This window comes from Pleurodeles waltl, chromosome 7 (assembly GCF_031143425.1).
Source record: "Pleurodeles waltl isolate 20211129_DDA chromosome 7, aPleWal1.hap1.20221129, whole genome shotgun sequence".
Classification (NCBI taxonomy): domain Eukaryota; kingdom Metazoa; phylum Chordata; class Amphibia; order Caudata; family Salamandridae; genus Pleurodeles; species Pleurodeles waltl.
In genome coordinates this window covers 634921581-635209938 of record NC_090446.1, presented here as the reverse complement: position 1 = coordinate 635209938, position 288358 = coordinate 634921581, and the positions used below count along the sequence as shown (strand labels likewise).

The following is a 288358-nucleotide window of genomic DNA, read 5'->3' as shown; positions in this document are numbered from 1 at the left end:
GGCCAGGATCAACCTGTTGCTTTTATTAGTAGGAGGTTGACCCCTAGAGAAAAGCGTTGGTCTGCCATAGAGAGGGAGGCCTTTGCTCTGGTCTGGGCTCTGAAGAAGTTGAGGCCATACCTGTTTGGCACTCACTTCATTGTTCAGACAGACCACAAACCTCTACTTTGGCTAAAACAAATGAAAGGTGAAAATCCTAAATTGTTGAGGTGGTCCATATCCCTACAGGGAATGGACTATACAGTGAAACATAGACCTGGGAGTAGCCACTCCAATGCAGATGGACTCTCCAGATATTTCCACTTAGACAATGAAGACTCATCAGGTCATGGCTAGTCTTATTGTCCTTCGTTTGGGGGGGGGTTGTGTAGGAAAGTACCATCTTGCCTGGCATGTTACCCCCATTTTTCACTGTATATATGTTGTTTTAGTTGTATGTGTCACTGGGACCCTGGTAACCCAGGGCCCCAGTGCTCATAAGTGTGCCTGAATGTGTTACCTGTGTAGTGACTAACTGTCTCACTGAGGCTCTGCTAATCAGAACCTCAGTGGTTATGCTCTCTCATTTCTTTCCAAATTGTCACTAACAGGCTAGTGACCCTTTTTACCAATTTACATTGGCTTACTGGAACACCCTTATAATTCCCTAGTATATGGTACTGAGGTACCCAGGGTATTGGGGTTTCAGGAGATCCCTATGGGCTGCAGCATTTCTTTTTTCACCCATAGGGAGCTGTGACAATTCTTACACAGGCCTGCCACTGGTAGAAGATAGCTATAGCAGAGCAGCTTAGGCTGAACTAGGAGACATGCAAAGCTCCTACTATACCACTGGTGTCATATGCACAATATCATAAGAAAACACAATACACAGATATACTAAAAATGAAGGTACTTTATTTTTATGACAATATGCCAAAAGTATTTCAGTGAGTACCCTCAGTATGAGGATAGCAAATATACACAAGATATATGTACACAATACCAAAAATATGCAGTAATAGCAATAGAAAGCAATGCAAGCAATGTACAGTCACAATAGATTGCAATAAGGGCACATAGGTATAGGGGCAACACAAACCATATACTCCAAAAGTGGAATGCGAACCACGAATGGACCCCAAACCTATGTGAGCTTGTAGAGGGTCGCTGGGACTGTAAGAAAACAGTGAGAGTTAGAAAAATAGCCCACCCCAAGACCCAGAAAAGTAGGTGTAAAGTGGACCTATGTTCCCCAGAGAGCACAGAAGTCGTGATAGGGGAAATCTGCAAGGAAGAACAACACCAGCAATGCAACCAAAGTGGATTTCCAGATGAGAGTACCTGTGGAACAAGGGGACCAAGTCCAAGAGTCGCGACAAAGTCGAGATTGGGCAGATTCACAGGAAATGCCTGCTGAGGGTGCAAAGAAGCTGCCACCGGATGGTAGAAGCTGTGGATTCTGCAAGAACGAAGAGGACTAGGAACTTCCCCTTTGAAGGATGGATGTCCAACGTCGTGAAGAAGCTTGCAGAGGTGTTCCCACGCAGAAAGACCGCAAACAAGCCTTGCTAGCTGCAAGGGTCACGGTTAGAGTTTTTGGATGATGCTGTGGCCCAGGAGGGACCAGGATGTCGCCAATTGCGTGAGGAGACAGAGGGGGCGCCCAGCAAGATAGGGAGCCCTCTCAGAAGCAGGCAGCACCCGCAGAAGTGCCAGAACAGGCACTATGAAGAAGAGTGAACCAGAGCTCAGCCGAAGTCACAAAAGAAGATCCCACAATGCCGGAGGACAACTCAGGAGGTTGTGCACTGCAGGTTAGAGTGTCGGGGACCCAGGCTTGGCTGTGCACAAAGGAAATCCTGGAAGAGTGCACAGGAGCCGGAGCAGCTGCAAATCACGCCGTACCCAGCAATGCAGTCTAGCGCGGGGAGGCAAGGACTTACCTCCACCAAACTTGGACTGAAGAGTCACTGGACTGTGGGACTTACTTGGACAGAGTTGCTGAGTTCCAGGGACCATGCTCGTCGTGCTGAGAGGGGACCCAGAGGACCGGTGATGCAGTCTTTTGTTGCCTGCAGTTGCAGGGGGAAGATTCCGTCGACCCACAGGAGATTTCTTCGGGGCTTCTAGTGCAGAGAGGAGGCAGACTACCCCCACAGCATGCACCACCAGGAAAACAGTCGGGAAGGTGGCAGGATCAGCGATACAAGGTTGCAGTAGTCGTCTTTGCTACTTTGTTGCGGTTTTGCAGGCGTCCTGAGTAGTCAGCGGTCGATTCCTTGGCAGAAGGGGAAGAGAGAGATGCAGAGGAACTCTGATGAGCTCTTGCATTAGTTATCTAAAGAATTCCCCAAACCAGAGACCCTAAATAGCCAGAAAAGGAGGTTTGGCTACCTAGGAAGGAGGATAGGCTAGCAACACAGGTAAGAGCCTATCAGAAGAGGTCTCTGACGTCACCTGCTGACACTGGCCACTCAGAGCAGTCCAGGGTGCCAGCAGCACCTCTGTTTCCAAGATGGCAGAGGTCTGGAGCACACTGGAGGAGCTCTGGGCACCTCCCCTGGGAGGTGCAGGTCAGGGGAGTGGTCACTCCCCTTTCCTTTGTCCAGTTTCGTGCCAGAGCAGGGCTGGGGGATCCCTGAACCGGTGTAGACTGGCGTATGCAGAGATGGGCACCATCTGTGCCCATCAAAGCATTTCCAGAGGCTGGGGAGGCTACTCCTCCCCAGCCCTAACACCTTTTTCCAAAGGGAGAGGGTGTAACACCCTGTCTCTGAGGAAGTCCTTTGTTCTGCCTTCCTGGGCCAAGCCTGGCTGGACCCCAGGAGGGCAGAAACCTGTCTGAGGGGTTGGCAGCAGCAGCAGCTGCAGTGAAACCCCAGGAAAGGCAGTTTGGCAGTACCCGGGTCTGGGCTAAAGACGTGGGGGATCATGGAATTGTCTCCCCAATGCCAGAATGGCATTGGGGTGACAATTCCATGATCTTAGACATGTTACATGGCCATGTTCGGAGTTACCATTGTGACGCTGTACATAGGTAGTGACCTATGTACAGTGCACGCGTGTAATGGTGTCCCCGCACTCACAAAGTCCGGGGAATTTGCTCTGAACGATGTGGGGGCACCTTGGCTAGTGCCAGGGTGCCCACACACTAAGTAACTTAGCACCCAACCTTTTCCAGGTAAAGGTTACACATATAGGTGACTTATAAGTTACTTAAGTGCAGTGGTAAATGGCTGTGAAATAACGTGGACGTTATTTCACTCAGGCTGCATTGGCAGGCCTGTGTAAGAATTGTCAGAGCTCCCTATGGGTGGCAAAAGAAATGCTGCAGCCCATAGGGATCTCCTGGAACCCCAATACCCTGGGTACCTCAGTACCATATACTAGGGAATTATAAGGGTGTTCCAGTAAGCCAATGTAAATTGGTAAAATTGGTCACTAGCCTGTTAGTGACAATTTGAAAGAAATGAGAGAGCATAACCACTGAGGTTCTGGATAGCAGAGCCTCAGTGAGACAGTTAGTCACTACACAGGTAACACATTCAGGCACACTTATGAGCTCTGGGGCCCTGGCTGGCAGGGTTCCAGTGACACATACAACTAAAACAACATATATACAGTGAAAAATGGGGGTAACATACCAGGCAAGATGGTACTTTCCTACAGTTATGGACATCAATAATCTTATACTGTTGTCCAATGATGTGTTGTTCAGGGGCCACTAGGTTTTCAGTCACCAAAGTAATACTGGCACCTGTGTCCCTGTAGGCCTGGGCCTCAACACCATTTATTGTAACTGTCTGCCTGTACTTATCCATTGTAAGGGGACAAGCAGCCAGTGTGGCAAGGCCAATGCCACTAGGTGTGACAGAAACTGTCTTGGGAGTGACTACCCCAGTTTCTACGATGGACCCATAAGTGAACCCAACTACACCCTTAGCATTACTGTTGCCAGCAGTCCCACCACTAGTACCACTACTGCTAGGGGCACCAGAGCTTGATGTATTAGTGGTGGTAGGCTCAGGGGGTTTACCTAGACAGGACTTATCCCCTGGCCTCTGTTTTTACACACAAAGCACCAAGGCTTTTTTAATGTGTGTAGGTTGTGAAGAAGAGGAAGAATTTGTTTTTAGACGTTTTTTAAAGTTTTAGAGGTACTTTTCAGCCCTTAGCAATAGAGTAAGAGAAGAAACGCAAAACTTTTTGGTTAGGTGTACACACACTGAACTTGTTTTGTATGTTTTTCTCTTATGAAAAGTACAAAATGACAAAGTGGTAAGTAGTTACAAGTACTTATCCCACCGCTGCACAACCAAAGTAGGAGGCTGGCCTGGCTTGTAGTGTGTACCAAGGGGTACTTACACTCTGTACCAGGTCCAGTTATCCCTTATTAGTGTAGAAGAGGTGTTTCTAGCAGCTTAGGCTGGTAGAAGATAGCTATAGCAGAGCAGCTTAGGCTGAACTAGGAGACATGCAAAGCTCCTACTATACCACTGGTGTCATATGCACAATATCATAAGAAAACACAATACACAGATATACTAAAAATAAAGGTACTTTATTTTTATGACAATATGCCAAAAGTATCTCAGTGAGTACCCTCAGTATGAGGATAGCAAATATACACAAGATATATGTACACAATACCAAAAATATGCAGTAATAGCAATAGAAAGCAATGCAAGCAATGTACAGTCACAATAGATTGCAATAAGAGCACATAGGTATAGGGGCAACACAAACCATATACTCCAAAAGTGGAATGCGAACCACGAATGGACCCCAAACCTATGTGAGCTTGTAGAGGGTAGCTGGGACTGTAAGAAAACAGTGAGGGTTAGAAAAATAGCCCACCCCAAGACCCAGAAAAGTAGGTGTAAAGTGGACCTATGTTCCCCAGAGAGCACAGAAGTCGTGATAGGGGAAATCTGCAAGGAAGAACAACACCAGCAATGCAACCAAAGTGGATTTCCAGATGAGAGTACCTGTGGAACAAGGGGACCAAGTCCAAGAGTCGCGACAAAGTCGAGATTGGGCAGATTCCCAGGAAATGCCTGCTGAGGGTGCAAAGAAGCTGCCACCGGATGGTAGAAGCTGTGGATTCTGCAAGAACGAAGAGGACTAGGAACTTCCCCTTTGAAGGATGGATGTCCCACGTCGTGAAGAAGCTTGCAGAGGTGTTCCCACGCAGAAAGACCGCAAACAAGCCTTGCTAGCTGCAAGGGTCACGGTTAGAGTTTTTGGATGATGCTGTGGCCCAGGAGGGACCAGGATGTCGCCAATTGCGTGAGGAGAGAGAGGGGGCGCCCAGCAAGATAGGGAGCCCTCTCAGAAGCAGGCAGCACCCGCAGAAGTGCCAGAACAGGCACTATGAAGAAGAGTGAACCGGAGCTCAGCCGAAGTCACAAAAGAAGATCCCACAATGCCGGAGGACAACTCAGGAGGTTGTGCACTGCAGGTTAGAGTGTCGGGGACCCAGGCTTGGCTGTGCACAAAGGAAATCCTGGAAGAGTGCACAGGAGCAGGAGCAGCTGCAAATCACGCCGTACCCAGCAATGCAGTCTAGCGCGGGGAGGCAAGGACTTACCTCCACCAAACTTGGACTGAAGAGTCACTGGACTGTGGGAGTTACTTGGACAGAGTTGCTGAGTTCCAGGGACCATGCTCGTCGTGCTGAGAGGGGACCCAGAGGACCGGTGATGCAGTCTTTTGTTGCCTGCAGTTGCAGGGGGAAGATTCCGTCGACCCACGGGAGATTTCTTCGGGGCTTCTAGTGCAGAGAGGAGGCAGACTACCCCCACAGCATGCACCACCAGGAAAACAGTCGGGAAGGTGGCAGGATTAGCGATACAAGGTTGCAGTAGTCGTCTTTGCTACTTTGTTGCGGTTTTGCAGGCGTCCTGAGCAGTCAGCGGTCGATTCCTTGGCAGAAGGTGAAGAGAGAGATGCAGAGGAACTCTGATGAGCTCTTGCATTCGTTATCTAAAGAATTCCCCAAAGCAGAGACCCTAAATAGCCAGAAAAGGAGGTTTGGCTACCTAGGAAGGATGATAGGCTAGCAACACAGGTAAGAGCCTATCAGAAGAGGTCTCTGACGTCACCTGCTGGCACTGGCCACTCAGAGCAGTCCAGGGTGCCAGCAGCACCTCTGTTTCCAAGATGGCAGAGGTCTGGAGCACACTGGAGGAGCTCTGGGCACCTCCCCTGGGAGGTGCAGGTCAGGGGAGTGGTCACTCCCTTTTCCTTTGTCCAGTTTCGTGCCAGAGCAGGGCTGGGGGATCCCTGAACCGGTGTAGACTGGCGTATGCAGAGATGGGCACCATCTGTGCCCATCAAAGCATTTCCAGAGGCTGGGGAGGCTACTCCTCCCCAGCCCTGACACCTTTTTCCAAAGGGAGAGGGTGTAACACCCTGTCTCTGAGGAAGTCCTTTGTTCTGCCTTCCTGGGCCAAGTCTGGCTGGACCCCAGGAGGGCAGAAACCTGTCTGAGGGGTTGGCAGCAGCAGCAGCTGCAGTGAAACCCCGGGAAAGGCAGTTTGGCAGTACCCGGGTCTGGGCTAAAGACGTGGGGGATCATGGAATTGTCTCCCCAATGCCAGAATGGCATTGGGGTGACAATTCCATGATCTTAGACATGTTACATGGCCATGTTCGGAGTTACCATTGTGACGCTGTACATAGGTAGTGACCTATGTACAGTGCACGCGTGTAATGGTGTCCCCGCACTCACAAAGTCCGAGGAATTTGCCCTGAACGATGTGGGGGCAACTTGGCTAGTGCCAGGGTGCCCACACACTAAGTAACTTAGCACCCAACCTTTACCAGGTAAAGGTTACACATATAGGTGACTTATAAGTTACTTAAGTGCAGTGGTAAATGGCTGTGAAATAACGTGGACGTTATTTCACTCAGGCTGCAGTGGCAGGCCTGTGTAAGAATTGTCAGAGTTCCCTATGGGTGGCAAAAGAAATGCTGCAGCCCATAGGGATCTCCTGGAACCCCAATACCCTGGGTACCTCAGTACCATATACTAGGGAATTATAAGGGTGTTCCAGTATGCCAATGTGAATTGGTGAAATTGGTCACTAGACTGTTAGTGACAATTTGTACAGAGAGAGCATAACCACTGAGGTTCTGGTTAGCAGAGCCTCAGTGAGACAGTTAGGGATCAGACAGGGAACACATACATATAGGTCACAAACTTATGAGCACTGGGGTCCTGGCTAGCAGGGTCCCAGTGACACATAACAAACATACTGAAAACATAGGGTTTTCACTATGAGCACTGGGCCCTGGCTAGCAGGATCCCAGTGAGACAGTGAAAACACCCTGAGATATTCTCACAAACAGGCCAAAAGTGGGGGTAACAAGGCTAGAAAGAGGCTACTTTCTCACAATTGGTGACAACAAGTCTTTTGGACTCATTAACAAGGATCCAGATCTTATTGTCTTTAACTGGATGTATCCTGATTTGGGACTCAAAATACTTCTAGTCTGTCTTCTATTAATCAATAAGGGTACTTTGGATTCTCGAAAGGTTTCCACTGTAGTGTGGTCAGTTTTACGTATATTGTGCGCATTAGCTTCAGGCTTTAGGCCTCTGTGCACTTTGCCCTAAATATATTTTATTCATTTGCTAACAGCTTAGAGCCTTTGTGCACTTTACTCTAAATGCTTTTTATTAGGCTTCGTACTGTTATTTTTCAGAATAGCCAGTTCTACGGTGTTGTTTTTTATTCATATCACACTATTTTGCCTACTTCAGCACTGGAGTTCATAACATATTCACTCTGTGCTTCAGTCAAGGATACAGTCTGGTACATTGCCGATAGATGTGGTAGGAGTTTAGACTTGCCATTCCTGCGTAGGGACATTTTGTGATCACGATGACATGTTAGTTATAAAATCACTTCCTTGTCCCAATACATGCAGAGGGAGATTCCGACCAGGGAACCACAACTAGACACTGACTGCCTCGTTGCAGATGCTGAACCAGATCACAGGCCTTTGCTCAGGTATGAGTGTGTCCGTCTCCCTAGTGATACAGAAAGGCAAGCTAGAAGCTTAACATGCTGTGCTCTAAATAGAACAAGCAGAGGGAGAGTAGAAACGGTTAGGAATTATGATAGCTTTATTCTTATGTTTTACTCTCCTGGTTACTATATCAATCCTACTATGTTGTATTGTTCTGGTTATTGTGGCCCACGCCTTAATATCTAAAATACAGTCGTTTTATTAAAACATTATATAAAACTTATACTGTCTTTGTCATTTGTATATGAGACCATATTGTGAATGAGAGAGTTGGTTTGGATCTGAGTGACCACGACTTCCCTGAGAAGTTCCAAAGATGTCATGCGCTCGGCTGCCCAATCATCTCTTCCCTGTGGGAGAAATGAGGCACTGCTAGTTAGCCGGAGCAACAACCGGATTTAGGGTGACAGAGTTCCTTACACGTGGGTCAGACTCAGTCCCCCACACCGTTATCGATCCTGCTGCCTAGAAATCCAGTAGTCTCATTTAGGATAATGAGAGCCCACGCGACACCACCTTTATATTTAATTTATTATCCTCCTCAGCTGAATTAGTAATTGATGATCAGTTCATAGACAAAGAGCTTCACTCCTCTGCTTGTTTAGATTCACATTTGCCTTTTGGTGAATCTTCAGTGCATTTAGGCACCTCTTGTGAATGTTTTTGTGTGAATGGGGGTAAGGGAGGTGCATTAGTGTTGTGCTCCCACGGAGTTTGGTCTTTCTTGGGTTTAATGCCTGTCAGAAGGAAACTGACTGTGGTAACCTTGTCTGTGAGGTTTTTGACCCTATAGCAAGCCTGGCCAAAATCAAACCCAATGACAGATCTTTTTCTTTGACACTCTATAATTCTTCTCTAAAGTTTGAGATTGCTAATTTTCGGCATTCAAATACAGCAAGCACTTCAGTATGAGAATGTTTTGGAGAATATGTCTTTGGGAAGAGACTCTAATGGTGCAGAAAATGTCAGTGAATCAGCCTCTGCCCTGCCACAGCCAGCCCCCTTACTCGTTGGTCCTTCAGGGAATTCACTGTTGACTTTGTTACTTAAAGCATATAAAACAGTTGCTGTCACAAAGCCCCGCTTATGCAGATATTTGAGGTTTTGGGGAGTAATGGGGGGAATGTGCATCATCCCATTCTCACAATATCGTCACAACACATCTCTACAACATCCTGTTTCCTTGAACACAGGACAACCAAACATATATTTTCACTAGATCATCACCTTTCTTCACACAATACACAGATGCAAACAGAGCACAACAATCATTCAGAGAGAAGCTAAACTTTCACCTCATTTTCACCTAGACAAGCAACATAGACATGCCTACAAGGACAGCAAATTCAGAAACACACACACACAAAAAACGCAGCCTAGTTCTCCAACTCAGCCAATCTCCAGTTACCTTAGAAGGGCAAAGCAATGCCAGAAAGTTCCAGTGGGGAGAAAGCACCTGAATCTGCACACAATATTGTGCCCTTTTGATCCTGTCCAAACACTAGACAGAATTAGGGGTGAGCGGAGTTCAAGGAGTTCTACTTCACGGACTTCTGCGGAGTTGGTTTAAAACTCTGTGAAATTCTACATTGTTCTGCGTGCAGTAGAGTGCCGCCTGCCCTGCTGGCACCCTGGCCCGAATACGCCTGATCTCAAAAGCGCTAAGCAGGGTTGGGCCTGGTTAGCCAGACCCGACCCTGCTTAGCACTTCAGAGATCGGGCTTTTTCAGGTCAAGGCCCTAGGCAGGTCAAGCTGTTGTTTCAGGTCTCTTGTGTTGACGTAGCCCACCCGCCTGGATCCTGCTTCTCACAACCACACTTGCACTCTTCCCTTCACCAACTGCCCTTCTTCACAAACTTGCCATGGAGGGCCTAGCCCACCCCGCAGTCTTGCAGCAGCCTTGCAATTGCTTCCTTTGCACTTATACACAGCCTCAGATTGCCCTTTATTTACAGCCCAGCACTAGCAGAAGCAAACCAGCACACCACCAGTAGCCTAGTACTTTCACAAAGTGCCTAGCCTTGCTTGCAGCTGGGCTCTAATGCACTCTCTCAGGCCACACACATCTCTGTCTGGCGGGGCAGCCGGACTACCACTCAGCACACATCTGATGCTCTCCTGTTCTCCAAATCCCACTGCTGGCCTCAGCATCATACCCCACAACAACAGTTCATTTCTCAGGGACTCTGGGGAGATAGGTTCTTTTCAAATGGAGCTCTGACGGCAAGTTTGCATTTTTCGAAGCACAGACCCTCCCTCATGTAGAAATACTGTCCATGACCAGTGCCGGCCCCCTTGTACACATAGAAGAGAAAGTGAAACAAGGCTGATCTTACCTGGGTCCCAGGGTCCCCTTTGCCAGCAGCCTGGCTCTTTGCCTCACTCTGCTCCCTGGTCCCGGGCTGCTGGGGACAGTCAAAGGAGGGAGGCCTGGATCCAGAGATGGTGCAGGTGCAGCCCCAAGCCATCAACGTCAGGCTGAGTGTGCACTGCTGCCCAGTTATGGTCCACACAGCGCAAGCACAGACTGTCTGTGTTTGTGTTGTGTGGCCCATAACTGGGCTGCAGTACGCATGTGGTGAGCTTCGCTGCTGGGGCTAGCAGAGTTTTGTGCCACACTCCAAGTGTAGCGTGGAGAGCCAAAAACTACATTAACTGAACCACAGGAGCAGAGCTCACCCCCACCCATAGACAGAATGTTTCCTTACACAACTGTGACATATGTTGTAGGAAAAGTGAAATGTGTATATGAAAACATAACACAACAGACCAGCAGAAAGTGCTCACAGTTGTACGTGGTGAAGGAAAATTGTAGGCTCAAATTGAATACTGACTGGGGTAATGTAAAGAGTTCACTTGAGGACATAATAGAATAAGTAACTTGAAAGGGTTGCTGTTAACGGTCAACTCATGTTTAGTAATCATCAAGGAATTTACAATCTTAATACACGGGCCCACTGGCACATACTTTATGTTTTCAAAAAGAAGATAACCTGATTAGACAATGGGTGCAGGAAATCTAATCAGTTCAGATGCCACAAATGTCTTAGGTTCATAATGATAAATATTTAACACATAAATGCATGCATTCAAGAGTGAAGAATGGTTAGTTTGCCAACCATTGCTAATGCCACAATGAACAATGTCGAGGGGATTAGGTCAGAGTTTAGGGATATGGGGGTCACATGTTTTCAAATCTATTTCTATTTTTAACTGTAATTGACAAGTCATTTATTATTTGTTGTTCTGCAATAAAGGATGTGTAGTAACTTAGGTTAAACTTTAGGGTGGGGCCACAGGTGACATGATGTTTTTAACAACTAATGTATAAATATGTACTGATTAATTATTTGCTGTTTTGTAATAAAGCACTGTGTGGTTTTGTATAAAAGAAGCTGTATGTGAAACAGCAGACTGAGACGGAGACTGGCTGCCTGCCTGTGTAAGGAGGGTCAATCTCCCTGTCATGACAGTAAAGAGCTGTCTTTCCATTGCCAAAGAGTCTGTCTTTTTTCCATTCTCTAAGTTTTTTAATTACCCTGTGTTAGTTGGTGAGCCAACTGAGGTCCCTTTTGTTTCCACCTGACTGCTGACATTGGAAGACCACCTAACCTCCGCTATATAGATTACTGTGTCCTTTTGATGGGGTAAGCAGATACCGTAGGATCTGAAGTTCTGCCTGTGCATGGGAGGTGGAAAGGTTTCTGGGGATTGCCATCTTTTAAGGTGAAGGCAATGCAGACTATTTTTTTTAATTAATGGTTTGATGTGAATTATAAGATTCACATAAAACCATTAATTAAAAAAAACTACCTAATAAAAAAAGACTTAGATTTGCAGTGATTCACTTATTTCCGTTGCCAATGAAAAACACAGATGTAGATATATAAGCTAAGGAGATATAAGGTTATAAGATGCAAGATTGTGCACGTGTGTTGGACAACATCAGGAAAGGCGCTATATAACTGGTTAACCTGTTATTCCCAGCAATGAATTATAAGTGGTCAATGTGGGTAATTTGAATTTGGAAGGTGCCAAATATGTGTTCCAGTGTTTGACATAGAGAGACAGCTGAGAAGATGATGTCTCTAAATTGTACCCCCAGACACGATCTGAACACTCAAATTACTATCCTGGACTTAATGCCCAGAAGCCATTCCATTGTCTAAAAGACGCATGGTTTGAAAAGGTTCTCTTCTCTGAGCATGGAGAAAAGTGACCAGGAGTGACCAGATGCATTTACCATTTAGAGTACAATACTGTTGATTAATTAGAAGTAGTTGAAAGCTTAAGACCCGATTAACTTGCTATTCCCTATATAAGGCTGGATATAGTCAATGTGAGTGACTCGAAATTGGGGGATGCCAATATGCGTTCCAATGTTTGACTTCAAGGGACTGCTGAAAGACTGATGTTGTTAAACTTTACCTCCAAGTACAATCCGAACACTCAAATTACTATCCTTGACTTAAGGTCCCGAAGTCATTCCATGGTCTGATGGAGGCATAGTTTGAAAAGGTTATCCTGTCTAAGAGGAGAGGGATGTGACTAGGGTTTGCTAGCTGTATTTACCGTTTAGAGTTAGAAAAAGTGGTGATTCATATTTTAGGAAATAACTGAAGTGTTTTTTTTTAAATGCTGATGGTGAGTGCATGTGTGTATGAATGAAAAGTGGCCACAGTATTATGTTGTGTAATTTTATTTAACATGTATTGCATAATTGACATGGATACAAATTGACAATTTTTCCTGCTTTAAAAACTATTTGTATACATTTTAAAAGATGAGTAGTATTTGACCAGATAAATGAAAAGGTTAAATTTAGAAGTACTGGGAAGACGAGTAATCATGGATACTCCCTTAGCACATGTGCAAAATGTTTTTCCAAATATTCAGAACTTATTACAGCAACTGTGTTTAGAATGGTTTAAAGCCACCCAAAAACATATGTGTCCCTAGCCAAAAGAAGGGACATTCAATGACAGAATAATTGAGCATAATATTACATACCTTAGGAGTAAATATGCAGGAGCCATATTACAGAAGAGAGAAACTATTTTAGCTTTATGGCAAGTGTTTTGTGAAAAATCTAAAGATTCTTCAAACATTGATACCCCTACTACCCTTTCTGTTTCCCCACCCCCAAATGATCCTATGAATACCTCTTCCAAGGTATCTTGTATTTATCCACTGGTGCAGCTACAAGAAACCACAGTGGGGTTTAAGAGTCCTGAAACTGAGAACCCTTCAAGATCTCCAAAAGTTACCCCTAATCTTGTCCCTAAACTGCCAAAATGAAAACATGCAAACAGCTCGGCAGCAAGTAAAGGTTAGAGACTCCCAGTTTTCAGGACAACTAGAATAGTTGACCCTACGTTTAAAGCCTGTCTCTTCCCATGAGGACGGAAGCAAAGAGCAAAGTCCAGGAGATAGTGACAACCAGTCACATGGTTTATCACCAACATCGAACTTGTTGCAGAAAAATGACACAACAGGAAGGATAATTATGGAACAAATGTCTAACTCACAGCAAAGTGATGCAGATGATGTTACGTGGAGTGACTATGTGGCCAAGACTGCTAGTATGGGTGATGGCCAGAATCCCAGGAAAAATATAGGACTGAAGGTAGTCTACCACCTTGGCAGAAATAGAAGGGGAACCTAATAGTTTCCCCAAAAAGTGTTCAAGAGTGGTTATCACGAAGTGAGAGGAGGAGAGATCCAAGAGAAGAATAGTGTGATAACCCCTCAGGGTAGATTCATAGAAGTTTTGGGAGAATACCAAATAGGACAGAGTCTATACATAAGCATGTAGATAGTATAGGTGAACTCCTTCAACCCCCAAAAGCTAGGCACCACACCGATGATGTTGGTATTCAAGGAAGACCATTTATTGTTTTTAATCACATAAAAAGTGCAAGGAGATTTTCTGATCACATTGATATTAGAGAGGGGGGAGCAGGAGTCGTTTTCCAGAGTTAGGAACAACAGAGCTTGAACAACTGCAGTTTCAGGGAACACACGGCCAACCACACCCAGAAATGGGAGCCTGTGAGGCTTTGGGAGGATTGACACTACAGAATAGACCAGTGCAACAAGTTAGTGTTTGATCAGTTTTGCACAGCACAGACCTCACCCCTAGTGAGATAATACCTGGTAAAGTGTTCTGCCACATGTAGGTAATTTAGTAGATTGGATTTATTGGTTAGATTCAAAGATGAGTCCATGGCCACCAGAAGGGTTGTTTGATCCACACGATATGGTGAATGCAGAGGACTGGAATATTTATGGTGAGGGAAATCCAGACTGGGATTATCCCAAAATGCGGAAGTGTTTGCGTTTATGGCAGAAATATGCTAGACAGCACAATCCCCAGCGTTCTACTACTTCCTTACATCAGATGCTCCTGATACACAATGGACCTGGGGCACCTCATTATGTTCTGTGGCCCCCAAATGCACACTGAAAATCTTAGAAAACTGTTGCCACTGGTTACAGAGGGGACAGGGAAATGGAATAGAGCTTTTGAAAAACAAACTGCAGGTATTATATTGCCTTTGCAGTAGGGGACATAAAAAGTCTGCTTAGCTCTCTTATAGGAGATAAAACAGACACTGTTTTTCAAAAGACTACAGTGGGAAACGTTACCCTCAGTGGGACTAGATATGATCTGTCCATTTGGTAAGGACAGTGGTTTGGGATCAGCTGAAGAAAATGTACCCTGATAAGCCAGACGGTGGATCGCTTGTAAATCAGTCAGTGCAGCCGAATGAGGATCCCACTTGGTTCCTTAACAGGATGAAAGTAAAAAAGCAGATCTGTCCAAAGTACCAGATATTTTATGGACTATAATTCCTCATAATGTAGGCCTTACTTGTACTGCTAAATCATTCTGAATTACACTAAAGGAAGGTGCTATCTTACCTAGAGTAAGAAAGTGTCCTCTTTCTAAGGAAACAGATTAGGGCATCACCCCTACTCTATAGGTGTTGCTATAGAAACAGGTAATTTAACCTGGAGTGTCTCCTTGTAACACCCTGATTTACCCAGTTAAGAAGTCTAAGGGTAACACGTGGTGCATGGTTCAAGACATATGCCACCTGAACGATGTAGTGGTACCGAAATTTCCAATTATTCCTGATGTGTGTATATATGTATATATACACACACACATCAGGAATCCCTGATTCTACCTTACCAATGCCCTTCTGAATCAAGCATCATGACAAGTCTCATAAACAATGTAAATGGAAAAACAGGGGAGAAGAAGATTGTCATCATAAAAATAACCCCGCCACCTCTCCCTTTGTACAATTCTTCTAAAAGACTGCAAAAGATATGTATTTTTTGTTTTACTTTTGTCTCTTGATTTTATCTTTTGTGCTTCTTTATAGCAATGCATTTTTTAGTTCTAACAAAGAGAGCTCTTTTAGAATAATAATAATGTGACCCATAAAGCCCATACTTAACTGTCAGGTATGTGTTATCAGCATATGTTAGACATAGGTTCAGAAAACACTAATGAATCCTACTTTGTGTGTTCCCTGATTCCTCATTCTACTGGATCAGATAGGCTACAATCAGCAAAATAAGTACCCCCAAGGACATCACTATGTTTATTACATATTTACTTATATAGGATTAAGACCCATATGCAATTGACACATGTTAAAGTAGTATGTTCCTTAGTTAACACACAAAATATGACTCTTTAGCAGAAGTGTTACACATTCTCACAGATAGACAGGACACCATGAATGAGATATCAGATATGAAGAAGACAGGTCGTCCTACCACTATATATTGAATGCGGATGGTCTTAGATCTAGGATTTGTAGAAGTAACACACATGCTCACTGAGTGTAACAGCTATTTAGTAAACCCTTAACCCCAGATTGTGCTCGTAGGATAGGATTTAAAGTCACCCGATCAGTCTTTGACCATGGCATTCTGATACGGAATTTTCCTCTAGGGTTATGTCTTTATGGAAAGGTATTGATGTTAGTCAGGGTGTGATAGGGAAGTGTACACATATCTAGGATGAAACAATTGCACATTACATCTGAATAGATAGCACAATGGGTCTTCAGACTGTCATGAGATAAACTTTTGTTTCTTTATGTTTCGGAGGAAATGGCGCTGTTGATGTAGGCCAAAATATTGGTTATAAGACTACAATAGATAACGGCGACATGCAGGGGGGCACCTCCAGACTTACGAAATACTCAAGGCAGTGTGAAAAACTACTGTATGTCCAGTTAACACTAAACTGGGGAGACATCTGTTCAATTGTCAGCTTGTACTCCCTTCCATGCCCCTGTTTTGGTAATTCCAAGAATTAACATCTCAGTCTTACACGAACACCCCACTAGATGTCCAATGACTTTGCTACATCATAATTGAAGGTAGAGAACTGCACAGTATTATAGCACGAGTGCTGGGTGTTTAATGATGCACAGTTTCTTTGGAAGTATTCTACCATTTGTTCAGGCTAAGGCAACTGCTCAATGATTTCAGATAACCTGATGATATTTGATGAAGAGCATCAATACTACACAGAATGGACTCAAAGAGGAAGAGTTGTGTGCCACGAGAATGATGATAATGCAACACCGCTATTTACTTACCCTTATGACGACCATGGAAGGATGGGTGTGTGCCGGAACTGCCTGCTGTATTTGTGTCCCAGCAAACAATGCAGACAATAGAACTTCGTCAGAGACTATACAGACTTTACACACTTGACAACCTAAAATGTTAGATCAAGGAGGTGCGCCAGATAATTGGTTTAGTGGATAGTTAACATTACTGCCATCCTGAACGTCAGGACTGTTGGGAGCCTTTTTGCTGGGTATTGTAGCCTTATTATTAATACGTCCAATTGATCCTAGCATGTTGTTGAAGAGTAAGTGCTAAGGTGGGAGGGACATTTCCAGTCAGGACACTAACATGTGTAGTAGATTTTCAGGGTACCAAATGTAGACAAAGATTTAGATCCAGTAATTGAAATATCAAGTAAAGGGAGGAATATTGTAAGCAATGTCAAATATGAACATGAAAACATAACATAACAACAGACACCGGCAGAAAACGCTAAACAGTTGTACGTAGTGAAAGAACATTATAGGCCAAAATCTAATACTGACTGGAATATGATTGTCAGAAACTTTTATTATATCCAGGCTCCCTCTCTTAAAATACTGGGGGTAGTTCAGAGCAAACGGTCTAAGAAAGGGTTGAAAACACCATCATGGAGATCTTTATGCAAACGGCGATCTCTCAAGATGGAGACTTCCATGACTCAAAGTTACCATTCTAGTGTTGCTGCAGAGGGAGGTCTCGAGGACTACAGAGCGGTGTGAAGTGCGCTTCCAGCCTCACTAGTGGCGCACTTCACTGAAGAGAATTTCAGAGACAGTAGTCTTTTCCGACAAGGTTGCGTATTAGAGTAGTGTTGTGGGATAGTGTTTGTAGAGCTTGTCCGTCAAGAAGCTTAGGGTTCTCTCTATGTAGACAACGGTATTCCGACGGAAATTCACAGATTTTCAAAAGACAAGACATAACTTTGCATTCTTGAGGACAAGGCTGAAGTGATATCTAAGCTCTTATCAAAATTGAGACTACGGAATCTGTACTAAATCAACTCGACTCCGTTCACGCAAGTATTCTTATAAAAAGAAAGAGAAAGAAGGGCATTGTATAAAGGTTGTAGTCTTTGACTAAGAAATGTAATGTTAATTCTCTACATGTTTAAAATGACTGCTATAAAATATTTATAAACAACAGACCAAACAGAAGAAAAGCTAACACCTCTCTACAGTGGGGTAGGTTACATGACAGTCATTTTCAAAAAGTAATGTTCTTTTAAATTAAAAGAAACAGACTAGTGAGAAGTGTATTAATGTTAAAGTTTAGAGTCATAGGGGTAGAGGTGGCATGGTGTTTTTCACAACTAATATATAACTATGTAGTGATTCATTATTTACTGTTTTGTAACAAAGCATTGTGTGGGTTTGTATATAAGAAGCTGTCTGTGCCACAGCAGATTGAGATGGCTGCCGGCCTTTGTGAGGAGGGTTGATCTCCCCTTCGCAACAGTAATGATCTGTCTTTTCACTGCCAAAGCGGAGTCAGTCTTTTTTCAATTTTCTAAGTTTTTGAATTACCCTGAAACACATACACAGACTGAACGTCTGTAAAACACAACAGTCAAACACCAGTGCAGTCCAGTGCTTCCACTCCTAACACTGGTCCTAATCAGCACATCATAAAAACATTGTAAATCGCAAGGGTAAAGAAACTCACACACAACATCCACACAGGACATTTAAGTACCCCCATTCCTAACATCAGCCCACATCACCAAATCGGACCATACACCAGGCTAAGAACGCAAATACATATTACAAACTACACTTACACACAGTGAACTCAAGAGTACATGCCTCTCAGATGTAACCTGTCAAATGGTTTGTGTCATGGTGAAGCCAAGGTGGGGAATAGGAGTACCCAATTATGAGACAAAGCTTGGGGAAGTGTAGTACCATTAGGTGCTGTTGCCGGAAGTCTCGTGTTCCACAAGTGTCTCTTCTAGGATGAGTCACCTTTGTTTACAAATGGTGTGTGATACTGGAAGGAGAGTACATAAGTGGGAGGTGTTTTCTGTGTTTTGTGTCACCTATATATAGCATTCTTCATTCATGACTGTCAATGGGAATAAACTATTATGGTAAAACTGCCAGAAAGTATTGAAGGTTGAACTAGAGACTATATTATCTGAGAAAATGAAGGTCTTCTTGCTTTAGTTTCTGGTCTCTCTGGGCCTAGTCTTGGGCTGTCACACACTCTTCTCTCAGCCTACCTCTCTCATTCCAGCCTTTGTCTACTTTTCCTACCTCTTATTGCAGAATTTCTTAAATTTAGCTGCTGGGACTAGGAGACGGAGAGGATAGGGCTTGGTGTGTCAAGTGTTCTGCAGTGGTCATGTGGGTGAGTAGCTGAGAAGTTGGGTTGGGCAGGCTTGAATGTGTTCTTGGTTTCTTGCTAGCTGTCAAACATCCAGGGAATGAAAACCACATCAGAATGTTTCGTAAGGCTCAGATTACTGGGACCATAGAAGCACTGTCTACAGCCATCTGTTGGGAAATTGCAAAGGGTTGATTTGGTTGAGCAGCTAGGCTTGCTATTTGCCATGGAGTCTCCTTCATCCTGTCATTCGGTAGATCCCTGTATATTCATGGTTCCACTCCACTTCAGCAAGCTCAGTCTGAACAGTAGGGATGAGTGGGCTTAACTGAAAACACAAAAATACAAGATATCAGATTAGTATACATGAGCAAGTGCAACAATTTGTCAGCAGAGACACGCTCACTGACTCAAAAAAACACAAAGGGTAGTGCAAAATTAGTTATCCGGTAGTGTAAGATTACTGAGTAATACTATACAGGGCAGTCTGCACCATATCAAAACAACAGCTGATACAAGCACTGGCAAAGCCCAAAGGTCACGGTTCTAATAGGCCCAGCTATTGACTTTGCCAATGCATTATGCCCTGTGCACAATAATGCATGTGTTATTATGCAAGTGCATGCAATCTGGACTGTGTCCACGCTAGAACAGTAAATTAAAACGTAAAAAAAAGTATGAATGAGAAGTGTATGCTAGGTGGGGAAAAAAAGGATCCGAGCAACCAGCAGCACTTTTCAGCTTCTGGGCCCTCATGAAAAATAGATAAATAAAACTAAAAATAAGACAAGGAATGAGATGGGCAGCCAGGGAAATAGAGTCGAAAGAAAGGGTGCAGGGAAGATGCAAATCAAAGAGGCAAAGAGGGAGAGAGCAAGGAAACACATGCACTCCCATGGAGTGTTAGAAAGTATAAAAATAAAGTCCCTTGAAGTATGCAGTGGCAGGATACAGCTCATTCAATCAGAACACTGACATGCTTTGAGACAAAAAAACACAAGGATAGGAAGGAAACCCATTGAATCAATAGGAGACATCCGAGTTCGACCACAAGGTCATCTAATTATGTGCCAAGGGTGATCCAAAGTCCACTCTATGTATATGTAAGTATTGGAGAAAAAAAGGCCTGCATACAAACAGCTAAGGCTATCTGTAGCTGAGGCCTACAAATAGACTTGATTGTAAGGTTTGTGGCTGGTTTTGCTAAAGAAATAAAGGTGGTCATTATGACTTTGGCGGTCCTACCCCGCAACGCCAGCAGTGATGGCCCAAAGTCATAATGAGGGCCAAAGTGTTTAAAGACTAATCACAATATACAGGCTAAGGTCTTTTAGCAATTTCAAACTGGGACCCGGGGCATTTTCAATCGGCAATCGCCACTAAGAACAAGGGAAGGAAATCGCCAGACTCCACTCCAGCTGAAACTTGTTATACTGGGGTGGCACCATCTCCATCTGGTCATGCTCTATTCACCGCTGCATTTTTGGCCCTGCTTTCCATGGCAGCCCCACCGGCTACTCACTGGGGCGTGAACAAGATGGTGGAAGGAATGCCTGAATTAATCTTATCCACTGGCAATCACTCGGGCCACACTACAGACACTGCAGACCATTGTCTTTCACCCTCTGTGCCATTCTAGATAGAGGCCTGTCCAATGCAAATCAGTCTTGGTCCTGCGCCAATAGGAATTCACAAATATAAAGTGTTACTATATACTGAAAAAGGACAAGTATCCTGAAATTAGAGATACCCAGCACCGGCTTCAAAGAGCGGTGAATCCTAAAGAGTTTCAACTAAAGTCAGTGTTATCATACACTGCATTTCTCATAATGCATATGGGAGAACTGTGTGCTGGTATGCCAGGCAGAGTGCTCCTTCCCTCCTCTGAGATCGGCTTCTTTGAGTTATTGGGTAGACAAGTTCATTGGGATGCAACTGCACTCTGGGAGTGGGACAGAAACCTGAGAAGACTGAACAAAATTGCTAGCATCCAGCACCCCCAAATGCAAGTCATTAGTTTATACTGAAGCAGGATAAATATCCTGCAACACTTGTCTATACAGTAGAAATCCAGCATTGGCTGCACCAACAACGGTGAATACTAGTGACTTGCAACTAAAGTGAATGTTATCATGCACTGCATTTACCACAATCCATCTGAGCAAATTGTGTGCTGGGATACCAGGCAACCACCTTTTGTGGTTGGCTACTGCAGACCGAGCGTGAATGTGTATGAGTTGGTATGTGTGTTTTGTAAGTTGAGGGTGTGTATTAGTGGGATGTGTACTAGGTTTGGTCTATGTGTAGTTTGAATGCTATGCGAGTGTTTGGGTTGTCTATGTCTGGGTGTGATTGTGGAAATTAGCAGTAAGGGATCCTGGGTGAGGCACAGGATTATATCTGACCTTGTATGCTTCAGTGGAGAAGGGAATTCTGGTCTAAGGCCATTTCTGACTGTAACAGACCCAAAGATGCAAAGTCTGTGTCTGTGCCCGCTCTTTAATGATGACACCTTGACAATGGAATGCTTTTGAAGAGGTAACTGAAGCAGGGAGAACATAGGATAGGATGTCACTTCCTGTGCAGATGCACGATAATAAATGCAGTGCTCTTACTTCATGTGAAGCTAGGTGACGGGAAACAAAGTCTTCTTGACTGGCTTATTATTTGAAAGATGGTTTTGGTGGGAAATGGGTGATATCGCTTCCTGTGAAGACTCATCATTGGAAATGAAGTCTTCTTGCCTGTCTTCTTCTTCATGTAAAGATGGTTTTGGTTGGAAACAAGACTAACCCCATGCAAAAATTGCCTCAGATCTTTCTCACCCAGGGGTCCACCATTTACTGGCATAGGCAGGATCTGGTCGAGTATCAAAAATACAATGTTGCAAGATGCACAGTCCTACAGGGCACCAAGAAGGCAGCCATTCCTAGGCCGCCATCACAAGGTGACTTACAGCACTTCTCCAGAATGGTCGATTAGCTCTTGTTCTGCCAAAGAAAGTCTCAAATTAAAGTGGAGATTTGTCTAAAGAATTGTTTGGTTATATTGAAAGCAATGCTTTCCCGACACATACTTTTAATATTAACAGCAAAATTTCAAGTCCCTGAATACAGTGTGACAGCTATTAAGAAGTCTGGACTGACAAAGTGTGACACTTGACATGGAGACAGTTGGCAGGCACAGCAGCAGCAGTACTTTTATATAGTCGGACAGAGAGTGCTGAAAATCTGTGAATTTGGTGTAGTTCAAATCTTTATGAGTTCCACCGTGAACCCTCCCTATAATAGCCTAATATTTAATAAGGGATATGTAAATGATCCTGAACTGGGTCCAGTAATTTGTTTATTAAAACATTTTAATATAACACTTTCATTCTTTATTAGTCAACTAGTGGTCCCGACAGTTTCCCAACCGAGAAAGTGAGAGAAGTACTGAGATGCAAGGGAGGGCATTTGAAAGCATCTTTGGGTGTGCTTGCAGTGTAATATACAGACGACTATGATGAATACAGTCTACAACGTGTCAATTTGACAAACTGGCAGTGGAATTACACTGCATATCCTGCAATACTGCTTTAAATTAAATATGTGTTAAACAATCACAACAAAAAAACAAGATGATCTCTAAACACTGGAAAAACAACGTTTTTGTCTATTTTGGGGCTTAGGCAGCTGAATAAACACCAATTAACACTGATTGCAAAAATTCTGGAAAACACTGCGGAAATCCACAACAAACAAGCACTAATAACAAGCAAGTCTTTTTATACCATACGTCTAGTATTGCTTGCAGCTCCACAGCGCTGCTGCATTTTCAATAACAAAGAGTTAAGTAACAACACTTTTGTGGAACTGCTTTACGTCATTTTACTATCATTAAATCAAAATCTACGTACATTGAAATAAGGTATAAATGCAGTTTAGAACAGTAAATCCATAGTTAATTATACGTCATTAACTTAAAAATATTATGGTATTCAATGCTGTGTGTATAACATTTTGTAGGGAGGTTTTTACAAGTCGACGTTTTGACAGTCCACTTTATGGCACAGTCTCTTCTCTCCTGTACTGTTATACTATTGGTGATCCATTATGCGCTTGCCAAGAAAGTTACTAAATCTGCAATATAAAGCTGGATCCAGTAGGCATTAAAAAGAGGTCTCAAGACCCCAGCAGATATCATCAAAATAATCATTGTGGAATACTTGCTGTTGAGGGCCAGCTGAAACTAGGTGCAGGTCCACAGTTGGTGCTAAAGTGAAGACCTGGGCCACATGTAGAGGTTGGAGCAGAAGGCATCTCACCTCCCACACTGCCGCAGCACCGGGAGAAGGGAATTCTCTGGTACTATTGCCTAATTGCCTGAACTACCGCCCCAAATGCCCTCTGCTCCTATTAACGAGGTGCTCAGAGTTGATGTAAAGGGGAGCATTAATCACAAAAAGATTGAGGATTAGATACTTAATTTGAGACTTAATTGCAGGTCTGAATGTTAACTCCACATTCCATGAGGATTCACTTGTAATTAAACGCCACAGGCGAGATGCTTCCCTAGTGGTGACTAAGGGTGAGGAGTGTACATCCCACCGGTATATTCTAATTCATAATAGGGGGCTCACTTTTGCTGGGAAAAAACAATCCTGAATGTAAGCACAGTTTGGCAGATAAGGCTGAACGTTGCTAACCACTCCCAAATTGTCCTGCCCTGTTACCAAGCAGAGTGTTAGAAAAATCAAGAGTATTATAAACATCAAAAGATTGGACAGGTTAATGACAAGCTGCTGTTTTTCTGACCCCCATAACTGAATGTTAGGGCTCAATATAAATAGAGTATTTTAAAGGCGCCTAGTGAATGAACTATCAGGCCTCTGCTGACTACTGGTATGAAATGCATGTCGCAAACTTTAAAACTAACAGTCCAAGGTAAGCTCCACTATAAAGAGGTCAGAAAAATATGCACAATTTCATCGAATTGGATAACAGTGACATCAATTTGCATCGCTTATTAATGACCCGAGAGGGGTAGGGATCACAGTTTAAGACAAATCAATTTGTAAGGGCTGTTAGTCCTCCCTTTTTTGCACCATTTTTGGCAAAAGAGACTTTGGTATACTTAAAAATAAAAATACAGCCGTAAATACAAATACATCGACGATCAGACCTGCACATTGTTTATTTACACAGCTGCCGAAGCACAAGAAACCGTACTAAACTGCAGATGTGTCTGTTCTCACCCTATGGTAACTCTAAAGTGTGTGGATTAGGAAATCTTTAACTAGTTTTGACTCCCAAGCTCCTGCTGGAAGGTTGTTACGCACATTTATCGCACTTCCTGAAATATGTTTCTTTACGACCTGATAGGCCCCAACATGGAACAGTGATCAGTGGTGACATAAGGGGATATCCACTTCACTAGCAGCCACAGCCACAAAACTGCTAAAAATCAAAAGATTTTGGAACTCTGTTAGCAATCCAGATTACAAACGAAGCCAAGGGAAATAATTAACGATTAATACGAGCTATATATTGCCTATGACGAATCTATTCCAGACCGGATCGTGTTCTGCGGAGTTATTTAGTTTATCAAGAACCACAGTAGTTATCTTAATTATATAAGTTGGGCCTGGATGTTTAATTTTAAAACTCCGTTTTGCAAGAGCCACAGGTTTTATATTCACGAAGCATTCAAATTCTTCAGTCTGGCAACGGACCGAGGAACATCATTTTTTTCCTCCAATCAGACATGTGTCTCGAAAACATTTAGTTGGTGTTCCTTCCTGGCTACCCTGAGGGCTGGACAACCTAATATTATTTCTGTCCATCCAGCCCAGTGCCATCCAGCTCTCCTTTGGTTCCTTTTGTCTCATCTTTGTACTTGGTTCGCCATTGCTTGGGTTTCCATCTTTGGGAATGGAACACTGGTTGGGGGCAGGGAGAAAGGAAACCCTACTTCAGCAAGTGACCAGTCTGTAGACGTCAGGTGGCTGGCATTGCCCTATGCACTGAGGTTCACGTAGGAGTCGTAAAATTAGGATTTTGCCGGTGGCAATGACTGCATAGGAGCACCACATGAACCTGTGGAACAGTGTCCCATATTAATCCCATACCTTAAGAGGGGATGTATTCGCACGCCCTGGGAGTAGATATTTGCCCTTTCAGAAGCTGATCATGGGATTAAAGTGAGTCAGTTAAACAGCTTAGCAAATTCCCTCTATAATTAGACTTGTGCTGCTTTATTACTCATGGACAAGATTGCTTAGGTACAGACAGCTCGGTATAAAAGCTACGAGGCCCGTGGTGCAGGGCTGCGCAGCAAGTGCCTAGCTGCGCTGCCCTGCACCACTGGGAAAGGTCAGAAATGCACTGTATCTACAAGATATGTGCATTTCTGTCCTCTCCCAATGAACTGGCGCACAAATTGCTGCTATGCGCCAACAAAGGCACCCTTGCACCATGGTGCAAGGGTGCCTGTGTTTTGCGGAAGATTGTTTTTGTGCAGGAAGGGATACCTTCCTGCACAAAACCAATCACAAGAGGCAAATAGAAAGAGGAAAAAACTGGGCGAAATAAAGATATTTCTCCCTATTGCGTCACTCTTAAGCCACCCCTGAGGTGGCCTAGGAATCTAGCACATTCCCAGACTAGTTAATCTGGGAATGCATCAGATTCCTTCGAGTTTCATGAGTGTTGTGTGGAAACACCCAAAGCTACATCCATGGAACGCCCCTTTCACATAGTGTTATGCGTGAAAGGGGTCCATATTTACAAGGCCATGAAAAGCCACACAAGGTGGCTTTGCAGGGCCTTGTAAATATGGGATGGCCCACTGAGCCACTGGAGCATAACAAAAATGACATTCCCATGGCGCAGTGTGCCACCGGGCCTCATTAATGAGGCCTGGATTTTCTGATGACGTACAAACTGTGCAATTTCTAAAGCGGTTAAACCTTTCACAACACGATTTTGTAAGTGACTGGTGTTTATGATCTACCTGCCCAATGACCATGTTAGACCAGAGTTAGGGTGAAGGTTGTCTTGTTTGGTGGTGGTATTTTAACAAGCAATTGAGGGTTCTGGAGATGTCACATTCAGGCAGCAGGGGCAGTAATAAGTTTTCTTCTTCTAAAAGGCACATTATTCTTAACCAATTTTTGTTTGCAGAATATATAACCCTACAACTACTGCAGATAGGACAGAAGACACATATTTTTGCAGCCCTGGCGTCTCTGCAGTAGATCCAAATTCACCAAACAGTAATTTTCAACTCAATTTTTATTACAATTGACTCAGAAAAAGGAAAGGATTAGGCACAGTCAATCAGCTACCGAGACCCGTCAACATCTTCAGAATTCCTTTCTTTTAAACCATAGTGCTGATAACATAATCCCTAGCAAGCTTTTTAGTCAATACTAATATTTCTAGAAAATTCTTTATCTAAACCCCAGAATGTATTCCATTTTATCAAGCCTGTTTATAACGTTTTTTAAACACCTTTATTTCTGAATTTTGCACAGTTACAGAGTACAAGGAGTAACCCCGAAACATAATGAAACATACATCCCATACCAACTTGTCCCCTGCTACATAACACCTCAGCGCCCCCTATGTCCCACAGTACAATTGAAATAGACATATACATTGCAGTAAGCACATACCAGGTCAGGAGCCTGGTGCAATTCACCACACATAATTACAACCCTTGGGGTGCGGAACTCAACACAGCAATGATCACTGAGACGCTCCCCACGCCCCTTCCTCTGAGCCAGCCTCACTATTCCCATATTCCTGGAAACCATCTAGCAACCCACCCACTTTGCAATGTTGTCCTGTACCTTATCATCTGTTCTAGATTGACTGATGTGTAGCTCTTCAGCCACCACCTATTCCAGGATATCCTTGACCCACAGACCAACTGAAGGGGCATGAGGCCCTATCCAACAGATGGCCACCCTCTTCTGTACCAGTAGAAGAGCAAGTTGCATGAATTTGTATAACATTTTATCACCCCTGGGCCACTTCACTATTACTAACATACACGCCTGCGGTGTGGCTGGGAGTGGAAACTTGACTGCAGCTTCGATCTGCAGACTTACCTCCTCTTGAAACAACCTCATGTCAATGCAAACCCATGCGAAGTGTAAGAAGGGGGCCATATCTTCCCTACATCGAGGAAACACCTGCCCTCTCATGTCAGATAAATCTTGCTGAGGACATATGGAATAACATATACGCTGATGTAGGTAACCGAAATGTATAAGCTTAAACCGGATCTCACTGGAGACCTTATGAACCAATGTACAAGGCAGCTCCCAGTCCTCATCCAAGAAGGACTAAGCCAGCTCTCTCTCCCAAGCATGCATGGCATGCAGTGGAGGCAGTGTAAGGTCCCCCCGGGTACTTTGTACAGAAGCATAATTAAATGCCTCTCTTCCCCCATCTGAGTAGCCCCCACCAACACCTGCCCTGGCAATGGCGCAGCCGGCAACATGCACCGCAAATCCCTGACCATGTTTTAGAGCTTCGTGTACTGGAGGAACTGGAAAGGTCCCAACTGAAAAGTGTCCCGGGCCTCCTGCAAAGTAATGAATACTTCCCCAGGATACAGAACTCCAGCTAGAATGCAGACCCCATCCCTCCACCATTCCATTGACATATCCGCATCTATAGCATAGAATGGAGCGAGGTCCCACAGCTGCAACTGCCGATAAAATGGGCCTCTGCAGATCACTGTCTCGACCACCCCCTCCCAAAGTGCCACCAAGGGCTTCAGCACCAGTTCCAAAAAAACGTGGGCAGTTGTGGGTGCCCCAAGTGGGCACTGAGACATCTATTTTACAGAAAAAAAAATGATTGGATCTCGTCCAACTCCCTCTATGGGTGCTGGCTGTGGGGCTGCCACGGGCCATGAGGCTGCCCCCTTGCCAACCCCAACATTTGCCCATGTTGTAGGTGCCCCAGGTGGGCACCAGGGCACCCTTAAAAAAATAGAAAAAGAATGATAAATGAGTGGCAAGATCTGTTCATTTGTGATTCACTGCTCGATGCATAGTGCCCTGCAAGGGCTTTTTAATAACATTTTTGGCCCCTCGTAGTGCCCCTAGAATGGGCAGAGGCACGACCAAGCATTTAATGTTGTGGAAGGTTGCAAGGAGCGCTGCAGCCCACCAGCAACATTAAAAATAAATAAATAAAAAAAGTAAGTCTTTTGGGCCATTGAATCAATGACCACAGGGGAGCTTACCATATTTTTTACAGCACTTCGAGCTGGAGCTGTATACTCTTTAGCTGGAGTACAAGGAACCCTTATGTTTGGTCTTATGGCTACACTTACTGGCTTGAAAAATGTTTTTAAAAGACAGACATGTTTATTTTTTTCTAAATAATTTATTCAATATATTTTGTCATAATCACTATTATTAAACATTGCCATATTGATTATAGTTATTGGTCATTTTTTTGCGAAGCAAACAGGTCTGCTTTATATATCTATTCACTTAAGAAAACAAAAGGTTCAGGGACATTATAGTTAGATACTGAAATTACTCACAGAAAACCGTAGAAATTCAGAAGTTATAGTTATGGTTAGCTCAAGTAACTATAACTCGTGCCATAAGGTAACTATAACTCGTGCCCCCGCCATGCACAGTTATCTCATCAATAATTTGACTGCAAAAGTTACAGTGATATTAAGAATGGTGTTATCAAAGATGTAATGAATGAAGTGATATCTGGGGTAATTAGCAATGCATGGTGAGGGTGAGAGTTATAGTTACCTTAGGGCAAGAGATTTATATATTGCCCCGGAAGGTGGTGGTCCATGGGGTGCGGGGGCATGCAGCCTCCACATAGTTCATAAACAGCCCCGGAAAATTGGCGGTCTCAAGGGGGGGGGGGGTGGTCACAGGACCCCTCTTATATTTGTATTGCATGTAGCCCTAGGAAGCTAGTGGTACCCGGGGGGGAGGGGCACCTGGCCACCCCAGCATACTTTCTCAAAATAGCCCTGGGGAGGTGGTGGTCCCTGTGGCTTGTAAAAGCCCTTGGAGGGAAGCCCCATGCGCCCTCCTCCTTTTCATAATCACATAATGTCCCATGGACCTGGCCCACCCGTGGGCCAAAGCATTTTTAAACATAGGAGACTGCATTTTTTTGGGGGGGGGATTCACTGTGAAATTCGCACATTTTCCTGCAATTTTGCGGTGAATTTTGAAAAGGGGCTACCCCTGCACAAAGGCCGGGGGGATAGGGTAAATCTACCCTGATCCCCTCTTTTTTAACCACATTTGTTTTACACTTGGCTGAAACTGAGACTCAAAATGGCTGTCAACACCTCCTGGTTGAAGTGTTGGCAGCCAATCAGATCTCTGCAAGAGACTGGGAGGATTTGTGAAGCCTTCGCGCCTCTAGATATACAAATTTGGTTTTCCTTTCATTTCTCTTAAACTTCTGAACCAAATAACAAAATGCATAATCTGGATACCAAATGGTACCTTTCTGCCACATTTGGTGTAATTTCGGCCAGCACTTTACGCTGTAGTTGTGTTCAAAACCCATATGGGATCTAACATGGGAAATTTGCTTTCTTTAATCTTCCTTTTTTGTGGGCCCCTGCCTGACAGATCACCCCGAAACTTCCCATGCACATCAAGATTCTTGGGCACACTATTTTTTGGAAAATTTCATGATGATTCGTCAAACGGTGGCAAAGATACAGGCATGTCAAAAAATGCTTTTTCTTTGGAAACTAGATCATAACTGTAACTACCTACTGGCAAACACCAGTAGGCGATTGTTATGCTTTGATAGCTTGTATTGTAAGAACCTTCTGTGAGAACAAGGAGTGTGGAATTAGCATGCATTCTGTGTTCCTGATTACCCACAAGTGATCCAGTGAAATTTGAGCTGGCCGAGTGAGGATGAACGTGCAGGCTAATGCGTGCATCACGGCAACAGCGTACCCGCTTGACATGCTCTGCATCAGCAACACATTCATGTCATCAACATCACTGCCATTTTAGATTCAGAAGACGTCGGAGTTGATTACAGCGATGCTCACGCTTATGCATAAGTACAGCAATGTGCACGCTGTGAACACAGAGAAATCGGAACGTGCATGCAGTGTGTTGTTGGTGACACGCACACCACTGCCAGCATTGCTCAAAATTGATTGCTGTATTCTTATCCAGCGTGTTGTGAGTGACATGCACACCACTTCTCTTTGGCGTCAAACAGCCTGTAAGTCACACATTGGCTCAGCATGTTAGCGGTGACCATTAATTGCTGGCCTCCCTCAGGTTATTTTCGTGATTTGTAAGTAATTGTGCACTATATTACATCAGTGATATATCAGTGATGTGCACACTTATTGTGCTTGTGCATTACTGACTACATTATAAGACTACTTTTGAACCTAATAAGGGGGGACTACTATTACTACTTGGAGTGTCTTGGGGTATTAATATTTATAGTGGTTACACCATTTGACTCTGATTTATTCACATGTCTTTCTGTATTGTTTGTATTTAAAAAGGGTCATATCATGTTTAATTCTTCATGGAGCTTCAGGTCTGTTCATTATGCAAACACAGGGTGCAATTGTTACTCCTCTCTTTGTAGCTCAACCTGGCCTGCTAAATGTGGGATGGGAAGACTGGATAGGGGTGTTTGAGACTTACACAGAAGCAGTGGATGGGCAGGAAGTTAGTGCTGAGAGAAAGAAAGCCTTACCCTTGAACACACCTGGTAAGGAAGGTCAGCCTATCTCCCTGTGTTTACAGAACCTAATGGCGAGGCTAAGAAACGTCTTGAATGCTGGTTTGTGATAGAAATTGGTGTTGTGATAAATAGATATATATTCTAGGAAATGTGTAGCACTGAATAAGGAGCGCAGCAAGTGTGGGCATCAGTTTGTAAGCAAGGTGCAAAATGTAAAGTGGCTACAGTAGATGAGGAGTATGGTGTCAAAGACTGTGGTGTGAGAGCCAATGAAGACTGCATTCTTTCTGTGAAAGGAACTTCCATGACGAAAAGCAAATGGACTTGGCCCAGTGCAATATTTGCAATCAATGGCAAGAGTGTTGAACTCATGATAGGATGTGGTTCAATGTACACTATCATCCCCAAGAGTATGTTTGGGAGGTATTCGTTGGGAATTGACCTATTACACAAGGATATTGATCCAGGTGGTTATCAACAGGAGAACACTCAACCTGGTGGGTTATATGGTAGCAGGTATACAATTTGGAGGTAGAGAAACTAAAGGTAAACTGTTTGTAGCAGAGGATGGGCCACCGATATTGGGATGGCTACACCAGCATCAGCTTAACATCATCATAAACCCAAGAGGAGCTCATCAAGTGATGGTGGTTTTTGGAATATCATTGGCAGATATATTAGATGAAGAACATGATGCATTTAAAGAAGAGTTGGGTCTTCTCAAGGGGCATGTCCATAAAATTGTGCTTAAGCCTGATGCTGTGCTCATTCAGCAGGAAAGTGAGAAGGATCCCTAAGGTTGCCCTGGCTGCTGTGAAGGATTTGTTGGATGAGACGTTGAGTGGAGTGAAGTGTGCAAAGAAGGAAAAAAGAGATTCAAGGAGGGAACAAAATCAGACATGGGTCACATATCTGATCCAGGTAAACCATGGCATATAATAAGTCTGTTTTTTATAGGCCCTGTGCACAAGCTGAGGAGGAAATGGAAATATGACATAGATGTTCATTAGAAGTGGTTGTCAAATTTATGAAGGTGATCACTACTAAAGCTACCTTTAGTATGTTGAAGGAAATCGTCTTGGAGAAAGGTGTTTCTAATGTTATTATAACTACTAATGGAACACAATTCATTTCTGTGGAGAAGCAAAGTTTTTTGGAGTCATGTGATTGAGGGGAGGGTGAAAGAAATGGTCGAAGGCAGTGTTCAAATGCCTGTAGCAGGAGGATGTGATGTTGGGGGTATGATGATGGACATGATGACTGCATATTGCAAAGGAAACCTTTGGAGCTAATGATAAGGGTGGCATGCACCAAGTTAGTTCCTGTCTGGATGAAAGTCCAGAAGTTTTCTGACAAGCAGAGGGGAGAGTGTAGTCAGGATAAGAAAAATATTCCATGCATTCAAGTTGGTGATTAGGTGAAGATATGTTGTCCTCAGAAAGGAGGAGGGGTGTCTAAATATAAAAGGCCATGTAAAGTCAAGCATGTTTGTCGGTTTTGCGTGGTCTGACTGTGGTGAGAGCTGGCACAACAGATGTGTTGCTTTAGACCAGAGAGGTGGTCAAAGTCAGGCTCGTGAGGAGCAGGGCAACAGTGCTTTCATGTTAATGGTGGATGGGAGTACGAATAGGTCCTCTGAATGACCTTGTAATGCTCCAGTGCGGGACACAGGAGATGATGTGGTAGAAATTCCTGTGGCAAGTGAGGAGAGTCATCCCTTGAGAAGTGTTAGGATTTATCGTAGAAAACCTGCATATTTGAGGGATTATATTCAATAGTATGTCATCTGTGATTATGATACTATTGTATCTATTTGAATTTATTTTTGTAGGCACATGACATGTTTCTTGTGCATTGTTATTGTTCACAATGCATTGGTCATTTGTAAAGGGGAAGATGTGTTGTGCTTTGAAAGCTTGTATGGCAAGAACCTTCTGTGATAACATGGAGTGTGGGATAAGCCTGCATTCTGGGTCCCCGAGTAGAGAGAGAAATAGAGAGATGTGCTAACCCTTTCATAAAGCCATTAGGCCTGCCTCCTTTTATATTTTGGATTTCTGAGCCTTTGACAAAGCCAGCAGGTCTGCCTTACCTAAGACAACATCCTTGAAATTGTTACCTGATCTAGTCAGCCATGCGTGCAGCCAGACCCTGCGCTCAATGACCTCCTTTTACACAAGGCCAAAGGCCATAAACAGCAGGAGAGGGGGAGCGCCCATGGGATGTTGAGCATCCCCAATGGTGATGGCCATCTTATTTTATTTTTTAAAAAAAAGGGAAATTCACTGAAAAAACAAGGGTTAAAGTGACATTATAGTTAGGAATTGTAATAATCTCCTTCTTTACTTTTTTTTAAACTTCGAAATTCACTCAAAAACATTAAGGTTAGAGGGACATTATGGATGCAGGGGGGCGAGTTATAGTTACTTTGGGGCACTAGTTATAGTTACTTTAGATAACTTGTGATTTCCATGGTTTTTTATGTTTATAATGGCATTTTGCCTGCAATTTTCAATAACTATAATGTTCCTTTAAGCTTTTATCAATGAGTTTGTAAGGTTTTTTTAAACATAAAGTAAGGTATTATTATCATTCCTAACTATGACGTCGTTCTAAATTTCATAATATATTTTTTTTTCCCCAGAGTCGCAGTAGCCACTCTGTAGTTATAGTAGGATTCCAAGTGTAAAAAATTCCTCAGATATTCACTTGCTAATAACTTTGTCACAGTTTGATGAATCTCCAGGAAGCTTTGCAGGCCTATAATTTGTGATTAGTTAAGTGGGTGCAGAGAAAAAAGGGGTCCCAAAACTCATTTTTCCACCAATGCATTTTCCATAAACTTTTTAAACAGATATAGGGGGTCATTCTGACCTCGGCGGTAAAAGGCCCTTACCGCCGGTCAGAAGTCCGCCATTCTACCGCCGCGGCCGCGGTAAACCGCCACGGTCATTCTGACCACCAACTGTGAAACCGCCAACAATCCGACATCCAAGGAAAGCCGCCTCATCAGCGGGCCGCGGAAAACTGGAGATGACCAAACCTCCACCGTCACGCCAACACAAACACGCCCATGCCATTCTGACCCATGAATCCACGCGGCGGTCTTTCAACCGCGGTATTCCATTGGCGGTACACACCGCCGCGCTCAAAATACACACAGCTCCAAAACACAGCCACATTGGACAATTTGAAATACACACACCTGACACACATACAAACAACACTCCCACACATCCAATCAACTATAAAACACACACCCACATCACCCACAAACCCCCACTAGTTGGAAATCGGAGAGAAGGCGAGAGAGATAGAGATAGAGAGAGCGAGCACAGCAATAGAAAACCCCAACACACACAGGAACCCAACTTCATCACCCACACCACATCTACGCACACATCACCACAAACACCACCCCACACCTCATCCACACCACCCCATGGCACCCCAAAGACACCCCAGGTTCTCGGACCAAGAACTCAGGGTCATGGTGGAGGAAATTATAAGGGTTGAGCCCCAGCTCTTCGGCACACAGGTGCAGCACACCACTATAGCAAGGAAGGCTGAGCTATGGCAAAGGATCGTAGACAGGGTCAACGCTGTGGGACAGCATCCAAGAAATCGGGAAGATATCAGAAAGCGATGGAACGACCTACGGGGGAAGGTGCGCTCGATGGTGTCGCGACACAACATCGCTGTGCAGAAGACTGGCGGCGGACGCCCACCCACTCCACCCCAATTCACAGCATGGGAGCAAGAGGTGGTAAACATCCTGCATCCTGATGGCCTCGCTGGAGTACACGGAGGAATGGACTCTGGTAAGTCGAATCTCAACTACTTCACCCCCCCCAACCACCAGCATGCCAACCCCCCCCCCCCCCACCCCCAATCTCAACCCCCCAGCACACAACCTCCCTGCCAATGTCTCACCAGCACAACCCACCCTAAACAACACCAACCCCTGAATGCCAACACAAACCATAGACAGCCACCACCAAAGCATGACCATTGCACATACCCATACACCCCCCCCCCCACCACCCTCACAACACCTCGCACAAGGGAATGCCAGCACTGGGAGCCAAGGGCACTCAAAATGCACACCATGGCACACACCAAAACAATAACCATACTCCTTTACCCCTGCAGGGCCCGAACGCCAACACACCGCCACGGAGGGTCCAGATTTGTCCATCCCACCCCCAGAACAGGCCCCCAGCGAGGACAGCAGCTCTGTCGACCTAGAACCTGATGACCAGCCCGGACCATCGGGGACCTCTGGACAGTCGGTTCCCCACACACAGACACAGGCCACAGCAGACCCAACCCCCTCTGGGAACACAAGCACAGCTCCCACCCAGCAGGCCCATGCCTCTGTCTCGCGGACGCGTCAATCAGCGGTGTGTCCGCCACTACAGGGCACCCAGGCTGACCCAACACCCCAACAACAACAGGGACCTGGGGGCAGTGGTAGTGGGCACACCGTCCAGGGGACAGAGGCCCGGGGAAACAGGCAACTGGGAGGGCTGCTGTGCGACGGGGGGGGAGGACAGGCCCCGGGAACCGACTCTCCAAGAGGCCCTCACCACCATCATGGGAGCATACCATCACTCCCAGGAGACGATGGCGACGGTACTGGCCAGGTTCACCGAGATCCAGGCACAGCAGGAGGAACGGTACATGGGGTTCAGCAATGAACTCAGGAACATCGCTACCGCTATGGGGACCATAGTCCAGGCCCTCAACCGTATGGAAACCACATTGCGGGACCATGTGGCACCACAAAGGGCCCCTGTCACTAGCCAGGGACAGCCTACCACCTCCGCCGGCGCTAGTGGTCAGGAGGCCCCCACAGAACGACGGCCCACCAGAACCCCACCTCCTGCTGAAGAACAACCACCCCGCAAGAGGAACCTGAGATCTCAAAGGAAGACAAAGTAGGATGCCAAGACCCCCGCCAGCCTAATATCCCCCCGGATGTCATTCCACTGTCCCACAGTGTCACCCTGTCCAACCTGGAACTGCCCCTGCTCCATCCTTCCACAGGCATATGGACAATGCACCTGTGCGACCGAGAACTGGACTCTGCCATGGACATAACTCCACCCTCACCCATCACCGTTTTAATATCATGTACCAATATCTAGCACTAAAAATAAATCACTCATTGCACTGAAATCATTCTGGAGTCAGCCTGTATTATTTACAAATGTATAACACATTACTGATCAATAATGTTCTGTTATTTATGTGATGACAACATACCGATCTCAATAAGCATTAGTCCATGGGCTAACCAAGCAGAAGTCACGCAGTGGGTCATACAGCACTGAAAAGGGAAGGGAAAATCAAACATCAGTTTAAAAGAACTGGGGGGAAATACACAAAGTAAAGATGCAGGGGGCTTTCAGTAAATGTTAAATGGCGTGGGTGATTCCTACCTGTGTGCTACTGAAAATACTGTTGGATAACTCTGTCCCTGTTGTCTGGGTCGTCCTCTTCGTCTTCCTCCTCTTCACTCTCCGCAGGCCCCACAGCTGCTTCAACACCACCATCTGGACCATCCTCCTGCAGGAAAGGCACCTGACGTCGCAATGCCAGATTGTGAAGCATACAGCAGGCCACGATGATCTGGCACACCTTCTTTGGTGAGTACATCAGGGATCCCCCTGTCATATGCAGGCACCTAAACCTGGCCTTCAGGAGGCCAAAGGTTCTTTCTATGATCCTCCTAGTTCGCCCATGGGCCACATTGTACCGTTCCTCTGCCCTGGTCCGGGGATTCCTCACTGGGGTCAATAGCCAAGGCAGGTTGGGGTAACCAGAGTCACCAATTAGCCACACACGTTGTCTCTGTAGCTGTTCCATCACATAAGGGATGCTGCTATTTCGCATCACATACGCGTCATGCACTGACCCAGGGAACTTGGCATTCACATGGGAGATGTACTGGTCAGCCAAACAGACCACCTGGACGTTCATAGAATGGTAACTTTTCCTGTTTCTGTACACCTGCTCATCGTCTTTTGGGGGTACTAAAGCCACATGGGTCCCATCAATGGCACCAATTATGTTGGGGATATGTCCAAGGGCATAAAAATCACCCTTCAAAGTGGCCAAATCAACCTCCTCAGGGAATACAATGTAGCGCTGCATGTGTTTCGTCAGGGCAGACAACACTCTAGACAAGATTTTTGAAAACATAGGCTGAGACATTCCAGATGACATGGCCACTGTTGTCTGGAATGAGCCACTTGCCAAAAAATGGAGGACTGACAGAACCTGCACTAGAGGGGGAATTCCTGTGGGTTGGCGGATGGGGGACATCAGGGCTGGCTCCAGCTGGGCACACAGTTCATGTATAGTGGCTCGGTCAAGTCGGTATCGTAGTATGATATGGCGTTCTTCCATTGTCGACAGGTCCACCAGCGGTCGGTACACGCGAGGATTCATCCTTCTCCTCGCAAGTCCCAGCGGACGGTGCCTAGGAAGGACAGCATGGAGCACAGAGTCAAGCAAATCACAGGTACGTTCACCACTGCATGCATAGCACACGATTATCTATGTATTGAAAGGCGTGTATGTGTGGCAATGCAAGGCCTAGGCCTGTGTGACGCAGTACAAATTATGCCATGTGGGCCCTTGAAATGGCAGCTGCCTGGCCTGTGAAGTGGGACAATGAGATGTGAGGTCAATGCGCTGGTGTGGCACACCGTGGCGGTAGGCGGTCGAAGACCGCTATACGAAGCCGCATTGGCTAACATTGAAGACTATGGGTTTCAGGAGCCAATGACGATGTGCGCCGGCGGTCGCGGTACGCACCACCGCGGTACGCACCGCCGCGGGCGTGACCGCCATTTTCTATCTGCTTAATCAATCGAGACCTGATCATCCACACGAGAGGACCTATACTGCAAGTGCTGCTGTGACCTCGGTCTGGAAGTGACAATGGCTGCTGCGACTGGGGAAAGGGCCCCTGCCTTCACTACAGAAGAGTTGGAGATACTTGTGGATGGTGTCCTCCCCAGTATGCGTTACTCTACGGTCCTCCAGACCAACAGGTAAGTACACTGGGTGCACATTGAATGGGCTATGCCTGTGTGGAGTGGGGTGGATGTAAGTTGATGGGGTGGGGGGCGAATGAGGAGTGCAACGCACGACAGATGAGAGCATGTGCCATATGGCAAGGTTGGGGAGGGAAGGCCAATCGCATCTAACATGCAGAAAATTTATGATTTTTCCTTCCCACCCTGTACATGTCAAATAGGTCAGCGCCCATCAGAAAGTGGACATTTGGCGTGCCATCGCCAAGGAAGTCCAGGCCCTGGGGGTCCACGTCAGACGGGGCACCCACTGCCGCAAGAGGTGGGAGGACATCCGCCGCGGGACCAGGAAGACCACCAAGTCACTGCTGGGGATGGCCTCCCAACCTAGGAGGGGTGCCAGTCGTACCCTGACCCCCCTGATGTCCCGGATCCTGGCGGTGGCCTACCCTGATTTGGATGGGCGCTTGAGGACATCACAGCAGACACAAGGGGGTGAGTATCAGCACATTCTGCTATCTCTCTGCGCAGTGGAGGCGTCTGGGTGGGGGAGGAGGGTTGTGGGTGACATTAGGCCAGGGCGCTTTCTGTAGTGTAGTCCTCTCCTTTAGGCATGGCCCTGTGCTCCCGGCCCGCACCTCTGTAGGGTGACAAGTACAGCTATCGATGGTCCAGCATCACACATGTGCGCCTTTGTCATCTCTAGACCTGTTGACCTAGTCAGAAGTACTGAGTAGTGTACCCCGAATGCGCGGCTTAGTGCATGAGGCTCCTGTGTCTGTCCTCTCCGCCAACGGTGTTGACATTGCATGCACTCAACCTGGTCTTCGTTTTTCTCCCCCCACCCTTCTTCTTCATCTTCTTGTGCATGTGTGCATTAGCATAATCAGGCGGAGGAGAATTGGCATCGGAGCACGAGGGAGCTGCAAGTCACAAGGCCCCGGTGGGACTAGGAACAGACACCGAGGGCACCAGTGATCCGGAGGGCGAGGGGAGCACCACAACGGGGACCGGTGGTGACACCAGCGACAGCGACACGTCCTCGGATGGGAGCTCCCTAGCGGTGGCGGCAACATCCGGGCCCCCCGCCTCTACAGGTACAGCCGCCACCCAGCGCACCAGCCCCACCCTCCCAGCAGCCCCTCAGCCTACGCTCCGTGCCCGCTCGCCCAGGAAGGCGGGCGTCTCCTTCGCCCCAGGCACCTCAGCCCCTGCCCCTGTTACCCCCGCTGCCCTCAGTGAGGAGGTCATTGACCTACTGAGGACCATCATTGTTGGGCAGACTACCCTTTTGAATGCCATCCAGGGGGTAGAAAGGGAGGTGCATCGGAGCAATGCCTACCTGGAGGGCATTCATTCGGGTCAGGCTGCCCATCAACGATCGTTCAATGCTCTGGCCTCAGCACTGACGGCAGCCATTGTCCCTGTTTCCAGCCTCCCTCTTCTGACTGCCTCCAGCCTGTCTCTGTCTCCTGTTCCTCAGCCTATCCTATCCACACCATCAGACCAGCCTGCACACACCTCAACACCCAAGGGCAGCTCATCCAGACACAAGCACCACAGAACCCACAAGCATTCACGCAAGCAACACCCAGATGCAGACATTCCAACAGTCACTACCACCTCTGTGTCCCCCTCCTCCTCGTCTCCCTCCTCCCTCCCTGTGACGTCTACACTCACACCTGCATGCACACCACCATCAGCCAGTGCTTCCATCACCAGCACACCCTCCAGTCCAGTCCGCACACATGCAGTCACCACCCCCACTACCATTTACACGTCCCCTGTGTCCTCTCCCACTGTGTCTGTCACCCCCTCTTCCAAGACACACAAACGCAGGCAGACACCCACCCACCAGCCATCTACCTCACGACAGCCTCCAGCACAAGCACCTGCACCTAAAGACAGCACACCTGACTCTCCTACAACCACATCCTCTTCCTCCACTCCCATCACCACTTCTCCTACCTTTTACCTTGGTCCTAAGAAAGTTTTCCTCGCTAATCTTGACCTCTTTCCCTCCACTGACCCACCCCCTCCATCTGCAAAGAGTCCCAAGAGCACCTCAGCCACCACCAGCCCAGCTTCGAGTGTCACTGTGGTGCATGGGTTCTGGAGTCCACCCTTTGCCAGCAGTGACACTTCAATCAGCAGCAAGGGGACAGCCAGCCCCCCCCCCAGGCAAGAGGACCCGGAAACTAAAGGGCCGCCGTGAGAGGACTGACACGGCTGCCCCCAAGGAGCCAAGTTCGCCCACTTCACCAGCCACAACAGCTAGGGGAGGCAAGGGCCCGAGAGACCCATCTAAGGAGCGAAAGGGCAGCAGGGCGGAGAAGTCAGCCAGCAGGAGCGCGGAGCAGGAGGGGCCCACAAGCCCCATCCCGGGTGTTGGGGAGAACACCAAAGGGCCCAGGACTCCGTCACCGAAGGGTCCAGCAACAGCACGGTCGGAGGGCGACTGAGCAGGGAGTCCAGGCCAGGTCTGGCTCCCTTGACTTACTGGACGAGCACCGCTGAACAGGGCCCCGCCGTGCAGAAGAGCACCGCTGAACAGGGCCCCGCCGTGCAGAAGAGCACCGATGAACAGGGCCCCGCCGTGCAGAAGAGCACCGCTGAACAGGGCCCGCCGTGCAGAAGAGCACCGCTGAAGAGGGCCCCGCCGTGCAGAAGAGCACCGCTGAAGAGGGCCCCGCCGTGCAGAAGAGCACCGCTGAACAGGGCCCCGACGTGCAGAAGAGCACCGCTGAAGAGGGCCCCGACGTGCAGAAGAGCACCGCAGAACAGGGCCCCGCCGTGCAGAAGAGCACCGCTGAACAGGGCCCCGCCGTGCAGAAGAACACCGCTGAACAGGGCCCCGCCGTGCAGAAGAACACCGCTGAAGAGGGCCCCGCCGTGCAGAAGAGCACCGCTGAAGAGGGCCCCGCCGTGCAGAAGAGCACCGCTGAACAGGGCCCCGCCGTGCAGAAGAGCACCGCTGAAGAGGGCCCCGCCGTGCAGAAGAGCACCGCAGAACAGGGCCCCGCCGTGCAGAAGAGCACCGCTGAAGAGGGCCCCGCCGTGCAGAAGAGCACCGCTGAACAGGGCCCCGCCGTGCAGAAGAGCACCGCTGAACAGGGCCCCGCCGTGCAGAAGAGCACCGCTGAACAGGGCCCCGCCGTGCAGAAGAGCACCGCTGAAGAGGGCCCCGCCGTGCAGAAGAGCACCGCTGAACAGGGACCCGCCGTGCAGAAGAGCACCGCTGAACAGGGCCCCGCCGTGCAGAAGAGCACCGCTGAACAGGGCCCCGCCGTGCAGAAGAGCACCGCTGAACAGGGCCCCGCCGTGCAGAAGAGCACCGCTGAACAGGGCCCCGCCGTGCAGAAGAGCACCGCTGAAGAGGGCCCCGCCGTGCAGAAGAGCACCGCTGAACAGGGCCCCGCCGTCTCAAGCACCGCTCCGCTGGGCCCTTCCTGTCAAGCACCGCTCCGCTGGGCCCCGCCGTCTCAAGCACCGCTCCGCTGGGCCCTTCCTGTCAAGCACCGCTCCGCTGGGCCCCGCCATCTCAAGCACCGCTCCGCTGGGCCCTTCCTGTCAAGCACCGCTCCGCTGGGCCCCGCCGTCTCAAGCACCGCTCCACTGGGCCCCGCCGTCTCAAGCACCGCTCCGCTGGGCCCTTCCTGTCAAGCACCGCTCCGCTGGGCCCCGCCGTCTCAAGCACCGCTCCGCTGGGCCCTTCCTGTCAAGCACCGCTCCGCTGGGCCCTTCCTGTCAAGCACCGCTCCGCTGGGCCCCGCCGTCTCAAGCACTGCTCCGCTGGGCCCTTCCTGTCAAGCACCGCTCCGCTGGGCCCCGCCGTCTCAAGCACCGCTCCGCTGGGCCCCGCCGTCTCAAGCACCGCTCCGCTGGGCCCCGCCGTCTCAAGCACCGCTCCGCTGGGCCCTTCCTGTCAAGCACCGCTCCGCTGGGCCCTTCCTGCATGCACTGTTAACGGTTCACTGTGCCCACCATGCCTCCTCCTTGACCAGTGGAGACTGTAATCCACTTGAGAGACTGTGGCTTTGCACTCCCCAGGATGGCACAGTGGGCAACCCACCCACTTGTGAGACTTGAGAGACTGTGGCTTTGCACTCCCCAGGATGGCACAGTGGGCAACCCACCCACTTGTGAGACTTGAGAGACTGTGGCTTTGCACTCCCCAGGATGGAACAGTGGGCAACCCACCCACTTGTGAGACTTGAGAGACTGTGGTTTTGCACTCCCCAGGATGGAACAGTGGGCAACCCACCTACTGTAGAGACTTGAGAGACTGTGGCTTTGCACTCCCCAGGATGGCACAGTAGGCATGGTGGCCCCTTCGTGGTTCTGGCGTCGTGGACTCATGTGGCTGTGGTGCCCCCCCTTGCCTTCCCCCTGAGGTGCCTGTAGTTTTTTCATCAGATGCCCCTGCAGTGTTCTCTCCAGAGGACTCAGGTCTCCTGTGTGGGCTTTGCCCTTGTGTTGTTACACTTTGGCCCACGGACACTTCGATTTTCTTTTGATGTGCAGGACTAATTGCCTCGGTTATCCATTGCACTGTATATAGACTTATTTTGATATTGATTTTTTGGCTAGTTGACCATAACTTTTCAGAGCCTATTTTGTACATAGATTTTTATTCACAATTTAATTCTGTCTTTGCATTTATCAGGGGGGTTTGGGTGGTGTCACTGTGACTTGTTGCTCTGCATTGGTGTGTACATAGTTTGGGGGGGTGGAGGTCGCATATGTGTGTGCCCGTAAGCTTTCCTCCTCCCCCCTCCCGTGTGTCGTAGGTGCAGTACTCACCGTTGTCGTCTGCGCCGGCGTTCGTACTCGTGGTAGATGAGCAGGTAGACGAGAGCAGGTAGGATGTTTAATTCGGGTTCCATGCTGTCCTCCTTCCTCGTGGAGTGTGTAGAGGTGAGCGTTTTCCCGTTCGTAGTCTGTTTCCGCCGTGTTTTTATCGGCGGGGCTCCCGCCCCGGAAAAGGTGGCGGATTGGTGAGTTATGATACTGTGGGCGGTACATTGTCTGCCGCCTGCCTGTTGGCGGTGACCGCCGCGCTGTTTGTCTGTACCGCCGCGGCGGGCGGAGTGTTAATGTGGCGGGCTGTGTTGGCGGTTCCCGCCAGGGTCAGAATTCCATTTTTTGGACCGCCAGCCTGTTGGCGGGTTGGCCGCCGCTTTATCACCGACCGCCAGGGTTAGAATCACCCCCATAATGTCCACATGGCAGAACAGATATACAAAGAATTTGGCAGGAATTTAGATCATGGCGTGTAAATGGTCCTTTTTGCTATTTGATATGAATTTGTTTAGTTGGTTTTAAGTTATAAGGGGCAAAAACTTAGTGAGATATTAGGCTGCGGTATACCGCTGAACATCGGCTACACACTACCATCCATGGCGATGAGAAAATACAATATTATTGGTTGGTCAAAGCCTTTGCAAAATAAAAAGGCAGCCACATTGTTTAGAACAAACTTTCTCTTTATTCAGTGTTATAACGTCAAATATAGTTTATTACTGTTTTTGTAATGTATAAAAACGATTAAGGCAGTTTAGAAAAATCTGTAATGAAAAGCATTTTCATTACTGTTTATATATTTTTTTTAATTATGATGTACCACAGTACTTTCTCGAATGTATCTAGAAAGTACTGCACAAAAAATACTACCAAAGCCCAAAATGAGGCAAGAGAATAAACTAGTCTGCAGCAGTGACGTTTCATGAGTATTAGAAAGGCATTTGAAACACACATTAATGGCCACGACAGGTAAAACATAAAAAAAACTAGATAAGAAATAATAGTAAGAAGTAAAGCACTATGTGATTGGTTAATAACACAAAGTGCGCTATAAGCACAGCCCAAAACTATTAATACCACCACCAACCATAGAGACTCTGCAGACATTTGGAAGGCAGCAGAGCTCTAATTCTTCTTTAAACACAACAGAGAAATTGAAAATGTAGATTTTCCTAGTAATTTATGAAGGAAAGCCTTAATTTTATTAAAGACACGGAGGCGAGTATAATGCAATAGTCTTTTCTTTATTTTAATAGCAGCTCCAGTCAAGATCAACTACAAGTCCCATTAGGCAAACAACAAACAGCCAATGGGAAAACAAAAGTAGTTCGTAATAATGCACAAATCACAGACGTATCCATGTAATAATACCCATCTCAACTGAAAACAGCCCTTTTTTCTTGTGTGAAACTCAATGAGAAGTAAACAATGGTATAATAGCACAAAAAATACAAAACGCCAAACAGAGCGATAAAACTTCTTGTAAATGGAACAAAATTCTCTGGAGGAAGTCCGGAAGGTTGTGACGATCCGTCCCTTCAAAGTCCTTGAAAGGAAACACCAGAGGGGACACCGTACATAAAGAGTCTCTAGGAAGAGGTTTGCTGTGTTGAAGTAGAAGCTAAAAGGGAGAGTAACAAAAATCATAGAGTTAGAATTTGTAGCGGCGGGATAACACTCGCCTCCGTGTCTTTAATAAAATTAAGACTTTCCTTCATAAATTACTAGGAAAATCTACATTTTATGACAAGATCGGAGGCTCCTATTATGCAGTTTTAAAGTGTATAAATAACATTTAAAGAGGCATGTTGAATTGGTTTACAATAAAATACTTTAAAGACATTATCATTAGACCAGTCAGCCGACCTGAGAATATCCTCTAAATGAGAACCGGCCCAAAAAGGTTTGGACGCCATGGCTCCTCTAGCTGAATGCGCTCCAAAAGCAGAGGTATCAATACCAGCTAAGGGCATAATCCAGCGGACCCAGCGTGCCAAAGTAGGAGAGGACACAGGATTGTAAGGTTTCCTAAAAGAGATTAACAATTGGGTAGATGAGGAGTTTCTCAGATAGGCTGTCCGTTGTTCATAAACTTTTAAACATTGACCCACACAGAGTTTGGGATGATCCAGAAAAAAAGGGTAAAAAACTGAAAAGAGGTTAGTTTTTGTACGTCTCAATACATTAAACAGAACTCATGAGGGGGTAAATTAGCGAGCGGTAACATCCAGAGCTCTAACATCAGATGAACGTTTGAAAGACACTAAACCTAAGAGCATAGCCAGCTTAGATGACAACTGCTTTAAAGATAACAAAAAATTGTCAGGGTAGGAAACAAACAGTTTTAGCACTGCATTAACATCCCATAAAGAACTGTATGTAGGTTTTGGCGGATTAGAACAGTTTACTCCCTTTAACAGACGGCAGACCAAAGGGTGTTCAGCAATAGGTTTTCCTTGAAAGTAATCGTGAGCAGAAGAAATTGCAGACCTATATGAGTTAATAGTACGGAAGGACTTACCCTTACTGGCTTCCGCCGCCAGAAAGTTGACCATCAAAGACACATCTGCTGTAAAGGGATCAACCTGTCTTCCCAAACACCAGTAACACCAGAGAGACCAAGCTGATCTATAAGCCTTCTTTGTCCCTGGAGCTGTTGCCCAGTCAATGAAGGTTGCAGCTTCTGCCGAAATAGAAACGCTAGATCGGGATTCCCCGAAATTTTCCAAGCCGATAAGATCAGGAACTTTTGAAGAATTAGACTGACGGAGACCCTGGGGATTGGTCAGAAGATCTGGAAAGAAGGGTATCAGAAGCGGGGTTTCGATTGACAGTTCCAGGAGGGAAGGGAACCACACCTGGGAGTGCCAGTAAGGGACTATAAGGAATATAGAAGCTTGTTGACGTCTAACTTGTGCCGGTACTCTGGGAATCAAGGTGAAAGGAAGAAAGGCGTATTTGAGGGAAGACGACCAATCCTGAGTAAACGTATCGAAGGCTAGAGCTAGAGGGTCCTGATGCCAGCTGAAAAATTGTGGACGTTGAGACGTGATGCAAAGAGATCTATATGGAAGGGGCCCCACTTGTGGCGCAGGATGTTGAACACCTGCAGGTTGAGCATCCAGTCGCTGAATCCCAAAAAAACGGAAGTACCAGTCCGCTACTACATTGAGGTTGCCCGGAAGATATTCGGCTTGAACAGAGATTTTGTTTTGAAGACAGAACTCCCAAAACCCTTTCGCTAATTCTGCTAAGGGTTTGGATTTTGTGCCTCCTAGCCGACTGATATAGCGCACCGCTGAAATGTTGTCCATTCTGAGCAGAACCGAACAAGAAATCTTGTCTCTCGCGAAGCTCCTGATTGCAAAGGAGCCGGCAAGTATCTCTAAACAGTTTATGTTCAGTTTTGATTCCTCTAGAGACCATGAGCCTCCAGTCGAGGTTGCACCACACCGGGCTCCCCAACCCAACAGACTTGCATCTGACTCTAATACAAGATCTGGGGCTGATGCGAAGATAGTCCTGCTGTTCCAGGCATCTAAATGGTCTATCCACCACTGGAGTTCTGCAAATGAATCTTGGTCTAGAGCTATAACATCTGAATAGGCAAGACCCTTTTGGAGATGACGGATTTTTAGCCTTTGTAACGCACGATAATGCAGAGGACCTGGAAAGATCGCTTGAATTGAGGAAGAAAGCCGACCCACAATCCTTGCTAAAGATCTGAAGGATATACGAGAACTGCGAAGGATTAGAAGAATTTCAGACTTTATGGATTTGATCTTTGATGACGGTAGAAGGAGAGTAGCTGATACAGAATTGTAGGAGGCTGGACTGGCTTGTAGTGAGTACCAAGGGGTACTTGCACCTTGCACCAGGCCCAGTTATCCCTTATTAGTGTAAAGGGTGTCTAGCAACTTAGGCTGATAGATAATGGTAGCTTAGCAGAGCAGCTTAGACTGAACTAGGAGACGAGTGAAGCTCCTACAGTACCACTAGTGTCACTTGCACAATATCGTAAGAAAACACAATACACAGATATACTAAAAATAAAGGTACTTTATTTTTATGACAATATGCCAAAAGTATCTCAGTGAGTACCCTCAGTATGAGGGTAGCAAATATACACAAGATATATGTATATAATACCAAAAATATGCAGTATAGTCTTAGAAAACAGTGCAAACAATGTATAGTTACAATAGGATGCAATGGGGACACATAGGGATAGGGGCAACACAAACCATATACTCCAAAAGTGGAATGCGAACCACGAATGGACCCCAAACCTATGTGACCTTGTAGAGGGTCGCTGGGACTGTAAGAAAACAGTGAGGGTTAGAAAAATAGCCCACCCCAAGACCCTGAAAGGTGAGTGCAAAGTGCACTAAAGTTCCCCAAAGGACATAGAAGTTGTGATAGGGGAATTCTGCAGGAAAGACACAAACCAGCAATGCAACAATGATGGATTTCCAGTCGAGGGTACCTGTGGAACAAGGCGACCAAGTCCAAAAGTCACAAGCAAGTAGGAGATGGGCAGATGCCAAGGAAATGCCAGCTGTGGGTGCAAAGAAGCTGCTACTGGACAGTAGAAGCTGAGGATTGTGCAGGAACGACAAGGGCTAGAGACGTCCCCTTTGGAGGATGGATCCCCCACGCCGTGGAGAGTCGTGCAGAAGTGTTTTCCCGCTGAAAGACCGACAACAAGCCTTGCTAGCTGCAAATCGTGCGGTTAGGGTTTTTGGATGCTGCTGTGGCCCAGGAGGGACCAGGATGTCGCCAATTGCGTCTGGGGACAGAGGGGGCGTCGAGCAAGACAAGGAGCCCTCTCAGAAGCAGGCAGCACCCGCAGAAGTGCTGGAACAGGCACTACGAAGAGGAGTGACACGGTGCTCACCCGAAGTCGCACAAAGGAGTCCCACGTCGCCGGAGGACAACTTAGGAAGTCGTGCAATGCAGGTTAGAGTGCCGTGGACCCAGGCTTGGCTGTGCACAAAGGATTTCCGCCGGAAGTGCACAGAGGCCGGAGTAGTTGCAAAAGTCGCGGTTCCCAGCAATGCAGTCTGGCGTGGGGAGGCAAGGACTTACCTCCACCAAACTTGGACTGAAGAGTCACTGGACTGTGGGAGTCACTTGGACAGAGTTGCTGGATTCAAGGGACCTCGCTCGTCGTGCTGAGAGGAGAACCAGGGTACCGGTGATGCAGTTCTTTGGTGCCTGCGGTAGCAGGGGGAAGATTCTGTCGACCCACGGGAGATTTCTTCGGAGCTTCTAGTGCAGAGAGGAGGCAGACTACCCCCACAGCATGCACCACCAGGAAAACAGTCGAGAAGGAGGCAGGATCAGCGTTACAGAGTTGCAGTAGTCGTCTTCGCTACTTTGTTGCAGTTTTGCAGGCTTTCAGCACGGTCAGCAGTCGATTCCTTGGCAGAAGGTGAAGTGAGAGATGCAGAGGAACTCTGATGAGCTCTTGCATTCGTTATCTAAGGAAATCCCCAAAGCAGAGACCCTAAATAGCCAGAAAAGAGGGGTTGGCTACTTAGGAGAGAAGATAGGCTAGCAACACCTGAAGGAGCCTATCAGAATGAGTCTCTGACGTCACCTGCTGGCCCTGGCCACTCAGAGTAGTCCAGTGTGCCAGCAGCATCTCTGTTTCCAAGATGGCAGAGGTCTGGAGCACACTGGAGGAGCTCTGGACACCTCCCAGGGGAGGTGCAGGTCAGGGGAGTGGTCACTCCCCTTTCCTTTGTCCAGTTTCGCGCCAGAGCAGGGCTGAGGGGTCCCTGAACCAGTGTAGACTGGCTTATGCAGAAATGGGCACCATCTGTGCCCATGAAAGCATTTCCAGAGGCTGGGGGAGGCTACTCCTCCCCAGCCCTGACACCTTTTTCCAAAGAGAGAGGGTGTAACACCCTCTCTCTGAGGAAGTCCTTTGTTCTGCCATCCTGGGACAAGCCTGGCTGGACTCCAGGAGGGCAGAAACCTGTATGAGGGGTTGGCAGCAGCAGCAGCTGCAGTGAAACCCCGGGAAAGGCAGTTTGGCAGTACCAGGGTCTGAGCTACAGACCCGTGGGATCATGGGATTGTGCCAACTATGCCAGGATGGCATAGAGGGGGCAATTCCATGATCATAGACATGTTACATGGCCATATTCGGAGTTACCATTGTGAAGCCACACATAGGTATTGACCTATGTGTAGTGCACACGTGTAATGGTGTCCCCGCACTCACAAAGTCTGGGGAATTTGTCCTGAACAATGTGGAGGCACCTTGGCTAGTGCCAGGGTGCCCACACACTAAGTAACTTTGCACCTAACCTTTACCAGGTAAAGGTTAGACATATAGGTGACTTATAAGTTACTTAAGTGCAGTGGTAAATGGCTGTGAAATAACGTGGACGTTATTTCACTCAGGCTGCAGTGGCAGGCCTGTGTAAGAATTGTCAGAGCTCCCTATGGGTGGCAAAAGAAATGATGCAGCCCATAGGGATCTCCTGGAACCCCAATACCCTGGGTACCTCAGTACCATATACTAGGGAATTATAAGGGTGTTCCAGTAAGCCAATGTGAATTGGTCACTAGCCTGTTAGTGACAATTTGGAAAGAAATGAGAGAGCATAACCACTGAGGTTCTGGATAGCAGAGCCTCAGTGAGACAGTTAGTCATAACACAGGTAACACATTCAGGGCACACTTATGAGCACTGGGGCCCTGGCTGGCAGGCTCCCAGTGACACATACAACTACATCCAGTGACTCTTCAGTCCAAGTTTGGTGTAGGTAAATCCTTGCCTCTCCACGCCAGACTGCATTGCTGGGAACCTCGTCTTTTGCAGCTACTCCGGCTCCTGTGCACTTTTCCAGGATTTCCCTTGTGCACAGCCAAGCCTGGGTCCACGGCACTCTAACCTACATTGCACGACCTCCTGAGTTGTCCTCCGGCGGCGTGGGGCTCTCTTGTGCAACTTCGGGTGAGCACTGTTTCACTCCACTCCGTAGTGCCTGTTCTGGCACTTCTGCGGGTGCTGCCTGCTTCTGAGAGGGCTCCTTGTCTTGCTGGACGCCCCCTCTGTTCCCTCACGCAATTGGTGACATCCTGGTCCCTCCTGGGCCACAGCAGCATCCAAAAACCCTAACCGCGAGCTTTGCAGCTAGCAAGGCTTGTTTGCGGTCTTTCTGCGGGAAAACACTTCTGCACGACTCTTCACGACATGGGACATCCATCCTCCAAAGGGGAGGTTTCTAGCCCTTGTCGTTCTTGCAGAATCCTCAGCTTCTACCATCCGGTGGCAGCTTCTTTGCACCCACAGCTGGCATCTGCCCACTCCTGACTTGATCGTGACTTTTGGACTTGGTCCCCTTGTTCCACAGGTACTCTCGTCTGGAAATCCATTGTTGTTGCATTGCTGGTGTTGGTCTTTCCTGCAGAATTCCCCTATCACGACTTCTGTGCTCTTTGGGGAACTTAGGTGCACTTTGCACCCACTTTTCAGGGTCTTGGGGTGGGCTATTTTTCTAACCCTCACTGTTTTCTTACTTGTCCCAGCGACCCTCTACAAGGTCACATAGGTTTGGGGTCCATTCGTGGTTCGCATTCCACTTCTAGAGCATATGGTTTGTGTTGCCCCTATCCCTATGTGTCCCTATTGCATTCTATTGTGACTATACATTGTTTGCACTGTTTTCTATTGTTATTACTGCATATTTTGGTATTGTGTACATATATCTTGTGTATATTTGCTATCCCCATACTGAGGGTACTCACTGAGATACTTTTGGCATATTGTCATAAAAATAAAGTACCTTTATTTTTAGTATATCTGTGTATTGTGTTTTCTTATGATATTGTGCAAGTGACACTAGTGGTACTGTAGGAGCTTCACTCGTCTCCTAGTTCAGCCTAAGCTGCTCTGCTAAGCTACCATTTTCTATCAGCCTAAGCTGCTAGACACCCCTATACACTAATAAGGGATACCTGGGGCTGGTGCAAGGTGTAAGTACCCCTTGGTACTCACTACAAGCCAGTCCAGCCTCCTACATTGGTTGTGCAGCGGTGGGATAAGTACTTTGCAACTACTTATCACTTTTGTCAGTGTACTTTTCATAAGAGAAAAATATACAAACAAGTTCACTGTATGTACACCTAACCAAAAAGTTTTGCTTTTCTTCTCTCACTTCTTTGCTAAGTGCTGAAAAGTACCTCTAAACTTTCTAAAAAGTTCTTAAAAAGTTTTAAAAGTTTTTTTCTCTGTTCTTTAAAAAGTTCTAAAAAACGTTTTCTTTCTTTTTCCATCCCTTAAACACTTTCTAAAATGTCTGGCACAGGCCAAACTGTTGATCTGTCCAAACTTGCTTATGATCACCTTAGCTGGAAAGGAGCAAGGAGTCTATGCATTGAAAGAGGTTTAGGGGTAGGGAAGAATCCCTGTAGAGAACTGTTGGTTAATATGCTCATTGAACAAGATAAGACCAGAGTTGGCACTTCTGTTGAGAAATTAGCTGATGGTTCCCAACCTGACCCTGGGGCACCGCTAGCAAAGGATTTAGAAGGGAACCTTCCCAACCTGCCCATTAGCAGACCACCTATCGTAACTGGTACTGATGTGATTTCACACCACAGTAATAGTGTTACCTCACATCACAGTAAGAGTGTTCCTTCCCATCATAGTAGGAGTGTTACTTCTGTTAGCCAGGTTGTTAGAGTGCCATCTGTTAGGGACAGGTCTCCCTCTGTTCATTCTCACCATACTTCTGTGTCAAGGAATGTCCCTCCCACCCACCCTGATGACAGAGTGTTAGAAAGGGAGCTCAATAGATTGAGAATGGAACAATCCAGGCTGAAGCTCAAGAAGCTACAGCTGGATTTAGATAGGCAGTCCTTAGAGATAGAAAGAGAAAGACAGATATTGGGTTTTGAAACCCATGGTGGCAGCAGCAGTATTCTAAATAGTCATCCTGCAAAAGAGCATGATTCTAGGAATCTGCACAAGATAGTTCCCTCTTACAAGGAGGGGGATGACATTAACAAGTGGTTTGCTGCACTTGAGAGGGCCTGTGTTATACAGGATGTCCCTCAAAGGCAGTGGGATGCTATCCTATGACTATCTTTCAGTGGAAAGGGTAGGGATAGGCTCCTTACTGTAAAGGAAAATGATGCCAATACTTTTGCAGTTCTTAAGAAAGCACTCCTGATGGTTATGGCTTAACCACTGAACAGTACATGATGAAGTTCAGAGAAACCAAAAAGGAGTCTTCACAAGACTGGGTAGACTTTGTTGACCATTCAGTGAAGGCCTTGGAGGGGCGGTTACATGGCAGTAAAGTTACTGATTATGAAAGCCTGTATAACTTAATCCTGAGAGAGCATATTCTTAATAATTGTTTGTCTGATTTGCTACACCAGTACCTGGTAGACTCTGATCTGACCTCTCCCCAAGAATTGGGAAATAAGGCAGACAAATGGGTCAGAACAAGGGTGAACTGAAAAGTTCATACAGGGGGTGACAAGGATGGCAAGAAGAAGGATGGTAAGTCTTCTGACAAGGGTAGGGACAAATCTAAAAATGAGTCTTCATCAGGCCCACAAAAACACTCTGGTGGGGGTGGTGGGCCCAAATCCTCTTCAAATCAAAACAAAGAAAAGAAACCATGGTGCTATTTATGTAAAATAAACGGCCATTGGGCAACAGATCCCAGTTGCCCATAGAAAAGCACCAAGCCTCCTACCACTACAACCCCTGCTGCTACACCTAGTGCCCCTAGTAATAGCAGTGGTGGTGGGAGCAAACCTACTAATAGCCAAACCAAGGGAGTAGCTGGGCTCACTTTTGGTAATTTAGTTGGGGTTGGTCTTGTTAGGGAGACCACAGAGGCTGTGTTAGTCTCTGAGGGGGCTACTGATTTAGCCACCTTGGTTGCTTGTCCACTTAACATGGATAAGTACAAGCAACTACCCCTAATAAATGGTGTTGAGGTTCAGGCCTACAGGGACACAGGTGCCAGTGTTACAATGGTAATAGAGAAACTGGTCCACCCTAAACAACACCTACTTGGTCACCAGTACCAAGTAACCGATGCTCATAACAACACCCTTAGCCACCCCATGGCTGTTGTGAATCTCAACTGGCGGGTGGGGTTACTGGTCCAAAGAAAGTTGTGGTTGCCTCAGATTTACCTGTAGACTGTCTACTAGGGAACGATTTAGAGACATCAGCTTGGGCAGAACTGGAGTTGGAGGCTCATGCAGTAATGCTGGGCATTCCAGGGCATATTTTTGCTTTGACGAGGGCTCATGCCAAAAAGCAAAAAGGACAGGGTGACTTGGATCCTGGAAGAATGGACCAAGTGCTCCCTAAAGCTAGGGTTAGTAAAGGTAAAACACTACCTACTATCCCTCCCTCTACAATGGATTCGACTTCTGAGGAAGAAGAATTTCTACCCTGTGCAGAACCTACACCAGCTGGAAGCAGACACTGCTGAGCTTTTGGGTGAAGGGGACCTGCCAGGAGGAGCTGAGTGTGGCACAGCATACCTGTCCCACACTAGAGGGTCTAAGGCAGCAAGCTGTCAAACAAGCAAATGGGGATGTCAGTGACTCTCACAGAGTTTACTGGGAGGACAACCTTTTGTATACTGAAGCAAGGGATCCAAATCCTGGAGCTGCCAGGAGATTGGTGATTCTTCAGGAATACAGAAAGTTCCTCCTAACTCTAGCACACGACATTCCCTTAGCTGGACATTTGGGGCAAATGAAAACTTGGGACAGGCTTGTCCCCTTGTTTCATTGGCCTAGAATGTCAGAGGACACAAAGGAATTTTGTAAGTCCTGTGAAACCTGTCAAGCCAGTGGCAAAACAGGTGGCACTCCAAAGGCACCCCTTATTCCGCTGCCTGTGGTTGGGGTTCCCTTTGAAAGGGTAGGGGTTGACATAGTTGGCCCCCTTGACCCTCCTACTGCTTCAGGCAATAGGTTTAACTTGATGGTAGTTGACCATGCCACCAGATATCCTGAAGCAATTCCTCTAAGGACCACTACAGCTCCTGCAGTGGCAAAGGCCCTCCTTGGAATCTTTTCCAGGTTGGGCTTCCCAAAAGAGGTAGTATCAGACAGGGGAAGCAATTTCATGTCTGCTTACTTAAAGGCCATGTGGAAGGAATGTGGTGTTACATACTGTAGGAAAGTACCATCTTGCCTGGCATGTTACCCCCATTTTTCACTGTATATATGTTGTTTTAGTTGTATGTGTCACTGGGACCCTGGTAACCCAGGGCCCCAGTGCTCATAAGTGTGCCTGAATGTGTTACCTGTGTAGTGACTAACTGTCTCACTGAGGCTCTGCTAATCAGAACCTCAGTGGTTATGCTCTCTCACTTCTTTCCAAATTGTCACGAACAGGCTAGTGACCATTTTTACCAATTTACATTGGCTTACTGGAACACCCTTATAATTCCCTAGTATATGGTACTGAGGTACCAAGGGTATTGGGGTTCCAGGAGATCCCTATGGGCTGCAGCATTTCTTTTGCCACCCATAGGGAGCTCTGACAATTCTTACACAGGCCTGCCACTGCAGCCTGAGTGAAATAACGTCCACGTTATTTCACAGCCATTTTACACTGCACTTAAGTAACTTATAAGTCACCTATATGTCTAACCTTTACCTGGTAAAGGTTAGGTGCAAAGTTACTTAGTGTGAGGGCACCCTGGCACTAGCCAAGGTGCCCCCACATTGTTCAGAGCCAATTCCCTGAACTTTGTGAGTGCGGGGACACCATTACACGCGTGCACTACATATAGGTCACTACCTATATGTAGCTTCACCATGGTAACTCCGAATATGGCCATGTAACATGTCTATGATCATGGAATTGCCCCCTCTATACCATCCTGGCATAGTTGGCACAATCCCATGATCCCAGTGGTCTGTAGCACAGACCCTGGTAGTGCCAAACTGCCCTTCCTGGGGTTTCACTGCAGCTGCTGCTGCTGCCAACCCCTCAGACAGGCAGCTGCCCTCCTGGGGTCCAGCCAGGCCTGGCCCAGGATGGCAGAACAAAGAACTTCCTCTGAGAGAGGGTGTGACACCCTCTCCCTTTGGAAAATGGTGTGAAGGCAGGGGAGGAGTAGCCTCCCCCAGCCTCTGGAAATGCTTTCTTGGGCACAGATGTGCCCAATTCTGCATAAGCCAGTCTACACCGGTTCAGGGACCCCTTAGCCCCTGCTCTGGCGCGAAACTGGACAAAGGAAAGGGGAGTGACCACTCCCCTGACCTGCACTTCCCCTGGGAGGTGTCCAGAGCTCCTCCAGTGTGCTCCAGACCTCTGCCATCTTGGAAACAGAGGTGCTGCTGGCACACTGGACTGCTCTGAGTGGCCAGTGCCACCAGGTGACGTCAGAGACTCTTGCTGATAGGCTCCTTCAGGTGTTAGTAGCCTTTCCTCTCTCCTAGGTAGCCAAAGCCTCTTTTCTGGCTATTTAGGGTCTCTGTCTCTGGGGAAACTTTAGATAACGAATGCATGAGCTCAGCCGAGTTCCTCTGCATCTCCCTCTTCACCTTCTGATAAGGAAACGACCGCTGACCGCGCTGGAAGCCTGCAAACCTGCAACATAGTAGCAAAGACGACTACTGCAACTCTGTAACGCTGATCCTGCCGCCTTCTCGACTGTTTTCCTGCTTGTGCATGCTGTGGGGGTAGCCTGCCTCCTCTCTGCACCAGAAGCTCCGAAGAAATCTCCCGTGGGTCGACGGAATCTTCCCCCTGCAACCGCAGGCACCAAAAAGCTGCATTACCGGTCCCTTGGGTCTCCTCTCAGCACGACGAGCGAGGTCCCTCGAATCCAGCGACGCTGTCCAAGTGACCCCTACAGTCCAGTGACTCTTCAGCCCAAGTTTGGTGGAGGTAAGTCCTTGCCTCACCTCGCTGGGCTGCATTGCTGGGAACCGCGACTTTGCAGCTACTCCGGCCCCAGTGCACTTCCGGCGGAAATCCTTTGTGCACAGCCAAGCCTGGGTCCACGGCACTCTAACCTGCATTGCACGACTTTCTAAGTTGGTCTCCGGCGACGTGGGACTCCTTTGTGCAACTTCGGCGAGCACCGTTTCACGCATCCTCGTAGTGCCTGTTTCTGGCACTTCTCCAGGTGCTACCTGCTTCAGTGAGGGCTCTTTGTCTTGCTCGACGTCCCCTCTCTCTTCAGGTCCAATTTGCGACCTCCTGGTCCCTCCTGGGCCCCAGCAGCGTCCAAAAACGCCAAACGCACGATTTGCGTCTAGCAAGGCTTGTTGGCGTCCGTCCGGCGGGAAAACACTTCTGCACGACTCTCCAAGGCGAGAGGGATCCGTCCACCAAAGGGGAAGTCTCTAGCCCTTTTCGTTCCTGCAGAAACCTCAGCTTCTTCTGTCCAGTCAAAGCTTCTTTGCACCCGCAGCTGGCATTTCCTGGGCATCTGCCCATCTCCGACTTGCTTGTGACTTTTGGACTTGGTCCCCTTGTTCCACAGGTACCCTAGATTGGAAATCCACAGTTGTTGCATTGCTGGTTTGTGTCTTTCCTGCATTATTCCTCTAACACGACTACTTTGTCCTTAGGGGAACTTTAGTGCACTTTGCACTCACTTTTTAGGGTCTTGGGGAGGGTTATTTTTCTAACTCTCACTATTTTCTAATAGTCCCAGCGACCCTCTACAAGGTCACATAGGTTTGGGGTCCATTCGTGGTTCGCATTCCACTTTTGGAGTATATGGTTTGTGTTGCCCCTATCCCTATGTTTCCCCATTGCATCCTATTGTAACTATACATTGTTTGCACTGTTTTCTAAGACTATACTGCATATTTTTGCTATTGTGTATATATATCTTGTGTATATTTCCTATCCTCTCACTGAGGGTACACTCTAAGATACTTTGGCATATTGTCATAAAAATAAAGTACCTTTATTTTTAGTATAACTGTGTATTGTGTTTTCTTATGATATTGTGCATATGACACTAAGTGGTACTGTAGTAGCTTCACACGTCTCCTAGTTCAGCCTAAGCTGCTCTGCTAAGCTACCATTATCTATCAGCCTAAGCTGCTAGACACCCTATACACTAATAAGGGATAACTGGGCCTGGTGCAAGGTGCAAGTACCCCTTGGTACTCACTACAAGCCAGTCCAGCCTCCTACACATACAAGTTCACCACACCCTATCATCCACAAACAAATGGACTGGTTGAGAGGTTTAATAAACCTCTCAAAGGAATGATAATGGGACTCCCTGACAAACTCCACAGGAGATGGGATGTCCTGTTACCTTGCCTCCTTTTTGCTTATAGGGAGGTACCCCAGAAAGGAGTGGGCTTCAGCCCCTTTGAACTCCTATTTGGACACCCTGTAAGAGGTCCTCTAACACTTGTGAAGAAGGGTTGGGAACAACCTTTAAAAGCTCCAAAGCAAGACTATGTACTTGGCCTAAGATCAAGGATGGCTGAGTACATGAAAAAGGCCAGTAAAAACCTTCAGGCCAGCCAAGAGCTCCAAACGCAATGGCATGACCAGAAGGCTGTTTTGGTTCAGTACCAACAAGGGCAGAAAGTGTGGGTCTTGGAGCCTGTGGCACCAAGAACACTCCAAGACAAATGTAGTGGACCCCACATTATTGTTGAGAAAAAGGGTGAAGTCACCTACTTTGTTGACTTAGGCACTGCCAGGAGTCCCCTTAGGGTGCTCCATGTCAATCGCCTGAAACCCTACTATGACAGGGCTGATCTCACCCTGCTCATGGCAACAGATGAGGGACAGGAAGAAGAGAGTGACCCTCTCCCTGATCTCTTCTCTTCCACAGAACAAGATGCTCTAGTGGAGGGTGTAGTTTTGGCAGATTGTCTTACTGCTGAGCAGAAAGACCACTGCATAAATCTCCTGGGTCAGTTTTCTGAACTCTTTTCTCCTGTGCCAGGCACCACTTCTTGGTGTGAGCACAAAATAGATACTGGAGATAGCTTGCCTGTCAAAAGTAAGATCTATAGGCAGCCTGACCATGTCAGAGACTGCGTAAAACAAGAGGTGCAGAAAATGCTTGAACTGGGAGTGGTTGAGCACTCTGAAAGTCCATGGGCCTCTCCTGTGGTACTTGTACCAAAACCTCATTCCAAGGATGGAAAGAAGGAAATTAGATTTTGTGTTGACTATAGAGGTCTCAACCTGGTAACCAAAACTGATGCTCACCCTCTACCCAGGGCAGATGAGCTAATAGATACACTGGCATCTGCCAAGTATCTAAGCACCTTTGATTTGACTGCAGGGTATTGGCAGATCAAGTTATCAGAGGACGCAAAAGCAAAAACTGCATTTTCAACCATTGGAAGCCATTACCAATTCACAGTAATGCCTTTTGGATTGAAAAATGCACCTGCCACTTTTCAAAGGTTGGTGAACACAGTCCTGCAAGGGCTGGAAGCTTTTAGTGCAGCATATATAGATGATATAGCTGTCTTTAGCTCCAGCTGGGATGATCACCTGGTCCACCTATGGAAAGTTTTGGAGGCCCTGCAAAAGGCAGGCCTCACTATCAAGGCTTCAAAGTGCCGGATAGGGCAGAGCAAAGTGGTTTATCTGGGACACCTGGTAGGCGGAGAACAGATTGCACCACTTCAGGGGAAAATCCAAACTATTATAGATTGGGTTCCCCCTACAACTCAGACTCAAGTGAGAGCATTCTTAGGCCTCACTGGGTACTATAGGAGGTTCATAAAGAACTATGGCTCCATTGCAGCCCCTCTTAATGACCTCACATCTAAGAAAATGCCTAAAAAGGTATTATGGACAGCAAACTGTCAGAAAGCTTTTGAGGAGCTGAAGCAGGCCATGTGCTCTGCACCTGTCCTGAAAAGCCCCTGTTACTCCCAAAAATTCATTGTCCAAACTGATGCATCTGAATTAGAGGTAGGGGCAGTCTTATCACAACTTAATTCTGAGGGCCAGGATCAACCTGTTGCTTTTATCAGCAGGAGGTTGACCCCTAGAGAAAAGCGTTGGTCTGCCATAGAGAGGGAGGCCTTTGTTGTGGTCTGGGCACTGAAGAAGTTTAGGCCATACCTGTTTGGCACTCACTTCATTGTTCAGACAGACCACAAACCTCTACTTTGGCTAAAACAAATGAAAGGTGAAAATCCTAAATTGTTGAGGTGGTCCATATCCCTACAGGGAATGGACTATACAGTGGAACATAGACCTGGGAGTACCCACTCCAATGCAGATGGACTCTCCAGATATTTCCACTTAGACAATGAAGACTCATCAGGTCATGGCTAGTCTTATTGTCCTTCGTTTGGGGGGGTGGGGGGTTGTGTAGGAAAGTACCATCTTGCCTGTCATGTTACCCCCATATTTCACTGTATATATGTTATTTTAGTTGTATGTGTCACTGGGACCCTGCCAGTCAGGGCCCCAGTGCTCATAAGTGTGCCCTGTATGTGTTACCTGTGTTATGACTAACTGGCTCACTGAGGCTCTGCTATCCAGAACCTCAGTGGTTATGCTCTCTCATTTCTTTCCAAATTGTCACTAACAGGCTAGTGACCAATTTCACCAATTTACATTGGCATACTGGAACACCCTTATAATTCCCTAGTATATGGTACTGAGGTACCCAGGGTATTGGGGTTCCAGGAGATCCCTATGGGCTGCAGCACTTCTTGTGCAACCCATAGGGAGATCTGACAATTCTTACACAGGAGTGCCAGTGCAGCCTGAGTGAAATAACATCCACGTTATTTCACAGACATTTACCACTGCACTTAAGTAACTTATAAGTCACCTATATGTCTAACTTTTACCTGGTAAAGGTTGGGTGCTAAGTTACTTAGTGTGTGGGCACCCTGGCACTAGCCAAGGTGCTCCTACATTGTTCAGGGCAAATTCCCCGGACTTTATGAGTGCGGGGACACCATTACACGCGTGCACTATACATATGTCACAACATATGTATAGCGTCACAATGGTAACTCCGAACATGGCCATGTAACATGTCTAGGATCATGGAATTGTCATCCCAATGCCATTCTGGCATTGGGGAGAAAATTCCATGATCCCCCGCGTCTCTAGCTCAGACCCGGGTACTGCCAAACTACCCTTCCCTGGGTTTCACTGCAGCTGCTGCTGCTGCCAACCCCTCAGACAGGTTTCTGACCTCCTGGGGTCCAGCCAGGCCTGGCCCAGGAAGGCAGAACAAAGGACTTCCTCAGAGAGAGGGTGTTACACCCTCTCCCTTTGGAAAAAGGTGTCAGGGCTGGGGAGGAGTAGCCTCCCCAGCCTCTGGAAATGCTTTGATGGGCACAGATGGTGCCCATCTCTGCATAAGCCAGTCTGCACCGGTTCAGGGATCCCTCAGCCCAGCTCTGGCGCGAAACTGGACAAAGGAAAGGGTAGTGACCACTCCCCTGACCTGCACCTCCCCTGGGAGGTGCCCAGAGCTCCTCCAGTGTGCTCCAGACCTCTGCCATCTTGGAAACAGAGGTGCTGCTGGCACAGTGGACTGCTCTGAGTGGCCAGGGCCAGCAGGTGATGTCAGAGACTCCTTCTGATAGGCTCCTTCAGGTGTTGCTAGCCTATCCTCTCTCCTAGGTAGCCAAACCTCCTTTTCTGGCTATTTAGGGTCTCCGCTTTGGGGAATTCCTTAGATAACGAATGCAAAAGCTCATCAGAGTTCCTCTGCATCTCTCTCTTCACCTTCTGCCAAGGAATCGACTGCTGACCGCGCTGGAAGCCTGCAAAACTGCAACAAAGTAGCAAAGACGACTACTGCGATATTGTAACACTGATCCTGCCGCCTTCTCGACTGTTTTCCTGGTGGTGCATGCTGTGGGGGTAGTCTGCCTCCTCTCTGCACTAGATGCTCCGAAGAAATCTCCCGTGGGTCGACGGAATCTTCCCCCTGCAACCGCAGGCACCAAAGAACTGCATCACCGGTCCTCTGGGTCTCCTCTCAGCACGACGAGCGAGGTCCCTTGAACTCAGCAACTCTGTCCAAGAGACTCCCACAGTCCAGTGACTCTTCAGTCCAAGTTTGGTGGAGGTAAGTCCTTGCCTCTCCACGCCAGACTACATTGCTGGGAACCGCGTGTTTTGCAGCTACTCCGGCTCCTGTGCACTTTTCCAGGATTTCCTTTGTGCACAGCCAAGCCTGCGTCCACGGCACTCTAACCTGCATTGCACGACCTCCTGAGTTGTCCTCCGGCGGCGTGGGACTCTCTTGTGCAACTTCGGGTGAGCACCGTTTCACTCCACTTCGTAGTGCCTGTTCCGGCACTTCTGCGGGTGCTGCCTGCTTCTGAGAGGGCTCCTTGTCTTGCTGGACGCCCCCTCTGTCCCCTCACGCAATTGGCGACATCCTGGTCCCTCCTGGGCCACAGCAGCATCCAAAAACCCTAACCGCGAGCTTTGCATCTAGCAAGGCTTGTTTGCGGTCTTTCTGTGGGAAAACACTTCTGCACGACTCTTCACGACGTGGGACATCCATCCTCCAAAGGGGAAGTTTCTAGCCCTTGTCGTTCTTGTAGAATCCTCAGCTTTGTACCATCCGGTGGCAGCTTCTTTGCACCCACAGCTGGCATTTCCTGGGCATCTGCCCACTTCCGACTTGATCGTGACTTTTGGACTTGGTCCCCTTGTTCCACAGGTACTCTCGTCTGGAAATCCATTGTTGTTGCATTGCTGGTGTTGGTCTTTCCTGCAGAATTCCCCTATCAAGACTTCTGTGCTCTTTGGGGAACTAACGGGGCACTTTGCACCCACTTTTCAGGGTCTTGGGGTGGGCTATTTTTCTAACCCTCACTGTTTTCTTACAGTCCCCGCGACCCTCTACAAGGTCACATAGGTTTGGGGTCCATTCGTGGTTCGCATTCCACTTCTAGAGTATATGGTTTGTGTTGCCCCTATCCCTATGTGCCCCCATTGCATTCTATTGTGACTAGACATTGTTTGCACTGTTTTCTATTGCTATTACTGCATATTTTGGTATTGTGTACATATATCTTGTGTATATTTGCTATCCTCATACTGAGGGTACTCACTGAGATACTTTTGGCATGTTGTCATAAAAATAAAGTACCTTTATTTTTACTATATCTGTGTATTGTGTTTTCTTATGATATTGTGCAAGTGACACTAGTGGTACTGTAGGAGCTTCACTTGTCTCCTAGTTCAGCCTAAGCTGCTCTGCTAAGCTACAATTTTCTATCAGCCTAAGCTGCTAGACACCCCTACACACTAATAAGGGATACCTGGGCCTGGTGCAAGGTCTAAGTACCCCTTGGTACTCACTACAAGCCAGTCCAGCCTTCTACAGTATGCATCCTGAAGATCCAGCCTTACCAACCTATCTCCTTGGAGTAGAGTATCTCTGAGATGAAGAATGGTCTCCATGTTGAAATGACGATATAGAACATACTGATTGAACTGTTTCAGATTGATGACTGGGTGCATCTTTTTGTTCTTTTTCTGAACTAGACAAACGGAGCTGAGGAAACCTGAAGCATCTAGTGAACAAGGAATAATTGCCTGTTTTTGCAAAAGAGACCGGACTTCTAACAAAATTAAATCTGTAATTTGAAGCGAAAATTTAGGAGGAGAAGGAAAACTCTCTTGAAAAGGTTCTGAAAAGAGTTCTATAACATAACCTTGTACTGTATTTAAAACCCAAGGATCTCTTGTAAGATCTTCCCATTTTGACAGACATTGAGCAATGCGACCCCCCACCACAGGAGTACAGGTATTCTGACTTACCGGCTTGCACAGCGTATCTGGTGTTGCGGCCTCCCTTAGCCCTGAAGCCCCTGCTTCTTTGGGGATAGAATTGAGGCCTGTAGTCTTGAGAGGTGTTATGGTAGGGACCGCGGGAACCTTGGTTGGCATAGGATCAGCCGGCAAAGCGGTTCCTACCTCTGCCGGCCATGGTGAAAACCCGAGAAGCAAACATCTTTTTTAATGATTGCTGCGCCTTGTCCAACGAGGAGAAGGTAGCCACATACTTGCTGAGCTCTTTGATGAACGAATCACCAAACAACAAGCCTTCCGCTTTTACACCCGGATCTGAACCAGCTAGGTTAGCCAGTTTTGGGTCCAGCTTGAGTAGGAGTCCTTTCCTCCGTTTGTGAGTAATGGAAGAATTAGCATTCCCCAACAGGCAAACAGCACGTTGTGCCCATAGAGAGAGTTCCTCTGGGTCAATGGACACATGTTCCAGCCAAGCTCATTCCGCTATATCAAATATGCTTGTCAAGGGACCCACAATGTCCAAAAGCTTATCTTGGCACGTGGACCAAGCTTTATCTACCCCTTTACGGGGGTCCTTGCCGTATTTTCGGAAAAAAACGTAAGCAGTGAAGAGTCAATCTCCGGTGTCGCCGTTATTTTTTAAGATAAAGCGGGGCGGGGACACTCTGATTTCAGTTTCGCCTGGACCTGTTTATCCAGGGGGGTTCGGAGTCTGACAGTCACATAGTCCACCACATAATCTGAGGGGACCCACTCTGTGGAATTTGGGTGTTGAATATCACAAGGGTCAAACATAGGAACCCCTTCTGAATCAAGAATCGTGTTGGACCCTGAAGAATGTTTTTCTTTTTTGTGTGGAGGAGGGGAGAACAACTCTCCAACGTCCTTGTCGGAACTATCCGCATCCGAGTCAGGGTCGTTCATTTCGTCGTCTGTGTCCAAAATTTTTGTTATTTTATTAGGGGACAATATGTGTTTAGATTTAACCATGCATGTCCGTACAGACTTAGCTATTAACCCCTCCTTGTTAGGAGGCCGTTGAGGAACCACGTCCTCCGCCATGTGTGAAACACTGTCACTTCCAGTTAGCATTGCTTTTACATTTTTTGAAGGGATTTGTTGCTTTCTGCTTTCCCCTGCAGAATGAGCCAGCATGGCCTTGGACACAATATTTACCACAGAGTTTTCTAAATTTTTTTAACGTTTTTGCCAAGAGGCAGCCATAGCCTGATCCACAGAAGTTTGAATAAAATCATTTAAATGTTCCTTCAAGACGTCTTCCTCCTCACCTTGAGATAAATGAGAATGAGTGCTGTCCATGGTGATGGCTAAAACCAGCAAACTTAATATAGGGCAGGCAAGGGTTAAGCCTCTCTCAGAGAGAGGAAAAAGTGGTGTCCTGCTCCACCTACTGGCAGGGTTTACTGAATATCAGAGCCGAGAGTTCCGAGAGCGAAACAGTGAGGAAACCGGCTTCAGCTGAGCAGAACTACAACCGAGGCCCGGAGCGCAGCAGGAGACTTCCTACGGACGAGCCGAGGTACGCGAGTGTGTCTCCTCAACACGCGAAGGCTAAAATGCCTGCACGCTGAAGAGAGAAAAACGGTCAAAGTGGCCGTTTACTAAGAGCATGCGACACGAGCGCTATTAAATGTATGCGGCTGACAAGCCGACTAACAGCCAAGGATATGAAGTGTTTCTAAAATGAAATCGCCCAGCGCATGAATGAAACGCTTTAATACATTATTAAACAAGAAGAAAAATAATACTTATCTTGACTGAGGAGCAGCAAGAAAAGAGGGCTGTTTTTAGTCAAGATGGGTATTATTACATGGATACGTCTGTGATTGGTGCATTATTACGAACTACTTTTGCTTTCCCAACGGCTGTTCGTTGTTTGCTTTATGGGACTTGTAGTTGATCTTGACTGGAGCTGCTATTAAAATAAAGAAAAGACTATTGCATAATAGGAGCCTCCGGTCTTGTCAAAAAATTAGACCTCATTACTTCCATCTATACATTTCTACATAAAACAGATACATTTCTATAAACCTTTGTATGGCTGTTCTAGGAAATGGCACTTCTGAGTTGCAGTTAGCTAATTCAGGAGCTGTCATTAAGCAGCCTGGCATGTGTGATGACCTTTGTAATATTCTGCTTCAAGTATTATTGTCTTCTGTGCTTTTACATATATCAAATGACTTATATTTTTCAAGGTCAATACAACCAGCCAACACAACAGTCTCAGTATGAAACAGGAGAGGAGCAAAAGCAACAACAAAAAAAAATCACAAAAAAAACTAAGGCTGTTGGGGAGAACACTGATGAGCCATATCAAGCTCATGATGGATAGCTATATTTGTAGGCCCTGAAACAATGACAGAATGGCTGAAGAGACAGTATATTGCTGTACTACCATGTTACTTTATTATATTGTGATTCTGCCTGGAAAGATGTATTGGCACCGTGGTACCAGGTGCAGGTACTTGTGGAGAGACAAATGCACTGGGTGTTGGCGGGGTGCTGATAGAGCAGACTTAGAATGTGCTACTGGAGGTACAGATGCAGCAGGTGGTAGTTGAGGTGCTGGTGAACCAGAAGATCTTGAAGGTGTTGCATTAACTGAAGAGGTAGCCAGTGACGATCTTCCTGCTTTGGCCTCTTTTATCTACTTCTGATGTCTTCTTTCCTAACCCGCCTACCTGGTGGAATGGATTGCCTTCAGGTGTTTTATTATTTCCATGGATGTGCACATCAATGGGATTTTTTTAACAATCCAATTGATTTGTTTTTCCCCAGTGTTTTTGATGACTACTACCATATGATAATATTCAAATTGCAAAAGTTCAAAATTAAAAATTATGACATAATAGTTTAACAAAAATGGTAGTTCTGGCTGGAAACACATAAAAAGGAAACAATGATGGATTGACTTTGTGTTATGTTTATTAAATACAATTAAATATTACTGTAGCAGTTTGTTAACTTGCCATCTACTTTGAAGCCACCACAAGTGACTATGCTGCCAAATTGCTCTATTATTTGATGATATTCCCTTTCTGCATCAGCCTCTTATCTCCTTCTGAAACCATCTTTCCACATGCACCAGGTAGAATAAATTGCCTGAAGCTGTTTTCTCTTCCAATGGTACCAAAGGAGAATTGTTTAATGTTCGCACAAGAAATAACTTTGTTACTTAGGTTGCATGCAACAAGTTTGGAATTTACTTTTTAAATCGCCAGGGACATACAAAGGAATCTTTCAATTCGTTTCTCCGAGCCACATCTTATTAGAAATTTTAAAAAAATACAAACTCAATGAAAAAAAAAACAAATATGTAAGATTTGTTATAGATAGGAAAAACCTAATTCATTATTTCTATACAAAACCAACTTAAACTACACAAACATTAGAAATGACAAAGTTATAGTTATAACATTATTGTTATAAGTTACGGTTATAATTTACGCCCCACCCAAAACTTGCCCCACCACGTGCACCTTTGTACAGTGCTGTGAACTGATTTGGCTGCTTAAAGCGAGCTGAAGTAGCCAAACACAACTCTTTAAATGTTTTTCAAAGCTTCCTTACTTAGCGGTTACCAAAGCTTGTTCGTGTTTTCAAGTGAAAAGCTGCAATTTACGTTTTACTTGAAAATCAGTACCTCCAGAGGATTTTATAATACCTAACTGGTATATCTGTGTAATGTAGGACTTATCTTACCACTGAAGGATCATTTAGAATACAGGTATGTTGCCAGCAGTGTTGCCTAAATTGGTTTCTACTGATGTTTTATTATAAATCTTTTTATTTTAAAATATTAGCATGCATCAAACACATTTTACCGATTAGTGCCTCAAAAAGGTATCTAAATCTGAAAAGTAGATTACCAAAGTGTTTTTTTTCAAGGTTGCAGTATTTTTGTATATTTTATTTTGAAAGAAAACAATCACCAATCTTGCTTCCGTGCTTTTGTATTTATTTGTTATAATCAGTGAGAATTATACATGGCCTTGAATTGTTAAATTTTGCGAAGATATACACATTTGTTAGACTGGAACCACTTTCAACAATGCAAGCTGAGCTCTTCATTTCCTTAAAGTGCCCCACCTAATAGTAAGGGTTATGCATTAAGGAACCCTAAAGATGTAAACCTCTTATATGTATGGGGAACAACTGACCTTAGTAGCAGTTAATCCACTTTCATAGATCCATAAAGGGGTACTGTAACCTGGCTGTCAAAGGGTTTGTGCTACAACAGGTGGGGCCTACTTTTCAGTTGATAAACTAAAAAAAAAAAGTTGTCTTTAGTCCCAACCAAAATGACCTACGTGTTTGGCTATGGGATTGTCTACATGCCAGTTTCTTGCATGATGGTGAAGGCTATTCCACTGTCACTCTCCTTGGAGCAGACACGAAGACTTGCACCTCGAAGGCCCCCACATGAGTTTCACCCTTGTGTGGTTACTAGCTGCAGTGTACATTGCGTCTGGTGTCCAGCTAAGCACAAATGGCGGTTCAAATGGTTGCCTTGGTAGCCCTCACTCAAGTCTTGCCTAGGAATAGCTTACTTCTGCTCAGAATGTCTGAAATCAGTGTGGCTCAGAACTCATCCATTTGGTCTTGTTCTTTGTGTTGAGCTTAAAGGTTTCTGACAATAGGAGAGATCCCAATAAATACGTGTTCTTGGCATCTCTCTAACCAAAACTCTCAGTTGACTATTTTGTGCCAAAGCTTCTCCTCCAGGGAGGACGACTAGCTCTGCAACGGTGAGAGTGGAATTTTAAAATGATTTTAAGGTGGTGTGCCTTGTGATTTTTCCTGGCTCCCTGCAAGGGAACTTGGTATAAAGTTTGGAGCCCAGCATAAAGAAACCTCATGACCAGGTTTGAGTGCTGTTGTCCTTAAGACTAGGAGGAAACCTGGAATGTAAAAATCACAGCTAAAGAACCGTGATTTAAAAATCAGCAGCTGAACGTATTTGGAGAGGAGCAGACCTAACTGACTGTTAGGGCAACAGCAGAAGAGCAGAAAATAAATCTGTCTGGACAGGACTAGTAGGCTTGATCAGATTCCAAGAGGCATTTGTGACCAACTGCATCACTTGAAGTCTGCAATGACATAATGGCCCTCATTACAACCCTTGGCAGTGGGTGTTAAAGTGGCGGTAACACTGCCAACAGGCCAGCGGTAAAAGAAATGGGATTACGACCATGGCAGCAACCGCCAACACAGACAGCCACTTTAACACTCCGACCGCCAGGGCAGTAGCAACAAACACCGTGGCGGTCACCACCAGCAGACAGACGGGAGACAGTGTACCGCCCACCTTATTATGAGAGGCCAATCCGCCCGCTTTCCCTGGGCGGTACGAACGACATCAAAAGCACAGCGGAAACACTACACTGAAGGGGAACTACTCACCTTCCGACACTCCACGAAGAACCAGGACGCCATGGAGCCCGAATTGCAGGTCCTCCCCATGGTAACACACTGGGAAGTAGAAAGAAGGCGACGACGACGGTGAGTAATGCACCTAGCACACAGGAGAGGTGGGGAGGTAAAAGAGAGTTACACACACACACGGGGCACGCAACATCCCCACCGCCCACCCTCACCTACAACACCATACACAACAGCACATCCAACAACATGACAGATACACCCCGTCACCCCCTGGAAGAACGAAAGGACAAAAGGAAATGAGTTTAACCAGTGATATTTTGGAACATTCAGATATAGCAATCGATTAAAAATAATTCAGTATATACAAATATTTACATTATGTACAGAAGGCCGTACACTGGCACTTGCACATGTCCGTCAACCAGTGGTCCAAAAAATCTTGGGGGAAGTCCACACATGACACCTGCCTCAAAACGGAGAGAACACTGCAGGGGCATCAGGTCGAAAAAACACAGGCACCTCAGGGCGAAGGGGAAGGGGGGCACCTCAGCTGGAAGATGGTACTACGCCACTGCTCTTGGAGGGGGCACCATGCCCACTGCTTGGTCCTGGGGAGTGCAAAGCCAAAGTCTCTTAAGTCTCTCTAGTGGGTGTTTTGTCCACTGCTTGGTCCTGGGGAGTGCAAGGACACAGTCTCTCAAGTGGGTGGTTTGCCCACTGCTTGGCCCTGGGGAGTTCAAAGCCACAGTGTCTCAAGTCTCTCTAGGGGTGGTTTACCCACTGCTTGGTCCTGGGGAGTGCAAGGCCACAGTCTCTCTAATGGGTGGTTTGCCCACTGCTTGGTCCTGGGGAGTAAAGGCCACAGTCTCTATAGTGGATGGCTACTCAACTGATTCTGGAGAGGGCCTTGTGCCCAGTCTGCTTTATCCTGCCAAGGAAGGGGTGAGTGGGTGCATCTCTCTGATGGTTCTGAAGGGGGCCTTGTGCCCAGTCTGCTTCATCCTGCCAAGGAAAGGGTGAGTCGATGCATCTCTCCACTGGTTCTGGAGGGAGTTTTTGCCCAGTCTACTTCATCCTGCCAAGGAAGAGGTGAGTGGATGCATCTCTCCACTGATTCTGGAGGGGGCCTTGTGACCAGTGATGCTGCACATGGGGTGTGGCAGTTCCCATACCCTCACCTAGGTGTCTGAGCTACAAGATGTGCAGGGAACAGGTAGCATGATACTCCATGGAGGCAGAGCCACACTCCACCCTGCATCGACTTAGGCTGCAAACTGCTGGTAGTGCCAGTGCTGGTGGTGGTGCCTCATGTGCTGTGTGCAGGGCACAGGACGTCCCCTGCAGCCTCGGACAGCTGCCCACTGGGGATGCTGCTGATGTCCGATGTTGTGGCACCAGCTGGGCACGTGGCGGTGCAGGTGGCAGTGGCTGCGGCGGAGATGCTGCCGGTGCTGCCCGTGGTGCAGGTGTCTGTAGTAGTAGAGGGAGACACCAGACCGTCTCCGGCAGCCTTGGACGGCTGAACACTGTGGAGGATGGTGGTGACTGACATTGTGGCAGCGGCGGTGCAGGGGGTTTTGCAGATGGTGGTGTAGGTGGCAGTGCAGGTGGCAGTCAGTGTGGCGGTGCGGACCGTGGTACAGGTTACTGGCCTGTCTGGGGAAATGGTGGTCACCAGCCCATCACCAGGAGGCTTTGTGCCCTGAGGTGACTTGCCCTTGCTTTTGTGCCCCTTCCCCATCTTGGTAGTCGCTGGTGGGACCTTGGCACTGTCCTCTTTGTGTTTGGATGAGGCCTTGCTAGGTGGGTGGTGCGACTTTTCCCTGATACATGCCGGCACCTTCTTAACCTTGGCAGGTGGTGGAATCGGGTGGCACACTGGCAGCCCTGACTGGTGCCCCCTTCGATCCTACTGGACTTGCAGGGACCACGATTTGGGGGCTGAGGTGCTGGCCTGGGATCTAGACATCCTGGCCTAGGGGAAGCACACTAGGAAAAGTTTTTTTAACACACTGGGACGGGAAGATGGGGGGGTGGGAGTGGAGGAAGAGGTAGTGGTTGTAGAAGGTGTACATCTGCTGAGTTTGGGTGAAGGTGCATGGGCTGGAGGCTGTTGTGAGGTGGATGGCTGTTGAGTGGGTGTGTGCCTGCGTTTGTGTACTTTGGGAGGAGGGCTCACAGACACACAGAGAGGACACAGGGGACGTGTGAATGGTTGTGGGGTGGTGATTGCTTGTGAGGGGTGTGCTGTGATGGGCGTGCTGGTGATGGAGGCAGTGGCTGATGATGTAGTGCATGCAGGTGTGAGTGGAGATGATACTGGGAGGGAGGTGGAGGAAGAGGAGGAGGGGGACACAGTGGAGGCAGTGGATGTTGGTATGTGTGCATGGGTATGGTGCTTGTGTGAGTGCCTGTGTGATGATGTGTGGTGCTTATGTTTTCCTGAGCCACTTTTGTATTTGATGTGTGTGCATGCTGGTCTGAAGGTGCGCTTGGGATAGGCAGAGTGAGAGGGGTTTGGGTCTGGGTAGTGGAAGTTGGAGGGGAGGATGGACACAGGGACAATGGCTGCCATCAGTGCTGAGGCCAGAGCCTGAAATGCTCTCTTCTGGTCCGCCACGCCAGAATGAATGCCCTCCAGGTATGCATCTGTTTGTTGCAAATGCCTCTAGACACCCTGGATGGCATTCAGAATGGTTGACTGCCCAACAGTGAAGGATCTCATAAGGTCAATAGCCTCCTCATTAAGGACAGCAGGGCTGACTGGGGCGGGGCCTGAGGTGCCTGATGCGAAGGAGATGCCCACCCTCCTGGGTAAGCGGGCACGGGAAACACACTGAGGGGCTGCTGGGTGGGCGGTGCTGGTAGGGGGGTGGAGGCTGTACCTGTTGTGGGGGTGGGCACAGACATGTCCGCCACTGCCGGGGAGCTTCCATCAGAGGAGGAGTCAATGTCAACAACACCACTACCGTTGGTGTACACAACACACACTGAGCTGCCCTATGCACTAGGCCATGCCCAACCACTCACTTAAGGTAGTCACCAGCCCATAGGGTACAATGCTTAATGCCAGCACCTGCACACCTGACACACACAGGACCCTGCACACCAGTAGTTGGCCACTTGTACCATTTGGGTAGGGATGCTTCAGAGCCTGCAAACAAGGGACCTACCCCTGCCATGATCGCCCTGGCCATCTAGTTCCTAAAGCACGCAAAGTCAACTGTCTGAAACAGTACTCACCCCCTTGTGGCTGCTGTGATGCCCTCAAGCACCCATCCAACCCCAGATAGGCCACCGCCAGGATGCGGAACATCAAGAGGGTCATGGTGCGACGGCCACCCCTTCCACGTTGGGAGGCTTGACCCAGCTGGGCCTCCGCGGTCTTCTTGCTCCAGTGGTGCAGGTCCTCCCATCTTTTGCGGCAGTGGGTGCTCCGCCTGTGATAGACCCCCAGGGTCCACACCTCCTTGGCGATGGCACGCCAAATACCCTTCTTCTGGTGTGCGCTGACCTAGAGAGTAAAGACAGCGGAAAATGTAACTACTCCCCTGTCCGGAGCATCATACCCATTGCCCACCAGTTCCCACCCATGCCCTGATGCACATACAGTGACCACCTCTCAAGCAGCATTCAGGTCAGGACGCCTTAGCACCCCCCCAACATGTGCCTTCCATGCACACCACTCCAAACAGGCATTGCCCATGCATCATGCTCACAGTGTACTCACCTGTTAGTCTGGAGGACCATGGAGTAGCGTGTACTGGGGAGGACCCCATCCACCAGTTTCTCCAACTCCTCCGCAGTGAAGGCAGGGGCCCTTTCCCCAGACACAAGAGCCATTGTCGCTGCCAGACTCAGGTCACAGCAGCACTTGCAGTGTAGGTCCTCTCCAGTTGGTGGTCAGGTGAGTGAGTGAATGGGTAGAAAATGGCGGTGACGTCCGTGGCGGTGCATACCGTCACTGCCGGCGTACATCACCATTGGCTCCTGGAACCCATAGGGCCCAATGATAACCAATGCAGAGTTGTGCGGCGGTCTTCGACAGCCTACCACAATGCTGCACAACGCCAGCGCAGTTACCTCATTTCCCCTTGTCCCTTCTCACAGGTCAGGCAGCTGCCATTTCAGTGGGGCACATGCCATGGCACCTAACTGCATCACAACACATATTGGCACATATACTGACTCTCGATTTCACACCCTGCTTCTGTAACATTGATTCAGACACAGTTGTGGTATCTATCTGGAAAATTACCTTCTGCTAACCATTCTCCTCCGTAGGCTACAACTGCTGAGGCAGATGATGAGATATCAGCATCCTCCGGTGTACAGACCCCTGGTGGACCTGTCGGCAATGGAGGACAGACACATTATAATCACATATAGACTTGATCGTGCCACAATCCAAGAACTGTGTGCCCAATTGGAGTCAGACCTGATGTCAGCTATCCGGCAGCCCACAGGAATCCCCCCTCTAGTGCAGGTCCTGTCAGTGCTCCATTTCCAAGCCAGTGGTTCCTTTCAAACAACAGAGGCCAAGGCATCAGGGATGTCTCAGCCAATATTCTCAAACGTGTTGAGCAGGGTGTTGTCTGCCCTGCTAAAACATATGCGCAGCTACATCGTGTTCCCCCAGGTGGAGGATTTGGCCACAGTGAAAGCTGACTTCTATGCCCTGGGACATATCCCAAACATCATTGATGCCATTGATAGTACACATGTGCCATTTGTCCCCCCCCACCCCGCAGAAATGAAAAGGTCTACAGGAATAGAAAAAGCTATCATTCGATGAATGTGCAAATGGTGTGTTTGGCGGACCAGTACATTTCCCATGTGAATGACAAATATCCTGGCTCTGTGCATGACGCCTATACTTTGAGAAATAGCAGCATCCCTTATGTGATGGGCCAACTCCAGAGGCACCGGGTGTGGCTAATAGGTAAGCCCATGGTCCCCACACAGTATGAGTAAGTGTCTGGGTATGGGGTTGTCCCTAAGGGTTAGTGTGGGTGTCTCACAATTGTCCCTGCAATATTTGCAGGTGACTCTGGTTACCCCCAACCTCTCATGGCTACTTACCCCAGTGGGGAATACTAGGACAAGGGCAGAGGAACATTACAATGAGGCACATGGGCGAACTAGGATTATTGAGAGGACATTTGGCCTCCTAAAAGCCAGATTCCGGTGCCTCCATCTAACAAGTGGCTCCCTGTACTACTCACCCAAGAAAGTGTCCCAGATCATCGTGGCATGCTGTATGTTGCACAACCTGGCATTGAGACGCCAGGTGCCTTTTCTGATGGAGGATGAGCCTGGTGATGGTCTTGTGGCAGCGGTAGAGCCTGTGGACAGTGAGGAAGAGGAGGCAGAGGAAGAAGATATTGACAACAGAACAAACATTATCCTACAGTACTTCCAGTGACACACAGGTAAGAGACTAACTTCTCTTCACATTTCAGTATACTTTAGGACATTGTACATGGCAGCCTCTTACACTCTGTCTATGGACACTGACTGTTCCCTTTGGGTTTCCTTTTTTCCGATCTGTGTATCCCATTCTGGCTTATGCTGCCCAACAACTGTCACACATTGTAATGTGTAAATGAACATAAACTTTGCAATGGTTTGATAATGTTGTAATAATTTATTTGTGAATCATCAAACTGACTCCAGATTGGTATTTGTTTTAAGGGTATTTATTGAAGGTGCTAATAAGTATAGGGGTATGTGCAAGGGGCTGGGGTGATGGTGGAGGAAGGTCCATGGTAGAGTCCAGTCTCATGGCATCATAGGTACCTTGTCCAAGGGGGCATAGGAAGGGTAGCAATGGCAGTTTAAGGTGGACAGGGTAACAGAGTGGGTCAGAAGGGTGCTATTTCCTGGCTAGTTCCATAGGCCTGTACTCCCTCTGTCGCACAGCAGTCCTCCCAGCTTCCCTGTTGTCCTGTGCCTCTGTCCCCTGAACTGTGTGTCCACTGCCACTGATCCCAGGACTCTGATTGTCCTGTGTTTGTGGGGTGGCCTGGGGTCCCTGTAGTGGTGGACACACTGCTGATTGATGTGTCCTGGGGACAGAGGTATGGGCCCGCTAGGTGGGTGCTGTGGTGGTGTTTCCTGAGGGGGAAGGCTCTGTGGTGGTGTGAGTGTGTGTCTGGGTAACCGACTGTCTGGAAGTCCCTGATGGGCCAGGGTTCGTCATCCAGATCCAGGCAATCAGAGCTGCTGTCATCACTGTGGGCCTCTTCTGTGGGGGACAGGATGATGCTGGCACATCTTCGCCAGTGACATTGGCTGGGTTACCTGTGGGGATGTATATGCAGTGTTATTGTTTCTGTGTGTGACATATTGTGTATGGGTGTGTTGCACTTTAGGTTGTTATTGCCCTGTCAGCTTTGACTTGTGTGAGTTGTAATTTGGTGGGCTTGGTGATTCTCTCTAGTGTGCATGCTGTGGTGATAGGTGTCCATGCAGGTCCGTGAGGGGTGTCCATGCATTGGTGTTGCATGCGGACTAGGAACTGGGATGAGTGGGTTGTGTGGGAGGTGGTGGAGTGATGGGAATGAGGGTGAGGGTGGGGGTATGTGATGGCATGTAGGTACGAGGGTGATAGTAATAGAGACTTGACTTAACAGAGTTCAGTCCTCCTCCTACTCTGGCCAGGCCGTCAGTATGCATGATTGCCAAGACTTGCTCCTCCCATGTTGTTAGTTGTTGGGGAAGAGGTGAGGGGTCCACTGCCAGTCCTCTGTACTGCGAGATGGTGTCTTGCTGCAATGGAACGCAGCTTCCCCCGTAGGTCATTCATCCCCTTCCTGATGTCATCCCTTGTTCTGAGGTGCTGTACCACTCGTTGACCCTGTCCATGATCCTCCGCCATAGCTCCATCTTCCTCGCAATGGATATCTGCTACACCTGTGATCCAAATAGCTGTGGCTCTACCCAGATGATCTCCTCCACCATGACACTTAGCTCCTCCTCAGAAAACCTGGAGTGTTGTTGCGGTGCCATGAGTGTGGTGTGAGTGGTGTGGGTGAGGGTGTGTAGGCTGATGTGTTGGGGTGTGTGTTGTGCGGTGCATGGGTGGTATATGGCTCTGGTTCTGTGGGTGCTCTTGCTGTCTCTCTCTGTTGGCAATGGTTTGTAGTCGTAAAGGGTTGTAGGTAATGTGGGTGTGTGTTTTATAGTGGTGTGGGTGTGATCTGTGTGTATGGGTGTCAGGTGTTGTAGGAGGCTGGACTGGCTTGTAGTGAGTACCAAGGGGTACTTGCACCTTGCACCAGGCCCAGTTATCCCTTATTAGTGTATAGGGTGTCTAGCAGCATAGGCTGATAGATAATGGTAGCTTAGCAGAGCAGCTTAGGCTGAACTAGGAGACGAGTGAAGCTCCTACAGTACCACTAGTATCACTTGCACAATGTCATAAGAAAACACAATACACAGATATACTAAAAATAAAGGTACTTTATTTTTATGACAATATGCCAAAGTATCTCAGAGTGTACCCTCAGTATGAGGATAGCAAATATACACAAGATATATGTACACAATACCAAAAATATGCAGTATAGTCTTAGAAAACAGTGCAAACAATGTATAGTTACAATAGGATGCAATGGGGACACATAGGGATAGGGGCAACACAAACCATATACTCCAAAAGTGGAATGCGAACCACGAATGGACCCCAAACCTATGTGACCTTGTAGAGGGTCGCTGGGACTATTAGAAAATAGTTAGGGTTAGAAAAATAGCCCACCCCAAGACCCTGAAAAGTGAGTGCAAAGTGCACTAAAGTTCCCCAAAGGACAAAGAAGTCGTGATAGGGGAATTCTGCAGGAAAGACACAAACCAGCAATGCAACAACAATGGATTTCCAGTTGAGGGTACCTGTGGAACAAGGGGACCAAGTCCAAAAGTCACAAGCAAGTCGGAGATGGGCAGATGCCCAGGAAATGCCAGCTGTCTGTGCAAAGAAGCTGCTACTAGACAGTAGAAGCTGAGGTTTCTGCAGGAACGACAAGGGCTAGAGACTTCCCCTTTGGAGGACGGATCCCTCACGCCGTGGAGAGTCGTGCAGAAGTGTTTTCCCGCCGAAAGACCGCCAACAAGCCTTGCTAGCTGCAAATCGTGCGGTAAGGGATTTTGGATGCTGCTGTGGCCCAGGAGGGACCAGGATGTCGCCAATTGCGTCTGGGGACAGAGGGGGCGTCGAGCAAGACAAGGAGCCCTCTCAGCAGCAGGCAGCACCCGCAGAAGTGCCAGAAACAGGCACTACGAGGATGTGTGAAACGGTTCTCACCCGAAGTCGCACAAAGGAGTCCCACGTCGCCGGAGGACAACTTAGGAAGTCGTGCAATGCAGGTTAGAGTGCCGTGGACCCAGGCTGGACTGTGCACAAAGGATTTCCGCCGGAAGTGCACGGAGGCCGGAGTAGCTGCAAAAGTCGTGGTTCCCAGCAATGCAGTCTGGCGTGGGGAGGCAAGGACTTACCTCCACCAAACTTGGACTGAAGAGTCACTGGACTGTGGGAGTCACTTGGACGGAGTTGCTGTAATCAAGGGACCTCGCTTGTCGTGCTGAGAGGAGACCCAGGGTACCGGTAATGCAGTTCTTTGGTGCCTGCGGTTGCAAGGGGACGATTCCGTCGGCCCACGGGAGATTTCTTCGGAGCTTCTAGTGCAGAGAGGAGGCAGACTACCCCCACAGCATGCACCACCAGGAAAACAGTCGAGAAGGCGGCAGGATCAGTGTTACAGAGTTGCAGTAGTCGTCTTAGCTACTTTGTTGCAGTTTTGCAGGCTTCCAGCGCGGTCAGCAGTCGATTCCTTGGCAGAAGGTGAAAAGAGAGATGCAGAGGAACTCTGATGAGCTCTTGCATTCGTTATCTAAGGAATCCCCAGAGACAGAGACCCTAAATAGCCAGAAAAGAGGGTTTGGCTACCTAGGAGAGAGGATAGGCTAGCAACACCTGAAGGAGCCTATCAGAAGAAGTCTCTGACGTCACCTGGTGGCACTGGCCACTCAGAGCAGTCCAGTGTGCCAGCAGCACCTCTGTTTCCAAGATGGCAGAGGTCTGGAGCACACTGGAGGAGCTCTGGACACCTCCCAGGGGAGGTGCAGGTCAGGGGAGTGGTCACTCCCCTTTCCTTTGTCCAGTTTCGCGCCAGAGCAGGGCTAAGGGGTCCCTGAACCGGTGTAGACTGGCTTATGCAGAAATGGGCACCATGTGTGCCCATGAAAGCACTTCCAGAGGCTGGGGGAGGCTACTCCTCCCCTGCCTTCACACCATTTTCCAAAGGGAGAGGGTGTAACACCCTCTCTCAGAGGAAGTCCTTTGTTCTGCCATCCTGGGCCAAGCCTGGCTGGACCCCAGGAGGGCAGAAACCTGTCTGAGGGGTTGGCAGCAGCTGCAGTGAAACCCCAGGAAAGGTAGTTTGGCAGTACCAGGGTCTGTGCTACAGACCACTGGGATCATGGGATTGTGCCAACTATGCCAGGATGGCATAGAGGGGGCAATTCCATGATCATAGACATGTTACATGGCCATATTCGGAGTTACCATTGTGAAGCTACATATAGGTAGTGACCTATATGTAGTGCACGCGTGTAATGGTGTCCACGCACTCACAAAGTCCGGGGAATTTGCCCTGAACCATGTGGGGGGCACCTTGGCTAGTGCCAGGGTGCCCTCACACTAAGTAACTTTGCACCTAACCTTTACCAGGTAAAGATTAGACATATAGGTGACTTATAAGTTACTTAAGTGCAGTGGTAAATGGCTGTGAAATAACGTGGACGTTATTTCACTCAGGCTGCAGTGGCAGGCCTGTGTAAGAATTGTCAGAGCTCCCTATGGGTGGCAAAAGAAATGCTGCAGCCCATAGGGATCTCCTGGAACCCCAATACCCTGGGTACCTTAGTACCATATACTAGGGAATTATAAGGGTGTTCCAGTAAGCCAATGTAAATTGGTAAAATTGGTCACTAGCCTGTAAGTGATAATTTAAAAGAAATGAGAGAGCATAACCACTGAGGTTCTGGTTAGCAGAGCCTCAGTGAGACAGTTAGGCATCACACAGGGAACACATACATATAGGCCACAACCTTATGAGCACTGGGGTCCTGACTAGCAGGGTCCCAGTGACACATAACAAACATACTGAAAACATAGGGTTTTCACTATGAGCACTGGGCCCTGGCTAGCAGGATTCCAGTGAGACAGTGAAAACACCCTGACATACACTCACAAACAGGCCAAAAGTGGGGGTAACAAGGCTAGAAAGAGGCTACTTTCTCACAGGTGTGTGTTATTTAAATTGTCCAATGTGGTGTTGTTTTGTATGTGTGTATTTTGAGCACAGCGGTATGTACTGCCAATGGTTTAGCGCCATTGAATGTCTGCTGCGGTGATTCGTGGGTCATAATGTTGTGGGCGTTGTTCTGTTGGCGTAACGGTGTGGGTTTGGATACCACCAGTTTACGACTGACCTTTGGGCTGACGCACTTGTGTGTGTGGCTGCATAGTGACGGATTGGTACGTGTGTGTAATAATATGTGGAGGAAAGTACCATCTTGTCAGGAATGTTACCCCCATTTTCACTGTATGTATGTTGGTTTTAGCACTTGTGTCACTGGGATCCTGCTAGGCAGGACCCCAGTGCTCATAGTATGTGCCCTGTATGTGTGCCCGGTGTGGTGTCTAACTGTATCACTGAGGCTCTGCTAACCAGCACCTCAGTGTTTAAGCTCTCGCTGCTTTCTAAATTTGTCACTGCAGCCTAGTGACTAAATTTACTAATTCTCATTGGCACACTGGTACACCCATATAATTCCCTTGTATATGGTAATTAGGTATCCAGGGTATTGGGGTTCCAGGAGATCCCTATGGGCTGCAGCATTTCTTTTGCCACCCATGGGGAGCTCAGGCAATTCTTACACAGGCCTGCCACTGAGCCTGAGTGAAGTAACATCAACGTTATTTCACAGCCATTTTTCACTGCACATAAGTAACTTATAAGTCACCTATATGTCTAACCCTCACTTGGTGAAGGTTGGGTGCCAAGTTACTTAGTGTGTGGGCACCCTGGCACTAGCCAAGATGCCCCCACATCGTACAGGGCAAATTCCCTTGACTTTGTGAGTGCGGGGACACCATAACACACGTGCACTATACATAGGTTACTACCTAAGTATCGCATCACAATGGTAACTCCAAACAAGGCCATGTAACATGTCTAAGATCATGGAATTGTCCATGATCCCCCGGGTCTCTAGCACAGAACCTGGGTACTGCCAAACTGCCTTTCCGGGGTTTCCACTGCACCAACTGCTGCTGCCAACCCCCTCAGACAGGATTCTGCCCTCCTGGGGTCTGGGCAGCCCCAGCCCAGGAAGGCAGAACAAAGGATTTCCTCTGAGAGAGGGTGTTACACCCTCTCACTTTGGAAATAGGTGTGAAGGGCTGTGGAGGAATAGCCTCCCCCAGCTTCTGGAAATGCCTTGATGGGCACAGATGGTGCCCATCTCTGCATAAGCCAGTCTACACCGGTTCAGGGATCCCCCAGCCCTGCTCTAGCACGAAACTGGACAAAGGTAAGGGGAGTGACCACTCCCCTGACCACTACCTCCCAGGGGAGGTGCCCAGAGCTCCTCCAGTGTGTCCCAGACCTCTGCCATCTTGGATTCAGAGGTGTTGGGGGCAAACTGGACTCCTCTGTTTGGCCAGTGCCAGCAGGTGATGTCAGAGACCCCCTCTGATAGGCTCTTACCTCTCTTGGTAGCCAATCCTCCTTTTTTGGTAGCCAAACCAAATTTAGGGTCTCTCCTCTGGGGTAATCTTCAGATAACGAATGCAAGAGTTCACCAGAGTTCCTCTGCACTTCCCTCTTTGACTTCTGCCAAGGATCGACGGCTGACTGCTCCAGGACGCCTGCAAAACCGCAACAAAGTAGCAAGACGACTACCAGCAACATTGTAGCACCTAATGCTGCCGGCTTTCTCGACTGCTTCCTGGTGGTGCATGCCCTGAGGGCTGTCTGCCTTCACCCTGCACTGGAAATCCCGAAGAAATCTCCTGTGGGTTGACGGAGTCTTCCCCCTGCTAATGCAGGCACCAAACTTCTGCATCATCAGTCCTCTGGGTCCCCTCTCATCTCGATGAGCGTGGTCCCTGGAACACAGGAGCTATATCCAAGTGACCCCCACAGTCCAGTGATCCTTCAATAAAAGTTTGGTGGAGGTAAGTCCTTGCCTTCCCACACTGGACTGCAAACCTGTGTACTGCGTGATTTGCAGCTGCTCCGGCTTCTGAGCACTTCTCCAAAGATTTCCTTGTGAACAGCCTAACCTGGGTCCCCAGCACTCCGTCCTGCAGTGCTCAACCCTCTGAGTTGGACTCCGACGTCGTGGGACCCTCCTTTGTGTCTCTAAGTTGACTCCGGTTCACAAATCTTCTAAGTGCCCGCTCCGGTACTTCTGCGGGTGCTGCCTGCTTCTGTGGGGGCTCTCTGAGTTGCTGAGCGCCCCCTCTGTCTCCTCATCCTGGTCCTTCACAGTCCCCAGCAGCATCCAAAAACCTCTACCGCGACCCTTGCAGCTAGCAAGTCTTGTTTGCAGTAAACACTTCTTCATCCTCCAGCACGCCGTGGGACATCTTCCATCCAAAGGAGAAGTTCCTAGCCCTAGAATTATTGGCTTCTTTCACCCAGAGACAGCCTTCTTGCACCTTCATCCGGGGTTTCTGGGCTCCTGCCTCCCCCCTGGACACTATTGCGACTCTTGGACTTGGTCCCCTTGCCTTGCAGGTCCTCAGGTCCAGGAATCCGTCTTCAGTGCTTTGCTGGTGTTTGTGGTTCTTGCAGAATCCCCCTATCACGACTATTGTGTCCTATTGGGGTACTTTACTCCTACTTTTCAGGGTCTTGGGGTGGGGTATCTTGGACACCCTGTCTGTACAAGCTCCCATAGGTCTGGGGTCCATTCGTGATTTGCATTCCACTTTTGGAGTATATGGTTTGCGTTGCCCCTAGACCTATGTTCACCTATTGCATCCTATTGTAATTCTACACTGTTTGCATTACTTTTCTTACTATTACTAACTGTTTTGGGTTTGTGTACAAATAACTTGTGTATATTACTTACCTTCTACCTGAGGGTACTCACTGAGATACTTGTGGCATATTGTCATAAAAATAAAGTACCTTTATTTTTAGTAACTCTGAGTATTGTGTTTTCTTATGATATTGTGCTATATGATATAAGTGGTATAGTAGGAGCTTTGCATGTCTCCTAGTTCAGCCTAAGCTGCTTTGCCATAGCTACCTTCTATCAGCCTAAGCTGCTAGAAACACCTCTATTCTACTAATAAGGGATAACTGGACCTGGCACAGGGTGTAAGTACCACAAGGTACCCACTATAAGCCAGGCCAGCCTCCTACAATATGGTTGGCGGATATCCGCAGCGGAGGTGTTATATTGGCGGCAGTCAGCATGGCGGTAAGTGGAATTTACCGCCAATGTCATAATGACCCCCATAGTTATCTTGACTTTTGAAAATGGCATATATACTGTTATGTTGACTTGTATGGTGCAGCTTATCACACGTGAGGGGATCCAGATACTGGAGGAGGACATAGGCCGGGTGTAGCATCTAGCTGAACAGCCAAGCCTTCTGTTTGCATAAGTTGAGAAATGAAGGGGCTGTCCTGATGCGTTGAGGAAGTTCAGTCGAGTTCTTGACAGAGATGAAGGAGAAGGTGCGCCCTCCTCCCATACTTCAGTGTATGCGGGGGACCCCTGAGAGGGTGAGAAGTAGAGTATAGTTGTCTGGAAGACTGGTAGTGCTGAAGTCGGCCATTGAGGTAGGCTCGTCAGGGGTTGTGGAGGGCTTTGAACGCATGGGTGAGCAGTCAGTGTTGGTAGCTTTTCTGGATGAGTAGCCAATGTAGGTTAGTGAGGTATGGAGTGATGTGAGTGCTTCTCAGGACATCGAGGATGAGTCTTGCAGCAATGTTTTGGATCGTCATAAGTTTTTGCTTGAGCTGGTTGTAGATGCCAACATAGAGCACATTGCCGTAGTCGAGTTTGCTGATTAGGAAGGCAGAGGTGAGTGTGCATCTTGTGTGCGTAGGGAGCCATTTGAAAATCTTGCAAAGTATTCTGAGAATGAGGATGCAGGATGCAGGCACAATATTGATCTGCTTATTCATCGTGAGTTTGTCGTCTAGGATGATGCTGTGGTTTCTGGCATGTCTGTGGGGTGGGCGTGGGACCTAGTTCTCATGGACACCAGGAGTGCCCTGGGGAGTATTTGTTTCCGAAGATCAAGATTTCCTTTAGTCAGTGTTGAGCTTAAGGCAGTTCTCTCTCATCAAGTTGACCATGCTGCTCATGCAGGAGGTGAAGTTAGTCCTGATGGTGTTGTTTGTGTTGGTGAGGGAGAGAATTAGCTTCTTTTTTTCAAAGGTGTAAGGTGGGAGTCTAATTCATGAGTTTAGTTGGAGAGGAAGGAGGCAGTCCATCTCAGGACAGGCCCTTGAATTCCTGAGTCCCGAGTCTGGTAATGAGGGTGCCATGAGAGAAGGTGTCAAAGGCAGCTGAGAGGTTGAGCAGGATGAAAGCAACAGTTTCACCTCTATCCATAATGGATTGGATGTTGTCTGTTACTGCCAGGAGGGCTGTTTCTATGATGTGGTACTGCAGAGCCCTGACTGTGTGACATCAAGGAGGGGGTACTGTTCTGAATGGGTGTTGAGTTGCCTGTTGATCACATTCTGAAGGACTTTGGATGGGAAAGGAAGGAGTGAGATGGGTCTGTAGTAGCAGGGTTATTGCAGGTTTCTGTGACTTTTGTGACTGTGAGAGCTGTGACTTCTGTGTGTTTCCAGCTATCTGGGGCAGATTGAAGAGTTGATGATGGTTAAGAGGATAGATCTAACGCTTCCCAGGTTCTACATGTGGTGAGGACAGGGGTCTGTGAGGGACACTGAATGGATGGTCTGAATAATTTCAGTAGTGTCTTCTGTGGTGAGTGTGCTCCAGTTTGTTAGATGGGGTGTGTTCCTGGTGGTGGTGAGAGGTTGCGTGACTATGTTTTCTGTGGTGGGGTGGAACTATGAAGTCAGTGTAAATCTTGAATATTTTACTGTGGAGAAGTCAGAGAGGTCATCGCAGAGGACATGTAGGGTGATGATGTTGGTGACAGCCTTTGGATTGGTGGAATTCCTGATGATGTTGAACAGTTCTTTGCTGGAGCAGGATTCTAGTCTTAGCACGAAGGTAGCTTTCCTGACTTCTCTGATCTGGGCTTGGTACCTTCTGAGTGCTGACTGTAGGCTTCTTTAAAGGTGTTTTCTCGGCTGGCTCTCCATCTTCTTTCTAGTTGTTTGCAATAGTGCTTGAAATCTCGTAGGTCATCCGTATACCAGCATCCTTGAGCGTGAGTTCCTGTTAGCCTGATTTTCTTCAGGGCAGCCATGGTGCTGGCACAGTCTAAGATCCAGTTGTTAAAAGTGGTTAGGTTGTTCTGTAGGTCGCGTATGAGGACTGGCTGGTTGGATCAGAGAGTGTGGGTCATGTCTGCCTCTACTATGTTGTTCCATTTGCGACTGATGTTAATACCTGACTTTGGTTTGCTGGAGTGGGACGCGTTGATGTAGATGTGCTGTGAAAACATGGTCAAGTGTGCACCCGTCGATGTGATTTGGGCCTTGTATGAGCTGTGTGAGTCCTATCTTGTTAAGGGACTCTATGAGGGTGGTCTTGTTGTGGTTGTTGGGTCATCAAGATGAATGTTGAGGTTGTCAAGCAGTAAGAAGTTGTTGGATCTGATGGTGATTGCAGTGATGAAAATGGTGATGAGGTTACTGAAGGTGGTGTGTGGGCCTAGTGGTCAATAAGTGAGGGGGCCGGAGATGGCCATGCAGTAGTTAATACTTAGTCGGAAGTGCATGTGATCAATGAACATGGTGGGTTCGTCCATAGCGGTTGTGCATGTGATGATGTCTTTGTGGATGATCACAAGACCTCATCAGGGTTTGTGGTGCCTGTCTCAGCACTTGATCTTGTAACCAGGAGGGATGGCCTCGTGGTGGCAGGAGTGGATGCCGGGTTGAGCCAGGTTTGGGTGAGGAACAGGATGTCCGGAGAGTGCGTAACAATGAGGTCCCAGACCTTTGTGGCGTGTTTGAAGAGAAATCTGGTGTTGAGGAGAAAGCATGCAATGTGGGGTGAGGTGTTGGAGTAGGAGTAAAGCTGCAAGAAAAGCAGCAGTAAGCACGAGAAGCATGCTACCCTCCAATGCAGTGTGAAGCAGAAGCAGCAGTCATGTCAAGCTCCAGGATCAAGTGTAAAGGTGGCAGTTGGAATGGACGAGGGTCCGTGGCGTTGGGCACGAAAGACTTACCTCTGACGCGACTGCTAAACTGTAGCGCAGAGCTGCCACTAGGTAGGTCTGGGGAGGGGGAGGTGTAACGCAGCAGCTGCCACTAGGCAGGTTCAAGGAGGGGGGAGGAGCGTGAGGGTGGTGGGGGTAGGGAGGGGCAGGAATCAGCAACGGGAAAAGGCACGAGGACGATGTGTGAGAAACAGGTATGGATAGTGAGGAGTAGGAGGCAGGAAAAGCGTGAGAGAAAGGAAGCAGGAGGGAGTCCCTGGAGCGAGGGAAGAAGTAGGGGGAAAGGAGGAGAAGAGAAGAAAATGCAGTTAGCAGAAATGAGTCAAGGCAACAAAAAGAGTACAAATACAAGCACAAAAAGACGATAAAAGAGTAGCAGTCCAAGTTAAGGGGGGGCTGGGTCCCAGGCACCTGCTCAATTAGGACCCCAGCAGGTATCATTAAGTGGGGCCAATGAGGGGAGGAGCAAAAATATGCAGGAGAAGTCAAAGGAAGAAACTGGAGTAACAGGTAAGGAGAAGGTGCAGTAGGGAATCGAGAAAAGCACGAGAGGGTGTAGGCTGGGGAGTCAATGAAACAAGGAGAAAGGAGGAGAAAAGCCGAAAAAGCATTCAACAGAAACGAATCACGGCAACAAAATGGGAACAAATAAGGGCACAAAAAAATTACTAAGAGAACAAAAACAGGCGGAAAAGACTAGACAGAGCAACAAAAGCCAAAGCGCAAAGACAAGGCACAGGCCAAAAACGCAAAAAAGCACAAAAACAGGCACAAATGCCTGGACAAAGAAACAAAATGGACACAAAAGACAAAGCACAGGTCAAAGCAAAGAACAGGCACAATGACGTACAAGCGAGAGCAGACGTGTGAAAGGAGTAAGTGGAAGCAAACACAAAGGGAGGACATGGAGTGCAGCGAGGCGGGGCCCCAAGGCAAACAGCTGGGTCAGAAAGGGCTTTAGACTGGTCAAAGTACCAGTCGAAGGTAAATGGGAGCTTCGGACTAGATCAAATGTACGAATAACATAAAACATATAACAGACCTCACAAGCTTTTTGTTTATTTGTTCTATTTCTGATATAGAAAATCCAGGATTGTTAACAACAATTTGATCAGATGTTACATTAAATCATTCAGGGGTAAGAAATAGAGTGTTATATTAACGCCTTCTGAAGGTAATCCCAAGAATATGGGAATGTCTGGCATAGAGATGCTAGGATACTTTTGTGGCTCAATAAGGTTTATGAACAGGGCTGACAGTAGCGTAGCAGAGTATGCGATGATTTGCTGCTAGCAGACGCCATGGGCGGACCGGATCAATGGCAGAGGTTCTCTCTGTGCGAGGAAGAAGGTGCCACAATGGTAGTTCAGCACGATACTGATACTGAGGAGGTGATAAGTGTGGCACGAAGTACCTTGGGATCCAGAACGGTGCTTTTTTTCACTCCGTTCTCCCACTGTGCTGTCAGCGACTTTGGCATCCTCTTCTATTCAGAACCGCCACCAGTGGCTGCCGTTGCATGATGGAGGTGTTATAGCGGCATAGCAGTGGTGAGCCAGTATCGAAGCCTGAAGTCTATTGCCTGCAGGAGGAGGCTTCATTCAACAACCCCTTTTTGAGCTGGAGCTATTTGGTGTCAGAAGCTAGTTGGCTGGTTGGTTGTGATGGAAGCTGCTTTTAGAAGCCACCCTTGGAACCGATCTGTTAACACTTGCAGTCCTTAATAAGAGCACTCGCAGAGTAGTGGATCTTAAAAAGACGGTAAGTGCCGCTTTGCCACTCTCACCGGGTTGGAAAAGCGGTAGTTGGCGTCACCTAAGAAACGTAACCCTTTTCTGTCACAATGTTGATTGGAAAGACACGGGGTACATAATGAATGTAAATAAATGGAATGCTGCTTGGAAGGTGTTCACCTCTTTTGTTCCTTTAAGTGCAGGGGAAAAGAATTACCGCTCTGTGCAAATGAGCACTATAGCTTGATGAACTCCTCATGGCTAAACTCTGATACTAATAACATTAAGTGCATTTATGACCTCTCAGGGTGGACTGGGTCCTTTTCATCCACCGTTTTTAAATTCGCACCTACCAAGGGACTACATAAGGACGCACTGTTGCAGTGTCTAGAGATGAATCATTTATGGATCTTTCGAACAAAGCAATTCCAGCTCAAGTTGTTGATTCATGCGTGACTCAGTGTATTGATTTAGCTGCTCTTGACATTTGGCGATCACCGGGTGGCTCCCAGGGCACAGTAGGCAAGAGCCACCCATACCCGCTTTTGCATCATCTAAGTGCATGGATCAATCAGCCAACACTGATTTAGCATCACCAAAGTCCACCTTTCCTGCTATCTCAGATTCTGGCACATAATATCTCACAGTCTCACAACATTTCAGCCACCTCTTCCAACACTTTAGATATTGTCGCCCAGGCTTGGGCCCCCTTGTTGCCCCATGTTAATTGACAGCCAGGTCGATCTCCATCAGTGAAGGTGGGCGAGATGCCTTCATTTGACACTCTACTCTATTCAATATTGGAGTCTATATTGTCAGGGGTTGGAGAATTAAAAGCTTTGCAGAGTGAGACACTGGCTCAACCTCAAAGCAGATTGAGTGGTATCCACCAAAAGCTTATCAGCATTACTATTAGGCTAGATGTGGGAAGGTAGCCTCTTTCTAGCCTTGTTACCCCCACTTTTGGCCTTTTTGTGAGTTAATGTCAGGGTGCTTTTACTGTCTCACTGGGATCCTGCTAGCCAGGGCCCAGTGCTCATAGTGAAGACCCTATGTTGTCAGTACATTTGATATGTGTCACTGGGATCCTGCTAGCCAGGACCCCAGTGCTCATAAGTTTGTGGCCTATATGTGTTCCCTGTGTGGTGCCTAACTGTATCACTGAGGCTCTGCTAACCAGAACCTCGGTGTTTATGCTCTCTCTGCTTTTAGAATTGTCACTGCAGGCTAGTGACTAATTTTACCAATTCTGATTGGCACACTGGAACACCCTTATATTTCCCTGGTATATGGTACCTAGGTACCCAGGGTATTAGGGTTCCAGGAGATCCCTATGGGATGCAGTATTTCTCTTACCACCCATAGGGAGCTCACTGCAGCCTGAGTGAAATAACGTCCATGTTATTTCACAGCCCTTTTACACTGCACTTAAGTAACTTATAAGTCACCTATATGTCTAACCCTCAGTTGGTGAAGGTTAGGTGCAAAGTTACTTAGTGTGTGGGCACCCTGGCATTAGCCAAGGTGCCCCCATATTGTTGAGGGCAAATTCCCCGGACTTTGTGAGTGCGGGGACACCATTACACGTGTGCACTACATATAGGTCAATACCTATATGTAGCGTCACAATGGTAACTCCGAACATGGCCATGTAACATCTCTAGGATCATGGAATTGTCACCCCAATACCATTCTTGTATTGGGGGGACAATTCCATGCATCCCCGGGTCTCAAGCATAGAGCCCGGGTACTGCCAAACTAGCTTTCTGGGGTCTCCACTGCAGCTGCTGCCACCCCTCAGACAGGTTTCTGCCCCCCCTGGGACCTGGGCAGCCTGGTCCCAGGAAGGCAGACTAAAGGATTTCCTCTGTAAGAGGGTGTTACACCCTCTCCATTTGGAAATGCTTTGAAGGGCACAGATGGTGCCCTCCTTGCATAAGCCAGTCTACACCGGTTCAGGGATCCCCCCACCCCTGCTCTGGCGCTAAACTGAACAAAGGAAAGGGAAGTGACCACTCCCCTGACCAGCACCTCTCAGGGGAGGTGCCCAGAGCTCCTCCAGTGTGTCCCAGACCTCTGCCATCTTGGATGCAGAGGTGTGAGGGCACGATGGACAGCTTTAAGTGACCAGTGCCAGCTGCTCGGGCTTCTGTGCTCTTTTGCAAGACTTCCTTTGTGCACAGCCTAGCTTAGGTCCCAAGCACTCCGTCCTGCATTGCCCAACACGCTGAGTTGGACTCCGACGTCGTGGGACCCTCTTTTGTGACTCTGAGTCGACCGCTGTCCTCAGATCTTCTACGTGCCTGTTCAGGTGCTTCTGCGGGTGCTGCCTGTTTCTGCGTGAGCTCTCTGTGTTGTTGAGCGCCCCCTCTGTCTCCTCTGCCAAGGGGCGACCTCCTGGTCCTTCCTGGGCCCTGGCAGCACCCAATATCCTCAACCGCGACTCTTGCAGCTAGCAAGGCTTGTTTGTGGTCTTTCTGCGTGGGAACTACTCTGCATCCCCCAGCAGGCCGTGGGACATCTTCTGACCAAAGGAGAAGTTCCTGGCACCTTCCGTTGTTGCAGAATCTTTGGCTTCTTCCACCCGGAGGCAGCCCTTTTGCACCTTCATCCGGGGTTTAGTGGGCTCCTGCCCCCCTGGACACTTGTGTGACTCTTGGACTTGGTCCACTTCCTTTACAGGTCCTCAGGTCCAGGACTCCGTCTTCAGTGTTTTGCAGTCAGTTGTTGTCCTTGCAGAATCCCCTATCTCGACTTTAATGTCTTTCTGGGGTAGTAGGGTAACTTTACTCCTACTTTTCAGGGTCTTTGGGGTGGGGTATCTTGGACACCCTTAGTGTTTTTTTACACTCCCAGCGACCCTCTACACACTACACTAGGCCTGGGGTCCATTCGTGGTTCACATTCCACTTTTGGAGTATATGGTTTGTGTTGCCCCTAGGCCTATTTCTCCCTATTGCATTCGATTGTGTTCTATGTTGTTTGCACTACTTTTCCAACTGTTACTTACCTGATTTTGGTTTGTGTCTATATATTTTGTGCATATTACTTACCTCCTAAGGGAGCATATCCTCTGAGATACATTTGGCATATTGTCACTAAAATAAAGTACCTTTATTTTTAGTAACTCTGAGTATTGTGTGTTCTTATGATATAGTGCTATATGATATAAGTGGTATAGTAGGAGCTTTGCATGTCTCCTAGTTCAGCCTAAGCTGCTCTGCTATAGCTACCTCTATCAGCCTAAGGTGCTAGAACACCTCTATTCTACTAATAAGGGATAACTGGACCTGGCACAAGGTGTAAGTACCACAAGGTACCCACTATAAGCTAGGCCAGCCTCCTACACTAGATGAATTGGAACAAAGGATATCTAGTTTAGAGAATCAAAGTGAGAAAATTCAGAAATGCTCAAGGGATCTGAATAATGAATTAAAAGAGATAAATGTTAAACAAGATGAGTTAGAAAAGCTGTGGGTAGTGATTGGCTTCCAAAAGAGATTTTAAGATCCTCTTCTCTGAGCTTCAGGGAATATTGGTTATATTATATAATTCAATTTTATACGGGGTAGGTATAGGAATGTTCTATTCATGAGGTAATGTCATGATGTAATGTAGAATGGAGGGGAATTGATGTTCCAGAGGTTGGCAGTTGTTCTGCTGTCAGCCAGCTGGAAGTCACAGATGTTGAACTTAATAAAGAAGATTTAACTCACTTGTCAGGGTGAGTTACTACATAAATTGATGACGGGTGGCCATGCCGTGGGTGGAGATCGGTCACTTCCACCCCTGGAAAAGCCTTATTTTATCATTATTAGAGGGCTGACAGTAAGTGACTGAAGATTTATTAAGGATTTGAGCATTGTTAAAAGGAACTGCATATTTATAAGGGATAATATTGTAAAGAGGAAGTTTATTTTAGTTTATTGTTTTAAATCTTTTTTTTTATTTGTTGTATTGATTAATTATTTTAGTTAGTTATTTTAGAATTACTTTACAGGATGTCTGAACAAAGCATGATGGGTCCACCCAATTTCTTGCCTACACCTGGAGATCCACTATCCCTAGGAAAAGATGGAAGAATATGTTTTTTACATATATTCAGGCAATGGGTGGAGACAAATATGGACCAATAAGGAAACAGGCAAATCTTTTGCATCATTTAGGGGCAGAAGGAAGAAAAATTGATGATGATCTTCCAGAAATATCATTAGGTATTGGAGATGCTGAAGCTGCAAATGTGTTTGAAATGTCCTTAACGATGCTTGGGGGGCGTGGCCACGGAGCTGAGCATGGCGCACGCTTAACCGCTCGGCTCCGGAGGGGCCGACTTCAAACGAATGCCTAGACGCGCTGGGGCGGGTGGTGTCGCGCTCAAAGTGGAGCGTAACGACTGCTGAAGACGTGGGGAGATGGTGGCGGCGCGGCTTGGCCCCCGGGGTGAGCGCCTGGGTTCCCGGGGCCGATCGGGACTGCGGAGCGGCTGCGGCCTGGCTGACGGGCGGGGCCGCCCCGCGCTGAATTGAGGTGCCGCTGGCTCGGTGCGAAGGAGGAGGTGAGCGGCGGTTGCGGGTGGGGCCACTGGCGAGGGGCCGTTGCCCCGGGGGTGGCCCCCTGCGGATTCGTGTGGCCCGGCGGGGATCGTGCCCGGGGGCCTGCTGGCGGACTGCGGCCGCGGTCCTGGGACGTGCGGCGTGCCGCGCAGGGCGCGGAGGCTGTGCGCGGGCCCGCCCCGAGGTGTGAGGAGCAGATCGGAGTGCCGAGTGGGGACGCCGGACGGAGTGTAGTCGGCCTCCCACCCGGGAGGCGGGGCCTGGTGCTTCCCGGCTGCGGGGGCACGGACGGTGAGGAGACAAGGGGACAAGAGGCGCCCCGAGGAGGACTGATAGGGAGCCCGCTTCTCCTGTGCCCCCTGGGGGCCGTACGACTGCGGTGCCGGTGGTCGTTGCCCGGGTGCCCCCTGAATGATGGCGGGGGGGCCCCCTGCGCCCAGGACGGTTCAAGTTGGACACTGATCGCCCGTCGTGGGGTGTGGCGGCGAGGGTCCGCCCCGTGGTGATTGCTGTTATCACCCGAAATTTGAGACTGCGCACCATTGTTGCCCGGGGTGGGGGTCCCTCCTGGCTGCTGGGGACGGCGTGGCCTTGGGGGCCTGCCGCGGCTGCCCCTCCCGCGCAGGGCGACGCGGTCTTGGGGGAGGCACCACCCCCGGCCCGGTCCAAACCACCTGGTTTCCGACTGCGCCGCTGGTGAGGACGCTCGGCGGAGACGAGCTACACGGCGACATCGAGGATCTTGGGCGCACCTGCTTACTGTGGCCCAACGAGCTGGGGATGACTGGCATGGTGTCAGAGACTCCTCCTGGAGCGACCAGAACCTGAGATCTTGACGGCAACAGATTGGGTGAACGGGCAGGCCAACAGCAGGCAGTATAATTACCTGCACAGCGCGCCGGCCTCGTTGAGACGCCCTCCTCTGCATATTCAATGCCCTCCAAGGGCAGACACAAGAACAAAGCCACGGAACCCATGACACTGATACCAATGGCGGACAACGAGCTGACCACACAGAGCCAGTCACAAACCAAGGTTCAGGACACCCTGGACAAGATACTGGGTGCCATTGAAGACACCAAATCCACTCTACAGCGTGACATTAATCAGGTGGCGATAGAGGTGGGGCTATTGAGAGCCGACCACCACAAATTGGCCGACAGAGTAAAGGAAGCAGAAGCAACACTAGAGGAAGTTGTCCCAAAACAAGCAGAAGTATCAGCGGAGGTGACCTCTCTGGCAGACAGAGTGGCGAAGCTCGAACGGCGAGCTGAGGACGCAGAGGGCAGAAACAGGAGAAACAATATTCGCGTGGTGGGTCTCCCTGAGGGGGTCGAGGGGACTAACATGATGGAGTTTCTGGAGAAATGGCTAAGTACGGTTGTGGCACCAGGATGCCTGACCCCCTTTTATTCATTGGAACGTGCACACCGGGTGCCGGCTAGACCGCTTGCTCCTGGCAGACCGCCCCGGGCTGTAATTGCTAAACTCCTGCACTATAGAGACAGAGACATCCTCCTGCAGAAAGCCAGGGAATTGGGTCAGTTTAAAGTGGCCAATGGCGAAGCAACACTGTTCCCTGACTTCACCTTGGAGGTCCAAAACAAGCGTGCCTCCTTCCTGGCCGTTAAAAGAACTTTACGAGAAGAAGGGATACAGTACTCATTGCTCTATCCAGCAAGACTACGAGTGATTGTGGAGGGGAAGACCACTTTCCTCCAGACTCCGGAGGAGGCATGGGAGTGGCTTGAGAGCTCGGGGTTGGGCCCGGCGCGGCCTGCGTCGGGGGGCCGCGGTGGGGGAGTGTCCCGGCGGGCCCCGAGAGGGAGAAGGCCAGGGGGCGGCCGACGGCTAGCACCCACGCAGGCACAAAGGGAGACTGGAAAGAGAGAAGCCCTAAAAGCGGCAGCCAAGATGGGAGTGGAATCGTCTCCGCCGGCGGTCTCTGAAGAGGAATCAGAAGACATAGTGGTGTCCTCGCCCGAGGGCTCTGGGGGATCGACTAGTGCACCGGAGGTAACCCCACAAACGGCTGATGAACTGATCTAAACAGAACCCGCACCGGCGCTGAATGGCGAGTCAAGATAAGCAGTACGGTGGCCCCTCCGGACTTGGCCGCCCCCCCGGACCTGTTTCTCGCCTGTCAACCCTGACCGGCGAGTATTGACTTGATGTGTTTGTGTGATTTGCAGAGTTGTAGGACTTATTGGGCAGCCTACAGTTTTGGAGGCGCCCTGGGGAAGGGGAGTTGGGTTTTTTTGTTATTAGTTATACCGGCTATATGTGCGATGTGGGCTGATCATAATGAAGGTGCAAGCTTCTGGGGGGCTTGGCCGGGGCCGGGGGCGTGTAGACTCCATGTACAACGGGTTCTAAGAATACGATGGGGGGCTACAACACTATGACCTGGAACGTTAGGGGGATGGGCACTCCGAGTAAGCGACATAGAATTCTTTCCTTTTTAAAAAGAAGAGGGGTGCATATAGCTATGCTACAGGAGACTCACCTCGCGCCCGGAGAGGGAGAGAAATTACGGAGGAGATGGAGGGGTCAGGTATTTGCCACAGAATATTCAGCTTACGCAAGAGGAACCCTAATTTGGATTAGAGCGGAAGTTCCATTTGTGCTAGATTCCTCCAACATAGACAGGGAGGGAAGATTTGTCATTCTAGAAGGGAAACTACGGGGGCTCCAGTTGACCCTGAGTTGTATATACGCCCCCAACCAGGAACAAGCATTATTCAGGATGGGCCTGTCTGGGCATCTCACTCGTCAATGCACGGGGGAAGTACTAATAGGAGGAGACTTTAACGCAGTGCTTGATACCGACCTAGATAGGTCTAACCCCCCACTGCAGGGAGCAACATCAATTAAAGCAGCAAAAAAACTAGCAGAGTGGCTGGACGCCTGGGGGCTGGTGGATGCTTGGCGGCTACAACACCCTGTTGCCAGGGATTATTCGTTTTATTCGGGCCTCCACCAGGTACATACTAGAATCGACAGAATAGTTTGCACAGCAGGGCTGGCCCGAAATATGACCCGCGCGGAGTACCTTGCCCGCACAATATCTGATCATAATCCTCTATTGATGACATTGAATGTATCTCGGGACAGACCTCCTATACCGGCATGGAGAATGCTTCCGTCGGCCTTGGAGGACCAGGCGTACAGGGAGGTGTTACAAAGCTACTTAGAGGAACACATAGAGGATAACCGGGGATCTACTTCCTCCAGAGGCATAGAGTGGGAGACACTCAAGGTGGGGACGCGGGGTCATTGTCTGGGACAGTCAGTGGGGATAAAACGTACACTTGAGAGAGAATTAAACGCACTGGAGAAGGTCATCCACGAGGGGGAGTTGAGACAGGGCCCCACAAGACAAGCGGATGAAGAGTACGAGAGTGCGCGTAGGGAGCACTCCCGAATAGAAGAGCGTCTTAGATGCCACAGTGTGCAAAGATACTTGGTATCCATGCAATCAGAGGAGGGGAGATCCGGTAGACTTTTGGCATGGCTAGTGCGCCCGAATGGTGATAGTGGTCCTATTGCAAGTGTATTGGACAGGGGTGGGGCACGCAGAATTAGCCCAGAATCCATTAACGACGCATTCAAAGATTATTATACGTACTTGTATAGGAAGCCCACAGACTTGGAGGTGGGGATCCTTGATGGTTTCCTAACTCGGACGTCTTTGCCGGCTTTGAGCCCGGAGGACGGGGCCGGCCTGGGGGGTCCAGTGACTGCAGAAGAGATAAACGAAGCAATCACGCAGCTGGCTCCTGGGAAGACCCCGGGCACAGATGGTCTTCCGATGGATTTTTATAAAAAGTATAAATCCTTATTAACTCCCAGACTGAAGGAAATGTCTATGGAGGCGGTAAAGAATGGGGTGCTCCCTTCCACGCTCCGTGAGGCATTGGTTGTGCCGCTCCCAAAAACAAATATTAGTGATCCATCGGTAACAGAATTTAGACCACTATCAATGCTAAATAGCGACTTTAAGATCTTGAGTAAGATACTAGCTAATCGGTTACTACCCCTTATGCCGACCCTGGTGCACCCTGACCAGAACGGTTTTATTCCCGGTCGCAGCACCTCCTTGAATCTTAGGCGGATTTTCTCCATAATGCATATGCCTGATGAGGCGAAGCCACCAGCCGGGACCTTGCTAGCTGTGGACTTTGAAAAGGCCTTCGACTCGATCAGATGGGATTACTTGAGGGCGACAATGTTAAAAATGGGCCTGGGTGGTGGCTGGGTTGCCTGGGTGGACCTGTTATATTCATCCCCATTAGCAAGGGTCAAGACGGGTAGGACAGTCTCAGCTGCTTACCCAGTGTATCAGGGAACTAGACAGGGATGCCCCCTGTCTCCATTGTTGTTCGCTTTGGCGATGGAACCCTTAGCGGCGTGGGTGCGAGGTGAAGGAGCGGGCAGAGGGATTCGGTGGGGACCAGTGGATCACATTATCTCGCTATATGCAGATGACATTTTGTTATACCTCAGAGACGGGGCGAGTGGACTCCCCCTGGGCCCTGAACGTACTTGAGGAATTTGGTTTAGTATCAGGATTAAGACTTAACCGTAATAAAATATACGTGTTCCCCCTGACGTCTGGATATGGTCGCCCCATAGCGTGCCCGGTGGACCTGAAATGGGCTCCGCGTACATTTAGATACTTGGGGATCCAGATCTACCATGGTATGGCTGACCTAAGAGAGGGTAACCTAGGTGGAGCGCTTCGTTCGCTGAGATCATCAGTAGCGTTCTGGCGCTCTTTAAAATTGTCAGTGATGGCTAGAGTGGCGCTACCCAAAATGATCATGCTCCCCCGACTGCTCTATTACTTTGCCAATTTACCGCTGTTAATACCCCGGGCATGGTTCCGTGATCTGAACACATTGCTTAGAGAACTAATTTGGGATAGTGGGCGAAGACGTACCACTCTCGTGACCACCTGCAGGCCTCCTCAAGCGGGAGGCCTGGGGGCACCTGACTTTGAGGCATATTACCTTGCATCCCAATTGCAGTGGATAGCCGGGTGGCTTACGGGTCGGGGCCAATTGGATTTATATACGGCCCAGGGAGTGATTGATACGGCGTGGATTGCGGCAAACATGGCAAACAGGAAGATAACTCTCCCTGGGAACAACATAATGATAAAAGTGGCAATGGGATGTTGGAAAAGATGCACGAAAAGAGTAGGGGTTGGTCACCCGTATTCTCCAGCTCTGCCGCTGGCAGTACTTGCTATAGAACCCAGGGGGAGGGGGCCGGGAAGTATGGGACTCAGTCACTGGCTAGCAGCGGGAATAGAAGTAGTGGGAGGACTTTTTAAAGAGGGAGTCTTGAGGGGATTTGTTGACTTGATGGAGGAGGGTGTTCCCGGGGGACAGTTTCTACTGTACGGGAGACTGGTACATACCCTTAGGGCTCACTGGTACACGGCAAATGCGGAACCTGACACACACGGGGTCTTGCACTCACTGATGACATTAGGTGAGGAAACACATCTCATCACCAAGATATATCGGGCCCAGGTTGAGGCAGCTTTAGACCCCCTACGTTCACTGAGAGGAAGCTGGGAGGGCACGGTTGGCCGAGAACTCACAGACTCAGAGTGGAAAAAGATACTGGCTTACCCCCGGATGGTGTCACGTAATACACGCTTAAGGTACCTTCAATATAATTACCTGCATAGAACATACCTCACACCCCACAGGCTGTTCCGTATATACGGTGGATCTGCAGCGACCTGCCCGAGGTGCGAGGGGGTGGGGCGAATTTCGACCACATGGTTTGGACTTGCCCGGTGATCCAGACTGGCTGGAAGGAAATGTTGACTGCCTTAACTGAATTGCTTGAGATTGAGTTAAGACCCAGCCCCGAGATGTGCTTGCTGGGCCTCGGACCAATGGCACTCCGTGGAAAAGTGAAGGGGCGCTTTTTGGACCTCACCCTGGCACTATATAAGAGACTAATCTCGAGGGGCTGGAAAGCTGCGGGTTGTCCTTTACTGACTGCCTGGGAGAATGATACATTAACGTGGGCTAGAGCTGAATTACAGGTCCTAAAAGCAGAAGAAGCCAGGAGTATCCGCCGGGTTCCCATAGCTCCGGGGTGGGAGAACTTAGTGACGAATTGGGAGAGTATAATTAGGAGATTGGTGAACCCAGCAAGAGAAACCAGCGACTCCCAACCCACGCCGAGGTCGGAGCCAGGCGATTGTAGCACATAGATAGGCGCCCAGAACAAACCCGACCTCCACGTGGCTTTCATTAATTGTAGAGGCCTGAAGGCAGCTGGGCCGTGGACCCCCACCTCGCCATCGAACATGATAGGCAGTGTGCGTGCCCCTCCGTCTACACGGCGCGTCCCTGCGCCCTGGGCCGATATCACCCCCTGCTTAAAATTAAAATTAAAAAAAAAAATGGATCTGGCATAGCACCTTCAGTTCAACTACAAAAAATTATTTGCACATAGCCGCATGGTTGGCCCGGTGTGGCCTGTTCTTTTTTTTTTCCCACCTCTTCCTCCTTCCTCCCACGCCCAATTGGGTGGCACCTAACCCTCTACATCATCATTCCAAGTTACAAGGAAGAAGGGGTTTAAACCTGTTGCTTGACTATTGCTTATGCAGAACAAAGAGCTGTAACAAAGAAAAGTGATTGAATAAGTAAAAGAGTAACTGGTTGAATAAAGAGAAATAAAACAACTGTTAATAAAGATCGAGCAATAAGCGAAAAAGTACAAAATAAGAAGCAGTTATAAAAGTGCATGTGAAATGAATAAATATGTAACGTTGTAATAGCAAAATGTTAATAAAAATATATTTAAAAAAAAAAAAAAAAAAAACGATGCTTGATAAATGTTTCACTCCTAAAGTGAGTATAGTTTTTGAAAGACACATACGTTTTTTACATATGTTCAAAGAGAGGATGGAAACATTCTGACATATTTAGAGGAACTAAGAGGGTTAGCTGTTTCTTGCCAGTTGCAGGATTTGACTGACAGGGATCAGATTGCATGCTGTACAAGCAATAAACAGGTGAAGGAAAACTTGTTGGCGAAGCATTCCACAGTCCAAATTGCAAGAAGTATAGAAGATGCTGCAATCTGGATTAAGGAAATGGACAATGGTAAAAAAGAAGTTAGAGAAGTGAAAGAAAATGGTGTAAATGAAGTGAAAGGTGTTGAGAGGAAAAATAAATTGGAATGGGTGAAATTGATAATGACACAAAATCTGGCTTAACTAGTACTGAAGGGTACACAGCAACTAAAGTATTAGGGAACGAAAGAAGGAACATAATTTGTTATAGATGTGGTTGTCCAGGGCATATTAGCTCTAGTACCAGGTGTGGTGCATGGAATGTCATTTGTAGGAGTCGTGGTAAAAGAGCGCACTTGGCTAAAGTATGTAGAACAAGAGGGAGAATACCAGGAGTCAAGACAGTGGACGATGTATGTTAAAATTTAAAAGAAGTAGTTCTGTCAATAAATCAAATTGAAGATTCTGTGCAAGAGGAAGGTGGTGGATAGGTTGGACAGCGAGATGGTGTAAAGGTGAACATGGAAAGCAGCTGTGTATTAAAGAAACCACATGGTGATGTGACTTTAGATGGAAGGAAGGTACGCACTTTGGTCTATTTGGGTACTTTATTCACACTCATTGGTCAGAATACTTATGAGGAGCAGTTTAAAGGAAATGTAAAAGATCTTCAGATATCTGACATGAAGGCAGTTGGATATAGTGGCAAGAAAATGTAAATTGTGGGAATGAAGTGGATGAGTATTGTTTTTGGAAATAGTGAAGTTCGAGGTAGATTGTACATAACAGTGGAAGGGTCAGATCTTCTTGGGTGGCGTCATCAGAAGGATATGAACATCATCTTGGATCCTAATGCCAAAGAACCTGTTATGTCAACTGAATTGGTAAATATACAGGACAAGGAATGTAATGATGATGAGAAGATAGTACTTGAGCATCGCCATGTTTTCCAAGAAAAATTTGAATGTAGGGTTTTACTCATAGAATAATTTTGAAGGAAAAAGCTGTGCCTGTGGTACATAAAGTAAGACCTGTACCTCACTTGATGAGGGAACCGCTGAAGAAGGAATTGGATACATTAATAGCAGAGGGGATTATAGAACCCATTGAGTCTTCTGAAGGGCTATCTCTAGTGGTGGTTGCTCTAAAAGATGGAGGGAAAATGTGTTTATCTATAGAACTATGGGAGGTGAACAAAAACATATGGGTGTACAGGCAGCCGCTACCCAATATATCGGAGATGTTGAGTATGATTGGAGGAGGAAAGTGGTTCAGTGTCCTTGACACGTCGTCTTCGTACCACCAAGTAAATCTACTTAAGGAAACAAGACCTTTAACATAATTTGTTACACCTTTAGGTGCATTGAGATATCAAAGGATGCCATTCAGTCATGCCTCTGCCTCGGCTGTGTTCCAAAGAATGATGCAAAGAATTTTTCAGGGTAAGAAAATAGTTCTTTGTTTTCAGGATGACATTTTGGTAGTAGGAAATTCAGAAAGTGAACATGATGGTATGTCGAAAGAGGTTCTATCGAGGATTGATAGATAATGGTCTAAGTATAAAAAGGGAAAAATGCCAGTTAAAAAGGAAAAAAGTTGGTTATTTAAACCATGAAATTTCAGAAGCAGGAATCAAACTGAAGAAAAGTTTTAGCAAAGCCATATCTGAAGTTCCTAGGCCACAGAATAAGGAACAGTATAAATCCTTTTTGCAACTTGCTGAGTATTGCTCTAAATTTATATTGAATTTTGCTGAGAAGGTAGAACCTATGCGCTTGTTACTGAAGAATAAAAGTGTATTTGAGTGGGGAAATGAGAGTGAGAAGGCATTTGAAGAGATCAAACAATCTATCATTGAGTCACCATCACTGTGTCATTTTAATGTAAACAGCAAAACTTTAGTCACTACTGATGCTAGTAATGTAGTTTTAGGAGCCGTACTTTCTCAGAGGGTAGATGGACAGGAGAGAATAATTGGATTTGCGCCCAGAGGATAGCAAGGTGCAGAACAATTCTATTCTACCATTGAAAAAGAAGAGTTAGCTTTTTGTTGGGCAATGAACCATTTCAAATATTACTTGTGGGGTTTACCCTTTATCATTTAAACTGACCATACACCTCTAATTCACATATGTAAGTGAAGAAAGGGATTGGAAGGTGGTGCAATGCCAAGAATCACTAGATGGTTATTATCTGTGATGGATTTAAATTTTGTAGTAGATTATGTCAAAGGAAAGAAAAATGTTATTGCAGATTGTTTATCCCGAATGCCAGTGAGAGCCTGTATATTGAAAAGGAAGAAGAGTTGAGTGGAATAGTGAGTGTTTGTGATGTGGAAAAATTTCCCTAAACAGAAGAGGATAGGAAACACGCTGTAACGGAAGATTAAATGTATGGTAAAATAAAATGCCTTATTAGTGGGGGGGGTGGAATCAAGGAGCTGAACTGAGTGAAGGAATGCAATCATATATATAGCGTAGTCCAGGCTGAATTAAGAATCTGTGATTTCAAGGTGTTACGATGCAATTGTATTGTTGCACCAGGTAAATTGAGAACTAGATTGACTGAGATTAGTCATGTAGGACATATAGGGAGAAGCAAGGCTAAAAGTAGATTACAGCAAATTTTTGGGTGGCCAGGAATGGACAGGGAAGTGGAAGAGAAAGTAAAAGATTGCATAGTGTTTAGCAATAGTGACAAGAGTAAGTTGAGGCTGGAACCACCACTATATTGCAAAAATATACCAGAAAATCCATGGGAACATTTAGCAATGGATTTTATTGGCCCTGTAGAGAAGCTGGGAAGGCGGAATCGTTTTTTGGTTGTTATTGTTGATTACCAAACATGTAAATACAAAAAATGTGATAAAGTTTCTTGGGGAATTGTTCATGGAGGAAGGAATTCCTAAAAGAATCACCACTGATAATGGTGTACAATTTGTTTCCTCAATGATGGTGGAATTCTTAAGACAAATGGATATTAGACCTGAGAGGGTGGCATTGTTTAGACCTCAAGCTAATGATTTAGTGGAGAGAGTGAACTGTATAGTAATGGAAAACATTCAACTGTCAATGACTAATGGTTTATCATGGATGAATGAGTTAGATAAAATGATTTGGGCTCATAGGATTACTCTGCATTCCACTACTGGGGGTTTGCAATTTATTGCTCTCAAAGGGAGAGAACCTGCTACCAAAGAGTCCCCAATGTGGTTACAGGACAATAAACAGGTGTGGGTTGATAGAAAGGCTTTGGAAAAAAGGTGGAAAGGAAACAGGAGAGGCACAAACAGGAATATGATAAAAGGAAAGGGGTGAAGATTGTACATTGGCAATGCGGAGATAGGGTGGTGACAAAGAAATTTGGCCTACTGATGAAAGGGGAGAGTAAATACTCTCCACCTTGTCAAATAATAAAAGTAAAGAAGAATGTGGTTGTGTTGGAAGACGGAAAGGAATGGAGTTTCAGGAGTTTTAGTAAAGTGTGTGGCTCTACTGAATAAGAAAAGAAGAAATTCTATTGTGTTTAATGTTAAATGTAATGTTTAACTGTTTGAATACATTTTAAATGTTAAAATTCGTTTGGGGGGGAAGATATGTAGGAATGTTCTATTCATGAGGTAATGTCATGATGTAATGTACAATGGAGGGGAATTGATGTTCCAGAGGTTGGCAGTTGTTCTGCTGTCAGCCAGCTGGAAATCACAGATGTTGAACTTAATAAAGAAGATTTAACTCACTTGCCAGTGTGAGTTACTACAGTAGGGGCAGTGCAAGCCTTTTTTTCAGATGCAATTATCTTGACAAAAAGACAAGTCTGTAGTTCATCCTGGCTTGTATCTTCCACTTAGTCTCCTGAATTCAGAATATAAGCTATTAATGAAAGCTTTTAAAAGGATCATGTCTGTAGCTCTCCCTCTAATACATCCAGAGGAGAGTGGGTTTCTGGTGAATGGGTCAATCTCAGGTAATTCTCACTGTTTGTTACCAGCCATGTATTACTTCTTTCAGAAGGAATTTTAAACTGCTATACTGGAGGACTGATTCAGAAAAAGTCTCCTATTTGGTGAGCTGGGATGTTATTTTTCACATCCTGAAAGCTTTTTTGTTTATTCACCTGCTTTTTCTGTAGCCAAAGAATCTGTTTGTGAATGCTTCAGGTTTGTTAAAAATTAACTTGGCAGAGGCAAGAAGAATCCGATTTACCGAGGGGAATAGACTAGGAGGTCTGCTGTCCAACTTTTTATGCTTTGTACATTGAACCTCTTGTTATGACAATCCACGGGGATGACAGAATTTGTTCTCCTGTTCCCAGTTTATCTAAATTGAAACTGTATGCAAATGATTGTGCTCTTTATTTGAAGGCAGAGAAATCCTACATCCAAAACCTTCACTGAAATATTCAGTTCTCATTGATTGGGTAATATTAAATCAATACATGGAAAACTGAGATTTCATTTAATGCCACTATTGCTGACATTCCGCAGGGTCTAAATCATAGTTATATCCCTATCCACCCAATTAGGTATTTAGGCATTCACACTACATCAAATTATGGTGATTTGGTTGAACTTAATTATGAGGCCACATTTTTTAAAGTTCAAAACCATCTCCTCAATTGGAAAATTAGAAATCCCCACCTATTTCAACTGTTGGTAGAGTGTCCTGATTAAAATTTTAATTTTGTCTCTATATTTTAATTTTCAAATGCTCCTATTAAAGTTCCTAAAACATTCTTCTCTGAGACTGATTCACTGCTAGGCGGGTTAATTTGGAATAATTGTCTGCCTTGGTTAACTTTTTCTTACTTACAACTAGACAAAGAACATGGGGCCATATTTACGAAAGCTTTTTCCCATAGACACATAATGGGTAAAATCCTTTGGTACATCTGGCCCATGGTGAGATAGCTCTACCCAACTTTCGATCATATTATCAGGCAGTATTATTATTAGATATAGATAATCTTTCTCATTTGATAGATATTGTTGGGACGGAAAAGTCCTTTGCATGGTAAAAGATGTTTACCCTGCCCTGAGTGTCCAACTGTACTGATGCCTCGATCCCTAATACTGGAGTGCTTGGCTACAGGGTGGGCCTTTTGTAAGTTCGTCCCATATTTGTATAGTACTACGTTTGAGGTTAGAAGAGATCATAAGCCAGTGAATTGGTTGGTGGTTATGAGGTGAGAAAATCCAAAGTTGTTGAGATGGTCTATTTCCTTGCATGGGTTAAACTTTGTGGTGGAGCACACAGCCAGATTGACATACAGGAATTCTGGAGGACTTTTCAGCTGGCTTTACCAATCTGTCCCTCCAACCTCTCCAGGTTCGAAGTTGGTTCAGGGTCTTTTTTATCTAGGAAGGGCATCTGTTAGAACAGAAAATCCCTCCATATGGAAAAGGACGGGTACCCCTGCCCTGAGTGCCCAACTGTTGTCTGGATCCCTAATCCAATTGATGTCAGAGGCAAACAGAGATCATGTGTGTGCACTGTGACATAAGCCTCTCTAACAGACTAGTGTCTAGTTGGACAAAGAGGTGCACAAAGCGCTACCCTCATAGCAGTGGAAGACTATAGCCTTCACTAGGAGTTAGGCAGTGTGAGTGCAGTACTGGCAGCATACATGTAGTGATTAGTAAGAGTGACCAGGCCCTTTTTACCCTTCATCACTGGAGTGAGGCCTACAGGTTCACTCACCTTTTCAAAGTTCTACTGCTGTGTGCTTAACTCACGCTTGGCCTACATCAGTTAGATGTAAAGTGCTGTGTGGCGCAGGAAATTATGATTCTGCACTAGATCCATGTGTGCCTGGAAAGGGCACAGTACAGGGACAGAACAGTGCTGTGTCGTACCAGCAATTTGAGTGCATGTATTGAGTGTATGTATACCTGCAAGGAATACATTACGTGAGAGATGCAGTGCTGTGTGGTATGTGCAAAGATGAAGCCTGTGCTGGGTCTGAGTTTGCTTCAATTGGTACAAGATACAAAAGATTTAGGGGGTCATTCCGACCTCGGCGGTCTTTTTTTAAGACTGCCGAGGCCGGGGAAGACAGAATACCGCCATTGCCGGCAGTATTCATGCCTCCCCATTCTGACATTTCCGCTGGGCCAGCGGACCGTAACAGCGTTACCGTCCGCTGGCCCAGCGGAAATGGCACATCAACTTTGCCGCCGGCTCGTAATCGAGCCGGCAGCAATGTTGATGTGCAGCAGGTGCAGTAGCACCCGTCGCGCATTTCACTGCCCGAAATTCGGGCAGTGAAATGCGCGACGGGGCTACGTCTGGGGGCCCCTGCACTGCCCATGCCAAGTGCATGGGCAGTGCAGGGGCCCCCAGGGGCCCTGTGCGTCCCCTTACCGCCATCCTTTCCATGGCGGTGTCTACCGCCATGGACAGGCTGGCGGCCGGGGACTCATAATCCCCAGGGCAGCGGTGCTTGCACCGCTGCCCTGGGGATTATGCCTGCCAGGCGGAAACCTAGCAGTAAAATGGAGGGGCCGGCGGTATGGCCGTGGCTGTAGCTCCACGGTCATACTTGCTGCCGGGACACCGCCAGCCTGTTGGCGGTGTTCCAGCCAGCAATCCGCCAGCCGCCAGGGTCGGAATGACCCCCTTAGTGTTGTGCAGTGTAAGCATGATTAGTGTGTGTACTGCTAGCCTCCTACAGCTAGTGTGCGTTTTGCAGTAGCAAACCACGGCACAACACAGAAGTCTACAGTACTTTACAGTGCACTGAGTGAATGTGTGGGCTGATTGTATGTCTGTCTGTGAAGGCTCAATGTATGAAGGTAAAAGAATTGAAAAAAGTGTGTGCTGTATCCCTACACTGAGTACCAGTGTGCCTGCAATAGTACATTACATGGAGGACCCTGGGTTCCATCTCTGGAAGTCCATGCCTGCCTGGTGAAGACATTAGGAGTAGCGGAATCCCCCTAGACAGATTTGTGTACTGCTGCATTCCTGTGAGCTGGGTGGGACACACTCCATAGGGAAGAGAGTAAACTTCAAAAGGGTACTCTTTAATTTGGGGTTAAATCACAAGGAATGTAACTGGACACATCAGGAAAGATACGGGGCTGATTGGGGAATAATAAAGAGTAGAGCTGGAAGCCTGAGATTAAACTTTTACTGCAGGATTGAATCGGTGAACCCTGCACGCTAGGAGAGGGCCACCATTGACTGAGCCGTGAATTGGATTCCATGCACAAAGTGTGAAGCCGGTACTTCTTCACTGCATTGACCCTGCATGCCAAAAGGGGCCACGGTATAAGTGCATGTGCTAACAAAACACCAAGACTTGAGTGGACCTTAGCATTGACCCCGTTTGCCAGGAGTGGCTGCCACAGTAGAGGTGGCCGAACAGGAATGGTTGACACCTTGCCAGCCGGTACCACAGCAACCTCATATGTCAATTTGGGATGCCGGTACCGAGTAATTGCAAAGTTCGGGCTGTCGCCTGAGAAAAAGAGAAGGTGAGTCCTGTGGTTCGGAATTGAGACGAGACGTGCCCCATAACATGCCCGTGGACTCTGGAGGATGTTGTAAGGACTTCACTCTGTGGCTGGGACACAGTTGGGAACATAAAGATCAACAACCTCCACATTTGAGAAAAAGCTGAACTTACAGCACCAATAGAAGCCTGGAGCATCTCCAATCACTGCTGAGGCCAGCTATGCCTCTCAGAGGAAAGCCTGCACCTGCCAAGTGCTGCTGTGTGTCCCACGAGCAGACTGACTGGACCAAGAAGTTCGGGTGGACTGCAAGTGCCCACAGTCGGGGCACGTGCTGAAGGGCTGAATGCTTGCATGCTGCTGGAGCGGGTAAGACTTAATATGGGCCTGTCAAGCCTCACAGAACTTGCTGCTAAATGTGCTGCCTCACTGTAGACCCGCTTGACTATTTCCTAAGAGTCAGAGTGGACTCTTGAGTAAGGCATACTAGTGAGCATTCCCTGGATGAGGCCACCGGTAACAACCTCAACCACTATGTGTGAGAAAGTAGCCTCTTTCTAGCCTTGTTACCCCCACTTTTGGCCTGTTTGTGAGTGTATGTCAGGGTATTTTCACTGTCACACAGGGATCCTGCTAGCCAGGGCCCAGTGCTCATAGTGAAAACCCTATGTTTTCAGTATGTTTGTTATGTGTCACTGGGACCCTGCTAGTCAGGACCCCAGTGCTCATAAGTTTGTGGCCTATATGTATGTGTTCCCTGTGTAGTGCCTAACTGTCTCACTGAGGCTCTGCTAACCAGAACCTCAGTGGTTATGCTCTCTCATTTCTTTCCAAATTGTCACTAACAGGCTAGTGACCAATTTTACCAATTTACATTGGCTTACTGGAACACCCTTATAATTCCCTAGTATATGGTACTGAGGTACCCAGGGTATTGGGGTTCCAGGAGATCCCTATGGGCTGCAGCATTTCTTTTGCCACCCATAGGGAGCTCTGACAATTCTTACACAGGTCTGCCACTGCAGCCTGAGTGAAATAACGTCCACGTTATTTCACAGCCATTTTACACTGCACTTAAGTAACTTATAAGTCACCTATATGTCTAACCTTTACCTGGTAAAGGTTAGGTGCAAAGTTACTTAGTGTGTGGGCACCCTGGCACTAGCCAAGGTGCCCCCACATTGTTCAGGGCAAATTCCCCGACTTTGTGAGTGCAGGAGACATCATTACACGTGTGCACTACATATAGGTCGCTACCTATATGTAGCTTCACAATGGTAACTCCGAATATGGCCATGTAACATGTCTATGATCATGGAATTGCCCCCTCTATGCCATCCTGGCATAGTTGGCACAATCCCATGATACCAGTGGTCTGTAGCACAGACCCTGGTACTGCCAAACTGCCTTTCCTGGGGTTTCACTGCAGCTGCTGCTGCTGCCAACCCCTCAGACAGGTTTCTGCCCCCCTGGGGTCAAGCCAGGCTTGTCCCAGGATGGCAGAACAAAGGACTTCCTCTGAGAGAGGGTGTTACACCCTCTCCCTTTGGAAAATGGTGTGAAGGCAGGGGAGGGGTAGCCTCCCCCAGCCTCTGGAAATGCTTTCTTGGGCACAGATGTGCCCAATTCTGCATAAGCCAGTCTACACCGGTTGAGGGACCCCTTAGCCCTGCTCTGGCGCGAAACTAGACAAAGGATAGGGGAGTGACCACTCCCCTGACCTGCACCTCCCTGGGAGGTGTCCAGAGCTCCTCCAGTGTGCTCCAGACCTCTGCCATCTTGGAAACAGAGGTGCTGCTGGCACACTGGACTGCTCTGAGTGGCCAGTGCCACCAGGTGACGTCAGAGACTTCTTCTGATAGGCTCCTTCAGGTGTTAGTAGCCTATCCTCTCTCCTAGGTAGCCAAACCCTCTTTTCTGGCTATTTAGGGTCTCTGTCTCTGGGGAAACTTTAGATAACGAATGCAAGAGCTCATCCGAGTTCCTCTGCATCTCCCTCTTCACCTTCTGCCAAGGAATCGACTGCTGACCGTGCTGGAAGCCTGCAACACTGCAACAAAGTAGCAAAGACGACTACTACAACTCTGTAATGCTGATCCTGCCGCCTTCTCGACTGTTTTCCTGGTGGTGCATGCTGTGGGGGTAGTCTGCCTCCTCTCTGCAATAGAAGCTCCGAAGAAATCTCCCGTGGGTCGACGGAATCTTCCCCCTGCAACCGCAGGCACCAAAAAGCTGCATTACCGGTCCCTTGGGTCTCCTCTCAGCACGACGAGCGAGGTCCCTCGAATCCAGCAACTCTGTCCAAGTGGCCCCCACAGTCCAGTGACTCTTCAGTCCAAGTTTGGTGGAGGTAAGTCCTTGCCTCACCTCGCTAGACTGCATTGCTGGGAACCGCAATTTTGCAGCTACTCCGGCCTCCGTGCACTTCCGGCAGAAATCCTTTGTGCACAGTCCAGCCTGGGTCCACGGCACTCTAACCTGCATTGCACGACCTCCTAAGTTGTTCTCCGGCGACGTGGGACTCCTTTGTGCGACTTCGGGTGAGCACTGTTTCACGCATCCTCATAGTGCCTGTTTCTGGCACTTCTCCGGGTGCTACCTGCTGCTGAGAGGGCTCCTTGTCTTGCTCGACGTCCCCTCTCTCTCCTGGTCCAATTTGCGACCTCCTGGTCCCTCCTGGGCCACAGCAGCGTCCAAAAACGCTAACCGCACGATTTGCAGCTAGCAAGGCTTGTTGGCGTTCTTTCGGCAGGAAAACACTTCTGCACGACTCTCCACGGCGAGAGGGATCCGTCCACCAAAGGGGAAGTCTCTAGCCCTTTTCGTTCCTGCAGAAACCTCAGCTTCTTCTGTCCAGTAGAAGCTTCTTTGCATCCACAGCTGGCATTTCCTGGGCATATGCCCATCTCCGACTTGCTTGTGACTTTTGGACTTGGTCCCCTTGTTCCACAGGTACCCTAGATTGGAAATCCATTGTTGTTGCATTGTTGGTTTGTGTCTTTCCTGCATTATTCCTCTAACACGACTTCTTTATCCTTAGGGGAACTTTAGTGCACTTTGCACTCACTTTTCAGGGTCTTGGGGAGGGTTATTTTTCTAACTCTCACTATTTTCTAATAGTCCCAGCGACACTCTACAAGGTCACATAGGTTTGGGGTCCATTCGTGGTTCGCATTCCACTTTTGGAGTATATGGTTTGTGTTGCCCCTATCCCTATGTTTCCCCATTGCATCCTATTGTAACTATACATTGTTTGCACTGTTTTCTAAGACTATACTGCATATTTTTGCTATTGTGTACATATATCTTGTGTATATTTCCTATCCTCTCACTGAGGGTACACTCTAAGATACTTTGGCATATTGTCATAAAAATAAAGTACCTTTATTTTTAGTATAACTGTGTATTGTGTTTTCTTATGATATTGTGCATATGACACTAAGTGGTACTGTAGTAGCTTCACACGTCTCCTAGTTCAGCCTAAGCTGCTCTGCTAAGCTACCATTATCTATCAGCCTAAGCTGCTAGACACCCTATACACTAATAAGGGATAACTGGGCCTGGTGCAAGGTGCAAGTACTCCTTGGTACTCACTACAAGCCAGTCCAGCCTCCTACACTATGCAAGGAAGAGGATGGGGCAGGGATATGATAGTTAAACACTAGAGCCCTGACCTCAAGGGGATTGTGTTATGGCCTACAAATGTCATAATACTTTGAATGTATAGATTTAGAAATAATATACTTCTTAATATGAAATGCTACAGGAGATAAGATGTTGAAATCCCAGGTATTGCCACCCTTGTATATTTGGTAAATTAATATAGTCAGGTGTCCTTTAGAACGGGGAACCCCTAACTCATTCACATAGAGTTCACTGAAAATTGTAGCTGATTTACGATGATTTTGAATCATAAGATAATATTCTTAATTGCAAAACTCCAATTGGTGCACAAACTCATGTGACATTTATTTCTGTGCTAGGGAGTCCTCTGAGTTTGGCTAAGGAGGACCTCGATGATCAAAACAGACAGCCAACATGTTTCGGCCTTTATGGTATGAAATCCTGGGGATTCTTCAAGGCGTGTGAAAGGTAGCTGTGAGGAACAAGAAAATGGAGTATAATACTCAAGCCTGTGTCACAAACTGCTGGTTTAGAAACCGTGGAGAGGCTTGCTGAAGCGTGGACGCAACAGGACAAGCATTCCCAAGAGTCTGTTAATTGAGAGGATAGGGAGAAGCTGTCCTTCTTGTTGATACCTTATCCTTTGGTCAGATTTGGTGAGGAGTTCCCATCATCTGTGTAAGGTGATATTATTGTGGCTGGCTTGTCCACCCATGGGGCTGCGGTGTCAGTAGATGCTCTGCCCGCTGGCGCTGTTGGGTGGCAGGTGGGACGGGTGGGGAACTAGGCCTACGTGGCTTCTACCTTTGCAGTTTGGGCTACTGCCTATTCCCCTTCTGCTATTCACTTCCTCCTTAAGGGCTTTCATTCATTGGCAATGAAAGTGCAATATTTTCTGCCAGGGTCAGCGTGTGCGGTTTCTCTTCGATATCATGTTTGACATTCTCTGTGCTGCTGCGGGCACTCCTATCGATGCCATTGTGGCACGTTGCTAGATGGCTCCTCTCTTAGAAGGCAGATGTGCCCGACACCAGTTTTCTTGCAGATCCCATTTATAGGTTCCATGGAGTTTGGCAGTAATTTGGAGACACTGATCAGGCTGTGGCTGTGGACTTGGTTCATCCTCTTCTGTGGTGTTGGTACCCATTGTCTTGAGAGTATGGGAATCTGGTTCCAGTGTCTCCTCAGCTCCCTAGTGGTGGTTGGTCCCCACTCTTGTGACCAGGGTTTTTTTCTTGGTTGCTCTTCCTCTGCTGGCTCTCACAATGGGCACCAGTGGGATGGGGTGAGGGTGGCACTCTAGGTGAACCCACTGCACCAGGGAGGTGGATTCAGATGGAAGCTTTTTGAATTGGAAAGAGCAAGTGGCAGTTCTGATGGCCTTCTTGTTTTTTCGTCCACAATTGTTGCACATTGTGGTGTGTGTTCAGACAAGTCCACCTGATTATTCACTCTTGTCTAACTCAGCAGGACGGCATGTGTCCCTCTCTATGTCTCCTTTCCCGGAGGATTCTGCTGGCTCTCTTTCTTCCAGAGTGGGAGTGTGGTCATGCCGCTGCTTTGCATCAGAGGTTTCCATCCTCTGTGTCAGTGTCAGGATCTGCCGCTTTTTCGGTCTCTTATTCTTCGGTTCAGTCATCCTTGGTTTGATTGCTACGGTTTGAGAATGCCCTCCTTCCCCGCTTCTGCAGTCTGGTTCTGTTCTCGTGAGCTTGGGCAGTGGGTGCTCTGGCCTGTCACGTGGCCTAGGGTCCTCCTTTAATGTTTTCCATTCATTCCTTTTCTCTCTCTGGCGGTTCAAAGGCCAGGCCGAGTTTCTGTTGATTGCCCTGTTTTGGTCAAGGCATTCTTGGTTCCCTTATCTTCTCCGTCTGTCAGTCTGACCCCATTGGGTTTTGTCTATGCATCCATCCCTGCTGCATCTCCTGCTTCTTCTGCTGGTTGCCTCTCGCTGGTTGGGGCTTGCGGTTTATCTCTTGGGGGAGGGGGGTCTAGCTTTCATCTGGGGTGTCTTTGTCTGTTGTTGTGCGAAATCATCCTTTCCAACAGCCATCTGCCCTTGTTGCTTTTGGGCGTCCTTAGCAGTGTTTTTCTATCTGATGTCCCATTGAGGGGTGGTCTTCTTCCTCTTGGACCCCTGTTGCTGTGTTGGAGGTCCTTTGGTTTGGTTTTTCAGCTCGGTATGGCTGTGACAACCCTCCTTGGTCTGTGGACTGACATTCCAGCTTTTTCAGGGGTCTGGTGTTTTGTCTATTGCTCCTCTGGCGGTTTGCTTGCTGCAGAGCTATTTTCTTCTACGTCTGGTTGTTCCCTCCTCTGTACCTTTTTGGGTCCTTCCTCTGGTGATGCAGGGTTTGCACATACTCCGTTTGGGCCTTGGGGGACTACTGCCTTCAAGTTTCTTTCGGCCTCGGTTATTTTCTGATGACCCTTTCCTCTGGGAGATTGCTGGGTAGGTTTGGGCATTGTCTCCTTCTTTCCTTGACGAGGTGGTACTTGTCCTAATCTGGCTTTTCTCTCTACTATGGTGCCCTCTTTTCCTTAGGCTTCTGATCTTGTTTTGCCTCCTTTTTGCCCATCTCTTATGCCCGACATGGTGATGAGCTGGCATTCCCTTGATGTACATGGTGCACTTGCTGTGTATTTGCAACGTGCTGATGTGTTTTGGATGTCCATTGCTATGTTTTTCTCCTATGATTTGTCACTGTGGGGTCTCGGGTTTCCTCTCTGCCTTGTCATGTTGGTCGTTTATTGTCCTATTTCTTGGCTGGCCCGCTTGTCCCAGCATCTTTCCTGGGGGGTCTACTGTGGGTGTTTCTGCCTCCTGTGCAGCTTTTGTGGGGGATTCTGTTACTACCCAATTCCATTTGCTGTTGGGTGGCAATGTTTCCTCTGATTTTGGTTCTGCCTTTTTGGGTTCTGTGGATCCCTCTTCAGAGTTCTATATTTGGGTCATTGCATCTTGTATGCTTATTTTTGCTACACAGTTGATATGTTATGTTTTGAAATCAGTTTCTTCCTTGGGTACGTACTTTAATGTACGGACTGTGAGAGGAAGATGGACGAGGAGGTAATGCCTAGTTACTTGCTGTTAGTTTTCATTACTCCAAGTCCATGTCTTCCTCGTAACAGTCCTGGGTTCCCGCCCACCTCTCACTGCTGTTCAACTGATTTCTTTCTGGACTTTATTACTTCAGGAAGGCATGTATTTATACTCTTTTTAGATGGGGGCCCACTTGGGTTGGGAAAGAAAAGCCAAGTTTGGTAATTAGGTACTGGATTAATGGGGATGAACTCATACGTAAACAAGGAACACGTGGTTTCAGAGTAATGAAAATTAACGGTAAGTAATTGGCCATTTCTCACTGCACCAACCAGAATTCAATTATGTGGCTCTAGCTACAGACAACTGCAGCGATTAGATTCCATTAGAGGTTTCACAATTTAAAACAGTGCATCACTCACTGATTGTTTTAACGGGCATTACTATTCATTTAAGGTGTCTTATTTAATATGCGGTTAGTTTATGGTTTTAGACTAACAAAACAGTTACAGACCATGTTGTTCTTTTACGCCACACTTTTCATCCCACTCTACCATTCCCTGATCCACCCCCACGATTCCGCACCACGTTCACCCCCCAGGAATTGGGATTACAGTTCCATTATTTAATGCATTTCGCAGGCCTTAAAATTAATATGACGCCCTGGTACTTAATACCTCAGAGTACAAGTTTGCTACTGCGAAGTACCGCTAATATCCCATTAAACATACTGAAGCCCACTAAGGAGTGATGATACTCCAATTCTTCAAACTAAAACAGTGCATTTTCTTGCTCATTCGAAGTACTGGTTGTTTTTATCTCTCAAAACCGGGCGAAATGATAAAGAGGAATCGCGAGGGCCTGAAGCAAACAAGTCTATGCTACCGCACAAGCAGTATTCCACGAAAAACTCTCACTGAAAGTTCTAAATGGCGTATCCACCACAACACTCACGTGGATCACAAGAATAAAGCTGTTATGACTATATCGTCTTTCCCGCCAGACAAATATAGACTGTAGACAGATAAAATGACAGTCCCAAAAGCTGCCGGACATTTACTTATAAAACTGCCATATTGGAAAGGTTCACGATTCACGCAAAAGATCACAGATCAAACAGTATCCTTTATGTAAATCAGCAACGTTTGGAAAAATGATTTGAAACTATAAAAAATAACTTACATTGACTAAAGTAGGTGTTGAAACATTAGCGGTATGCCTTTTGTTCATACAAAAGAACGCTAATAAAAATCTATATATAAATATATATACTATTCAATTAATACCAGCTTACTCATCTATGCCCCTCTCGGATGTACCACACAAAAAACACAGGTTTCAAAAGTTACCGTCGACATTTACAGGCATAGCGAGTAGGTGACGACCCCGTGACGCGAATTCTTTCTCAATAGTAAAAGCAAGAGAACGGGGCGCGGCCTAATAGAATGGGCGTGGACACAGTGTGATCCTAAGGGGCGTGGCTGTTGTCGTGGCCGGGCTGTTCCGGGTGCTCCGCCCCTACCCAGGCTGGCAGCCGCCGGTCTCAAATGTCTCGTTGTCACCCGGGGGACGAAGAAGTTTGCCTTGGAAAGGTAAGGAGATGAACGTGGGAAAGTGAGCGTACACGCACACCTGTTAACTTTTTCAGAACAAAACGAGGGGGATTTATTCGTGTGCTCGTGGATCTTAAAGTAGAATGAGAATTATTCCGTGGTAGATTTATTTTGCATAGTGGTACCTTCTGAAGCATGAATGCAAATGTTTTTTTTTCCTGAAGTGGCTATGATATAAAACATCTATCACGTGGGTGCTGGGGTTTACTATGGAAAGTTTTTGTAAGGGTAAAAGTTCTAATACATGGTGACTTTGAGAGGACACACGTAAACGACGTTAGTCAAAAAATATAAAAGTGTGTAATTATTTTGTGGAGGCCTCTAGGAGCTCTTCAAATCCATATAGCAAATATCGAGATAAATGATGCAATTGGCACAAATTACAACAAAATACAACAGCCAGAATTGGATAAGAGAGCTTGTGTATTTACCCCTATGATTTTCTTGGAAATGTTATGGTGAATTTAAGGTACAATTATGTGTGAAACTCAAGTAATTTACTGTAGTGTAATTTCGGAAAATTACCACACAATTATTGCAAAATTAAGTGAAATATATTTTGCATTCCCAAAATTATCTGAAAGGTCCATTCGATTAAGAAGGTGATTTCGAGTTGATTTCCAGTTGTTATATCAGAAACACTGCCACTCACACTCTTGTTTGTAGTTTCCGGCTCAAAAATGACTTGCTGTGTTTGCTCGGTTAAAAAATATAACTGAAATGTGCTGTAGCGCGGTGAAATCCTAGCTTTTACCTCAGACTAGTGGATCTCGCGCCTTTGGCCAGTGGACCAACACAACATTGATTTGAGTGGATGCTATAGCGCATGTCATAATAAGTATAAATAAACAAGAAATCAATAATCTAATTACACTACAATGACCACACCAGTTTATTAAGAAGGATTATAAATGTATTTCCATATATTAACAATGCTAAAGTCACGAAAATAATTCTCAAACACAAATGATATACAATCAGTCAACGTTACTAAAAGAAGGGTGGTGGTTGATGCTACTCGTTGCACATCTGAAACAAAGCGCTCGGAAGTATTGTATCGTCTGTAAATTAATGCAAATGGTGCCAACCTGGTACGAAAACCCAACCACCAAGGGTTTTATAAGTACACAAGAACACAAGTGGAACACACGGAACCACCTATGTCACGTGCTGTATATACAAAATGCAGGGGAAAAGAGCAAACCAGGGCACTCCAAAGTCAATAATAAGTCCATGTAAGTCAAGTTGCAGGAGAAATTTTAATCCTTTGTAATCAGAGAAACAAAATGGTATTCAACAGGTATAAACGTCCATAAATGAAAAAACAGAAAACAGCCCAAGTTGCAGGAGAAATTTTAATCCTTTTTAATCGGAGAAACAAAATGGTATTCAACAGGTATAAACGTCCATAAATGAAAAAACAGAAAACAGCCAACATGTGTTTCGCCCTATCGGACTTTTTCAAGGCTCAGAAACTAAGGTGGAGGACAAGGACTGTCCGAAAGATGCTTCTGTTAAATCTAAAAAAAAGTCGTCCTATATCGAAAATGAAGAACAATTCAGTACGGTAGTCCGTAATGTTATAGAAGCCGGTGAGTTTCCAAAATTGAAGAAAAATAGTGTTCAATGTATCCGCAATATTGAGAAAACAAATATACTGGAGGTCTAAAAACGGACCAATATCTGTGTGATTCACCGTCCCAAGTCCGGAATGGGAACTCCGTAGCAGTAAGGTCGCACGCAGCGCATGATAACATTACACCTACCACGGCAGCGTTATCATGCTCACCGGTTTCTATAACATTACGGACTACCGTACTGAATTGTTCTTCATTTTCGATATAGGACGACTTTTTTGAGATTTAACAGAATCATCTTTCGGACAGTCCTTGTCCTTCACCTTAGTTTCTGAGCCTTGAAAAAGTCCGATAGGACGAAACACGTGTTGGCTGTTTTCTGTTTTTTCATTTATGGACGTTTATACCTGTTGAATACCATTTAGTTTCTCCGATTACAAAGGATTAAAATTTCTCCTGCAACTTGACTTACATGGACTTATTATTGACTTTGGAGTGCCCTGGTTTGCTATTTTCCCCTGCACAAATGATATACATATAGAATCATCAGTGGCTGGTTAGAACACCTTATATATCTGAGTTTAATTAAAGCAAGTAAACAAATTAATTAAAGTGTTTTGACGCAACTTAATAACACCAAAATCTGCGCCAGTGAGACAAAACACATTGAAGCACTAAATCAAAGAATGTCAATATGAATCATGAGCATACCATGACAAAATCCCTCACTGACCTCTAATTAGCATTAACATGTTGGGCTTCATATAAAAGTTTTAGAAACACGACTTTTGAAAAACATACTAACTCGGGTTATAATAAAAATAATATCATTATCGTTCAGCAATTAATTCATGAGTTGCAGCTGGTACCTGTAAAACAAAATACACATATAACAATTCACAATTTATATATTACCCGTAGGATAACAACAGGAAGATCACTTCAGCAAGGGGACACCATCAGTAGGAACGATCTGAGAATCCCACAAGCCTACATGTCTGCAATACTCCCCATTACTCTAACTCTGGAAATATCACTGGAAGATCTCGTAAATTCTGGTCTGCCTATCTCTTTTCTTTTTCTAACACCCAAGAATAAGTGACAGAACATAATTTTAACTTTCACAAAACTCATGAATAGTCAGACATAGGGGCGTTGTACATTATGCCAATAAAACTGAGGCTAGATAACTAAAATTTACACATTCATAGTACACTGAATTCTCACTGGACATTTTCTCATTGACAAAATCATTAGCTAAACTCAATTTATAAAAATTTCTTCTTCTCTTCCGTCTCGTCTGTGGCTCTATTGTTCCAACTCATCAGAATCTCAGGTTCAGGAGGAAATGTCTAACGTTGTTGCATCTACTTCCATCCTCGAGGAAGAAACCATACGTTAGTGACATTTTCTAAACAATAGGACAGTCATACTCTAGCAATGACCTAATAAATCGGACCTTGTAAGACATAACACAAAAAAACCACTAGAGCTAGCTGTCTACACGTCTATAAACTACTAAACACACTGTTTTAAGTAAGCATTGAGAAAATAAAAAAATACTCTATTACCACTAAAGTTAGCCTAAGTAGAAAACAAAATGGATTTTGGTGGCCATTTATAAAAGTCACCCGTTTTCAAACATTAGTTCATCAATGATCAGTAAATTATCAATTATAAATTTCATCAGTTAAATCTATGCTCCTGCAGTCCCTCCTCTGATGACTAATTGTGTCATCACACAAATCCCAAATACATTTTTTTATTTTCTCTTCAAAATTCAAAATCTTGTCTCTCATCATTTCATGAATTTTCTTTCTTCTTTTACCTTTCCCATAACATTTATTCATTTGAACATTACATCTCTTCTGATTCTTTTCAAACTTTTTCTTCTTCACCCATTTAAATAATTTATATGATCTCCAAATTCCAATTAGACAAAACACAATTATTGAAACCCATTTGACTATTTTTTAATATAATTTCTTTCCCCAGGTTGCCAAACCAATTTCCCACAGTTGCAATTCCCTTGCCAGCTTTCTCCCAGATAGTAGCTTCAGTTAGTTCTTTTAAATCTTCTGTGTTACTTGTTACATTACTAATCAAACCTCTAACCTTAGAATTACCTGGTATATACGTGCAACAATGACTCAAACTGAGTAATTAGCAAACTCCGCCCTCTTTCGCCAAAAGTATGTCTAACACAAGGTGGTTCTGATGAGCTATAGCTCTTATAGCAGCTAAGTCAGTATCTAGAAGAATGATAGCTCCAGAATAACGCGTCAACATGTTATCCACTATTGTAGACAACTTCTGTATCTTGATTCAATTCAGAACTACTCCCACTGAGGGAATTATAGCTCCAAAAATGTCTCCCACAGTGCTAGAAATTGATTCCTGCTTGTGTCTTGTTTGAATTGTCGTCAGTTTAGGAAATTTACTCAAGTCTTCCCAAATAACATGTGCCTGATCATCCTCTAGGAAGACGGTAGTAAGCATTTCTTTCACAAATATAGTAAACACCAGGAACTGGTGGGTCTTGTCCATTCATCATAAAATCCCATTTGCTCCGAAACATAACCACATGTCTACATTCACTCGTACCCACGAACACTCTGCCACTACCACTCTGTGGCCTATATATACAATGCTTTCCCACATGCAATGCATCCAGTGTTAATTTTCCTTGTTTAATAATGTCAGTATAAGCATAATCAATCCCAGGTCTATGACTAATCATTCCCTTATTTATCTTAGCCTTTGTTTCTCTCCTCCTATCTTCTGTGTTATCTAAAACATTCTTCTCTACAGGTGTTAGTAAACAGGTTAGAATATTTCTATGAGCAAAAGGAGTAACAAAGGTTACATTAGGCTCAAAGAAATCTCTCATAATAACTTATTATCCTTGGCTATTTTATTTAAATAACCAATGATAAACACAAACGAAAACACAACATCAAAGTTTGAAAATAAATATTGGATATATTCTTGGTTATAGAAACATGTTCGTTAGTAAAACACTGCAACTGATAGTGTAAGTTACAGGTAGACTATGATAAGTAGTTCCTTCTTCCACCGAAGTCGAAATCTGCGTACCAACATAACAATCTTTCGCGTCCATCACCTCAACATACTCACAAAATAAGCAATAGAATACATTAGAAGAAAGCTCTTTCTCTTTGTGTAAGTATTTGTCATCAATTCTAAACTCAGTGATGTAGTAGTAGTCTTCAAAGAATTATCAGTCTCTAGAGTATGGTTGGCTCAACAATCACACCTACAAATAACAATAAGCATATTATCACATTCGCTACCACCAAACCAATACCTACACACTTGCAAAGAGTAATTCTGCTGCTTTGATTACTGAAGTTTCTCATGGTCTTTGAAGAATCAGAAAAAAAAACAAAAAAAACATAAAAATGTTCACAAACATCTCCCTCCTAATTTTTTTTTTCAAATGTTCATTCACACAGGATAATCTTCTTGTCAAATCTGGTATAGCAGCTTGTCAAAATCAGTATCTCAGTTTGTCAAAATCAGTTATCAATGTTTCTTTTAAGCACAACTTTTCAATTTTTCTATTTCAGCTTTTTCCCAATCATACACTGTTGTTCTTCACGTGCCAAAATGAAAAGTTTCAATGTCTCTAACAAAACAGTAACTCAAAAATTCTTCTTGCCATTCATTCTGGACCAGAATACTTCCTGCTTGCAACTCTCTTCCTTTTTGGTCTTTTACTACTTTCACCTTCTTCTCCTCTAGTATTTTCTCCTTCATTCACTTCTCTTTCCTCCTGAATTGAAAGAACTACATTTATCTTTTCTCCTTTTTAACTTTTCTCTGGCCGATTATCACCTTACAGTGACTTTCTTGTCAGCAACTTTTTCAAAATTGGATTCAAACTTAAACTTAAAGTCTTTTCTTCTGACGTTCCGGCAACTGGCACAGGAAGAGTCAAATCCACTTGGGTGGGATCTGTCTTGATTCCTTTTCCAATGGGGTCAGTCACTTGTTCAGATTGGTATGCCAGACTACCTGCAGTTGAGGATACCCTCCTCTGAGCAGATTTTCTCTCACTTGGTCGCCTCTGATCACTCTCTTCTGAGGACATCCTCCTCTGATCAGAACTTCTCTCAACTGGTATTTCTCTTTCTTCTTGTGCTGATTTTCCCACTACTCCACTCGTAGAGGATTCACTTTCCTCTAAACCTTTCTCTTTTTTATCCATCATAGGAGTAGGTACATCTTTTTGAACATTCTCAGGAATGTTTTCCAGGTCCTCTCTTTCTAGCTCTTGACCTGGAATGCTGTTAGCTGTTGGTAATCTCAATAGCTTCTCTTCTTGTTCTGTTGGATTGTTCACCCTTCTTGTTTGGCTGGCATGCAGCCAGTTCAGCAAACCTGCATACTTCACAGCTGTCGTTGTCACGAGGATGATCTAATAGGGCCCCTTCCACTGTAGTTCCGAACACAACTTCCTCACATGCTTTGGTATGATGACCCAGTCACCAGCTCTCAAGTTGTGACCTTGACCTGTTGTGGCTTCTACCTGATGAGAAAAAGATCGAACCACACCAGCTAAGCCTTTGCAATAATCTAGCACCATGCCATCTGTACTATTTACAAGTGCATTTGCAGGTATTGCAGGCAATCTCATTTCTCTCCCCAACAGGATCTCCTGAGGAGACAAGCCAGTCTTCTTGTCAGGAGTACTTCTCATTGACATTAGAACCAAAGGCAAAGCATCTGGCCATTTCAAATTCGTTGATGCACACACCTTGGCCAGTCGGGACTGTGAAGTTCCATTCATCTGCTCTACAAGTCCTGAAGCTTCTGGGCGGTTACTACAATGTAGCTTCTTCTGAATGTTTAAAGCTGAAAATAACTTTATCACTTCATTGTTGAAGTGACTTCCTCTATCTGATTCTAAAGAGACCGGGAAACCGAAACGTGGACTCAACTCTCTAAGAAGCAACTTAGCTACTGTAAGGCTATCATTTCTCCTTGTAGGATAAGCTTCAATCCAGTGACTAAAAATGCATACAATCACCAACACATATTTCAAACCAGCACACGCAGGAATCTCAATAAAATCCCTTTGCATCCTGCCGAATGGACCTCCTGCCATGCAAATGTGTCCCATGTTGACAACTGTTCCTTTACCAACATTCATCTGCTAACAGACAATGCATCTGGCAAACTATTTCAGTAGCTTGTCTAAATTTTGTATTGAACCAAAACTGTTTAAAACTCCTAATCATTGTATCTCTCCCTATGTGTGCTTGACCATGGTAGTATCTGGCCATCTGTGTCAGCAAACTGTTTGGCAGAACTACCTTTTCTTCTGCTGTCACCCAAATATCATCTTCCTTTTGTATACAATTTTGTTTTACCCAATCTCTGTGTTCTTCTTCTGGAACATTGTTTTGTAATGTTTTTAACTCTTCCAAAGTCTCAACAATTTGCATCGTAAAATTTGTAAACACTTCATCACTTCATCACTTCATTTTCAGGCAATAGTTCCCACTTTCCCCTGAAAGAGATACTATTTAAGGCACATAATGCTGCAACCTGATCTACATAAGCATTTCCCAAAGTCACATAATCCTGTCCTCTTTGATGTGCACTGCATTTAACCACAGCAATTTTCTCAGGTTTTTGAACAACTTGTAAAAATTCATGTATTCTCACCCCATTTCTTACTGGTGAACCTGATGAAGTTGGGAAACCTCTCTGTGACCAAATCTGTCCAAAATCATGCACAATGCTGAATCCATATTGGCTGTCAGTATAGATCGTTACCTTCATCTGGTCTGAAATTTGGCATGCTCTAGTAAGAGCCACCAATTCTGCAATCTGAGCAGAAAACACTCCTTTAAGCCACAAAGCTTCCAATAAGGCAGTAATTGTGCATACTGCATATCCTTCTCTCAGTGTACTCATGTTATCTCTCAAGCAGGAACCATCAACAAAGATAGTTTGATCATTGGCTTCTATGCAAGTGTCTCTAATATCTGCCCTTGGTTTTGTGCACAATTCTGTAACTTCCAAACAATCATGTTTAATGGCATTCATTTTATCTGAGTCAATTCTTTTAACTGGTAATAAAGTTGCTGGGTTAAGCACTGTACATCTCTTAATCGTCACACTAGGTGCTCCTGGAATCACTGTTTCATAACGTGTCAGTCTTGCATTGGTCAAGTATTGCGTCTTTGATCGTGTCAACAGAATTTCTATTGAATGAGATACCATTACTGCAAGAGGATAACCCGTCACATACTCTCACTCTGAGTTATACTCTACTCTACTGCTGTAACTGCCCGCAAACAACCCGGTAAGGCTGCTGCGACTGGATCCAAAGTAGCTGAAAAATATGCTACTGGTCGATTGACACCACCATGTGTCAGTGTCAAAACAGATAAGGAACATCCATCTCGTTCATGACAGAACAGCAACAAACCTTTTGTATAAGCAGGCATACCTAAAGCTGAAGCTTGACATAAACTCTCTTTCAACTTAGTAAATGCTTTCATACATTCCTCATCCATCATTATGGGATCTGAAACATCCTTATGTGTCAGCTTTTGCAAAGGTCTAGAAATACCTGAAAAATTCGGAAACCACTGACGACAATATCCTACCATTCCCAGAAACATCCTCATTTCCTTCTGAGGACTAGGTATTTTCATTTTCACAATTGTCGCTACTCTTTCTCTCGAAATTCTCCTGGATCCTTTCTCAATCAAATGACCCAAATATTTCATCTCTTTTTGACAATATTGCAATTTCGTAGGAGACAACTTGTGAACATTATCTCCCAAAAAATTCCACAATGCAATGGTATTCGCCTTGCATCCCTCTTTTGTCTTTGATGCAATCAATAGATCATCTATGTACTGCACTAATGTCGATTGGTAAGGCATCACCAGTGACTCCAGGTTCTTTTTCAAAATCTGATTGAAAATCGATGGTGACACTGAAAACTCTTGAGGAATTCTACACCAACAATAGACTCTGGTCAGGAATTTAAAACAAAAGAGATATCTACTGTCCTCATGAAGAGGCATGGAGAAAAATGCTTGGCATAAATCTACCACAGTAAACCATTCAGCATTACACTGAATATGGAACATAATCACAGCTGGGTTTGGCACAACTGGACAACATTTAACCACAATATAATTTATTTTTCTCAAGTCCTGGACAAGACAGATTTTCTCACTTGGCTTTCTCAGACCCATTATTGGTGAATTACACTAGCTACTCGTCACTTCTTTCAGAACTCTCTGTTCCAAAAACTGCTCTATCAAAGGTCTTATTCTTTCGATTGCTTCATTTGTCCTTGGGCATTGTGCAGTTTGTGGAAATACCACATTCTCTTTCACTGCCACTCTGACTCCTTCAACTCCGTTGATCAAGCCAATGTCTTTTCCTGAAAGGTCCCATACTTTCGACTTAACCCTTTCCAGCAAATCGACTGGAAGATTTTTTATTTCAAAAACTGGAAAGAAATTAATCAGCAGAATTACCATCCTCACTTTCCTGTTCATCTAAATTAATCAGAGGAAACTCTCTGGACACTCGTTCATTTTCAGCAGTAATCATTAAATCTTCCTCATCACTGTTTGTCTCAATCTCAATTCCTTTGATTGAACAGGAAATCAAACAATTTATTTTACACAACGGATCTGTTCCCAGTAGTGACACTGAACCAGAATCACAAACAACAAATCTGTGCAAACCTTTGAAATTACCAATTTGAACAAAAACTGGTTCTGTAAGAGCATTAGTCAAATGTTTGTTCGCAACTCCTTCAATCTCAACTGTTCTCTCTGATAAAGGTATATCTAGAACCTCCACAGATCTTACTGTTGAACGTGTAGCTCCCATATCAACCAGAAAACAAACTTCATGACCATGTACTTCACCCTTTACATAAGGATCTTTCTGATCCACTTCTAATGATGCTGCCATCACATACTCCTCCTCATCTGAACTATCCAATGGCCATTCATTGTTTATTTCATCCTCACTGTGTAAAGGAAATTGATCAACTGTTTTTTCACTTTTGTTTTATTTCTGATTCGTGACCACCTGTGAAAGCATCACCTGTTGTTGATCCATAGGACCCTGTGTGTGAGAAAGTAGCCTCTTTCTAGCCTTGTTACCCCCACTTTTGGCCTGTTTGTGAGTGTATGTCAGGGTGTTTTCACTGTCTCATTGGGATCCTGCCAGCCAGGGCCCAGTGCTCGTAGTGAAAACCCTATGTTTTCAGTATGTTTGTTATGTGTCACTGGGACCCTGCTAGCCAGGACCCCAGTGCTCATAAGTTTGTGACCTATATGTATGTGTTCCCTGTGTGGTGCCTAACTGTCTCACTGAGGCTCTGCTAACCAGAACCTCAGTGGTTATGCTCTCTCTGTACAAATTGTCACTAACAGGCTAGTGACCAATTTCACCAATTTACATTGGCATACTGGAACACCCTTATAATTCCCTAGTATATGGTACTAAGGTACCCAGGGTATTGGGGTTCCAGGAGATCCCTATGGGCTGCAGCATTTCTTGTGCCACCCATAGGGAGCTCTGACAATTCTTACACAGGCCTGCACTGCAGCCTGAGTGAAATAACGTCCACGTTATTTCACAGCCATTTTCCACTGCACTTAAGTAACTTATAAGTCACCTATATGTCTAACCTTTACCTGGTAAAGGTTGGGTGCAAAGTTACTTAGTGTGTGGGCACCCTGGCACTAGCCAAGGTGCCCCCACATTGTTCAGGGCAAATTCCCCGGACTTTGTGAGTGCGGGGACACCATTACACGTGTGCACTACATATAGGTCACTACCTATATGTAGCTTCACAATGGTAACTCCGAATATGGCCATGTAACATGTCTATGATCATGGAATTGCCCCCTCTATGCCATACTGGCATAGTTGGCACAATCCCATGATCCCACAGGTCTGTAGCTCAGACCTGGGTACTGCCAAACTACCTTTCCCGGGGTTTCACTACAGCTGCTGCAGCTGCCAACCCCTCAGACAGGTTTCTGCCCTCCTGGGGTCCAGCCAGGATTGGCCCAAGATGGCAGAACAAAGGAATTCCTCAGAGAGAGGGTGTTACACCCTCTCCCTTTGGAAAAAGGTGTCAGGGCTGGGGAGGAGTAGCCTCCCCCAGCCTCTGGAAATGCTTTCATGGGCACAGATGGTGCCCATTTCTGCATAAGCCAGTCTACACCGGTTCAGGGACCCCTCAGCCCTGCTCTGGTGCGAAACTGGACAAAGGAAAGGGGAGTGACCACTCCCCTGACCTGCAACTCCCCTGGGAGGTGCCCAGAGCTCCTCCAGTGTGCTCCAGACCTCTGCCATCTTGGAAACAGAGGTGCTGCTGGCACACTGGACTGCTCTGAGTGGCCAGGGCCAGCAGGTGACGTCAGAGACTCCTTCTGATAGGCTCCTTCAGGTGTTGCTAGCCTATCTTCTCTCCTAAGTAGCCAAACCCTCTTTTCTGGCTATTTAGGGTCTCTGCTTTGGGGATTTTCTTAGATAACGAATGCAAGAGCTCATCAGAGTTCCTCTGCATCTCTCTCTTCACCTTCTGCCAAGGAATCGGCTGCTGACCGTGCTGGAAGCCTGCAAAACTGCAACAAAGTAGCGAAGACGACTACTGCAACTCTGTAACACTGATCCTGCCACCTTCTCGACTGTTTTCCTGGTGGTGCATGCTGTGGGGGTAGTCTGCCTCCTCTCTGCACTAGAAGCTCAGAAGAAATCTCCCGTGGGTCGACGGAATCTTCCCCCTGCTACCGCAGGCACCAAAGAACTGCATCACCGGTCCCCTGGGTCTCCTCTCAGCACGATGAGCGAGGTCCCCTGAATCCAGCAACTCTGTCCAAGTGACTCCCACAGTCCAGTGTCTCTTCAGTCCAAGTTTGGTGGAGGTAAGTCCTTGCCTCCCCACGCCAGACTGCATTGCTGGGAACCGCGACTTTTCCAGCTACTCCGGCCTCTGTGCACTTCCGGCGGAAATCCTTTGTGCACAGCCAAGCCTGGGTCCACGGCACTCTAACCTGCATTGCACGACTTTCTAAGTTGGTCTCCGGCGACGTGGGACTCCTTTGTGTAACTTCGGGTGAGCACCGTTTCACGCATCCTCGTAGTGCCTGTTTCTGGCACTTCTCCGGGTGCTACCTGCTGCTGAGAGGGCTCCTTGTCTTGCTGGGCGCCCCCTCTGTCCCCTGACGCAATTGGCGACATCCTGGTCCCTCCTGGGCCACAGCAGCATCCAAAAATGCTAACCGCACGACTGGCAGCTAGCAAGGCTTGTTGGCGGTCTTTCTTCAGGAAAACACTTCTGCACAACTCTCCACGGCGTGGGGGATCCATCCTCCAAAGGGGAAGTCTCTAGCCCTTGTCGTTCCTGCAGAATCCTCAGCTTCTGCTGTCCAGTAGCAGCTTCTTTGCACCCACAGCTGGCATTTCCTGGGCATCTGCCCATCTCCGACTTGCTTGTGACTTTTGGACTTGGTCCCCTTGTTCCACAGGTACCCTCGACTGAAAATCCATCGTTGTTGCATTGCTGGTTTGTGTCTTTCCTGCAGAATTCCCCTATCACGACTTCTTTGTCCTTTGGGGAACTTTAGTGCACTTTGCACTCACTTTTCAGGGTCTTGGGGTGGGCTATTTTTCTAACCCTCACTGTTTTCTTACAGTCCCAGTGACCCTCTACAAGGACACATAGGTTTGGGGTCCATTCGTGGTTCGCATTCCACTTTTGGAGTATATGGTTTGTGTTGCCCCTATCCCTATGTGTCCCCATTGCATCCTATTGTAACTATACATTGTTTGCACTGTTTTCTAATACTATACTGCATATTTTTGGTATTGTGTACATATATCTTGTGTATATTTGCTATCCTCATACTGAGGGTACACTCTGAGATACTTTGGCATATTGTCATAAAAATAAAGTACCTTTATTTTTAGTATATCTGTGTATTGTGTTTTCTTATGATATTGTGCAAGTGACACTAGTGGTACTGTAGGAGCTTCACTCGTCTCCTAGTTCAGCCTAAGCTGCTCTGCTAAGCTACCATTATCTATCAGCCTAAGCTGCTAGACACCATATACACTAATATGGGATACCTGGGCCTGGTGCTAGGTGTAAGTACCCCTTGGTACTCACTACAAGCCAGTCCAGCCTCCTACACTGTATCACTTGGACCTGTCTCAGTATGTGAATTTGCTGTGCAGGCACCATATGCATCTGCACCTGTGGCTGCAATTGTTTCACCTGTACTTGTACTTGTTGTACCAGTGGTTGTACATTTTGTATCTGCTGCATCGGCTGCAAAGGTTGAAAACCATGCATAGTATTTACATTATTCTGGAAATTCTGATTTTGACCTCCCACTCTAGGTCCTTTCATGCTCTGATAAGAATTGACACCATTTGTCTGTTGCACAACACCACCTTGATTTAACAACGGACACTGTATTTTCCAATGTCCAATTGCCTGCAATTTTGACAAGGTAAGACTGTTCTCCTTTGCTGTCATCCTGCATCACCACTGCATTCAAATCCACATTTTTATTGACAACCGGAAGCATCATTCCACCTCGACCTCTGCCTTGACCCTGAATCATGCCATTTCCCTGCGACTGCAGCTGAAAATGTCCCTGCATTCCTGTCTGTGCAGCCTTAATCTGCATCACTGGATTTTTCCTTCAACTTTGTCTGCTTCATTTCAATCTCATCACTACAGTATTTAGCACACTGCAATGCCTTATCAATCGGTTTGGCTTGTCAACAGATCAAATGATTCTTAATCATCTGGCTAATTTCTTGTCTCAATCCTTCAACAGACCTGAAAACGAAATTATACATGTCCTGTTTCTCAGTTGTCTCTGTACCGCTGAAATGTTTAAATGCCTTCAACAACCTTTCATAATATAAATGAACGATTCCTTCGTTTCCTGTGCTGTTCTATCTATACGTTGGTAATCAATATTTTTCGGTGAAACTTTTGTTTTCAGACACTCAACAACTTTATAGTAATATTTCATTATTTCATGAGCTGGTGCACCCGTTTTCAAATCCCTTTGCGGTTCACTTGTCAGCGAATCCTCACTCCTTTTGCACTCAATCCACAAAGCCGCTGGAACAACAATATCAAAGAGAGTATCCAGGTCTTCCCATGGACTTTTCGCAAGCTTCACAAATCTATCTGTCTGCTGGTACCATTCTACTGGCTTCTCTCTCAACCTTGGATAATCATTTGTAAAACTTAAGACATCACTCCTACTCCAGGGTACATGAACAAAATTCCCTCCTGGTGTTTCCCTCATCTGTAACTGTCAGCGAGACTGGATCCTCGGGGTTTGCGCTTGTTCCCAATATGTCCACCTCTTGGCAGCTCCAAACTCTACTAGCCATATAGCACACAGTTAAAGAATGGCCAAGCGGGGGATGGGGTTTAGGTTGGGAACAGCGGGGAAGGAGACCTGTGGATCAAGAATTAAGAACATAATAGCAAGGTCATTCACATTAATCTTCATGAACTTTTTTTTAACTCTTTATGCTCTAATAACATGAGAGATCAAGAACTTTTCAATAACGTGACCTTTTTATAATCATATACTCTGAACATTGAACTTTCTCAAGTTAATCCTTAAAATAGCAATTACATCACAACAAGAGCCAATGAGTACATTAGTTCCTAAATAATTAACTGCTATATGATTCATGAATGATACTGTAGAATTGGCAAACTGACTAAACTTGTTTTGTCTAGAAAGATCACACCCTGTTTGATCTAAATTACAAGACTCAATTGCCCAGAAGTGATTGCGCACCTTATTGTCAGACTGCGCATCAAGTCTCAAGTACCTGGAATGATTGCGCGCTCTGCCGATCTGAACTGCAAGGGTTAATTGCCAAGAATGAATCGCGCACACTGTTGCGGATTCAACCATCGAGATTCAGATGCCTGGAAATGATCGCGCACTCTGCCGATCTGAACTGCAAGGGTTAATTGCCAAGAATGAATCGTGCACACTGTTGCCGATTCAACCATCAAGATTTAAATGCCTTGAAATGATCGCGCACTCTGCCGATCCGAACTGCAAGGGTTAATTGCCAAGAATGAATCGCGCACACTGTTGCCGATTCAACCATCAAGATTCAAATGCCTGGAAATGATCGCGTACTCTGCGGATCCGAACTGCAAGGGTTAATTGCCAAGAATGAATCGCGCACACTGTTGCCGATTCAACCATCAAGATTCAAATGCCTGAAAATGATCGCGCACACTGCTGATCCGAACTGCAAGGGTTAATTGCCAAGAATGAATCGCGCACACTGTTGCCGCTTCAACCATTAAGATTCAAATGCCTTGAAATGATCGCGCGCTCTGCCGCAAGTGTTAAGTGCCAAGAGTAAATCGCACACGCGGTAAATCACAAAGCCAAAAACTCAAATGTTTCTAGAAAACGGAAGTCGAGGTCTATCCCGAACTCCGCCTTACCGCCCTGCTTGAAGATTAGCAAGATAATGAGGACAGGGCCAGGAAATGTCCAAGTAGGCCTCCGGAATAGGAACCCTGGAAAATGCTGCTGCTCTGCACCGGGACCTCTGAATAGTGAGCACGTGAAGCTGGGCTGGGTTCCTTAAATAGACCCAAACCCCGCCCAAATGCCACACCCAACCAGGCTGCAGGAAAGGCTTAAAAATGAACAATACATTACAAACAGCATTAATGACATGTCAAGATAAGTACCTGTAATGCAAAAAGTTAATTTGCAATATCAGCACACAATGCATGAATTATTACATTACATAAGTTTTTTCATTTTGCATTATATTGCCCGTAGAGCGCGTACTGTCCTGGTGTTGACAGTAACATTTTCACCGATTCTCCTGTCTGCGCCACGTCTCCTTTCTTTGGCCTTTCTCTTTTCTTGACCCATCTGCCTTCCCATTTGTCTAGGGCACTCCAAACTTGCACTCTTTCAAGTAATTCCCTAAGATGTGTTTTCATTCTTGCAGACCTCATGTGTGCAAAATCTTTTTCTTCAAGATCTAACCTATAACTTTGCTTCAAGATTTTCAATTTTGTGAGATCAATGTCATATTCATCTACTATTTCTTATAACTGCTGGTGTACCTTTCCGGTCCCTTTGTAATTATCTCACACAAGTATCTCAATTGCGCTTCAGTATATGACTTGAGTCTGTTCACACCCATTGTCCCTTCAAGAAACTCATTTCCTTCCATCGACAATCTGACTCTATCTATTGAAACTTCCTCCCTATTTTACCCTTCTAGGGTCTTTGAACTACTTAAGTCTTCTAACCACTTGGTTATTTCTTGTGTAGATAGACCTTTTAAAGAAATCTCATTTGACTGTGCACCCGAACTTTGCTGTTGCACTGTACTCGCACATTGGTGTGGGGACAATAGTCTCTCCCCCTCATTACTGTAGGATCTGAACCTAGAATTCCCAACAGGAGACAAATCTTTTAAAAAGCTAGTCTCATTCAGGTTATGTTCTTGCCTTAGAGTCGATTTTTCCAAAACCCCATTCTGAAACTGGACCAAAGAACTCACTCCTCTATTATTACTCTAGACATATAGGGGGTCATTCTGACCCTGGCGGTCATCGACCGCCAGGGCCAACGACCACGGAAGCACCGCCAACAGGCTGGCGGTGCTTCCTGGCCAATTCTGACCGCGGCGGTAAAGCCGCGATCAGAAAAGGGGAACCGGCGGTTTCCCGCCGGTTTTCCCCTGGCCAAAGGAATCCGGGGATTCCGACCCCCTTCCCGCCCGCCTGTTCCTGGCGGTTTACACTGCCAGGAAGAGGCTGGCGGGAACGGGTGTCATGGGGCCCCCTAACAGGGCCCCATAAAGATTTTCAGTGTCTGCTTTGCAGACACTGAAAATCGCGACGGGTGCCACTGCACCCGTCGCACCGCAGCAAATCCGCCAGCTCCATTCGGAGCCGGCTTCATCTTTGCTGGGGCTTTCCCGCTGGGCCGGCGGGCGATCTTTTGCAGATCACCCGCCGGCCCAGCGGGCGATCTTTTGCAGATCACCCGCCGGCCCAGCGGGAAAGTCGGAATGTCCCCCGCGCCATCTGACCGCGGGCGGTGTTTGGGCGGTTTCCGCCCGGCGGGCGGTGCCCGCCGCCCGCCAGGGGTCGGAATGACCCCCATAGTGGCTTAAGTGGACCCATGGTAATACGTACTGAAATCGCATCTGGACTAACAAAAGATCCAACATTCTGTGTCTGCATTGTTCTCATGCTCTGCATTTGAGGAATCTGTTTTGAACAGGCTCATTCTGAATTACATTCATCCCCTGTTGACCTGGAGACAACACTAAATCAGTGGTCGTCATTACAATCTGAGCCACTGAGTTAGTCTCAGGAATGTTTATCTCTAACGGTTGTGCTGCACTGGGATAAGTTGGTTAGTAAGAAGGGACGCACACAGATTTGTCCATCAGTCTGATATTTGTGAAGTGCGATTGGAAGGCGAGAGCGTCGAAGAGGATTGTGGGATTGTTGTCATTCTTTTTGATAGGTTATTTTGAACAGATTTCATTGTTTTGTTTTTGTTTCTAGATTGATTTGAAATAGATTTTGTAAATAGTTTTTTTGATTAAATCATTTTTTAATACATTTTGTTGAAAATTAAGATTTTCAAAGCTTTAAGAAGTGCCTTTAGAGGAGATGAGTATATTCAGGCACGAGAGGGAGAAATTTGTCTGCCAGAAAATACTCCGGCATACATCATGATTGAGTAGAGGGGTACAGGAGCGTGCCTCTGGTTGAAAAATTGGGTTAAGATCACAAAGAAAGGAATTTGTCTATTTACTGCAGGTGGGGTAACACAATCGCTTCAGGAACCTTCCAAATTTCGCCTTCAGCTTTTGCATCTACAGTTACTCTTTTTCACAGTTCCCCATATTCGTGAGCAAAATTCGACCTGCAAATTTCACTTCTCTACTGATCACTTGGTTATTGTCCTAGTACACTTACTACTCACCAAATCACAGTAAATTTCAGTCACACTAATTATCTCACAAACTCGACTTACCAACCACGCCAGATCAGTCTACTAAATAGACAAATTACAACATATGCCAAGTGGCTCTCTACACTTGTACCAAGTGTCTCGCTACACTTGTTAATATACTCCAGAGTCTTAGACCTCTCTCGTTAGGTCCGTCTTATCAACAATCACATCGACAGTTTTTCCTGCACTAAGTGCCACACTCAAACGAAGAACGCCGCTTCCCTACTCTCATACCGATTGGAGTACGCACACTCCTTCTAAACTCATGAACACCTCAATCATCTGCAAATTAGCTCAAGCGATGCAAGCGCAAAATATTCCCACCTCACTCGCTTCAATCAAACGCCGCAAGGAACATACCCTTCAATGTGGAACATCTCTGAGGACTGGGGAAAGGCAACTAGCAACTCATTTTCCCCGATTTGTAAAACATTTCAGAAAAATTAGTAAAACAATTTGAAAAGAATTCTTTCACAGACTATGACATCACCATGACATCATCAAATAATGACATAAGCGTAACTCTGCTACCAAAAACTGCTGTAAAGCATTGAATTCCTAGCTATTACCTCAGACTAAATAGTGTATCTCGCGCATTAGGCCAGTGGACCGACACAACATTGATTTGAGGGGCTGTCAATAGCACATGTCATAACAAGCATCAATAAACAAGAAATCAATAATTTAATTACACTACAATGACCACACCTGTTTATTAAGAAGGATAAAAAATGTATTTCCCTATATTAACAATGCTAAAGTCACAAAAATTATTCTAAAGCACAAAATATATGTATATAGAATCATCAATTGCTGGTTAGGATACTTTATATATCTGAGTTTAATTAAAGCAAGTAAACAAATTAAAGTGTTATGACGCAACTAAAAAACACCAAAATCGGCACCAGTGAGATAAAATACATTGAAGCAATAAGTCAAAGAACGTCAATATGAATCATGAGCATGCAAAGCCAACATCCTTCACTAACCTCTAATTAGAATTAACATGTTGGGCTTCATGTAAAAGCTTTAGAAACATGAATTTAGAAAAGCATACGAACTCGGGTTATAATAACAATAATATCATCATTGTGCAGCAATTAATTCATGAGTTGCAGCTGGTACCTGTAAAACAAAAGGCACATATAACAATTCACAATTCATACATTACCCATAGGATAACAACAGGAAGATCACTTCAGTAATGGGACACCATCAGTAGGAACTATCTATAAATCCCCCATGCCTACATGACTGCAAACCTCCCCATTTATCTAACTCTGGAAATATCACTGGAAAATCTTGTAAGATCTGTTCTGCCTCTCTCTTCTCGTTTTTCTCTCTCTAACACCCAAGAATAAGTGACAGAACATTATATTAATTTTCACAAAACTCATGATCGGTCAGGACATGGCGTGCTGTACATTTAGCCAATAAAACTAAGGTTAGATAACTAAAAGTTACACATTCATAGTACACTGAATTCTCATTTGACAATTTCTCATTGACAAAATCATTAGCTAAACTCAATTTATAACAATTTCTTCTTCTCTTTTGTCTCGTCTGTGGCTCCATTGTTCCAACTCATCAGAATCTCAGGTTCAGGAGGAAACGCCTAACATTATTTCATCTACTTCCATCCTCGAGGAAGAAACCACACGTTAGTAACATTTTCTAAACAATAGGACAGTCAAACTCTAGCAATGACCTAAGAATCCGACCTTCTAAGACATAGCACCAAAAAACTCTAGAGATAGCTGCCTACACGTCTATAAACTATTAAACACACTTTTTTAGGTGAGCATTGAGAAAATGAAAAATCACTCTATTACCACTAAAGTTAGCCTAAGTAGAAAACATAATGGATTATGGTGGCCATTTATAAAAGTCACCCTTTTTCACTCATTAGTTCATCAATGATCGGTACATTATGAATTATAAATTTCATCAGTAAAATCTCTGCTCCTGCAAGTGCCACTGATGTACAAACAAATACCCGAACTGAACATTTTGTATTAAAATTTCTCCCGGAAATTATACAGCGAGGTGTAATAGCGTCAGGGGTTGAAGTGGGCGTGATGGGAGGGAAAACGACATGCCCATACTTTTTTCTTTTTTTAAAAGTTTAATCGGCTTTATTATGGAATATATTAAAAACTCAACATAATTCAATCAACACAGGGAGCAGTAAAAGTACAAAGTTAATAAGCAATATAAAGAGAAAAGCTGTTTACGATTTTATGGTTATACAGGAGAAGGAAAGGCAAAAAAAGGGGAAAGGGAAATGTAATTGAATATTTGAAGATCAGGTAGGTAGAGCTAATAATAAGCGTAATGAGAAAAACTAGAATCATGTTTCTGAGAAAAGAATAGAGAGAAAAAGAAAAATTAAGGTGGTTTAAAATTCTCAGATCTAATACACTGATCACATTGTTCAACGTTATTATTGAGAAAGTACATTAATGTGGACCAATACAAATCCCTATTCACCAGAGGTCTACAAGCAGAAGCAAAAATATTATCTAAACAATGACAATGGCAAACATTATTCCACCAAGCTGCAAAAGATATGCTAGAGGAGGATTTTTAATTAATTGTAACTTGTTGAAAAGCTAAGGCCAATATAACATTAGTTGATCAAATAATCCTTTGTCATGGGTATGTAAACCAATTTTATCTGAAAGTCTACCTAACAAAATTGAGATAATTGACATAGGGCATTTTATTCTAAAAATAATTGAGAGTTGAGCCAAGACCTTTTGCCAAAATCTAGCAGTAAGGGGGCATAAAAAAAGAACGTGGACATAATCCCCCTTCGAGTAATGAGATGACCAACAGGCAGGGCTAGATGTGGTATTGAATGTGGCTAAGGATATTGGTGTATGATATAATCTATGATACATAAAAAACATAGATTGAGTGGTAGAGGCCAATCTTGAAATTTTTAAGATTCTGGATCATATTTTGTTCCAGAAAAAACTGGTCCAATCGCATCCCAAATCAGCTTCCAAAGTAAGTTCTACTTTGTCTTTAGGACTAAAGGGATTAGTAGATCGAGACTATTTGAATATAAAAGATGCTTTAGCTTTTAAAAATAACAAATGTAAAATTGAATCTGGGGGAAAAGGGGAAAAAGGAATTGAGTCTAATGGGAACGAACAGAAAATATCTAAGACTGTCTCCATAAGGATTGAAAATTTGTACAAAAATGATCAAGGACATTCAGAAATCAATTGTAACAGACGAAAGGAACGAGGATTGAAGCTATCAAACAGACCTTGAACCCAGATAATTCCACTAGTGCTCCAAGATTTCCAATTCAAGGATCTATTATTAATAGTTTTAAGTTTGTTATACCAAAGAGGGCATTGTAAAAAAAAGTGGCTCTAGATGAGATTTTTATTTGATAATAGGGATTCAATAAGCACATATGTTTAAAAAGCAGTGAGAATTTATGTTATGTTTTGAAGAAAATGTTAACATTTCCTTACTAGAGAAAAGTGCAAATAATGTTAGTTTAATGTCGAGCCACAAGGGAAGAAAAAGAGAGGGAGCAGAAGAAACCCATTTGGTACCTTGTTTCAAACATAAAGCTTTATGATAAATCCGAAAACCTGGAAAGTTCACCCCTCGATTAGCCTTAGCTTTTTTAAGAAGTAAAAGAGAACTTTGTGATTTTTTCTTATTCCAAAGGAATTTGGAGAGAAGTGAGTCAATCTTTTAAAGTAAGTATCTGGTATATGAACTGGAGTCATAGATAAAATGTATAAAACAATGGGTATAATCATCATTTTTATGGAATCCATACAACCCTACCATGATAAATAAAGAGGATTCCAGGAGGACAGTGGTTTGTCAATTCTATTTATACAATTCTTCACATTTATTTTAACAGATTCTAAAACGAAGTCAGTAAACCAAATGCCCAAATATTTCATTTTAGAATTATTCCAATGAAACCCAGTGGAGTCCAAGTAATGCTTAGTGCAAAATTTAGTAAGGGGCAGAATTTCCGTGTTCTCTGAATTAATTTTATAACCAGATACAGATGAATAATTTGAAAGCTCTTAAAATAAAGCAGGTATAGATATATCAGGATTAGAAAGGAAAAGAAAAATATCATATGCATAGGGGGATAGTTTTAAATGCTTAGCACCATGTTGAAAACCTGGTATAAAAGTGTTTTCACGGATTTGAGAGATGAAAGGTTCAAGGGCTAAAACAAATAAGAGGAGATAAAGGACAACCTTGACGAACCCCCTGCTGCAAGGAAAAATAGTGAGATACACGACCATTAATACTGCCGCCAGAAGATCTGTGTAAAGCAAAGAAATAAGAGATATAATTTTGGGTCCAAAGCTATACCATTTCAATACTTTGAGTAAAAAAGACCAGCTTACTCTGTCGAAGACTTTTTTCAGCATCCATTCAAATAGCTGCAAGAGGAGAAGAAAGAGAAGGTGCTTTATTTAATACATTAAAAATAAACAAGAATTATCTGAAGTTAGTCTACCTTTTACAAAACCACATTGTTCCTTGCTGATTAATTTGGGCAAAAAGGATTCAATACGAAGGGCTAGTAATTTGGCAAAAATTGTATAATCTACATTAACAAGAGATATAGGGCGATAGTTCTTGCATTATGTAGGGTCTCGTCCATCTTTATGTATTAGACAGATAGTAGCTTCCTGAAAAGTACCCATAGCTGTGCCAGTAAGGAAAAAAGATTGAAAGAGTTGTAGAAGTTTAGGCATCAAAAGACTGGAGAAAAGTAGATAAAATTCTACAGTAAACCCATCTGGGCCAGGTGACTTCCCTTTTTTCAGCGTGTTATGGGCTTTGAGTAATTCTGTAATTGACAAATTAACTTCAAGAAGATCAAAATTCATTAACAACTGGGAAGGAGGAAAAATAGTTTTAAGATAAGAATCAATAGAAGTAGAATGAATGGGATGTTCTGGAATATATACATTTTTCATAAAATGTCATGAATTAAGTTAAAATGTCACCATCTTTAAATAAAAGCCTCCCATCTGATGATTGAATGGATAAAGAGCGCTCTTTACGAATTTTCAAATAATTGTCTAAAAGTTTTCCTGATCTATTACAACCACCATAATAACTGGCACTACTACGTAAAAATATGGCGGAAGCATGATCAGGTGGTTTTTTAAATAAATGCTAATTTGTCCTGAACCAGTTCATATAATGAAGAATCTGAAGCTGAGGAATAGAATCTATGTTCTAAACGTTTAATGTTAGATAGTAATAATTTCTGTTGAGAAGCAAAAAATGTATTTTTCTTTGATACAAAATCTATGATAAACCCACAAGCTGAGGCTTTAAATGAATCCCAAACCAATTGGGGGGATGCACCAGAAGTAGTATTAAATAAAAAGAATTCCTTAGTGAAAGAGATAAAGGAAGAAAAAAAGTTTAGATCCAACAAAAGTGCGTTATTCAGTCTCTACCTAGACGATTTGGGATGTGATCGAACCATATCTAAATCAACAACAACAGGGGCATGGTCACATATGAGTATAGGTTCAATAGAGGCAAAGATAAGGTTATGTGTTAGTGATTTGCTAAGAAAAATATAATCTAGGTGATAAAGAGAATCATGTGGGGGGAATAAAAGGAATACTCTTGAACAGTGGGATTACATAATCTGCACACATCAGCTAAGGAATTCTGGGAAATGGTGGAGTGGAATTGCTTATGAGATTTATTAGGAAGAAAACAAATTTGAGACTTCCGGTCAATAAAAGGGTCTTTTCACAGGATTAACAAATTGTTTCCCATTCCAAGATATTATTCTGAATGTAACCGACAGGAAATAAATATGGAACTACATGACCTTCAAAAATGCAAAAATTGTAAATGAAGAAAAAAACTTTCAGGAATAGGAAAAAGAGGAAAAGAAAAAGAGAAGAATACAGGATATAAGAAAAAGAAAAGAGAAAACTGGAGGGAAAGGGAATTGAATACATTAAGAGATGACAGTACATGTCAAACAACAACTGAACAAAGTACCTTATAGGAAACAAGAAGGAAATGGGGAGTGATAACACACAGGAGACAGCATGACGAACACGAAGAAATGGGCCACACCGAAACCTCACATGGGAGCATATGGGACACGAAGACATGAGAAACCACGATCTTCTGTAAAGAGAATAAAGAAATATGATTGAATCCGCAATAAACATTAATGTATATTATTCTAAAACATATGGATCAAGAATAAAGACAATTAGAATCAATAATTAATTAATCTTGACGTTGAGGGGCCTGCAATGTCCAGCAAGTCTGTTGAGTGAGAATGGATACATTTTCTCAGTTCGGCCGGATCTTCAAAAGAGGATGTGATATTCTGAAATGTAACTTTAAAAGTGCAAGGATGAAACAAACCATATCTTGCACCTAAAGAGTGAAATGCAGGACGTTTTGGCAGCATTTAACACTTGTAAAAGATCTGATAACTTCATAAATAAAATGATTACACCTGAGGTCTTGTTGGAGAAGAGGTGAGCCGGGGGCCCAACCGATGGGCTTGTTGAATATTCAAAGTAGAGGTTGAAGGTAGATCCAACAGATTTGGTAGAAAGGAAGTGAAGAAAGAAACTGGATCTCCACCTTCAGTGCCCTCTGGGAGACCATAAAAATGTAAGTTATTGTGTCTTTTTCTATTTTCAAGATCTTCAGCATGTTTCTTCAACATTGAGACGTCTTTCTCTAGAGATGCAATTCAAGAAGAGGATTCCTGTATAGTGCTGACACTTTTTTCCACCAAATTCATCCTAGATTCCGTAGAGGACCATTTATCGTCCAAATTTTGAACATGAGCATTTGTTTCCTCAATAAATGGTCGCAAGGCCCTGATTTCCTCCACTATATTATCTAGAGAAACCGGAGATGTAGACTTCAGAGGGGAAGGAGGGCCATGTTTATGCCTTTTATTTGCCAGAGATGACACTGACGACTTTGAGGATAGAAGCGTAGAAGTCAGACGAGGAGAATTCACTTGAGCTGTGTCAGCAGAAGAAATTGAAGCCTCCATTAAAGGAATCATAAAAGGATGATCCAAATCCAAGATAATATTCGAGGAAGTGTTAGTATGGTGCAACAATTTCTTGCTTTTTCCCATACATTTAAAATTTGAAGACAAATCTGAAGCAAATGACGTGAAAGACAAACCAACAAGACCCCCAACTAAGTTCTGAGAGAAAAGGACCAAAGTTCACCAAAAATAATGATTCATCCAAAAATGCACAGTGTAATTCCAAGAAAAATCGGACAATTAAGTATCCATCCTTTAAATATCCACTTTAAACATAGAAAATGCAACAAAATGAAGAAGGAACATGAAAGCCGGAGCGTTAAGTGAGGAAAAAGGCATTTCTGGGGTGACAGAAAAATAAAAACGCAGTGAGGAAATCAAAATGGCCACTGGTGTCACTCAGGCAACAAAATTGTTTTTTAGGTGAAAAAAACCTTTATCGAGCTTCAAAAACAATAGAATTAATTGCAGGCATCATCCCATCTAATATCCAGGCCCTAGGGCAAATTAAGTCGGCACAAATCCGGGAAAAACCTCCTGAAGGTCCGGCGCAGAGCTCTGCGATCAGACGGCCATCTTAGGTGGCATCCGAGCCACGCCCCTCCCATACTTGTTTGATTTATTAAAAACCGTTCCCTTACTTTTTGTAAAAAGACAACTGTCCCGGGACTTTTAATTCCGATAGTTTAAATGTTTCAGCTGAAGTGTCATTCAGCACGTTTTTTGTGTTGTGCCGAAGACGGGCAGGCAGCGAAACAAGGCCAAGGGGCCCCCCTGCCTGAAAGAAGTGCACATGTGCCCAACAAGTTGATCTGCAAATGTAAAGGATAGTCTGCAAATGTAAAGAATGTTTGGGAGTCGTTACTTGCTTTAATTGATCGAATCACTCCAAGCTTTGTGATGGCAAATGTTTATTCTTTTTGAATGGCAGTGCAAAGAGTTAACAACTGAGCTGTGAAGTGTGTGCTTTTAATTGTAAATGTATTTTTATAGTGCTTGCTACCCCTAGAGGTTTTGAAGGGAAAGTAAGGGTAAAAAAAATGCTTTACGTCAGTTTGGATATAACTAAAATATATATTTTGGAAGCACCATTTTATCTTACTTTTTATGCGCATTTTGTAGCGGTCTATCTTACACTGTGTGTAATGCAAGACTGAAATATTGACACACATATTCACAGTACTTTTTGTACCAGCCTGTGATCTCATAGCACTAAAAAATACACAAGTCACTACTCTCCACTGCACCAACCAAGATTTAATTCTGTGGCTTTCTGGTTACACACAGACCTCGGCAGTGCATGAACTAATAGAGGTTTCATGATGTGCTCTAGTGCATTTCCCAATGAACAGCAACATTTTTTTTTTTATTTAAGCTGTGCATAATTTTAGAAGTAGCTACCTGAAAGAGAAAGACCAAAAAGAACTTACAGAAGATTTTGTTTTTTTAGTCACATCTTTGACCCCACCCACACGTTCATTGACCCTGCCCCCCACTGCATGCAACATCACAGTTTCCATACTTTTGTAAATGCACTTCGACTGCTGGATAACGTAAATCTGGGTACATTTTATTACTGACATTACCAAAATGACACTCCCATAATTAAAATTTCATCCAGGCCTAGATATATTGGGTCAGCAAACATTGGATGGAACAGGTTAAGATGTAGAGACCACTAAACAAATATTTTGTGGGGAAAGGGAAGTGGGAACTCCACCATCGGAATTGTGTGAAAATTGTGTGAATTCAGGGGCATAGAAGAGCAAAGCATACAACAGCAGTCAATGTTCTTACCCAGTGAGTGCTTGAAAAAGCCCTTCTATAATGCAAAAACAGCTGATGTACCGTACAATTAATATATCTGAAACCGTCTGGTAATAGCCATCTACACAGAAGCAGTATCATGGAAAGTGCTTTCTTGAATGAGTATGTGCTAACAATGAGACATGTCAATTTTTGTAATAAATATATTTTTCAATTTTAAAATATCTGTAATTCCTGACCCAATGGAATCCCATAACAGATGTTGTGCAACCACCCTGACAGATATTTGTATAATATTGAATGTGAAAACATTGAAAATAGGCAAAAAAAACTATGTCGAACAGGGTTGGAAACAGCCATCTTTTCTATGTTCCCAAAACCACACAAAAAAATGAAAGCAATTTGAAAGTTAAAACAAGCCTATTGTTATTCATGAGAAGTACATGAATTTAGAAAAGCATACGAACTTGGGTTATAATAACAATAATATCATTATTGTGCAGCAATTAATTCATGAGTTGCAGCTGGTACCTGTAAAACAAAAGGCACATATAACAATTCACAATTCATACATTACCCATAGGATAACAACAGGAAGATCACTTCAGTAGTGGGACACCATCAGTAGAAACGATCTATAAATCCCCCATGCCTACATGACTGCAAACCTCCCCATTTATATAACTCTGGAAATATCACTGGAAAATCTTGTAAGGTCTGGTCTGCCTCTCTCTTCTCGTTTTTCTCTCTCTAACACCCAAGAATAAGTGATAGAACATTATATTAATTTTCACAAAACTCATGATTGGTCAGGACATGGCGTGCTGTACATTTAGCCAATAAAACTAAGGTTAGATAACTAAAAGTTACACATTCATAGTACACTGAATTCTCATTTGACAATTTCTCATTGACGAAATCATTCGCTAAACTCAATTTATAACAATTTCTTCTTCTCTTTTGTCTCGTCTGTGGCTCCATTGTTCCAACTCGTCAGAATCTCAGGTTCAGGAGGAAACGCCTAACATTGTTTCATCTACTTCCATCCTCGAGGAAGAAACCACGTGTTAGTAACATTTTCTAAACAGTAGGACAGTCAAACTCTAGCAATGACCTAAGAATCCGACCTTCTAAGACATAACACAAAAAAACTCTAGAGATAGCTGCCTACACGTCTATAAACTATTAAACACACTTTTTTAAGTAAGCATTGAGAAAATGAAAAATCACTCTATTACCACTAAAGTTAGCCTAAGTAGAAAACATAATGGATTATGGTGGCCATTTATAAAAGTCACCCTTTTTCACTCATTAGTTCATCAATGATCGGTACATTATGAATTATAAATTTCATCAGTAAAATCTCTGCTCCTGCAAGTGCCACTGATGTACAAACAAATACCCGAACTGAACATTTTGTATTAAAATTTCTCCCGGAAATTATACAGCGAGGTGTAATAGCGTCAGGGGTTGATGTGGGCGTGATGGGAGGGAAAACTACATGCCCATACTTTTTTCTTTTTTTTAAAGTTTAATCAGCTTTATTATGGAATATATTAAAAACTCAACATAATTCAATCAACACAGGGAGCAGTAAAAGTACAAAGTTAATAAGCAATATAAAGAGAAAAGCTGTTTACGATTTTATGGTTATACAGGAGAAGGAAAGGCAAAAAAAGGGGAAAGGGAAATGTAATTGAATATTTGAAGATCAGGTAGGTAGAGCTAATAATAAGCGTAATGAGAAAAACTAGAATCATGTTTCTGAGAAAAGAACAGAGATAAAAAGAAAAATTAAGGTGGTTTAAAATTCTCAGATCTAATGCACTGATCACATTGTTCAACGTTATTATTGAGAAAGTACATTAATGTGGACCAATACAAATCCCTATTCACCAGAGGTCTACAAGCAGAAGCAAAAATAGTATCTAAACAATGACAATGGCAAACATTATTCCACCAAGCTGCAAAAGATATGCTAGAGGAGGATTTCTAATTACTTGTAACTTGTTGAAAAGCTAAGGCCAATATAACATTAGTTGATCAAATAATCCTTTGTCATGGGTATGTAAACCAATTTTATCTGAAAGTCTACCTAACAAAATTGAGATAATTGACATAGGGCATTTTATTCTAAAAATAATTGAGAGTTGAGCCAAGACCTTTTGCCAAAATCTAGCAGTAAGGGGGCATAAAAAAAGAACGTGGACCTAATCCCCCTTCGAGTAATGAGATGACCAACAGGCAGGGCTAGATGTGGTATTGAACGTGGCTAAGGATATTGGTGTATGATATAATCTATGATGAATAAAAACATAGATTGAGTGGTAGAGGCCAATCTTGAAATTTTTAAGATTCTGGATCATATTTTGTTCCAGAAAAAGCTGGTCCAATCGCATCCCAAATCAGCTTCCAAAGTAAGTTCTACTTTGTCTTTAGGACTAAAGGGATCAGTAGATCGAGAATATTTGTATATAAAAGATGCTTTAGCTTTTAAAAATAACAAATGTAAAAGTGAATCTGGGGGAAAAGGGGAAAAAGGAATTGAGTCTAATGGGAACAAACAGAAAATATCTAAGACTGTCTCCATAAGGATTGAAAATTTGTACAAAAATGACCAAGGACATTCAGAAATCAATTGTAACAGACGAAAGGAACGAGGATTGAAGCTATCAAAAAGACCTTGAACCCAGATAATTCCACTAGTGCTCCAAGATTTCCAATACAAGGATCTATTATTAATAGTTTTAGGTTTGTTATACCAAAGAGGGCATTGTAAAAAAAAGTGCCTCTAGATGAGATTTTTATTTGATAATAGGGATTCAATAAACACATATGTTTAAAAAGCGGTGAGAATTTATGTTACGTTTTGAAGAAAATGTTAACATTTCCTTACTAGAGAAAAGTGCAAATAATGTTAGTTTAATGTCGAGCCACAAGGGAGTAAAAAGAGAGGGAGCAGAAGAAACCCATTTGGTACCTTGTTTCAAACATAAAGCTTTATGATAAATCCGAAAACCTGGAAAGTTCACCCCTCGATTAGCCTTAGCTTTTTTAAGAAGTAAAAGAGAAATCTGTGATTTTTTCTTATTCCAAAGGAATTTGGAGAGAAGTGAGTCAATCTTTTAAAGTAAGTATGTGGTATATGAACTGGAGTCATAGATAAAATGTATAAAACAATGGGTATAATCATCATTTTTATGGAATCCATACAACCCCACCATGATAAATAAAGAGGATTCCAGGAGGACAGTGGTTTGTCAATTCTATTTATACAATTCTTCATATTTATTTTAACAGATTCTAAAACGAAGTCAGTAAACCAAATGCCCAAATATTTCATTTTAGAATTATTCCAATGAAACCCAGTGGAGTCAAAGTAATGCTTAGTGCAAAATTTAGTAAGGGGCAGAATTTCCGTGTTCTCTGAATTAATTTTATAACCAGATACAGATGAATGAAAGCTCTTTAAGTAAAGCAGGTATAGATATATCAGGATTAGAAAGGAAAAGAAAAATATCATATGCATAGGGGGATAGTTTTAAAAGCTTAGCACCATGTTGAAAACCTTGTAAAAAAGTGTTTTCACGGATTTGAGAGATGAAAGGTTCAAGGGCTAAAACAAATAAGAGGAGATAAAGGAGAACCTTGACGAACCCCCTGCTGCAAGGAAAAATAGTGAGATACACGACCATTAATACTGCAGCCAGAGGATCTGTGTAAAGCAAAGAAATAAGAGATATAATTTTGGGTCCAAAGCTATACCATTTCAATACTTTGAGTGAAAAAGACCAGCTTACTCTGTCGAAGACTTTTTCAGCATCCATTCAAATAGCTGCAAGAGGAGAAGAAAGAGAAGGTGCTTTATTTAATACATTAAAAATAAACAAGAATTATCTGAAGTTAGTCAACTTTTAACAAAACCACATTGTTCCTTGCTGATTAATTTGGGCAAAAAGAATTCAATACGAAGGGCTAGTAATTTGGCAAAAATGTTATAATCTACATTAACAAGAGATATAGGGCGATAGTTCTTGCATTATGTAGGGTCTCGTCCATCTTTATGTATTAGACAGATAGTAGCTTCCTGAAAAGTACCACTAGCTGTGCCAGTAAGGAAAAAAGATTGAAAGAGTTGTAGAAGTTTAGGCATCAAAAGACTGGAGAAAAGTAGATAAAATTCTACAGTAAACCCATCTGGGCCAGGTGACTTCCCTTTTTTCAGCGTGTTATGGGCTTTGAGTAATTCTGTAATTGACAAATTAACTTCAAGAAGATCAAAATTAAATAACGACTGGGAAGGAGGAAAAACAGTTTTAAGATAAGAATCAATAGAAGTAGAATGAATGGGATGTTCTGGAATATATAAATTTTCATAAAATTTCATGAATTCAGTTAAAATGTCACCATCTTTAAATAAAAGTCTCCCATCTGATGATTGAATGGATAAAGAGCGCTCTTTACGATTTTTCAAATAATTGTCTAAAAGTTTTCCTGATCTATTACAACCACCATAACAACTGGCACTACTACGTAAAAATATGGCGGAAGCATGATCAGGTTTTTTTTTTAATAAATGCTAATTTTCCTGAACCAGTTCATATAATGAAGAATCTGAAGCTGAGGAATGGAATCTATGTTCTAAACGTTTAATGTTAGATAGTAAGAATTTCTGTTGGTAAGCAAAAAACGTATTTTTCTTTGATACAAAATCTATGATAAGCCCACAAGCTGAGGCTTTAAATGAATCCCAAACCAATTGGGGGGATGCACCAGAAGTAGTATTAAATAAAAAGAATTCCTTAGTGAAAGAGAAAAAGGAAGAAAAAAGTTTAGATCCAACAAAAGTGCGTTATTCAGTCTCTACCTAGACGATTTGGGATGTGATCGAACCATATCTAAATCAAGAACAACAGGGGCATGGTCACATATGAGTATAGGTTCAATAGAGGCAGAGATAAGGTTACGTGTTAGTGATTTGCTAAGAAAAATATAATCTAGGTGATAAAGAGAATCATGTGGGGGGAATAAAAGGAATACTCTTGAACAGTGGGATTACATAATCTGCACACATCAGCTAAGGAATTCTGGGAAATGGTGGAGTGGAATTGCTTATGAGATTTATTAGGAAGAAAACAAATTTGAGACTTCCGGTTTATAAAAGGGTCTTTTCACAGGATTAACAAATTGTTTCCCATTCCAAGATATTATTCTGAATGTAACCGACAGGAAATAAATATGGAACTACATGACCTTCAAAAATGCAAAAATTGTAAATGAAGACAAAAAACTTTCAGGAATAGGAAAAAGAGGAAAAGAAAAAGAGAAGAATACAGGATATAAGAAAAAGAAAAGAGAAAACTGGAGGGAAAGGGAATTGAATACATTAAGAGATGACAGTACATGTCAAACAACAACTGAACAAAGTACCTTATAGGAAACAAGAAGGAAATGGGGAGTGATAACACACAGGAGACAGCATGACGAACACGAAGAAATGGGCCACACCGAAACCTCACATGGGAGCATATGGGACACGAAGACATAAGAAACCACGATCTTCTGTAAAGAGAATAAAGAAATATGATTGAATCAGCAATAAACATTGATACATATTATTCTAAAACATATGGATCAAGAATAAAGACAATTAGAATCAATAATTAATTAATCTTGACGTTGAGGGGCCTGCAATGTCCAGCAAGTCTGTTGAGTGAGAATGGATACATTTTCTCAGTTCGGCCAGATCTTCAAAAGAGGATGTGATATTCTGAAATGTAACTTTAAAAGTGCAAGGATGAAACAAACCATATCTTGCACCTAAAGAGTGAAATGCAGGACGTTTTGGCAGCATTTAACACTTGTAAAAGATCCGATAACTTCATAAATAAAATGATTACACCTGAGGTCTTGTTGGAGAAGAGGTGAGCCGGGGGCCCAACCGATGGGCTTGTTGAATATTCAAAGTAGAGGTTGAAGGTAGATCCAACAGATTTGGTAGAAAGGAAGTGAAGAAAGAAACTGGATCTCCACCTTCAGTGCCCTCTGGGAGACCATAAAAATGTAAGTTATTGTGTATTTTTCTATTTTCAAGATCTTCAGCATGTTTCTTCAACATTGAGACGTCTTTCTCTAGAGATGCAATTCGAGAAGAGGATTCCTGTATAGTGCTGACACTTTTTTCCACCAAATTCATCCTAGATTCCGTAGAGGACCATTTATCGTCCAAATTTTGAACATGAGCATTTGTTTCCTCAATAAATGGTCGCAAGGCCCTGATTTCCTCCACTATATTATCTAGAGAAACCGGAGATGTAGACTTCAGAGGGGAAGGAGGGTCATACTTATGCCTTTTATTTGCCAGAGATGACACTGACGACTTTGAGGATAGAAGCGTAGAAGTCAGACGAGGAGAATTCACTTGAGCCGTGTCAGCAGAAGAAATTGAAGCCTCCATTAAAGGAATCATAAAAGGATGATCCAAATCCAAGATAATATTCGAGGAAGTGTTGGTATGGTGCAACAATTTCTTGCTTTTTCCCATACATTTAAAATTTGAAGACAAATCTGAAGCAAATGACGTGAAAGACAAACCAACAAGACCCCCAACTAAGTTCTGAGAGAAAAGGACCAAAGTTCACCAAAAATAATGATTCATCCAAAAATGCACAGTGTAATTCCAAGAAAAATCGGACAATTAAGTATCCATCCTTTAAATATCCACTTTAAACATAGAAAATGCAACAAAATGAAGAAGGAACATGAAAGCCGGAGCGTTAATTGAGGAAAAAGGCATTTCTGGGGTGATAGAAAAACAAAAACGCAGTCAGGAAATCAAAATGGGCACTGGTGTCACTCAGGCAACAAAATTGTTTTTTTGGTGATAAAAGCCTTTAACGAGCTTCAAAAACAATAGAATTAATTGCAGGCATCATCCCATCTAATATCCAGGCCCTAGGGCAATCAATTAAGTCGGTACAAATCGGGGAAAAACCTCCTGAAGGTCCAGCGCAGAGCTCTACGATCAGACGTCCATCTTAGGTGGCATCCTAGCCACGCCCCTCCCATACTTTTTTGATTTATTAAAAACCATTCCCTTACTTTTTGTAAAAAGACAACTGTCCCGGGACTGTTAATTCCGATAGTTTAAATGTTTCAGCTGAAGTGTCATTCAGCAAGTTTTTTGTGTTGTGCCGAAGACGGGCAGGCAGCGAAACAAGGCCAAGGGGCCCCCCTGCCTGAAAGAAGTGCACATGTGCCCAACAAGTTGATCTGCAAATGTAAAGGATAATCTGCAAATGTAAAGAATATTTGGGAGTCGTTACTTGCTTTAATTGATCGAATCATTCCAAGCTTTGTGATGGCAAATGTTTATTCTTTTTGAATGGCAGTGCAAAGAGTTAACAGCTGAGCTGTGAAGTGTGTGCTTTTAATTGTAAATGTATTTTTATAGTGCTTGCTACCCGTAGAGGTTTTGAACGGAAAGTAAGGGTAAATTAAAATGCTTTACGTCAGTTTGGATATAACTAAAATATATATTTTGGAAGCACCATTTTATCTTACTTTTTATGCGCATTTTGTAGCAGTCTATCTTACACTGTGTGTAATGCAAGACTGAAATAATGACACACATATTCACAGTACTTTTTGTACCAGCCTGTGATCTCATAGCACTAAAAATACACAAGTCACTACTCTCCACTGCACAAACCAAGATTTAATTCTGTGGCTTTCTGGTTACACACAGACCTCGGCAGTGCATGAACTAATAGAGGTTTCATGATGTGCTCTAGTGCATTTCCCAATGAACAGCAAAAAAATATTTTTTAATTTAAGCTGTGCATAATTTTATAAGTAGCTACCTGAAAGAGCAAGACCAAAAAGAACTTACAGAAGATTTTGTTTTTTTAGTCACATCTTTGACCCCACCCACACGTTCATTGACCCTGCCCCCCACTGCATGCAACATCACAGTTTCCATACTTTTGTAAATGCACTTCGACTGCTGGATAGCGTAAATCTGGGTACATTTTATTACTGACATTACCAAAATGACACTGCCATAATTAAAATTTCATCCAGGCCTAGATATATTGGGTCAGTAACATTGGATGGAACAGGTTAAGATGTAGAGACCACTAAACAAATATTTTGTGGGGAAAGGGAAGTGGGAACTCCACCATCGGAATTGTGTGAAAATTCTGTGAATTCAGGGGCAGAGAAGAGCAAAGCATACAACAGCAGGCAATGTTCTTACCCAGTGAGTGCTTGAAAAAGCCCTTCTATAATGCAAAAACAGCTGATGTACCGTACAATTAATATATCTGAAACCGTCTGGTAATAGCCATCTACACAGAAGCAGTATCATGGAAAGTGCTTTCTTGAATGAGTATGTGCTAACAATGAGACATGTCCATTTGTGTAATAAACATATTTTTCAATTTTAAAATATCTGTAATTCCTGACCCAATGGAATCCCATAACAGATGTTGTGCAACCACCCTGACAGATATTTGTATAATATTGAATGTGAAAACATTGAAAATAGGCAAAAAAAACTATGACGAACAGGGTTGGAAACAGCCATCTTTTCTATGTTCCCAAAACCACACAAAAAAATGAAAGCAATTTGAAAGTCAAAACATGTCTATTGTTATTCATGAGAAGTTTGTAAGCACAATTATAAGCTTAAAAACAGCCATGCAGTATGACACACAGTTTTTGCTGATAGATTTAAGAGGTGTGCCAGTTATAAACTTTCCTTGTAAACTGACACATTTTGCATGGCCTGTCAAGGGGTAAAGCTACAGCCAATTGAACATAAAAGCTGTGAAAATGGTCCAGATGTCCAAAAATGCAATGGTGCATTTCTTAAATAGAGACTTCATAGAAATCAATATTTTAGAAATGCAAAATGCAATGTACTAAGATGACGATTTCCTAGGAAATCGCTATTAAATCCCATGGCATTTAAGTCAATATGCCGGTATTGCATTTCCTAAATAGCGATTTCTCATTAGAAAATCGCTATTTTGAAAATGCAAAACTAAGGATGGCAATGGGCAAAAGGTCCCTCTTGGTGCACTACAACAATAGGGTGCACCTGTAGAGCACACCTGTGCCTAAGGGGCATGTGTGTGCTCTATTGCAATTACAAAAGGCACTTTGGGGTGCTTTGTTGAAATTGCACATGGTTACTGTCGACTTTGAGGCAATGGTAATTCCATTTCCTAAATTCCCAAGTCTCATTTTGGAAATGCATGGAACATCAGAAAAGGAATCGCAAATAGGAAATCCCTATTTGCGACTTCCTATTCTGGGAATTGCAAGTTGCGATTTCTACAATGTAGAAATCGCAATTTGCAATTCCTTAAAAGGCTTTGTACATAGGAAAGGCACAGTTTGCATTTCTTAACAGCCTGAAATAGCCATTCGGACCATAAAAAAAATGCAACAAATTTTGTACATCTGGCCCAGTAAGCCTTTGCCCCCTATATTGAAGTACAGCAGCAATTCCATTCTTGCTGCATGACCGGCAGGAGAATTTGAAATGGAGAAAATCTGTCTTTTTTACTGATTATCACTTTATTCTCAATTGAAAGGAGAGTGTTAGAGCGAGACAGCACCCTTATAAAACATGTATTCCCCTTTGGGCAGGGAAGTACAAACCAACTATTTGTTATTGTTTTTATATAAAAAAAAATCATACCAGTATTGTGAAATTGCTTAATTTAAAATTTTTCTGAAAAACTGAATATTTAGAATTTGAAAAAAATAAAATGCATTAACATTTATTCTAGTGGAATGACGATATCATATATTTTTCTTTGTAGCCCTTGGCTCTCTTAGCTCTGCTTGTTGGCGACAGAAGCTTTCTTCCCTAAGTGCCAGAAAGTACTTTAGTGTCCGTTCTTTCACCTATCCCAGGTTGGTGTATTCACAATTGACTTCTTCCCCTCAGTCCTGTACATGGGTGTGGACATAAAAAAAAAAACTACTTGCACGAGAGACTTGGGGCCCTATTATGAGTTTAGCAGATGGAAAACTCCATCAGCCAAGCACCCGACAGGGTAGTCACCGCCTACGCAGTGACCTCCCCGCTGGAGCTGTTATGGGTTTCCTGCTAGGTTGGCGGGCAAAAACCTATATTTCCGCTGGCTATCATAGTGGGAAACAGCCTACAGTATTGTCTCCGGCATGTAATCGAGCCTGCGGCAATGCTGTCCCCTGCAGAGTGCACCAGCACCCTCATAATGTTCACTGTCTGCAGAGCAGGCAGTGAACATTGTGAGGGTGCTGGGAAGGAGGACCCTTCACTGCCCATGCCAAGTGCATGGAGAGCGCAGGAGCCTCCCTGTGGCCCCCTGCACCTGTTCTCCGCCTTGAAATCGCTGGCAGAGAACGAGGTTGTAATCCCCAGAGCATCACTGCCCTGGTGGATTAGGACCTCTGCCATCTCCAGACTGCCGGGATCCAAGTTCCTGGTGGAGCTGGTGATCAGAACGCCATGGTTGTAATGTGGCGGTCGGAACGCCGCATTGGCGGTGGTCCAGACTGCCACAGCGAGTGTGGTGGTCTGTAGACCGCCAAAGTCATAATGAGGCCCTAAGTGCTAAAGAAGCCTACATCTCCTGTAAAGATATCTGCTTGCTCCACTTACGCCTTAAATCAATTGGATAGGTCAGCACAGAGAGCACATGTACTCCAATCAGTGCAGCACTCTGTGCACTATGCTTCAAATGCCAGCACAATTACGCAGTGCATGGTGAAGTAGCCTTCTAGCCAACTGTTGTACTGGCCACCTCTACTGCACATATGCAGATGTGTCACTTTGCAGTGCACTTTAAATTCAGTTTGCCAATAACAGATGTTTATATTGTATTGTATTGTAATCGTATTTATATAGCGCTTACTACCCCTGACGAGCCGTCGAAGCGCTGTTCGGTGAGTAGCACGCTACTCTGGAACCCAACAAGAATTAGTGATGGATTAGTATCTGGAAATAATGAGTACAGTTTTAGTATTATTATGAGTTAATTTTAACCGCGGATATGAGAGTTTGTTAATTAGACTGACTGGAGTAATGGAGGTATGGAGGAGGAAAGAAATCCAGAAGTGTTAATTGGGAGTATATCCTTAATTTACTCAGCCCAAAGGCTTGGGATGAGTAAAAGGGGATGGAGGAGGGAAGAGTATGTGGTAGGGTTAGGGAGAACATAGTAGCAGGGTGAGATAAATGCGGGAGAATTTAGTAGGGTTGTGTGGGAGGTCACGGTAGTAGAGAGAGGTTTGGTGAGTTAGATGTGGAAGCGGAGGGAAGAGCTTAGGCAGAGTTATTTAGGAGATGAAAGTAGTAGAAAGGATTTGGGATGAGTCAGAGTGAGAATGGAGGATAGTTTGATAGAGACATGACATATGATGATGGGTAGATAAGTGTGATAAGATGAGAGCAGGAATTCATAGATATCTAGTATATAACAACCCACCCAGGAGCCATGCAATGACCCACGAACATGTCAAGCACAGAAACAACATATACACATACATATATATATATATATATGTATATATGTATATATATATATATGTATATATATATATATATACATACACACACACATAAATACACACACATATGCACATACAATACATAATTAGAACCATGGGTTAAATATACTTAGTCAAACAGGTTTAAAGAGTGTGTGTGTATTTTATTGTATGACATAGTAGCAACACATATTTTCTAAAGAACCTATACATAATTAGAAATATTCACATAATCTGAAAAAAATATTTATCAACATAGGCATATGCAGTTCATAGTTGTTTGAATATGGTGGTTATGAAGTAAAGAGCCAACTCTTGAGTAGTTTTCTGAAGAGAAGAAAGTTATCTGTGGCTCTTATAATTGGGGGGTAATGAATTCCATAGTTTGGCTGCTTGAACGGAGAAGGATGTACCATCTATAGTATTTTTCTTGTATGTTGGTGTTCTAAGGCGCGGTGCCAATCTTGACCGGAGGATTCTTTGTTGGATGTATTTGGTCATTTTGTTTCTGATAAAAAGCGGTCCTGTTCCATGTATAGCTTTGTGGGGGATACAAAGCAGCTTGAAAGTGCATCTTCTGGCAACGGGTAACCAGTGTAGTGCTCTCAAGGCAGGGGAGATGTGGGCTTTCGGCTTTACATGTAATTGTAGCCTGGCTACAAAATTCTGGACATGTTGTAGTTTTTTCATAACAGATAGAGATGATCCATGGTAGAGGCCATTGGCATAATCCAGTTTGGATAGTACAAGCGAGATAGTAGCTTGCACCTTGTGTGGAAATCCGAGGTGGGGGAAAATGCGTCATAAAGTCTTCAAGGTGATGAAGCTTGTTCATGCTAATTTGTCCACTTAGGCATTCATAGTTAACTTGGAATCCATGGTGATTCCTAGGTTTTTAACTTCCTTGGATAATTGAGGAGGTGGTCTGAGATAGTCAGGCCAGACGCACAGAGGGTCCTCATTTTTCCAGTCACCACATATGAGTACTTCTGTTTTGGAGGTATTTAGTTTGAGATGGCTCCAGGTCATCCACTGATCAACGGCTCTGAGGCAACTGAAGATTTGTGAGTTTTCAATGTTTTTGAGGCATTCTAATTTGAGTAGTATTTGTGTGTCATCTGCATAGTTGTAGCATGTGAGATGGAAATCATTGATCAGTTCTGGTAAAGATATCATGTAGATGTTGAAAAGCAAAGGTGAGATGATTGTCCCTTGGGGGACCCCTGCTTTTGTGAGGTAGGGTTCGGACGAGAAGGGGGGCGATTGGATGATATTAGATCTTTTTTGAAGATAGGAAGTAATCCAGTCGAGAGCAATCCCTTGTATACCGGCTTCGTGGAGTCTTTGAATTAGGGTGTCATGGTCAACCGTATCAAAGGCAACTGAGAGGTCCAAGAGAAGTAGTACAGCAACTCCATTTCGGTCGACTGTGTTTTTAAGATCATCACAGATTGCTATGAGTGCCGATTCAGTGCTTCTTCCTGGGCGGAATCCAGTTTGGAAGTCTGAAAGTATAGAATTGTCTTCAATGAATTGTGACATCTGGGCGGATGCTTCTCTTTCTATCAATTTGACCAGGAAAGGTCCATTTGTGATTGGTCTGTAGTTGTTGGGGTCTTGCGGGTCTAGGTTTGTTTTCTTTAATACTGGTCATATGTATGCCTTTTTCAGGTCTACAGGAAAAGTTCCTGAAGTTAAAGAGTTGTTGATGATTCTTCTTACAGGTGTGGCAGCAGAAGTAGATAGAAGAATGTTCTTGAAGATTTGTGGTGGGAAAGGGTCAGAAGGGGAACCAGAAGGTCTGCTTGCTTTGACCAAATCCATAAATTCATCCTGGGATATTTGGTTGAAGGACTGTAGAGGTTGGGTTGGTTTATTCTAAGAGGGTATTTTAGGAAAGGGGTTGGTGCTGATGTTTTTCTTCTGTTTTAAATAGGAGTCCAATGTGTCTGCCTTGGTTGTGTAGTGAGTTGCCAATTTGTTTGTGAAATCTTGAGTAGTGGGATGACTTCCTTCCATGCATGTAGGTTTTCGAAATTCATTGAGAATTTTATAAAATGCCTTGGTTGTAGATTGAGCATTTTGAATTCTGTCTGAGTAGTGTCTTTTTTTAGCTTTTTGATTGATGATTTGTATATCCTGTTAAGTTTGTGTAGCTGCAGTTTGTCTTGACTGTTGTTTGTTTTGAGCCAGGTCCTCTGCAACTTTCTGATTTGTAGCTTTATCTTTTTAAGTTCTGTGCTTTTCCAAGGTGTTGGTTTTCTTTTGTTGTGTTTAGTTTTTCTGAGTGGTATTAGGATATCAAAAGCTTCCTGTAGCCACTCATAAAGTTTTGGCACAGAATTAATTGTATCTAGATCTGTGTTGGCTGTTAGTTGTGTTTCTGAGTCATCCAAATTGAGTTTGCTCCATGGTCGATAGGTGTGCGTATGTAAGTAGTTGTGGGGTGTGTTGATTTGTGGAGTTGTATGTCGGAAAGGTATTAAATGGTGGTCTGACCAAGTGATTGGTGTGATGCTATGAATAGTAACTAATTCAGGCTTAGCAAAAATGACATCTAGGATGTGACCAGCGATGTGTGTGGGATTGTGTACAATCTGATGTAGGTTCAATGCGACTAGGCCAGTGGTGATAGCTTTAGGATGGGGCATATTGGGTTTGTCAAACCAAATGTTTAGATCCCCAAGAATGCATAGGTTGGAGTATAGTGTAATAAGGTTTGAGACTGTGTCTAGAAAAGCATCTGGGAATGTGGAGTTGTTAGGTGGAGGTCTGTAAAGGAGGAGAAAGATACAGGAGGAAGTTGGAGTAGGGTGGCATCTGGTAAGGAGGGCTTCACAACCTTGTATGGAGATGTTGTCTGTTTTACTAAGGTTCAATGCCTGTTTGAATATAATAGCTAGTCCACCTCCTCTCTTGCCTATACGGTTTTGTGTGATGGTTTGATAGCCTGGAGGAACGGCTTCGTGCAACACTGGGGCCATGTTATCTCCCAACCAGGATTCAGCTATGAATAGTAAGTCAGGTTGTGTGTCTGTGAGCAGGTCGTAGATGTGGTGGTTGTTTTTTGAGAGTGATTGAGCATTTATGAGCTGGCAGTTTAGAAAAGGTGTGTTAGTGGTAGTGTTGTTTTGTTTAGGAGAAAGGTAAGTAGTATAATGTGAGCTTGAAGCAGGAGTGTTGCTAGTTGTGATAACTGTTTGAGGCTCAAAATAGTCTTGCTTTTCAATATAGTGTTCCTCTTCCAGCAGGTTAAGGAGGCATTTTGTTGGGTCTGTGTGTGTGGGTGGTGGACTTGGTGGCTGAGAGAGCCATGAGGAGTGTACTGTTTTTTGTAGGGTAGTTTTATTATGTAATAGACAAGGGGATACGAGGTTGCTATGAATGGCATGTTTTTTATTTTGTTTGCGTTTGTTTAGTGTGGATGGAGTATCGGTTAGGGATGGTGTAGGAGCATGTGGATCATGATGTAAGGCTCTAAATTGTGCAATGGAGGAGAGGCGAGTGAATGAAAGTTGCTGGGTTGGGGTGCTTGTGGTAGGTATTTGTGGAGATAGGATGGAATTTGTATTCTTTGTGTAGCCCTGAGGATGGGAGTGGGTCTGACGATAAGTGTAATGTAAGATTGTGTTGCTTTGATGTGCTGATGTTTGCGGTCTGTATTGTTTTTGTGGAATAGTGAGAGGGGATATTGGTGTAGTTGTTTTTCGTGAGGGATTTGTATGTGAGTTAGTCCTGGTTAGTGGAATTTGAGTGTTAGATGGGGTGTTGATGTGTTTTGGAGATGAATGTACGAGGTGTGTAAGAGGGGATGGATGTGTGTCAGGGGAGTTAGTGTCAGTTGCGATGACTGGAAGAGGTAATATGTGTGGTGGAGTGAAAAGTGGGGATTGTATGGTTGTATGTAATTGGTGAAGAGAGGGGAAGAGTGTTTGTAGATGGGTGTTTGAAGGCAGGGTTTGGGCATTGTTATGATGACAGGTGGTCTGTGTGGAGCAAACAGCGGATAGTGTTATTGGTTAGTATGAGCAGAGAGTGTGTATCTGGAAGGCTGAGACTGAGAGAAGTGTATACTGTAGTTTTGTATTGTGTGGGTGATGGCAGGTTGTGTTAGTGGGAGTGGACAGAGTAGTGTTTGCTGTGAGAAGGCAGGTGTTTGACTGTAGTAGTTGTGGGGGATATGTGTATATGTGTTGTATAAAGGGTATTGTGTTGGGTGATGGGGCAATGCAATCTGTCTTTGGTCAGTTTGTGATGTATGAGTTGGATGCCTTTGTAAAATATGTGTTTGCATGTTGAGTGATGTGTAGGGGCTGGAACCAATCTTGGTCCACTGAGAACTGGGCAGCATTTCTGGCCCTAGTCTCTAGTCTCTACCTGTCCCGAACAGGCCCAAACAGGCAGCTGCCCTTGTCCTCTCCACCCTTTGCTTCGATGCCCGGGCTGAGGCGCCCTGAGTCCTAGCCTTTAATAGCCCTACTGGCCAATAAGAAGCTGGCACTAACCCTAGCCAATCCAATTTTCAAGCCCTGATGGGAGACCCAGCCCTAATCACCAATCGTAGCCCTATTCCTGACCACCGATCACATCCCCAGCCCTAAAACCAGCAACCAATCAGAATCCCAGCCCTATCCACCAATCACAGCCCTAGAACCAACAGCCAATCAGAATCTCAGTCCTATCCACCAATCACAGCCCTAGAACCAACAGCCAATCAGATTCTCAGCCCTAGAAGCAACAGCCAATCAGAATCTCAATCCTATCCACCAATCATAACCCCAGCCCTGGAGCCAGCAACCAATGAAAGACCATCTCCCAACAACCTATCACAACAACATATGCAACAACCAATAGGAACTTATATAAGGAGCAAGTTAACTGAAGTCCAGTCCCTGTGGTCAGGGGGAAAGGCAACTGCTGCTCTATTCAGAATCTCCTTGGATACAGACAGGCTGAATCCACACTTCCAAGCTAGAGTTTACTTTCCAGGTAAGAGAGAGATTGTTTAAGAAACAAACACTGGAATACTGCTGGGCGCGCACTCTGAAATCGGGCTTTTTTTAAAGGCAAAAATATAGGGGGGCAGACAGTTTTTAAGCACAACTTAAATCACAGAAACAGCGTAGAGGCAAAGCACAGACTGTTTATTTAATACATTGTCTTGTGCACATACTGTTGCAGTCTATCAACCATGTAGCACTGAAGGTTTCTCTCTTTTTCTCTTTTTGCTGTTGCAAAATTATTAACATTTATTGTTCTGGAAAAATGTCTGAGTGACTGTAACTTCACTTCTCAACACAGCTGTTGAACTCTTAATTAGGCAGCAAAATCACTTAGCTGAGATGCTTCGTTCACTGGGGCAGTGCTCGTTTTTCCTATTGAGTTGCATATCTTTAATGAGGCACTTTCAGCTCTTGTAGTTCAATTAGACAGTTCCAGAACCCTCAAGCATTGCTGCTATACTTTCAAATGAATACCCCTGATAGCGGTTTGCTCTCAGAGTGCTTGAATCTGTAGAAGGTCTCGCCTTTTACTTTCGTGGGCAGGTGTGACATGGTTTTATTATGATGGACACAGGATAACATATCCACATTCTTGTCACACACAAGGAACATGTGCTGCACAGGCAGCAGCGCCTGGTCTCCTAATTTAGAGAACAGGTATAGTAACAGTATCATTGTAAGCTTCCCTGACATACAGAGAAGCAGTCGACAATGGATGTGCAAGTTTGCCTCAGAATGAAACTTTGTACAGGCAAGAGCAGTGAAATATTCACTCGCATACACACATATACAGCAAGCTTCATTCACACAGAATAAGCATAGTAAGGGCAGCAGTTTATACTAAAGAAAAATACTAAAGAAAAGAAGTAAAGCTTAAGAGACAGCAGCAGCGGCTGCTCTGCAATGGGGGAGGAGCGTTGTCCCCCGCCAGCAGCAGCTGCAAATTGAAAAACAAAAACAATAATAAACAATGTTTATTATCGTTTTTATTTTTCAAGGGGTGGGGCAACGGGGGATGACGAGAACGGAGGTGAAATGGTGTGCACTCCCCTCAGTGCGGATGTATGTTTGGCTGGCCAAACACACATCCGCACTGAGCTCTTTCCAACCCGACACTAAGATGGCGGGTTGGAGAGAGAAGTCACGGGCTCCCAGTCATCCTTGGAGCACCAAGACAGGGCGCTCATGCCAGACCTAACACTGCTTTCATGCTGCTGGCAGCATGACTGCAGCATTAGGATTGGCCGCAGGGCAGGCTGGGAGCCTGTGCCTGCAGTGACTGGAGACAGACGAGCGGTGCAGCGGCTACGAGTCAGGTAAGCTATTTAAAAATGTATTTTATTTGTGAAGTTGTCTTTGTTTTGTGCCCGCCGCCCTGCTGCTTAGCCCCAGCAGGAGCCACACCTGCCAAATATAGGTGAGGAGTGCTTGCGTGTATTGGAATGGAGTGTTAAAAAGTCACTGTAGCTCATCTTCGTTCCCTAACATGGGTAACCTGGCTGAGTAACTGGAGAGCTCAAAAGGCTTTCCAGACCCCTCCAATAGTCCGAGGTCAGATGCTTAAAAGAACGTGGGTTATGCTTCAGTTACCAGGATGTAGACATACTGTTATTAGCTGCGCAGCTGAACAAATACCCAAAACGTCCCTACTTACTTTTTGTTTTCACTCTCCATTGTGGACTTGATTCTGCCTGCTGCTGCAGCCCCTCATGTTATTTCTTTCAGGGGTTGTGATAAATCTATTGGGGGAGGGTCAGAGAAAGCTGTCCATGAATACTGCACGTAGAGTGTGCACTAATAAACTGCACAAACAGCATGTCATGCACCCTTCCCTCCCTGTCTCCTAGTTCAGCCATAAAAGGTGGCTGTATTATGGTCTTCAAATACACAAAGTCTCATGACGTATAGTGCATTTTGTGCTTTAGAAATTGAATCAGATAGATCTAAAACTACAACTCCTCCTAAACCATCCCCACCACTTAATTCAAACAAATATAAATGCATACCGTGCACTGAAAACAAAGAAATTAAACACGGCAATTAATAATGGGAACATGAAGCAATCCAAATTGCACCTACTTCTGAAGGTTCCAAGCACGAAGGCCCTTCACTAAAAGTCCCCACACTTCATTGCCATGCAAATGTTAAGCCAAACCATGAACATCATTAGTCAGAAGTGGTTGGGTAGTTTGCTACAACAACGCCTGCACTGTAATTTGAAAACCAGTCAAGTATTAGGAGCTGCCAGGCGCAGTCCGAAATTGAGCTGTCTGCCTGAGTACTAACAATTACTGGGGAAAGGAAGATGCTGGTTCAGAGGTCCCTGCTGTCACCGTGATCGAGAAGGCAGAGAGTAATAATCTGACCCTATCCTAAACATGTTGTACCTATATTGCTGCTGCAAGTGATTGGAGTTCTGTGACCATCTTCCTCTTTCTCCAGCCACTCCACTTCCCCACATACGACGCCCTTTGTACTCTTTTAATCAAGGATGATCTAACTCCTCCATTGAGATGGGCTCAGTTTTTATAAAGTGTAACACGTTTATGCAAAATAATCCAACCTGGGGCATAGTCTGGCCACGGGAATGGTGGCTTCCTCAGCGCTGAGCTTTGCCGCCGGGTGTGACCTTGGAGGTGACTGCGGAGCCAGCGAGACATCGGGGGACCCGTATCCCTCTCCTCACACACCCCTGACCGACGGGGACAGGACAGCTGCCCGGGATCCACCTCGATGGGCCTGTGGCGTGCCATCTGAGCCTCGGCCTGCGGATTGGGAGGCAGCCGCCGACTTGATTTGGAGGTGGGCATGGCTTTGGTAGTTCGTGGCGGGGACCCGATGGGGGAGTCCTGTGCATAACCGCTGTGCCATCCAAGGTGAAGGAGGAGACCGCGGTTCGCAACAAGGGCAGTGACCGAAGGTTCGAGTACAATTCAGGGAGTACGGAGGTTTGGCAGCGCGCAGCGGTGACCCAGAGGAGGGGTCTCGCGTGCGGCTGCCAAATCTGCTGGGACGACGGCAAGCCCGCGGTCAGCAAGAGGACAGCAACTGTGGGCTTGATTAAGGGGACTACAGAGCCTTGATGGTGCGCAGGGGTGACCCATGATAGAGGTCTTGTGTGCGACTGCTGAACCTTTCAGGGCGCAGGTGGAGACCATGGCCTGCAACGAGGGCAGCAGCAGCGGGCTCAATTACGGTGAATACGGAGACTTGACAGTGCGGCGGGGCCCGAGGGAGAGGCCCCGCCAGCGGCTGCCACAACGTCCAAGACGAAGGGGGAGAACGCAGCTGGCAACATGGGGGGGGCAGCTGCGGGCTTGATTTGCTCTTCTTATCCCATGTTGGAACTAGATCCTGATATCACCCCCGATTGCAGTCCGTCTGCGCATCAATACTTGTGGCACTTTTGGCTGCACGCACCACCGGAGGCCCGGTGAATGGGTCTTAATCATGGCTGTCACACTCTCAGGACCTTGGGTCATTGGCGGAGCCCGGGACTTATCCCTTGAGGGGCGGCTGCGAGCCCGATCCCTCCCGCCCACCTCTCTCAGGTTTGCCAACATGGACAGCACCCCCAGCGCTTTGGGAGTACTGCAGGCTTTTCAGGCTAGGTAGGGCTCTTTGCCCTTTGCAAGACTTTGCCGCGGCCAGTGTTAACTAGGATACACCAGTGCCCCCTCACCATCTTCTCGCCCCTCTCACTCTGGGCCGCAGTAGACAACGGGTTACCGTGCCGACCACTCAAAGCCTGCCTAACACGGTCCTGCGTCAACCAGGGGCATGCAGAATATTCCACTGACAGCCTTGATTGTCTGTTTGGCAGATCAGCCACCTCAGGATACAATCCCCGGAGTGGAGTATTACTACGTCCTGTCCTTACCCTCCACCCGCGGAAGAAGGTGCTGACTTCTGCTGGTCTCTAGGTGTTACAGCAGGACATGGCAGCAGGAGTAAAGCTGGGACACTTAATCAGACCCTGGACCCACCCCGCCAGAGAGACTGCGGCCCCTGCAACACTGAAGAACTCGTTCTGTGCTCCACTGACCCTAGTGGAGCTCTTATCCTCCTCCCCTTGAGGAGATGTCCCCCGGCAAATCATCTGGTAAATGGTCAGGCAAGTATACGCGCCAACTGCTCTTCTCAGAAGCTGTTTCGCAACCGTGGCCAATGTCCTCATCTGTCCTCACTACCAATCTCAGTTCCACGTACGCCCCAGAGAACCCCTGCCCAGATACTACCATGGAGCGAATCCTACGTGAAATCTCCGCAGTAGGCCTCTGCCTGGAAGCAATGGACTCTAAGATCACAGACCTCTCAGCTGACTCCAGTCGATCCGAGCAGACATTGCTGGCTTCCAGGATAAAGTCACGGATTTAGGTCATCGCCTGCACACTGTAGAAAATAAGGTTGTGGCCTTCCCGCATAACGAACCGGAACTGCAATTCCTCTGCAACAAACTCACAGATCAAGAGGACTGGAGCCATAGGGACAATGTCCACTTTTTTGGTTTGCAGGAAAAAACAGAGGGTACAGTTATGAGGGCCTTCCTTCGAGACTTAATTCCTGCCCTCACAGGCCTCACTTTTTCTCCCATTCTGGAATTCCAACGAGCTCATAGAATTGGCCCCCCTCCACAAAAATACTGCGGAGAGACACCGTCTCATAATAGCATGCTTTCTACGCCATGAACAGGTCCACCAACTGTTGATGTCTGCGAGAACACATGGCCCATACCGACACGACGGCCAGGAGATCCGTATTGCTCGGACTTCTCCCAAGAGACAAATTAAAAAAGAAAGGCGTTCCTCGCACTCAGACCCCAATTGTGCCATCTGTATATTAAATTTGGACTCTTCGAGCCTGCCAGAATGTGGGTAACGATGGATGGTAAATCCAGAGACTTCTTTGAACCTATGGACCTGCGCTCCCTTTTAGACGGTCTTTCCACCCAACCTATGGATCATTACCCGGTTGCCTTTACGACAAGCTTCCTCTTGCCACGTGATTCTCTTCTACACGCAGAAGCTGACCCCAGCGACTTTCGCATCCATTCTGCGACACATAAAAGGGGCAGATTCCTGGGCTGCCCACTGAAATCTCAGAATAGGAGAGACATGGCCCTCCAAGCAGTAGCAGACATCACCAAGGGGACGCTCAGAGACAGACACAAATCACGGTCCCCTTTGAAACCAACACCCCCTGCTGACTGACTGATTAACTGACATACTCACTGGGGATATTTGCTGGAATTTCTACTACCCCTCAATGGGTAACCAGACTGATCATCAGTAGAGGCTAAGTACCACACATTTTACCTGTGCTATTATTATAGAATACCATGCCATTGTTACTTTTGTTCTTGTTGTTGCTGTTATTGTTGTTATAGCCATAACACATATTCGACTGAGGTCGCCCTCACCCCCATGATCCCATCTTTGCAATTCTCAAACCCAACACTTAGAGGTCATAATGGGCCCACCATCTCATTTGACACATCCCCACTGTTTATTATTGCAGCATTGTTCTGCCCTCATATCCATGCTAAACATTTCTATGATCAAGGTCCTACTCTGCTCAGCAAGAGGGGGAAGCCCTGTAGGAGGCTGGACTGGCTTGTAGTGAGTACCAAGGGGTACTTGCACTTTGCACCAGGCCCAGTTATCCCTTATTAGTGTATAGGGTGTCTAGCAGCATAGGCTGATAGATAATGGTAGCTTAGCAGAGCAGCTTAGGCTGAACTAGGAGACGAGTGAAGCTCCTACAGTACCACTAGTATCACTTGCACAATGTCATAAGAAAACACAATACACAGATATACTAAAAATAAAGGTACTTTATTTTTATGACATTATGCCAAAGTATCTCAGAGTGTACCCTCAGTATGAGGATAGCAAATATACACAAGATATATGTACACAATACCAAAAATATGCAGTATAGTCTTAGAAAACAGTGCAAACAATGTATAGTTACAATAGGATGCAATGGGGACACATAGGGATAGGGGCAACACAAACCATATACTCCAAAAGTGGAATGCGAACCACGAATGGACCCCAAACCTATGTGACCTTGTAGAGGGTCGCTGAGACTATTAGAAAATAGTTAGGGTTAGAAAAATAGCCCACCCCAAGACCCTGAAAAAGTTCCCCAAAGGACATAGAAGTCGTGATAGGGGAATTCTGCAGGAAAGACACAAACCAGCAATGCAACAACAATGGATTTCCAGTCGAGGGTACCTGTGGAACAAGGGGACCAAGTCCAAAAGTCACAAGCAAGTCGGAGATGGGCAGATGCCCAGGAAATGCCAGCTGTGGGTGCAAAGAAGCTGCTACTGGACAGTAGAAGCTGAGGATTCTGCAGGAACGACAAGGGCTAGAGACTTCCCCTTTGGAGGATGGATCCCCCACTCCGTGGAGAGTCGTGCAGAAGTGTTTTCCCGCCGAAAGACCGCCAACAAGCCTTGCTAGCTGCAACTCATGCGGTAAGGGTTTTTGGATGCTGCTGTGGCCCAGGAGGGACCAGAATGTCGCCAATTGCGTCTGGGGACAGAGGGGGCGTCGAGCAAGACAAGGAGCCCTCTCAGCGGCAGGCAGCACCCGCAGAAGTGCCGGAACAGGCACTACGAAGATGCGTGACACAGTGCTCACCCGAAGTCGCACAAAGGAGTCCCACGTCGCCGGAGGACAACTTAGGAAGTCTTGCAATGCAGGTTAGAGTGCCGTGGACCCAGGCTGGACTGTGCACAAAGGATTTCCGCCGGAAGTGCACGGAGGCCGGAGTAGCTGCAAAAGTCGCGGTTCAAAGCAATGCAGTCTGGCGTGGGGAGGCAAGGACTTACCTCCACCAAACTTGGACTGAAGAGTCACTGGACTGTGGGAGTCACTTGGACAGAGTTGCTGGATTCAAGGGACCTCGCTCGTCGTGCTGAGAGGAGACCCAGGGGACCGGTGATGCAGTTCTTTGGTGCCTGCGGTTGCAGGGGGACGATTCCGTCGACCCACGGGAGATTTCTTCTGAGCTTCTAGTGCAGAGAGGAGGCAGACTACCCCCACAGCATACACCACCAGGAAAACAGTCGAGAAGGCGGCAGGATCAGCGTTACAGAGTTGCAGTAGTCGTCTTTGCTACTTTGTTGCAGTTTTGCAGGCTTCCAGCGCGGTCAGCAGTCGATTCCTTGGCAGAAGGTGAAGAGAGAGATGCAGAGGAACTCTGATGAGCTCTTGCATTCGTTATCTAAGGAATCCCCAGAGACAGAGACCCTAAATAGCCAGAAAAGAGGGTTTGGCTACCTAGGAGAGAGGATAGGCTAGCAACACCTGAAGGAGCCTATCAGAAGGAGTCTCTGACGTCACCTGGTGCCACTGGCCACTCAGAGCAGTCCAGTGTGCCAGCAGCACCTCTGTTTCCAAGATGGCAGAGGTCTGGAGCACACTGGAGGAGCTCTGGACACCTCCCAGGGGAGGTGCAGGTCAGGGGAGTGATCACTCCCCTTTCCTTTGTCCAGTTTCGCGCCAGAGCAGGGCTAAGGGGTCCCTGAACCGGTGTAGACTGGCTTATGCAGAAATGGGCACCATGTGTGCCCATGAAAGCATTTCCAGAGGCTGGGGGAGGCTACTCCTCCCCTGCCTTCACACCATTTTCCAAAGGGAGAGGGTGTGACACCCTCTCTCAGAGGAAGTCCTTTGTTCTGCCATCCTGGGACAAGCCTGGCTGGACCCCAGGAGGGCAGAAACCTGTCTGAGGGGTTGGCAGCAGCAGCAGCTGCAGTGAAACCCCTGAAAAGGCAGTTTGGCAGTAGCAGGGTCTGTGCTACAGACCACTGGGATCATGGGATTGTGCAAACTATGCCAGGATGGCATAGAGGGGGCAATTCCATGATCATAGACATGTTACATGGCCATATTCGGAGTTACCATTGTGAAGCTACATATAGGTAGTGACCTATATGTAGTGCACTCGTGTAAAGGTGTCCGCGCACTCACAAAGTCCGGGGAATTGGCCCTGAACAATGTGGGGCACCTTGGCTAGTGTCAGGGTGGCCTCACACTAAGTAACTTTGCACCTAACCTTTACCAGGTAAAGGTTAGACATATAGGTGGCTTATAAGTTGCTTAAGTGCAGTGTAAAATGGCTGTGAAATAACGTGGACGTTATTTCACTCAGGCTGCAGTGGCAGGCCTGTGTAAGAATTGTCAGAGCTCCCTATGGGTGGCAAAAGAAATGCTGCAGCCCATAGGGATCTCCTGGAACCCCAATACCCTGGGTACCTCAGTACCATATACTAGGGAATTATAAGGGTGTTCCAGTAAGCCAATATAAATTGGTAAAATTGGTCACTAGCCTGTTAGTGACAATTTGTACAGAAAGAGCATAGCCACTGAGGTTCTGGTTAGCAGAGCCTCAGTGAGACAGTTAGGCACCACACAGGGAACACATACATATAGGCCACAAACTTATGAGCACTGGGGTCCTGACTAGCAGGGTCCCAGTGACACATAACAAACATACTGAAAACATAGGGTTTTCACTATGAGCACTGGGCCCTGGCTAGCAGGATCCCAGTGAGACAGTGAAACCACCCTGACATACACTCACAAACAGGCCAAAAGTGGGGGTAACAAGGCTAGAAAGAGGCTACTTTCTCAAACAACCCCGCCCCCCCAAACGAAGGACAATAAGGCTAACCTTGGCCAGTTGAGACTTTATTGTCTAAGTGGTGATAAGTAGAGAGTAGCTCTGCAATAGACTGGTTACTCCCTTTATCATCCACTATATGGTTACTTCCCTGTGGGGATGTAAACCACCCTGTTTGAAGTTTTTTAGCTAAGCAACAACGTGAAGATGTATTTTTAGAGTTTCTATCAGTAAGTTTTAGTTTACAGCAGTGGGAATTGTCCACTGAACCTATTTGTAGTGATGGAAATGGCAGACAGGGATGCTGTCTCAGAAAAGCCATAGCTGGACAAAATCTTTGTCCATATGGCTGGAAGAGAGAACAGGGATGCTGTTTCTCTTGAGTTGGAGCAGGGCAGGGATGCTGTCCTATGAGCTCCACACTAGGGCAGGGATGCTGTCCTAAGTGTTGTGAGGCAGTGCAGGGTTTCTGCACTAAAGTTTCTCTGGGAGGGTTGGAGGGATGCTCCATGTTAACTAAAATGGTGCTCTTTTTCTCACCAATGTTAGTTATCCCACAGAGAGGTACTTGTACCTCAGGGAGTCCAGCTTTGCCAGCTGATGATTCCCTTGGAACAGGTGCCACCCCAGGAGAGGTTTCTCCCACCACAGGAATGGTATCCTGAATGGTAGGGTGGTTAGGGGATACTGTGATACCCTTTTTACCTGTTGATGGAGAGGGATCCTGAGTTTTCAGGCCTTCTCTCCTTTGCTTTTTCATTTCAGTAGAAATGAGAGGGAACAATTCCTCTGGGATGCCCAGCATGGCTGCATGGGCATAAAACTCTACATCAGCCCAACCTGAGGCCTCTAGGTCATTACCTAAGAGACAATCTACAGGTAAGCTAGGTGATACCACCACCTGCTTAGGGCCAGCAACTCCACCCCAACTAAACTGACTCATAGCTAAGGGAAGAAACTTAGTGGAGTTATGGACATCAATAATCTTATACTGTTGTCCAATGATGTGTTGTTCAGGATGCACTAGGTTTTCAGTCACCAAAGTGATACTGGCACCTGTGTCCCTATAGGCCAAGGCCTCAACACCATTTATTGAAACTGTCTGCCTGTACTTATCCATTGTAAGGGGACAAGCAGCCAGTGTGGCAAGGCCAATGCCACTAGGTGTGACAGAAACTGTCTTGGGAGTGACTACCCCAGTTTCTACTATGGACCCATAAGTGAACCCAACTACACCCTTAACTTGACTGTTGCCAGCAGTCCCACCACTAGTACCACTACTGCTAGGGGCACTAGAGCTTGATGTATTAGTGGTGGTAGGCTCAGGGGGTTTACCTGGACAGGACTTATCCCCTGGCCTATGGCCTCTGTTTTTACACACAAAGCACCAAGGCTTTTTAACTTGTGTAGGTTGAGAAGAAGAGGAAGAATTTGTTTTATCCCCACCCCCTGAAGAGTGTTTAAGATTAGAAGTGGGATCTTTGGTTTTACCCTTATCCCCATGCTTATCTTGAGATTTTTCACCATCTTTCTTCTTATTGTTCTCTTTGCCACCCCCTGTAGGAACTTTTCTGTTCATCCTTGTTCTGACCCATTTGTCTGCCTTCTTTCCCAATTCTTGGGGAGAGGTCAGATCAGAGTCCACCAAGTACTGGTGCAACAAATCAGACACACAATTATTAAGAATATGCTCTCTCAGGATCAAGTTATACAGGCTGTCATAATCAGTAACTTTACTGCCATGTAACCACCCCTCCAAGGCCTTCACTGAATGGTCAATGAAATCAACCCAGTCTTGTGAAGACTCCTTTTTGGTCTCTCTGAACTTTATCCTGTATTGTTCAGTGGTTAAGCCATAACCATCCAGGAGTGCATTCTTAAGAACTTTGTAATCATTGGCTTCACTTTCTTTCACAGTAAGGAGCCTATCCATACCTTTTCCACTAAATGATAGCCATAGGATAGCAGCCCACTGCCTTTGAGGGACATCCTGTACAGCACAGGCCCTCTTAAGTGCAGCAAACCACTTGTTAATGTCATCCCTCTCCTTATAAGGGGGAACTATCTTGTGCAGATTCCTGGAATCATGCTCTTTTGCAGGATGACTATGGGGAATACTGCTGCTGCCACCATGGGTTTCTAAACCCAATTTCTGTCTTTCCTTCTCTACTTCTAAGGTCTGTCTATCCAAATCCAGCTGTTGCTTCTTGAGCTTCAGTCTGGTTTGTTCCACTCTCAATCTATTGAGCTCCCTTTCTAACAATCTGTGGTGAGAATGGACAGAAGGAGACCTGTCCCTTACAGAAGGCACCCTAACAGCTTGGTTAACAGAAACATCACCTCTACTGTGGTGAGAATGAATGCTCTTGCTATGATGTGAGACAACACTATCTGTATGGTGTGACTCTACATCAGTACCAACTATGCTAGACTGTCTAGTAATGGGCAGGCTCTGAAGTTTCTTTCCTGAATCTTTTCCTAGGGGTGTCCCTGGATCAGATTGGGAACCATTAGCTACTTTTTCAACAGATGGGGCCCTTCTGGCCTTATCTTGTTCTCTAAGCATGTTAAGCAATAATTCCAAAGAAGGATTCTTCCCTACACTCAAACCTCTTTCTATACAGAGACTCCTTGCTCCTTTCCAGCTAAGGTGGTCATATGCAAGTTTGGACAGATCAACATTTTGGCCTGTGCCAGACATTTTTTAGAGAGAGTTTAAGTGACAGAAACAGAGAAAAAAGTTTTCAGAACTTTTAGAAAGACAGAAAAAAAACTTTTAAAACTTTTAAGAACTTTTTAGAAAGTTTAGAGGTACTTTTCAGCACTTAGAAAAGAGTGAAAAGAGGAAATGCAAAACTTTTTGGTTAGGTGTACATACACTGAACATTTTTTGTATATTTTTCTCTTATGAAAAGTACAATGGCAAAAGTGGTAAGTAGTCTCAAAGCACTTATCCCACCGCTGCACAACCAATGTAGGAGGCTGGGCTGGCTTGTAGTGAGTACCAAGGGATACTTGCACCCTGCACCAGGCCCAGTTATCCCTTATTAGTGTATAGGGTGTCTAGCAGCATAGGCTGATAGATAATGGTAGCTTAGCAGAGCAGCTTAGGCTGAACTAGGAGACGAGTGAAGCTCCTACAGTACCACTAGTATCACTTGCACAATGTCATACGAAAACACAATACACAGATATACTAAAAATAAAGGTACTTAATTTTTATGACAATATGCCAAAGTATCTCAGAGTGTACCCTCAGTATGAGGATAGCAAATATACACAAGATATATGTACACAGTACCAAAAATATGCAGTATAGTCTTAGAAAACAGTGCAAACAATGTATAGTTACAATAGGATGCAATGGGGACACATAGGGATAGGGGCAACACAAACCATATACTCCAAAAGTGGAATGCGAACCACGAATGGACCCCAAACCTATGTGACCTTGTAGAGAGTCGCTGGGACTATTAGAAAATAGTTAGGGTTAGAAAAATAGCCCACCCCAAGACCCTGAAAAGTGAGTGCAAAGTGCACTAAAGTTCCCCAAAGGACCTAGAAGTCGTGATAGGGGAATTCTGCAGGAAAGACACAAACCAGCAATGCAACAACGATGGATTTCCAGTTGAGGGTACCTGTGGAACAAGGGGACCAAGCCCAAAAGTCACAAGCAAGTCGGAGATGGGCAGATGCCCAGGAAATGCCAGCTGTGAGTGCAAAGAAGCTGCTACTGGACAGAAGAAGCTGAGGTTTCTGCAGGAACGACAAGGGCTAGAGACTTCCCCTTTGGAGGATGGATCCCCCACGCCGTGGAGAGTCGTGCAGAAGTGTTTTCCCACCGAAAGACCGCCAACAAGCCTTGCTAGCTGCAAATCGTGCGGTAAGGGTTTTTGGATGCTGCTGTGGCCCAGGAGGGACCAGAATGTCGCCAATTGCGTCTGGGGATAGAGGGGGCGTCGAGCAAGACAAGGAGCCCTCTCAGCAGCAGGCAGCACCCGCAGAAGTGCCGGAACAGGCACTACGAAGATGCGTGACACGGAGCTCACCCGAAGTCGCACAAAGGAGTCCTACGTCGCCGGAGGACAACTTAGGAAGTCGTGCAATGCAGGTTAGAGTGCCGTGGACCCAGGCTGGACTGTGCACAAATTATTTCCGCCGGAAGTGCATGGAGGCCGGAGTAGCTGCAAAAGTCGCGGTTCCCAGCAATGCAGTCTGGCGTGGGGAGGCAAGGACTTACCTCCACCAAACTTGGACTGAAGAGTCACTGGACTGTGGGAGTCACTTGGACAGAGTTGCTGGATTCAAGGGACCTCGCTCGTCGTGCTGAGAGGAGCCAGGGGACCAGTGATGCAGTTCTTTGGTGCCTGCGGTTGCAGGGGGACGATTCCGTCGACCCACGGGAGATTTCTTCGGAGCTTCTAGTGCAGAGAGGAGGCAGACTACCCCCACAGCATACACCACCAGGAAAACAGTCGAGAAGGCGGCAGGATCAGCGTTACAGAGTTGCAGTAGTCGTCTTTGCTACTTTGTTGCAGTTTTGCAGGCTTCCAGCGTGGTCAGCAGTCGATTCCTTGGCAGAAGGTGAAGAGAGAGATGCAGAGGAACTCTGATGAGCTCTTGCATTCGTTATCTAAGGAATCCCCAGAGACAGAGACCCTAAATAGCCAGAAAAGAGGGTTTGGCTACCTAGGAGAGAGGATAGGCTAGCAACACCTGAAGGAGCCTATCAGAAGAAGTCTCTGACGTCACCTGGTGGCACTGGCCACTCAGAGCAGTCCAGTGTGCCAGCAGCACCTCTGTTTCCAAGATGGCAGAGGTCTAGAGCACACTGGAGGAGCTCTGGACACCTCCCAGGGGAGGTGCAGGTCGGGGGAGTGGTCACTCCCCTTTCCTTTGTCCAATTTCGCGCCAGAGCAGGGCTAAGGGGTCCCTGAACCGGTGTAGACTGGCTTATGCAGAAATGGGCACCATGTGTGCCCATGAAAGCACTTCCAGAGGCTGGGGGAGGCTACTCCTCCCCTGCCTTCACACCATTTTCCAAAGGGAGAGGGTGTAACACCCTCTCTCAGAGGAAGTCCTTTGTTCTGCCATCCTGGGCCAAGCCTGGCTGGACCCCAGGAGGGCAGAAACCTGTCTGAGGGGTTGGCAGCAGCTGCAGTGAAACCCCAGGAAAGGCAGTTTGGCAGTACCAGGGTCTGTGCTACAGACCACTGGGATCATGGGATTGTGCCAACTATGCCAGGATGGCATAGAGGGGGCAATTCCATGATCATAGACATGTTACATGGCCATATTCGGAGTTACCATTGTGAAGCTACATATAGGTAGTGACCTATATGTAGTGCACGCGTGTAATGGTGTCCCCGCACTCACAAAGTCCGGGGAATTGGCCCTGAACCATGTGGGGGCACCTTGGCTAGTGCCAGGGTGCAATCACACTAAGTAACTTTGCACCTAACCTTTACCAGGTAAAGGTTAGACATATAAGGTGGCTTATAAGTTGCTTAAGTGCAGTGTAAAATGGCTGTGAAATAACGTGGACGTTATTTCACTCAGGCTGCAGTGGCAGACCTGTGTAAGAATTGTCAGAGCTCCCTATGGGTGGCAAAAGAAATGCTGCAGCCCATAGGGATCTCCTGGAACCCCAATACCCTGGGTACCTCAGTACCATATACTAGGGAATTATAAGGGTGTTCCAGTAAGCCAATATAAATTGGTAAAATTGGTCACTAGCCTGTTAGTGACAATTTGTACAGAGAGAGCATAACCACTGAGGTTCTGGTTAGCAGAGCCTCAGTGAGACAGTTAGGCACCACACAGGGAACACATACATATAGGCCACACACTTATGAGCACTGGGGTCCTGACTAGCAGGGTCCCAGTGACACATAACAAACATACTGAAAACATAGGGTTTTCACTATGAGCACTGGGCCCTGGCTAGCAGAATCCCAGTGAGACAGTGAAACCACCCTGACATACACTCACAAACAGGCCAAAAGTGGGGGTAACAAGGCTAGAAAGAGGCTACTTTCTCACAAGCCCACACCCAAAACCAACAACAAAAGCAATACCAAATTCAAAAGCAAAAACAGAAAAGAACAAACCAAAGTGAAACAAGATAGTACCCCCCCACACTGCTCGACCTTGTTGGGCTGTGCCTCCCATTGTCATACCCGGCTAACGGCCACTGAGAACTCATTCTCTCTCCCAACCTCCCACCCCTATATCCCTGGGTAGTCTACTTCCACGCCTCCACTGCTCCCCCTGTCCACTGGTTTCGTGGGTTTCTAAGTATATGCCTACTGCCTACAATGTGCCTTACGATACCCTTTCTTTTTCATTATCGTCTGGGTCAGATATACCCTACATTGTTATGCCAAGTCCTACGGGCACGTCTGTGCACGTGTCAGGATCCTTCCCATTAGCCTCTCCCCCTCCCCCTCTCCCTCCCTCTCCATCCTAGGAATTTTGTGTCCTAGCTTTCTCCCTGCCGGTTCTCTTTCTCCCCCCTCGGCCACTTCCGGCCGCAGATTTCACAGGTTTAAACCCGTGGTTTACAGAGTTGGGCTCATACAAGAGACCCCTCTTGACCCTGTTACAAACCTGGACTATCTTCTTATCACTCCCTTTGAGCCTCGTCCATTTCTTCCTTTTCTTACTCTCTCTTTTCACTTTGTCTCTTCTTCCCTTCCTCCCCCACCTTTCCTCTCCTATCTCACTCTTCATCTTTGCTTAGTTCTACGCTCCTGAGTGCGACTGTGGACCCCCTCTCCTCCTGTTGTCTCTTCCTTGCACACTCCTTCGACATAGATAGCCCATAGATCCGGTAGTGCCAGTCTTATCCCCACAGACTGACGTGTCAGTTCCGGATATGGGGACTGCCATCCCGTTAACGATAATATCATGAAATGTTCATGACCTCACACACTTTATCAAAAGGAAAAAAGTCCTATCTTACTTACAATCCAAACATGCAGATATTACCCTATTGAAAGAAACACACCTGTCTTCCTCAAAATCTGAAAAACTACACCGGGAATGGGTGGGAGGAGTACTCTATAGCGGCAGTCCACCGTCCACATCGGGAGGCGCTGGTTCCGTGTGCAGATGCGGGGTCTCGATTCTCCTCAGCAGTTCCTTACAAATCAAGGTGCTCAAATCATGGTCCGACCCAGAGGGTTGATACATCCTGACCATATTTTGACTCTGGGATTATACATCTACATAGGGTCCGTCTACGGCCCTACAGGCTTTAAGCATTCATTCCTTTTACCTTTTAATTGTCTCCTGACGAAGGTCGGAGCCTCTCACTACCTTTTGAGAGGAGATTCTGATTTTTTTCTGAACATTTTATTTTGAAAGCAAAGAATCATCACTGTGTCTTACAAGCTTCTGTAAACATTTGCATCTAATCAGAGAGCATTCTGGGATCATTATACTCATATTGTTAAACCTTTCACCCATGTTTGCACACTTTTTTTTTTACTGTAACAACTGTCAGTAGTACAGTGTGACCTTTAAAACGTTTATTTACAGCGCTCATCCTAATTATGAAGGCTTTTCATTAATGAACCATGAATACAAGTTTGAACAGCAATAACATGTGTACACACATATTACTTCAACTGCAGACAGTTTCCTTCTCTGTAAACTGGCAGCCAAAGGGTTTGTGCTGCAGGGGGTTGGTCCTACTTGTCCCAAGGGCAAAATAAACATGAAAACGTGTGGCCCTTGACCCCAAGGCTGCACAAAATTGGGGTCCAAACCAATGAAACTGCCATGCTAACCGATTTCCACTCCAGAAGAACAATACACATTGGCATTAATTCAAGGCACTCTCAGAACATCCCCTCACCTTAATAAAGGAATTCAGCCAACGTATCATACCTCTTTAGACTAAACCGATCAATATCTTCCTGTCCCAGGGAGAAATGCCAGACAGCTTAAAGCTACGCGCCTCAAGAAACCAAACCAGGAGCACGTCCTGAAGATCTGAATAAATTCTGTTCTGTGACCAACCAACCCTTCCTGGTGAAGGTCCTCGAAAAATACATACGGTCCCAGTTCAATCAACATATTAAACACCATGACCTGCTCATCATCTTTCAATCAGGTTTCATGGTAGGCAGCAGTAGAGAAACTGGTCTCCTCAATGTCACCAATGGCATCTTTAGGATGTTGAATACAGGGGCTCATACCTACTCATACTCCTTAACTTCGTCTTTGTGTTTGACACAGTCAACCACAACACTTAGAAACACCATAAAATCACACATTGGTGTCGGTGGCACTGTTTTAAACAGGGTGGCCTCATACCTCAGCAAATGCTAGCAGCTAATCAAACTAAAACACTCCCTCTCAAACACAACCCCATAAAATCCAAGGAGTCGCCTGAGGCTCCATTTTACTACCCACTCTTTCCAACCTTTACATGGAGCCCCCGATTGAGATTCTGCACCACACAACCCTGCATATCACTTATATGCAGACAACGCTCAACTTGACCTAAAAATTCGTCTCTCAGTGATGTCCTCCACTTTAACCAGAACCTATAAGAGGTACAACACATGCTATTTTTGAGTCACCGAAAGCTCATCTCCAAAAAGATCGAGTTCCTCCTAATCTTTCCACAAGGCAACTCCCCACATATCCAAGACTGGATAAAACACTTGATGCTCTCAACTGCAAACCAGCAAACAATGCACCAAGTCGCTGGAGTCACGCTAGATAACAACATGAGCATGATTGCTCACATCAGCTCCATAACGAGAAATTATTTTTACAACCTCGGGCTACTCAAAAAGGCCAAAACCTTTTGAGAATGACCTAAAATGTGATACAATCCATTGTTATATATAGACTGGACTATAAAAAAAATGCGTCTCTCTCAATGCAGCAGCTGGACTCCTGTCCGGAGAATGATGCTCTGATCATATCACGCCCACACTCACTAGACTAGAATGGCTCCCGAATGCAGCACAATGTATTTTCAAGACAGCTTGCAGTATTTACAAAGTGTTTCACTTTGGGACTGATTTATGGCTCGAAAACCTACCAGGTCAGGAGGTAAATGCAGCCTGCGTAGCTCCTATGCAATATGACGCATTACTACTGGGACAGCCTGAATTCAAGAAAGATCATTGCCACGCGCCTGCACTGGAAACGGTCTTAGTGTGGAACTCCCTTTTACCATAGGTACGCACAACCCCGTCTCTAGCGAGCTTCAAAAGAAGTGTCAAACCGCCACTGCCTATCCAGGTAATACATTTCCTCCCTTCACTGTTCCTCAGCTGAAGGCTCACACCAGCTCCAATCTAACACGGTCTTACTGCAGAAAAGGTAGAGGAACAACTGCAGGGGCCGTCAGGAAAACTCATCTTCTTGCCTCCTTCTACTGTCTTACTTCATGCAAGATGCTGAACCCTGTAACCTATCATTTGTAATGGTTAACACTGGCTGCAACCGCATGTGCTAAGTTGCCATCAGTACTACTGGTGGTTGTCACGTGCATTATGTACAGCGCTGTGGTACCCTCGGGTCATGAACATGCTTTTTAAAACTCTCAAATATACAAACTGCATTTTTGTTTTGAATGGAGTAGCTGCAACAGAGTTGAAAGACAAGTACTCGGCTTCCAAGTATGTAAATGCAACCATTTTTGCTCTTGACTGGCATTTTTCCATATGCTTCCCAGTATCTGATACACAAGTAGTCCATCAGAAACTGGGAGTTTTTGTGAAACTATGTAAAGCACAGCCCTGTTGCTGCAGCCCCTATTTGGCTGGTGGTACTGATTGGGGCAGTGTAGACCCTGTAAAAACTGACCTCCATGCCATTAGCCCACTTGGGAGTTGGTAACGTGCCCCGTATGACCAGCGCAGCGCTGCAGAGGGGGCCAGATAGAACAGAACGTTTTGGGCGGAGGGCTCCACCGAGTGGAGTAAGGGGCCCTGGAGATGAAAAAACACAGAGGGTCCTTCAGACTAAAATGAGGAACACAACGGCGCAAAGAAGAAAGAGCAGAGTAACAAATGATAGGAATTAGGGCCCATCTCCTTCCACCCACGCCCACCCCAGTCTTTTACCAAAGAGTGCTGGAAGTGCATTGCAGGGGAGAGATGTCCTTTTCCATTGTGTGCAGCTTCTCTTGGGCTTTGAGATCCCGTGTGTTTCATGCTCTGGGAAAATGCAAAGTAATGCTGCTTTTTCATGCATAGTGCCCCTGAGACCATCCACGGGCTGATTTCACCAATTGTATTCAGTGTTTTTCTAGGATTAGGGGAGTTCAGGTTTCAGCTAGCTGATCACAGGATTTCACATGTTTCACATATGGATGGAATGCACCTTAGCCACCCTGATTGTCTGCCTGTACCAGGCTGCCACCGCGTAATAAAAGCTCATCTTAATTTGATGCCTACTTGTCTGATGGACTAAAAAGACGTTAAACTTCTCGCCATTGAGTGATAGAAATCTCATATTCCTGTGAGACTAAAGAAGATCGAGAGCGCTATCTGCTCAAATTGGCTTTCTGCTAAATTGACAAACCTGCAAGGTGATCGATTTCGCTGTTTTTTTTCTCTACAAAGCTGGAGAGTGGCAGCTGGCTACCCCCAGCCAGTTAAGTTTAGAATTATTGGAGTCTCTAGTTCTATATGTATTTCAGGTGGAAAGCATTATTTGAGGGAGTGCCACCCAAACGTAGGTACGTTGGGTGGTGTGCGAATAAGGGAGGGTTGGAGAATCTAAATGGGAGGATTAGGGGAACACCTTGACGGATAGGGAAGTGGCACCGCACAATTAATAACAGTGCTGATTGGGGAAGTCTGCGTCCACCGTTTAGCGCTTACATAACAGCTTGTAAGCATCTTAAAACAAGATGTAGAGAAACAGGTTTTAGTTGCCCATTGACTTGCACTGGGATGATGATTACTTTACGCCAGATAAAGTATATTTCAAAATAATAAGTATTTTAGTTTAGACTCAATATTATTAATTTGGTTGTTATATTTAAGGCAAGTTGCCATATATACAGTGGTTAGCGGCATACAGCAAGCAATTGCTCAGCAACATGGAGTATTATCAAACAAAGATAGGCATTGTGCAGCAGTGGGGGGAAGCTTCTACAAGAAGAAAGCCATGCTAAATAAACAACATTGTGAACCTTTGGCAGACAGTTCCTACCAATAAAGGGTGGGGGGCAGCAAAAGGTCTAGATGCCTGGTGGTCTCATGTCATGTGTAACAACTTTAGCTTTTTGGCTTTATAGAAAACATCTTCCTATGTGTAACATCTTTGTGTGAGACTGCTGGAATGTACTGTTCTGAGGTGTAGTAGCATGGCAAGCAGTGGCAGAGAGAACATGGTGATGCATGCAGTGTTGAGTGAGTTAGCGGGCTTGTAGCCTGAAAGTTAGTCACAGTTGGAGACAGTTGGCAAGAGATTAAGGTGGTCATTCTAACCCTGGCGGTAAAAACCGCCAGGGCGAATGACCGCGGTAGCACCGCCAACAGGCCGGCGGTGCACCGCTGGGCATTCTGACCGCTGCGGTTCAGCCGCGGGCAGAAACGGAAAGTCGGCGGTGTACCGCCGACTTCCTGCTGCCCTTGAGAATCCTCCATGGCGGTGGAGCGCGCTCCGCCGCCATGGGGATTCTGACACCCCCTACCGCCATCCTGTTCCTGGCGGGTCTCCCCTGGGGGCCCCTGCAGTGCCCATGCCAATGGCATGGGCACTGCAGGGGCCCCGTAAGAGGGCCCCACAAAGAATTTCAGTGTCTGCTTTGCAGACACTGAAATTTGCGACGGGTGCAACTGCACCCGTTGCACCTTCCCACTCCGCCGGCTCCATTCTGAGCCGGCGTCCTCGTGGGAAGGGTGTTTCCCGCTGGGCTGGCGGGCGGACTTTCGGCGGTCGCCCGCCAGCCCAGTGGGAAACCCAGAATGACCGCCGCGGTCTTTTAACCGCGGTACGGTCTTCTGGCGGTTCCCGCTTGGCGGGCGGCTACCGCTGCCCGCCAAGCTTAGAATCACCCCCTAAGTCCTTACAGTAATGGAGGTAACACTGTACTTAAGAGCCTGACATGTAATAAAGAAGATAGTGCTCCTAACTAGAATTGCACCCGACTTATCCTTGTGAAGACCTCATGTCAACTTCAGCTATTTGACACTAGGTCTTCGAAAAAATGTGAACATGCAGGAGACATCTGAAGGAGCTAAGAGACTGTCACATGCATCGACATGGAAAGGAAATGATGGAATTCTCGACCGTGAAGTGGCCATCCTCAAATCTGCGGTAAGTGGCCTCAGCATTCAGTGGATGTCAAGGGGATCAAAGCGTGGAGGGCAGTAGTTTGATACTGGCAGCTGGGCCTACCCAGGCCAAACTCAGTTGCCCGCGAGTGGCTCTTGTCTGCACTTGATTTTGCTAAAATTCATCTCCTTTTTGAGATACACTTGCTTACATCCTTTATTAATTATTCAGTACATTGAGGGGAATGTGTGTTTCGTTTTAAATGTAGTGGGAAGTGCCTGGCAATCGAAGAGAACACACTGGAGGGACATTTTGCCTGCTCTGGAAATATTGAGGACATTATGAATCCAAAGCGAGGCTCTGCTGTGCGAGGACTGTGCAACTGTCTTCTTAATATACTTAAGGCATTTGATAATCTGATGGCTCGCTGATGTTGGTGAACCAATTGCCAGGAGTCTGACCGCATTAATCTGTGGTCACCCACTGTGGCTTGTTGACCATGGATGTGTATGAAGAGAGTGAATCAGGAGGACAGCCTGGAGAAAGGAAATGGCTGGCCAATCACAGGCCACAGTGCATGCATCTACCTATGTGGCACAGTGTGGCGCTGTAAAGAGGTTTTGCTTGCAACGCCAGGAACTCGTCAAGAGCAAGAATATTGGGAATGAACACAGTGACATCCATTTGGAAAGGTGCGTGTGTGTGGTATAGGTGTGTTGGTGCTATTAATGTGTTAAGTGATTGTAAGTGGATAGCTTACAGTACTGTAAGGTGGATAATTGTATTTGGTGTAAATGGTGTATGATTTTAGGGTGTTGTATAATAGCTGGTCCAAAAATCATGTTAGGTTTCCATTAGTGCCACTGTAACAACTTTTGTCACAAGTCTTATTTAGATGCATTGGACATGGGCAGCATTCTAATAAGCACATGTTATTATTGGTTAGAGGGAAAATGTGAGAGTGAGTGTTAGAGGGTGTGAAGAAATAATATATAGAATGTGGGACTACTTTTGTTACCATTATTGATAGTGGAGTTTTATAGAGTGCTCTTTCATCAGAATGTCTCTTGCCGGTAGAATGTTAGAAACCGGAAAAGGTAAAATATTAGGGATTAAAAATACTTTTTATCTACAACTGATCTGAGCATCTTTAAAAAATCACAATGTGAACTGATGGCTTAATCTCAATATGTAGAGCAGAGTTGGGGGGCCTGTCAGGGAAGATGGGCGCCCACTATAAATGAGCTAATGAAAACAAGGACTAGTTAAAGGATGATGTTGAGCTGAGGGATGTGATATGTTTGGAGTGTACCTTTTTGATCTGGACAGAAATAAGACTTGAGCGATACCTTGTAGACAACTATACATGATGCAAAGGATTGTAAACTTAATTCCTGCATGGCTCAGTAGACAGCAGAAAAGGTTTAGCTAGGGAAAGAGTGACAAGTCTAGCTGTCAGATTGTGGGTATTGGAGGTGCTATCAATGGCCTCTGCTGATACTAAATAAGGTGCATTGTAGTAGTGAAGACATGAGATATAGATGTTAGCAAAAACTAGGATGTCCCACAGTTTACACATGTAGAAGTAGAAGATGAGTTGAATGGCAAGACTTGGATGTCCATCTTAACTTTCTCATCCACTTTTGCGCTAAGGTTCTTTACCGTAGCTTGAAGAGCAGGGATTAGGTCAGAGGGCTGTAATGGAGTTGACTATGAATGGGAACTACCACTGGTGACTAAGAGTTTGGTTGCATTCATATCACTATTGAACTATTTCTCCCCACCCAAAAAGTGACCTGTACTATACACTTCCTCAGGGAAGAGACTTTAGAGGCTCTGCTATTAAGATGACAAATGTTCTGATTGCCATTTGGCTTTGCTATAGAATTGCAAGCCAAAAGACGAATATTGAAGACCAGAAGTTGAACATGAACAGGAATCATTTAAGGGGATAATTTAGATTAACATGTTGAAACCTGCTGCCATTCAAGCATCTTCAATGACAGCAACTTCAGCCAGTTCAGTACTACGGCAAGGGTGAATCCATGGCTGTGTATCATCAAGAATGGTATGATTGTCTAAGAATTGGCATAGCTGCATCGTCAGCAATGGCATGATTTTTTAAGAATTGGCATACCTGACCAAATGTGCTGCTGTAGAAATGTTCCCAGCAGCAGGCTAGAGAGTAATTAACCTGTAGATAGATAGTATTGGGAAGGGTTCCCCAACGGTTCTGATAGTGAGAGCTACTTCTGATGATTGAACATCACACTGACCTACTGTGTAAAATGGGCATTTGATAATGAAGCACAAAGGCCAAGTAACTTAAACACAGCCCCTGGATTATCCTAGTCCTGCCCCACTAATCCTACACCATTAGTGGCACAAGAGTTGTATCACAAAAAGTATACCTATGGGGTTGCCAACAGTCAGTTTTGTCCTTTTCCTTAAGAGGCGAGTGTCTTGTTACAGTTTATGGCCTCATTTATGCAATACACAGGATGGCACACCTCTCATTTTGAGTGCTAGAGCTTAAATGTCTTCCAGTGTCTCGTTAATTGCCCTGTAATCCACTGGTTGCAGTGCACATACAAGAAAACCTGCAAGTTATTTTTTTTAACATGTATACTGCATGCTGAACTAAGGCTATTACCAAAAATACATGTAAACATATATCTGCAGTCCACCCCCAATAAACACACAGCTGTCAGTCAACCATGATACACAAATCAATTCCTGAATAGATTGCTTTAAAAAGCTAAGCACCCCTAAAAAAAAGAAGGAAAACACAGAAAGTGAGAAAGAAGGACAGCTTGTCACAAATGCATATTTATATACTTCGCTCATTTTGACCTGGCAAACAATCTTAATGAAGCATGTGTGACAAAGAGTTAGAGGAAGGAATACGATTAGTATAGTTTTGGAACTATCTATAAACAAACCTTCTGCTGTAAAATACAGGTAATGGATAAACTGAAAAATGTCTCTGCTCTCTCACACACAAAGTCAGTTTATCCTTATTACAAACATTTAATACATTTTAAACAGGGGATTGGGGGAAGAGAAGCATAATCCAATAGACCAAATAAGTAGCAAGAAATCCACCATAAGATAAAAATGTCTAATAAGATATTTTTAGATTAATTAATTGGTGTGAGTGTACATGAATTCAACACTTGGGTGATACACCCTCTGTTTTCCATGATATACATAAAACTCCATCAATATCATCCATTCAAATCCAAAGTTGATCACTGTAGGACTTTTTGCCTTACGCAGAGACATCCCCAGTCTTTTTGCCTCCTTCCTCCTGGTTTTTCTGACCTCTCGCTGTTGGCTCTAGGACTCTGAGCACTTTATCACTGCTGACCAGTGCTAAAGTGCAGGTGCTCTCCCATCTAAAGTTGGTATGATTGGCTTATACCTAATTGGCATATTTAATTTACCTATAAGTCCCTTGTACAGTGGTATCTCTATACCCAGGGCCTGTAAATTAAATACTACTAGTGGGCCTGCAGCGCTGCTTGCGCCACCCACTGAAGTAGACTTTCAAACCTGTTTCAGGCCTGCTAGCGCAGGGCCTCTGTGCGCAGTTTTCTACCACAGGGACCTGGCATCTAAATTTACTTGCCAGGCCCAGAACTCCCCTTTTACTACGTGTAAGTCACCCCTAAAGGTACGCCGTAGCTAGCCCTATGGGCAGGGTGCCATGTATGTAGAAAGACAGGACATGTGCCATATTGCATGGCCTGTCCTAGTAGTGACAAACAGCCTAACTTGGTGTCTCACTGCTGTGAGTGCTGCCTTCTCATAGGATTGCATTAGAAATGCCCTGCCTTGTGTGTAAGGGGTATTGTCTGATTTATGAGGGGTAGCGTAGGTGTGTTTGGTATGGTTGTGATGGTGATAATAAATGCTGCTTACTGGTGTGGGCGTATTTTTTATTACTATCACAGAAATGCCACTTCTAGAAAGTGCGCATTTATCTGTGCTTATGACTCTGGTGTTTTGCAGCTTGACTCCAATCCGCGTCTGGGCAGAGTGACAGTTGGGGCTTTGTGCATACTTTTCAGACAGCCTGTACACAGGGAAGGTGGAGGTGTCACAGAGGTGCATCTGCATAATGAATAGTCTTCCTGGGCTGAGAGAAGGGAGAGGCGGGGCACACCTGCATTTGTAAAGGCTGTGCCCTGGCCTCACACAATAGGGTTGTTAACCCCCCACTGATGTTTGGAGCCTGTGCTGAAAGGAGAGAGGGGGCACTCCCAGAACCAGTTGTAACTGGCTGGAACCTCCTCTCCCTACCATTGTAAAACACTGTAAGAACTGACTATAAGTACAGGGGAATTTTCCCCACAATTTGGAGACTCTTGGAATCATCTTGGAACTGGACACCAAAGGCTGAAAGGACTCACCAGCAACCACCATGGACTGCTGCTGCTGTGCTGACCTGTGACCTGCCTGGTCACTGTGAATGACTTGCCACTTGCTGCCTTTCCCTTGTGCTGGCCTGTAGCTGGGCCCTCCACCTGAGGACCTTGTCTTAAGATTCTGCTCCCCAGGGGCAGGGTGCTGTGGCCCCTGACCCCTGCATCCATTTCTTCACGAGGGGTGCTTCTCCGTGGTTGCGGCTGCCATAGCGCTGATTGCAGCGCGCTTATGGAGCCTTGGGAGCTCGTATGCTCCTTGCTGCATTGTGCCCCTTTAAATAAGATCACCGCAGCAGCCCGGGAGGCTGGAAGAACACTCGCGCACCGCATCGGGTGCAGGTGAGTGTCTGCTCGGGCCCCAGGAGGGGTCTGACCTTCTTGTGGCTTCACGGCATGACCAGGGGAAGGCGCGGGGAGTGCCCCCTTCCCCCTGGCCTCTGCGTTAGGAGCAGGACGCTCCTTTTCTGCTGTTAGGTAAAACGGGTATTATTGTGCCCCCCCCAGCTTGGTGGAAGGGCCAGTGGAGGCCCGGGAGGGCCCCCAGAGATCACGGGTCCCAGGAGGGGCCTGTCATTAAACCGGAGGGGGTGCGTGGTGCCCCCCTCCTGCCCTAAGTTGTTTTTGCTGGCTTTGGCCCCCCTCGTGAGGGCCGGTTGAGGCCCTGGGGGGCCCCCAGTAATCACGGTCCCCAGAGGGGCCTGTCTATAAAAGAGAGGAGGTGCATGTCGCCCTCCTCTGACCCCAGAGTATAAGGGAGGCCCCCGTTTTGCGCATAGGAGCGCCCCATTGTTCGCCTTCTAGGCACTGAAGGTGCCTTCATCCAACCAGGTACTGTTTAAAGGACCAATATAGTTGCAATCCAAAGTTCTTTCTACAGACTTTTGTTTGATTCATATATTACCTACCTGTGTTTGATGTTTTTACATACAGGGAGTGCAGAATTATTAGGCAAGTTGTATTTTTGAGGATTAATTTTATTATTGAACAACAACCATGTTCTCAATGAACCCAAAAAACTCATTAATATCAAAGCTGAATATTTTTGGAAGTAGTTTTTAGTTTGTTTTTAGTTTTAGCTATGTTAGGGGGATATCTGTGTGTGCAGGTGACTATTACTGTGCATAATTATTAGGCAACTTAACAAAAAAAATATATATACCCATTTCAATTATTTATTATTACCAGTGAAACCAATATAACATCTCAACATTCACAAATATACATTTCTGACATTCAAAAACAAAACAAAAACAAATCAGTGACCAATATAGCCACCTTTCTTTGCAAGGACACTCAAAAGCCTGCCATCCATGGATTCTGTCAGTGTTTTGATCTGTTCACCATCAACATTGCGTGCAGCAGCAACCACAGCCTCGCAGACACTGTTCAGAGAGGTGTACTGTTTTCCCTCCTTGTAAATCTCACATTTGATGATGGACCACAGGTTCTCAATAGGGTTCAGATCAGGTGAACAAGGAGGCCATGTCATTAGATTTCCTTCTTTTATACCCTTTCTTGCCAGCCACGCTGTGGAGTACTTGGACGCGTGTGATGGAGCATTGTCCTGCATGAGAATCATGTTTTTCTTGAAGGATGCAGACTTCTTCCTGTACCACTGCTTGAAGAAGGTGTCTTCCAGGAACTGGCAGTAGGACTGGGAGTTGAGCTTGACTCCATCCTCATCCCGAAAAGGCCCCACAAGCTCATCTTTGATGATACCAGCCCAAACCAGTACTCCACCTCCACCTTGCTGGCGTCTGAGTCGGACTGGAGCTCTCTGCCCTTTACCAATCCAGCCACGGGCCCATCCATCTGGCCCATCAAGACTCACTCTCATTTCATCAGTCCATAAAACCTTAGAAAAATCAGTCTTGAGATATTTCTTGGCCCAGTCTTGACGTTTCAGCTTGTGTGTCTTGTTCAGTGGTGGTCGTCTTTCAGCCTTTCTTACCTTGGCCATGTCTCTGAGTATTGCACACCTTGTGCTTTTGGGCACTCCAGTGATGTTGCAGCTCTGAAATATGGCCAAACTGGTGGCAAGTGGCATCGTGGCAGCTGCACGCTTGACTTTTCTCAGTTCATGGGCAGTTATTTTGCGCCTTGGTTTTTCCACACGCTTCTTGCGACCCTGTTGACTATTTTGAATGAAACGCTTGATTGTTCGATGATCACGCTTCAGAAGCTTTGCAATTTTAAGAGTGCTGCATCCCTCTGCAAGATATCTCACTATTTTTGACTTTTCTGAGCCTGTCAAGTCCTTCTTTTGACCCATTTTGCCAAAGGAAAGGAAGTTGCCTAATAATTATGCACACCTGATATAGGGTGTTGATGTCATTAGACCACACCCCTTCTCATTACAGAGATGCACATCACCTAATATGCTTAATTGGTAGTAGGCTTTCGAGCCTATACAGCTTGGAGTAAGACAACATGCATAAAGAGGATGATGTGGTCAAAATACTCATTTGCCTAATAATTCTGCTCTCCCTGTATGTGTATGCAAATGTTCCTTTTATGGACATGCTTGCTAATATGTTTTTCTAACTTGCCATATGTTTTCTAATGTTCCTACTATGGGCATTTTATGATATTCTTATGACAAGTGCTGTGATGTAATAACGTGTTTTCCTGACTACTGCTTATGTTGCAGAATACAGAGTAACCTGTGTGTAATGTGTGACTACTGCCAGGTTGCAGAGTAACTAATGTGTAACGTTCTGACAACTGCTAAGGTAGCAGGATAGTACTGATATGTGATGTTTGGTCTGATAATTGCGTTGTGTACGATACAGTATATTTTCATATAATCTGGTGTTGTGTTTCCTTTGTGGTGGGGATATTGCGTCACATGTGTGAGTGTGTTGTGCAAACACTTTACACATTGCCTCCGGGTTAAGCCTGACTGCTCGTGCCAAGCTACCAAGGGGGTGAGCAGGGGTTATCTTGGACGTGTAACTCCCTTGCCCTGACTAGAGTGGGTAAGTTCTGCCTGGCTGATGTGCCTACCCTAGCCAACCAGAAACCCCATTTCTAACAATCACATATCTATACAAATCATTGTCCATTGGTTTCCCATTGTAGTCGCCATCTAGGCACTGTAGTAGTTTGCATTCGTAGTACTGAAATAGCTAACACGTGCTTAGATATATATGCATCAGTCATCATCGAATCTGTTATGTTCCAATAGCACACTGAAATTCAATATGAATACTTCTTCTTGGTGTTCTCTCTTTTAGAATTTGGGCATCAAGCCTTAGTCGGACGAGGAAATTTATGCGGAAGCATGGCACCATATTTCTGGAATTACTCAGATTGTTTTTGAGACATAACATTTCAGGAGGCATGTGATGCTCGTATTCTTAGAAAAGAGAACACCAAGATGACGTATTCATATTAAATTCCTTTGTGCTTGAGAGCAAGCGGTACTGCTATTGAAACATACCAGATTCGATGGTGACTGATGCGTATATCCCTAAGCAGTGTAGAAACTGAGAAGACATTATCGACATTTACAATTTGGTTTTGGTTTTCGCCCTAAAGAAGCACATTTCCCGCGAAGAACGTGTTGGCAATTTTAGCGCTCAAAATGCGGATTACTACAGTGCCTAGATGGTGATTACAATGGGAAACCAATGGAAAATGGTATGTAAAGATATGTTATCAAGTTTGGATTTTAATGGATGATATTGATGGACAGGTTGGAGTATTGTGTACACTAATCAAATAATATAAAACTATCTTATTGGGCATGTTTCTTTTGTGGTGGATTTCTTGTTACCTATTTGGTCAATTGAATAATAACCCTCGCCTCACAATCCCCTGTTTAAAATCTTCTGCTGTAACTAATGCTCCACCTGCCTAAGTTCTTTCCCTGCTCGCCTTCCAGCACTGCCTCAATCCTAAAGGAATACAGTCTATACTACCAGCTTAGTAACCCCAGCTTCACTGAACTTAAAATGAGTGAGCAACCTGAGCAACTGTAAACTCATCAAAGGTGAACACATCTGATGCACAACTAAACATCCTGCACCGTGGCTTCATACTCTAAATAAATCTTTAAATTATTGCTGTGGGGAAATGTCTGCATCATGTGAACTCCCCTATATAACTTCTTGAACTAACCCATCATGGTCTGTTTTTGAGTTACTCAGCCTAATCGTCATCTTCCAGCCTTGCCAACTAACCTCCTTCCAACTGACCCACTGACCCTTTTGCACCCCTACAGCTCAGGAATTTAAAATGGTCCACAATCATTCACACCATGTTGTCTTAAGAGCAAGACCTCCCATTTGGAATAATACACCTCTCAACACTCCTAATGGAGATTTTAAAATCAATTTGGCAGCCAACATCTTCACCTCCCTAAGGGCCACCCTTCTAACATTTGTTTTTTCTATCTCCCATGCTGATCACTTATTACCTCTAAAATACTTACTGTAAATAAACACCCCAATACTTTCCTCATAGTTGTGACTGGTGACAATCCTTTGCTAATCATACCATACTCTAACCTCTGAATCCTGCTTCCCTCTCCAAAAAATATTTCAATGCCTATGAAGGTGCTTTCCTTGTCAAAATGCTAAAGAGCCTTCCATCAAGTCTCACACAGTAATTCTCCTTGCTCCCAACGATCCATTGGTGACCTTGTATGACACTCTGCCCACCGAACCTCAGCCACTACTAACAAGCATCCGCAATGTCATGCTTCACACTGAGGATGTCCCTTGCCTAAAACAACCTCAAAATATTCTCAGTTCTTGTTGTCTGCCTATTTGCTAGTGACTGCATCGCCTCACTGTCCACACTGAAAGCAACCTTCTTGTTTGCCAGGCACAAAACCAATGGCACTACCAAAGGACAATAATTCAAGGAAAGCTATACTTTTCCCTTCGTACAACCACACCAATTCCATTGTCATTGTAGTCTAGAGCCACCTTTGCTTTTGTATCTTAAGAAATACTTCTGCCTTCATAGACGGGTCTGCATGGTCCGTCCAATAAAAAAATAATCAATTGTCTCCAAATTGTACTTCTATGCCTAAAATTATGTTTTCTGTTTGTAGGACTGGGTAAAAGACATTTTTATTGACATGCAAATATTTTAATTGGCACTCCCCTTGGAAGCACTTGTTTTTTAAAATATAGGCCAGGCTTCAAAGACCAAAACAATTATCTTTCTCTCTCCTCTGCCAATTGCTACATTGTATTTTGATGGTCTTTGCGTCCATCTCTCGCCCTCTAAGTTGTGTTGGTGAACCATTGTGTTCTCTTATACATTTTCTCCCTCCCCTGACTTCTTTATTGGTGAGATTGCACTTGTCTACAGCACAGGTCCAAGAATTAGCTGATAAATAATTACAATTTGGTGTCTATTTGCCACCTGTGCCCAGGGCTATTGGAATTAGAGGATTCTGCAGCAGTTGTGTACTCCACATAATTACAAAACGTATTACATGATTCACCACCAGCTGCTATGTTGTTGATTTTAATGAAAAAAATAAAGTTTCTAGCTCATACTGATCAAAAGTTACCTCATTCCCTGCACAGTGGCAAATACTTTGCAAGGTTGACGGGTCACCTTTTAGACATTGATTGCTCCATCCAGGTATGAAACGGGTACTATTAAGATGAGATTTTTACCCAGACCATATTAATGTCTGATAGTAGGCAAATGAGTGAATATTGCCCCGGAAAAATCTGTGGCATGCTACACAATTTGCCTTCACTATCCACATAATGAATTCATCCCTGCCACCCTACTTGGTCATCTGTAGCTACGTTATTCCAGTGGCCCTGTCTGTGCTGTAGCATTAAGGACAAATGTTGAAATCTTGCGGCCACTTGCCACTGGGCTTCAGTGTAGCACTGGCCCTGTGTGACTCGACTTCTTTCACTTCCATAAACCATTCAGCAACTCTATAAAGCTGCTGATATAGTTAGGAGTATTGATCATCTGAAACCGAGTACCCATTCAATGAGCACAGTTTTGTTTAATTGTGCCTGCTTTGCCTATCCTGTGCTTGGTGAAGTCCCCAGAGTTAGAAAACGCATGTCTTTTATACCTTCCATTACTGGTAGCAATGCAACTACGGAGAGATGCTTTTCTAAATGAAATTCACTTGGACTGACACACGAAACAGGTGTTATCGAACTTGGGGTGAAACAGAGGATCCAGGTTACTCCTAAATATTCCTTCTGAAACTTCTACTAATTTGGTTTTGGGAATAAAGAAGTCCTTATTCCTGCCATCTCTGGTTAAAAAATAGACCTTCAACAATCTAAACTATTAGTGCCACAGCCTCTGAACTTTAAGTCCACCATCAGCGAAACTACGCTGCTTCTGGCACTATCATACATGGTAGAAGCGTAGAATTGTGAACTGTCCCTGTCATCTGTCATATCCTGCTTAGTGCTTAGGTGTACTCGTCTTTTTATTCCTGAAGTAAGTGCAAAAACATGTGACTGCGATCAACGCTTCTATATATTATACAAACCAAAGAATATAAACCTATTTTGAGTTGTGTTGGTTATCTATTTTAGAATTGTGTGACCTTTTTAGATGACCTTTTGACCTGAAGTTTTGTTCTGAGTTTAGACACATTTGTCTGATTTTTTTTTTTACAGTCACTGATCAGAATTTGCACATTTGATAGGTCGTTACCTTAGTCCCTTGGCGCTGCGATGTTTCCGTCAGACAACACCACCTGTGTCATTCTTCTATGTGGAGTAACTTACTGATGTGTTGCATTAAGGGAGTACACTAAAGATTATTTTAGGCTCTCACATGCAGTATGTTTCTTGTGTTGTCTGCCATTTCATACTAAGCTTTAAACTAAGAACATAACACATGAACTAAAAACAAGTTTACCCATAATAAGTTACCAATTAAAACTGCGAGGCGGCTGCCCGGTCTCCCATGTCGAATGCTAACCCTGTTACATAGGCCTCTGTTTCTCCTAAAACATGGCCACATCCACAAAAGCAAACATTGAACTGCGCGCCAGGAAAACCGATGATTACCGTCGAAAGGTTGTTAGCCTTAAAGGTGGGGCTAAAATTTAGCACAGGTCAGGTCGGGCTTCCTATGCACACACATGATAGACGGAAGCTTCTTGAAAGTCCGGTAGGACTGGGTGACAGTTCATTTTGATTCTAAACATGTGTCAAGACTAAGCCTGACAGTGACTAACCGTCCCTGCTTTTCAAAGACGTGCTGTTGAAATGTGACTTTGAATACCACTTTCGCTTTAAATTGGATGTTAATTTTTACACTGAGCTCACCTATTGGATACCTCACTTTACAGTTCCTGCCCCAGCAACTTTGAGGGGAAACGCTTTAGTTTACACAGATCTTTTCTTCGGACTCGACGACCTCACGTCTGGAGCATTAAGTGACATGAATGCAGCCAGTGTGCCGTACACGTGCCTCTTCCACTCTGGTCCCCTCCCCGCGTCTTTCCATCAAGGGGAGGCCCGTGGGTGGGGCCATCACACCGAGGAGGGCCTAGCCCGGTCGCTCAGGCCACTCGCCTTTCACTGGGTTTGGAAGGCAGCGGGACCGGCGGTGGGGTGCGCATTAAGACACTTCAGCGTCTGCTCCAAGGTGAGTGCCTGAAAACCTAATAGCGTCCGCATGCGCGTCTTTGTATATCACGCTCTCAGAAGATCCAGTTCTGCCTTATTTAAGGCTTTATTGGCATGATGGAGGCGTTTAAGCACTCGCGAATCCTTAAGGCAGTCCTTTGGAAGTTAACGCTGGTAATGCAATTTAGTTGTGGAAACAGAAGATTATCTTTTACAGTTCCTCCAAAACGTAAACGCGTGGAAGTAACGTGACAGTAAAATGATACGTACTTATAAAATACTCTTAAAGAAATGTTGGTTGCACCAGCCTTCCTATATTTTCTACTTTAAAACGCGTGAAAAAAGCCAATTAACATTTTTGTTGTGTACTAAACATTGTGTTTTATAGTCCATGTATTAATTCAGAGACATCTAAGAATGTTTGCACGAGTTCGTATGTAAAGCGCATGCCTGTAACTCATTGGCCTATAGGCAGTTGAGAGAACTTACAACTGGCGCTGGTAGTGCCACTGGATTGAGAGCATTGGTATCTGAAGTCCTTCGCTGTAGTGACAGCTAGCTATGACCTCCGATGCCCGACACTCTCTCGGCCCACCTGCGGTTGCCCCTTTGGCGGTTCTCCTGTACCACCCATACAGCGCTCATCAGTGCCAATTTAGTTCCCTTATAACCACTGCCACCATCTGACAGAACTCACCAATTCAGAATGGGCATTGCAGAGTGTGGATAGGAATCGCTAACATTAAAGCTGCATGGCATGTTGCCACCGGACCAGGCCTGGCCAACAGACATGCATTTAAAAAAAATTCTATGCCAGGGGCCGCTTTAGGTGTTGACGGCTCTGTGCATTTTCCAGTACTTGTTCCCTATCAGTGCCTAGTCCTCGCGCGCTTGTTGGCCCTCAATTGCCATCACCACATTCTTCTGCTGCGTGTCTTTAAGAGAGTCCCTCCTCTCGGTAGCCTCAGTGAGGGACGCAATGTGCATATATTAAAGTGATTTACTTGTCTTAACGCGTATACTTTGGAGATCGGGCCTCAGCAAGTGGTTTTAATATAAGGGTGGGAGTTGAGGCATGTCAGCTTTGTAACTTTGCTGTGAATTAGTTCTATGAATGAACACTGGTGGCCTTTGAGAACCACGCACTGTACTGCGCTTCCACAAGTCCGTCTAGGCACGTGCCACAGAGTGGAGAGCTCTTACTTTTTAGTTCTGGAGTGGAAACTGTTTTAGTTGTTGCATATCTTCACTTAATACAAATAAATGCATAAAATACATTATACACACGTATATGTGTTTAGGGATAGCCACCCTAATCAGTTATTAGGTGGTCATTAACATTTTGTTTCTCCTCACCAAGTTACAGCATTGACGATGGATTACTTGGCACGTGCTGCAGATGTACATTTGGGCGAAAATCGACGCGGCCGCACAGTCGCGTAGTTTCAGGGGCCCTGAGCATTGGGGCAGCCCACTTAAGCCATTGTCGCTCTTGTACTGTGAGGGATGGCACTTTTATGGATCACGTGCACATCCGCCTAGAAAAAAGTGCACCGCAGTGCCAGTCCTGTTGACCCAGTACTTCGCCAGTGCATTTTAATTTCCACCCTTCAGCCTTTATTTTTAGACTTACTTTGTGTGCTTAACATATGTGTTCAAGTTACAGTAATTTAACGCCGACATTACCCTTTTTGTTCTAATAAGGACCATATATTCCTGTGAAGTGCAGTCAATCTAAAAGGCTTTCTACACCTGCTTTAAGTATATTGCGAAAAAACGCGTCTGCTATTATATCAACACAACAGGCTTTAGTTACTTTTTTCCCTTATTCGAATTAAAATAGGCGTATTACTATCACGTTTGAGCAGCATTCTTTTTTCTACGTGTTTCTTTTTAGGCATATACTTGCAATAAAGCGTGAATCCCACAAGCTTGCCAGGGTAAGACCGTCTGGCTTTGTCATCCATACATTTATACATTGATACTTACTTTTGCTTTCCCCATTGTAAAGGCAGGAACCTTTTAAGCAAACAAACTGAATTTGCCAACAACGGCACTGGGGTAAAATGACACACGATAAAGGCGAAGACCAAAATGAATCTACAGTCCCGGAGATCGGCAGTTCTTATCAGGCCTCGCAGCCTACCTCCTGTGAGGTTCTGACAGCTGCGCAAACACAACACTTCGCGTGCCACAAGAGTTTACACAACGACCAGGTAGTACTGTGGACCAAAGTCTAGGAATTATTTATTTCCATAGTACCCAGAAATCTGAAACATTCTCTGTCAGGAGCGCTGACGGCATGAACGTGAGCAGGGCATGCTCCCGGCGTGAGTCGGGAAGGGAGGAGCGCTGCCATGTGCTACCCTGGGCGGGTCAGCCAAGCTTCAGTCATTTGAGCTGTTACTTGAACGTGCGTGAAGGCTGCGCCTGGCAGTCACGGTCAGCACATGTCACGGAGGGACTTGCCTGCTTCTTCCAACAGAACGTGACCGCGTCGACGCCGTTTCAGGTTAGAGGTACTTTTGAATTTGTTGGGAAAGGGCTAAGCTTATGGGCGGAAGAAATTCCTGATTGCATATTATAATGACCAGATTCAGACGGAACTGTATGTTTTATAAAAAAAAAAAGGATCATATTACAGAGCTCAATTGGGTTCTTGTCAGGTCGGATTTAGCGTGTGTGGCGCCCTGTTTGACACATTTTGTTTGTTGCCTACGCCATACTCAGCCCCCTCGCACTCGCCTCCTTATTCACGGATTTCCTCATGTCCACCCTCCAGTGGTGCCCCTCATCTCCACTTAGCCCCCCTCTCACAGTTACTTTTAATAACTTATAGCCTTAGTTATTCCACTGTAGTGTCACAGCGCCTTACAGCACAACCATATAATACAGGGACATTGAATCCAACAAGTGTGTAAATTAATGTATAGGTAATGTTGCTTAAGATAAAAGCGCACTACATATATAATCTGTACTGGAAAGCATTAAATGTTAAGAAAGCTTGATCTGGAGAAAAGAAGGGACAGATCCAAGTTTTCACGCAGTGAAATAACCAAAGTTGCAGTGTAATAACCGAAGTTGCTGTGCTACATTTCGTGAAGATATGAAGATATATCTACTAAGATATGGTGCTGTTGCTCTCTACTGTAGTGCTGGCATACCTTAGGCTGCCTTTTTCCAGTTCACATATTCTTGCGCCATAGTGCATACATTTTATTTTGGAACGTAACCATTCATCCTCATAATTATATGCTTTGGCAAAGTTTAACATTTTCCCATTTTATATGTGTGCTTTATGGAGTGCCACTGGAATTATGTGGCAGGGCAGGGCCAAGTTATGCAGCACGGTTGAATGAATTATCCATCAAGAAAAGGTAAATTCTGCAGCATGATGCGGCATATTTTTTGATAGTATTACTTTTTAAAAACTTAATCCTATCTGGGCATTGGACGCACCTCATTAGTACAGGTTTAAAACCCAAATAAAGCAATGAGCAACAGAAAGTCACCAGTCAACCTCTACAAGGGGAGTTTCACTTCACAGCAACGTGTTGCCACGTTTTTAGTAACTTTTGAACTGTGTGCGCTAGAAACCAAATTTTATAATTACATCTGCAGATGGATTATGTGGCAAATGCGGCAAATCTATAATTATGCTAAAAACCATAGTGGCAGCACAGTTACATAATCCCAGTGGCCTGGCTGTACAGTACAGCACATATTCAAAGTTGGAAAGGTTTGGAGAAAATACATCTTTTCTCCAACTTTACATCTGCCTCAAGATGCCTAATTTTGTTGATGCAAATCTCTTTCTACTAAAGTAGGTAAAGATAAGTGTCAGAATCCGTGCATGGGAACGTCATGTACCACCCATGGAACGCCCTATTCCTTCAGTGTAGCACATAGTGCTACTTTGGGCCTGATTTAAAGTTTGACAGACAAGTGACTCTGTCACAAACGTGACAGATATCTCGTCCACCATACTACTATGTCCATTGGACACAATGGGCTCACAATACGGCAGACAGGATATCCATCACTTTTGTGATGAAGTAACTCCATCTGCCAAACTCTCTAGGGTGTTACTTTAGGGATTTGTTTCAACACAATTCAGGATTTGTGCAAGAAAGTAAACACCAAAATAGTACTTTTCACCAGGGTGGCACCACATTTGTGATGCAAACCAGGTGAAAAGTGTTTGTTAGTAAATTCAACCTATAAACTAAGGATTTATATTATATTACTACCCAAAGGAACCTCTTTTAGCAATATTAAAATACAAAAGTTTGATGGGAAAGTAGAGTAAAGTTCTAAACTTATGAATGCATTTTGCATGCCAAAGTATACAAAAAGTGATAGATGGAATGCTTGAATTAATCCCAAACGCTGGTAATTACTCAGGCTGCATCGCTGTACATAGTTATTTTGCACATCATATCACCTCATATTGGACTCAGACATATTCAGATCAGGGTAGGAGCCAAGGTGGCTGCCTGAGCAGACATGCTTTACCACCGCTCAGACTGATTGCTTGACCAGGACCCCCCAACCCTTAGGCGGCCCATGTACCACTGCACACTGGCTGGGGTGAGCGGGATGCCTCCCCCACATAAGCAGGACTGACGGGAAACCTCTGCCGCATGAAGCAGTTGAGGCAAGGCACAGAACCTACCTGCATGTGCGGGATACGGGTGAGGTGTTGCCGGCCTGAGAGTAGTAACTGGGTAGGGCTGGGCCCCAGCAGTGAGTGCTGATGTTGCGGAGTGCTGTGGAGTGGCGTCACTGCTGTGGAGGAGGCTGGGAGCATGGAGCACTACTCTGCGGGTCAGGAGCAGTGATCGGACTCTTGAGGGCATGGTGCCCGCTCTGGGAAGGCCCACCTGAGTGCAGGAGATCGGACAGACCTTCAGTGGTGCTTGGGACCTAGTGAACGACGCAGAGGGCAGCAGGCCGCAGTGAGCCATCTGAGCATGCTGGGACGGGGGGGAGGCAGTGAGACAGTGCTGCATACGAGAGGGACGTGCTAAATGACACCCCCTCTATAATTGGACAGCTCTGCAGGGAATCATGAGAGTGCTGGGCAGTGTGATCCATTCAGGGGAGCCTGATCTTCTTGTTGGACTACAAGGGCGCAATAAGTAACTCACATGACCCTACCCAAGACTGATCCTGCAGGAGGTTGAGACCTAGGGAGTCGGCAACACCAGAACAGGAAAGCACAATAATGGAATTGCATGGACTATTGAACAAATACAAGTAAATGGTGCACAGAGCCAGGACTGCGGTGAATAAAGGTGACTTTACTGATGCTGTGTGGCTATCCTGACTACACACTGACCAGCCGGTATACATGGGGCAGGGCCAGGCATTTACCAACTAGTGCACCACAAGGCCAGGTGTAATCTGACTGGCTAGCTTCACATCGGATGGCTTGTGTAGGGATGCGGTGTGCCAGTGCCACTGGGTGTTCCCTATCACAAGAGATGTTGCAAGACACAGATGCCACCAAAGCCCAGAGTGGGCCCGGGATCGGCCATTTAACCACGCCATACCATTTAGGACGGCCTTGCCAGGATGGCTCAGAGTGCAACTTCAGTTGAGGAGCAGGAAATGGTGGACACCACAACGCCATCCACGGCTTGAACTCAAAACCCTAATACTGGAGGGCTATAAAACCATCACCGAGAAAATCGATACGGTGGCCAGAACAGTAGCATTGATGAGACATGACCTGGACAAGATGTGGGACAAGGTGAAAGACCTAGGACAACAGGACGACTATGGCACAGCAACTCAGAAGAAGTGGAGGTTCTTCATGGAGGTTAAAAAGAAACTCCAGGAACGTGGACTAGTGCATGTTCTGCTGCCCCCGGCGCAGCTGCATGTAGACGTGCTTGGGAAAAGGCATTTTTTTGATAACCCTGAGGAAGCCATGCAATTTATTAAGAATAACTGAAACACTATTAACAGAGCAGCACCGGAAAATACAAATGCACGCATGTTTGCAGGAAGGGGACTTTGGCACTGATTCTTTACAGCGGGGGCATACCAGCTGATAGAGAGCAGTTTATGCGTTAGACGCATCATGTAATACAGATTATGAAGCTATCCTCGTGTGCAAGTGCAGTGGTAATGCTGCGAATGGTGTTGCCTCGCTTGCGGGGTGCACACATGAGCAGCGCACTCTGTTGGGGATGTTTGAGTTCTATCTGGGGTGAACCGGAAGCACACTGAATGTGGTGGAGGACAGATTGGGCAGGGCCACACAGGTGGGGGGATAAGGGGTGGTTCAGTTACAGGGGCCTGAAGCGGGGGCTCAGAAATTGAGCAGTGCAGTGTAGGAGGCTGCCCTGAATTTTAGTGGGTACCAATGGTACTTACACCTTGTGCCAGATCTAGTTATCCCTTATTAGTAGGGTAGTAGTGTTCTAGCAGCTTAGGCTGATAGATGTAGCTATAGCAGAGCAGCCAAGGCTGAACTAGGAGACATGCAAAGCTCCTACTATACCACTTATATCATATAGGTACTATATCATAAGAAAGACAATACTCAGAGTTACTAAAAATAAAGGTACTTTATTTTAGTGACAATGTGCCAAAAATATCTCAGAGGATATACAAGGTAAGTAAAATACACAAAATATACACAACAAACCAAATCAGGTAAGTAAAACAGTCAGAAAGTAGTGCAAACACTGTAGAATTCAATAGGATGCAATAGGCCTAGGGGAAACACAAACCATATACTAAGAAAGTGGAATTCGAACCACGAATGGACCCCTAGGCTAGTGTAATGTGTAGAGGGTCGTTGGGAGTGTAAGAAAACACTAAGGGTGTCCAAGATACCCCACCCCAAGACCCTGGAAAGTAGGAGCAAAGTACTACTATTTCCCCAGAAACACACTAAAGTTGTGATAAAGGATTTTGCAAAGACCACAACAGACTGCAAAGCACTGAAGACGGATTCCTTGACCTGAGGACCTGCAATGGAAGGGGACCAAGTCCAAGAGTTGCTAAAGTGTCCGGGGGGCGCAGGAGCCCACTAAACCCCGGATGAAGGTGCAAAATGGCTGCCTCCACACGGAAGAAGCTGAAGATTCTACAACAACGAAAAGTGGTAGGAAGTTCTCCTTCGTGCAGAAGATGTCCCACAGAGTGCTGGAGGATGCAGAGTTGTTTCCTTGGCAAAATACTGCAAACAAGCCTTGCGAGCTGCAAGAGTCGCGTTTAGAGAAAAAGGGTGCTACCCGGGCCCAGGAAGGACCAGGATGTCGCCAATTGGGAGAGGAGACAGAGGGGGCCCTCAGCAACCTAGAGAGACCACAGACAAGACTGTAGCACCCGCATAAGTCCTTGAACACGGGTTCAAGAAGTCTGAACATGGCGGTCGTCTCAACACTGCAAAAGGAGGTCCCACAATGCCGGAGATCAACTTAGGGAGCTGAGCATTGCAGGAAAGAGTGCTGGGGACCTAGGCTTGGCTGTGCTTGCAGGATTTCTTGGAAATGTGCACAGAAGCCCTTGTAGCTGCAGTTCACGCTGTGCACAGGATTACTGTCTGGAGGGGGGAGGCAAGGACTTACCTCCTCCAAATTTGGACAGTTGGACCACTGGACAGTCTGGGTCACATGGGTGCACTACCTGTGTTCCAGGGTCCACGCTCGTCAGGATGAGAGGGGTCCCAGAGCATGGGTGATTCTGAAGTTTGGTGCCTGCTGAAGCAGGGGGAAGATTCTGTCGACCCACGGGACATTTCTTTGTGGCTTCCAGTGCAGGGTGAAGGCAGGCAGCCCCCAGAGAATGCACCACCAGGAAACAGTTGAGAAAGCCGCCAGGATTAGGCGCTACAATGTCGCTGGTAGTCTTCTGGCTACTTTGTTACAGTTTTGCAGGCGTCTCCTGGAGCAGTCAGCGGTCGATCCTTGGCAGAAGTTGAAGAGAGAGGTGCAGAGGAACTCTGGTGAATTCTTGCAAGTCTTTATTTGAGGAAAAGCCCACTGGAGAGACCCTAAATTGCCCTCAGAGGAGGATTGGCCACCTAGTCAGGTAAGCACCTATCAGGAGGGGTCTCTGATGTCACCTGCTGGCACTGGCCACTCCGAGGTCTCCAGAGTGCCCTCACACCTCTGGAAACAAGATGGCAGAGGTCTGGGACACACTGGAGGAGCTCTGGGTACCACCTCTAGGGTGGTGATGGACAAGGGAGTGGTCACTCCCCTTTCCTTTGTCCAGTTTCGTGACTGAGCAGGGACTGGGGGTTCCCTAAACTAGTGTAGTCTGGCTTATGCAAGGAGGGCACCACCTGAGCCCTTCAGAGCATTTCCAGAGGCTGGGAGAGGCTACCCCTCCCCAGCCATTAACACCTATTTCCAAAGGGAGAGGGTGTAACACCCTCTCTCAGAGGAAATTCTTTGTTTTGACTACCTGGGACTTGGCTGCCCAGACCCCAGTAGGCAGAACCCTGCCTGTGGGGTGGCAGCAGCTATAGCTGCAGAGAAAACCCCACAGAGCTGTTTTGGCAGTACCCGGGGTCCATAGTGGAGCCCCAGGGATGCATGGAATTGGCTCCCCAATACCATATTTGGCATGGGGGGACAATTTCATGATCTTAGATATGTTACATGGCCATGTTCGGAGTTACCATTGTAAAGCTACATATAGGTACTGACCTATATGTAGTGCACGCGTGTAATGGTGTCCCCGCACCCACAAAGTCCGTGGAAATGGCCCTGACTATGTGGGGCACCTTTGCTAGTGCAAGGGTGCCCTCACACTTAGTAACTTTGCACCTAACCTTCAGCAAGTGAAGGTTAGACATATAGGTGACTTATAAGTTACTAAAGTGCAGTGAAAATGGCTGTGAAATAACGTATGCGTTATTTCACTCAGCCTGCAGTGGCAGTCCTGTGTAAAGGTTTGTCTGAGTTCCCTATGGGTGGCAAAAGAAATGCTGCAGCCCATAGGGATCTCTTGGAACCCCAATACCCTGGGTACCTAGGTACCATATACTAGGGAATTATAAGGGTGTTCCAGTGTGCCATGTGCCCATTGAAATTGGTAAAAGTGGTCACTAGCCTATAGTGACAAATTTAAGAGAGAGCATAAGCACTGAGGTTCTGATTAGCAGAGCCTCAGTGACACAGTTAGTCAGTACACAGGTATACACATTCAGGCCACAGCTATGAGCACTGGGGTCCTGGCTAGCAGGATACCAGTGAGACAGGCAAAAACAAACTGACATACATGTAAAAATGGGGGTAACATGCCAAGCAAGATGGTACTTTCCTACAAGCAGATACTATTCATTGCATGGTGGGTGCCGGACTACAAAGTACTTCATATTTCTCACATGGAAGCGAAAATATTATCATGGAATGTAAAGGGGATACAGAACCCAATTAAGAGACAGAGATTATGGTAATATTTTTGCAAGCAACAAGCGAGAATAGTAATGCTACAGGAGACACACCTATTGCCACACGAAAATGAACATATCCGAGCTTAATGGGGCAGACAAATGTGGTATGCCAGTTTCACCTCTTCGGCATGGGGAGTAGTATTGTGGGTGGACACTAGCATCCCCTTTAAGGCAAATGTGGCCCTGAAGGCAGCAGACGGGCGCCTTATTGGAGTGGTGGGTGAAATGGGTGGCAGGCAGACTGTGCTTTTTAATATATATGCCCCGAATATAGATACTCCGGACCACTATGAAGCAGTGACACGTATGTTAGAGCCATATGTACACTATGATATCGTATGGATCGGGGATTGCAACTGTGTGCTGAACAGGGAACTAGACAGCTCAAGACCTATAATGTGACCACTGGGTAGATCGTCTCAAGCTTTGCTAGTGGGGCTGGATACACTACACCTGGTTGAACTGTGGTGAGTACACCATGGACATGCACGGTGCTACTCCTACTATTCCCCACCACATGGAACATTCTCCAGGATAGAGTATATATTTATACACCCAGAGCAGACAACACACTTTGGGGATGCACAATATCTCGATCGCACAATGTCAGGTCACGCTCCATTCGCGGTGGAATTGGAAGGTCAGGCGTGTACAACACCAATGCCACACTGGTGCTTCCAGTCATGTGCCCTAAATAATCTAGCCTACAGGGAAGACATACAGGAAGCGATAAGGGAATACTTATGCATTAATACTGGCACATACAATCTGCCGGAATGCTTTGAAAAGGCTTTAAGGTGACTATTAGGGGAAAATGTATGGCAGCAACGTATGGAGCATGGAAGTCACTCAGTGACACAGTTACATAACTAGAGACACAAATAGCAGATCCCTTGCTCATTGTGCCTTTGGATTCAAGCTACCCTGGCTGATGAAGGGTGATACCCTGAAGCCGGTCCCAGGATGCTTGTTTCCGGTCCAGGGAGGACCTGGCTTGGCAGTTCGGGCTGGACTGTTCCCATAAGGAACAGGGTCAAGACTGATTTGCATATGGCTGGATCCAAACTGGGTTGGCATGGTGAGCAAAAGGACGATGGATTAAACCCATACCTGTGACTGGGGGTGAGTGCTTGCATTGTTCAGCACTCCGTCCATCATCCTTTTGTGTTGCTGGAGTGAGGGATCTTACACAAACTGAAATGCAACGGGATGCATCAGGGAGGTCAAGCTAACTGGGACATAGTAGTGGTATGTTTGCAGGGTGCTTTGGAAGACACTGCAGGGGCAGTCACACAAACCTTGAGGGCCGATTGATGGTTTGATTAAGATGTGAAATGAAGGGATTTATGATGTCTACATATTAACAGAATAAGATAGATGTAATATCTGAGCGCCACTGTGCAAATTAACGTGTGATGTTCGTATGGAACTGCTACAATTCACTCCTGAGTGGAGGGGGAGGGGCGAGGGTATGACTTATTGTAATAGTATATTTACCTATGTTTGAAACCAATATACACAATTTAAAAAAGACATATTCAAATCAGTCTTGACCCTGCTCCAACTGAATAGTCAAGTCTAAAATGCCAGGCCGGATACTACATGAACTGGAGACAAGCAGGAGAAGACTGGTTTCACCCTAGTTAATGCTCCTCATCCAGTTATTGCTTTCTTTCAGTTACACAGTGTGCACAGGAACTTTAGAGCACTTTGCATGCAGTGCTTTGATGCCAGTTCGCAGCTCAGTGTGCTAGATTAGAAGGATTTAATTTATGAACTCCAAGCAACAAAAGTATCTGTGACAAAAACAGTTATCCACTGAATTAGCTACGTAAAATAAAAATCTCTAATCTCATGATACACGTTGTGGTTTGCAGCGAAAACATGAACCCTCTATTCTACTTTATCATGAGTCACAACTGTGACTAGACAAATTACAGATCTCTCCATTGAATCATTAACCACTAGAGTTATTATGTCCTTGTTATGATCACAGAAAAATGCTGTGCACACAAATATCTCTGCAGGCTGCTCTTATATCACACCTCAGCTTGTCATGCGAAGGGCGCCCTCTCAGGCTTGGCACCCAGAGAGACGGCACCGGTCACACCACCCTAAAGCTGGCACTTTATCTACCCTTACGCTACTCCAGCGTAACAGACTTTGTGACATGTACGTTCTCAGTAGATGCATGTCTTTACAGCAGGTGCATAAATTCAGTGAACTACCTTACATACTACTGTTAGCCTGGTGCACGATCAGAGACGTTCTAACACGTCAGATAACTTTTTAAAACATCACTACCCAGAAGTCCTTTCTATCTATTACACAGTTGTGTGTAGTTGTACACAGGTGTGTCTCCCGAGAGGCGGCTTCAGGTTCAGCAGCAGAGATCAGCTTTAATGATCGCATTGTAGCACCCAGGAGAATATTTAATTAAAAGATGGCTGCTTCCTAATTGGAGCAACCGGATATTGCAGATCTGCTGAGGCGAACTGGCCTAGATGTCATATTGGGAAATCCGCTGCTATCTTTGAAATGCCGGCATGGCTGTGAAAAAGGGGAGGACCATGTCGCTCTCTGCACTGAATAAACATTGTAACAGGTAGACTGTTGCTGAGTGTTTTTATACCCCTAATGCAGGTGTCTTTGAGTAACCCGAGGGTCACAGATTCACATTTTCGTTGCTTTAATCATTTTGCATCCTTCCCGGGTTAAATACATGTCACCGTTGTGTAGGGTAAAAACAGTAGCTCTTATTGCAGTGCTTGGAAACATCGAAACTGTTAATTCTGCATTATTCTTGTAACAAACGCATACCATTTTAGGGACGTTCTTGTTGAGGTATAAAAACTTGAAAAACAAACTGAAATTGGCCTTTTATGGTTATCATCACCACCTTCATGCTAATTTGCCACAAAGTTGCGCTTAGTTTAAATGTGATCAAGGATGCGCTGTAGTTAACACTATCTGGTTACTTTCATGCATAGTGTGCAAACCTGATGTAGGCAAGTTCGTGGTATTGGCACTCTTTCAGGACATTTTTTTTTTTTTTGGAATGAAGGTATTTTTCACCCCTTGGGGAAATGGCTGTATATCCACAGACTGTTAATTTTGCCCCTACAAAGTTTTCTGGGCAGCGTTCGTTAATCCTAGTTATTTGTTTACAAACTTTCTTGGGTGATATGAATCTTTCAGGTTTGCGAACCCAGATTGTGGGGCATGTTAATCCATCAGATTTTTTTTTTAGATTTAAATTTTAGGTAAGCAACTAGTTCTCAAGTTTGAATTAGGTATACTTATTTTTGTAGATCCTATAATAAATAAAAAAATCGAATGTAGCAAAAAACTACTGAACAGGTTTGCACCAAAGCAGAACAGTTATTGGCAAACCCAATGGTGTATTGTCTCTTGTACCTGGGTGTTTTGACTTTGTCAGTGCTTGCTTGGCTTTGCTACGCTTAAGGCAAAAACCATTTACAGACGGATGTTTTTAATGTCTATTGTTCTACTTTATCATGGTCCAAAGATGGCTACCCCCCTGCATAATTAGCAGACGGCCATAGTGATGAGGGAGAAAGCTGCCATGGGGGGCTCACAAATAAAGAGCAGGGATGGTAAAGGAGAAGGAGCTAAGCATTGGGCACAGTGGGAACAGAAAATAATCCCTTGTGCACTGCAACATACTCCATGGAAGATGAACAGACATAGAAACAGCCAACAGAAAAGGTGAGAGCGCCAATTACCTACGGACAGACCTAAGATTATATTGACACTGTCTCATGTCTATGGCTGGAAGAAACAACAAAAAGCCTAAAGTTTTTCATCTGTTGGTGATCAGTGACTGGCTTTTTAGTCCTGTAAACAATCCGGAATACCGTGAAGATAGGTTGCTGCTGGGTGACATTTTACTCCTGGTATGTTTATATAGGGGTAGGATTCCAGTACATTTTACTGTGTTCCTCCAATAGCCACTTTTAATTGCAAGTGAGTTCCCAGAACCTCGTTCCAGTTAAGTCAGCTGAAACCAGTCCTCTTACTTCAAAACTCTTTGCTTCTCACACATCTCAGTTTGTGTGGTTTGTCTTTGAACCTGATAAAGAAAGATAGATTTATCAGGCTTATCGGAGGATTACTGAAATTATACCACCAACTTAATGCATTGAATTCTATACATCTGGGCTGCCAGTGGAGATCGGAATTAATGTTGATTGGAATAATTTCAGCCTTCATGTCATTAACAGAATCTTGACTTTTTCTTGATGAGAATCAGGAAAATAAATATTCAGTGTCCTGCCCAGTGGCGAGAATTGTGTTTCATGAGTGAAGCTTATTCAACAAGAACAATGCCATCTTCTCTTTTGGCTCGCAATAAAACCTCTTAAAAGTGACACCTGAAGACCAGTTCATGACCTTGAGAAGGCCTTCCATTCTGAATTCCAACAGCAGTGCTTTGGGTGCCATGGCATCTTTTGTGATCCTGATTCTGAAGGTATCCTGCCTGGTTGAATTTCCCACCTGATCTTCTAGCTAAGTTGGGCATAGACACATTTTCAAAGAAATTAGAAGTTGTGACCTTCCATTACCTACTTAAATGAGTTTATGTTTTTTTACTACTGACTGATTTAGCTCCACGGAAAGCATAGGTACCAAGCTGTCTGCATGTGCTTGTCTTCATCATCGCCCTGATATTGAATTTCTTAAATCTATCATTGTGAATGCTTTATCCCTCATTTCAAGGCCTCAAACATCCATGCCTTCTTTCAGAAGAGTAAACATAAAAGCATAATCAACTACCCGGAATGCAAATTTCTCGACAGGTCCTCATTTATGGGCTATTGCAAAAAAATGTGAAGTACCTAATTGCTATAAAACGTGAAATATCTCTCTCTTGGAGGAAAACTCTAATGTAAAACTTTCAGTCATAAACTGAATATTACATGCCCTTCTACTGGAGCTTGGTTTACTCTAGCATGGCTCTAACATGATTACTGATCTCATGCCACTGACTGACCTTTATGACTTTAATTTCCTTGCTGGTTCATGGAGGAGGAAATGTAGGACTAAAACAACATCCAATGAAACAGTATAACAACTGGATACACTCCCTGAGGAAACTCTTTCTTACAACTATGTTTTTCATGTCTGGGGGTCTCAAACCACATAAACCCTCATATTTGCTTATTTAATACAGGAGAGGTATGTAGGATTGTTTAGAATGGCCTTGCTCTTGGAGTCCAGTGGACCTGCATAAAGAGTTGGTCAGGAAGGTCCCTCGGCACACTAAATACTTTTGGTGTTAAGTTCTGTTTCCATCTGCTATTTGCAAAATGTGTGGGTGTATGGTATCGGCAAAGTGAGATTGGATAATGTAGATGAACCTGGGGTGTGTTTTAAGTGTGCACAAACATAAGCGGCATAATACCCTCTTTTAGGAAACAAGGGCCAGTGTTATCCAGTGGCAGGGATCAGACTAGCCATTTTCTAATCAAACATATGATTCCCTTTGTACTGTTCTTAGTCATTAACTGATCACAATCACTAGTAAGATTACAAGAGATAAAAAGTCTCAAAAAAATCCAAGTTTAATAACTTGTCGGCTGCCCCAGAAAGACAAGTACTTGGCCCATCGGACCAAGTAAGTCTTGGCATTGAAGGGATCCATGTTTTCTATGATGGTTCTCTGAAGAGCCATATTCACCACTGTACTCAGATGTTTGAGATTGGTGGGCATCTGTTTAAGTTTGCATCTGTCCATTACTGTCCAATATGGTATGCCTTGATCGAGGTATAACCTCGGTCTGAGCCCCTGTTAATTTCGAATTCTACGAACTATGAGTACACGTCAATCACATCCCTCAAGTGGGGGACAGGGCGAGTAGAATGTCACTGGCATACAAGAACTCCCTAGAATCTCCAACAAATGTTTGAATGCCTCTAATGTTGACTGACTGGCATAATGCTGCCAACTAGGTTTCAAGTGGCATTAGGAAAAGGGACTGCATCGGAGGGGCAGCCCTGATCGATGTCCAGGTAAATTTCTAAAATCTGAGCTTGGAAGCTGGTACAGTTGATCAGATATGAGGCTTAGGTGTGGGGACCCTTTGCCCTGGAAATATAGAGCCAGATATACAAAGCTTTTTTCTGGTCACAAACAGCCTGATTCGCAGAATCTCATTTTCTTGTTTAAGCGCCTTCAGTGCAACTAGTTCCTCCGAATTCAAATTCTTTGTGAAATGCCTATAATTGTTCTTAGCAAGGTATTTGTCATAGTCTTGGCAGACCAGCCCGAAAAATCTGTCGAAACAATTCAGACTCCATGATTTTGGTATCCAACATGATTTCCTCTTTAAACCACTAGGGGTACTTCTGTGAGAGTCAATATCCAGGTTTTGTAGCACACTTGATAAAGTCTCTGGATCCTGATCTCTTTCGGCTAGAGACAAGATCAGTGCTGTATCATGTACCTCTTCAATGGATAAAGTACTCAAGGGAGATGTGGCCCGATTAGGTGTAGGGCTCTCAACTGGATGTAGATGAAAATACTTTAATAGCTTGAGTTTACAAACAAACTTAAATAAGTCAATTTTAGATCTACACGGATCCCCAAATAATTTAGGGCAAATGTTAAGTCCTCTAGACAGAAGGCTCTGGGCTCCTGTTGTTAACTCAAATTTAGAAAGGTTGATAACATTAATGGATGAGGATTCAACTGAACCTACATCCTCTTGTCCCGGGACCTTGTCACGACTCCATCTCGGTCTTTTGAATTTGCCTCTTGAGCCCCTGCTTCCCCTCCTTGTTTTTTTGTGTATTTGGTTTGAACAAATTTGCCTCGTTTCTTTCTCATCAGTTCCTGTAAAAAATTATTGTTATTTCCCCCTGTAGTGCTCTGTCCTAGAGTGGACGTGTTTGCCGCACACTCTAACTCGCTGTCACTCGTAGCCGGAGTACTAATGGAAGTTGTATCAGAGGTATTGGACACACTGGATCTTCTAGGAGTAAAATTGACATTGATCAGATGGTCATATTTACTGGAAAAGGTAAATACCCTGCCTGTCAAATAATCCTTCTCATCACATCTGAGTTTTCGAGCTTTCCTTTGTGTTACTTCCTCTTGAAATTTTAAAAGGACACTCTCTAAGATTTTATAGTTTTTCTCGGTTGCTTCTTTCAAATTCATATCCAAAATTTATTTTTCCAACAACTCAATCTCAGCCTGGAGCTTAGCCACTTTCCTTTCCGCATTAATAATGAGAATTTCCATGAGTTTCATTGAACTGGTAGTGAGCTCTTTATCCCACTGAGCCAGTAGATCTGTGTCCAGATCATCGTATGTGGGGAAAATTTGAGATCTCAACCCACGAGGAATACGGTTTAGTTTTAAATATTGTTTTAGTGTTGCACCATCCCACCACTTTGACAATTCACTTTTCTTCAATTTCTCCAATCTGATAAATTTACTTCTTAGGCCTTCACTCTGTGCGTGCACGCTATTGCGAAACGTTTGTTGGAGTGTAACCCCCTTAGCTAAATTATCAAATAATTCCTCCGCCAGTTTCACTCTATCCATGGCAAATCTGAATTTGGAAAGCTTAGAACCCAGCAGCCCCCCTATTACGACTATGCCTCAAGAAAGGGGTGTTAAGTTAGGGTTGAAGGGCGCTCGGGATCCTATATCAAGCAAGTTAGTATTCAAAAATGAGAGGTGCCAACACAGGGGAAACACCCAATCCCTTAAGGTTAAAAACCAAGCAAAAAGAAGAAACAATGCGTGGCAACTCTCTCATTAAAGAAAAATATTAACAAACAATTGTCGAACAAAAACACAATCCAAATTTAATTAAGGTTTGATGTATCATGTTAGACAAATACCTAACCGTGGTAATACAAATATAACCTAATAGTTTAGTTACAGCCCAATAAATTTAAACAACAATTGAAAAAATACAGCAACTGAAAAATCTTTCCGTAGTGTTTAAATAATGTTTCGGTGTAATTATTGCAGCTTGATGACAAATTTTCAGCCAACACGTGTTTCGTCAAGGGAAATTTCCTTTTGAATTCCCGAACGACTTCTTCAGGGTACTATAATTTACAAGCACAAAGCAAAAAAATGTAAGAACCAAAATGCTCCAAATTTTATTATTTAAGAATGTGTTGGGGGAACCCTGAAACACCCAGTGTCTCTGCCAGACACTACACCAAGATGGCAAGTGCATCAATTAATGACATAAGGCATGCAACACACTAATAAAATTCTGCCAGAGTGCGCCTTAAACAAAACCCACAGTAGTGTTGTGCTTACACACATTTAAATAACACCCTAAGTGCCTACTAGAAAACCTCTAATTATCAAAGATATATCACCCCACATGCTGATAAGAATGACTCTCTTCAGAAATACAATCAGGAAATCTCAAATACCTTTTATTTAGACCACTCTCAGAAAATCAATATTAGCCCACCGTTATTAAAGCAACAGTCAATATAACGGTAATCTAACACAAAAGACAAAAAAGAAAAGAAACAGGCCAAGTGATCTATTAAAATTCGGTTGCCACTAAGTGAGCCATATAGCTCCGAACTTATCATCTCCCAAAGGGAACTTTCTACGAAGACCCAAATAAAATACCTTCCGTCCAGAATCAAGAAGAAGAAATGTACACCCGTCTGCTATATCAAGCTGTAAACGAAGTTAGAGGAGAAAAGCTTTGAGTACCGAGTGTGCCAAGCTACCAAGGGGGCAAGCAGGGGTTAGCTGAGGGTGATTCTCTTTTACCCTGACTAGAGTGAGGGCCCTTGCTTGAACAGGGGGTAACCTGACTGTCAATTAAAGACCCCATTTCTAACAGGCATGAAGGGATTAACCCTCAGAAAAAGTAAGAAATATTTGGACTATTACTCCTGCTGTACTGTACTGCGGTACTTCAGAGACACAAAACATTTTAAAATACTGGAACCTGAGTGATCTAGAGAGCTTTTCCCCGTGTTGGTCATTTTGGTACCACAGTACCAATATTGAAATGAAATACGTGTTGCAGCTGCTATTACAGGAATCTTGGTCTTGTTCCACAAGTCCTGAATTTAAGTTAAAAAGCTTATATATGTGGGTATGGCGGGCATACCTTAGCTAAAAGGCCCAGGTGTTGGGGGCTCATAGGGACCATGCCACAATTAAAATGTATTAAATTACTACAGAGGGAGCAAGTGAGGCCCCATGAGGGACCATAGTAGTGATAGTAGTGATAGTACTGCAGCCATACCTCGGTGCCTAAAAAACAAACAAAATAAACAAGCAAATTGACCATCCCACGCAGGTTGCTTCCTGTAGTGGGACAGAGGGGATGGATGCAGGGCCTGGCCACAGGTCAGGCCCTGCGAACAAGCCCTGCTGCGCACGGATTTTGGCCTTTCGCAGTAGAGCTTAGCCGGTCTGTTGCAGGACAGGTGTAGGGCTTGGTGGCAGGCTAAATTCGACAATGCACGGCAGGGATTGGTTGCTCCCCATGGATTTGGCTGCAGGGCAGAGGGCCAAACCCTTCTGCTCATGTCAAGGGTTTTGTGGTGCTGCCTTTGACTATGCACAGCAGCAGGGGTTGGATGCAGGGCTTGGCCTTGGTGGCCATGCTCAGCGGGGGTTGGCTGACCCACACCAGGTTGGGCACAGGGCCTTGCTGAAGACAAGGCCTTACACCCATCCCCTGCTGTGCAAATTGGCAAAGTGATCACAGGCATGTTGGTCTACTGGATCTATCAGTTCACCATTCATATGATAGCAGAAAATCATAGTGGGTGGTAATGTGTAACCTATATCATGAATATTTATGAGCGAGGTAGGATTGGTACGACTACGATTCAATATTTTTTTAACCAACACATTAGTAAATATGTTGTTTCAGAAATGATCATTTGGTTTGGGGTAAAAAGATGCATATATTGCAATCCTGTTTGGAAAATCTAACATCAGGACTTCTGGACACAGGAAAACAGTGACATACTTTTCACAGTAATGGACATATATGTGAGGCAACATATTTTTTCTATTGTTTAACTAATAGTGTTGTTCTAATAAGATCCTTTTTTGTTTTCAATCCCTTTTAATTTTTTTATGGAATTTTGAATGTTTAGGGGCTTAGCTAAAATAAAACAACATCAAAGTGAGTACAAAAAATATGTTTTTGCAGGATTCTCAGTTGGCATCACCTGGTTGTCACGACTTGTAGCACTTCGCTCGCCAATGGATATTATTTTGGAGCACTGAATACAATACATCCCAGTGTTTTAATATGAAGAGTTAAAGTTTTGTTGGGTGGCAAGAACTACAGGATTGCCAGATTGTGCACTCTGCATTACACCAGAAGAAGTAGATACCCCTTCGTCTTCTGGTCACAAGTTGCAGGTGACCAGTTTTGTAGACATCTTCTGTCTCTGAGCGGCAGGGAGAAGCACTCCCATACAGTGGACTCAGGAGAGGTCCTTGGCTGCTCTTACTTTTCCCAAGGGTCTTCAGGTGCTCTATGGTCTCATCTCCAAAAAAGAGACTAGCCCCAAAAAATAAGAACTGATTACATAATGCGTGAATCAAGTGATATCAATTCCCCTAATGCAGGAAATGGGCCTGGAACTACTTCAGATTTCGTGGATAAAGTCACACCAACCAATCAGCTATGGTTTTATGTACTGCTGTACCGTGACACCTAGGAACTACATAATTTCTTGGATATTTAGGCCTGTCAGCATACTCCTGGCCTCAAACTCATAAAAATGACCCCCTTCAAAGTAAAGTTTTTTTTTCTTTTTTAGAGATTCTGGGTTTCTCAGAGCTACTGTTAGCCTGAGAAAAGAAAGTAAAGGCCTCAAAGGAATGACGCCCCGCTCTATCATTGTTCCTGTGGGTCACGCATGAGTACTGCAGTACCTATGATGCACCAAAAAAATTAAATGAATAAAAATGAAAAATGAAAGCAGTTGTTTGATTGGCTACTCAAAAAATAAGTCCACAGGCTTCAGAAAAAAGCTCGAAAGACATTTCCTGAACATCATCAGTACATTGGTGTTTGGCAGAAGAAGATACCTGCAAGAAACATTCGAAGTCTATCATGAACTGAGGAAAAGCTCCACACCAACAGACATCTACCGCACCATCCACTGACCTTCTACACCTAGGACATCACACAATGACATCATTGTGATGCTATCAACATCTGCAGAAGCACAACTAACTAGGCCGAAAGGGAATTGGTGGTGTGGAAGTTCTGTTCATAAGCAACAGGGCAACAAATGTCAAAAAAAGTTACATACACCTTATGCAACTAGGTGCTTCATAGGGCTAAACCTGGCCTGTGCTCCACGGGTACGAGCATGATGTGGAAGCACCTATAGGCTATGTACCCCAATCACATAGCTCATGCAGAGCCGGAAAGAACACAACAGGTATCAGAGTGAGGTGAAACTGCACCAGTTTAAGTATGGCGTCAGTGCAGTATTTCATGAAAAGAATGGAAGACCATCTAAAAAAAAGACTTGTCCAAAAACAAGTATTTTAAATCGGTTAAAAATTAAAAACGTTAATAAAATTCGAAAAAGTTTCAAAGCTAAAAAAAAGTATTTGAAAAGAAACTGTGCTAAAAATATCAAATTGTCCAGTGCCAAAGCTCTTTATCTAATCTTCTCTGCATAAAACTAAAGGTTGTGCAGACGATATCAAGTTGGAAGCTTGGAGGGGGTTTAACATGACATGAGTGATGTTAAATGTGAGGTCATAAGCATTTCATGACAGCGGCGCAATTTAAAGTTAGTTGACATTTCACCCACAGGAAAAGGGAAGAACCTGAATAATAGGCCCAGAATTAAAACCTACCTATCTATTTCTCTCAATCTCTATATATCTATCTATCTTGCGCTCTCTCTCTCTCTATATATATATATATATAGGGGTGATTTGTAAAGCAGGGTGCAAGAAAAATGGAGGGGGTCTCATAACACGTTTTTCCCATGCAGTTTCCCCTAGAGATTTTAGACAGGACTGCAGCCTGAACCCGCTGAATGTAATTATACCAAATTTGGCAGAAAGCTAGACCTTGGTCCAGAAAGAGTGTTTTTTGTAATTTGGAGTAAATCTGTTCACTAGTTTAGTGTTATAAAAGAAAAAAGATTAGTATATATCTAGGGTCGTAAATCCTACGCTGATCCAACAGAGCACATTTTGAGATCTGATTGGCTGTCAGTACTTCAGTCAGGGAGTGCTAGCAGCCATCTTGGAACTCAGACTTTAAACATTAAAAAAAGACAAGGGGGCAGGGTAGAAAGACCCTGAGCCCCTGGCCCTGGTGGTGGGGTCCCAGAGCTTGGGGCTAAAAATATTTTTTTGTATTTTACAGCAAATTGGCAGAGGATCCTCAAATCGATGGGAAAAATTTAAAAAAAAAAAAAAAAAAAAGCGTGGACTACCGGGCTTGTTTTCTATATTCCCCCTGGGTGGGCCAGGTCCTGAGGGATGGTTATATAATTATAACTGGGGGAGGGACTGTGTGTGCTCCTCTAGCCCAGTTTTGGCCCCAAGGACCCCATTCCCCAGGGACCGGCCTTACGAATGAAGTGAAGGCCAGTTTCGGTCCACAGGACAGCCACTCCCAGTGTCCGGCCATGGAAAAAAAGAAGGTGGAGGGCTACCGTCCTTGGACTGTTTTCGGGCCCCGGGGATATCAACCCCCGGGGCTCAACCGTGCCAACAATTGAGAGCCCACCCATGGGTCTGAAACATTACAAATGGAGAGGGTGCCACACAGCCTTCCTCCCTGCTTCAAAAAGCCCCTGGGAGCCCAAATGTAACAAAAAAGGGAGGAGGGGTGCACAGACCCTCTCCAAGCCATTAATGGCCCAGGGGACCCCATCCCCAAGGGCCGGCTCCAGTTATGTCCTGGACATAGTATAGCAGTTTCCTGGCCGCACTAGTGTGGGAAACGTGTATTTGCTCTTGGGACCACACACTAAATGTCTGATTACGACCTTGGCAAATGGGATTCTCCGTCACAAATGTGACGGATATCCTGCCCCCCATTTTATAAGTTCTATAGGATATAATGGAACTTGTAATTCAGCGGGTGGGATATCCGTCATGTTTGTGATGGAGTATCCCATCCGCCAAGGTCGTAATCAGGCCCTATGTCCCCTCTCAGCAGGTGGAAACAGGAAAAATGCTCCTGCTAGGTAAAAGCGGAATTTTCATTTGTTTCCCTGAACGCACTGCTAATTACCACAAATATTACATCACTCATGGTATCTTCTACGACATCATTGATAATAGTGCTACATTTTCTGTATAATTGTGCTGCATGTTCTCTGGCAGTGTTATTTTCATCCTTTTTACCTAGAAAGCCATTGTGACAACTTTTTACAAATGATTGTATGTGTGCCTCTAAGACAACATAACGTGATCTACGAAATCACATAGGGTAGTAAGGGTGAAGAGCACCGCACATCTGAGAAGTACAACAGTTGTATATGTGCAAGTGTATAGAATGAGAGCAGGGTCTGGTGCAACCTGGCCCAGTGCCTTACTACCCAGTAGGCACAAAGATGGGTAACCGAGTACCCAAACGGCAAAACTTGAAAAAAATGGCCACAGCACACAGAATGTACAGTCCAATTGTGTGACAGGGAGAAACAACCCTGATAGTATATTGGTGAAGCGAAAGGTAGACTGGAATCCAAGTTCTTGTTTTGCAGATATTGTCTTTAATAGTAGATGCATCAAGGCTGAGCCAAAAGGCCAGAGTGGTACGTGACATGGGTAAGTGGCGAGGGAGCCCCGTGATCGGTTAGCTGGGCTCCAGAAAGTCAATTGTAGCTGGTAGTAATTGACCTAGTGGTCATGTGTCTGGGTATGGTAATGAAACCGTAAGGAAAGGACAGTAATGGAAGGCCCTGATAAGCCTGTGGTCGAGAGCCGTACGAGTATGAAGTGTGGCACCAAGTAATCGGAGCGTTGTGTATATATACTTACCCATGTCACGTACCACTCTGGCCTTTTGGCTCAGCCTTGATGAAGTCACTTGTGTGACGAAACACGTGTTGGCTGTATCTCGTTGATGACACTATGATCTATAGCATCTACTATTAAAGACAATATCTGCAAAACAAGAACTTGGATTCCAGTCTACCTTTCGCTTCACCAATATACTATCAGGGTTGTTTCTCCCTGTCACACAATTGGACTGTACATTCTGTGTGCTGTGGCCATCTTTTTCAAGTGATCTACGAAATGTACTAGGCCTGAGTGCGAGGCTTTTAGAGAGATGTTTTGTGTAGTAAAAAAAAAAACCTGATGTATACAAACTTTCAGTCATTGTTGATGTTCGACAGGATATATTCAGTAGTGAAGAAAGGCAGCATGTTGGTATTTTGGTGAAGTCTAACATGTTAAAAGTTATAGGTCTAACAGTGACTTTTGGAAAGTGCTTTGTAATCCTAACTGTTGTGGTGCTCATATAAAACTTGGTGCATTGTTATAACAGTATAAACCCCAGTTCACCAGGGACATGTTTGTGATCATATCTATTATACAAGTCAAATAATGAGTGAGCACCGGTTACCCTATTTAACCCGGTTTCAGATCGCACATTAAACTCATTGGTAGCGCCACCGTGCATTGTCAAGGTGATCACACGTCACAGGACTCTTTTATTGGCGGCAGGAGGTAGACAGACCGGTTCAGAGCAGTTGCGTCTCCCAGCCCTGTCCTCACAGCTCTTATCTCTGGCAAAATCCCACTTCATTAATGTCTCCTTGAAAATTCTCGGCTGACTGTTCCCCTACTCACGTGTTTTCTTTTTTTTGTTTTCTACCTTAGCTTTGAATCACTCTGCTACCTCAAATCGTGTTTCCGCACAAAACAACGTAACGTGCTGTTACGGGTCTTTTGGCTCCATAATACCTGCTATATGTTTGCCAGTGCTGCTTCTCAGTCGTATGCGTGCACACGTGTTAAAACACACACACGTGCAATAGCAGTTTTGGAATTTTCTAATAAAGAATTCAAAGATGACAGTCAGCGTCAGTCAGTAAGAGTGCTTCTTGACGCATCCGCGCAGGTGCGTCCTGATGCAAGCGGACATTTTTGATTTATCAATCTAAAGTGAAGCTTAGGTTTAAAAAAGTGTTCAAAGTTTGAAAAGGTGTTGATAGATGCCTGGCAGCGTTTTGTAAGGGGGTGAAGTTAGAACGTGAATAGGGGGTGGGGACCTTGGGTATTTAAAAAAACTGAGCAGGATGGGGAAGGGTGGGGAAAACACAGACAGAGGGTCGGTTGGGGGAAGTTGAAAGGGGAGGTCACATGAGGGTGAGCTAGGTGAAACACATGCACTCTATTGGTGTGTTTACAGAAAAAGTAGTTCTCAATGTAAACAAGGTCAGCAGTAGCAGGATACTAGTCAGCCTTTCAGAATACTGTGAGACTGACATGCTCCTTGGCGGGACATAAACATGTATGGAAGGGATAGGTGTTGGACATGGGTAGGGCGATAGAGAACAAAGTGATCCAATTCTGAGTGAGAGGTGGCTCAAAACTCACTACATGGTTTTGTAAACAATAGGTCTGGCCAGCAGAGCTAAAGCTGTAAGTAGCCAACCCATAAAAATGTAAAGTTGGGGCCATTGAACTCAACAACAGCTATAACTTGCGGATTAAGTGTAGGCTTAGTCCAATGTTGTTATTTTATTTTGCCTAGACCCAGCAGATGGTGTTCATGTTTTGCTAACAAGGTAATGCAAGAAGCAACAAAAGGCCGCGAGCACTATTGGAATGAGATGGGGAGTTGGGATTCCCCTTTTACTCCACTTTACGGAATTTGTCAGGGTGTTCTCTAGCTCGGTTCTTCATCTAGTCTGCAAGTGGGAGGGGGACAAACCTGGCCGTGGGCAGGTAACAACATTAAAAGCGCTAATATCTGATGTTAAATTTTAAAAAAGACAATTTGCACAGCAAGGCCCACACTAAACTTTCTCTTGGTATTTGAGCATTAACCTGTATTATGACAAGGTTCTGCTGTAATTATTTTATCTTCCTGAAAAGGATAACAGGCTGAATTGTCCATGTAAAGATTCAGCGTGGGACCTTCGAGATACAAACAGATCTCTGCAATGTTTGCTTAACCCTGTCAGCTAAATGAACAGTTAGTGGGATGACAGCAAAGTACTCAATAACTATTTTCATCAACTGATTTCTTTTTTTATGTAGTACTTCACGATTTGCGCCGTTTCTAAGCAGTGTAAATAACAGGTCTTACTATTAACTAAATGTAGTGGTCCTCCATTTATCATTCTCTAAAGGATTAAAGGCTGAGTCTACATAGCTGTGATTCAAGTTAGTGCACTCTTGATCACACGGATGTCAGCATCGATCACTTTCTGAAATATGTCCCAGCTAAAGTCACTCAAATCCAAACTCCTGTTAAAATAGATTAAAAAATAGACCGTGTTACTAACTCTGCTCTCGGTAAAAAAAAAAGATATATATTTCCCAAGCAGGACGAAAAAATGCACTTGCTAACCCTGAACTCCTTTCGACCAAATCTGTTTAGTACCCACGTTGTGTAATTGATTCTTTTATTAAAATCTCAGATTGTTATTGCACAGTTATGTCGTTTATCTCTTTAGCTCATAAGAAGTGAAGCAGTATTTTTGGCTGATTCTTACGTTGTGCAACCTTTCCTTCAGGCATTTGTTCCTGAAGATGTGGGACCAAATGTAAAAAACGTTTTTTAGTCGTGGTGTTTACATATTGCCAAATCACAAGATTTGCCATCGCAAAATGCCAAGTTGGTATGCCCATGTTTCCCTTTCGGGTCAGAAATGTACACTTGTAACTCCTTGTGAATCAGATGTTGGTGGGTTTGTGAAACAGGCATCTCCCTACCTTCCCAATCGCATTCCCATACGTCTGTGGTTTGAGATGGAATTTGAGTTCGCAATTAGTCTCAAACCATTGATCAGATACCAACTCCCTAATTAGTGTGGTATACCCATTTGTAAATAGAAACCTCCCCAAGTGACAGCTTCCACTCTCTGAATGTTGGCTGCCGGTATTTGTGGGCTGTTGGCATTGGGTGGACTAGACAGCAGTCTAGGGGAGAATTCCATGTACCCCGTGTGCATTCATTGTGTTATTTTTTCCAAAAAATCAGCACAGAGATGGGCTGCAGCGGAAAAAAATATTATCCTGTGATTAAGGATTCAGTGATAGAGGGGCGCTGTACATCGCCCGTATTATCCGTGGTTTTGCAGCCCATTCAGTAGAATGTGCAGACTGAATCCGGCATCATTCACATCAGAGGGTTCCGCCGCTCCCTCTGAATGGCCATTGTACGCAGGGACGGATGTATACAACATCGTAGCGCAAAACTGAGGTCTAATCACAAAGAAGTTGCTGTGCAAAGAAACAGTGACTGCTTTGTGATCCAAGCGTGGTACATAGGACCCCTCATTCTTCTCTTCCCAGGTACAGTTAGATTTATAATTTCGTTTTAAGCGTTTACTGACCCACATCCCAAACCGAGGCCGGTTTGTTCCTTCGCATGTATGTCTGGCTGGGGTTCCGATGACACCTCGGGATGGATGGGGTGAGGAGAAAAAAAATGTTTTGGGAATTTACAGGGAGTGCAGAATTATTAGGCAAGTTGTATTTTTGAGGATTAATTTTATTATTGAACAACAACCATGTTCTCAATGAACCCAAAAAACTCATTAATATCAAAGCTGAAATTTTTGGAAGTAGTTTTTAGTTTGTTTTTAGTTTTAGCTATGTTAGGGGGATATCTGTGTGTGCAGGTGACTATTACTGTGCATAATTATTAGGCAACTTAACAAAAAAAAATATATACCCATTTCAATTATTTATTATTACCAGTGAAACCAATATAACATCTCAACATTCACAAATATACATTTCTGACATTCAAAAACAAAACAAAAACAAATCAGTGACCAATATAGCCACCTTTCTTTGCAAGGACACTCAAAAGCCTGCCATCCATGGATTCTGTCAGTGTTTTGATCTGTTCACCATCAACATTGCGTGCAGCAGCAACCACAGCCTCCCAGACACTGTTCAGAGAGGTGTACTGTTTTCCCTCCTTGTAAATCTCACATTTGATGATGGACCACAGGTTCTCAATGGGGTTCAGATCAGGTGAACAAGGAGGCCATGTCATTAGATTTCCTTCTTTTATACCCTTTCTTGCCAGCCACGCTGTGGAGTACTTGGACGCGTGTGATGGAGCATTGTCCTGCATGAAAATCATGTTTTTCTTGAAGGATGCAGACTTCTTCCTGTACCACTGCTTGAAGAAGGTGTCTTCCAGGAACTGGCAGTAGGACTGGGAGTTGAGCTTGACTCCATCCTCAACCCGAAAAGGCCCCACAAGCTCATCTTTGATGATACCAGCCCAAACCAGTACTCCACCTCCACCTTGCTGGCGTCTGAGTCGGACTGGAGCTCTCTGCCCTTTACCAATCCAGCCACGGGCCCATCCATCTGGCCCATCAAGACTCACTCTCATTTCATCAGTCCATAAAACCTTAGGAAAATCAGTCTTGAGATATTTCTTGGCCCAGTCTTGACGTTTCAGCTTGTGTGTCTTGTTCAGTGGTGGTCGTCTTTCAGCCTTTCTTACCTTGGCCATGTCTCTGAGTATTGCACACCTTGTGCTTTTGGGCACTCCAGTGATGTTGCAGCTCTGAAATATGGCCAAACTGGTGGCAAGTGGCATCGTGGCAGCTGCACGCTTGACTTTTCTCAGTTCATGGGCAGTTAATTTGCGCCTTGGTTTTTCCACACGCTTCTTGCGACCCTGTTGACTATTTTGAATGAAACGCTTGATTGTTCGATGATCACGCTTCAGAAGCTTTGCAATTTTAAGAGTGCTGCATCCCTCTGCAAGATATCTCACGATTTTTGACTTTTCTGAGCCTGTCAAGTCCTTCTTTTGACCCATTTTGCCAAAGGAAAGGAAGTTGCCTAATAATTATGCACACCTGATATAGGGTGTTGATGTCATTAGACCACACCCCTTCTCATTACAGAGATGCACATCACCTAATATGCTTAATTGGTAGTAGGCTTTCGAGCCTATACAGCTTGGAGTAAGACAACATGCATAAAGAGGATGATGTGGTCAAAATACTCATTTGCCTAATAATTCTGCACTCCCTGTAGAGGTGTAAACATCACTTATACTAAGTCGCTGCACACGGGTGTTGGAGTTGGAGATCAGGGTTTAAGCGCTGAAATATTTCTGGGAACCATTTTTGCTCACGAAATCCAAGTCACACTTGTCAACCATACGGTAGAGGAAGCGAAGTCTTGGTAGTCTTTCCATTCATAGACATCTCAGGAAGATTCCGGGTCCGTTTTATCGTGGAGGAACTTTTTGCCAGTCACGAGAGGCTTCTTAAAGCAGGGATGTAAGATTTTAAACCGGTACAAAAGTATTAAAGTTAACGTTTGAAACAGTGCATTAAAATAATGCTGTGTTTCAGTTACACTTAGGCCCTCATTACAACATTGGCGGGTGGCGGAGGCCGCCCACCAAGGTTGAACCGCCAAGCGGCCGCCTATGCGGCCGCAATCCCACCGGCCGCATTTCAACATCCCCCTGGGCCTCTGGCCACTGGGCCGGTGGAAACTCTGTTTCCGCCCGCCGGCCCAGTGGGGATGTCGGCTGTAACATTGCAGCCGGCTCCTAATGGAGCCGGCTGTGTTGCAGGCGTGCGACGGGTGCAGCTGCACCCGTCGCACAGTGAAAAGCAGGGTGGGGCTGTGCCTGGGGCCCTCAACACTCCCCTTGCCAAGTGCATGGGCAGTGCAGGGGCCTCCAGGGGCCCCGCGACTCCACTTCCTGCCAGCCTTTCACCGCCATGGACAGGCTGGCAGGAAGGGGAGTCATAATCCCCAGGGCAGCGCAGCAAGCAGCGCTGCCCTGGTGGATTATAACAGCCGGGACAACGATGGAGGAAAACCACCGGTCCCGGCGGTGTGGCCGCTGTGCTACAGCTGCGGTCAAAATATGGTGAATTGTACCGCCAGCCTGTAGGCGGTCCGATCGCCAGTACAACCCTGGCGGTCTTTGAGCGCCAGGGTTGTAATGAGCGCCGTAATGTCCACGACAAAATGCCTTAACAGTTCTAGTAAACTTGTGGCAAATGCATTCTCTGAATAGACGAGATATTTTCAGGTCACTCTGAAATGGTCTTATTTAACCGTACAAATAAGAGCACATGACACTGTCCACAAGTTTGTAAACATGAGCTGCACTGGGATTTAAATAATGCATTTTTTGTTAGCAGTAGTTATTTCCTCAAGGCCAAGTTCAGGAAGACTTGAAAGAACCATCAACTTAGACTTGTCAGTTAAAAAAATAATATATTATTTTGTGTACGTCAAGCTTTGAAACAGAGCTTCCATGTGTTTGTGCAGTATGAGTGATTCAGACACAAGTAAAGAGTGACTTTTGCTCAGATCACACACATTATATGTGTGAAAATGGCACCGACATTGACTTACTAAAATGACAGACATGTGAAGTGACATCACGCACACTTTGACACCTGATAACCAAATACGCTTGACCTCTTGTCCAACCTGTGCCTCTTCCGTGCTGCTAAATGGCTGCAGGAAGATCATTATGTCAGCAACAAAGACTATTCAAGTCTGTTAGATCCCTGTTTGCCTCCTCTGCATACCACTGTGTTCTTTGCCCCTTAGACCATGGGTATCAAGTGCAGTGCCATAGAAACACAAGGCTGGGATTGGCACTGTTATCCTGGATTAACACACATGCTGTAAAATCCAGTGCCAACAGCACAAGACGCTGCACTTAAGCATTAAGCCCTGGCCTTTCATTTTCTTTCTTTGAACGCGGTTGCCCTCACACACCTTTAAAAGTCAATACCACATAGTGTAATCTCTTGCACTGATAAGGTGTGGATTGCACAACGGCTTGGTCCGAGTTCTCCAGAACCCATGCCAACCATTTGTCCCCAGCCAGACCTACCAGTTGTGCAACTGAGTATAGAATCAGGTCCAGGAAATGGCAGTGTGGCATAACCTGTTCCAAACTGGTGGTAAAAGGATAACCTATCTTGAAAAACGAACTCAAAAAGCAATAGAACTCTTCTTTAACCAGTTATATTTGTCTGCCTAGGACAGGCTGTTCACTACAGAACTTGGCAATGCTTTCCTCTGAGGTAGGGAAAACTCTTCCTTAGCAGACAAATGAAACATCCAGTCTTTTTTGTGTTAACGAAAATAATTTGTGGAATGTAAACATATTTTGCAGAAAAAGCTCCAGAATGGATACTGTATTCCCCCCGAAAATGGCTGAGTTTTCACTTCCTACAAGGTCATAAGTGGTTAGAAAGAGATTTTCTGAAATCTTTTCACAAGAACTTACACCAGTCTTTGAAAGAAAATGAGGTGGATTTCCACATTATTATGAGGTGATGCAGATTTTATTTTCAATGTCCATTACAGAATGCTCAGGGCCTTGCCTGAGTCACAATAAACGATGCTCCCGAATTAAATAAAATAGTAACAAAGGCCTGGCAAAAAGGAGGAAAAAGGGATTGTACTCTATCCTCATGGAAATTATCCGGGTGGACAACTTAAGGTTTCAGATCACTCCCATTTAAAAGAAAAAAGAGTGGTTGAGAACTGTGGTGACTTCCCATTAAAAATATTGTAACCACTTTGGGCTTTACGTGGTCGAGGGTTTCCCGCGCCAACATTTGAGGAACTAGCTTGGGAAAATATATTGTCCACCGGAAAAGATATTTTCAAAGGTTTTGATGCCAGACCTGCATGCCCACCTCTATATAGATGCTAACTGTAGACAAATATATGCCCTCCAAAAAATGGTGAATTCAGTTGGGCCAGGACAATCATTAGAACTGTTACAATTGCTATTAAAAAACTGAAATACCATCGCTTTTCTTGTTTTTTTTTTTAATCTTCGTGCCGTGTTTCTCTCATTTTGAAAAATGATTTTTATTGCCTTTTTAATTTTTCCATAGTTATCATGAACATCATGTAAGTAAAATGACGTGGTTGGTTGGTACTGTCCATTTACAGGTGATCAGTCACTTTGCCAAGATGAGAGCCAGGTCCCTAGATTGTAACCCCGTCCTGCTTTTCTTAGTGTGACGACTGAGTGGGACCCATGCAGCGTGTCAGATGCGTGGTAACACACCTCAAGTAGTCTGACAACAGTGGACAGGACCAAAGCATATGTAGGAGTTCCATGTCAGGGGCAAGGCAGTGGGGGACAGACCGCATCAGTGCAGTTAAAATATTGGTGATTTTACGGTGAGTTAAATAGACTGTAAGAAATATGTAAAATTGCATTTACTTAGATCGGGCATTGTCGGTCACTAGAGTAGGGTAAGCTAAAATCACCTGCCATTCTTTGTGCAATTTCACTCAAGGTCTGTGTCCTTGTGCTGGTGCAGTTCTCGTGCAGCGCAGTGTGGGTGGTAGCTGTATGTGTATGTAAAGAGCTAGCCTACCATCGAGTGAGGTGACCACCCACTCCCATTACATGCAAGTATTGCATAGTGAGATGTTGAAGGGCCTCCTGCTGTATATCTCACCAGTATTGACCCAGCACTCGAACAAAGGAAGCATCCAGGAGAGATTAACCCGGTGGAAGCCCAGAGGCGGCCAGTAGTTCCTCTGTGGGTAGGAGGTCCCCATGCCGATATCGGTCTCTAAAACTGTGCAGGCCCACCTCATGCCTGGGCCCCAGTTCATTGTGAGGAAGTCCATGTGTGTCTCTGAGGTATACCAGCTAATGAAAGTGCTGGGGCTTAAGGTGTCACTGATTGGGTAAGAAATAAGGTCCTGCGAAAGCATCAACAAGCAACCCGAAGGAGGAACGCGCATGGCAGTGGGATGGTCCTGGGATGAAAAGCATTAAGCAGCTGTTCCGGATTCCATGGGGGGGTACAGTGTTGCTGTGTCCTCCAGATTAAAGCCATCAAACCAGTTTGCCACCCACTGTAGCTGCGAGGTCAGGTAGTACTGTTTGAAGTTGGGGACACTGAGCCCACCAAGTCCGCCAGGAGCTAGAGCTTTGTAAGTGCTACTCTATGACATGTATGTGCCATATAAGTTCACCTATCAGGCATTCCAAGAAGGGCCTGTGTACATATTAGGGAAGGTTGGCAGTGGTTTCAGTGGTGGGCGGAATGGACTGGATATTGTTAATGTAGAGTAGCATATCGTCTGCATAAAGTGAGATGGAGTGTGCACTGTCTCAAGAGGTATGCCCCATTGTTGGCTCTGGGCACGCAGAAGGTACACTAGAGGCTCCAATGCCAGAGAGAAGAGGAGAGGGAACAGTGGGTAACCCTGCAGGTACCTCTCTGTATCAGAATAAGTTCTGATAGACGGCATCCTATTTTAACTAGGGGTGGGCGATGAGCTCCACTGGCTGAGTTCACAGAGATTTGGCACTCGACGCTCCAAGCGGAGCACAGAGTTTGACAAAAAAAACTCTGCCAGCTAGCAGCGGAGCACAGCTCACTGCGTGCTGCTCACCCACCCTTGGGTAGTGTTTGCCCGTAGCTCAATTACAGAGCTTCTTCGCTAATTTCACTCTTCTATTCTTTTTCCTTTCTGACAAAATTCATAAAAAATGGCAATAACATCAAAATACAAGTGGCCCATTACTTCCCAATGGAAAACTGAAAACTGGGTGGCACTTTACACTCAGCCCAAAATGAATACAACATTTGCCTTACAACAGGCAAGGGGGCCCCTACCTAAGGCTTTGCTTTATGCTGTTTGGTGTTGAGCTGCTGCTGCAAGCTGCTGCTGAAGGGCTGCACCAATGCCAGCTCCAGTTGCAGGCCTCCCTCCTTTCACCGGCCTCTGCAGGCTGGGATAGGCAGAGAGCAGAGGCAGAGGTAGGCAGAGAGCCAGGTCGCTGGCAGTGGAGACCCTGGACCCAGACAGCATTCAGACCCTCGTTTTGGTGTCTCTTCTATTTGCGCACAGGGTGGGGAAAGGCACTGAGAATGGACATTATTTGCATATAAGGTGGATGTATGCGCGGAGAAAAAGAAACTTGCAGTCAGAGCTCCACAGAAAAGAACCTGTCTCTCCAGAGTCCCTGAGAAAGGAAGTGGTGTTATGGGGTACAGTGCTGAGGCCAGCAGGGAGAGCTGGAGACCGGGTAAGCATGAGCTGCTGAATGGTAGTCCGACAGCTCCCGCCAGATAAAAATGTGTGTGGCCTGAATGTATGATGGAACAACTAATGCGAGAACCACTCATGCCTGAACAACACAGTCGGAACAACGACAGCGTTGTTTCCGCGCATGTCTTAACCATGCATACCTTTATAATGATTTTTTGTTGTAAAAGCATGCCTAGTAAAGGCATGAGTGGAACGTCATGCGTGGTTCTAGCTTATCACCCGCCCTAAAAACATAACTGCCCGACCCGCCCTAAAAACGTAACTACCCGACCCCCCCCACCCGCCCTAAAAACACAAGTGCCCCACCCCTCCACCTGCCCTAAAAACACAAGTACCCTGACCCCTCATTGCCCTTAAAACACAAGTACCCCAACTCCCTCCACCCGCCCTAAAAACACAAGTACCCTGACTCCCCCACCCGCCCTAAAAACATAACAACCTCGACCACCCACCACCTGCCCTAAAAACATAACTACCCTGCCCTAAAATCACAACTACCCTGCCTCCCACCCGCCCTAGAAACTCTACTACCCTGCCCCCCACCCACCCTAAAAACACTACTACCCTGACCCTCCCTTACCTGGCCTAAAAACATAACTACCCTGGCCCCCCCAACTGTCCTAAAAACATAACTACCCCTAACCCCCCCACCCACCCTAAAAACATAACTGCTCGACCCCCCCCTAAAAAAGCAACTAACCTGACGCCCCATCATCCGCCCTAAAAACACAACTACCCCGCCCTAAAAACAAAACTACCTTGCCCTCCACCGGCCCTAAAAGCACAACTACCCTGCCCTAAAAACACTACTACCCCGATCCCCCACCCGCCCTAAAAAAATTAACTACCCGACCCGCCCTAAAAAGACTAATGCCCCAACATTACCCCTGCCCTAAAAGCATAACTACCCGACCCCCCCACTCACCCTAAAAAACATAACTACCCCAACCCCCCACCCCTGCTCCTTAAAAAAATGTCCCAACTCCCCCAACCCCACCCCAGCCCCACTCACCTGACCGCATCCTCTGCTGATGCACTATTCCTTTTTCTCTGCCTTAACCACGCATGTGCATTGTTCAGCACATGTGTGGTAAAGGCATAGAAAAAGCCCTGCGTTGTTCCGGCCAGTGTTCCACTTGCGATGTGAATGACGGCATTGTTTCGAACTCGTTGTTCCGGACGTTTCCCGTGTGGCCTGAGAGAGTGCCTTAGAGCCTAGTGTAGAACAAGGCTAGGAACTTTGTGAAAATTGGGGACTGCTGGTATTGGGCAGGTTTGCTGCTTGCTGACTAGTGCTGGGCCTAAAAAAAAGGGCGGTCTGAGGCTGTGTGCAAGTGCAAGGCTGCTGCAAGACGGGATGTGCTTGGCCATCTGTAGCAAGTTTGTGAAGGAGGGCAAAGTAGGACGGGCAGACATAACTGCAACTTTCGTGGTAAATATCGAGGAAAAGAGTTCAGTCACATGATTATTGATGTGTTTGATTGAAGTGCACTCATTTAAATCTTTTATTCCCGACGAACGAGACCCAAGGAGACATTGTAGTTCTTTGTAAGGGACTGTAAGGCTGTAGACTGGCAATGGAGAGTTGATGTTTTGTCATGCAAGAAAACAATGTCTAAACCCCTGAGAAAGCGTACAAGCGCACAATTAAGATTTTGTTAGGGACCGTCATTCCCCTGTCAGCTGTTCCTCCTCTTTAAATATAAGTGAGGAGTTCTGCCTTCATTTGTCTGACTTCTTTCTGGAAAAATCTTGATCAAATCTGGGCCACTTTCATTAAACTGGAAAACAGCCTGCCATTGCATGAAATGGATCAGATCAGCAAGTTATTCCTTTTGTCTTTTGCAACTCCGTTTTATGTGTGGGAGCAAATCAACCTCATCGCTGGAATTGGTGCAGCTGGAAAAATATTAGATTAGTGCCTGCTGTCATTGCTCCCAAACTGGCAGCAGTCTGTGTATCTTTAAGTATGGTTGTGGTCCCGGAAGCCCAGAGGAGAGATGTAGTAATACAACTGCTGAAGAAAGTTGAGGCATATATCCAATTTTAATGAACTGTTAGCTTCATTTCCTATAACCTTTTTCCACCAAGGAGTGCAGTAAATAAACAACTGTTTAGTTGTCAGGACAAGTATCAGTTTCTGGATGTGACACTGGCAGGCTTCAGACCAGGACTCAGAGCAAAGTCTGTGAAGCAGCAGCTTTGATTGATCTAGAGACCATGATAAATGCACGGAAGGCAGAAGTTTGTCCTTTTACAGAGACCTATTTGCTGCGTTCGGCACTCTGTCCCACCCCATACTTATTTCATAAATGAAAGTTGTGCTGCCGAGTGATTTGCTTCCTCTCTTATAGACAATCTTTCTGGCGTCCTGTAAGCCGCAGCCAAAAGTACTGGAGTGGAGTACCTAAGGGTTTGGCACTTAGTCCATCTTTGTTACTAGATGCCTTGATCTTTTTCTTCAAAGGTCAAAAACAACTTTATTCGGTCTCACAAGAACCATAAAAGCACTCCACATTAATCATCAATAAATAAAATAGCATTTAAAAACGCATCAGACATTTCAAGCCCCTCAATTCTTCTTTATAAATCACAAAGCAGACCTTCCCAGTCGTTTCAATGTCTTAGTGATAAAATTAAAAACAGCAAAACATATTCTTGAAGATTCTAACCGCTGTATCAGCCTAGGAATATTTGATTGGATGTTTTTCTCTAAAAATAGCCCATAAAAACGTTTTCTAAAAACAGAACACAGCGTGCAAAACAGCATAAAGTGTATGGTGTGTATGGTAGACTGCTTGGAAACATTGGCAGCAAGGTAGTGTCTTAAACCTTGATCCTGAAACTGGGAACCCCCAAAAATGAATTGTATTAGCTCTGAATCATGGTAGATAGAACCTATGTTATGAATCTTTAACCCATATCAAATATTGCTCCATCCCGTTACATGTTGATATGGGTATATACAATTTTACTGTCAACATTTCAGCCACCTTTCCCCTTCTTATTTCTTCCACATAGGCCGAGTAAAATTCACTAACCAATACCTTAACACTCTGGCTTATATTGTCAGATGTTTCAAAAAGGTAGCTCAGGCCTGTTTCCCGCAGTGTGCACTTCACATATGAGATCCAAGGGATGGACTTGTTTTTGGTTTGTTAGAGCCAGTCCTCCAGGATAGTTCGTGAAACAAATCAGCTCCGGGCATAACCAAACCGTAAAACCATGACATGAGCGGTGCCAACCCAACCCAGTCTTCAAAGTAACCCAAACCCACTTCTGAGTGGAGTATAAAATTTGTTGTTGATCTTGGAAGCCCCAGGAGTCTGCTCAGGAATCCATTTTCTGTAATGTGAAGAGTATTATGTGGCTTATACCCCCATACTCCAGCACCATATGTACCTATGGGAAAACATTTACTTTTATATAATTTAATCAGTTCTTTCACGGGTTTATGGCCTAAATTCTTGACAAACCTAAACAACTGCTTGCACAGCACCTCCATTGCTTGTGACATCTGGGAAAGCAGATGTTCCCAAGGTAGCTTTTCATCAAAGAAAATTCCAAGATAACTAAAATACTTTTGTTTTTCTTATTGGTATACCACCCAGATGAAACATTTTAGAACGAATGTTCTTTGGCCCACAGGTTAAGGTGTAAGATTTGTCATTATTCACTTTAAGATTCAAACCCTGCTTAAAACTTTGGAACCCATCTAGCAATGCCTGCAGACCATTTGCTGCATCGTCTGCATACAAAAGAAAGGGGACCAATCTCAAACCAATTTTTGGGAGAGCCATAGTGCATGTGCTTAAAAAAGAATCCAAGACATTAATGTAAAACAAAAATAGAAATGGGGCCATGGTACATCCCTGTTTTACCCCTTGGGTTACTGGGATGGAGGCTGTCAAATCACCTTCTTGGGAGTATCGCACCCTCATGTAGTTGTCATGTTTGAAAATGCCAAGAGAGGAGGGTCAATTCCTGCCACGTTCAGGAGCTCCCAAAGTTCCTCCCTGTTCACTAAATCAAGGCAAAGGAGAGGTCCATAAAAGCCATATGAATGACACCTCTGATCAGGGAGAGATTTAGGGCTTGTTCTGTCATGCCCTTTCCTGGGCGGAACCCATACAGTGCATCTTTTTTAATTTTTTTTAAAGCGTAGATTTCTGCCCAGCTTTCCAGTTTTCCTAAAATAACCCCCCTGAATATCTTCATAGAAGAATCTAAGAGGGATATAGGATGATAATTTAAAGGGACATTTTTGGACCCTTTTTTGTAAATCAGGACTACGATTGACTGCTTCCATGATTCTGAATTCCCTCTATTATTAGGGACCTTAAAACATTAGTTAACATGGAAGCCCATATCAAGATTGTGTTTAAAAAGTTCACATGGGACCCTATCTGGTCCTGATGCTTTCCCCACCATAGAAGGTAAAATTGTGTTTTGTACTTCCCTCATTGTGATGAAATTTCTAAATTCTTCAAGCTGGCCAGGGGAAATGGTGGGGTCTATACAGGGCTGTGTCTCCTCTGGCCGTCCTGCATTAGAAATTTAAAAAAAAGTGGTCTACCCATTCCAGATATGATAATCTATTCCTGAGGGATTCCTTTCTGAGAAAAAAGGTTTGTTTATGACTTCCCAGAATAGTCTATTATCTTTTAAAATAGTGAATCATTCCAATTCTTCCCATGCATTGTCCCTAATCTCCCTTTTCCTGTTCTCAATAGCTGCTTTATAATTTCTACTGACCGTTCTCACTGTGCTTACGTCTTGAGGCAAACTTTTTGTAGCCTGTTTTAAAACCATTAAGGCCATTCGCACGGTGGTAACGTTTTGAGGAAAAAAATGTGTAGCCTGTCTTTAAGGTCTTTGTAAACTCAAACCAAGTGTTGGGGGGAGGGGTCTCGCCCACCTTGGGTTCCCTATCGTCAATGAATCCGAGATGAAAACACACATTTTGGCAAAGTTAGAACAGGCATTATCTGGCTTGGGGTATTCGATATACAGGAATTCACCTCTCTAGGGTGCATCCTAACAAGATCCCCAATATTTTGTCGGCATCAACATTCAACATTTTGCCATATTTTTTACTGGCCCCCTTATTTTATGAGAAAGTTAATAATAAATGTTTCTTTTTTGATTGAGGAGCCCTCAAGGTACTAATCAGCTCAATCAAAATAGGACAATGATCACTCTAAAGGAAATAGCGCACCTCAAACCTTCTCATCCATTGCAACAGATTCTGACATGAGAATATGGTCAGTTTCACTCCACTTGCCTTTCCCTACGAAAGGTGGGTTAAATAACACATCACCCTTTCTTTCCTCTGATGGAAAAAGCATTTTATTGACCAACATTACCCTAGTTAGTGCTTCCCCAAAGGCCTTGTGCTGAAAGTGACTTACTTAATCCCCCTGCTCATTTACAATCCCACAAACCCTACTTCCTTTATAGCGGCATTTCGCTATGTTATAATCTCCTACCCAAATAAGAGAATCACTGGGATCTTTCTCCATTACTTCATTAATCAATGTTTCTAACTGTACAACAATATCAACTGGCTTTCACCCAAAGAAATTAGAATAAAAATTAATAAGAAGAATGTTAAAAACCGGGGTACACGATAACTTTAAAAGTTGATAATGTAAATTTGAAAAAAACATCTTTAATTTTAAGATTTCCTATCTCAGTTGAAATAAAAACTACAAGTCCCCGCTTCCCCTACCCACCCTACCAGGAACTGTAGGGGAGAAAAATGACCTATGCCCTTCAATGAAGGGGCAATCGAGCAACCATGTCTCTTGGCAACATAAAATATCATAGGCCCCTATAAAATTCAACCATTTCTGGTTATTCAGTTTAGATCTAAGCCCTGCAACTTTCCATGAGATGAGTCGCAATGATGGTGGACGGGATGTGTCCAAACTGTCTAAAAATGGAGAACTGGAGGACTGGGGGGGTGGGGGGGGGGTGGGGTTATGAGCTCCTAAGCTTCCTGCCAAGGACTGGGAGCTAAATTCGTTATCGGTTTCTTCTCCTCCCTTCTGAGGGTACCCTCTTTCATCTTGACTAATGATGTTAACTCTGTCTCTTAGTACAGCAAGGACCCTACCACCTCAGTAGATAGCATATCTGACTGGCCCTTGTCTTCCCTGAAAAATAAATCAGCTGTCAGGTTTTCCCACACCGCATCTCTTAGGCTAACAGCTACTCCCAGGCTCTCCTGATCTGCCCGATTAATTTATTCCAGGTGATTTAAGTCCATCAACCTCATTGGACAGTCAGTCAGTATCCGACAATGAACCCAAGGCCTGGACCCTGTTGCTTAATGATACGGAGTGATGTATATTACTGTTATAATTTGGCAGACTTTGTCCCCCTAGTGAAGTATAATGCAATTTGCCAGAAGGTTGTAGATGACAGTTAAAAAAACAAGGGAAAGAAGCTTCACTATGTTCCCATCATAAGGCCTTAGGGATGTCCTAGCTAGCAAATCACCTGCGAATCGTGGGCTCCGAAAGTAAATAATAACACAATCGCTGTCAGTACTTTTTCTTAGTGGACTAATCCACCCCACTCTTCTAGTAAATAATATTTACCAGGCACTTTCTGGAAGAAAACAATGTTTGGCTGCCAGCCAGTGAACAACTTTATTCTTCAAAGTTTTGGGGGTCTCCTGCAGACCTTGCTTCGGAGGTGGGCAACATTCACCCTAACTGCTCCATATGGGCAGCAAGCTGGTGTTAAATTAACTGTGACGGATTCACGCCGGGCTGATGAAACACTTGGCTCAATTGTGTCCCTTTGTTTAGGTTGTAAATGGGGTCCCATGTCTAATTTTGATATTTCCCCGGAGGTGGCAGAGGTTAACAATGCTTCCTGTTCCCTTTGTCTCGTCCTCATCACCTGCGCTCGATCTGCTCTAACACATTCAGATTGCGTCCCAGGTAAGGGACAATTCAAGACACCTTCCACATCTTTTCTTTCATTTTCACTCTCTGTGGGTATGCAGATGACACCCAACTTATAATTTGACTGGAGGAGAAGGTGGAGCTCATACAACAGCACATTTAGGCCGCCATGTTGGCTTTTTCAAAGAGGATGGATACCTTACAGATTAATACTCATAAGATTGAAATGTTTGTGGTAGTCAGGTTTTGGACAGCCACAACATTCATTGCCAGTAGAGTGACTTTTTTTTACAACATTATTTAGATTTTACTAAGGGAATACACAACTGCATCACAGTGATCAGGCGACAAAGGAATCCAGCACAGGACCAGACAAGCAAAATCTGTCACAATTACTAACTGTAGTCTAATATAAACAAAATGAGCATCTAAGTCGCATGGGAGACAATTATTGTGGGACAGTGTTTTTTTTTTAAATATAATAAAACTCATGAATATGAAATGATCCCTTCAAACAAGAGGACAGAGTCAGAGAGAAATAGATGCATCACAATGTTCCACAGAATATACCACAAGTAAAAACTGCAAACATAGTTTAGAAACAGAGAGATGCTAAGAAAAGGAAAGACATCATAAACACTTATTTCACAGGTGCAGATGCCCTTAGGCATTGTTTTTTAGCCTTTTGACTTCTGTGGCCCCCCACTTAATCATTGCTGGAACCCGGGGACACACACACTGATCACTACTGGAATCCGGAGACCCCCACTTAGTCATTACTGAAAGACCCCAGCTGTTTTCAATTATTTGAATTAAAAAAATACAGAAACAATGCAGAACAATCATCAAACAAATGCACACATTATGAAATATTTTAATTTAATTATTAACAGATAAATATAAAGAATAAACATTTTAGATTTAAAGGGAAGGGTGGAGCCTGTCTAAATTCAGATGCGGCCACTCATGGCCCATACCAGATTTTGTTTGATGCACTTGCACTGCTCACACAAATCAATCTGAGGATACCAACTTAATTTTTAGCCTTGAATTTAAAAAAAAGAGTGAGTGGCAACAGAGCTCTAGCCATCTATAGGTTGATGGGGGTATGTATGTGTGTGTGTGTTGCGTGTGCGCAGGTGTGTCTCTTCCACAATTGTACATCCAGCCCTTTAGCGCACAGTTAGTAGTCTTGCACTCTGACCCCTTGGTGCTGCTTCAATAATATAAGCTTGAGCAGGTTTCTATGTCTTCTGTCGGACACGTGGAGGGAGGTGGTGGAAATCGACCTGCTCTGAGCTCTCCCTCCTGTTGAGATGAAAGTGTTTTGAGGAAGGTAATCTGGTCCTCAAAAATCATTCCTTACGCTCCTCCCTAATTCTTTCATCCCTCTCGTCTCCGCCCTCATTTCTATCCCTACATTCCACACAATACTGTGAAGCTGTTCTGGCATGGCATAAACCACGGTACAAACACCAAAATAACTCCATCAAGGCAATGAGATAAATTTGTGGAACAGGCCCGCCTTGTCTCATTATATGACAAATGAAGAACCTTATCATAATTATGATCACATCACTCCCGTCCTGAAGGAACTCCAGTGGCCGGCCCATACCTTCTTCTAACCAGCTGCCTCATTTACAAAGCCATCAAGAGCACCACCCCCGCAGTCTGGCTGACAAGCCCACCATCCCTGGTGGCTCTCTGTATACCTGCAGTCACAACACCATCAGACTGGATACTTAAGAAGTGGCCTTCTGCAGCTCTGCCCCCAGGCTCTCTAACAACGTCCCCATAGCCATTAGAACTGCCTCAACTCTGCTCCAGTTTAGGAAAAAGTTGAAGTTGAAGACTCCCTGCTGTAAAGGACACAACATCACAATGTTTTTAACAGTCCACTTCAGCTCTAAGCACATGGCTGCCTGTCCAGTCACTCGTTGACTGTATTCCACTGCTTTCTGACTAGCTTTAAACTGTACAAATGCTGCATACATGTCATGTATGGTTTGGCATTAACATATGTAGGTAAATAGTTTAGGTGAGTTCAGAACCAGCTGTAGAGGTCTTTGAATAATTTGCTGGGAACTCCTTTGGATCCTAGCAGGAATTACTCATCCTTGCATCCAAAGTGCATGAAAGGGGCAGCATTGATTTGGGAAATAATAATTGGTTATATATCTAGAGCAGTTTTGTTTGTGGTGTGTTCTAGTTAAACCGTCAGTATTATTAATAATAATACTATTAAGTACTAGGTGGGTCTTGTAAGTATGATGTCAGTAACCAGACATTTGCTTGCAAATGTTAGCAAAATCACTGGTAATATTAGTCATATTTAAAGGTAATTTTAGAGTAACATCTACTCGAAATACATAAATGGATGTTTAATTGAATCTAGACTGACGAGAGTGTGCAAAACCCAACCACTTCGACATAGATAGGACTCAAAGCAGCAAAATCTTGTTCGTACAAACAGGAGAAAACCGGCATGGCTCTCTGACCATAGCGCTGCCATGTTTGACTCTGTGAACAGAAATGTCGACACCTATCAAATACAAGGAACCAAATGTTTCAGAAGTTTGTTTTGCAGTGTTAATCTTGAAACTATTTGGACAGTCTTGTCCACAAGCGTCATGAGGCGTTACTAATGCAGAATGTGCTTTATATCAAAAACATAATTTAACAAATGTGACATTCATTAATATATCAGACTACATTGTGTCAAATTAAACTACACTGTATCTCTGGTGATCCCTATAGGACCCAGTATTGCCTATGTTATAAAAAATACTGTAGAACACAGTCACCACAAAGTGTGGAAGTTCCTGTCGGTATTTGTAAAAAGATAAAAAGTGTACCTGGGGCTTTGTTGTATTTGAGTTTGAAATGTACTTTCACAACGTACCCTGCATCCATGCTGTTGTTCTTAGCGGGTGTGGGAGCTGAACCCTAATAATCAGAACCCCCAATATTTAAATAACCTGAAATATGACTTAAATAATTTGGCTCCGGTGTCTCCAGTTGATCAGGCAATTAGAGATTGCACTCCTCACCAGAATAGCACAAGTTTAGCAGAGTTAAATATAAATAAATATTGGAAGCATAAAGAACTGCGTTTTAAGCTAAAAAAATAAGGAAGAAAAAAGTAGATGTTTAACACAGAATATGTTAAATGCGGTACAAAAGAAATATGCATGAAATGCCATAAAGGCTCAAAATACAGAAAGTGCAATGTAAATAAAAAATCGTAGAACACATTAATCTCTAGTTAACAGAAATCAAATAAATAATCTGAGGTCAGACTCATAAAGAGAAAAGACATATCCCATAGAGAGTTCTTGAGTCAAAGTGGACTAAAGACAGTAATGTCTCTAGTAACAGCCGTCCCTAATGACAGCTATAAAATCCCACATAACTTAAGCCTGATCAGTGAGTCCAGACTAATTTGGACAGCTAAAGTCCCAGACCTTTTATACACAAATCACACTTTCTAAAAATAGATTTTGCAGTTTCAGCATGGCATGATCGTAGTTAGGGTTGCATTGGCAAACCAAGATCATTTATGTAGTTAAAGGCATTAACTCTAACCCATTTTTTAAGGTAAGAGAAATATTGTATCTTCTTACTCATCAATTACCCTACTGAGATGAACAACACAAAATGAACATCCCACGAACAATGGGTCCTAGTTTCTGCACATCATCACCAACACTTCCTGCATAAGCCTTTGGAAATTATACTTTGAGTACATGGTAGAAGCTTCATTCACAGTAGGCTTTTTAATAATGGTGTATATCTCCATTAAATTTAAGTCTTTCAATTCACGTTATGTTCCGTGGAGACAAGGGGCTGTGCAATAAAATCCTAGTGAGAGGGGGAATGGGCGGAAGCAAGTTAAACAAAACTTAGAAATTACATCTGTTTTAGAAATAATGGGGTCTCACACAAAAACATAGTACATCTATTTATCACGGTACCTACCTTTCTAAACGATTTAGGTAATTTATTTTAGTTGCAGCATCATAAGTTAATCGGTTACAACTCTATGCATTCTTAAAAAAAGCAACTAATGATAAATAATTTTAATACGAATTTGCACATTTTTCAAATTTTCGAAAAGTACCACACGATTGTTGGACCTGTGTTAGGAGGTAGGACCCTTGAACTGATGATTGGTTTAAAAATATTTCCTGTTGATTGAGCCTTACTCACACGTCAGTGGCAGTTAATTGTCCGACATCGGAAGACGATTATTGGATATCGTAACTGTTTGGTGTAGCGCTTTATGGATGCGCAGCAGATGGATTGTTGTTGTTTACAGACTTTTTGTAAATTGCTTCAAGGTCACATTGCGGTTACTTCTAACCATGAAACAGCATTGTCGATAGAGCTCTGGAGTGCCCAGAACTCTTTTCTTCAGACACTATGCCTTATAAATGATTTTCTTAAATGCCTGTTTCAAACAATCTATTTTATAGTTGTTTTCTAACACGGGGCTGCCCTTAGGAAGGGGACTCAGCTCACCTTTGGACCCTGTAACTCCCAAGGAGTCACCTTCATGTTTTTGCCTTTTGACTACTCTTTGTTGAATTAGATTGGAGGTGACTGATTGAAGTTCTATCGTTGAGTTGAATTAAGGACACATTTTGTAAGCATCCCAGCATGTGGTATAGGACTTTGACTCAAATTCTTGACTCCGCTGTTGGCCTTTGGATAATTTCAACACTGGCTTCACGAGGTCTTATTTCCTGACTTTAAGGCCTAGATGTGTAGCCTCATTATGCACTGTCTGTAACGTGTGTGGGTTTCTTTGGAGGTCCAGGGCATACATTGTCGAGGTCTGCAATGAATATAAATTGCGTTAGGTTCCACTCTCATTTAGGATTGTAGGAGGATGTTCCCTGGCATAGGCAACTGGAAATTTACAGAAGAATCTTAGGTACTATGAAGTTGGAGAAATGCAAATTCAGTTGCCGAATTCTCCAAGTAATAAAAGTTTCAGCCACCATTGGTGGCTAGTTGTAATATGTTACTTGGTTTGTGTCTCATTTTCTTTTGTCTGTGTTCCATATTCTATGTTCTCTATTCCACATTGCATCGGAGTGCTGGGGAGATTCCAGAATCAAGGTCAGTTAGACTCTGGCTCTGGACTTGTCAGGACTTCTCTTGCTGTCGTGGATCTTTACCTTAGAATAAAGAAGAATCTACATTTTTGGATGTACGGTGTCTTTTTCGTTTTTATTGTACTGTGCACATCACCCACGCTACAATTTGGTACCAGGAGTGGGGTGAACTGTTTATGATCCACCGACCGCTATTTGAGGTGAGACTGCGCGGGCCTGACCAGAAGCGGAGATTTAATGGTGCTGTTTGCCAGAGATTAAAGGAAAGGAGAAAAAAACGCCTTCTTACCGCGATTTTCTACAGCCAGGTAAGCCCTGGTGAAGCTTGTCTCAAGGTTTTGGAGCGGCCGAGCCATTTTTGCCATTAAGCGCTCGAGCGCACAGTGCTGCGTGTGGACTCGCGCGCACAGCTGTCCTGCGCGCATGCGTGGGTGTGTTCTTGCACGTCCTGTGCGCTGATTGTTGCTGGGCAACGCGCGTCTCCTGTTTTTTGCACGTTAGTTGCCGGGGCAACGCATTTACGCCAAAGAAAGCTGCATTTTAATGGAAATGGTGCTCTACAACAGCGCTCTACTTCCTGTTTCATGCGTTAGTTGCTAGGACGACGTGCTAACGCCACCGCTTTTGAAAAAAAAAAAAACCTGGGAAACACAGTATTACTCTTCGTTCTAGACATTGTTAAGTGTGAATTCTGACATCTTCAAGCAAATCTATAAATGGATCTATAAATTTTAAAAATATATATATATTTATATATATATATTCCTTTTGGGACTTACGTTTGCTAGTTTTACAACTCAGGACAATCTCTTTTTGTGTATTTCTTGGACTCAAATATCACTGAGTTGACATGGCATCAAATCAACTGGTCATGCAGCCTCCTCCTTTTTTGCAAAAAGGAGGTAAGCCGGAGATAAGATGGAATGAATGGCTGAGAATTTTTGAAAAATATTTATCGGCAATAGATGCTATTAGTTATTCACCATCCAGGAAATTGGCCCTTCTTTTCAACCACCTAGGAATAGCTGGTCAGCGTGTTTTTGACAATTTACCTGTAATTCAACCGCCGCAAGGAGACAATGCAACTTGGGATGTTTACATCGAAGGAAAGGAGAGGATTAAAAAACAGTATTCAGATGACTCAAATGTTTTATTAGAAAGCTTCAATTTCGCTATGTGCAAGCAGTCTTCAGATGAATCCGTAGATGAATATTTGGCTAATTTACGGGTGCTTACATCTAAATGTGACTTTGGCAACATGGTTGATACGTATATTAGAGACCAATTTGTTTTTCATTGCTACTCCAAAAAGATTCAAGAGCGTCTCCTAGCTTGTCGCAATCCCTCTTTGGATGAGGTTATTGATTTAGCCAAGGCTATTGAGAGGTCGATTGTCACTTCTAGAGTTGTATGTGGACAAAGTGTTTCGCATGCGTTATGCGATCATAACGAGCGTTGTGTCAATCATTTAGTTGAGGGAACAGAAGTGAATTTTGTAAGGGAGAAATCTATTAAAATGAGGAAGGCGCAAAACCAAACAGGCAAGGCCTGTTATCGTTGTGGTTCCAACAGTCACTTAGGGAACAATCCAAATTGTCCTGCTGCAGGGAAAAGGTGCATGAAGTGTCGTAAGTTTGGCCATTTCCAGGTAGTTTGCAGACAAACAAACTCTGGATCCAAAATGAGAATCAGCAATGTGAATGCTGAAGAGGTAGAGGAGCTGGATAAGTGTTCTGCAAGAGTTTCTACTCTAGTTCTCACTGTCGATATGGTTAATCATAGTAAGGGGGGTTGTCCTAGAATTCAGTTTAAGGGTCCTGTGTGTGAGGCGACTATAGATTCTAGAGGAGTAGTCGTTATGGCAGACTCTGGGGCTCCTATCACTATATTGGCAGACAGTACTTATTATCAATTGTGGCCGGACTCTAAAAAACTAAGTGAAGCTGATGTTGCTCCAAAAGCTTTTGGAGATCAGGACATTGATCTTTTGGGTTTCTTCTATGCTACATTGGAGATACTAGGCAGATCTATTTTTACTAAAATTTATGTGGCTTTCAAAGGCAGGAACATAGTTGGTTGGAAAGATTTAGCACGCTTGGGTATTGTACTCTACCCAGGTCAGGAAAATCCCATTAGATTAGGTGAGAGACCACACATTGTTGATAGGGAATCTGTTTTGCATGTGGTTCCTAATAATATTGTTCCTGAGCAATACACACTAAAGTTCCCTGATATTTTGGTTCATAAAGTTGGGTATGTGAAGGGGTTCGAGCACACTATTAGACTCAAAAAAGGAGCTGTCCCTGTTGCTCATAAAGTCAGACCAGTTCCACTCTCCATTAGAGATCAACTAAAATTGTTGCTTGACAAATTAGTGTTGGACAAGATTATCACTGCAACAAATGCATCAGAATGGGTTTCTCCAGTAGTTACTACTAAAAAAAAAATGGGGACCTCCGATTGTGTGTTGATTTAAGATCCCTTAAAAATATTTTAATAGATTGTCACCCTCTACCACACATACAAGAATTGATCACCACAGTGGGTAATTCAAACTTTTTCTCTACTATAGATTTACATTCAGCTTATCACCAGATTCCTTTTAGCGAAGACTCTCAGGAGCTAACAACTTTTGTTACACCCTTTTGTGCTTTCAAATTTCTCAGATTACCTGTTGGGCTTGCCTCGGCGGCGAGTGTTTTTCAGAAAATGATGGATACCTTGTTTGGGCATCTTAAGGAAGTTTGCGCTTTCCAAGATGATATTTTAGTTCACACAGCAACCTTGAAGGAACATGAGCAAGTGCTAGATAAAGTTTTTACCATTCTTCAAAAGTGTGGGTTAACTATTAAGACTGAAAAATGTAATTTCTTAGTTCGGAGTGTGGATTATCTTGGTCACTCCATTTCTGCTGAAGGCATTGAGCCCAAAATGTGTAATCTGGAAGCTGTGAGAAAAGCTCCGGTTCCGTCTAGCAAAGATGAATTGCGTTCCTTTTTAGGGCTGTGCGAGTATTATTCTAGGTTTGTTAATGGCTTTGCAATGATTGTACAACCTCTCCGCTTTCTACTTAAAAAAGGTAGCAAATTTGTTTGGGATAGGCAAACTAATGATGCTTTTGAGCATGTCAAACAGGTTGTTTTATCTACTCCTACTTTGAAATCTTTCATTCCTTCTGCTAAGTCTTTCATAACAGTGGATGCCAGTCTTAAGGGGTTGGGAGCAGTTTTTGGACAGTGGCAAGAAGGGCAGGAACATACTGTCGCGTTTGCATCTAGAGCTCTTTCTAGTGCTGAATGTAATTACAGCACTATTGAAAGGGAGGCCTTAGCGTGTGTTTGGGCTGTTCAAAAGTTTAAAACGTATATTTGGGGAACTCATTTTGAGATTTTCACGGACCATAAACCTTTGGTATTTTTATTGAATGGCAATGGTCTAGGTAAAGCGTCTGCCCGGCTGGTGCGTATTTTATCTAAACTGCAAGAGTACAATGTTGAAGTCAAATATATTAATGGTGGTACAAATGTGAGAGCGGACTGTTTATCCAGACTACCACTGCCTTACACCACAGAGGTTGGAGATGATCAAGACACAGAATGTGTGATAGGAGTTTTAGATTTAATTTATTTTTCTGATGGCATTTTTTCACAAAAAGAGTGGGAGTCTGCCATGGTCAATGATACTTTACTGTCTCAAGTACTATATTATATCAAGCATGGTTGGCCCAACAAAAAGTAATATTCTGGTGGGTTAAGCATTTTTAAACAACTTGAAATGGAGTTGTCTTGCGAGAATGGTTTTTGCATGAGGGGATCTGTGTGTGTGCCTCCTAAAGGATTAAGACCTAGATTAATTGAAGTAGCACATCAGGGTCATATGGGTATCTCTGCCACATGTAAAATTTTGAAGGGAAAATATTGGTGGCCCAATATGGATAAACAAGTTGCAGAATTCATCAATCTATGTCCATCGTGTCTTGTGTCTGATAAACATTGAAGAAACAGTGTGAAGCCCTTGCATACTGTTGCTCTACCAAACAAACCATGGGAGAAGATTGCTTTGGATTTCTCTGGTTCTTTTGATCTATTACCTAAAGATATGAAGTATATGATTGTGGCTATTGATTATTATTCTAAGTGAATATATTATTCTTTCGTAGATAGTACAGATACAGATTCTGCAATTCGATTTTTGACAGATTTATTTGTTTTGGAATGGTATCCATCAGTGATTGTTTCTGATAATGGAGTACATTTTACTTCAAGGAAAATGGCAGTTTTCCTTGAAAGGTTCAGTATTCAACATTTACAGGTTGCTCTTTATAGTCCTGCCTCTAATGGATTGGTAGAGAGGGCCAATAGAATATTGAAAGAAGGCATTCAGACAGCTTTGGCTAGTAATTGTAATGTTAGAGATTTTCTAAGAGAAAAAATATGGGCTTATCTAAACACGCCACATTCCACTACGGGTATTTCCCCTTTTACACTATTAAGAGGTAGGGAATCAAGGTCCAAGCTTGTGCCGGCATGGTTAGCCAACTCTATTAGCGTAAAGGCAGATAGGTCTGATCTTGCCATGAGTGTGATGAGAGATCGTGTCATAGGGAAACAAATAATTCAAAAAAAAAATTTATGACAAGAGGAACAATGTCAAGGTCACAGAGTTGAATGTGCACGATTGGGTCCTTATCAAGAAACCTCAAAGAGTTGCCAAAGGAGAATCCAGATACTCTCTTCCAGTTAAAGTGTTAAAAGTGACCAAAGCCTCTGTTTTGTTAGAGGGAAAGGGATGGTGGAATAGAAATAGTGTGGTCCCCATTACTGACAGACAGGCTCAGATCTTTAAGACCGTTTACTCAGAAAGAAACAGTGATGGTTCAGGAGTTCTGTTTCATCATGTTGGTCCTTCTTACCCAAGTACATCTTCTTGTTCAAGAGGTGAGGAAATTACAGTGCAAACTGATGAAGCAAGTGATCCTGCTGATTCTGATGTTTCTCCTAATAATACAGGCAATGCTATTGTACGTGACTGTTCTAATGAGATGTGTACCCGTAGTAACAGAGTGGTCAAAATACCATCCAAGTTTAATGATTTTGTGTTACATTGTTTTGATTAGGAAAAGATTATAGTTTTATTTTTGTTGTCAGTTTTGTTTAGTTTAAAGGGGGGAAATGATGTAATATGTTACTTGGTTTGTGTCTCATTTTCTTTTGTCTGTGTTCCATATTCTATGTTCTCTATTCCACATTGCATCGGAGTGCTGGGGAGATTCCAGAATCAAGGTCAGTTAGACTCTGGCTCTGGACTTGTCAGGACTTCTCTTGCTGTCGTGGATCTTTACCTTAGAATAAAGAAGAATCTACATTTTTGGATGTACGGTGTCTTTTTCATTTTTATTGTACTGTGCACATCACCCACGCTACACTAGTGCACCAGTACGGGGGATAGGAAACCCCGGGTTTCCGCTGAGAAATAACTCGCCGTTGTGCTTTTCCATCTTGCACACACATGCCAGTTGATGGGTCATGAATGGGCTAGTGATGCTGTTTCCAGTTGATGTGTCATCAATGGGCTAGTGATGCGGTTTCCAGTTGATGTGTCATGAATGGGCTAGTGATGCTGTTTCTGACCACGTGAGATGAATAGGCACTATTGACTGCAGTCCGCCGTTCCCTGGTGAATCAGCCCAATGTTTTTTATTTCAGTTCTTTTTTTCCCACTACGCAGTTCGTCCGAGGACGTGTATTTATGCTATACGTGAAAATTATGAGATTGTCGAAAAGTCAGGCGGGGCTGGAAAAAAGGCGAGCACTGTCACATTTTTAGCCATCTAGAGGTCATGTAGTATGATAACTTCCTGATAACTCTCATCCTGGGTTACCTTTAGAGCTAAAACACCTGTTGTAATAAAATGTGTGACTCTTTTATTTTGCTCTTCCCTGCTATGTTTGAAAATATTAGGATTTGGTTTTACTTTGTGTTCACAGTATAAGGAGAACCACATTTTCTGACATGAGGGAAGACTATATAGCAATATTTTGTAATACATTTTTATTGTGTAAGCGTATAATTAGGAAACTCTTTAATACTAAGACAGCAGACTTTAAAATTAGATGTACAGTGTTTGTTATTCTTCTAAATTCTAGGCAACAATTTGAAATATCTTCTGCTTCGAGAACCTCGATGTAAACATGAATTTGCATAAATAGTAATACAACACATTATTATGACAAGAAGCGAAGTTCTTTCCGCGAACATTCACAGTTAAATTATGAAAAGTTCTTGTTTCCCGCTGAGTACAAAAGCCATACCCCAGGTTAGGCCTGGTAGTTCATTAGGCTAGTCCTATAGCCGTCCCAAAGAGAGCAACAGTGCGACGGGTGACCTCAAAAATGGTCCTGTTCTTTGCAGAGGGATCCGCGCAAAATGCCATCTTCTCGGGGACTCTGCAAAATCCACACTAGAGCTTTCACAGGTCCTTCTTTTAGGGATGTTTACCCCATCTGAGAAAGTCATTCCTTAAGCACTCAATGTGGACACTTTTTCAGACTGTCAGCACCTACATTATTCCTTAGATAGCATTTATAGTAAGTAACCTTGATCTTTTTCAACTGATTTTTTTTATTTTTGGTTGAAATATGCAAAATATGCAATTGATAATAAATAATATAGCCTGTGTGGCAATTCCATAACTAAGCAGGGATGAAGGTGGGAAGTGATGAAGAGTGCTACAGTAGGTGGTGACTGGCGGGGATGGATAGCGAGGAGCGGAGTGAACTTAAGGCATGGTAAAGACACGGTCGGTAGTAACAGCAGAGTGAAATGCGAAATGTAAACAGTGTTGGACTATGTGGTGGAGAGTAATCCGTGAAGATCGTGGGTGCCACGCTGCAGTATTATTTATGTCACACTTTTTACACTGCCTTTTAGCCTCCGTTTTCTTCTGTGAGGTTTGTTGCTTTGCTGCCATGAACATGGCTTTACGCTGAGATGCAGGTCGATGCGTACTCCTTCTTTCATCTTTTTTACATGACATCTCACTTTTCGGTCCACCTGAGGTTATTTATTATATCAACCATATCAACAAAGACATTTTCAGATATCTGCCTTGAATCGGATATTTCCTGACTTGTTCTCACCTGTGTAATATTATTTCCCTGGGTTAGTTCCAGTGGAAAAACGTGTATGTTCAGGTTGTGAGCAACTCTTTGGACTGCAGAACAGCAGTGCTTAATTTGTAAATAAAAACGTGCCAGTGCCCAAAGCCCTCCTCTTAAACACGCGACTGCTACAATTAAATATAGGAACACGGAAGACTGAGGCAGCGTAAACCTGAAGTCATTTCGGACCTCTTCAATCCATAAAAAGCCACTTCCTGCCCCTTCTGCTCACTCTAACAGCTTTCTACTGTCTCCCTTTGCGATGCCTTTTCGTTTTGCCCTTCTTCCGTCTTTCCCATATGTGTCTTTTGCTCGCAGCAAATGCTTGAGACAGAAGAATGAGCCCCGGCCCTCAAAAATAAGTGCCGGTGCTCAGCACCGGTAACCCCAAGCTCAAATTAAGCACTGCAGAACAGTCCTGGAAGGTGCAGGTTGCTCAGAAGTGTGTAGACTGATAGTCAGAGAAGGTTATTTCATGAACATTTATTTGCCTCATTCCGACCACTATGGACCATTCTGATTGGCTGTGAGCAGCCAATCTTTCCTGAATAGATCAGCTAGGCAGGAAGGCCAAGGATCTCCTGCATGTTAGAAAATCAAAGCATATATCAATTCCCTAGAATGTGTTTATTTGCCACATTTCATTCATCACTATTTTGTCACAACTCCCATTGACCTTAAAGTCATTTTGTTCTGCCTAGTAAGTCACCAGCCCCTTTCTGCTCCAATTTCTTTTTGTTGTTGCTTGAAGAGGGCAATATAGGTCTGCTTGGGATTCTGCACTGTTCCTCTTTTTCCAATTTCCTAACCCTGACAAGTCTTGCTACAGTGTCAGTTTGTAAAAGGCCGTGAATAAATTGCCCATGTGTTGTTTATAACAGCTCGCCTCGGATCCTGGGAATCATGGGTTTCTGTGCCCCCTTTCATTGTGTTGTAATGGTATGTCATGTACCTCATCCATGATCTTTACATGCCTGCATGGTTACAAAGCAAAATCTACAGGCTTTTTTGGGAGTTCAGGAGTTAAAATCAGTCATTGTAAACATTACGGCTGTAACCCTGCATCCAAACCTCTCAAAGAAGTTTAGCAACCACAGATGAGTTTTTCCCTATTTGTGATGTGTATATTATGGCGCGGGCCTCGGCTAACACCTAACAGCCTTGGTGCTTTGGCTAATAAACAATTGGAGCATGAGGAAGGGATTATAATGTGCAGTGCAAAATGAACCACTTTCTGTGAATAGCCTGTCAAACTGCTCAGCCACAGGTATTCGCTTTAGGCAGCTACTTTTTATTTATCGTGGTCAGAATGTATTGGTTCGGTGTTCATAGGCTTGTGGTGGGAGGGCTTGGCCACTTGTGTAGGCATCTTGTTTGTACATAGGCATGTGCATTGAGAGATCAAGAAAGAGGGAGAGCTAGAGAGAGAAAATAAGAAAGGGGTGGTGGTCGTTGATGGCAAGGATTATTTGGTACAGTGATAGCTGATTGTCTGGTTAGCTAGGCAGTGTGTGTAGGTAAGAATATGGAAATCGATAAGAGCACTCTTTTGGGAGAATAACTATGTTCTTATTTTATGCAGTCAATTAACAGATTAAGCTCCATTCTGGTTGACATCCAGGCCAGTACAATGTGATGAGTACATGTGTAGTCTGTGCTCTTCCCTGCTGGATCTACTTGAGTTCTGCACCACTAGGTGTCTTCTGATGAATCTGCTGAGGGCCCTTTTTGCTTTCAGTTCATGGGGCTATAGTGCTAGGTGATGCTTGGAGGTAAAAAATTGATTTTTCAGCATAATATGAGGTAGGATCTCCTGTCTTTTTCTGTGTCCACACCATACAGTCACACACTGACATAATTACCCCTCTTTAGGTTAATTGTAGAACTACCATCTAGTCGGGGAAATCAGCACATTACTCCAAAACCTGAGGGTGCACCCCTTACCTCCCCTATGAATTTCATGGAGGGGTCATCCCCATACCCAGAGAGACTTTCAGGGTGAAGATAACCGGTGGCCTTGGGTCTAAGCATGACCCACAAGAAAAGAGTAGTCACAAAGGACAAGGAGCCCTGGGGGGCTTGGGACTCTGTCGAATCTACGTGATTTGATAACATTTGTTCCTTACTCATACAAATTCCTCTTGCGGTGCCATATTTCACCCACCCGGGTTCCACTGACTCCGAGCACTGTTGATGTATACCAAGGTGCTCCGAAGCAGTGCTTTAAATGGGCCGATACAGTCTGATACCGAGTACCTGCACTTATTTATTTTGAGAGGGAGAGTACCAGCACTTCTCAAGAAAAATGTAATACTTTTAATTGGAGAGTACCGGCACTTCTCACAAATAAGCAGGTACTCTGGTCCAGAGTACTTGCACTTTTGTTTTTCCATTACAAGCACTTACCTTCACTTCTATGTTTCCATTTTAAGCACTTCTCTGAAGTGACTGCACTAGTGCAAACACCGATTAACAATATACTACAGTAAACTTAATGGAAGTGGCTACATCAAATCGTGCCTTTCACCTGGTGATCCTTGAATGTGGTGCTGCTCAAACATCCTCATAAAGTTTTTATTCTGCGCCTCGTTTTGATCAAGCACGCTGCGCAGTATGGAAACCTCGTATTTGATTAGGTAGATTGCCTCGGATTTTTTTTTTAGAAATCACAGAAGAAGCCAGTTAGAGAAGCTCTGGGTTTTAAATCTCCTTTGCCGTTCGTTGTTCTTCAGGGAACGAATAGTTCTTTCACTGGCGGAAAAAAGGATTTTGCAACTACTGCCGGTAATGTTACTCGGGATCAGAAGTACTTTAGTTGTTCTTTGTTTTCATGATTAGCCTGATGAATGGAATGCCCGGCTAAGGTGCCTTCGCCCCCCGGATTCTTCTGTCTCCATTTTCCACAGGTGCACAAAGGCTCATTATGATTAGATATAAGAGCCTTACTTCCAGAAATTTCACACGCCGGGCCAGGTAGCTGGTGCCCGCGCTCCTCTTGCACAATGCTCTGTGGGAAGGTTTTTGTGCGCTGCGGCGTCACTGAACAGTGAGTGCTGCGACGTTATTGCATTTGTTCACCCACAGGCCAGCACAAGCGGTGAGTGGCACTTCGGATGCAATCCTGGTGTGTGTGTTTGGGGGGGGGGGGGGGAGTGGTCGCGTGGACGGTGCTGATAGGCTTTCTATTTTCTGCCGACTGAAGGGGTAAAGAAGAAGAGGTCAGTACTACGTTCCTGTCCCTGACAGTTGACACCTGGATGCGCTCTGCAGACACATTCCAATCTCAGGTTGATTGCATATTCATCCTTAAAAAACGTGTTCAGCAAACATGTCATTCATTTCAGTTTCTTCGAAAAGGTATGTACCTGCGTTATGAATGACCCATATAAAATAAGAAATGGTCAACAATAGTATGTTTTACTTAAACCATCAGGAAAAAGTCATTTTGTGTGATGGCTTAATTAAATGCGTACTACAATAGTTTTGTACTGTAGGACAATGACGACATTAGACACAGTAGTAATAATTGTATGGTCGTGGACTATAATGCTGTTCTAGTATCGGGCTGCCTTGTCAGACAGGAAATAATGAAACTTTTTTTTACATAACACTTTTTCTTAAACATTGGCAGTTTATTAAATGCAAAATAAAATGAAGGGGAGAAACCATTGCGCTTGATAAATACCCGTCTAACAGTTAATGGTGCACTACTATCAGTGCATCTCTGCTGCGAGTTCTTGAAAAGATGTATTAAAACACCATGTGATTAATACCTTCGACTTGAGTGCACTTCTCGACGCAGTTTTAAGCCAAATGTAAAGTTTGTTACGTCTGCCTGTATTAGCCTTTTCGGCTTTTGTTAATTATGTGAACGTTGGAGAAAGTGCAACGGCTGATTCCATCTCTGGGTTCTAAGTAACTAGCTTTGTGTCAGCCAAACCCAATTAGGTTCAGCTGGGGACAGTAGCGTTCGTTCCTGCCCTGCACAGTGGCGTAACAAAGGCGCCCATTGCCCCCGCGCTCCAGGGGGATCCCCTCAGCACATTATACTGTGCACGGGCAGCGTACCCCTGACTATAGAGGGACTACACGGAGGGCCTCACGGCACTTTGCAGGAGGGGAAAGGAAGGTGCCACTGACCCTGCAACAGATTTCCATGTCAGCTTCTGCGATCTCATGGTGGTCACATGTTCGCCATAGAAAAACACGAGACTTGCCCGACCCGGCAAATAAATGTTTTTTTAAAGTGCTTTAAATAAAAATATAGAAGTAGTGGTACTTACTATCCAGCGTACCGGTTTGATTCTGAGAAGTTCCGGTGCTCTCCCATTAAATGTATTTTATCAGTGCAAACAAGTGCAGATAACCTTTGAAACAAATGAAGTGCAGGCACTCAGTACCATGCAGTACCCACCCTTTAAAAAGCACTGGCAGGAAAGCTGTAAAATACACTGGCTTTACCAAAGAAAAAGTGTGCCTAGTAATCACTGATCACAAGAGGAAGGTTTATTATAACAGTAATCCCTTGACTCCAGAAATCCGAACACATCATTGTGGGGGTTTGTGGACTGTTGGTCACATGTCTTCCGCGTGGCATTTCTGTTGCACAATTCTTTCCTGGGAAATACATATCTTTAATAACGTTAAGAATGATCCCTGTTTGGCGGATTAAGGTCCTTCAAGTCTTCGCGGTCATTAATATCAACTAAGCGGACATTTTTTGCCCAACCTCTAGATAACAACATATTCAAAGGAAGTGAAGCTGTGACTATTGAAGCTGCACCCTATTGTCACAGATAAGTGAATTTTCATACTAGGAAGCTTGCTAATATTAGAGGAACGTGTTATCTGGACTGTTAGCTGACCAGTAAGAAAACATGATATGTTTCAGAAGCTTATTCCTCTGACATAAGTTTGTGGTGGGTAGGTGTTAAGTCGAAAACCTAAATGGCAGTGTCTAACTCCATCCACTACCTGAAAGCGTTGTGTCCCCTCAGATCACAAAGTTGAATAGAGGCAGTAAGCATGCTCATCAGTTTTCTGTTTGTGGCACATGATGGGTCGTGCTGATGTTGCTGGCTCATCTTGGCATTATATCAGGTATTTTATCAGCTCCCTGCCCACCTTTTTTGCTTTGTTGACCAAAAAGTTACTTTTTGCATAGTGTTTGGCCTGCTCCAAGTGATAAAACATTGCAAAGTTGATCAGTAGGAAGGCATGTTCTTATCCGGCATTGACCCATGCAATTAAATGATAGGGCTTGACAATCAGATGATCTATATCATGTGGCCTACGTTTGGCAGCCTCTGAACCGCTTTCCTCTCAGACTTTCTGTACTGGTGCTAGTAGTTTTTAGTGTTTAGGAGTGTGGTACTTTTCTTTAACAGCATGGGTAAGGAGGTCTTCTGTCAGCCTACTGCTCCAATAGTTGGTTCTCTCTCACATTCTTTTCCACTTCTTATTTGGGACAAGTGGAAAGGAGTGTTTTTTTTTTCTCTGCTTACCCTTTGTAGGTCACACCCTTGATTCACTGCTGGTTGTTAAACTGAGTTCTACACACTGTGATGCTGTTCATGCAGTATACTTTGAAGGGTATATATAAAAATCTGTACATGTACATAAGAAATATATGTTTACAGCTTCTCCTGGAGCATCTGTTCCTAAAGCTTGGCGCTGCAAGTTCACAGTAATACAAAGAAATGAAATCTGCTCACATATCTCATCAATCTCTGAAGATAATGACCCTTGAGTTTTATTAAAAGACTACAACAATAAGCTAAGTGAGGCACTTGATTGTCTTGCTGTTATTGAAAAGAAACAATAAACAATATAGAGTCATCTCTATGGAATACAAAACATATCAAATGCCAATGTCTCACTGTAAGAAAAATATACCACACAAGGAGAAACAACACCGTATACAATCTTTCACCCCCCAGAAAGGCCAGGCACATCATAAAAAAATGCTGTACAGAGCCATATGTTTCCAACTCACAAACAATTAAATGCCAGGAACTGGCCTAAAGAACAATTGAACATCTTAAAACAACAGTCTTCAACTCCTTCCTACCAACCAGATGAGTCCAGATTTGACACATTTTCTAGTAGCTAGTTTCTTCTTTAACAAGATGCCCAATCTCAGGAAAGAATATGACAGCTCTCTTACCACATCTGAACCTATGCAAACCTTCACACCAAGAAAACCAGAATAACCTTCAAGGCTATCTTCCTAAAATATTTGTTAAAAAAAAAAATCTCTGTCACCAGACCATCGCCTTATAGGCAGCTCCCCAAGGCTAACGTATTCAAGAGTGCCATCTCACCAGTATGCTTAAATTGTAAAAATGCTTATCTCCATTTATGCTTGATGTTTGACTTCCTTAAAATTGGACATGTAAGACCTCTTACTAAGACGGAAGGAGCAGGCCCCCTGCAAATACAAAAAACTTCAGACCTAAAACCAGATCTCCTGTTCCATCAAAGCTGCTTAAAATAGAAGTGTATCCTCACACCTGAAGAACGACTTTAACAAAAATCAGCTTCTTGTAAAATACAAGTCAGACTTTAGTACAGTGAACAACACTAAATCCAGTCTTCTCATGGTCAAGGAAAAATATCTCCTTATTATAATGAACCTCTCTTAAGCATTTGATACAACTGAACAGGACACTCTTTTTACCATCCTTCAACAAAGCATAGGCTTTGATAGCACTGTTCTGAGTTAGTTTAAATCCTGTTTTTGAGATTGTTTCCAGCTGGTAAGAATTGGTCGTGGGCAGAATTTTAATTCCGCAAGGGTAATTGAAAAAATTTGGCAACTCCGCATTACTCTTGTAACACAGAATTCCCGCCAAACCCACCATGGTGGATTTTTTTGTTTTGTTCGAGCAATGCAGTGACAATGGGAATAGTGCAAGGCTCTGAAATGCGAGCTGGAGAGTGAGATTTGGCGTCCCCTAATGTAATTTTCCAGCATTAAGAGGACTTCAAATGCGGTCAGAAGGCTGCTTCATGAGTAGATTTTCTGTTTTCGCAGCAGTACAATCAGCTCGAATGGCTGCACACTCTTCTTCACCAGGTGGTGCTGTTTGTGCTAATTTTTCAATGCAGAACGCTCTGCTAATGCTAAAATCAGAAAACAATATGCATTCTCTGCACTTGCACAGAACTCCGCGGAAGCCAACAGATCTTTTTATGTAGCTCAATGGAATTTAGCAGAGTGAAATTTCACAAGTTCCACGAGGCCTGGTAAAGTAGGTAATTCTGCTTTTAAACTTACCCCATCACCATTTGGAGTACCCAAGGCTCCGTCCTCACCCCTATCTTTTTTAATCTGTGTGTAGAGTAGAAACATGGTATTGCATTCCTTCAAAGCGGATTTGCCATGCTAACCCTAGAAGATGGCTCATAGGTTATGTACTTTCAGCTGATATGTGATCCACAGGTTACAGGTTCGACTCCTGGCAAAACAAAATCTCTTCTTCCTCGTCTCATAACAATATATTAAGTGCATTTAAAGTGAGCAATGCTAACAACTGTTACAGGGCTTAGAAAAGGTAACTTTGAAGCACCGTATAAAAGGCAAATTATTGTTGGCATTGACAATTTTCTTCTGATTTCTTATGGATACTTCTAACAGCAAATTAATTATCATTTGGAATCCCCCTAGATGCCAGACTGGATCCAGAAACTTCTTAAACAGCTGGCATGCACTGGCAGATGGTGCAGTCATCCACCTTCTCAACTCTATCCTGCTTCCAGATGTGACAACACTACATATACACAAAATCCCTTTTCACTGATGTCAGTCCTGCATTTACTGTACCCTCTGATGTGGATCTGAATCTCTGCTCCTGATTTCTGCTTTATATGTTTCTTTCCAAAAACGTTCAATATGCTAAGGATGTATAGGTTTAAAGCAATGCATTGATTGCCAAAACAGAATGTCAAGCATGACTTAAAGTTCCAAAGGTCATCTGGGAGCATAAAGCCAAACTTTACATCGCCAACCACAAGAAGAGCCAAGTGGGGTTCGAGGGGAAAGTTATGGCTTTGCCTCTCTGAGGTGACTTTGGCTGCATCTTTTGTCTCAGTACGAACTTTGGTTCTCGTGCCAGTATGTCCCAAGTTTCCCGGGCCACCTTTGACTCCACATCAAATTGAGGAATTCAGAGTCTATGGTACAGTTGTTCAAGGTGGTTCCAGTTCCATCTGGCGTGCCTTCAAGCCCCCAAGAGTCATTGGGGGCATGAGTCGTAATCCAGCAAGCTGGTCACTCATTTCCGCCCTATGACCTTGTTTGACCTCACTCCAGACTGCTGCCTGCCCAAGCCTACCCATGGATGCCTCTGCAGCAGGCCCTGTCAGTAGTTCCCAGTTCAACACTGCCTTCGACTCTGGTGGTGCTGGTTCCCAACTCTGCCCCAGACCTGATGTAGGGTCCCATGCCTGCTTCAGCTCGGTACTATATAATGCAAGTCTGTGAAATAACAAAACTGCTGCATGTGGTTTTGAATTACTCTCCTGCTCTATTTCTGCCTCAGTGCAAATATTACTAGAGGCCCTTTTTCATGTTTGCCTTCCACCAGCAGTACATGAAGTTCTGACACCATACATGGTCCTTTTCTATTGAGAAAGACAACCCTCACAAGCTGACCAGCAGGTTGTCTGGTTTTTGGGGCTCCAGAGGGCAGGGTAGTGGCAAAAGCTGTGGAGATAAGTAAGCCCAGCATTACTCTTTGCCTCTGTCTGCTGTGACTGATGGTGAGCGTTAGTTTCCTCTCCAGTGGTAATTCGGGGCTGTAAAATGATTATGTCTACCCAGCAGACATGTAGTTACTTCATATCCGTTGGTCCTTCAGGTTGTTCAAAATTATGAGTCCCTCCCTTTTGGGTCTGCCCCCTCCTAACAAGCCTCCAGTTGTTACTCAAGCTTCGGCAGTCTACATAACTATCCTGTCCATAGAGGTTCAGTCTCAGCTTTCCAAATGCGCCATCAAGGTGGCACCCGAGGAGGAGAGGGATACAGGATTGTTGGACATGGCCCTTCTTAGGGGATTTCCCTGATTTTTTATTTTTTTTGCTTTTTTCTCCCTGTTTTTTGTTGACTCTCTTTGCGTGGCCTTAGGACTCTGAGCACAGTCCCACTATGCTGCAGTAGGAAGGTGGGTGCATCCTTCCTACCCATGCCAGGAATGGGAGGAAGGGGTGCTTACGTGATTGGTTGCAGTGCTGTACCGAGGAGTGTCCTGTAAAAAGATACCCCACATACCTGGGGCGGATACAGCCCTGGCCACTAGTGGGACACTGCAATGAGTGTGCCACCCACCAGAGTAGCCAACAAATATGTATTAGGCCTGATAGTGCAGGCCTGTGGAAGCGTGGGTGCGCCTGAACTCAGGGTGGCATCTTGCCACCATGGCCAACCCTGCATAGGCCTTCCACTACCCCTAGAGCACCCCCAGAGGGTGAAGCAGGTGGTAGGCAGACAGAAGACAGTGCATGTACACAAGGGTATCCCATGCCCTGGTAAGGGAAAAACCGCACATGGGTTTATCTACCTAGGAGGCTGGCTCTCCCTTGAGGTTTTGCAGTTCCTCTTGGAGTGGCCTTTGGACCCTGGATGCTTTCCCACTGTAAGTTCAGCTTGAAAGTGTGCGCGCCCTTCCTACATGTGTTAGGAAGTGGTGCCTACCTGTATGTGCATACTTACACAATGGTGGCTTCATACATACTTATCCTGGTACAGCTTACCAGATTGTGCACACTTGCACATTTTAGTGTTTTCAATTATATACTGAGCCTAGCGTAGCTTACCATTATGTGCACACTTGCACATAATGGCGGTTTCATGCATACTGAGCCTGGCACTGCTTGCCAACATGTGCACACTTGCACAATGGTGTTTTCATATATACACTGAGCCTGGCACAGCTTGCCAGTGTGTGCACCTTTGCACATTGGTATTTTAATATATATAGTGAGCCTGGTAGAGCTTGCCAGTATGTGCACAGATGTGTTTTCATATAAAAACTGAGCCTGGCACAGCTTACCAGTATGTGCACACTTACTCTGTCACAGTAGGCCTGTATGGGTGCACTTGCACCTTTGTGGTGTTCTTAAACCTTGTGTCCAGCCTGCCCCTGCAGGGTTGTGTGTGCCAGGGCAATGGTGCCCAGGGAGTGAACAATACCCATGTGTGTTTTCACTACCATTGAGAGCTGCTTTGCTCATAGGTTACTATGGAGGAAGGTTTACAATTAATCCTAGCTGCAGAGGTGGATTGCAGTGCAGCAGTCTCATAATGTTTGCTATCATTGGATTCACTATAGCAAACTCTTTTCAATGGTAAAGGTGGCTATGTTAGTAATGCCTTGGAAATGGCACTTCTAGAAAGTGGGCATTTCTATGTTCTAAAACTCCTTTTGTGTATCTTTTTTATTCAGCTTCATTCATCTAGAGGCTGGGGTAAAAAAAACATCTGTGCATTCCCCAGCGACAGCTAGGCCTGTATGGATAGATTGGAGGGCGAGGCTTTGACACTTGGCCTCTCGGAGTCAGATCATGGCCCCAATAAAGTTTAAGATCTACATTCCACGACCCCAAGGCAGGCATTCCTGAAATTTAAGGGAGGCATCGGTGGTTCAAAGGCGTACCACACTTCAGCATCCCAGAGATACACTTGCAAGATCGCAGGATGGAGACCCTGAACTGCATGGTGCACACTGCCAAAGGAATCTGTTGTGCACAGGAGTATTTACTGCCCCGGGAAGGGACCGTGCACTCTCTGTATCGTGGCTGGCCTGGGCAAACTGCTTGCTGCAGTGTTGCACTCTGAAATGTTCTCTCCAAGGATTTGTTGGCTTGCCCTCTTTTCTTTGTGGAGGCCTTAGGGACCTCCTGCGAGAGACTTACACCTTTACCTGTGTCATATGGAGAGCAGCGGCACCCTCCTTTGCACCTGCGTCATCCGTTGGATTCCACTGAGTAGAAGCATTGTGAGTGTAAAACTAAGAATTGTGCCTGGAGACTGGATTTGCTTGGTGCTGAGCCTTTAAACTACTGTCCGCATTCAAGGAGTGTAGCCCTCCATCAGGGGGCCACGACACGCATAGGCGTCTGGTTGGTAGTGAGCAGATTCACTGGTTGTGGGACACCGCGTGGCCCGCTTTTGTCAAGCATGCCACATTTCTCTTGTGCAGCACCCGACTGCATGCTAATTGTGCGCGGTGTCCATGTCATTGCTTGGGACCCTCGGATGTGGGGGTGTACCTGGAGCAGTGCCACATTCTACCTCATGTGGCACCACTAAACTTGCGTCTCTGTGAATGTGACCAAATTTGTCTGGTGCAGCTCAACCCATTGCGCACCAGACAATGTTCCTCATTCTAGGGAGGCACTACATTAATAACTTTTCGTGTGCAAGAGTAATTGTCTGGTGTGACTCAAGTCTTCGCGATCCAGACATTGTGCCTCATTCCAGGGAGATGCTGTACTGGTAACTTTTTGTGTGCAAGCGGAATCGTCTGGTGTGACTTAAGTCATTGGGCACCAGGCATTGTTCCTCATTCCAGGGAGCCATTGCATTGTCCACTTTGCATGTGCAATCGAAATCATCTGGTGCGAATCAGGCCATCACACACCAGACATTGTGGCCATACCAGACAGGCACGGAATTTGGTAACTTTTCGTGTGCGACCCAGGCGCCTGGGGCTGCCCAAGTCATCATGCCCCAGACATGGTGCCTTCTTTCCTGGAAACCATTTTTGGATTGGAGTGTCTGGCTTGACTGGGCACACTGTGACCATTGTGTCCCCCAAGGCTCCTGTGCTTTGGAGACCAGGGTTCGCGCCGGAAGGCCAGTATGAAGACCCCTTAGTGAACTTCCCTAGCTATGGCCAAACCTCCACTTGTTGACTGCCTGATTAGCCATTCTCTCTTTCTTTCGCCCTCATGTGCCCCGAGATGCTGAATAAGTGTAACAATTGGCCACAAGCGGCCTTGGGTCCGGGGAAAGGTTATTGCATCTCTAGCTGTTGGCGGTTGGTAATTGGTTTGAGGGTGAAGAAGGGTTTGGGTCCAAGAGGGGTCTGTAAACTCATTGACAACTCACCTGCCGAATGTTAGGGCACTGCATTTGGGTGCTGGAAGCAAGTGCATGTATACTAGCTCATTAGGTCCAAAATATTCCCTTCCTGTTGAATGCCCGATTTATAGAAGAGAATTTGAGTGGGTACTCAAAAATCAAGGGGGATGGACCATAACCCCTTTCGTGAAATAGTCCAACACAAGTAGGGAAATGAGAACCCACATTCATCAACTGTGTCAAAAATCGTCTTTAATTATAGCTTCATAAGTCCAGTTGAAAACAAACATAAAATGCGTTGAATGGCAAGAGATGTGATAAAACAAATCCAATCAATCCAAAGAACATTAGGCAGACAACAACAGCCGACACGTGTTTCGCCCCCTATGGCAGTTTCACCTGGGGCTTTTTCAAGGCAATATAGTATTCTTGTTCATTCATCACTTTAATAGAAAGTCATTGGTCCAAATACCAGTAGAGCAAGTAATTTTATATCGAACGGCACGACACTGCCAGGAGCGCGTCTTATTTAGGTGCCATTTTGGAATACTAGCCTGCCTGATATCCGTGGCACCGCATAGCGGTGCAAAGTGAGTTTGTGGGAGTGATTGCCTGGGATTGACTACACCGCCTGGCGGGGTGCCTTTTACGCTGCCTACTATACCGGTTGACATCGAAGTTTACCTGTGCTCCCTAGGCTGCGGAGGTGTCTTCAAAGTGCAGAGATTCTCTGTATGTTGGGAACCAGGATGCATCCTATAACTGTTTGATATTGATTTGGGGTGATCCTTTGGGTGTGTCTTGTGCTGCTAACATGATTGAACCACATGTGGGTGCTAGGAGGGAAAGTATTTTTTTTTTCACATGTACATACTGCTAAATTATTAACACATTGGACCTAGTACTTCTAGTTATATTTCTAAATGTGATTGATGCCCAGATTTAGATCATGTTCATGTTGTGTTAATGTGTGTGTTGAATACAAACTTTATTTACATAAATCTCATGTGATGTCTATTTTTTGATGCTTAATGTACTTGTGTGGTAGTGCTGTGCCAATGCTTTACACATTGCCCCTGTGATAAGCCTGACTGCTCTGTGCCAGGGTGAGCGCAGGTTATACAGTGTGTGTGATCACCCACCTTTGATGGGAGTGGGAGTTTCTGCCTGACTAGGGCCTCCCCTCAGCTAACCAGAATGTGCCACTTCCCACAAGGATGTTACTTTAGATACCTCTGGTTCCCCAGAACGAAAGATGGTTAAAACCGATCTTGGCCCACAGACTTCTGAATACCTTGCTGAGGAAGAACAAATTAAAAATGTTAATGCTGCCCCCGTTTTGTTAGCCTTGGATACTGGCAGCTGGATGTTGTCCTTGGACTTACTGGATATATACTTTCCTGTGGCAAGCCAACATCACCGTAGGCATTACTTTCAGTTTGTGGTTGGGATGGAGCATTTCCAGTTCACTGTCCTGCCCTTTGCCCTTACCTCCGCTCCCTTGGGTGTTCACATGGGTGATGTTGGTGTCGGGTGCACCTTCTTAGGTCAGGAATACTTTTTTTCCATACCTTGATAACTCGCTCATGAAGGCAACACCACTTCAGCTTACCTCAGACCATCTTCAGGTGCCTGCTAAATTTCTAATTACCCTGGGTTTCTACATCCGCAAACTGAAATATTATCTTAAATCTGCAGGGTTGGATCCCTTCATTGGACACAGTTGCTTTGAAGTCCTTTTAACCTCACAGCGTCTCTGTGACATTTGGTCTATGATTCCAGTGTTTTCAGCTTGAGCCTTTATTCCAGCCCGCTTAGTTCTGAGGCTAGGGAACAACCATCTGTAGCACAGCATGTATGTTCGCAAGCTAGTAGTGTACAAGTAAAATGAGATCAGGTTTGAGTACTCATACAAATGATTCCATTTATTTTATATAACATACATGTCTAATTATGTTAGATCGATTAAGAATATACAACTGGGGAGATTACCGATCTGCCAATTCAGTTTGTCATGGTAGTAGAGTAATGGTATCCAAACAAGACAAAAGTAATGAATTTGTTTTTAACAAATTAATAAATCTCTAGAGATTCCATTGATAGGAGATGTCGGCCCCACAAGGGTCGCTTGTGACCTCAAGGCGGGACATGATAGATTGAGTAATACAAACCAGGGGTTTACTTTAGCAGAGTACTTTCCACTCTCCTGGTATCAGCCACCTTCTTGACTTCTTTAAATGCTAAGTTGAAGAAGGCGTGGGAAGATTTTACCTCGGTCCATTGGTCTCACAAGGTTCACCACTGATGACATCTGAATGCTGAATGTTAATTGTAACCCAGAAGGCAGCTCCGTTGCCATCCTTCCAAACTACCCCCTACCAAGAAGCAAAGAGTGGCAGATCATAAAGAGGATCTAGTTTAGACAGATAGACTGGGATTGGGAGTGCCAACAACCTGCATCCAATGAGGACATATATTCCTTAGTGTGGAGGTGCTCCAGGCTATGCCGCTTGAGATGCTGTTCTACTGCTGGCTGTAAGGTATATATACTTGGCATATATACCTTGATGATTTCACCAGCTTCTGTGGTGAAAATCCATTGAGTTAAACAATACTAGTTAGGCATAAAACAGGTTCAGTATGGCAACGAAGATAAAACCTCAAAGGAGGAAGACCAGCCACTTACTGCCCAGCATTTCGAGTGACTGCATCCCACAACCTCTTCACAATCTAGAATACAGTGACATACAGTTCTACAAGGTCACCATTGCTAACACTGTGAGCCAAATCATGTCTATGTATGCGAACATCGAAGGATGCATTACATCTTTGTATTTTGGTATCCTTCTACTTAGTCAGTGCCAGTAATATGTTGTCCACTAATTTGCACAAGCTTTCTGAGGCTGAAGTTAATGTGATCATGAAAGTTTACGATTGCATCTGTGGTACTGTATTTTGGCTATGTTCTTCCAAGAAGAGCACAAGTTTCCCAAAAAGTACATTGTTGAGCAAAAACTACTGCTAACCAGATACTGCACCAGTACCACTTCAGTCCATAATTATTAGCCTTTCCAAGATAATTTCTAATATCTTTGAACCTGAGGCCCTGCATACATTACCAATCCATTGACCTTCTCATTTGATGAAAATATTCTTTATGATCTTTTAACAGATGATGTGGTTAAGCTCAGTTGAACGTAGGAATGGTCATGAATGGCTGCATTACACCCTGACAGTCATGACAGATCATAGATTTATTTTCAGATTTTTCACATCTGGCAGGGTATGTTGCACTAAAAATTGAGTGACTGTAAGCAAAGATCTAAATTGCTCATGTGACAGCGAGAACCGTGTAATGGCTAACATTGTGGTACTGAGATTCCTACTGTGGCAGTATGTTCAAATAACCAATTGTAAGTTACAGAATGGTGATCCCTGTTAGGCAGGACGTGGTGAACCAGAAATCTAATCTTATCTCCCACAGGGTTACTCCTAATCATATTGTTCTGAAGCCTTTCTTCGATCATATTAATGTTTCTACAGGATCCATGTTTTGGAACGGAGGAAGCTCCCCTGCATGGTTCTGGACAGCATGCATTACTGCATCAAGTTTTTCATAGCAGTCTGCAGATTCAAGACCCCCACTTCAGTAGACACAGCAGTCACATGTGCTGGAGCCATTTCTGTGACGTGGATTTAAGATCCAGAGCGGGCCCTGTCCTGTAGTGCGGCACATCCCATGCTATATACACCCCCTTTTCCTGAGTCGACTTGTAAAAGACTGTCCGCAGTGGCAGTGAAAATGATTATTCTGGCACTGCAGGGCTTATAACCTGTCCATGCCAAGCCAAGTCCTAGACTGGCCTCCCCGATCTTTTAAAATGTGGTTGGCCTGTTCCCTGCTGATGGATCCTTTCCCCGTCCATGCGCAATATAGATGTCCAGTGTGTATCTCTTACTGCTGTGCACAGAGGATGTGTGCGGAGAATCTGAGAAGCATATGGTCCTAGCCACACTAGAATGTCTTTGTGTTTCCACTGTTCATGTAGTACTGAATTCAAAGGGAATGCATTGACAGCAGATGTGAATTGCAGGGTACCTCCTGCACATTAATGGGATCTTTTCCAGTGGGTCAGATAGTTGGGTGTAGCGAAAACATGAAGGGCCCTGTGAAGTAGTGGGGGGTTCCCTGCCTTTTCTTCTCCAGGGTTCTCTGCAAAGGCTACTCCTACAGGCTGTTAAGTGAGACAGCCTCTCTTTTTTTGTGTCCTTGTTTTGTGTCTCTCCTGACAGCAGAATCCCTGCTCCTCCTCAACCTACCTGCTAGCACTTTGAAACTAAGATCTTGTATTGATTAGTCTGGGTGGAAAAAACAAAAAAAACAGCACTGTCCTAAACCTATCTGAGAGTAGACTGTTAGAATACACATAAAGATGGGGCTCAAAACTCCATACATTTTTCCTACATTTCTGTACCTGAATTTGGAGTTTCCACAGTTGCAACTGAGAAACTGTCTGCTCTCCAGAGCAGTGTTATTTACACCCACCTAATTCCAACTACCCTTGCTAAGTTTGGGACCAGCAACCTGGGAACCTTTGGCCAGGACTGGCAAAAGGACCTGAGCCTTGACAAGAGAGATTAATGACACATTGCTCAGGAGGAACGTTGCAGTTTCCTTTACATTAGGAAGATGCTGTTCAGTAGGGGACCCATGAAGAAGCTGAGGCCAGACGAGCCAAAGGCACCTGGTGGAGCAACTGGAAGGACAGGCACAGTTCTGCAAAACTGAGGTCTAGGAATCCAGAGGTGTCCCTGCAATGTGAACTGAACTGTGAATCCCTGCGATCAGAGGGAACTGAAGAACCTTGCCCGAATTCTGTTGTGAAGACAAGTACCAAGAAGTAACTGAGTGTTAGAAGCCTAAATACAATCCACATATCTTCCTCACCAAAGGAAGAATTAAACAGCCAGAGGAAAAGCTGCATCTTTGAAGAACCTTTCATCATGACTTGTGTACTCACTGCTACGACTCAGGTGGGTATCTAGTTTGTTTAGGAATTGGGTTTTGTGATTTGGCTCAAGAAAAAACGCAGCTGCAAGATCCATTGAGACGCGACCACTGTGACTTCACCACTGATCCCATGAGTCACAGCACCAGCACTGCAAAAGTCGCTTACTCACCACTCAGGTAGGCCGTGGTGAAGATGCAGGCCTCTGTGCTCTGTGGGCTGTGTGGTGTACACCACTGGGAGCAGCAATACCCAGGGATCACTAAGAAACACAAGCCCTAACTGTCTTTGCACGATCAAAAAGACAACAAGGTACTGCGGCAATGAGGAGAGCGTCTGGGACAAAGACCATATACTGGGCAAGGTTAGTCATTGGTAGTGACCCCACTAGTACTGCAGTCTTTCCATTCTCAGAATTCTCACTGCTGTTTTTTCCGAGTAGATTTAATATTTTGTTCAAGTGACTTATGTTAATAATAAAGAAGGTTTGGAAAAGTCAGAACACCTTGTTCGATCCAGGTAAGAATAATATTTTAGAGAGTGGGGGGTGGAGAAGAATATATTGATGTGAACTATACTTAATAAAGTATCTGTTTCAACTTAGGGTGAGAAGAGTTATATGTTTAACCATTATCTTGTCCACTATCAACTAGTCATATGGCTTGCAACGTAATTAAACATTTGCTACATGTTCTAGTGCGTAAACTAATTGTTATGGAGGCACCTTTAACTGGTTTGTTTTAAGTCTTTTCTGCAGTGTATTAAAGGAATATATCTGTTAGAATTTAGACCTTTCAATCCTTTACATCATTGGTGGAAGCCCAGTGCCAATTGTTTTCCAAGCAATACATTCCTGAGGGGTTGGAGGGATGGAAAAGTAGCCTGTTCTCTACATCAAGCAAAAAGTAGGCAGAATGTTGGTAGTGAACGGGCCCTTTTACTCAATGTATGTTCTGTGTAATTAGATAGCAAATATCTCTTGTCAGTGTTTTTTAATAGTATGTGCTGTTTGGAAAAAATAATGATGGCACCTCTGTATTAGAGATTGTCCAGCGTTGTCTTGTTTAAACATTAGTTCACAGTAGTTTGTCCTGCATATCTATTGACCTCGTCATTTAGACTAATAGTACAGTTCTGTGAGAAGAGGTAATGTGCTGAAAGTGTCTGATTTGCTGTGTTTGTGTTTTACCATTGACCTCTAGGGCCTCACTTCACCACTAGGATGGCGACAGAACCCTTTGAAGAGACCGGTACTTTGACTAATGACCGCTGCCCCTATCACGCAGACAAGATCCTTCTGGAGGAACGAGAGAAGGCAGGCTTCAACTTTAAAGCATATCTCACACGGAAGCTGAAGAAAAACTGTGCCTGCTCGCCAGCCAGAGCCAAAGACCTGGTCTTTGGTCTTTTCCCCGTGCTGGAATGGCTGCCAAAGTACAAGCTGAAGGACTACATTTTGGGGGATATCATGTCAGGGCTTATTGTGGGCATTCTTTTGGTGCCTCAGTCCATTGCCTACTCTCTCCTGGCTGGTCAAGAACCCATCTTTGGCCTCTACACCTCTTTCTTTGCCTGCCTCATTTACTTCTTAATGGGAACATCCAGGCACATCTCGGTTGGGATTTTTGGGGTGCTTTGCCTGATGGTGGGTGAGGTGGTAGAACGAGAGTTGCAGGTGGCTGGTTACGACCTACAGGACACTGTACATGTTGTACCACACCAGGAAGGAGATCTGAACAGCACATATAGCCCACTGATGCAGAACGAGACTTTGGGGCCAGTGTGTGACAGAAGCTGTTACGCAATCACTGTCGGTGCCACAGTCACCTTTATGGCTGGAGTTTATCAGGTAGGTGAAAGAGGAGTTCTCATCAATAACGCATTGATGTCAGGTTTATGTCAGGTTTATCAGTTGGCTCTTGGTCATAAGCATCACACAAACGTGACTTTAATAAACAAGTCCCTTCTTGAATTTTGAATTTTTGCTTAGCTCAGTATAAGCAGTTAAATAGAAGTTACTGATTACACCTGGGTGTCGAAGGACACCCAGTACAAGACACACTGAGGGCCTTATTATGATTTCGGTGGACAGAAAAGCCCGTCCGCCAAAATCCCAACAAGGAGGTTGCTATCATTGTGGCTGCCTCCCCGCCGGGCCCATTATGAGTTTCCCCCTGGGCCAGCAGTCGGAATCCTCAGTTTCCAGCTGCTGGGCAAGCAGGACATGGCCTGACAGATTGTCTCTGGCTCCCAGTCGAGCCAGCAGCAATGCTGTAGTGCACAGGGTGTACAGCTCCTGCGCAATGTTCACTGTCTGCAAAGCACCATGGTCCCCATCCAGGGCATCTCCTACCTCATAAAGATTGAGCTCCTGTTTCTATCCCCCACTTCTGTTTTTATTTCCTCATCAGCATTTCTGTGAATGTACCTTAACCCCTACTCTTCTGATCTATTTTCTGCTCTTCTAGTGCATCTTTGGCATGCTTCTGTGTAACTGCTTCTCCTCCACACATCCATCCTGCTATTCCAGTCTTTTCTGGCCCCTCTCACAGTATAGTGCCACTCATTCATATGACTACTAAATTCCATTGCACCTGCCTGTTTCTTGTTTGTCCTGCTTAATGCAACTTCTCTTGAAACACTTGAGAATGGTGTGAACTGGACTGGCTCTTATCATTCTTAAAGTTAACTCAATTTGTGAAGAGGCTGAAGAGTTCCCCACCTTGCTTTACTAGGTATCGCAACTGCCCGCCATCTTTAGTGCTCTTCCTGTGGATGGTAAACACCCTTAACTCCCCACTAACTTTCAAGTTTTTATTTGCAATGCATACTATTTCTTAAGTAGTTACTTCTCCCACTGATAGATTTACCACTTTTATTTTCTCGTAGTCTGAGGCATTTCAGAGTGGAACACCTTATGTCATTCTATATTCCTGTACAATAATCTTAGTCCAATTTCTACACACCATGTTTAGCCAAAGACCCTTTCTCCTCTTTTAAACATCAAGGCCGGATCACAGCTTGGGTCATAAGGAAAATTCTCTCTTTCCTATGAACATTTGTGGTCTTTTTTTTAACCCAGAAATTCCACAAAGAACCCCACATAACTATCCAGTATTGAGGCCAAGCCTTGCTATGCAACACCTCCCATCTCATTCTTCTGGATAGCTGCCATTTAGGCACTTTTCAATATTCTCGTAAGGCTCCCCAAATGCACCCCTTGCCAACAACTCAGTAGTGCCTCAGTCTGTTGACCATCCCTCTCTTCTCCAGCAGGGATTTCAGGCACTTGACACACATAAACATTCACTGTAAATAGATATAGTCCCTCAGCTACTAAGAAAGCCATTCAGTGTCACCAGAGACCAACTGGGTGGATGTAAATCTCTGTCACAATGGTAATATGAGCACTACAAACAATGGGAGCAAGCCATGCTAATCACAAATCAAGCTCAGTCAACACCCTCCCTCCCATGCTACGTCATATCAATCCATTAAAAAATTTCTATGTAGTAACAGCACTTGTGCTGTTCCTCCTGGATCAAGGCCTACACACCACTGGATTGCTTCTTAGCATAGATCAAAACACACCTTCCAACACTGGAGGAAGCAAATGAGACCCCAAGGGCGGAGTCTAGCTAGAAGTTTCACAATATCTCTGGTGTTTGGGTGATGTGTTCACATATGCGTGTCGCTAGCCACCACCCAGGCCCAGTACAACCAGTCCACAAGGCAACCTGTACTATGTCCGAAGACACACAGCACCAACCACAGTGCCTGCTCCAGGCATTGCCAAGTAGGCTTGACCCTTCAGTCTGAGCAGGTCCCACCTACACTGGACCTGCCTCCAGCAAGGTCCTCCACCACCCAATGTCACTAACACTGGACTGCAGCCACAGGTCACCTACGGTAGATCAACCTCCTGTTGACCCCTTTCTCTGAACATATTCAATGGAAGCACCACAAGCAGTCCCAGTACCATCCAAAAGGTCTTGACAAGTGCTGCTTACTTCAGGAGTGGTACAGAATGAGTTGAATATTAAGTATTGGGACAAAGATGTCCCACATCTTTTTTTCCTCTTGGTTGTGGAAGGGAGGTGGAGTGCAATTATAATATGCATCAGAGCTGCACTGCACCTAAGGATACCTTTTGGGTCTGGATGTGGCTGCCACACACCTTTTACCCAACAATTTGCTCACACAATGAGACATTGAACATAGACAGCAGGCTGCAGTGAGGACAAAGAGTGTGTGTCCTTCCGCAACTACAGCATAAGCATTATCCATCTTTCAGACCACCTCCTCGTACTTTCAGTTCTCTAGCACACGCTTTTCCTTGTCACAAAAAATGTCCATCCGCAAACATTTTCTCCTGCCCACTAGTAATTCTCAGGCAAATGTGATTTCTGTAGACTGGACGTTTCCCTATCTTACCCAGGCCCCAGGATCCTCATATGAGCAGTCACCACCTGCCAGAACCGAAAGGCTTTAGTATTGCTGGTGCTTTCACACACTCCCTTGAGAAGCCACTCCATCTACATAGCGGATAGAGCATACTATAAAGGCCCAGTACACAGGTTACATCATCTTCTATAGGCCTAGTAATTTCTACCACTGCCGCTACCCAAACCTATCTATGACCGTGTGGCTACTTAAAGAAATTGGGTTATTAGTTGCCAAGGTGTGAGTCCTTCACAAGGGATAAGTCCACAACTTTCTATTTACTCGGTACCATTGTAGCACTTGACTCTCAGTGTAGCGAAGTAGAGCAGTCCAAGGCCTCCTCAGGGGAGTTGGTGTGGACTAGCACCCCCATCTCTCTGGTACTCAACAGTAATTCAATCATCGTCTAGCCAACGCTTTTTTCTATAAAAAGGAAAAATACTTTATCACACATACTCTACTGAATACTACACATTCATTTACAAATACGTACAAATATGTAGATGGAAATACCTTTGTTGACACCAGAAGAATAGTTGGGACCCCAGCAAGTCATTATAATAAATCAGAGTACTCCTTTATGCATAGACACAATAAAAGGTACTATTATAATTGATCAACCCTACTGACTTTGTCAGGGTGTCCCCACAAACATGTCCTTTAAACACATTGCAAATCACGTTAATATTAATCTATGAGAGTAGCAGCTGACATTCATTAACGTCTTCTGATTCACTCTGGAAATAAACATTTTCAATACAATTGCCGATTCAATACCATGAGGACTTGTCCTTTTTCTGTGTTTACACTGATGCCAATACAGCTTTGGGACCAACCAGTAAGGATCCCCTGTACTGCTGTGCCTCTATGCAAAAGTAAAAACTTCAGGAGCGTTTAAAACAATGTGAAACTTCACACAGGAGCATCACTGTACCTTGCATATGGGACAACTTTTTTGTGGAGGCTCAGGTAGGTGCTGTCTATCGCCTGGCAGCCCCCAGAACACTTTACAAAACAGTAGTGGTGCCCCTAACCACTCTGGGGCACCACAAAAGCAAATATGCTAAATTTACAGTCATTGCTGTGGCTTATGGAGAGCTCTATGGCTTCGGCTCTGCAGTGAACAATATATGAGCGTCTTTACCACTTTAAACACGCTACTTTTTGGGGCACCCAGTGTCTGTTCTTTGCTGGGGCAGCACTGAGAGCTCACTCCCACTCGCCCGGCTGGCTCCTTCATTGCCTCTGCAAGCTAGTATCAGCGTGGATGCGCAGGATTCAGTGCATTTCCTGTCTGTGGGTGGGAGGCTTTATGCAGGGTGCCCTCAGTGCCAGGTAGAGGCAATAGGGGTGAGTGAAACCACTGCAGGCTCTTGTGCTTCCTTGATCACCAAGGAGATGGGGCCCCCGGAACCTGTAAACTTTTTTACTGCTGCATTGTTTTTTTTCTTCTTTTCTTTGCATTGGGTCTGGTAGCATGTTTTCCTGTAGGTCGAGGACCCTATAAAAAATTTAAAGTTAAAGGGTTTAGCCTTGCCTAGGGGAGTTTTTCAATTTATGACTCCGCATTATGCGCTTGGTTTCTTGCCCGGTCTTCCAGATGGACCCGACTTTCCACCTTGTTTTCTCTGGCACTATGGGGCCAGTTACCTGAAAATAATTGTTTTGCTCCTGGTGGCGAGCTTAAACCACCTGGAGTAGCTTCTTCAGGCCTCCTGGCCTCCAAACTTCTCTTTTTAAGTGGGATTGATTTTTCATCCTCCTGTTGCTGAACTTGTCCTTTGTCTATGCTTGTGGTGCCTGCCTTTGCCTGTGGGCTCTTCAACAGCCTCTCTGCAGCCCAGCAGCAGAGTACCCTCCATGCAGCTCTCCCCTGGCCCAAAGGTTTTGCGGGAAATCTGTGTCATCAACTGAGTCATTGCCGCCTGCCTCCCCCTTCTTCACCTTGCTGCAATAACAGTCCACAAAAGATTCAGGGCAACCCTCTTGCGTCTCCCAAGCAGTCCCACACCTTTACTGTCTCCAGTGGGCTTTAGGGGTCCTGAAGAAACACTCCGAGTCCTTGGGTGCTAGTTGGAGCCAGAGTCCTTATGTCAGTATCTCTTGTGGAGGCAGGCAGCTTGTCCATCAGCTGGGCATTTTCATAGTGTTTTTGTTCTCCGGTTCCGTTAGTTCTCATGTGTCTCTCCCTTGAGCAGTAGTTTTTAAGTGGGTGTGGAAAGTTCAGGATGGTAGGCACCAAGAGTGCAGCATCATCCCTCTACCCCTGCCCCAACCTTCCTGCACAGCAGTCTGGAACATGTAAAGGTGGTAATTTGAAGTGGCCTATGGAAAGATCTTTACCTAAACTCACAGCTGACACAGTTGCCTGATCCCTGACAACCAAGCGTCAGAGGGTATCCCGTCCTTTGTTTGGCTACAGAAGTCTGACATTCCCCCTTTGTTTCTGTGGCCTTGGACGTGCCCATGCCAGGTGCAGTGTGAACAGTTAGTTAACACGTACATTTCCTCCCAAACTTTCTTAGAAACTGGGGCAAGCACTATTAAATAGCTCTATTGTCTGGAGAGGCCATTGAGCATCCTTCTGGTCAGAATAACATGGAAGAAGTAGAAGAGACAAAGGCCTGGAATCAGATATGGCTGAGCCTGGGAAATCTAATTCAGGTGACTTTATGAGTACAGATATCACAAAAGTGACAGTGGATCTGCACTTGTTTTACCCTAAAATTGATACCTGATCAGTATTTCTGGGCCTAAGTATGGTCAAACTGCAGTGGCACAAATTTCACCCACAATGTGGGCCTAAGTATGGTGAAACTGAGCAATGGCGCACATTTTACCGAGAGTGTGTAATGCAGTAAGCGCACAGCCTTTTCAGTAAAGCACTATAGACCTACAATATGAATGTCCATGCAACTACAATTACAATTTTAAGGTCTACACCAGGTCAGCACCAATCCCTGAAGGGTCCCTTTTGCGGCAGGCTACTGTCGTGCATGGTAGTCTCACACACTCATCCTGCACATTTATGTGCTAGTGCTTTTGGTTTGCATGCCAACCAGCACAGATCCTTTACCCAGCTGCACAACAGCAGCCTTATTATAGCAGATAGCACTCTCAGTCCATCACTTCCACAGAATTTACCTTGAGTCACTGTTAGACCTGACATGCCTTGGGGTGGTCACCCCTAACTTTTTTCCTGCCTCCCTCCACTTTTTGGACTCTGTTTTGCTGGCTTTTAGACTCTGCGCACTTTACCACTGCTAACCAGTGCTAAAGTGCATATGCTCTCTCCCTTTTTAAACATGGTAACTTTGGATCATACCTTATTGGACTATTTAATTTACTTATAAGTCCCTAGTAATGGGCACTATATGTGCCTAGGGCCTGTAGATTAAATGCTACTAGTGGGCCTGCAGCACTGGTTGTGCCACCCACTTAAGTACCCCCCTTAACCTTGTCTCAGGCCTGCCATTGCAAGGCCTGTGGGTGCAGTTTCACTGCCACTTCGACTTGGCATTTAAAAGTACTTGCCAAGCCTAGAACTCCCCTTTTTCTACATATGTCACCCCTAATGTGTGCCCTAGGTAACCCGTAGAGCAGGGTGCTGTGTGGGTAAAAGGCAGGACATGTACCTGTGTAGTTATAAGTCCTGGTAGTGTAAAACTAGTAAATTAGTTTTTACACTACTGTGAGGCCTGCTCCCTTCATAGGCTAGCATTGGGGCTGCCCTCATACATTGTTGAAGTGGCAGCTGCTGATCTGAAAGGAGCAAGAAGGTCATATTTAGTATGGCCAGAATGGTAATACAAAATCCTGCTGACTGGTGAAGTCGGATTGAATATTACTATTCTAGAAATGCCACTTTTAGAAAGTGAGCATTTCTTTGCACTTACATCTTTCTGTGCCTTACAATCCACATCTGGCTGGGCTTGGTTGACAGCTCCTTGTGCATTCACTCAGACACACCCCAAACACAGGGTACTCAGCCTCACTTGCATACATCTGCATTTTGAATGGGTCTTCCTGGGTTGGGAGGGTGGAGGGCCTGCTCTCACACAAAGGACTGCCACACCCCCTACTGGGACCCTGGCAGACAGGATTGAACTGAAAGGGGACCTGGTGCACTTCTTAGCCACTCTTTGAAGTCTCCACCACTTCAAAGGCACATTTGGGTATAAAACAGGGCCTCTGCCCTACCTCATCAGACACTTGCTGGAGAAGAAACCTGAACCAGAAACTACATCCTGCCAAGAAGAACTGCCTGGCTGCTCAAAGGACTCACCTGTCTGCTTTTCTACAAAGGACTGCTGCCTTGCGGTTGGCCTGCTGCCTTGCTGAACTCTTGTCTGCCTGTGAAAGTGCTATCCAAGGGCTTGGATAGAGCTTGCCTCCTGTTCCCTGAAGTCTCAGGACCAAAAAGACTTCTCTTTTTCACTTGGACGCTTCGTGCGCCGAAATGTTCGACGCACAGCTGGTTCCGTGGCGAGAAAAACGCCGCACACTGAAGCTGATTGACGCGGCGCCTTCGGGACGACCGGAACTTCGACGCACGGCCTCGCAAGGACAACACCGCCCGACTTCCAAAGGAGAAATTGACGCGTCGCCTGCCGTGAGAGCGAAACTTCGACGCACAGCCCTGCATAACGACGCGCAGCCTGAAAACAAGCAGGAGAATCCATGCACAGACCCTGGACATCTGGTAATCCCCGCAACCCATAGAAAGAGACTGTCCGCGCGCCGGAAAACGACGCACGACTTGCCCGCGTGAAAAATAACGAAGCAAGTCCTTTTGTGCTGGGGAGAAATTGACGCACACACTATTTTTCCACGTACCTCTTCTTCTGCGTCCCTTTGCAGAGCTTTTCCACTCCAAACCAGGTACTTTGTGCTTGAAAGAGACTTTGTTTGCTTTTTAAAGACTTGAGACACTTTATATCACTTTTCAGTGATATCTTTACAAATTCACATTGCAACTTTATTCGTTTTGACCTACAAATATCCTGATAAATATTATATATTTTTCTAAACACTGTGTGGTGTATTTTTGTGGTGCTATATGGTGGTATTGTATGATTTATTGCACAAATACTTTACACATTGCCTTCTAAGTTAAGCCTGACTGCTCGTGCCAAGCTACCAGAGGGTGGGCACAGGCTAATTTTGGATTGTGTGTGACTTACCCTGACTAGAGGGAGGGTTCTTGCTTGGACAGAGGGTAACCTGACTGCCAACCAAAAACCCCATTTCTAACATTGGTGATCAGCGGTGAGGATAGGACTTGTATTTGTGCAGTGACATACAGTAGCTAAGTATTTCACTATCTACCCACAGTTGAAGGTCAACTTGATTTTTATCTCTTTTTGCAAATTCATTTTTTCCTGACAAGTTTCAAAAACTAAATCCTCACTCAACATGTCTCTGACTGGGTCTCAAATAGGAGACTTTGACCTAGTCCTGTTGGATACATGTACGGTCAAACAGGTAAGAGGATTCTGCAGTGCAATGAGGGTACCCACCCAAGGGGCCTCCAAATAGGAGGACTTTCAAGTGGCGCTGAGGGCCTGGGCAGAAGCCCATTTAGAAGAAGATGATGAGGAAGAGGAGCCAGAAAATGGCCCCTCAGAGGATTTGTTGCTATCTGTGGATGATGTTACCACTGCAATTGTGCCCCCTTCCAGACCAGGGAGCAGTGTCTCTGTGCAAAGCCTGACCGCAGAGGAAAGGAGAGAGGAAAGGGAGTTCCAATTGCAAATGGCAAAACTGAAAATTGAGGCTCAACAGGAGGAAAGAAGGGCAGAGAGAGAAGCCAAGCAAGCTGAGGCTGAAAGAGCAGCCAAACAGATTGAAGCTGAAAGAGCAGCCAAACAGATTCAAGCTGAAGCTGAAAGGGCAGCCAAACAAGCTGAAGCTGAAAGAGCGAGTAGGCAAACAGGTGGAAGCTGAAAGAGCTTTGGCTGAAAAGAAACTATTGTTGGCTCATGAACTGAGTCTCAAGGAGCTGGAGATCAAGGCGAGACAGTCTGAATCCAGCAATAATGGTGGCACCATACAGACAGGACCTGCTGGAGAAAAGAAGGTTCGTATACCCAAAAATGTGGTGCCCAGTTTTGTGGTGGGAGATGACATAGATAAATGCTATGCTATGAAGTTGCAATAAGGGCCCATGAGGTTCCTAAAGGGCAATGGGGGGTAGCTATGTGGGGTTATGTGCTGCCATTGGGGAGGGACACACTTATTACATTGGATCAACCTGATTAAAACACATACCCACTTCAGAAAGCCACTTTACTTGCCAAGTTTGGGCTGACCCCTGAAGGATACCGTCAGAGGTTCAGGGACAGCACCAAACAAACCACACAAACATGGGTAGATTTCTTTGACTTTTCCAGTAAGGCACTGAATGGATGGGTGCGGGGCAACAAAGTAGATAATTATAAAGGGCTATATGACTTGATTCTGAGAGAGCATATGCTCAATGTTACCTATACAGAGTTGCGCCAGCACTTGGTAGATAGTAAGCTGACTGATCCCAGGAAGCTTGCTGAGGAGGCGGACCTCTGGGTTAGCACCAGAGTGTCCAAAAAGGTACCTGGGGGGACTCCCACAAAGGTGGTCAGGGTTCTCAACAGAAGAAAGAGGGGGGAGATAAGCTTACAGATAAGGAACTCTCAAAAGTCCCCCAAAAGAATTCTCAGGGAGGGGGTGGCAACCATTCCTTTTCCAGATTTGGGAAAAAGCCAGTGACATATGATAGGTCAGGGAAATTCAACCCCAAATGCATGGAGTGTTACCAGTAAGGTCACTATAAAGGCGACACCCAGTGCTCCAAAACGGCACCGTCCACTACCGGACAGACACCTGGGTTGACTAGTGTAGCGCTTAGGGGGGAGATGGACCAAGATAGCTTTGGGGAGCAGGTAGAGATTTCCCTAGTGTCCCTGGGAGAAAGAGAAATGGTGCCCAAAGCCCACATGCCCAGAAATACTTCCAAGTACAGGCAGTGGGTCACCATTAATGGGCAGAAGGTGGAGGCTCTGCGTGACACAGGAGCCAGTATGACTACTATCCAGAGTCAGCTGGTGTCAACAGAGCAGATAGTCCCTAATACATTCCACCAAGTCGCTGACAATCGTGAGAGTCACCTACTGGTGGCTCTGGTTCCCTTTGAGTTCGCGGGGGGTCTCTGGTACTCTGAAAGTAGCTGTGAGTCCTGCCATGCCTGTAGATTGTCTGTTAGGCAATGATCTTGAGCATACTGCTTGGAAAGAAGTATAGCTCAGATCTCCCCTGGAGATGTTAGGGTTACCTGAGTGGGTCTGCATGACCACACGGTCTATGGCTGCCCGGGAAGGGAGTCAAGGGCGTCTGGAGCCTGCAAAGATGGCCAAGACAGCTGCCAAAAAGGGGGGCTAGGGGCGCGGGAAACCCGCCTCCAAAGTTCCCACGGTGGTAGACGAGGCCCCTGAGGAAGAGGAGGCCCCTGAGCCAACCGGGGAGGACATAGCTGCCCTGGGTAATCTACCTGAACTTGCTGGCTGGCAAGTAGGGGGGGGGCAACCAGGGAAGCATTCTGCAGGGCGCAGAAAGAATGCCCCACCCTTGAGGGTCTGAGGAAGCAGGCCACAGACCACGCAGCAGGTGACGCCTCTGGCGCCCACCATATTTACTGGGAGAATGATCTCCTTTACAGTGAGCGTAGGATTCCAGGTCCTGGGGCACACGTGTGCTGGTGGTCCCCCAGTGTTATCGGAAATTCCTGCTAGGCCTGGCTCACGACATTCCCCTGGCAGGACACCTGGGCCAAGACAAGACCTTTGACAGGCTTAACATCCACTTTCATTGGCCCAGAATGAGGAAAGCCTCATGTAACTTCTGCAGAGCTTGCCCCACCTGCCAGGCTAGTGGGAAGGCAGGGAAACGGCTTAAAGCTCCCTTGCTCCCACTCCCAGTCGTTGGCACTCCCTTTGAAAGGGTGGGCATCAACATTGTTGGTCCCTTGGACCCCAAAACTGCCTTGGGCAACAGGTTTATCCTGGTTTTGGTAGACCATGCCACCCGCTATCCAGAGGCAATCCCTCTGAGAACAGTGACTGCACAGGTGGTGACCAGAGCCCTGTTGGGAATATTTACCCGTGTGGGGTTTCCTAAGGAGGTCGTGTCTGACAGGGGCACAAACTTCATGTCTGCATACATGAAGACCCTGTGGGATGAGTGTGGGGTGACCTACCGGTTTACCACCCCTTATCATCCTCAAACCAATGGGCTTGTTGAGAGATTCAACCAGACCCTGAAAGGCATGATTGGTGGCCTGACTGAGGCCATGAGGCGTAAGTGGGATGTCCTCTTACCCTGCCTGTTGTTTGCTTATAGAGAGGTGCCCCAGAAAGGGGTGGCGTTCAGCCCCTTTGAGCTTCTTTGCGGTCACCCTGTCAGGGGACCCCTAAGCATTGTTAAAGAGGGCTGGGAGAAAGCTCACCAGGCACCTCCCCAGGATGTGGTCAGCTACATGCTGGCCCTCCGCAAACAAACCCAACGCTACTGGAAGCAGGCCCAGGGTAACCTCGAGGCCAGTCAAGAGGTGATGAAGGAGTGGTATGACCAGAAGGCCACTCTAGTTGAGTTCTCACCTGGAGACAAAGTTTGGGGGATGGAGCCAGTCGAGCCCAGGGCTCTCCAGGACCGCTGGACTGGCCCCTTTGAGATCAAGGAGCGTAAAGGGGAGGCCACTTACCTAGTGGACCTCAAGACCCCTTTGGCACCCCCTAAGGGTCCTCCATCACAACCGGCTCAAACCTCACTTTGAGAGATCTGAGGTCAGTATGCTCCTGGTCACAGATGAGGGCATGGAAGAGGAGAGTGAACCTCTCCCCAACCTCCTCGCTGTCAAAGAAGGGGATGGGTCAGTAGGGGGTGTCATTCTCTTTGACTCCCTGAGTCCAACCCAGAGAGGGGACTGCTATGAGCTGTTAGAGCAGTTCTCCCCCCTGTTCTCCCTTACTCCTGGACTAACCAACCTCTGTGTGCATGACATTGACACAGGTGACAGTTTCCCTGTAAAGAACAAAATTTACAGGTTGTCGGATAAGGTGAAGGCCAGCATCAAGGAGGAGGTCTCCAAGATGTTGACTTTGGCGGTTATTGAGAAATCCAGTAGTCCCTGGGCCAGCCCTGTGGTATTGGTTCCTAAGGCTACTGCCCCAGGTGCGAAGCCAGAACTCCGGTTCTGTGTGGACTACCGGGGTCTCAATTCAGTCACCCGGACTGATGCTCACCCCATCCCCCGAGCTGACTAGCTCGTTGACGGGCTAGACGCTGCCAAGCTCCTGAGTACGTTCGATCTTACTTTTGGGTACTGGCAGATTGGCCTGACTGAGGGGGCTAAAGAAAGATCCGCTTTTTCCACCCCTGATGGCCATTACCAATTCAGGGTGATGTCATTTGGGTTGAAAAATGCCCTCGCTACCTTCCAACGGTTGGTTAACGGGGTCCTAGCTGGTAAAGATGCCTTCTGTGCAGCTTACCTGGACGACATAGCTGTCTACAGTTCCAGCTGGGAGGAACACCTGCTCCACCTCAAGGAGGTGCTTTAGGCTCTGCAACAGGCAGGCCTGACTATCAAGGCTAATAAGTGCCAGATTGGGCAGGGTTCCGTGGTGTACTTGGGACACCTAGTGGGTGGTGGCAATGTGAAGCCACTCCAGGCCAAGATTGAAACTATCAAGGCCTGGCAACCACCAAGAACACAGACTGAGGTGAGAGCCTTTTTGGGCCTTACTTGATACTACTGCAGGTTCGTCAAGGGCTATGGTACCATTGTGTCCCCCTTGACAGAACTCACTTCCAAGAAACAACCTAGGTTGGTGAATTGGACAGATGCCTGTCAGAAAGCCTTTGATTCTCTGAAGGACGCCATGTGCACAGTCCCCGTGCTCAAGGCCCCTGACTACTCCCAGGAATTTATTGTGCAGACAGACGCTTCAGAGCATGGCATGGGGCTGTTCTAGCACAGCTGAATGAGGAGGGCTCAGACCAACCAGTAGTCTTTATTAGCAGAAGACTATTACCACTGGAACAAAGGTGGAGTGCTATTGAGAGAGAAGCATTTGCTGTGGTCTGGGTACTGAAGAAGCTAAGACCCTACTTGTTATGGACTCACTTCCGGCTTCAGACAGACCACAGGCCCCTCAGATGGCTCATGCAGATGAGGGGTGAGAATCCAAAACTCTTGAGATGGTCCATTTCCCTACAGGGGATGGACTTTATGGTGGAGCATCGCCCAGGGGTTGACCACACCAGTGCTGATGGTCTCTCCAGATACTTCCGCCTTAGCGATGAGAGCTCCCAGGAGGTCGGGTAGCTCTCCCCACTTTCAGCTGGGGGGGACACGTTAGACCTGACATGCCTTAGGGTGGTCACCCCTAACTTTTTGCCTGCCTCCCTCCACTTTTTGGACCCTGTTTTGCTGGCTTTTAGACTCTGCGCACTTTACCACTGCTAACCAGTGCTAAAGTGAATATGCTCCCTCCCTTTTTAAACATGGTAACTTTGGATCATACCTGATTGGACTATTTAATTTACTTATAAGTCCCTAGTAATGGGCACTATATGTGCCTAGGGCCTGTAGATTAAATGCTACTAGTGGGCCTGCAGCACTGGTTGTGCCACCCACTTAAGTAGCCCCCTTAACCTTGTCTCAGGCCTGCCATTGCAAGGCCTGTGTGTGCAGTTTCACTGCCACTTCGACTTGGCATTTAAAAGTACTTGCCAAGCTTAGAACTCCCCTTTTTCTACATATAAGTCACCCCTAATGTGTGCCCTAGGTAACCCGCAGAGCAGGGTGCTGTGTGGGTAAAAGGCAGGACATGTACCTGTGTAGTTATATGTCCTGGTAGTGTAAAACTACTAAATTTGTTTTTACACTACAGTGAGGCCTGCTCCCTTCATAGGCTAACATTGGGGCTGTCCTCATACATTGTTGAAGTGGCAGCTGCTGATCTGAAAGGAGCAGGAAGGTCATATTTAGTATGGCCAGAATGGTAATACAAAATCCTGCTGACTGGTGAAGTCTGATTGAATATTACTATTCTAGAAATGCCACTTTTAGAAAGTGAACATTTCTTTGCACTTAAATCTTTCTGTGCCTTACAATCCACGTATGGCTGGGCTTGGTTGACAGCTCCTTGTGCATTCACTCAGACACACCCCAAACACACTGTACTCAGCCTCACTTGCATACATCTGCATTTTGAATGGGTCTTCCTGGTCTGGGAGGGTGGAGGGCCTGCTCTCACACAAAGGACTGCCACACCCCCTACTGTGACCCTGGCAGACAGGATTGAACTGAAAGGGGACCTGGTGCACTTGTTAGCCACTCTTTGAAGTCTCCCCCACTTCAAAGGCACATTTGGGTATAAAACGGGGCCTCTGCCCTACCTCATCAGACACTTGCTGGAGAAGAAACCTGAACCAGAAACTACATCCTGCCAAGAAGAACTGCCTGGCTGCTCAAAGGACTCACCTGTCTGCTTTTCTACAAAGGACTGTTGCTTTGCTGTTGGCCTGCTGCCTTCCTGAACTCTTGTCTGGCTGTGAAAGTGCTCTCTAAGGGCTTGGATAGAGCTTGCCTCCTGTTCCCCGAAGTCTCAGGACCAAAAAGACTTCTCTTTTTCACTTGGACGCTTCGTGCGTGGAAATTTTCGACGCACGGCTTGTTCCGTGGCGAGAAAAACGCCGCTCACCGACGCTGATCGACGCGACGCCTTTGGGGCGACCGGAACTTCGACGCACGGCCCCGCAAGGACAACGCTGCCCGACTTCCAAAGGAGAAATCGACGTGACGCCTGCAGTGAGAGCGAAACTTCGATGCATAGCCCCGCAGAACGACGCGCAGCCGGAAAACAAGCAGGAGAATCCACTCACAGGCCCGGGAAATCTGGTAATCCCCGCGACCCATAGAAAGAGACTGTCCGTGCGCCGGAAAACGACGCACGACTTCCCCGCGTGAAAAATAACGACGCAAGTCCGTGTGTGCTGGGGAGAAATCGGCGCACACACTAATTTTCCACGTACCTCTTCTTCTGCGGCCCTTTGCGGAGCTTTTCCACTCCAAACCAGGTACTTTATGCTTGAAAGAGACTTTGTTTGCTTTTTAAAGACTTAAGCCACTTTATATCACTTTTCTGTGATATCTTTACAAATTCACATTGCAACTTTATTCGTTTTGACCTACATATATCCTGATAAATATTATATATTTTTCTAAACACTGTGTGGTGTGTTTTTTGTGGTGCTATATGGTGGTATTGTATGATTTATTGCACAAATACTTTACACATTTCCTTCTAAATTAAGCTGACTGCTCGTGCCAAGCTACCAGAGGGTGGGCACAGGCTAATTTTGGATTGTGTGTGACTTACCCTGACTAGAGTGAGGGTTCTTGCTTGGAAAGAGGGTAACCTGACTGCCAACTAAAAACCCAATTTCTAACAGTAACCCAGTGAGACTCGCTCATCAGAACAAATCTGAAACTGGGCAGTCAAAAGGAGAAAAATCCAGGGGGATTAACTAGGGGAACCTATTTTCTACAGCTCCCCTCGCCCATAATCTTATGGTCATTACCATTAATGGCTGTTCTGTGGTATTGTATATAGGCAAGGTAGTTAACAAAATGTTATTGTCAACTATAACAAAGCTGATAAAGGTATTGGCCTATGATACTTTGTAAAGGTCCTTGTTAATTTTGCTGCTCTGTATATGGTTGTTTTGCTCCTGATAGGTATGTGGAGATAGGGATAGCTTTGTGCTGCTCTTGGTCAATGTGCTTTTAAACTTATTGAGCCACTGCCCGTCTTTTAGTGCTGCTCTTAATCACTCTGTGCTCCTTTTCTGTTGCTTTCTGCTCATTTCTGTTGCTCTGGACTGCTGTTCGTGGCTAAAAGCTACTCACCAGGCTGTTTTGTGATACCCTTTTCTGCTTGTTAAGCAATTTTTGTTCATTATAGCTTTGTGCTGCGTGTTCAACCTGAGTGTTGACTCTTCCTTTGTTTTGTTTCCTGACAAATTTATTGTCTTCTTGTAGCTTTGTGTTGCACATTTAAGCCTTTATGCAAGTTTCTTCTTTTTTGCTGGAGATCTTACTTCAACCTTTTCTCACTCTGTGTGAGCTCTTAGCTGATTTATGTTGCTCATGAGACTTTTGTTCCTTTCACAGCTTGTTGATGGCTCTTGCTCCTTGTGTGTTGGCTTAGGATAGCTTTGTGTTAAATTTTAATAACTTTGTGCTGGCTTCATAATTTTAAGCAAGTAATATTTGTCCTGACTAATGGTATTTTGCTGTTGGCTCTGCTTTCCTGCTCATATCCTTGACACTAAATATGTACTGACCACCTTGTTTTGTTTCCCTGTGAAATTATTGCAGGTCATTATGGGCCTCCTCCAGGTGGGCTTCATCTCCGTGTACCTCTCTGATTCATTGCTGAGTGGATTTGCCACAGGGGCCTCCTTCACCATCCTTACGTCTCAAGTAAAGTATCTACTGGGCATCAGCATCCCACGCAGCAACGGGGTCGGTGCTCTAATCTCCACCTGGGTGTCTATATTCCAGCGAATTCACCTGACCAACATTTGTGACCTTGTCACAAGCATCCTGTGTCTTCTTGTCTTGGTCCCAACCAAAGAGCTCAATGAGTACTACAAAAACAAACTCAAGGCACCTATCCCTATCGAGCTGTTTGTGGTAGTTGTGGCTACCTTGGTCTCTCACTTTGGTCACCTTCATGAGAAATTTGACTCTAGTGTTGCTGGGAACATCCCAACAGGTTTTCTGATGCCTCAGGCTCCAGACTGGAGTTTGATCCCCAATGTGGCCATGGGTGCCTTCTCAATTGCACTCATTGGTTTTGCTATCACTGTGTCCCTTTCAGAGATGTTCGCTAAGAAGCATGGCTATGAGGTCCGTGCCAACCAGGAAATGTACGCAATTGGCTTCTGCAATATCATCCCGTCCTTCTTCCATTGCTTCACTACCAGTGCTGCTCTGGCCAAGACCCTTGTTAAGGAATCCACTGGCTGCAAAACGCAGGTGTCAGCTATCATAACAGCGTTGGTTCTCCTCCTAGTCCTGCTTGTCATTGCTCCTCTCTTCTACTCCCTACAGAAATGTGTCTTGGGTGTCATCACCATTGTCAACTTGCGGGGGGCACTCAGGAAGTTCCTGGATCTGCCCAAAATGTGGAGGTTAAGCAGAGTAGACACAGCAATTTGGCTGGTCACCATGGCTGCATCTGCATTGGTCAGCACTGAAATGGGGCTTCTTATAGGGGTCTGCTTCTCGATGCTGTGCGTCATCTTGCGCTCCCAGTTGCCCACATCCTCGCTGCTCGGCCGGGTGGAGCAGTCAGAGATATTTGAGTCTCTCTCATTGTACAGGAACTTGAATGTCACGCCTGGGGTACATGTGTTCCGTTTTGAAGCCCCCATCTACTATGTAAACAAGCAAGCCTTCAAATCAGCCCTATACAAGCTGACCGGAGTAAACCCAGCTTTAGTGAAGGCTGCCGAAAAGAAGGCTGAGAGGCAACGGCAGAAGCGTGAGAAGATTGAAGGCTCTGTCCACTTCAGCGGCAAGCAAGCTGAAGTGTCCCTGCAGCTGGTCAAGGAACCCCTGCCCTTCCACACGTTAGTCATTGACTGCAGCGCCGTCCAGTTCTTAGACACGGGGGGCATCAACACAATGAAGGAAGTGTTCAAGGACTACAGGGAGGTTGGCATCCGTGTGATTCTAGCTCAGTGCAACGCTTCTGTCTTGGACTCGCTCCGCCGCGGAGAGTACTTCAGCAAAGGGGAGGATAATCGGTCCTTCCACAGTTTACGGCAGGCAGTGAGTTTTGCACTGGACGAGCATCAAAAGAGTACCAGGAAGAATGCTAGCTCTGTCCACCGGTGGCCGGACAGCAAAACACCGGGTGCCATATTGTGCCCAACACAGATTGGGTATTTCTAGCAAAACAGATGGTCGTTTTTTGCAATTCGTGTGCTTTTCATGGGAAGAAAAGAGTATACAAATGTTTAAGGCGTGAGGGTATTAATGTTTTGTGTACTTCCTAGCACTCATTTGTATTATACATGTTCAGTTGTTTGGCTCCCCCTGCTGGCCAGGAGGGTGATGAATTCTGTTTCAGTTTACTTCTCGGTCTTTTTATGAGTTTCTATTTCTACTTCAGTTGAATACAATGCTTTTTGGGGCTCTGCTTAATCCTTATTTGAGGAGCATCATTTTGCGTAAACCCTGCATTTTTTTTTATCAATGCGTGTTATGCGTTTTCTCTGTTTGTATGCCTTTCACTTATTTTCCTTTCGTGGGAGACTAGCTTTGAACTGAAAATATTTCGCATACACTGTTCCAATATCGTTTACAGTGTGACTGTGGAAACATGTTTGACAAAGTACTAGAGCTGGTATTTTAAGAGTCCTTAATATACAAGGAGATACCAGACTCGCATACGACCGCCTACGATTAAGATGCTTAAAATCCATATTTCTTCTAAGAATTATGCGTTTTACGCAAAACAAATTATGACCTCTACTACGTTTTTGCAATTTCCCTTTTTTACTATGGCAACATTGTTTGTTTCCTTTTAAAAGTATCGTGTACCTTGCTTTCTGTTGCATTGTTGTTGTTAATTATAGATTTTAATATATATTTATGCTCTACTTAGTGCCTTTCAGCTGCTAAAAATGACAGCGCGGCCGCTTTGTAATCAGGCCTGGCTGCCGTCATCAAAATTCTCTCTGTGGACTCGCCGTCTGTTGTTGAGCGTCACGAGGGGCCGCTGGCGGTACCATCACAAGAGGAACCGCACTGAAGTCAGTGCTCGTTTGTGCAAGTCCGTACATAGACAATGTAGAAAGCTTCATTGTTAAGAAATATAGTGTTCGGGTGCCGCACTGCTAGTAACAAGTGAACATTCAATTTAGACGGAGTCGTTAATATTTACGCTTTTATATTTTCTATTATCGTTAGAGCAAAACAGTAGAAAGTTACATGTCTCTTTATTTCTTACACTATTATGTCTATGCAAAGGTCATTGTGAGTCTGTGCGAGTTTGTTCATGCATCCTTGTGTTTGTACCCCCCAGCGAAAGTGCTGGTGGTAAAGGAGGTGGCATCGCCCACAGTTGACCTTCTGCAACATCACCCTCAGACCCTCAGTAGTCTCCTGTTTCATGTGGAGGATTTATGGACTGTGAAGTATTGGAAACTGCAGAATGAAACAGACTTCTTAGCCCGGTTTACTTTTTAGGTCTAGTGTAAGCAAATACTTTTAGTTTTTCTCAGAAATGTTATACACATATTGTAGGCTTTGTGCCAGCCTCTTTCAGCCATTGGTATGTTTGACTCACACATTTCTTCCACTGGTTTGAGACACAGTCAGTCAAATCCTGGATCATCCGACAGGAGTATTTTAGTCTTTCTACTGACTGGGTGTATCAGTACATCTCCGTTAGGATAGATGAGGGACTGATGTTCATGTAAAAAGTACACCCAGTCACCACACTCTCTGCCACTCTCCATTTGTTAGGTCAGGCATGCATTTTATTCATAAAGCAATAGCAGCCATTTTCCTGTGCTTTTGTCAACACATCACGTTTTCAGCCCCTTTACCACATGCAAGTTGAGTCCAAACATAATGGCCATCTTGGATCTGTGTTTGTGTTGTACATAGTGTATCATTGTTTTACCATTTTAAAATTGATGTCACATTTAGAATCAAAGGAAGGGCCATCTTGATTTTTACTGTTTTTACTAGCGTAAGCATGGCCAATTCTGTGTGCTCTATTTAGGTCTAGTTCTGAGACTAATGATGATGCGTGTTCTTGGAGCTTCATCACATTACCTCTCACTGTCAGCTTTCATATATTTATGTAACATGACTGATTTGCTGTGTATTTATTGTTCTGTAATGGTGCAGCAGTGCTTTGCTTTTGATACATTTTGTGTTTAATGTGCTGTGTTGCTGAGGTGATTGGTGAATATTCGCTGATATTGCTGTTTAGAAATTTACATTATTGCAGCAAACAACAAAAATAGCACTCCACAATACCATGTCAGCATGAAAAGGTCCTGCAGAGAATGCTGAATATCGGTCGACATCATGTTTGTTATTACGCAAAACATGGCGATTCTTAATGTTAGTTATCTGTTGGTTTTACCAAGCATTAACAAACCCAATAGGTCTGACTTTAATCTGCTAGTGCAGGCAGGCAAACAGATTCACATGTATTCACTGTTTGTTCTTGAGTCACACAGCCTGACTTTCTGTGCCTGGGCATATGCCTTGGTTTTTATTCCACAAGGATGTGATGCATGCTCTAGTGCTTTACAACCTGACCTATGGGCTTTGCCAGTGATTGCTGCTGTATTGTCATTATGGCCCTTCAGAACAGGTGGAAGCGAGGGCAGTGTCATGGGCACTGAAGTATAAACATGGCTGACATCTGCTTAATTTGGCTGTTCCCTATATACTCCATGACACAGCCCGGCATGGTTGCCATCTGTTTACTGACTCTGCTTAGTACACTACTTTGTTTTTAATTTGTGGAAAAATATACATATTTATATCTGGGATGAAATAACGCTTGGTCAGTAGCCTAAAATGCTGATGCTTAAGACCCTATGTCCAATCTAGTTTATTGCTTTACCATCCCCCCTTACAGCCTACTTCATTTTCTTCTGAATTAACTTGTTTTAACATTCCCTTCTCAAGGACCCAGCAGCTGCACACTGCCACATGGCTAATCAATTTCCCACTCATCTAAAGTCCCCTCGCTTTTTTCCCTGTCTCCTGCTTTATATATTTTTAAAATATGTTTTTCTCATTATTTTTGCATGGGTCTGACCACTGCAGAATGCTACCAGAGTGCTTGTTCTTTTAGTTTATGTGACTTCCCCCGGAATCTTAATTTTTTTATTTACCAGTCTGAAATGTCTGCCAGCCATCTTTTAAAGGTAAATTAAATTTAATTAAATTTTTAAAAAAACCCAAAATGGCCACTTCTGCATCAGTTCTCATGCACATCTATGAGTGACACGTTGAACACTTTAAAACCATTACAAATAGCAGCCCAGGCATGCACATAAATAGGTGCAAATCTTCACATGTTTTTTTATCATAGATGAAAAACCATTTCAAATTGGCCAACAGTGCGTAATCAGGTGTTATGCTTACACACTAATACCCATCTTTCATTTTTTTAATATACTGAGCGTGATGCAAACAAGTAGTGGCAACGTTCTTTGTTTTAAAAGAGAACACCTGTTTGCCTTGCCATTGCTTCTTTGTTAGTGGTGTGCTTGCAGTTCCTTTAAGTGGAGCCATTGGATGAATCCTTCCTACGTTTTTGTGTTGTAACTATTGTTGGAATGCTTGTACTGTGTCACTTGAGTAGGGATGTCAGTGCCAGTGTGCAGTGAAGACCTCTTTTCTCTGCCTTCTTTCATTTTCCCTCACCCTGAAGCTGCTCTTCTCCATTCTTGAAATGCCAGCATTAGGGTACAAACTAGGTAATGACAGAGTAATGTCTAGGTGCACCACTGACATTAACCTAGTGTAGCATATCCTAGCAGGCTCTAGTGTATAAGCCTAGATGAGTCGAAGTACTCTCTCTGTATAGCAGTGCTCTGTACTCTTCGTATTATACCAGAAGTACTTGCAGGTTTGGAAAAGCCAGCAGGTCTCCTGTCTCTTTTATGTTCTTCTGTAATATGTTAGTATGCATACGTCTAGATAAGCACTGTCTCAAGCACTTTGCATACTGCCAGAAAGGGTTCCTCTTCTCTTTAGCGCAAACTCTAATTACATTTTTTTTTAGCTTTAGTATAGTAGTGGGAAATTGTTGTGGCTGGTGCTCAGGCAAGCAAGCTAAGCTTGAGAGTTGCTCCCTACCCTGCGTTCTGAGCTCCCACCTTTGGTGTAATATCCTGCTCAAATTTCCACCCTTTAGCACTTCACTGAATCCTTCCCAGAGCCATAGTGGGATGCGTCACGGACATTGACCCCTGGCGAAGAGTCCCTGACCCTCACACCTTTTCAACTTCATACCTTGTGGGAGCTACAATTTCCTTACGCATGATGCAGGGCTGGACTGACGCAGAAAATAGGCCCTGGCACCAAACTAAAAGTGATCCCATTAGCAAGTCAGGTTGTTTAAAAAGTAGCCCACATTTATAAATCAGGGAATTTTTTACCTTTTGAAGGCACGCTGTATAGGTGGTTTGTAAAATATGGCATTTGTACTTGCTGCAGGCAGTGTTTGTGGTAACATCAGGGAAATCAACAGTAAAAACCGTCCCACCAGACTATAAAATAGGCCAGCAACCAGCTATAAACTGTCCACACATTGACCTGTCATGCCAGTCCTTCTAGCACTGTCAGATTGCCTTATAGGCCGATCTGACTCTGGCAAGATGTCCCCCTCGGCCTGGTATCCTGCGGAAGGAAAGCACCACTGTTGGTGGCTGAGGAGGTTTAACTTCTGTTTGGGCGAAGCTGTACGAAGTCTCAAAACTTAACCTGCTTCGATGAAGGGTGTAGTTTCCTGTTATCTTCACGGTAGACATTTAAAAGTGCACCTGTCCCTAATCCTTGTACGGTAATCAGCCTTGATGAGACAGAAGAATTCCACGAAAAAAACACTTGCTTTGTATAGTCCTCTCTCTCTCTCTCTCTCTCTCTCTGAACGAGAGGTACTTAGAGACCAGAAGTGACTCATTCTTTATAGCAAGGTCTCTTAATAGCACTTTTGGGATAATATGTCACCAAGGAAAGATTTGTTCTCTAGCAAATACTAACATTGTCCTATGAGACATATTTACACTTATTTTCTATTCTTACGGATCAAGAAAGGCATCAGATCCCAACTGAAATGTGAAAAATAATAATGAAGGAGCCCTGAGCATTTAACCTGGTTTATGGGTATTTTTTTATTGACTGGTTTTAGTGATACCTTTTTAGAAATACTTCAACTAAGGCAACTGGAATGCCTTTTTAACACTTTCTATGTATAGCTATTTATCTTTGTATCAGCAGTAGATCCAGGTCTGTTAACCATATTAACTATCCCGTTATCACCCTTTGGAACCCTTTTTTAGGTTGACGCGCAAGCACTTTGACCAGTAATAAGCATTTTGGGCTTTTAACCACGCTCATCACCCTCACTCATTCGTGTGCTTGCCTTTAAAAAATAAATATCATCATTGGTAAATGCTTTACGTTTCTCCCTCTTTGGGACAGTTTTGTTACAGCCTTGCAGACTGCCCTTGTTATGTGGATAATTGCACGATTGCCGATACATTTGACTGCGAGCGGACTTCCTTTTCGTGTCCCCTTCACGCTCATGGCGGCCATGGCACTTTGAATCGGCTCACTTATGTCAACTGTTTTACTTTTCATTTTCAATTTGCGAGGCAAGAAAAGTCCAGTTAGGAATGTACAATGCTTATAGCTCTAACTCGAGCTAACGTGAGACCCATTGCATTGCAAATGCTTGTTATAACATTATGTCTATATAGCACTAGACCTGCAGTTGGCTACAGCAACCCCTGGACCTCAAGTCCAGGGCTCCACTAAATACCATGTGTTTACTTTAGCCCTTTTCTGGCAGAGTCTGCATCACAGAATTTTTAGTTGCTTCCATTATCTTGTAATATTTATATTTTAGATAAAATCTACTAGACAGGGCCTTCAACAATTCCTCTAGTTTCAGGAAAGACGGAAATAAATACCTCCCACTCTATCAGGGAATAATGATTGTGACCAATATGGGCTACTCTGTGTTGCTTGGGTCGTCCCTCCATCGGTCACGCTTTTCTCATGATGCTCAGCCTTGCACTTGTACCGTCCGTCTATAGAACGTGAGCTCGGTGTGTCACAAACATACGCCTTTCAGCTGTCACCAGACACAAGCCTTCAGTCAGTGACTGGAGATAATTTATTATTCGATTCTTTAAGGATCTTCCACAGTTTCCGCAGTTTGTTTTAGAAGCACTTTGTGACATGAACATCATAAATTGCCTTGCCGGATCAGTTGCCATCCCGGATACAGGATAATTATCTTTCCGGATCAAATGCTTGACCTTCTTAAATGTCTTACTTTTGTATTGTTTATGTTGGAACATTGCAATCATGTTTGTCTTGTTAAAACGTATTGTAAACACTAATGTCTCAGTGCAGATAAGCTGGAACCAAGTCCTGGAATCACATTGGCACACTTAAAGTTTGACTTGGCTGCAAATTCATCTCTTTAGCAGTAATAGTAGTTACAGCGTCCAAGCAATAACAGCTTAGTTTCCAAAATACTTATTGGTGCTAGAGGGCCTTTGTATCTGTCTGATGAATATTTATAGGGGGTAAGTGCCTTATGGGATAATAATAGTACCTTGCTGAATAAACAAAACAAACCTCTGTATTCTGTTTGATTTCTTGCTTTGTGTGTGAATCTTTTGCTTGTTTGATCGCAGCGTTTTGCTTGGAGCCACAAATACAGTCGAGGTGGCTGTCATAGTGGTGCAGCAGTCAGTCCCACATATTAACAAGTGGTCATACGGTGATTGCATACATTCAGTTGTGAGGCAGGGCTGTCTGTGAGTACAACGATAGGTAATACACAACATCAGCGAGTAGCACGTAAAACAACCTGCAATGCAGATTGACTTTCTTTATTTACATCCTGGTGACTTAATAAAGGAAACACATATTTGTCATAAACACATGACCAAACCTGCCGGCTCCTAAGTGTGTTTTTTGAAGTTAGAAGAATGGCATTGCCAGAAGCCTCGCACCCCTTCTGCTCTCTATCATTATAGATCGTGTGACGGCTCAAACAGCTGTCTTCGCCCTCTTTTATCCCTAAATCATGGAAGTTTTGGATATGGAACCCCTCCTGAAAGATTTAAGACCCTCCAGACAACAATGAACGTAAGTGGTTTTCACCTGAGGAGACTGAGACAAATAGCATTAATTACCCGTCCGGGATCGAAAGACGTTACTGTTGCACCACTGCCAAATTACTATGGATCCCACCTACCAGCTTTTTTATAGTTGCAAATTATTCAGTTCAGAGCTTGCGACTGCAGAAATGCTTTTTGAAAGTACTAAACCCAATTTGGGAATATATAACTTTTTCTACTTTTACAATGATTTAGATATGGATCTATTTGAAAGGGGTGTGATGTGGGCATCCCTTACATATAATGATTGCCTTTAATATGTATCAATGGTTTAGGATCAAAATAGTGGTTATGAAACAATGAAAGTTACTGACCTCCTAGTTGGAGTGGTAACCCATCTGCAAAATGGAGGGGGGGATTCTTGGTAACCCTTCCCCTCTGTAAATGTTGAATAAAAGTGTGTTGGAGAATAGGCAGGGATCCATAGGAACACTGTCAATTTTCAAACAAACGTTTAAATAATAAAGTAAAATTTTCTTTTGAACTGCAGACCCGTTCATTTTTTAAAAAAATGGGCTGCGTTTTAAAAAAGAAGGTTTTTATGGTATTGAAAATCAATCACTGACATGGTGGCCTGCTGACCCTGCTATTTCACAATTTGCAACCTGCCTTATAAATATCAACTTAATTAGATTCTGTTTTTGAAGGGCCACCATAACAGTACGTAGTTTGCTAAATATTTGATGGTTGCAAAAATACTGGTCGCAAATTGTCACAAGTATTTAACGACCAGTCAACAGTACGTCTCACCCATGACCAACCCCCCTCGTACTTCCTTTCCAAAGATGACAGCGTGATGATATAAATTTATCCTACTACCTTTCCTAACTCGAGACATACCTGCTGCAGCTGCCCCTGTGCTCCAAATAGCCCCATGTCAGTTCTGGTTTTTAACACCCTGTCTCCTCAACAAATTAATGCATGCTCTGCTTCAGTCTTTGTTCCATTTGTTAGCACATTAAAACCTATTGCTTTTGGCAATGCATTGTTGTTATTGTCAATGTCGCCATGACCCCTTACACCAAGTGAGTGGGTGGCAGGGGCACTGCCATTATCACCAAATTGTAGCCATGACCAGCAGGTGCTACTGCTACTTAAATCTAGCACCCAATGTTTTTTCTTATTAATGGGCCGTGGTAAAATCGTATCTGTTCTTCAGTTATCGGTGTTCAATGAGAACTCGCTAAATCCAGAACAGTCCACAATCTAGCATATTCCTATCAGGGCTCTTAACTGCTTTCAGCTTTGTTGGTATCATGCCACCTAGGCCCTCATTATGAACACAGCGATAAAAACCGCCGTATTTGTGCTGGCGGTCAAAACACTGACCGCCAGCATCCCCGGATCCCCGCCGGCCGTATAATGTACATTCCTGTGAAACATTGTTTCCGCCTGCCGGCCCACAGGAAGGCCTGGCCGGGACATTGACGGCAGCGCCACATGGAGCTGCCGCCAATGCCTCTGTGCGGCGGGTGCAGCTGCACCCGTTGCGCAGATCACTGCCCGAAAATCAGGCAGTGACCTGCGTGATGGGGCACTGCACCGGGGCCCCTGCACTGCCCATGCCGAGTGCAGGGGCCCCCAGGGGTGCCCCGGTGCACCCCTTCCGCCAGCCTTTCCCTGGCGGGGAAACCCACCAGGAAAAGGCTGGTGGCTGGGGAAACATTATCCGAGGGGCTGCCGATGGCGGCCCTCATGGGGTTCATTATGTGGCGGTGTGGCCCGCCATGCCGGCTGGCGGTTTTACCCGCCACCGCCGGCATGGCGGGCCACAATGCCATGTCCATAATGACTGCCTTAATCTGGAAAATTGGAAACCGCTAATGCATCTCTTAGTTCAGAGACTTTATGTACTGGCATCACACAGATGTGTGCATCATAAAAGGCATGCCACTATCCAGCATTTATGCATGCTTACTCCAGTTCCCTTATTTCAGCCTGATGTGTTGATCGAACATGGGTGCCTCTTCCGCTGTGATAGCCTGTCACATTGCTCCAGCTTGAAGTCATGCACATTGTTTTACAGATAATTACAGCATAGTTTCTACAAATCTTGTGTGAGGAACATCATCATGTGCACACCTCTGCTCCATGTGCTACCGCTGGTACAAGATTTATGCAAAACTGCTTCACGTGCATGCAGAGTAAGGAGGCTTCTGATGCATACTTATAACCGCATATTCTTCATCTTGAGAACACCTCCAGATGCCAGAATTTATCCAGAGAAATTTTCATCAGAAATTCCCTCACACAACGGTAGTGGTGTTGCGCAGCTCTGCTTTATGCCCATTCCTGCTCTGAATATGCTATTTGGCCTCCTAGATAGTCACCACCTCTGTAAATTGACATCAGTTCCTTTCTTTCTGGGCCTTTCAACACGGGTCTGTCTCTAGATCCTGGGCCACTCATACCACTTGATGTTGTGAAACAAGTGCTTGAGGATGAATCTGAAAGCCATCCAGGTTCTCCAAGCCCAGTTATATGACACAGAACACAAATGGAAAATCAGAAAGGCCTAATCCTGCTCAAAGTCAATGATGTGGAAGATTTATTTTTCCCAAGGCTAATCTAGTGACTGATCATCTTCAAGGTCCCAATCATCAGGTAAGTCAAAGAAAAAAAACACAAGAAGTCCAAGTACAGCTTTCCTTCGTCCTGCCACTCCCACGAGTTAGTAGAGCAACACCCCGCATATTTACATGCCGCAAACCTGGTCTCTTTCCTGAGAACCGGCGTTTGATCTGATGCAACCCACACTCCCGTGTCCATTGATGACACTGCAACAGGTCAAGGAGTTCGGGGATGCATGTTGCAGTTGT

At 45.0% G+C, this 288358-nt stretch overlaps 1 protein-coding gene across 3 annotated transcripts; it reads left to right on the top strand.

Moving 5' to 3' along the window:
• The first annotated feature begins 113081 nt into the window (after window positions 1-113081).
• SLC26A2 (solute carrier family 26 member 2) lies at window positions 113082-281572 on the top strand. Of its 3 annotated transcripts, none has more exons than XM_069244603.1 (3): window positions 113082-113155; window positions 260291-260937; window positions 276952-281572. In XM_069244603.1, the coding sequence occupies exons 2-3, from the start codon at window positions 260311-260313 to the stop codon at window positions 278533-278535; spliced, it is 2211 nt and encodes a 736-aa protein (XP_069100704.1). In that variant the 5' UTR covers window positions 113082-113155; window positions 260291-260310; the 3' UTR covers window positions 278536-281572. The 3 variants fall into 3 exon arrangements, with proteins under 3 accessions (XP_069100704.1, XP_069100705.1, XP_069100706.1); XM_069244604.1 differs by lacking the exon at window positions 113082-113155 and adding an exon at window positions 189079-189139; XM_069244605.1 differs by lacking the exon at window positions 113082-113155 and adding an exon at window positions 191484-191632.
• Window positions 281573-288358: the final 6786 nt, after the last annotated feature.

Coding starts and splice junctions, on each gene's coding strand:
- SLC26A2 (XM_069244603.1), top strand. CDS start 260,311: ATGGCGACAGAACCCTTTGAAGAGACCGGTACTTTGACTAATGACCGC. Junction 260,938..276,951: donor TTATGGCTGGAGTTTATCAG/GTAGGTGAAAGA, acceptor AAATTATTGCAG/GTCATTATGGGCCTCCTCCA.